The sequence below is a fragment of the Lactuca virosa genome, chromosome 8, assembly GCF_052849685.1.
Source record: "Lactuca virosa cultivar CGN04683 chromosome 8, Lactuca_virosa_CGN04683_v6, whole genome shotgun sequence".
Lineage (NCBI taxonomy): Eukaryota > Viridiplantae > Streptophyta > Magnoliopsida > Asterales > Asteraceae > Lactuca > Lactuca virosa.
Window position 1 is genome coordinate 287,281,096 of NC_136433.1, and position 288,358 is coordinate 287,569,453.

General features: G+C 38.8%; 1 protein-coding gene and 1 long non-coding RNA gene across 2 annotated transcripts; one reads left to right on the top strand and one right to left on the bottom strand.

Annotated features, from left to right (window-relative positions):
* Window positions 1–95,548: 95,548 nt before the first annotated feature.
* Window positions 95,549–96,318, top strand: LOC145129254 (uncharacterized). Its single transcript, XR_013717406.1, has 2 exons — window positions 95,549–96,017; window positions 96,198–96,318. It is a non-coding gene; the product is annotated as an uncharacterized LOC145129254 (long non-coding RNA).
* Window positions 96,319–225,260: 128,942 nt separating this feature from the next.
* Window positions 225,261–226,922, bottom strand: LOC145129556 (rac-like GTP-binding protein RAC2). The gene is made up of 7 exons (XM_079064303.1): window positions 226,715–226,922; window positions 226,540–226,627; window positions 226,261–226,370; window positions 226,008–226,071; window positions 225,772–225,836; window positions 225,590–225,655; window positions 225,261–225,496 (listed from the first exon to the last, which is right to left on the bottom strand). Exons 1-7 carry the CDS (start codon window positions 226,811–226,813, stop codon window positions 225,398–225,400), a joined length of 591 nt encoding a protein of 196 aa, XP_078920429.1. The 5' UTR covers window positions 226,814–226,922; the 3' UTR covers window positions 225,261–225,397.
* Between the last annotated feature and the right edge of the window lie 61,436 nt (window positions 226,923–288,358).

Sequence of the window (288,358 nt, forward strand, 5' to 3'; positions counted from 1 at the left end):
CCTTGGTTCCTTGGCTAAGGCAACAACACTTTCAGTATCACAGAAAATCTCCATAGGCTCCTTTATAGCTGGTACAACCCCAAGGTCTCCAATGAAGTTCTTTAGCCATATAGCCTCCTTTGCTGCCTCGCTTGCTGCTATATACTCTGATTCGCAAGTTGAATCAGCCACTGTCTCCTGCTTGGAACTTTTCCAAGAAATTGCTCCTCCGTTTAAGGTAAAGACCCAGTCTGACTGAGAGCGGAAATTATCCCTCTCAGTCTGAAAGCTAGCATCATTATACCCTACTACTCTCAAGTCATCACTCCCACCAAGGGTAATGACCCAGTCCTTACTCCTCTGCAGGTACTTGAGAATGTTCTTTACCGCAGTCCAGTGATCCTTGCCAGGGTTCCCCTGATATCTGCTGACCATGCTCAATGCAAAGGCCACATAAGGACGAGTACAAGTCATAGCATACATGATCGAACCTACAGCAGAAGCATAAGGTACTCGACTCATTTCAGCTATCTCAAACTCTGTACTCGGGCTCTGAGTCTTACTCAATCTAGCGTTACTCTGGATCGGTAACTCTCCTTTCTTGGGATTCTGCATGCTCAACCTATTTAGCACCATATCCAAGTAGGTACTCTGACTAAGTCCAACTAGTCTTTTACTCCTGTCTCTTAAAATCCTTATCCCTAGGACATAGGCAGCTTCACCAAGGCCCTTCATAGCGAAACACTTCCCAAGCCAGGAATTCACTTCCTGCAGAGTTAGGATGTCATTTCCTATGAGTTGTATGTCATCCACATACAATACCAAAAAGCTGACTATACTCCCACTAGCCTTGACATATATGCATGAATCATCTTCACTCCTCGAAAAGCCAAACTCTTTGACTTTCTCATCGAAACAAAGATTCAATCTGTGAGGGGCTTATTTCAATCCATAGATGGATTTCTCAAGCTTACACACTCTATTAGGGTACTCTGCACTGACAAAACCCTCTGGCTAACTCATGTAAACATCCTCAGCCAACTTGCCATTAAGGAAAGAGGTTTGTACATCCATTTGCCATATTTCATAGTCATGAAATGCAGCAATGGCTAGAATAACCCTAATAGACTTAATCTTTGCTACTGGTGAAAAGGTCTCATCATAATCAACTCCCGGAGTTTGAGAAAAGCCCTTTGCAACCAGTCGCGCCTTATAAGTGTGTACATTACCATCCATGTCGGTCTTCTTCTTGAAGATCCATATGCACCCGACTGTCTTGGGACCTGGTACATTGTCAAGCAAGTTCCAAACTTGATTGTCATACATGGATTGTACCTCGTTGTCCATAGCCTCTTTCCATTTAGTAGCCTCAGGGCCTGCCATGGCTTCCGTGTAGCTATTAGGTTCATCCAGACTTACCAGTGTGCTATCACTGGTAAGTGTATCACCTTCTGTAGTAATATGGAAACCATAGTAATGCTCAGGTGCATTCGTAACTCTCGTGGAAGGCCTCAGTGGTACAGACTCTTCTATCGGATCAACAAGAGTTTCCTCCTCAGGTTGATTGCTAGGGTTTGAGGTTCCTTCACCACTTGAATCTTGAATTTCTTCAAGGTCAATTTGCCTCCCACTATTTCCTGGGCTTATGAATTCTCTCTCTCGAAAGACTCCTATCCTTGCTACAAAGACCACATTATCATTGGGTCTTTAGAAGAGGTAACCAAAGGATCTCTGTGGGTATCCGATGAAAATACACCTCTCACTTAGAGGTTCAAGCTTATCATGAGTCTCACGCCTCACGAAAGCCTCGCAACCGCAAATCTTGATGTGGTCTAGATTGGGAACTTTTCCAGTCCACATCTCATGAGGTGTTTTGGCAACCTTTTTGGTAGGGACTAGATTAAGGATATGGGCGGCAGTCTCTAAGGCATACCCCCAAAATGAATTTGGTAGCGAAGCTCGACTCACCATGGAACGAACCATATCCAACAAGGTTCGATTACGCCTCTCAGCCACACCATTCAACTGTGGTGTCCTGGGAGGTGTCAATTTTGAGACAATCCCACATTCCTTAAGATAGTCAAGGAACTCTGTACTAAGATACTCACCACCTCGATCGGATCGAAGCATCTTAATATTCCTGCCCAACTGATTCTCCACTTCCTGTTTAAACTCTTTGAATCTTTCAAAGGTCTCTGACTTATGCTTGATTAAGTAGACATATCCATATCTACTAAAATCATCAATAAAAGTCACATAGAAGCGGTTAGCATCCCTTGTGGTGGTTTTGAAGGGTCCACACACATCAGTGTGTACAAGATCCAACAAACCTTCACCCCTAGCACAGGTACCAGTGAACAGTTACTTTGTCATTTTCCCAAGCAAACAAGATTCACAACTATCATCTGATTTTAGGTCAAATGACTCCAAGACTCCATCCTTTTGGAGTTGGCCTATGCGTTTCTTGCTTACATGTCCAAGACGACAATGCCATAATGATGCATTATCCAAGCTAGAGGAAGAATCGATACACAACACATTATTTCCTAGGTTGTCTACAACCGACACAGTTTCATACACACCATCACAAGGTAATGCTTTAAAATAAAGAACATTATTAAAGAAAGAATTAATACGACCACATTCATTATCAAACGAAAAGGTAAAACCTTGTTTGTACAAACCATGAAAGGAAATAATATTTCTTTCCATTTCAGGCGAGTAACAACACTTATTCAAATCTAATGTTAACCCACTACTTAGCAACAAAGAATAAACTCCAATCTTGGTGACATGTGTAACTTTCCTATTTCCCATGATCAAGTTTATCTTCCCATGCTCCACATTCTCACTTCTTCTTAGTCCCTACAAATCACAACATATGTGAATACCACAACTTGTATCAAGGACCCAAGAATTAGAATAGGGTGAGTTATTAGACAAAATAGTGTATTTACCTGCATTGTTGGGTTTTACTTTCCCATCCTTAACATGTTGCTGGTACTTCGGGAAGTTTCGCTTCCAGTGCGACTTTTCATGGCAATAGAAGCATTCTGCCTCTTTAGGGTTGGCAGAAGGAGTGACGAAACCTTTCTTTGTTCCACTTGAAGAGGAGCCATCAAGGGACTTTCCCTTGGTACCATTCAAAGGGCTCTTCCTCTTCTTTCCTTTGCCTTGCCCGATTGCCAAGAAAGGGGCCGCGGTAGGAGTAGGAGTAGTAACAACCGACTTACCTTTAAGACCACTTTCTACGGTCTTCAATAGTCCTTGAAGTTTGCTGAGTGTAACTTCCTCCTTGTTCATGTCGTATGTCATGCGGAATTGTTCATAACACGAAGCTAAGGAGTGAAAAATGATATCAATTACCAACTCCTCTGGGAAGTTCACATTTAGTTTCAGCAAACGGTCCACATACCTTTGCATTTCCTGCATGTGGCCCGTGATGGGTTCACCATCCTTCATCCTGGTTGTTATCATGGAGGAGATGATTTCATACCGCTCTTGACAAGCACTCTGATGGTAGCGGTCCATCAAGTCCTGGTGCATCTCAAAATGGTAGAAGTCCTTCTATGACTTTTGGAGCTCAGCTGTCATTGTGGCCAACATGATACATGCCACTTTGGTGGCATCTCTCTCATGTGCCTGGTATTCAACGATCTCCTCAGGAGTAGCAGATGACTCATCGAGTTCCTTAAGCTCCTTGTCGAGGACATGTTCCTTGTCCTCATACCGAGTGACCATCCTGATGTTCCTGATCCAATCTATAAAGTTGGATCCATCGAAGATGACTCTCCCACAAAGGTTCATGAGAGAGAAGGAGCCGGTAGGGTTTGAGGCAAAAGCAACATTGTTGGAAGACATCTAAAAAGAAGAAAGACAAGTTTAGATTAGATATAAAGATAGTCCTTAATAAAACACCCAAATGTAATATTAAGGCTAGGACCCAACACAATATTTTATAACTTAGAAGAGGGATGCCGTAATCCAAGCCATAAAATATTTAAAGGTAGGTGAATGATGATTCACCAATTTCCACTGTGAAAAACGAAATAAATTATTAGGTTTTTAATTGGTTTTGAAAGTCCTAGATTCTTTGAGATTCATTGAACTTTTCAATGGCATGTTTCAATCTCGAGTGTGCCCTTCAAGTTTTGTGATTGGGATGCCGAGGATCACAAAACAAGGTGTGAAGCAACCATGCAAATTACTTGGTACCCTTAATGTTAATCACTCAATCGATGTGCCGGTTAACCACACGCGCTCCACCGACCTATGATAAACCTTAAGTCACCCTTTTCCTACTTTGTTAAGTCCAGGTTAGTGTGTCGGTTAACCACACACGCTCCACTAACGACTTAAACAAAGTGCAAAGTGTAATTTCATGGGTTAGCACCTTATTCACATTTTCCTAAAGTAACTAAGATTAGGAATTTATAAAAATATTTAGTTACTTTACATTCATCATACTTTTAATGAGGATTTAAAGTCCTTGTCCTACCCGTTCGGCAGACGACCCTCCACCAGTCAAGGAAGCGGTGGGTGAGAGTGGACACCCATTAAGCTGCCATTTTATAGGCAACAACCTTTACCCCCCTTATAGACCGGCTTCGTGAATGAGGCCTACTAACGGTAAAACGACTTGTTCTTACACACACACACACACACACACACACACATATATATATATATATATATATATATATATATATATATATATATATTATTTACTTATAATATTATAAAGTATAAGGGTTGAATTTTAACTTTTAAAATTCTAGGGGTTGGAACTAAAGTTTTTTTAAAGTGACTTTACATGCTCCAAAACTTGAGGGGAAGTTTTGTAACTTTCAAAACTTTTCATCTTTCATAACTTATGAGTTAATAGATTAATAAAATGAGAGACTTTTCATTTTATGTAACCTATGTGTTTAATAATAGATTTTAAAAGAGTGACTTTTGGTAATCCATAACTTGAGGACAAATCATGGATTCCATTAAAACACGTCAAGATCAATAATTAAACTAACAAGCAAGTTACAAATAATTCCTATGATCGTCTTAAACTCATAAGTTCATGAATGTTCATATCAACAATTTCAAGAATCATAAATAAACCATATAAAACTTAAAATTTTGTTAATAGCCATTGAAAATGGATTAGCATAACCACTACACCATCTAAAAAAGGTTTTATAACACCAAAACGGTTTAGGGTAATGTTTCTAGTCCATTTCCAGCAGCAAAACTCGAAAATCTACATTCAGGGGCTCCTACTCGTCGAGTGCACGAACCTACTCGACGAGTAGGATGAATTAACTCATGGACTCGTCGAGTCCCTCCATGGACTCGGCGAGTTCATGCTGCAGAATGCAGAAAACTGAGTTTTTTCAACAAGTTTGCATCAAGTATCAAACAAACAAGCCTAGGCTCTGATACCACTAAAGGGTTTTGACCATTCTAACACTCCTATGGTGTACATTCAACCCTAGAAACCTTGGATGTATGTTTTACTATGATACATGAAAATTTGATTTCCAAGGTTCATAACCTATCTAGCATAGCATGGGGAACTTTTAAACATAAATGCTAGTTGTAGAACATACCTTATGTTGTTTGGATTCCTTGAAAACCTTGTAAGCCTAGCACCTCAAGTGTGATGCCTCAAATGTCTCACACAACACCACAATACTTGGAATAACCTTGAGAGAAGTTCACTAACACCTCAAAATCGGCTATCCCTCTTTCTTGCTTGTACAAGTACCGATTTTGCTAGTCTAGGGGTCTTTATATAGTTGTGGCACAAGTAAGGTTACACCATGTAAACCCTAATTGTCATGGCTTTCCATATTCCATGATCCATGGGTTTGTAACCTCCATGGACTGTCCATGGAGCACCTTATGGGTTTTAGCCCAATCCAACAAACCATGGATCATTAGTTCACTATACAAGAATGAATGATTTACACAATCAACCCCATATATTTAATTAGTCTCTTTTTGATCACTTAATTAATTCCAAATTAATTCCTTGATCAATACTAATTAAATAATATTATTAATATATTAGAACTTATAATATATTAATATACCTTAAGTGTCCTTTCTCTCATTTTGGTCTATCCAAGTGTTGCAATGCCATGCAACCCAAATGGACCATGCCATCCGGGTCAAGTACATACTAAATATAGTTATGGACTTAGACACCTTATCCAACACTTCTTTCTAAGAAAAAGGATTGGTGCTTGCCAAGGAGAACTAGGATGCCGAATAAAACCTTTTCCTAACAGATCCTGAAGCTGAGAGGATAACTCATGCATCTCAGGAGGTGCAAGATGGTACGATGTCTTGGCAATCAGTGCCGCACCCGAAATCAGATTGATCCAAAACTCCATTTGCCTCGCTGGAGGTACACCCAGAAACTCCTTGGAAAAAACATCACGAAAGTCGCGTAACACTGGAACATCAGAAATGGAAATCGATCACTTCTCCTCAACCCGAGTATCCACTACGTATGCCAGATAACCCATACACCCATGCTACAAACTCTGTCTTGCCCTCGTAGGAAAATAAAAAGATGATCCCAACCTAGTATCCTCACTGTAGATAGTCAGTACTCCCATCGTAATAGGGATAAGGTCTATTGGATAACCAACAACAAAAATTTCTAACATACAACCCCGGTAGATATCAATAACGGAGGCTGGACGTTCATCAGGTATAGAGACTCTCAAGAGCGTGCTCAAAGTCTCTTGTGCAATATTAAAATTGCGACAAAAAAATGATGACACAAAAGATCGACTCGCACCCGAGTCAAACAACACAAGCGTAGGTACATAATTCTCAATAAAAGTACCTACACAATCAAAATTATAAGCAACATAAATAAATTAGCAGAACAATAAAGAACACATACCAACCACGATGTTTGGAGCTATTCAGGCCTCCTCTGCTATTAACTGAAATGCTCTCCCTCGAGCCCTCGGTGCCTCGGCCTTCCCCTACCGACCATGAGTAATACGTAGGGTCGCAGGGGCAGGAATCTTAACCGCCCTAGATGCAAGCTAAAGCCATTCGTCCTTCAAATGACCCATGTGGTTGCAATTTTAGCAAACCCAAAATCCCTTGGGGAAATACTTTGCCATATACCCCTCCTTGCCACACATGTAGCACATAGCCCCTACCCGATAAGGCCCCTCATGTCCCTTGTCGCACTTGCTGAAAGTGCGGCCCTTTTCGCCTCCATCTCTTGAGTCAACGGGCTTGGGCCGCTTAGTCGTCGACTGCAACTGTACAAGCCTCCTATCTCTCACATGGTTCTTCCTCTCCTCCCTAGCTTGGGTCTCCAACTTAATCTCTCTCCTCCTGGCATAGATTTACAGCTTATCCAATGTCTGATATGTAGCGTTCGCCACAAATTCACAAATATCTATCCTTAGAATACTCAAATAACGACCCATCCATTCCTACTCGGTAGACACGTACTTAGGGAAAAACAATGCCCTGTTATGAAACATCCGGGTGATCTTAGTCACCCTCTCTATCTTCTGCTTAAGAGACAGGAACTCCTGGGCCAACCTCTCTCTCTCTCTCTCTCTCTCTCTCTCTCTCCACCACTGGAACAAACTCATCTCTGAATATCTCAGTAAACCTCTCCCAGGTCACCGTGGAACACTATGTTATAGTATAATCAGTTGTCACAAACTTCCACCAATCATTCGTTCCCAAGAGAAGCAGGTTCAACGCAAAATGAAACCTCAGATTCTCCGGACAGTAGCAAGTTTAAAAACATCCATCGACATAAGAAATCCATCTCATAGCAGCAATTAGATCCTTGGTCCCATCAAACTCGGGTGGATTTCATGTTATTGAACTCCCAGTACCACAATGAATCACCCCATGCAGTCTCACAACAACCACAACTGTAGTGGTAGTGACAGTAGCAGCCTCAGTGGTAGCGACATAGTGCTCGTCAAAAGTCTTGAGAATAGCCCCTCTAATTTTTATGGCCACCTCGGCGGCAACAATCCTACAAATCTCATCATTACTAGCACTCAACCTCTCGGGGTTGCTAGAGCCTGAAACTCGGGTAACCACTATAGTGAAACACATAATAAAACCATCAAAATCAGGCTAAAGCGAATAGACATATACCCACACACTCTTATAAGCTCCTTAGTTCATTAAGATTCCTTCTTGAGCCGTGTACGGATCTGGTGCTTCCAGTAGTACGGGCCCAATACTACCTTCCACACCAACCCGTATTTGTGGCAAGTCGTCCTCTAAAGATGCTAATTCACAGGGACTCCGTTTCTCCAGATCAGATATGCACTCGCCCTGCTGGTTCCTTAGAACCATGACTAAGCCTCTAGACATTGACTCTAGACTATTTCCTACCACTGCTCCGCCTCATAAGATCTCCGATGTCCCCGCCATTTTCTTTGAGCATGCCAATTGTCCACAATGCAAGACTCGATAGACATTCGAATAAATGATTCTTCCTCAAATCCACTACCAAACAAGGAACAGGAAGAAAGGCTAAATCATGCATTCTAAGGCTATAAAATCCTAACTATGTATAATTATATAGCATACACCAAGAAAATTGCAATGACATATTCAATCTTATAAGAATGAACTCCTAGGCTAAGGGTATCACAAATCAAGAAATTCTATCACACCATTCCTGTAGGATCCTTAGCCTACCGCCAAATAGCATGCAATTCTATGAGCTCATAAAATATCAGTTCCACACTAATCATATTATAAACTGAGGTAGTTTGGGAAACTCGCTCGAGCTCTGGTTGATTGTACGCACTGCTTCACTGGGTTTTTCTCCAGTAAAAAGCTTCACTTATTTGAAAATTTTTATGAAAATCTTCAGATCCTTAGTTTGAGTTTGGAATTACCTTAAGGTTCCTCCAAATCCCTCAAACCATGGCTATGATACCACATTGAAACACCTAAATTTTAATACCAAAATTTTCATTTTTAAATCATCAAAATAGTGTTCATAAACCAAATCATCAAAGCATAAGTGTCAAATACAAATCATCATGACACAATATCAGAGTATCAAAGATTATCCCAGTAACAAAATCTCCGAGCAAGTTTGTACAATTACGCCTTCGCCTTCCCACGGTCCTCAGAACTACCTGAAACACATAAATCAACAACTGTTAGCACGAAGCTTAGTACGTTCCCCAGGATACCACACACAACACATCATAAATAAACAGATATGGGTTATCAGCAACCCTAGGGACTATCAGCAGTCCCGATGGGCAAGAACACGTCATGTATGTTATTGGCAACCGTGGACACTATCAACAGTCTCAGTCACACAAAAACAACATAATACAGTAATAAAAACTAGACCCAGCTGGTCATCGCAGCTACAACTATTCTACCACATAGGTAAGAATAAGTGAGGAGACTCACCTGATACTGATGGCATGTAAATCTCACACCCGAACAGCCGGAACTAGACTCCGCCTAATAACATAGTAATTAACCCTAATTAATAATTAAGGCCCACAATGCAACTCACGAGTTTAATCCCATCAATAATCCCCCTTGGGTAAAAAAGACAATTTTTCCCCTCCCATGGTCGAAAACCCTAAACCTTGACCAAAGGTCAAAAGTCAGCAAAAGTTAACTGTCCAGCGTATATGCTGGGTGTACTCTCTTTTAAGATGGGTGTACAAGTCAATCATCGACTAATCGGGGACAAGACTAGCTAAGTGGGGCGTAGCCAGAAGTACGCCCGGTGTACTCCGCCTGATCCAACTTTAACAACTTTTATGTTTTAATCTATTAAAACACCTATCCCAACTACAGATCTGACCATCTTAGGATGTCTTAACCGGTAAACTCATCAACTTTAAGCCTTTGTGTGGCTAGAAGAGACCCAATGCGACAAACTTTAACTTTCATCACACTCTAAGTCACTTTACTCATACATAAGCCATAGGAAGTGATCAAGCAACAATTTTTATAAATCTACATGTCCTAAAATGCATTAATGGATAGTTAATATTCTTTGGAGTGCTCCAAACTCATAAAGGTCCAAACTTCAATACAAAAGCTCATAATACTAATCCATGGAGATCAAAAAGGAAACTCATCAAGGTATAAACTTTATACTTGGAAAAGATGCACAATGAGGAGTAGCTTCTAGATCTACAAGCTTGCAAGTAACACATCCTTTTTCTCTAGCCACCATCTTTAACAAATATGCACTTAAAACACTTAATAGGCTCCTAAACTCTCACAAGAAAGCTTAAACTCGAGATTAGGATTTTAAGGGAATGGTGTCTGATAAGGAATGTCCAAGGGAGGCATAAGATGGTTTAAATAGGGAGCAATCCCTTAAAACTAGGGTTTAAAGCCTGATTTAGTACGCGCGACATACCACAGATACGCCCAACATACTAGCAGGGCTTCTACGATCCTGTATCTCATGAGTACATTGTGCGTACCCTCATGTACGCCCAACGTACGAGCTAAAATGTGGAACTTAAACCACAAGGGACCTAATGTGAACACATTGACCAAGTTAAGGGGTAAAATGATAATTACTGATCATCGGACATTACAAACATAGATCCAGAAGTTTCGTCTTCTTAACCATCTCTAGAAGAAATAAAGTTTCCACCTTGATGTGTTCTTAAGATAGATCTAGTTATGTTTAGGATTTCATGATTTTTGTCCCCATAACCATGGTGTATATGAGTATGAGCTACTCTAGAACATTAAAGTGTCATTCTAAATGTCTTTAGGGTTGTTAAGTCACAAAAATGAGAGCTTGGTCACTCTCATCCATCCATGCATGAGCTTTTGAGTAACTGAAAGCTTCTTGGACCTAGGATTTGGATTAATTATCTTTACATATATGCAAATGGATAAAGTCATAGACTTTATCCATTAAGACATCTACCTAGTTTGGATCTAGATGTTTGGTGGTTTAAATTTTTGTATTAAGCACTTAATAAGAAGCTGAACAATAGCATACTACACATAGCGTAGTTTTGGCTATGCAGCGCGTAGCCTTGTTCTGTATCGTAAAAGCCACTATGTGCTCTACGCAAGGCGAAGAGCATCATGTACGCATGGCTTAATCTGGCTAAAGTTGAACGTTGACTTTTTGACTGTTGACCAAGTTTGACTTTAGGTGAATTGAGGTATTGTGAGCTGTAGTTTGAGACTTGGTCCATGTTTGTTGTATATGTAACCTGTAGAGCCATTATTCTGATCAGTGATCCGTTTAGCTATCTTCTAGACTTCAAGGTGGGTTTTCCTCACTATGCTCATGGGTCGAAGGCACTAATGACGGCCCACTAGATTTTTTATGTATCCTTGTGTATAGGATGATGTTAAGATGTGGTGATTTGTTAGACTGGTAGATCTCTATGACTACATGTGCTTACTGGCTATTGATTATTGTTTATATATGTGGACATGTTGTTTTTGGGTTGAGGCGGTCCTGTTCTATACTGAAGGCCAAGAGACCCTGGGAGGTCTAATTGATACTGTAGGCCTAAGGAGGCGGCCAACTTATGTTGTAGGCTTGAAAGTGGTGCAACTTGTTGCTGAAGGCTCAGGTGGCGATCCAACCTTGTGTTGAAGGCCTTGTGTGCATGAATTGTATATGGGTATTGTTGTGTGGGATATTCTGTGGGAACTCACTAAGTTTTGGCTTACAGTTTGGTTTCATGGTTTCAAGTATAACAGATGATCGGGGAAAGGAAAAGGCGAGATCATACACATCATCCTTTGGATTTATGTTGAGGGATGTTATTGGATACACTAATTTTATGACTATGTTTTGGAAACAATGTTTTGAATGACTTATGGTTTATGAAAATCGTTTCTGAAAAATAAAAAATTTTATCATGATTTTTGGGATGTTACATATACCACCCAGGTAAGGCTAACATAGTAGTTGATGCATCAAGTCGAAAAACGACTAATGCACCAATGAAGGGCATATTCTTAAGGATGACAGTAATCATCCCAGTACTAGAAATGATCAAGCAAGGTCAGAGTGAAGCAGTCAAGGAAGAGATCCGAAAAACGAGAGAATTGTAGGGAAAATCTCAACTTTTGACATAGATTGTCGTGGGTTGTTAACCCTGTTGGATTAGGTGTCTAAGCCCATAACTATAATATGTATGTTCTTAACTTGATAGTAGCATGGTCCTTTTGGGTTGCCTTCACCAGAACAATCTGATAGGATGGATATTTGAGAAAGAGGTTATTTGTGATTTATTAATATATTATAAGTATAATATATTAATGGAGAAATCATATTATTTAATTTGTATTGATCAAGAATTAATTTGGAATTAATTTAGTGATCAAAAGAGACTAATTAAATTAACGGGGACTAATTATGTAAATTAGTGATACATATGGTTTGAGCTATTGATCCATAATGGACTAAGTTTATGTGAGAGTCCATGAAGATTTAGTCCATATGGGTTATTGGATCATAAGCTTAAGTGTAAGAATTAGGGTTACATATGACTCTTGGAATTCTACACTATATATATGTAAGCCCTTGGTCAAAATCGGACACAAAAGTATTCTAGCAAGAGTATAGCCGATTTTAGGTGCCTAGAAGTTCTCTCTCATTGTCCTCCAATTGATGGTGGTGTTTGTGACTTATTAGAGGCATCACACTTGAGGTGCTAAGCTCTTGAAAGGCCAAATTCAACAATCTACAACAAGAGGTAATCTTCTAACTAGTTTTTTATGATTCATATATCAAGTTGTATGCTAGATAGGCTTCATGCTTTGGAAAAATTAAAGTTGCATGTATAACTAGAGAAAACTTAGTTCCAAAGCATTTGGGTTGTATGTGCACCATAAGGATGTTATAGTGCTCAAAACCCATCAGTGGTATCAGAGCCTAGGGTAGTTTTTTGTTATATTGATGCATGGTTGTTTTTCAAAGTTGAAAAAGCCACATTCCTGGCCTCTGACTGATGAACTCGATGAGTCCAATGATCTAACTTGACGAGTTCACTCAAAAATTGGTAACTCGACGAGTCCAGTTCATGCACTCGACGAGTAGAATCTTCTGCTTGCAGATTTTTGAACCTTTTGGTCAGAATTAGATTAGGATCATTACCACAAACTGTTTTGTATCATAAAATGCGTTTTTGTTATATGGTAGTGATTATCCTCATCCAATTAAAGGACAATTATCAAATTTTAAGATAATAAGTTGATTATTTGTATTATTTGATTTGAATTGACTTACTATGTGAGTTAGATTAGATCAACTTGGTAAATAATAAATTATATGATAATTGAATAAGTTATAATTGATCTAAATGGATCTTGAAGCGAGTTTCATAAATTGTCCTCAAGTTATGAAATATGAAAAGTCTCATTCATGACCATTAAACTCATAAGTTATGGAAACCAAAAGTTTTGAAGAGTTACAAAATTTTCCCTCAACTTTTAGAATTTGTAAAGTCTCACTTATGAAACATTTAATTCCAAACCTTAGAATTTAAAATTTTAAAATTCAACCCTTATACTATTATAATATTAAAAGTTAATACCTATATATACGTATAAGACAAGTCAGTCTTACCGTTAGTAGGCCTCATTCACGAAGCCGGTCTATAAGGGGGTATAAGGAAATTGCCTATAAAATGGCGATTGAATGGGTGTCCACTCTCACCCACCGCTTCCTTGACTGGTGGAGGGTCGCTAGTCGAACGGGTAGGATAGGACATTAATTCTCATTAAAGGTATAATGATAATTATAAAGTAACTAAATTTTTTATAAAATTCTCAATCTAAGTTACTTTAGGAAAAATGTGAAAATGATGCTATTCCATGAAATTGCACTTTGCACCTTGCCAAGTCGTTAGTGGAGTGTGTGTGGTTAACCGGCACTCTAACTTGGACTAACAAGGGTGGCAAAGGGTAGCTTGATGTTTGTCATAAATCAATGGAGCGTGTGTGATTAACCGGCACATTGATTAGGTGATAAATGACATCAAGAGTACCAAGCACATTTGCATGGTTATTCACACCTTGTTTATGATCCTCGGTATCCCAGTCACAAACTTGAAGGGCATAATCAAGATTTAAACATGCCATTGAAAAGTTCAATGAATCTCAAAAGAATCTAGGAATTTCAATTCATTTAAAACTTAATAATCAATTTCGTTTTTCATGGTGGAAATTGGTAGATTGTCATTTACCTACATTCAAATATTTTGCAATTGGATTACGGTATCCCTCTTCTGAATTGTAAAATATTGTGTTGGGTCCTAGCCTTAATATTTCATTTGGGTGTTATATTAAGGATTCTTATCTAATCTAAACTTTGTCTTTCTTTTTCAGATGTATTCTGTAAAACTAGTCAAAATAGATCAATAAGACAATCACATGTGATTAGGCCAATCATGTAATGTGATTTTGTTAAACTAGTAATGTGATAAGAGTGTTATGTAGTTCATGATAAATTCTAATACAAATATGAAATTTCTTTATGATACAACTCAAAGTATACGTCCATACGATTCCAAAAATATAGAGAATGTTTGAATCTGACTTCGCATGAAGAAGTTATGATAAACCGAACACTATAAATCTCTATAATAAGAGAAATTTAAAATAGACTTAGAATTAGCTATTGGAGTCTACAAGAGAGTTGTAGTACTTGTAAATACCTACACGTGCATATAAAGAACGTCAAAAACGGAGTTCGTATGTGAAAGTTACGACCTTCCGAAGATTCAGCTGTCAGAAACCCTAATCTGACTGAGCTCACGACGTGAGCACAGAACTCACGACGTGAGGAGTCATTTATCCACATCTCGGAATCTAGAAGGTGTGTGACGAGGCTGCGAGGGGATAAGATCCAAACTTACGACATGAGCAAAGAAATCTCACCACGTGATGAGTCACATGGCCACCTTCCGAAGCTAGGGACACAAATGGAAATTCTACGAGGGTAAGATCCAAACTCACGAAGTGGGCCTTATAAAACTCAAGACGTGGGGATCCAAAATTGTCACACCCCAAAACCGGAACGGCGGAATCGTTCGGGGGTGGAGGACGTCATGTTCAGTATCACAACAATGCAAAGTAGTAAACAAGCAACAACATTATCCATTGCATTAATAATATAATTTAATACAAGTGTGTTCTGTCAAGTTATATAGACACCAAAAATATGAATCAAAATAAAAGATGAGTCTTGAATGAGCTCCATCTTCTCAAAACCTGGCACCGGTACCTGTCTACTGGTGACCTGAGAATACAAGTTATTTTGAAAGAGTTTATCAGCTTTAAAGCTGGTGAGATCATAAGTATATTAGTGTCATTGTTTGTATGAAAGTGTTTGTAAGTCTGAGATGTATAAGTTTGTAAAAGTTTGTAATTGTTTGAACTCCCCTAAAAAACCCTATGTTTCCTACTAAAATTAGCCTTCTACCAAGGCATCTAGTATCTGTGTGTGTCTCTTGTAAGAGTATGTATTTTCCCAAATCTGACTATCATTAACCAAAAATATAGTTGTTACATTACTGTTTATTGTGTGAAGATCACAAATTGAATGCAAATGGGAAAATGAAATAGTACTGTAGTGTTTTATTAAGTAACTACTGCTGTACTAACTACCTTAAACCAATTGTTATTTAAAGTACCATGTGATCGGTCTGTACCCTGCTACCGACTATAGAAAAACGACGATGTAAGACATCGTAAGAAATGACGTTTGGCACCCGTAGACTTACAAGTCCCACTGTAGCGAGCAGCAAGGTGTAGGATAGTCAATCCAGTATAGATCTATACACAAACTCAAACGCTCCCCACTTAAGGAGATTCTGGATACAAAACGGGCCATGTCAGGTGATGCCATGCCCCGTTACGTGGCTCACATAACTGTAGTAATGTTCTTGTATATGTATGTGCTAGCTGTATTGTGTGTTCTCTCCCTGTCTAGCATGTATGTATGTTCTCTCTGTAATGTATTGTATGTTCTCTCTGTAATGTATTGTATGTTCTCTCTGTAATGTATTGTATGTTCTCTCTATAATCTATTGTATGTTCTCTCTGTAATGTATTGACTCATGAATGAATTGACTCTTTGTATGTTTCATTGTTCTAGTAATAGTATTAGTATCTCCCTAAACTATACCTATTATAGTTTACTAGTAATGTTGTTTGAATGTATGAACATGTGTGTATACCTTTGCTACCCAAAGGTATTGAATAGAAAGAAGTAACCTTTTATATCTATATACATATACATAATATATAACTAGGATTCAAACGACCTTCGGACAAATAACCTGAATACCCTAAGTCCACAACCAAACAAGGAACAGGAAGTAAGGTGAGCTATCAGTCCTAAGTCCTTTCAAGCCTACTTATATAACTATATCTATGTAGATATACATTTAACAGAATATAAGTTTAAAAGAGTTTAATAAAAGTATTTGACATGTAAAAGAGTTTAATAAAACAGTTTGAAATAGTTTGTTTGATAACACAGTTTGAAAAGTAAGAAATCCACTAGTTCAACTTGTATTCCCCCCATAAAAGCATTTAAAATCATTTAAAAGGTTAATTAAGGGGTATGAACTCACCTGTAGTGAGTGGTTTGGATGAACGGATTGTACAGGATGCTAAGTGCAAGTGAAGACTTGAACACACACAAGGATCCTAGTTAACATATAATAACACATATATGTATCCAATTAGTCATTAAACAACTAATTAACCAAGTTAAGGCATCCTAAGACATGTAAAACACTTGATTTAAGTGCTATAAGTCCTAAGGATTGCATCTAAGGGTTGTAGGACTTGGCTATTGAGTTTAGGGTCCAAGGGTAAACTCTTTATGAGTTTACGGTTTTGGGACCAACTCCATTTGAGTTTACGGTCGTAAACCCATGAGTTTACGACCGTAAACTCATGGTACTTTTACCATGTTGTGTTTTGAAGCTTATAAGTGCTAAAGAAGCATTCCTACTTCAAGTCTAAGCCTTTGGAAGTGATTAGGGCACCATTTCCCTCCTTTGTGGAGTTTACGGTCCATGGACCACTTCTCCTTGGGTTTACGGCCGTAAACCCTAATGGTTTATGGTCTTTTTGATTTTTAAGGTCCTAAGCACATCAAGGATATGATCTAGACTAGTATCCAAGGCTTGGTAACGGACTAGGGCACACTTTGGCCCCTTCATTTGGGTTTACGGTCCAAGAACATCTTGGACCGTAAACACCTTTGATCTTGTGTTTCCTTGTGTTTTCTAGATGATGAAGAAGTGTAACAAGCCTTATAACAAGCCAAGGTAAGAGTACTTACTATGTAGAATCTTGAAAGGGTGTTAAAAGTCCAAGAACACTAGTGTGTGTTCTTGGTGTTCTTGGTGAAACTTGAAGATCTACACATATGGAATGATTTCACGGATGGAATCATGTAAGATCACTAGATTAAGTAAGATATCAACTTATTAGGGCAAGAAACACTTATAAAGTTGAAGATCAAGAAGGAAAATCGGATGATACTTGAGAGGATTTGGGTTCTAGTTCTTGAAATGGTGAAAAAGTGGTAAATATGACTAAGTGTCATATTTATACCCCCTTAGGGTTTACGGCCGTAAACACCTTGTTTAGGCCGTAAACTCCAAACTCTTGGAGTTTTGGGACTTTGTTGTTGCGCAATAAACCCTAGGGCATCCTCTCTCCTATTATCTCCTGAAGTACTAGGCTTTAGAACACTCAAACTGACTCTACACAGCTCAAAAGTTAGCAGAAACAGTTCTGAACGATCTTCTCTGTCGTTTCCCGAATGATCTCCGGACCCGTGAGAGTGCTGTCAGGAACTCGTCCTTTAGCTAACTGGGTATAACCCACCTCATCCCATCACAGAGGGGATCTGCACTTTCGGCCATAGAGGGCCTCGAATGGAGCAGCCTTTATGCTCGTGTGATAACTGTTGTTGTAGGAAAATTCGACAAGGGGTAAATTAGTATCCCATGCTTTCCCAAAGTCGATCACACAGGCTCGCAACATATCTTCCAAGGTTTGGATAGTCCTCTCACTCTGTCCATCGGTCTGTGGATGGTAGGTTGTACTCATGTCCAACCTAGTTCCTAGGCAATTTTGTAGCGATTGCCAGAACCTTGAAGTGAATCTACTATCTCTGTCAGAGATAATGGATATGGGAACACCGTACAGTCGTACAATCTCCCGTATGTAGGTTCTTGTAAGCTTCTCCATATTGTCTATTTCTTTGATAGGCAGGAAGTGTGCGGACTTGGTCAATCTGTCGACGATGACCCATATGGTATCAAGTCCACCCGTTGTCTTGGGCAACTTGGTTATGAAGTCCATAGTGATCCGCTCCCACTTCCATTCTGGTATCTCTGGTTCTTGTAGAAGACCGGAGGGTTTCTGGTATTCGACCTTGACCTTGGCGCAAGTAAGGCATTTACTCACGAAGGTAGCAATCTCTGCTTTCATGTTAGGCCACCAGTATAACTTTTTAAGATCCAGATACAACTTATATGAACTTGGGTGGACGGAATAACGAGTGTTGTGCGCCTCTGTCATGACCACGTCTCTGAAACCACCGTGTTTCGGTGTCCAGATCCGATCCATAAGATACAAGGCTCCGTCACCCTTGACTTCCAAGTTCTTATCCATCCCTCTCAGGGATTCACCCACCACATTTTCAGGTTTCAAAGCGTCAAGTTGAGCCTACTTAATTTGTGTGGACAAGTGTGAATGGATAGTCATAGTCAATGATTTGACTCTACAACCAGAATATTCTTTCCGACTTAGGGCGTCAGCTACTACATTGGCTTTACCCGGATGATAATGAATTTCGCATTCGTAGTCACTGAGTAGCTCGACCCACCGTCATTGTCTCATGTTGAGCTCCTTCTGGTCCAATATGTGTTGTAGGCTTTTGTGGTCTGTAAAGATAGTGCTTTTTGTACCATTCAGGTAGTGTCTCCAGATCTTCAGAGCAAACACAACTGCTCCTAACTCAAGATCGTGTGTGGTGTAGTTAACCTCGTGTGTCTTTAGCTGTCTCGAGGCATAGGCGATGACCTTACCTCACTGCATCAGAACACATCCGAGCCCTTGATTTGACGCATCGCAATAGACAACGAAGTCTTCTATACCTTCGGGGAGGGATAGTATTGGTGCGGTGCATAAGGCTCGCTTGAGCGTTTGGAACGCTCTCTCCTGCTTCTCTTCCCAGTCAAAGGCCATGCCCTTCTGGGTCAGTTTTGTAAGAGGTTTCGCAATGCGGGAGAAGTTCATAATGAACCTGCGATAGTAGACAGCGAGGCCTAGAAATTGACGAATTTCTGTAGGCGTCTTTGGTGCTGACCAGGTCTCAATGGCTTTGATTTTGGAAGGGTCCACGTGTATTCCCTCTTCGCTAACCACGTGCCCTAAGAATTCGACTCTTCGGATCCAAAATTCGCATTTCGAGAACTTCGCATAGAGCTTCTCCGCACGCAGTGTTTCTAAGACTAGTCGCAGATGTTGACTATGATCCTCCTTACTATGAGAATAGATGAGTATGTCATCGATGAAGACGATGACGAACTGATCCAGGTAAGGACTATTGGGTTTTGAGCATTCTAACACTCCTAAGTGTACATGCAACCCTAAATACCTTGGATCTATGTTTTCTCTATTATACATGCAAATATGAACTTTCCAAGGTATTCATCCTAACTAGCATAATAACACTGATTCAAATGAATATCTCAAGTTAGAATTACATACCTCTTTGATGTAGAATGTCTTCATGAAGCTTGAGTGCCTAGTGCCCCAAGTGTGACACCTCAAATGGTTCACACAACATCAAATGCACATGGAATGACTTGACAGAAATTGGAACACTTCATAAAATCGGCTAGCCCTTTTTCCTCACACATAGTCACCGATTTCTTGAGCCATGGGATTCTTTTATATGGTGGCTATTAGGGTTACACCATGTAACTCATAACTTTACACATTCCTTATGCTCCATGGATTTTAACCTCCATGGAGTATCCATGGGTCACCCCATGGACTTAGTCCAACATAAGGAATCTTGGATCACAAGCCCACATATAAAAGAATGAATGATTTACACAATCAACCCATATATTTAATTAGTCTCCTTTTGATCACTTAATTAATTCCAAATTAATTCTTGATCAATACTAATTAAATAACCTTATTAATATATTCGAACTTATAATATATTAATAAACCTTAAGTGTTATTTCTCTCATTTTAGTCTATCCAAATGCATGATGCCATGCAACCCAAATGGACCATGCCGGGTCGGGTCAAGTCTTACCAATTATAGTTATGGACTTAGACATTAATCCAAAAGTCTCCCACTTGGATAAGTCTAAAACTATTATTGCGTACGACTTCAAGAACCGACTGGCAATCGTAGCTCGCAAAAGCTTCTGTCGAACTCTGACCTTGCCGATGATCTCTGACCTTTGTCAATGACTTGTCCATTAGATAAGGGATCATATATTCCTCCATTCTAGATATCATATGGACTGAGACATGGATTATAATCATTCTCTCTGTCCATTTCTTGTTTCCTGATTTCCGATTTATGACGACTGACTAATTGAACAAATCAAATCAGTCCAGGCCCGGCCGAGCACTTACATTTGTCATCACCAAATCATCGAGGGGCCCACATATATCGCTTGTTCTACTACTTGTTGAATCATACACAAAGGCACGTTTTATAACATCGAGTTACCAATGCGTTTTCGTGCAATCAATGTATAACCAACTCATAGTAACAACTCATATCTCTATGTTTGAAGAATATAACATATTATCGTCTCATGATCACTCGTGATAAAATCCATGAAGTGATTCCAATGAGCGCGGGTTGAATCCAATACTCAGAACTTATGAGCACTCATGAGTGTTGTAGCACCACCTTGTCCCACATCTTAGACCTCTACAAGCCCAACCCATGACAGTCTTGATTCATATCTACTTCCAACATATGACCGACTGTGGATGGTTTGAATAACTTAATCATTCAGGAAGAATGACCTAGTTATTCTGGAAGTCAAAACATGCAAAGTGAAACACAATAATAATCGAATCCAATATGGTCTCATAACTTATGAATATAAATAAAACACCTTTTATTTATCACCATATGATTACACATTATTCATTGTATACTGTTTCAAACTATCAACTTTATACTTGAATTAAAACAATAGTTGTCCCATGCTCCAAGCATGTACACTATGTTTTCTAAACACTAGTCATGCCATACACCAAGTATGCATACTATGTTTGTCTATGATCTTTACTTTGTGAAATAGATCAATTGAACATAACTTCAATGATTCTCTTTTCACAGTCCCAAATCCTTACTGCAAATGCAATAATTCCAAATTCATGCCATTTACTGAAATCTGTTAGATTCTAAACTTATATGCATTGATCCTCTTGTAATGATTATGCACAAAGTCACAAGGACTTGACAACAAATATTACAGAGTATTCCAAGGAGATCAACTCTTTGGAAACATCCTTCTTGCATTAAGTTTCCTAATCTTACACAGATTGAATAATTTCTAACTTTGAAACATTTCCATATTCCATTTTGACTATCACTTCTGAACAAGAGTTGCCTCCTTACAGATTATGTCAATATGGTCCTTCCAGAATTAACACTATACTTCCAACTGTCCTTGAGCAACCAATCTTTGGTAAACCTTAGATTGTCCTCGACAATTGCTTAATCCTTTTAGTCATATCCAGTTCTAGACCTTTTCCCTTCTTAATGCCCCAGACATTTGGAAAATTTTAGAAAGGATGAATATAGCACATGTAATCGATCCTATATCCGAAGCATATGGGACACGATTCATGATGTCTCACATAAAGACTAAACCAGTCTTTTGCTATCATATTTCCATTTCAATTTGCCATGTTCTCATAATTCAGATTATAAAAAGGGATGTCGTAATCATAATCGAATTTTAGAACGCAAATAATGGACCCATATATAGAATTTCCTTATGTTGAGCCATTCCAACATGAAATTCATATATATATATATCCTTGACTAAATACGATTTAAAACCTTAATCTAAACTTTTAGATTTGAGATGAAGTATAATTTCCTCTCCATTAATTATAGCAAAACAACTTTTTCCCAATTGAAACCTTTCGCTTTCTATAATTAACATTGCTAACTTGCAACCTTTATCATAATTATCATGCTCCCACTAACACGATGATTATTAGCATAACACTTATCCTCCCACTAGCTTTGACATTTACTCAGAAATAAAGTTCAGATTTCTGATACTAGATTGCTTTGATAAAACTTTATCAAAATCATACACCTTGCCTTAGATAGCACACTTGTGTGTCTAAACAATTTTAAGAACTATGAAAAGGGATGCCGTAATCATAGTCTTAATTTTTTAGACCTTTGCCACTTCTCACAAGTCCATGTTAGTGTGCCGGTTAACCACACATGCTCCACTAACGACTTTGAGAATGCAAATATCACAATTGCTATCTAGCTAAAATCTACTTAGTGAAAGTGTTTCCTCACCATCATTTGCATGAATCGGAGAGAAAGCTTATGACACTTAGATTTAATGGTGTATGTGTTCTTATCCATGTGAATTGTCAAAACCATAGTCACAAGACAAGGATAATGACAAATTCAAACTCATAGCGACTGAACTCAATCTTAATTTCTTGCCATCTGGCAGCTCAAGGGTCTGCCATTGCTTCCAAGTTGCTGTGCAACCAATTGAGAACTCTAAGAACTCATATGCAAAGCCAACTTTAATTGGAATGGACACAGAAATAGTCAACACGATAGGTTATAAACCTCAAGTCGTGTGCTAGTGAAGAACTTTAGGTTTTACTCTTGATTAGTTCTTGAGACTTTCAAGACCTTTTAAGACTCCTACTGTCCTCTTGACATATAAGACTCGCTTGTCAAATATTCAAGAGATAGTGTGTATTCTAATCAAGACAAACACTTCACACAATTGGCCTTAGTTGGTCTTTGTTTTATCCAAAACATCACAACTTACTAATTTCAAATGTACAAGAGTAGAAACCATTTACTCTTACATTTGACAAGTGTTTTTAAACCTTCTTTAAGACATGTCACTCAAGTTACAATCTTGGAGTATGACTCTAATAATTGTTTTGGAATGAAATATGACTCATCTTCTTGATTTAACCACTTCAACCATTCATAACTCCTCTTCTTAGCTACCAGAATGCACTTAGAGGATGAATTGTGATAAGGTCTCATAACTCCTAAGAAGTAGCTCAAGAATCCGATCTTCAAACTATGTGATAGAAATCCATCTACGCGATCAGATTCAACATATTCTTTCTTTAAGTTTCTTCACTTTTTCTTTGATTCTTAAAACATCACCATGTGACCCAGTCACATCATGTATCAAGAATCTCAGAATAGAAACTTAGCAGAGTTAGATAGTGGACTTTACCTGAAGTAGAGTCAAACTTATTGACTTTAACATCCTTAGGTAAATTTGGCAGCTTCGCAACCAATGCCCCTTTCTTTGGCAATGGACCCTTGATAATGGGACTATCTCAGACTTAGCCTTTCTCTTTACCATTTGGTCAACCGAGTTGACTATGGCCGATCCCTTTCCATTGGGAAGAGAGAGCTTTACTGGATATCCAATGTCATCATTGTCAATGTCCATAAAGTTTTAGGAAGTTGATCTTAGCAAATAGATAAGATCATTAAGGGTCTTGTCATAGTCTGTTTCATAAGAGTCCCAAAGGAACTCACTATGTGACTTAGAAAGTGATTGATCATCAGCTTCCTCTAGACTTTGACACCCAACTCTCCCGGCTTGTCAATATGTGACTACATCTCCAAGATGTGATCACACATAGACCTTTGCTTGCCAATAGGGCTTGAGTGACCTTAAACTTTTCAGGAACTTGTGGGTTAGGGAGAATAATTGGAGGAGGTGAAAGAAGTATGATTTCCATGGGACATCATCTTCATTTTAGGAAAACTTGTTTCAAGAGATTTGGGAAGATCATCTTTTGGGAGATATTCAAGATAGTTGATTTAAAGTCCTTAATATAACACCTAATATGAAATATTAAGGCTAGGAGCCAACACAATACTTTTATAACTTGGAAGAGGGATGCCGTAATCCAAGCTATAAAATATTTGAAGTTAGGTCAATGACGATTCACCAATTTCCACCAAGATAAACGAAATGTATTATTAGGTTTTAATTGGTTTTGAAACTCCTAGATTCTTTTGACATTCATTGAACTGTTCAATGACATGTTTCAATCTCGAGTGTACCCTTCAGGTTTTGTGACTGGGATGCCGAGGATCACAAAACAAGGTGTGAATAACCATGCAAATATACTTGGTACCCTTAAGTGTTTACCCCTCAATCGATGTGTCGGTTAACCACACACGCTCCATCGATACTATGATAAACATTAAGTTACCCTTTGCCTACCTTGTTAAATACGAGTTAGTGTGCCGATTAACCACACACACTTCACTAACCGACTTAAACAAAGTGCAAAGTGTAATTTCATGGGTTAGCACCAAATTCACATTTTCCTAAGTAACTAAGATTGGGAATTTATAAATGTTTAGTTACTTAGTATTTATCATTAATACTTTTAATGAAGGGAGAATTATAGTCCTTGTCCTACCCGTTCGACTAACGACCCTCCACCAGTCAAGGAAGCGGTGGGTGAGGGTGGACACCCATTAAACTGCCATTTTATAGGCAGTAACTTTATACCCCCCTTATAGACCGGCTTCGTGAATGAGGCCTACTAACGGTAAGACTGACTTTCTCTTATACATATATATATTATTAACTTATAATATTATAAAGTATAAGGGTTGAATTTTAACTTTTAAAATTCTAAGGGCTTAACTTGGAATTAAAGTATTCATAAGACAAAACTTTTCAAATTCCAAAACTTGAGGGCAAGTTTTGAAACTATTCAAAACTAATTAACTCCATAACTTATGTGTTTAAAGTAGTTTTAATTAAAAAACTCTTCAAGTTCCATAACTTGAGGACAAGTTATGGAAGACTTTAAACTAATGAAAGAATGTAACTTTTCTTTATTTTTGTAACTTATGGAACTAATTAAGGTTACACATTTTATTACTTAATGAAGTGACTCTTGAACCTCCATAACTTGAGGACAAGTTATGGAGTCATAAAACCATTCAATGAAGACAAGACTCTTCATTTTGTAACCTTTGCCAACTTTTATGAGTTTTAAGAAACTTTAATGTGACTTTTCATGTAACTTGAGGATAAGTTACACAAACACATTTTAGAATCATCTCTTAGATTAAAATGGATTGAAAACAACAATTTCTAATAATTTTTCTATTAATCTAAGCAACTCATAAGAACAAGATAATTTAATCAAACTTTTTCATGTAATTAGACTAACCATTAAACTAATACAAAACATGAATCTATTGACAATTATCTTTGAAATTGGATTAGAATGAACATTACCACATCAAAAACAGGTTTATAGGTTCAAAAACAGCTTATGGTAATGTTCCTAGTCCATTTCTAGTCAAAAAAAACTCAAAGATATGCTGACAGGGGCTCCTACTCGTCGAGTGTATGAACCTACTCGACGAGTAGGATGATTTTCTTCATGGACTCGGCGAGTTCATCAGTGGACTCGGCGAGTCCAGTGCCCAGAATGCCCGAAATTCGACATTTTCAGCATTTTTCAGCAATTTGCATCAAGTATAATTGAAAACAAGCCTAGGCTCTGATACCACTGTTGGGTTTTGAGCATTCTAACACTCCTAAGTATACATGCAACCCTAAATACCTTGGATCTATGTTTTCTCTATTATACATGCAAATATGAACTTTCCAAGGTATTCATCCTAACTAGCATAATAACACTGATTCAAATGAATATCTCAAGTTAGAATTACATACCTCTTTGATGTAGAATGTCTTCATGAAGCTTGAGTGCCTAGTGCCCCAAGTGTGACACCTCAAATGGTTCACACAACATCAAATGCACATGGAATGACTTGAGAGAAATTGGAACACTTCATAAAATCGGCTAGCCCTTTTTCCTCACACATAGTCACCGATTTCTTTAGCCATGGGATTCTTTTATATGGTGGCTATTAGGGTTACACCATGTAACTCATAACTTTACCCATTCCTTATGCTCCATGGATTTTAACCTCCATGGAGTATCCATGGGTCACCCCATGGACTTAGTCCAACATAAGGAATCTTGGATCACAAGCCCACATATAAAAGAATGAATGATTTACACAATCAACCCATATATTTAATTAGTCTCCTTTTGATCACTTAATTAATTCTAAATTAGTTCTTGATCAATACTAATTAAATAACCTTATTAATATATTAGAACTTATAATATATTAATAAACCTTAAGTGTTATTTCTCTCATTTTAGTCTATCCAAATGCATGATGCCATGCAACCCAAATGGACCATGCCGGGTCGGGTCAAGTCTTACCAATTATAGTTATGGACTTAGACATTAATCCAACAAGGACGACACACCCTATTCATTAAATCCATGAATACAGCGGGCGCGTTTGTTAATCCGAACGGCATCACTACGAATTCGTAGTGCCCATAACGAGTTCGAAAGGCTGTCTTTGGAACATCCTCCCTTAGCACTCGTAGTTGGTGATATCCGGATCTTAAGTCGATTTTTTGGAAAGAAGTTCGCCCCTTGAAGTTGGTCAAATAAATCGTCAATACGAGGCAAAGGATAACGATTTTTGACGGTCAGTTTGTTCAGCTCCCTGTAGTCGATGCACATACGAAACGATCCGTCTTTCTTCTTGACGAACAAGACTGGAGCTCCCCAGGGTGAGAAGCTTGGTCTTATAAAACCCTTGCTGAGCAGTTCGTTAAGTTGACAGGACAGTTCTTGCATCTCTGCAGGTGCTAGACGATAGGGCGATTTAGCTACGGGAGTAGCCCCTGGAACTAAGTCGATTTTGAACTCGACTTGACATTGCGGAGGTAATCCTGGGAGTTCTTCTGGAAAGATGTCGGGAAAGTCATGTACTACTGGAATGTTCTGAATGTCTTTCGTTTCTTGGCTCACATCGACCACATGAGCAAGGAATGCGCGACATTCCTTTCGTAAGAATTTCTGAGCTTGAATGCTCGAGATGATACGAAGGTTCGTGCCGGGTTTGTCGCCATAAACTACTAGAGTTTCGCCAGACGGTAGATTAAGGCGAACTGCCTTTTCGTAACACATGATGTCGGCACGACGAAGACTCAACCAATCCATGCCGATAATGACGTCAAAACTTTTAATTGAGACCGGCATGAGGTCGATCGAAAATGAACGGTTCTTTAAGTGCTCGTGATTTTTGCTTAAGTAAATGAGCAAATTTTTGGTTCACGAAACTCCTCTCCGCTCCACTATCAAACAGTATGCATGCATAAGAGTTATCGAGGAGAAACGTACCAGTGACCACTGTGGGGTCGGCAACCGCTTCCTCGTGTCCTATGGCCAAAACTCTTCCTACTCCACCAACATTCCTTGCCTTAGAGCAGTCCCTCTTGTAGTGGCCCACCTCGCCACAACCGTAGCAAGCGTGGCCCACTCCTGCGTCGGGGACTTGGTTGATTGGCCTCGCCGGAGCTTTGCAGAAACGGGTTGTGTGCCCCTTCCTATTGCAGTTCAAACACTGCATTTCCCGGCAGGCTCCAATGTGGTGGAAGTTGCATTTGTTGCACTTCGGCAAACTTCCAGCGTACTGCTTTATCAGAGCAGCAGTGGCAGGTGCTATCGTAGCATGAACTGCCACGACATGCTGCTTTTTGGCAACCTTCTTCTTTTTCTTGTCATCCCAGAACTTCCGCTTGGAATCAACGGTTCTGGCGGGTTCTGAGATGGCCAGGGTTGTTGTTGCGGCCGGGGTACGAACCCCATGGTCTATAAGCCGTTGTGCCAATCGTTTGGCACTATCGAATGTAGTGGGGTTCGAAGCCAAAACATTTCCTTGGAACGGAGGCACCAGCCCCCATATGTATCTTTCAATCTTTTTTCCCTCTGTATGAACCATGTTGGGACAGAGGGCCACCAGCTCGCAGAATTTGGCGGTATAAGAGACTATGTCGGAGCCCTTCATGGTTAGGCTCCACAGTTCCTCCTCCAGTTTTTGGATTTCGCCCCTCGGGCAGTACTCTTCGATCATTAGATCTCTCAGAGTTTCCCAGCCCATAGCATTAGCCACCACTAGAGATAGTGACTTGACATGGCTATTCCACCATGTTAGGGCTTTATCCTCAAAGGTGCAAGCAGCGAACTTGACTTTGCTCCCCTCTGGACAGGAGCAGATTTCGAAAACCGATTCGGTCTTCTCGAACCATTGCGAAAGGGCAATGACTCCGCCAGTCCCTCTAAAGGACTTAGGCTTGCAGTTGGTGAAGTCCTTGTAGGAGCACTCTCTCAAGCGCACAGGTATTTTACCATGAGTAGATTGAACAGGAGTTCCTCCTCCAGTGGAACCAGATGAATGATATTGTGCCAAGGCTGTTGCCACAGCCGCAGCTACTGCAGCATTTAGAGCTGCCGTATCGATTTGAGGAGCAGGAGGTGTCACAGTTATCGGAGTATCGCGTCTTGTTGATCGACGTGGAGGCATCTTTTAACTATAAGTTTAGAAAGATGAAGATATTGATAAGAATTTAATAGGAAATTGTGATGAGAATGACTCATGGACTAACTCTCCATAGCCCAACAGCACAATTAAATAGCACGATTGAATGAAGATCTAGAACTAACAGATCATAGCATTTGGATAATAATTTCCATGAGATTAGATATCTGTCAATAACACTGGGATTACAGATGTAACAAGTTTGGGAAAAATGACCTAGAAGTAGGTCTTACATCAACTAAGATGGGAAAATTTTGACAGAACTACGACCTAATCAAGACCTAACAGGTCTAAGATTTACTAAGATAAGAAATTAGACTAGAGTTTTACACAAACTAGGTTATATCCAAAAGAGAAGTCGATGAGACTCTATCGGCGACGAGAACTACTAGAGTGAGTTCTTGACTCCGACAGAAGACGTTCTATGTCCCTCACGCGCCTATCAGATCTTGCTTGTTGAGCCCGAAGTTCCCTAACTTCAGCTTGGGTTTCAGCAAGTTCCCTCTGCAGAACTGCATTGTGGACCGGAGTCCTTTCCTGAGCAGACTCCAACTGGCGAATGCGGACTGTATTAACGCCAGAGTTGGCGTCAATCTCCACGACTCGGTCGATAGTTGCTAGACCTTGTACGATGTTCCGAGAAATCCTACGAACTATGATGGGTAGGACCCTGTCAGCTGGACCTCCCTCAGTGAGGTTATAGAAGCTTCTGTCACCATTGTAGGGAATGGGTTGACCCTGTTCCTGACTCCATCTATTCAAGTTTGTGGCCCAGAGAGGTGTGGGTCCTTGAAATGCTGGACGAGGGTATGGGTTTGGGTCTTGAGCAGCTGGGGGTTGGTTGTTGACTTATGGCTCTGAGTCAGAACTATCAGAAAAGCCCTCAGCTTCGTGATCATCCAAAGGGATTGGGTGATCATCCTCTGGCTCTTCTCCGAGCCATCCTGCATTGCCGTTGTTGGGGTAGTACGGGTCTCCGGGGATGTGGAATCCAACCATGATATCTATGCGAGAAAAGGGATAAAGAAATAACTAAATAGACGAACTAATTAGATAATTATAAGATGATCTTTATCAGTTACTTCAACATTTGCGTAGTGCATACCAGTCATATGTAACCAAGACAGGATAGACCTTCGAATAAGTGACCCTAACTCTAAGCCCACAACCAAACAAGGAACAGGAAGTAAAGCAAAGATCACAGATTCTAAGTCTATGATATCCTAGATACATATAACCTTAGCGTATCCACTCAGCAACTATTGATATACTAATAAAGATCTTTAGTTCTCAGATAAGTAATTATAGTAACACAAAATACTCCTATAGTATTTTAAGTTTATGTTCTGTTCTAATGTTCTCATTGTAGTAGTGTTGGTAAGTTTTTAGACTTGTTGCAACCTCACAACCACACTTAGGCACATGCTAGTCAATCCTCGTATAATATAGTTGATCAGGCTATATCTTCCCAGCTTTGACTATATGTCTCTAAGTCTAATTGAGCTGTCCAACAATCGTAATACTTTTGTTCTGTCCTAGTGACACTGATTTTAGTATGAATGCAGGCATGTATACTTGGTTAAATATTTTATTATTTAAAAGTATAAACTCTTTATCAGAGTATTTTAATCCCGCTGTGTTTATAGTTCGTATATCTTTTATGGGTTGATACACTCGATTCACTATAAACAATGCTCTGATACCAATCTGTCACACCCCAAAACCGGAACGGCGAAATCGTTCGGGGGTGGAGGACGTCATGTTCAGTATCACAACAATGCAAAGTAGTAAACAAGCAACAACATCATCCATTTCATTAATAATATAATTTAATACAAGTGTGTTCTGTCAAGTTATATAGACACGAAAAATATGAATCAAAATACAAGATGAGTCTTGAATGAGCTCCATCTTCTCAAAACCTGGCACCGGTACCTGTCTACTGGTGACCTGAGAATACAATTTATTTTGAAAGAGTTTATCAGCTTTAAAGCTGGTGAGATCATAAGTATATTAGTGTCATTGTTTGTATGAAAGTGTTTGTAAGTCTGAGATGTATAAGTTTGTAAAAGTTTGTAATTGTTTGAACTCCCCTAAAAAACCCTATGTTTCCTACTAAAATTAGCCTTCTACCAAGGCATCTAGTATCTGTGTGTGTCTCTTGTAAGAGTATGTATTTTCCCAAATCTGACTATCATTAACCAAAAATATAGTTGTTACATTACTGTTTATTGTGTGAAGATCACAAATTGAATGCAAATGGGAAAATGAAATAGTACTGTAGTGTTGTATTAAGTAACAACTGTTGTACTAACTACCTTAAGCCAATTGTTATTTAAAGTACCATGTGATTGGCCTATACCCTGCTACCGACTATAGAAAAACGACGATGTAAGACATCGTAAGAAATGACGTTTGGCACCCGTAGACTTGCAAGTCCCACTGTAGCGAGTAGCAAGGTGTAGGATAGTCAATCCAGTATAGATCTATACACAAACTCAAACGCTCCCCACTTAAGGAGATTCTGGATACAAAACAGGCCATGACAGGTGATGCCATGCCCCGTTACGTGGCTCACATAACTGTAGTAATGTTCTTGTATATGTATGTGCTAGCTGTATTGTGTGTTCTCTCCCTGTCTAGCGTGTATGTATGTTCTCTCTGTAATGTATTGTATGTTCTCTCTGTAATGTATTGACTCATGAATGAACTGACTCTTTGTATGTTTCATTGTTCTAGTAATAGTATTAGTATCTCCCTAAACTATACCAATTACAGTTTACTAGTAATGTTGTTTGAATGTATGAACATGTGTGTATACCTTTGCTACCCAAAGGTATTGAATAGAAAGAAGTAACCTTTTATATCTATATACATATACATAATATATAACTAGGATTGAAACGACCTTCGGACAAATAACCTGAATACCCTAAGTCCACAACCAAACAAGGAACAGGAAGTAAGGTGAGCTATCAGTCCTAAGTCCTTTCAAGCCTACTTATATAACTATATCTATGTAGATATACATTTAACAGAATATAAGTTTAAAAGAGTTTAATAAAAGTATTTGACATGTAAAAGAGTTTAATAAAACAGTTTGAAATAGTTTGTTTGACAACACAGTTTGAAAAGTAAGAAATCCACTAGTTTGGTAGTTATTAATCACATGTGATTGATATAATAACTATAATAGTTCAACTTGTATTCCCCCCCCCCCCATAAAAGCATTTAAAATCATTTAAAAGGTTAATTAAGGGGTATGAACTCACCTGTAGTGAGTGGTTTGGATGAACGGATTGTATAGGATGCTAAGTGTCAAGTGAAGACTTGAACACACACAAGGATCCTAGTTAACATATAATAACACATATATGTATCCAATTAGTCATTAAACAACTAATTAACCAAGTTAAGACATCCTAAGACATGTAAAACACTTGATTTAAGTGCTATAAGTCCTAAGGATTGCATCTAAGGGTTGTAGGACTTGGCTATTCAGTTTAGGGTCCAAGGGTAAACTCTTTATGAGTTTACGGTTTTGGGACCAACTCCATTTGAGTTTATGGTCGTAAACCCATGAGTTTATGGCCGTAAACTCATGGTACTTTTACCATGTTGTGTTTTGAAGCTTATAAGTCCTAAAGAAGCATTCCTACTTCAAGTCTAAGCCTTTGGAAGTGATTAGGGCACCATTTCCCTCCTTTGTGGAGTTTACGGTCCATGGACCACTTCTCCTTGGGTTTACGGCCGTAAACCCTAATGGTTTATGGTCTTTTTGATTTTTAAGGTCCTAAGCACATCAAGGATATGATCTAGACTAGTATCCAAGGCTTGGTAACGGACTAGGGCACACTTTGGCCCCTTCATTTGGGTTTACGGTCCAAGAACATCTTGGACCGTAAACACCTTTGATCTTGTGTTTCCTTGTGTTTTCTAGATGATGAAGAAGTGTAACAAGCCTTATAACAAGCCAAGGTAAGAGTACTTACTATGTAGAATCTTGAAAGGGTGTTAAAAGTCCAAGAACACTAGTGTGTGTTCTTGGTGTTCTTGGTGAAACTTGAAGATCTACACATATGGAATGATTTCACGGATGGAATCATGTAAGATCACTAGATTAAGTAAGATATCAACTTATTAGGGCAAGAAACACTTATAAAGTTGAAGATCAAGAAGGAAAATCGGATGATACTTGAGAGGATTTGGGTTCTAGTTCTTGAAATGGTGAAAAAGTGGTAAATATGACTAAGTGTCATATTTATACCCCCTTAGGGTTTACGGCCGTAAACACCTTGTTTAGGCCGTAAACTCCAAACTCTTGGAGTTTTGGGACTTTGTTGTTGCGCAATAAACCCTAGGGCATCCTCTCTCCTATTATCTCCTGAAGTACTAGGCTTTAGAACACTCAAACTGACTCTACACAGCTCAAAAGTTAGCAGAAACAGTTCTGAACGATCTTCTCTGTCGTTTCCCGAATGATCTCCGGACCCGTGAGAGTGCTGTCAGGAACTCGTCCTTTAGCTAACTGGGTATAACCCACCTCATCCCATCACAGAGGGGATCTGCACTTTCGGCCATAGAGGGCCTCGAATGGAGCAGCCTTTATGCTCGTGTGATAACTGTTGTTGTAGGAAAATTCGACAAGGGGTAAATTAGTATCCCATGCTTTCCCAAAGTCGATCACACAGGCTCGCAACATATCTTCCAAGGTTTGGATAGTCCTCTCACTCTGTCCATCGGTCTGTGGATGGTAGGTTGTACTCATGTCCAACCTAGTTCCTAGGCAATTTTGTAGCGATTGCCAGAACCTTGAAGTGAATCTACTATCTCTGTCAGAGATAATGGATATGGGAACACCGTACAGTCGTACAATCTCCCGTATGTAGGTTCTTGTAAGCTTCTCCATATTGTCTATTTCTTTGATAGGCAGGAAGTGTGCGGACTTGGTCAATCTGTCGACGATGACCCATATGGTATCAAGTCCACCCGTTGTCTTGGGCAACTTGGTTATGAAGTCCATAGTGATCCGCTCCCACTTCCATTCTGGTATCTCTGGTTCTTGTAGAAGACCGGAGGGTTTCTGGTATTCGACCTTGACCTTGGCGCAAGTAAGGCATTTACTCACGAAGGTAGCAATCTCTGCTTTCATGTTAGGCCACCAGTATAACTTTTTAAGATCCAGATACAACTTATATGAACTTGGGTGGACGGAATAACGAGTGTTGTGCGCCTCTGTCATGACCACGTCTCTGAAACCACCGTGTTTCGGTGTCCAGATCCGATCCATAAGATACAAGGCTCCGTCACCCTTGACTTCCAAGTTCTTATCCATCCCTCTCAGGGATTCACCCACCACATTTTCAGGTTTCAAAGCGTCAAGTTGAGCCTACTTAATTTGTGTGGACAAGTGTGAATGGATAGTCATAGTCAATGATTTGACTCTACAACCAGAATATTCTTTCCGACTTAGGGCGTCAGCTACTACATTGGCTTTACCCGGATGATAATGAATTTCGCATTCGTAGTCACTGAGTAGCTCGACCCACCGTCATTGTCTCATGTTGAGCTCCTTCTGGTCCAATATGTGTTGTAGGCTTTTGTGGTCTGTAAAGATAGTGCTTTTTGTACCATTCAGGTAGTGTCTCCAGATCTTCAGAGCAAACACAACTGCTCCTAACTCAAGATCGTGTGTGGTGTAGTTAACCTCGTGTGTCTTTAGCTGTCTCGAGGCATAGGCGATGACCTTACCTCACTGCATCAGAACACATCCGAGCCCTTGATTTGACGCATCGCAATAGACAACGAAGTCTTCTATACCTTCGGGGAGGGATAGTATTGGTGCGGTGCATAAGGCTCGCTTGAGCGTTTGGAACGCTCTCTCCTGCTTCTCTTCCCAGTCAAAGGCCATGCCCTTCTGGGTCAGTTTTGTAAGAGGTTTCGCAATGCGGGAGAAGTTCATAATGAACCTGCGATAGTAGACAGCGAGGCCTAGAAATTGACGAATTTCTGTAGGCGTCTTTGGTGCTGACCAGGTCTCAATGGCTTTGATTTTGGAAGGGTCCACGTGTATTCCCTCTTCGCTAACCACGTGCCCTAAGAATTCGACTCTTCGGATCCAAAATTCGCATTTCGAGAACTTCGCATAGAGCTTCTCCGCACGCAGTGTTTCTAAGACTAGTCGCAGATGTTGACTATGATCCTCCTTACTATGAGAATAGATGAGTATGTCATCGATGAAGACGATGACGAACTGATCCAGGTAAGGACTATTGGGTTTTGAGCATTCTAACACTCCTAAGTGTACATGCAACCCTAAATACCTTGGATCTATGTTTTCTCTATTATACATGCAAATATGAACTTTCCAAGGTATTCATCCTAACTAGCATAATAACACTGATTCAAATGAATATCTCAAGTTAGAATTACATACCTCTTTGATGTAGAATGTCTTCATGAAGCTTGAGTGCCTAGTGCCCCAAGTGTGACACCTCAAATGGTTCACACAACATCAAATGCACATGGAATGACTTGACAGAAATTGGAACACTTCATAAAATCGGCTAGCCCTTTTTCCTCACACATAGTCACCGATTTCTTGAGCCATGGGATTCTTTTATATGGTGGCTATTAGGGTTACACCATGTAACTCATAACTTTACACATTCCTTATGCTCCATGGATTTTAACCTCCATGGAGTATCCATGGGTCACCCCATGGACTTAGTCCAACATAAGGAATCTTGGATCACAAGCCCACATATAAAAGAATGAATGATTTACACAATCAACCCATATATTTAATTAGTCTCCTTTTGATCACTTAATTAATTCCAAATTAATTCTTGATCAATACTAATTAAATAACCTTATTAATATATTCGAACTTATAATATATTAATAAACCTTAAGTGTTATTTCTCTCATTTTAGTCTATCCAAATGCATGATGCCATGCAACCCAAATGGACCATGCCGGGTCGGGTCAAGTCTTACCAATTATAGTTATGGACTTAGACATTAATCCAAAAGTCTCCCACTTGGATAAGTCTAAAACTATTATTGCGTACGACTTCAAGAACCGACTGGCAATCGTAGCTCGCAAAAGCTTCTGTCGAACTCTGACCTTGCCGATGATCTCTGACCTTTGTCAATGACTTGTCCATTAGATAAGGGATCATATATTCCTCCATTCTAGATATCATATGGACTGAGACATGGATTATAATCATTCTCTCTGTCCATTTCTTGTTTCCTGATTTCCGATTTATGACGACTGACTAATTGAACAAATCAAATCAGTCCAGGCCCGGCCGAGCACTTACATTTGTCATCACCAAATCATCGAGGGGCCCACATATATCGCTTGTTCTACTACTTGTTGAATCATACACAAAGGCACGTTTTATAACATCGAGTTACCAATGCGTTTTCGTGCAATCAATGTATAACCAACTCATAGTAACAACTCATATCTCTATGTTTGAAGAATATAACATATTATCGTCTCATGATCACTCGTGATAAAATCCATGAAGTGATTCCAATGAGCGCGGGTTGAATCCAATACTCAGAACTTATGAGCACTCATGAGTGTTGTAGCACCACCTTGTCCCACATCTTAGACCTCTACAAGCCCAACCCATGACAGTCTTGATTCATATCTACTTCCAACATATGACCGACTGTGGATGGTTTGAATAACTTAATCATTCAGGAAGAATGACCTAGTTATTCTGGAAGTCAAAACATGCAAAGTGAAACACAATAATAATCGAATCCAATATGGTCTCATAACTTATGAATATAAATAAAACACCTTTTATTTATCACCATATGATTACACATTATTCATTGTATACTGTTTCAAACTATCAACTTTATACTTGAATTAAAACAATAGTTGTCCCATGCTCCAAGCATGTACACTATGTTTTCTAAACACTAGTCATGCCATACACCAAGTATGCATACTATGTTTGTCTATGATCTTTACTTTGTGAAATAGATCAATTGAACATAACTTCAATGATTCTCTTTTCACAGTCCCAAATCCTTACTGCAAATGCAATAATTCCAAATTCATGCCATTTACTGAAATCTGTTAGATTCTAAACTTATATGCATTGATCCTCTTGTAATGATTATGCACAAAGTCACAAGGACTTGACAACAAATATTACAGAGTATTCCAAGGAGATCAACTCTTTGGAAACATCCTTCTTGCATTAAGTTTCCTAATCTTACACAGATTGAATAATTTCTAACTTTGAAACATTTCCATATTCCATTTTGACTATCACTTCTGAACAAGAGTTGCCTCCTTACAGATTATGTCAATATGGTCCTTCCAGAATTAACACTATACTTCCAACTGTCCTTGAGCAACCAATCTTTGGTAAACCTTAGATTGTCCTCGACAATTGCTTAATCCTTTTAGTCATATCCAGTTCTAGACCTTTTCCCTTCTTAATGCCCCAGACATTTGGAAAATTTTAGAAAGGATGAATATAGCACATGTAATCGATCCTATATCCGAAGCATATGGGACACGATTCATGATGTCTCACATAAAGACTAAACCAGTCTTTTGCTATCATATTTCCATTTCAATTTGCCAAGTTCTCATAATTCAGATTATAAAAAGGGATGTCGTAATCATAATCGAATTTTAGAACGCAAATAATGGACCCATATATAGAATTTCCTTATGTTGAGCCATTCCAACATGAAATTCATATATATATATCCTTGACTAAATACGATTTAAAACCTTAATCTAAACTTTTAGATTTGAGATGAAGTATAATTTCCTCTCCATTAATTATAGCAAAACAACTTTTTCCCAATTGAAACCTTTCGCTTTCTATAATTAACATTGCTAACTTGCAACCTTTATCATAATTATCATGCTCCCACTAACACGATGATTATTAGCATAACACTTATCCTCCCACTAGCTTTGACATTTACTCAGAAATAAAGTTCAGATTTCTGATACTAGATTGCTTTGATAAAACTTTATCAAAATCATACACCTTGCCTTAGATAGCACACTTGTGTGTCTAAACAATTTTAAGAACTATGAAAAGGGATGCCGTAATCATAGTCTTAATTTTTTAGACCTTTGCCACTTCTCACAAGTCCATGTTAGTGTGCCGGTTAACCACACATGCTCCACTAACGACTTTGAGAATGCAAATATCACAATTGCTATCTAGCTAAAATCTACTTAGTGAAAGTGTTTCCTCACCATCATTTGCATGAATCGGAGAGAAAGCTTATGACACTTAGATTTAATGGTGTATGTGTTCTTATCCATGTGAATTGTCAAAACCATAGTCACAAGACAAGGATAATGACAAATTCAAACTCATAGCGACTGAACTCAATCTTAATTTCTTGCCATCTGGCAGCTCAAGGGTCTGCCATTGCTTCCAAGTTGCTGTGCAACCAATTGAGAACTCTAAGAACTCATATGCAAAGCCAACTTTAATTGGAATGGACACAGAAATAGTCAACACGATAGGTTATAAACCTCAAGTCGTGTGCTAGTGAAGAACTTTAGGTTTTACTCTTGATTAGTTCTTGAGACTTTCAAGACCTTTTAAGACTCCTACTGTCCTCTTGACATATAAGACTCGCTTGTCAAATATTCAAGAGATAGTGTGTATTCTAATCAAGACAAACACTTCACACAATTGGCCTTAGTTGGTCTTTGTTTTATCCAAAACATCACAACTTACTAATTTCAAATGTACAAGAGTAGAAACCATTTACTCTTACATTTGACAAGTGTTTTTAAACCTTCTTTAAGACATGTCACTCAAGTTACAATCTTGGAGTATGACTCTAATAATTGTTTTGGAATGAAATATGACTCATCTTCTTGATTTAACCACTTCAACCATTCATAACTCCTCTTCTTAGCTACCAGAATGCACTTAGAGGATGAATTGTGATAAGGTCTCATAACTCCTAAGAAGTAGCTCAAGAATCCGATCTTCAAACTATGTGATAGAAATCCATCTACGCGATCAGATTCAACATATTCTTTCTTTAAGTTTCTTCACTTTTTCTTTGATTCTTAAAACATCACCATGTGACCCAGTCACATCATGTATCAAGAATCTCAGAATAGAAACTTAGCAGAGTTAGATAGTGGACTTTACCTGAAGTAGAGTCAAACTTATTGACTTTAACATCCTTAGGTAAATTTGGCAGCTTCGCAACCAATGCCCCTTTCTTTGGCAATGGACCCTTGATAATGGGACTATCTCAGACTTAGCCTTTCTCTTTACCATTTGGTCAACCGAGTTTGAAATAGTTTGTTTGATAACACAGTTTGAAAAGTAAGAAATCCACTAGTTCAACTTGTATTCCCCCCATAAAAGCATTTAAAATCATTTAAAAGGTTAATTAAGGGGTATGAACTCACCTGTAGTGAGTGGTTTGGATGAACGGATTGTACAGGATGCTAAGTGCAAGTGAAGACTTGAACACACACAAGGATCCTAGTTAACATATAATAACACATATATGTATCCAATTAGTCATTAAACAACTAATTAACCAAGTTAAGGCATCCTAAGACATGTAAAACACTTGATTTAAGTGCTATAAGTCCTAAGGATTGCATCTAAGGGTTGTAGGACTTGGCTATTGAGTTTAGGGTCCAAGGGTAAACTCTTTATGAGTTTACGGTTTTGGGACCAACTCCATTTGAGTTTACGGTCGTAAACCCATGAGTTTACGACCGTAAACTCATGGTACTTTTACCATGTTGTGTTTTGAAGCTTATAAGTGCTAAAGAAGCATTCCTACTTCAAGTCTAAGCCTTTGGAAGTGATTAGGGCACCATTTCCCTCCTTTGTGGAGTTTACGGTCCATGGACCACTTCTCCTTAGGTTTACAGCCGTAAACCCTAATGGTTTATGGTCTTTTTGATGTTTAAGGTCCTAAGCACATCAAGGATATGATCTAGACTAGTATCCAAGGCTTGGTAAGGGACTAGGGCACACTTTGGCCCCTTCATTTGGGTTTACGGTCCAAGAACATCTTGGACCGTAAACACCTTTGATCTTGTGTTTCCTTGTGTTTTCTAGATGATTAAGAAGTGTAACAAGCCTTATAACAAGCCAAGGTAAGAGTACTTACTATGTAGAAGCTTGAAAGGGTGTTAAAAGTCCAAGAACACTAGTGTGTGTTCTTGGTGAAACTTGAGGATCTACACATATGGAATGATTTCACGGATGGAATCATGTAAGATCACTAGATTAAGTAAGATATCAACTTATTAGGGCAAGAAACACTTACAAAGTTGAAGATGAAGAAGGAAAATCGGATGATACTTGAGAGGATTTGGGTTCTAGTTGTTGAAATGGTGAAAAAGTGGTAAATATGACTAAGTGTCATATTTATACCCCCTTAGGGTTTACGGCCGTAAACACCTTGTTTAGGCCGTAAACTCCAAACTCTTGGAGTTTTGGGACTTTATTGTTTCACAATAAACCTTAGGGCATCCTCTCTCCTGTTATCTCCTGAAGTACTAGGCTTTAGAACACTCAAACTGACTCTACACAGCTCAAAAGTTAGCAGAAACAATTTTGACTTCTATTGAAGTGGATTGTTGTACCGAATAGAAATTTCGGGTTGTCACAAAAATCCTTACTATAAATAGCAGGTCCGACCTCAGCCATTCTTACACCTAAACTGCTTTCTCCTCTCTCCTTTACTGAAGCCATCTTGCATCCCGAGCCCCGACGACCTTGTACGCTGACCGTTTCTGCATAGATTACATAAAATCATGCTACTAGGGTGAGTTTCACGGCCCCACTTTCTAATATTTTGGGGGAAAACGCATGCTAAATATTATATATACGTTATTATTATATCTATATGATAGTATATTAGTATCAACGTAGATAGTTATAATAACCGGGATATAGTTATTTCGTATTTGAAAGTATACAACTATCATAAAGTTGTTAGCATGTTATTGTTATAGTAGTATACTAATGTAGATCTTGAGTTATACTTAGGATTCTATATATTTGTTGTGTGCGATATAGTTCCGAAGTTATATTCGGAAGTTCTATATGTTAATTTATAAAGTATGTTGTTATTGTAAGTTTTATGACAAGATAAAACTTGGTATGTTATATGTTGTTGTTGTTATTGGTTTTATGTCAAGATAAAACCTGGTTTTACTTCAAGCTATAGCTGTTATACTGCCTAAATGTTATGAAGTTAGGATTACTGTTTAAAAGCATAGTCTAGTAACTTAGGGTTTTAGACATGAAAATGCTTTTGTTGTTAGAGCTATAGGAAGCCGTCAAAGTCTACATGAGTAATTGTATTCATCAACTAATATTCGGGATCTTAGCGGAAATCCTCTGAACTGTAACCGTTAATCCCGTGTGAGCGAGGAAGTCATGTATAATTAGTATACGGGTTGACCACCCCACTTGTGACTGTTAGCTACAGTCAACCAAAAGCGAGTGATGAACTATCCTTTTACTTGTTATTGTTCCGGCGTCGATGAAGCGTACGGTGTTGTTTCTCATGGTAAATCATGAGTGTGTTGTTTCTCATGGTAAATCATGAGTGTGTTTTATCAGAGGTATTATGTCACAGCAACGGTTATAGGCTCATGGTAGCAAATTGTTAGAAACATTATACTTTGCCGTATACAAGTATTAATGTTAAGTATAAGTTTCCCCCTACTTATACCCTAGGTACTACTTGTATATTAAGTAGATAATTATACCATACACACATACTCGTATAGAATTGAAATAAGATTTATACGTAGCAACTTTCGTTTGTATGGAATTACAAACATTTATATTCATAGTATATGAGACTTATAGGTAAACTACTTATTTGGTAAGTAAACTTTTATACCTAGGATATATATACTAAGCGTTGGAGAGTCAAAATGATACTTTCAAAACTATACTTTTGAACTTGGAAAATGTATTATTTTATGGAGTCAAAACATGTGGACTCACCAACTTTATGTTGATGTATTTTAAATTGCATGTGTTTTCAGGAAGTTGATAACTATGATACAAGAAATGACGTTACACCGCCCGGTGTTTTCGTCGACGGCCGGGGTGTGACAGATTGGTATCAGAGCTATTAACTATAGTGAATTAGTACTTTCTTAGGAAAGCACGACTATAGTTTAGGGCTTACTCTGTTAGGTTTAGGTATATCCCTTAGCCTACAATATAAAGTATTAGTAATTATACTACTGAAGGACTACTTACGGGAGCGGTGACAAGGATAGACATGTCGATTTGGGTTGCTGGATTTCAGAATGGCTATATGCTAAAATGATCCTGCCCACCGACTATCCTGACTGGTCGGTGCCTTATCAGCTAGACCTGAAGTAACAAACAATAATTAATAATACTCGTGAACACAACAAACACAAAGATATAGAGTTATGTATGAACTCAGTCCCGTGATGAGAACACATGTATATAACCCAAAAATAGAAAACCCAAACCCTCGATAAGAATTCAACGCAAGGTTTTAGGTCAAACTCCTTATTCGAGTTTTATTGTACATGGGCCGAACCAAAACTAAACGTAGACTGATCACCTATGTTTAATTTGGTCAGACCGATGCACAACTAAACTTGGATACGGTGTTTGATAGACTAAAACACCTGAAGATTCTAGAAGATTAAAGATACATCTTAGATCAGGATACCATCAACTCGGAGTACAAGAAGACGATGTTCCGAAAACAATATTTAGCATTCGGTATGGTCATTATGAGTTCCTAGTTAAGCCTTTGGATTGACCAACGCTCCAACAATGTTCAAGGACCTCATGAATAGTGTTTGTAAACCGTACTTGGATAAATTTGTGATAGTAGTTATCGATGATATATTGATATATTCACAAACCAAGGAAGAACACGGTCAACACTTGCAAATAATCTTGGAACTACTAAGAAAAGAAAAGTTGTACGCCAAATTCTCTGAATGTGAATTTTGGATTAGAGAATTACAAATTTTTAACATGTAGTTAGTAACAAAGGGATTCATGTCGAACCCTCCAAGGTTGAAGCAATCAGGAATTGGGAAGCACCGAAGATGCCAATAGAAGTGCGTCAATTCTTAGGATTTGATGGCTATTACCGCAGATTCATAGAGAATTTCTCCAAAATAGCCAAGCCACTTACAACACTAACCTAGAAAGATATGAAGTTCAACTGGGAAGACAAACAAGAAGCTGCTTTTCAGAAACTGAAGCAAATGTTGTGTAGTGCACCAATCCTATCCCTTCCAGATGGGATAGAAGATTCCGTCGTATATTGCGACGCATCAAATCAAGGATTGGGATGTCTGTTGATGCAAAGAGGAAAAGTTATTGCCTATGCATCACGACAACTTAAGGTGCATGAGAATAATTACACTACCCATGATCTTGAATTGGGAGCTGTAGTTTTTGCACTAAAAATTTGGAGACATTACTTATATGGTACTAAGTGTACTATTTTTACCGACCACAAGAGTCTCCAGCACATCTTCAACCAAAAAGATCTTAATATGAGACAACGAAGATGGGTCGAATTGTTGAATGATTACGAATGTGAGATTCGTTATCATCCCGGAAAGGCGAACGTGGTAGCATATGCCTTGAGCCGGAAAGAATATATTAAACCTCGTCGGGTACGAGCATTAACTATAACTATCCATTCTAACTTTACCGCACAAATAAGAGAAGCTCAACTTGAGGCTCTAAAAGAAGAAAACATCAAGAACGAAGCTTTGCGAGGAATGGAAAAGCAACTTATACAAACAGATGACAGAACGTGACACTTTATGAACCGAATTTGGACGCCTAAGTTCGGTGGAGTCAGGGACTTGGTCTTAGAAGAAGCCTACAAGTCCAGATATTCCGTACATCCAGGCTCTGATAAAATGTACTTAGATTTAAAATTACATTATTGGTGGCCAAACATGAAGGCAGAAATTGCTACTTATTTGAGCAAATGTTTCACTTGTTCTAGAGTAAAGGCAGAACATCAAAAGCCTTCAGGTTTACTTCAACAACCAGAAATACCTGAATGGAAATGGGAGCAGATATCAATGGACTTCATCACTAAGTTACCTAAACTCCTAGTGGGTTCGACACTATTTGGGTAATAGTCGATAGATTGACTAAGTCCGCCCATTTCTTACCAATTAAGGAGAACGACAAGATGGAGAAGCTAACTAGAATTTATCTTAAGGAAATTGTCAGATTGCATGGAGTTCCAAATTCTATTATTTCTGACCGAGATAGTAGATTCACTTCACGGTTTTGGCAATCTCTACAAAAATCCTTAGGAACACGTCTAGATATGAGTACAGCTTACCACCCACAGACTGATGGTCAGAGTGAGAGGACCATTCAGACTTTAGAAGATATGCTCCGAGCCTGTGTTATTGACTTTGGAAATGCATGGGATACTCATTTACCTTTAATTGAGTTTTCCTACAACAATAGTCATCACACCAGTATCAAGGCTGCACCGTTTGAGGCTCTTTATGGACGAAAATGTCGTTCCCCAGTGTGTTGGGCAGAAGTTGGAGATACATAGATGGCCAGAAAACGTACAGGCAATACCTTACGTACTGGACCAGAAATAATCCACGAGACAACTGAAAAGATCGTGCAAATTAAGGATTGATTAAAGGCTGCACGTGATCGTCAAAAGAGCTATGCTGACGTAAGACGTAAGCCTTTAGAATTGCAAGTTGGAGATAAAGTAATGTTGAAGGTCTCTCCTTGTAAAGGCGTAATTCGATTCGGGAAACCAGGCAAACTAAACCCACGGTATATAGGACCTTTTGAAATTCTAGCAAGAATTGGTTCTGTCGCATACCAACTCAAGTTGCCTCAAGAGCTAAGTAATGTGCACGATGTTTTTCATGTATCAAATCATAAAAGATGTCTTTCCGATGACACTCTTGTTATACCTCTCGAAGAGATACAAGTCAATACGAAACTCAACTTTGTAGAAGAACCTATTGAGATCATGGATCGAGAAGTCAAACGATTAAAGCAAAGTCGTATTCCCATAGTGAAAGTTCGATGGAACTCTTTAAGAGGACTTGAATTTACTTGGGAACGTGAAGATCAGATGAAAGAAAAATACCCCCAACTGTTTGACAAAACCCCATCCATAAGATAAATTTCGGGACGAAATTATTCTAACGGGGGGAGAATGTAACACTAGTCAAAATAGGTCAATAAGACAATCACATGTGATTAGGCCAATCATGTAATGTGATTTTGTTAAACTAGTAATGTGATAAGAGTGTTATGTAGTTCATGATAAATTCTAATACAAATATGAACTTTCTTTATGATACAACTCAAAGAATACATCCATACGATTCCAAAAATATAGAGAACGTCTGAATCTGACTTCGCATGAAGAAGTTATGCTAAACTGAACACTATAAATCTCTATAATAAGAGGAATTTAAAATAGACTAAGAATTATCTATTGAAGTATAAAAGGGAGTTGTAGTACTTGTAAATACCTACGCGTGCATATAAAGAACGTCAAAAACGGAGTTCGTATGTGAAAGTTACGTCCTTCCGAAGATTCAGCTGTCAGAAACCCTAATCTGACTGAGCTCACGACATGAGCACAGAACTCACGATGTGAGGAGTCATTTATCCACATCTCGGAATCTAGAAGGTGTGTGACAAGGCTGCGAGGGGATAAGATCCAAACTCACGACGTGAGCAAAGATATCTCACGACGTGATGAGTCACATGGCAACCTTCCGAAGCTAGGGACGCAAATGGCAAGTCTACGAGGATAAGATCCTAACTCACGACGTGGGCCTTATAAAACTCACGACGTGGGGATCCAAAATCCTTAATATAAATAGCAGCTCCGACCTTAGCCATTCTTACACCTAAACTTCTTTCTCCTCTCTCCTTTGCTGAAGCCATCTTGCATCCCGAGCCCCGACGACCTTGTACGCTGACCGTTTCTGCTTAGATTACATAAAATCACTCTACTAGGGTGAGTTTCACGGCCCCACTTTCTAATATTTCGGGGGAAAACACATGATAAATATTATATATACGTTATTATTATATCTATATGATAGTATATTAGTATCAACGTAGATAGTTATAATAACCGGGATATTGTTATTTTGTATTTGAAAGTATACAACTATCGTAAAGTTCTTAGCATGTTATTGTTATAGTAGTATACTAATGTAGATCTTGAGTTATACTTAGGATTCTATATATATGTTGTGTGCGATATAGTTCCGAAGTTATATTCGGAAGTTCTATATGTTAATTTATAAAGTATGTTGTTATTGTAAGTTTTATGACAAGATAAAACTTGGTATGTTATATGTTGTTGTTATTGGTTTTATGTCAAGATAAAACCTGGTTTTACTTCAAGCTATAGCTGCTATACTGCCTAAATGTTATGAAGTTAGGATTACTGTTTAAAAGCATAGTCTAGTAACTTAGGGTTTTAGACATGAAAATGCTTTTGTTGTTAGAGCTATAGGAAGCCATCAAAGTCTACATGAGTAATTGTATTCATCAACTAATATTCGGGATCTTAGCGGAAATCCTCTGAACTATAACTGTTAATCCCGTGTGAGCGAGGAAGTCATGTATAATTAGTATACGGGTTGACCACCCCACTTGTGACTGTTAGCTACAGTCAACCAAAAGCGAGTGATGAACTATCCTTTTACTTGTTATTGTTCCGGTGTCGATGAAGCGTACGGTGTTGTTTCTCATGGTAAATCATGAGTGTGTTGTTTCTCATGGTAAATCATGAGTGTGTTTTATCAGAGGTATTATGTCATAGCAACGGTTATAGGCTCATGGTAGCAAATTGTTAGAAACATTATACTTTGCCGTATACAAGTATTAATGTTAAGTATAAGTTTCCCCCTACTTATACCCTAGGTACTACTTGTATATTAAGTAGATAATTATACCCAACACACATACTCGTATAGAATTGAAATAAGATTTATACGTAGAAACTTTCGTTTGTATGGAATTACAAACATTTATATTCATAGTATATGAGACTTATAGGTAAACTACTTATTTGGTAAGTAAAATTGTATACCTAGGTCATATATACTAAACGTTGGAGAGTCAAAATGATACTTTCAAAACTATACTTTTGAACTTGGAAAATTTATTATTTTATGGAGTCAAAACATGTGGACTCACCAACTTTATATTGACGTATTTTAAATTGCATGTGTTTTCAGGAAGTTGATAACTATGATACAAGAAATGACGTTACACCGCCCGGTGTTTCCGCCGACGGCCGGGGTGTGACATATTCCAACACTGCTTCTGGCTCAAACCCTTTTGGCTCTTTCTCCCTCATGAACTTGTGTGGGAGGGTCATCTTTGATGGCTCGAATTTCAATGATTGGATTCGGAACATTAGGATGGTCACTCGCTACGAGGACAAGGAATATGTCCTCGATAAAGAGCTTAAGGAGATTGATGAAGCAACTGCTACTCCTGAAGAAGTTGTTGAATATAGGACTCATGAGAAGGACGCCATAAAGGTGTCATGTATCATGTTAGCCACTATGACATCTGAACTTCAAAAGTCCTATGACGACTACTACCCTTTCGAGATGCACCAAGACTTGATGGAAAGATATCATCAAAGTGCTCGACAGGAAAGGTATGAAATCATTGCCTCCTTGATTACAACAACAATGAAGGATGGAGAGTCCATCACGGCCTACTTGCAAAAGATGCAAAGGTTTGTGGACTGCTTGTTGAAATTGAATGTTAACGTCGATGAAGAGTTGGCCATTGATATTATCCTACACTCTTTGCCTCCATGTTATGATCAGTTTCGTATGACTTATCAAATGAATAAGGAGGAGGTCGCTCTAAGCAAGCTTCAATGCCTTTTGAGAACTGCTAAAAGTAGTTTAAAAGGCAAATATGTTGTATCTACTTGTCACACCCCAAACCGGAACGGCGGAAACGTTAGGGGGTGGATGACGTCATATGTAGTATCACAACAATTGCAACATAGTAGTCGAAGTAAACACAACCATTACATTGAATATATATAAAAATGTATTTACATCTGTTTGATTCATGTTTTTATACATCAAAAGCATAACCAAAGTAAAAGACATGACTCTATGCAGTCGAAGTAAACACAACCAGTAATGTATAAGATGTTCTGTTTGAAATCCCTGGTTACCACCAGTATGTATAGTAGTTTCATTACTTAAAATAAAGCTATGAGTTAAAATCTCTGGAATCCTCCAGTTGTATTATGAACTAGTTTTATTAATAAAATAAAACTAAAAAAGAATGAAATCCCGTAAACAATAAGGTTAGTTTATACTATTATGAGTCGTATAACCATGTTTGATATGACCTAGTGACCTTTACGATGTTCTTCAAGTGTCGGATAAATGACATTTGTCACCCCAGGCATGCCTGCCTAACTGTAGCTAGCAGTTCAGGTGTAGGATTGTCAGTCCCGAATAGATCTATTCACAAATCTCACGCTCTCCCTCCAGGAGACTCTGGTTATACTATGATAGGATTTAACCTGTACCCCGAAAGGTACAATTGAAGTGTTGACTCACAATCCTGTATTAACTAGTTTACGTGTAGTTCTGTATTGATCCACTGTATTTAAACCCGTGTGTAAACTTTATAAGTTAATAATTATAATTAAATAATTATTAAATGTTGTACTTTTGTAATAATGTATATCATACACTAAATCTGTCATAGTTTATATATTTTGATGTGTAAAACTCTGAATTCGTAAAACTGTGTATTGTAAACCCAAACTATACCTATTATAGTTTGCATGTATGATGTGTACTAGGTTTATGTATTGATATGAAAACTATGCAATTGTGACTGTAGATTGAAAAGGTCCCTTATGCTCAGCATGTTACAAAAGGGATAAAATATCTAAATATTTTATAAAACATGTGGAAACTGTGAGATTGTATCAATTGCATCAGTTTTAAATGTGTTGAAATCCTTTTGTAAAAATGTACAAAATCAGTTGTGTTTGGCTTGTACTCTCCCCCTAAAAACATTTAAAATCTTAAAAGCATAGGGGTATGAACTCACCGTTAGTCGTATGAATAGTCGGACAGCGAAGACTGGGAGTGAAGACCCTCGAATTGATATACTCGGCACTCAACAGGATCCTAATACAATTAATACATATATGAATTTTATTAGCGAAATCATTATTTATAGTGTTGGGGAAACACTTGCTTTCAGTTTAGGAGTGTTACCGGGACTCGATTGAATCGGAAAAGTGGGTTTGCGGCCAACGTTCACGGTATGAAGGAGTTTACGGCCGTGAAGAGTTTCCGGTTGTGAACTGTTCTCGGCCGTGAACAGCCCCTTGAAGGGTTTACGGCCGTGAACGATGTTCTTGAAGAATCTATGAAGGTTTGAAGGGTATACGGTCGTAAACAGTTTGCGGCCTTTGAAGATTTGAAGATTTGGAGTGTGTACGGCCGTAAACTCAAGAACAATGATGTTGGATTCGATGAAAAACGGATTTTAGCTGCTCCAAAACAACTTCCAAATGTGATTTCTGATGATTTTCGGAAGAAAAGAGGGTATTTTGGTGTTTACGGCTGAGAGGTAGAGAGAGAGAATGAGACAATTTTCGGCTAAGAAAGTTCAAATGAAGGTGGGGGTCCCGTATATATAGGTTGGGGGTATGGCCGGTGGTGGGGGCCCCCTGGCACTGGCCATAAACGGGTTTACGGCCGTAAATGGGTTTACGGCCGTGAACATCTCTCAGACCGAAAACTAATGATTCTTCAAAGGAAACTCATGTTTTTCGCGTGATTTTGGTTCCGACTCATATATAGAATTTAATTATATAACTAAATGATTTTCCAAACCCAAAGGAATTTGACGGAACGCAATAAAATTCAAATTTTATTAACGGAATTTGGTTAACATTAACTGAAAAGATTCGGGTTGTCACATCATCCCCCCGATAGAGGGAATTTCGTCCCGAAATTCAAACATAGAATACAAATCATGGACTCAGAAAGAGATGGGGATACTTCTGTTGCATTGAATCTTCGCATTCCCAAGTGAATTCAGGTCCTCGCTTGGCATTCCAGCGGACCTTCACTATCAGTATGCGACTTGGTTTCGTTCTTTTGATTTCTTGATCCATGATTTAGACTGGTTCCACCACGAAATTAAGGTTCTCATTGATCTCGATCTCATCAAGAGGGATCACAAGGGTTTTGTCAGATAAACACTTTTTAAGATTCAAGACGTAGAAGACGGGATGAATGTTGCTAAGTTCCTGGGGTAGACGAAGTTTGTATGCTACGGGACCGATCCTAGCGAGGATCTCGAATGGTCCTATGTATCTCGGATTCAGCTTTCCACGCTTTCTGAAGCGTATCATGCCTTTCTAGGGTGAGACCTTCAATAGAACACGGTCACCGACCTAGAACTCCAAGGGTTTTCGTCTCTTATCAGCGTAGGTCTTTTGTCTATCTGTTGAAGCTTTTAGTCGTTCCCGGATTTGTATGATCTCTTCAGTAGTTTCTCGGATGATTTATGGGCCAGTGAGAGTGCTATCGGGGACTTGACCCTTAACTAGCTGCTTGTCACTCACCTCAGCCTAGCACAAATGGGATCTGCACTTACGGCCATAGAGAACATCGAACGGCGCAGCCTTGATGCTGGTATGGTAGCTGTTATTGTAGGTAATTTCGACCAAGGGAAAATGTGTGTCCCACGACGTGCCAAAGTCGATCATGCATGCTCTCAACATGTCTTCCAATGTTTGAATAGTTCTATCACTCTGCCCATCGGTCTGTGGATGGTAAGTTGTGCTCATATCCAGCTTAGTTCCAAGAGCCTTCTGCAGTGACTGCCAAAATCTCGAGGTAAACCTGCTATCCCGATCGGAGATAATGGCCACAAGCACACCATGCAGGCGGACTATCTCTCGAATGTAGATTTGTGCCAGTCTCTCCATCTTGAAGTTTTCTTTGATTGGCAGGCAATGGGCGGATTTAGTCAATCGATCGACAACTACCCAAATGGCATCATGCCCACTCGGAGACTTGGGCAAATTAGCGATGAACTCCATCGTAATCCTTTCCCACTTCCACTCAGGTATTTCTAGCTGCTGAAGTAGACCTGAGGGCGTTTGATATTCCACCTTCACCTTGGCGCAAGTCAGGCACTTGCCCATGAAGGTAGCAATCTATGATTTCATGTTCGGCCACCAATAGAGTTGTTTGAGATCTAGATACATGTTATCTGAACCTGGGTGAACGGAGTATCTAGTCTTGTGAGTTTCGTTCATGACAACCTCCATGTAATCGTCGTACTTCGGGGTCCAGATCTGGTTCATGAAATAATAGACTCCGTCTCCCTTGACCTCTAAGTTCTTTTCCATTCCTCTCGAGGCTTCATCCGACATGTTCTCTGGTTTTAAGGCTTCCAGCTGAGCCTCTCTGATTTGAGCGGATAAATGGGAATGGATGGTCATTGTCAGCACCTTCACTCTACGACCTGAATACTCTTTCCGGATGAGGGCATTCACTACTACATTGGCCTTGCCGGGATGATAGCGTATTTCGCACTCATAATCACTGAGTAGATCTACCCATCGCCATTGCCTCATGTTCAACTCTTTCTGATCGAAGATATGTTGTAGGCTCTTATGGTCAGTGAAGACAATACACTCGGTTCCGTAGAGATAATGTCTCCAAATTTTTAACGCAAAGACCACTGCTCCCAACTCTAGATCGTGAGTTGTGTTATTGACTTCGTGTGTTATCAGCTGCCTCGAGGCATAGGCAATAACCTTCCCTCACTGCATGAGCACATAGCCTAAGCCCTAATTGGAAGCATCGCAGTAGACAACGAAGTCCTCTGTCCCTTCAGGCAGAGACAAGATAGGTGTGCTGCATAGGGCCTGCTTCAATGTTTGAAATGCAGTGTCTTGCTTTTCTCCCCAACCAAAGGGTACACCTTTCTGAGTCAGGGTGGTTAAAGGCTTACCAATTCTGGAGAAGTTCTGGACAAACCTGCGATAGTAACCAGTGAGAACCAAGAATTGACGGATTTCTGTGGGCGTCTTCGGTGCTGATCAATTCTCAATCGCTTTGATTTTGGAAGGGTCCACGTGTATGCCTTCCTCGCTAACCACGTGACCAAGGAAAGTTACTTTTCTAATCCAGAATTCGCACTTTGAAAACTTTGCATAAAGTTTCTCTGCCCTTAGTGTTTCTAACACTAGCCTCAAGTGTTGTCTATGATCTTCCTCACTCTGAGAGTAGATAAGTATATCATCAATGAACACTATTACAAACTTGTCTAGGAAAGGGCGGCACCCCCGATTCATCAGGTCCATGAATATTGCGGGTGTGTTGCTTAGACCAAAGGGCATTACTACAAACTCGTAGTGACCATAGCGAGTTCGGAATGCTGTCTTGGGAACATCAGTCTCATGGACTCGCAACTGGTGGTACCCTGATCTCAGGTCTATTTTTGAGAAGTAGATGGCTCCTTGGAGTTGAGCGAAGAGGTCGTCGATTCTGGGTAAAGGATAACGGTTTTTGATGGTTAGCTTGTTCAATTCACGATAATCTATGCACATCCGAAAGGATACATCTTTCTTCTTCACAAACAAGACTGGGGCTCCCCAGGGTGAAGAACTTGGTCTTATGAATCCCTTGCTGAGTAGCTCATTGAGCTGGCTGTATAACTCTTGCATTTTTGTCGGTGCTAGATGGTATGGGGATTTAGCTACGGGAGTAGCTCCGGGAATTAACTCGATACGGAACTCGACTTGGCGCATGGGAGGGATTCCGGGAAGATCTTCGGGGAAGACATCGGGAAAGTTGCAGAGTTCGGGGATGCTCTCGAGGTCTTTAACTTCCTGCTTTTCGTTAACAACATGGGCTAGGAATACATGGCACTCCTTCCGCAGATATTTCTAGGCTTTGATGAATGAAATGATACGAAGGTTTGAGCTGAGTTTATCATCGTAGACTATGAGGGCTTCTACCGAGGGCAGATTGAGACGAACGGATTTTTCATAACAAAGGATATCAGCACGATTGGGGCTCAACCAATCCATGCCGACGATGATATCGAAGCTTTTTATGGAAACTGGCATAAGGTTGATTGAGAAAGAATGGTCGTTTAAGGTAAGGGTACAGCCTATGAATATGTCGTTAGTGCTCTCTTTCTTTCCGTTAGCCATCTCGACGGTAAATGTTTCGGTTAAAGGTTGGGATTTATGTTTGAGAAGATGGTTAAATGCATGACTAACAAAACTTCTCTCCGCACCAGTATCGAAAAGAATACATGCATAAGAATTGTCGAGGAGGAATGTACCCGAAACCACGGTGGGATCAGCAACTGCCTCCTCCTGGCCCATCGCTAGCACTTTCCCCGTGTTGCCAGCTGTTGTTGCCTTGAGGTAATTCCTTCTGTAGTGCCCGATCTCCCCACCGATATAACAAGCTTGACCAATGCCCGCTCCAGGAGCTTGATTGGTTGGTTGGGTTGGTGTCTTGCAATATCGAGATGTGTGCCCCTTCTTGCCACAACTGTTACACAACATCTCACTGCACTGACCATGATGATGGAAGTTGCACTTGTCACACCATGGAAGAGTACCAACATATCTACTGGCAGGTGCTTGAGTTGCGGTAACAGCGGCAGGAGTGGTAGCAGCATGAACTGCCACTACTTGATGTTTCTTGGAGGGCTCCTGCGAAGACTGGCCCTTTTGCTTGTTCCAAAACTTCTTCTTCCCACCACTCGCCTTTGGTGGTTTGGGAGCGGCTGCCACTTCATCAAGATCAACCCCGTGATCTATCAGGCTTTGCGCCAGGCACTTGGCGCTGTCAAAAGTGGAAGGCTTAGCAGCCAAGACATTTCTTTGAGTTGGGGGCGTCAATCCCCAAATGTACCTTTCTATCTTCTTTCTTTCCGGGGTGACCATTCCCGGACATAGAAGAGCCAGATCATAGAATCTAGCTGTGTAAGCGGCAATGTCAGAACCCTTCATCTTCAGGTTCCAAAGCTCGTGCTCTAATTTCTGCATCTCGCCCCTTGGGCAGTACTCGGCAAGCATGAGGTCCTTCAAACTCTCCCAACCCATGGCATTCGCTACCAGCAGATTTAGGGATTTGACCCGGCTATTCCACCGTTAATGCTCTGTCGGTGAAGGTGCAGGCGGCAAACTTCACCTTGTTTGCCTCAGAACATGCGCAAATCTCGAAAACGGATTCGATCTTCTCGAACCATCGGGTTAAGGCAATGACTCCTCAATTACCATCGAAATATTTAGGCTTGGCATTCATGAAGTCTTTATAGGAACACTCCTTCTAGTATCCCTGACCTCCACCAAGGTTTTGAGGATCGGGTCCACCTCCTGATCCGCCAGCGCCACCCGGATTTATCTGCGACATTGCAACAGCCACAACGGCTGTAACTGCTGCCTGGAACAATGCAGGATCGAAATGAGGAGGTGGTGGCGGTGGAGGATTGTTGTTTTGTTTTTTGGGTCTCTTCCTGGGAGGCATCTTTCTCTAAAAAATAAAAAATAATGACGATAAGCCTCCTATAAGAACATGAATCTAGTATTTTTGAGCAAGATATATCTTAATCCTACAACGATAATAAAGACCTATAATGATAGCTACTAACATTAACAAGGAACTGCAGGTCTTTCGTTATAAGGATTTGTACTAATAGTAATGACTCTATGCAGTGATATAGTACCATAAAATACTCCTATAGTATTTTAACTATGTGTTTTCATTAGTATTGGATATGGTGAGTCTTAGACTTGTCGCGACACCACAGTCACTCCCAATCACATGTTGGTCATATCTCAGACAAATATAGTTGCTCAGGTTATATTGGCCCCACATATGACTACATAACTGCCCAGGTTTAACCGTAGTGGTTAACTCGCCCTAAATACTTTTATGTAGTTCTTACAATGTTATGGCTTCTTGTACGTATGTATACTTGTATACTTCTTGTAAAAATACTTGTATTTTTAAAGTATACTTTTAGCTTCAGAGCACTACGTCCCCTTTAGTGTTTATAGTTGTATACCATGTAAGGTTCGGTATACTTAGTTCACTATAAACAATAGCTCTCATACCAATCTGTCACACCCCCAAACCGGAACAGCGGAAACGTTCGGGGGTGGATGACATCATATGTAGTATCACAACAATTGCAACATAGTAATAGAAGTAAACACAACCATTACATTGAATATATATAAAAAGGTATTTACATCTGTTTGATTCATGTTTTTATACATCAAAAGCATAACCAAAGTAAAAGACGTAACTCTATACGCTCCGTCTTCTCAAAAATTTGTGCGAGGTACCTGTCTACTGATTTCCTGAGAATACAAGCAGTTTTGAAAGAGTATCAGCATAAAGCTGGTGAGTTCATAAGCATGTTTTTGTAATGAAAATCCTGTAATTGAATCTGTAAAATGTTTGTATGCTTCCCAAGAAAATCCAATATTTTCTAACATATGTGTTTATTCATATGTTCTGTAGTAGTGTATAATGTATTAGTTTGTACTTCTGGTTACCACCAGCTGTATTGTATAACATTGTTTTGAATGAAAACCTTTGTATGAAAACCCTGACTGTCACCAGTAATGTATAAGATGTTCTGTATCACCAGTAATGTATAAGATGTTCTGTTTGAAATCCCTGGTTACCACCAGTATGTATAGTAGTTTCATTACTTAAAATAAATCTATGAGTTGAAATCTCTGGAATCCTCCAGTTGTATTATGAACTAGTTTTATTAATAAAATAAAACTAAAGAAGAATGAAATCCCGTAAACAATAAGGTTAGTTTATACTATTGTGAGTCGTATAACCATGCTTGATATGACCTAGTGACCTTTACGACGTTCTTCAAGTGTCGGATAAATGACATTTGTCACCCCAGGCATGCCTGCCTAACTGTAGCTAGCAGTTCAGGTGTGGGATTGTCAGTCCCGAATAGATCTATTCACAAATCCCAGGCTCTCCCTCCAGGAGACTCTGGTTATACTAAGATAGGATTTAACCTGTACTCCGAAAGGTACAATTGAAGTGTTGTCTCACAAACCTGTATTAACTAGTTTACGTGTAGTTCTGTATTGATCCACTGTATTTAAACCCGTGTGTAAACTTTATAAGTTAATAATTATACTTAAATAATTATTAAATGTTGTACTTTTGTAGTAATGTATATCATAAACTAAATATGTCATAGTTTATATTTTTTGCTATGTAAAACTCTGAATTCATAAAACTGTGTATTGGAAACCCAAACTATACCTATTATAGTTTGCATGTATGATGTGTACTAGGTTTATGTATTGATCTGAAAACTATGCAATTGTGAATGTAGATTGAAAAGGTCCCTTATGCTCAGCACGTTACAAAATGGATAAAATATCTAAATATTTTATAAAACATGTGGAAACAATGAGATTGTATCAATTGCATCAGTTTTAAATGTGTTGAAATCCTTTTGTATAAATGTACAAAATCAGTTGTGTTTGTCTTGTACTCTCCCCCTGAAAACATTTAAAATCTTAAAAGCATAGGGGTATGAACTCACCGTTAGTCGTATGAATAGTCGGACAGCGAAGACTGGGAGTGAAGACCCTCGAATTGATGTACTCGGCACTCAACGGGATCCTAATACAATTAATACATATATGCATTTTATTAGCGAAACCATTATTTATAGTGTTGGGAAAACACTTGCTTTCAGTTTAGGAGTGTTACCGGGACTCGATTGAATCGGAAAAGTGGGTTTGCGGCCAAGGTTCACGGTGTGAAGGAGTTTGCGGCCGTGAAGAGTTTCCGGCCGTGAACTGTTCTCGGCCGTGAACAACCCCTTGAAGGGTTTATGGCCATGAACGGTGTTCTTGAAGAATCTATGAAGGTTTGAAGGGTTTACGGCCGTAAACAGTTTGCGGCCTTTGAAGATTTGAAGATTTGGAGTGTGTACGGCCGTAAACTCAAGAACAATGATGTTGGATTCAATGAAAACGTGTTTTAGCTACTCCAAAACAACTTCCAAAGGTGATTTCTGATGATTTTCGGAAGAAAATAGGGTGTTTTGGTGTTTACGGTTGAGAGGTAGAGAGAGAGAATGAGAGAGTTTTCGGCTAAGAAAGTTAAAATGAAGGTGGCGGTCCCGTATATATAGGTTGGGGGTATGGTCGGTGGTGGGGGCTACCTGGCACTGGCCGTAAACGGGTTTACGGCCGTAAATGGGTTTACGGCCGTGAACATCTCTCAGGCCGAAAACTAATGATTCTTCAAAGGAAACTCGGGTTTTTCGCGTGATTTTGGTTCCGACTCTTATATAGAATTTAATTATATAACTAAATGATTTTCCAAACCTAAAGGAATTTTACGGAACTCAATAAAATTCAAATTTTATTAACGAAATTGGGTTAACATTAACGGAAAAAATTCGGGTTGTCACACTACTCCTGCTGCTACTGCCCCTGTTCTGGCAATTGGAAATGGGAAAGGGAAGAAGAGGAAGGCTCCTGCTAAGAGCTGCAAGGGAAAGTCCCATGATGGATCCTATTCTAGTAGAACCAAAGGTGGTTCGGCTACTCCCTCTACCAACCAAAAGGAAGAAGAGTGTTTCCACTGTCATGAAAAAGGGCACTGGAAGTGAAGTTGCCCCAAATATTTGCAAGACATCAAGGATGGGAAGATAAAACCCACCTAGGCAGGTATTTACACCATTCTGTCTAATAACTCATCACATGCTAATTCTTGGATCCTTGATACAGGTTGTGGTTTTCACATTTGTTTTGATTTGCAGAGACTAAAAAGAAGTAGGGATGTGGAGCACGGGAAGATAAACTTAATCATGGGGAATAGGAAAGTGTCACATGTCACCTAGATTGGAGTTTATTCTTTATTGCTTAGTAGTGGGTTAGAATTAGATTTGAATAATTATTGCTACTCATCCGATATGGCGAGAAACATTATTTCCTTTCATGGTTTGTATAAACAAGGTTTTAGATTTTCATTTGATAAGGAAATTGGTTCTATTAATGCTTTTTATAATGGTATATTTTATTTTAAAGCATTACCTTGTAATGGTATATATGAAACTTTGATGGTTGTATACAACTTAGGAAATAATGTATTGCACAACTATTCGTCCAAAGGTTTAGACAAGGCATGCTTGTGGCATTGTCGTCTTGGACATGTCAACAAGAAGCGCATAGCCCAACTCCAAAAGGATGGAGTCTTAGATTCATTCGACTTAAAGTCGGATGACACTTGCGAATCTTGTTTGCTTGGAAAGATGACCAAGTCACCCTTCACTGGTACTTGTGAAAGGGGTGAGGGTCAGTTGGATCTCATACACACCGATGTGTGTGGACCCTTCAGATCTGCCACAAGGGATGCTAACCGCTTTTATGTGAATTTTACTGATGATTACAGCAGATATGGCTATATCTACTTAATCAAGCATAAGTCAGAAACCTTTGAAAAGTTCAAAGAGTTTAAACAAGAAGTGGAGAATCAGATGGGCAGGAAGATAAAGATGCTCCGGTCCGATCGAGGTGGTGAGTATCTTAGTATCGAGTTCGACAACTATCTTAAGGAATGTGGAATTGTTTCACAATTGAAGCCACCTTGGACACCACAACTTAATGGTGTGGCTGAGAGGCGCAATCTAACCTTGTTGGACATGGTTCATTCCATGATGAATCGAGCTTCGTTACCTATCTCATTATGGGGGTATGCCTTAGAGACTGCTGCCCATATCCTTAATCTAGTCCCAACTAAGAAGGTTGCCAAAACACCTCAAGAGATGTGGACAGGGAAGGTTCCCTCGTTAGCACATATCAAGGTTTGGGGTTGTGAGGCTTTCGTAAGACGAGAGACTCACGACAAGCTCGAACCTTGTAGTGAGCAATGTATTTTCATCGGCTACCCACAGAAGTCCTTTGGATATCTCTTCTATAGACCGAGTGACAATGTTGTCTTCGTTGCGAGGAGAAGGGTTTTCCGCGAAAGAGAACTCATATGTCAAGAGGACAGTGGGAGGCAAATTGACCTTGAAGAGCTTCAAGAGTTAAGTGATGAAGGAACCTCAACCACTACCGCTCAACCCGAGGAGGAAACTCTTGTTGAACTGATTGACGAGTCCGTACCTCTGAGACGTTCCAGTAGAGTTAGTGTTCCACCTGTGTTATATGGTTTTCATATAACAACTGAAGGTGATACGTTTATCAGTGATAGTACATTGATAAATTTGGATGAACCTAATAACTACAAGGAAGCCATGGCAGGCCCTGAGTCTGCAAAATGGAAAGAGGCTATAGACAACGAGATTCAGTCCATGTATGACAATTAAGTTTGGAACTTGGTTGACAATTACCAGGTTCTAAGACGGTCGGGTGCAAATGGATCTTCAAGAAGAAGACCGACATGGATGGGAAAGTACACACATATAAGGCGCAACTGGTTGCGAAGGGCTTTACTCAAACTCATGGAGTTGACTATGATAAGACCTTCTCACCAGTAGCAAAGATTAAATCTATAAGGGTTAAGCTAGCCATAGTTGCATTTCATGATTATGAAACATGGCAAATAGATGTCAAAACCGCTTTCCTTAATGGAAATTTGGCTAAAGATGTTTATATGAGTTAGCCAGAGGGTTTTGTAAATGCAAAGTACCCTAAAAGAGTGTGTAAGCTTGAGAAATCCATTTATGGATTGAAACAAGCATCTTGCAGATGGAATCTTCGTTTCAATGAGAAAATCAAAGAGTTTGGATTTTCGAGAAGCGATGATGAGTCCTGTGTATATGTCAAATCTAGTGGGAGTATAGTTAGCTTTCTAGTGTTGTATGTGGATGACATACTTCTCATAGGAAATGACATCCCAACCTTGCAGGAGGTTAAGTCCTGGCTTGGGAAGTGTTTTGCTATGAAGGACCTCGGGGAAGCTTCTTATATTCTAGGGATAAGGATATTGAGAAACAGGAGTAAAATACTAATAGGACTTAGTCAAAGTACCTACTTGGACAAGGTGTTGAATCGTTTCAACACGGAGAATTCCAAGAAAGGTGACTTACCTATCCAAAGCAATACCAAACTGAGTAAGACTTAGAGTCCGAGTACAGAGGTCGAGATAGCAGAGATGAGTCGAGTACCATATGCTTTCGCAGTTGGCTCGATCATGTATGCTATGACTTGTACTCGCCCTAATGTGGCCTTTTCTTTGAGCATAGTCAGTAGATATCAAGGGAATCCTGGTAAAGCTCATTGGACTGCGGTAAAGAACATTCTTAAGTACCTGCGGAGGACTAAGGATTGGGTCCTTACCCTCGGCGGGAGTGATGACTTAAGAGTGACAAGGTATAGTGACACCAACTTTCAGACCGACAGAGATAATTTCCGCTCTCAGTCGGGCTGGGTATTTACCCTGAATGGAGGAGCAATAACTTGGAAAAGTTCCAAACAAGAGACTGTAGCTGATTCAACGTGCGAATCAGAGTACATAGCAGCAAGCGAAGCGTCGAAGGAGGCGGTATGGCTGAAGAACTTCATCAGAGACCTTGGAGTTGTACCAGCTGTAAAGGAGCCTATGGAGATTTTCTGAGACAACGAGGGTGCGGTCGCCTTAACCAAGGAACCAAGGGATCATGGCAGATCCAAGCACATCGACAGAAAATATCACTTCATAAGAAATCGGGTAGAAGAAGGGCTCCTCATAGTAAAGATGGTATCGTCAGAGGAGAACCCAGCAGATCCCCTTACGAAGGGACTGAGTAGGGTTAAGCACTTGTAGCATGCGAGGAGCATTGGGCTGCAGGACGATATTAGTTTTAATGATTAGATGGTTGTTTAGAAACATGTAATAGATAAAATGTAATTAACATTTGATGATTAAATAAAAGGAGTTTTATTTATGAGTAAAGTTACTATCTTGTGTAAATTTTTTACTATTGTTTCATTTTTCATGTTTTGACTTCCAGAATAATAAGATTATTCAAACTATCCATAGTCGATCATACTTTGGAAGTAGGTATTGAGGCAAGACTGTCATGAATTTGGCTTGTAGATTGTCTACAGTGTTTAGACATAGCAAAAGTTTGCTACAACATTTATGAGTGCTCCTGAAATTAGATTTGAGTATTGGCTTAAACCCATGCTCACATGAATCACTTCATGGAATTTATCACGAGTGATTGTGAGACGATAATATCGTATAAGTCTTCAAAACAAGATATATGAGTTGTTAACTACAATTTGGTTGTGCATTGATAGTATGAAAACGCATCAGTAACTTGATGTTATAAAACTTGTTGGTGTGTATGATTTAACAAGTAGTTAGTACAAGCATATAAGTCGAAGTTTATATGTTCCTTTTAATCCTTGGAGGATTGAAAGTGATATATTGCGCCCCTCGATGATTTTGTCTTGACTTATGTGTCGGGCCCGGTCAGGACTCAATTGATGTGTTTATTAAGTTCTATGTCAAACAAATCGAAAATCGGGAAACGAACTGCTGGACAATAAGTATAACTATGTTCCATGTATTTGTCCACATGATATCTTAAAGAACAGAGGATTATACGATCCTTAATCGAAAGGACGCGTCAGAGTTCGACAGCAGCTTTTGAGAGCTACGATTGCTAATTGGTTTTACTTACAGTTATAGTTAATAGACTTATCCAAGTGGGAGACTGTTGGATTAGGTGTCGAAGCCCATAACTATAATAGGTATGTACTTAACCTGATAGTAGCATGGTCCTTTTGGGTTGACTTCACAAGAACAATCTGATAGGATAGATATATGAGAAAGAGGTTATTTGTGATTTATTAATATATTATAAGAATAATATATTAATGGAGAAATCATATTATTTAATTAGTATTGATCAAGAATAAATTTGAAATTAATTTAGTGATCAAAAGAGACTAATTAAATTAACGGGGACTAATTATGTAAATTAGTGATACATATGGTTTGGGCTATTGATCCATAATGGACTAAGTTTATGTGAGAGTCCATGAAGATTTAGTCCATATGGGCTATTGGATCATAAGCTTAAGTGTAAGAATTAGGGTTACATATGACTCTTGGAATTCTACACTATATATATATATATATATATATATATATATATATATATATATATATATATATATATATATATGTAACCCCTTGGCCAAAATCGGACACACAAGTATTCTAGCAAGAGTATAGCTGATTTTAGGTGCCTAGAAGCTCTCTCTCATTGTCCTCCAATTGTTGGTGGTGTTTGTGACTTATTAGAGGCATCACACTTGAGGTGCTAAGCTCTTGAAATGCCAAATTCAACAAGCTACAACAAGAGGTAATCTTCTAACTAGTTTTTTATGATTCATATATCAAGTTGTATGCTAGATAGGCTTCATTCGTTGGAAAAATTAAAGTTGCATGTATAACTAGAGAAAACATATTTCCAAAGCATTAGGGTTGTATGTGCACCATAGGGATGTTATAGTGCTCAAAACCCATCATACCCTACACGACAGAGTATGAGTCGCATACGCTGGTGGAATTAGGAAAATGATGGACTTCATCACCTAGTTACCAAGTTCTCGATTCATCTAGAGCTACAAATATGTACAAGGACCTCAGACACAATTACCGGTGGCCCTATATGAAGAGAGATATAGTCTGATACTTCAATAGGTGTTTGACTTGTTGGAAGGTCAAAGCTGAACACCAGATGCCCAATGGAAAGCTACAACCTCTTGATATCCCGGTGTGGAAATGGGAGCAGATAACGATGGACTTCATCATCTAGTTACCAAATAATCTTTGTGGTGTGGATACTATATGGGTCATAATGCATAGGTTGAATAAGAGTGCCCACTTCCTACTTATCTAAGAGAGTTCATCAGTTGAAATGCTCACAAATATATACGTTAAAGTGGAAGTCTCCCGACACGGAGTACTAGTCTCGATTATCTCTTATAGAGATGTTCGTTTGACTTCTTAATTTTGGAGAATGTTCCATTATGAGCTAGGCACACAAAATCACATCAGCATAACTTATCACCCTCGGACTGATGGGTAGAGTGAAAGGACAATACAAACCCTTGAAGACATGCTATTAGCATGTGTGTTAGATTTCGGTGGAAGCTGGGATACTTATCTAGCGTTGGTGTAGTTCTTATACAACAATAACTATCACTCCAATATTGGTAGACCTCTATTCGAGATGCTTTATGGATGAATGTTTCAGACACCAATATGTTGGGGAGAAGTCGGTCAACAATTCATGGGAAGTACGGACTTTGTGAGCAAGACTACAAAACTTACCCAACTAATACAAGAAAGACTACAAACTACTCAGCGTTGGAAAAAGAGTTATTAAGATCAACGAAGGTCAGACCTTGAGTTCCTAGTTGGAGATCTCGTACTACTGAAGATTTTTTCATGAAAATGTGACATTCGGTTTCGGAACAGGGGAAAGTTAGGCCCTAGGTATATCAGACCCTTTCAATTTATTGCTCAAGTAGGCAAGGTTGCCTATCAATTGGACCTACTAGAAAAACTTCGTCAAATCCACAACAGCTTCCAAGCCTCCTAATTAAGGAAGTACATTAAAGATGAGTATGAAATTGTAAATTTTAAGGATATTCACGTAGACGAATGTCTGAACTACATGGAGGAACTAGTGGCAATCCTAGACAAGATGAAAAAAAACTTTATGCAACAAGGTGATTGGTCTACTGAATGTGCAATAGCAATACCAAAAAGGATCAGAATGAACTTTGGAACAAGAAGAAGAGATGAAAAGCTACTACCCATTATTATTTAGCTAGATTTCAGGGATGAAATCCTTGTAAGTAGGGGAGAGTTGTAACACCTAATTTTTACTATTTTCGTAGATTGTAATATTAAATAATTATTATAAAATTCGAAGTAGAGATTTAACAATATGAAGCACAATTAATCATCATAAACATGTAGGAAACGTTGATACAATTTCCATAGATATATAGAACGCGTAAATCCCACTCCGTATGAAGAAGTTATGTTTCTTCGAAGTTTTGTGATTAAACCGACTCATCTCTACGTATCATAAAAAGTGAATTTAGATAGGTTGCTTATTAGCCTAAGAAATTTGAACAAAAGTATTAGTAGTTGTAAAACCGAGAGCGTGCATATAGAGAACGTCCAAATCTGACTTCGTATGAGGAAATTATGATTTTAGAAGTTCCGGTAAAGTAGTGCGCTACACATAAACCGAAATCGCGATCGGTCGATTGTTAGCTGAAACAATCTAAACGAGATTTGAAGATCTCATAGATACAATTCCATCAATTTAAAGACAGTTAAGAAAGGATGCCGTATAAAAGAGATATGAATTTGAAACATAGTTTAGTAGTCTAAGCCTTCTAAAATAATAAATTAAGAATTAGCCGACAAAGTCTAAACAAAAGTTATAGATCTCGTCGGTAGTTACACGTGGATATAAAGAATGTCAAAAAACGGAGCTCATATGAAGAAGTTTTGATTTTTTGAAAGTCTTCTAAATCGCACGCGCATGCATGCCCGCATACAAGGCTCGAAACGCACATCTGACACTCCACCAGAATTTCTCCACGTGGCACCCTCCGACACCACCCAAGTGTGCGGCGTGCCTCCCTAGAAAAACCCCCAAGAAATAGCTCTCATTTTTTCCTTCTTTCTCCACAACAAATCCTTCCAAGTCTCTCTCTCTCTCTCACACACACACACCAAACTTATGAGATATTTTTGGTTCTGAAGAATATAATTAACAAGGTACTGCGAAATAGGAGAGTACAACTAATAAGAGTGCTCGGTATCGAAGCCTAGTAATGTAAATCCCGGTTTTTGATAAAAATTCTCTATATGTTAGGCTACACTTATACACTTTAAGTGTAACTTATATTTATATTCATATTCGTTATTATGGACGTATAAATAAGATTTACTAGTAATTCTAGTTATAACAATAATTGATCTACTTACGGGGGGACCAACGTACACTAAAGGCCAAAGTGCGGACCAGCTTTAAGCTAAAGGAAAAAAGGGACGGAATAACTTTATGCTAAAGGCCATCATGTGTATGCATTATGTGTGTGTATGTATGTATATATATATATATATATATATATATATATATATATATATATATTGTGGTATATGGTATCTTCTGGGAATTCAATAAGCCTTGGGTTACAGTCGTTGATTAACTGCTTTTCAGGTGGTTTTCGGATTGAGGAAACGCTCACGCATGAGTGTACCTACATCGAAGGCTTTAATAAAATATTTTAAGACTTTTACTAAACTCTCTTTTATAATTAATATTTAATATAACATGTGTAAGACTTATGTTTTGAATATATAAAAATGAAAATTTTTTCCTTGAAATTCGGGACGTTACAAGTTAGTATCAGAGCCGTGGTTTAAGAGAATTGGATGAACACCTATGTTGACCCAATAGCTTGCAGATTTTGGTCGTATCAGGAACTCTCCGCTCTCTCATTGCCTCAATGACAACTGAAAAGAAGAGTCAATGACCATCCGTTGATGTCAACAACCTCGCACTCAAATACAAAGGTGAATCTGAACATGAGCCCCAACAATTCAAGCTACACCAACATATACATCCATCCTACTGACAGAAAAGTTCGCAAATTCGATTTGTCTGAGATCTTCCCGGTCTCACACTGTCCTACTAGCAAAATTATTTAAGTAATCCATGATCGACTTCTGAAGCTCACAACCTCACACACAGTCGCACAACAAAGCTCATACTGGAAGCCTGATATTCAAAGGTTGTCGAAGCCTATACATCAACACAGTTTTAATAGCCCTGAAGTCTAAGCAAAGAACAGATAATAAACCCGTAAATGAAGAATGATAGGTCCCATTCAACCCAAGTGAATGCTACAGGCCAAATTGTAGTCTTACATCACGCCCGAACTAAATCGGGCAACGATCTATTTCAACCATATGAATGTTGTTGCCCTCCCACAGTACTAAAAATACCCCTGCAACGACCTATCTCTTCCAAGTGAATGTTATAGGCCAAATCATAGTTTTACCACACTTATATGATTGCCATGGGCCCTCCCCATGGTTTTGCCAACAATTTATAATAATACCCATCCAAAATCAACACGAGTCGAACCCCTAGCCTGCTAGACATTAACCCATGGGCCAAATCACATAACCCTCAACATGAACCAAGAAAATAACCCAAAACATACACCGCCACTGATGCTTCAAACCTTTAGACTACATAACCTTGACTCTTCAATGTCAACTTCGCTTATTACAATAGAATGTTGAACATTATTCCTTGCATAAGCTTCAATTCGAACTACAACCAGAACCAACTATTTTCTATCCTTGAATATAAATCTCCAGGATGACCTGTACTTGGAAATATTTCCATAAGTCCAAGCGATTCTCCCCCACTTGGATTCGGCTATACTCTGACGACTTCATAACCACTCGAATTACTATGCCAACCTAATAACTTCATTATTTGGTTCTTAACATCCACACTTGACATTACCAAACATAAGAGAATCTGAATTTTGCAATCAACACTCAAGAACTCCACATATGACTACAATCCAAAATGACAAGTCCCCAAGAGTTCCAAATTGTGATCACAATCCCACATCAATAAGTAGCCAAACCATAAAAATCTTCCCAACACAAAGCAATAACTAAATCTTTAGTTAAACTGAACAATCCTACCAATTTAGAATTTATCAAATAAAACCTCCCGCTCGAAGAAAAATTCTAAAATCAACCAGAGTGCTATCGAAACCATGGTCGGATCGCCCCCATTACTAACCCTGCTAATGTATCTCGCTCCGAAGATTAACTCTTATAGTAGTGTGGGTATGCTAAGTGTTTAGACTCAGCTGATGAATAACATCTCACTAAAAATCCCTTAAGTAAAAAGTTTGTGAATAGCTCTCATCCCTAATATAATTGTGATTAAGTCACTAGACATAGTGAATTTCATTGTATAAAGTTTATAAAAGTCAGATATGCTTGGTATGTATGTAAAAGCGTAATGTACTTGCTTTTATAAAGATGTATGTTTCAAAGTAATGAACATATGTACATGTATAAACATTATGCATTTAAACATATAAATATACATGAATAGTAATAGTTTGAATCCTTGAAATGCACAAAGTGTTATAATGTTCTTTTCATAATATACAATGTAATATTTATCAAGTGGACTAGTTATTTCACGATAAAAATTCCATAATATGTATACAAAAAGTTTAATAGTGGGGGTAGTTTAGTCATTTCATAAATAAAATGACTTAGGGCTTTTATGTCCCCGACTCTTTGTTTTGATCGGGATAATAGAATATTATCGAATAAGGCCGGATGAAAAACACGAACGAAGTAAAAAAGAACAAAGATTGCGAGAAGGGAAACGAGATGTCTCTCAGGCATGATTTTATCGGTCGATTTTTGAAGGGGGAGAAATCTCGGGGGTGTCAACGAGACCGAAGCAATGAAGGCGTGAAGAAGCAGCTAAGTTTCACTCATTCCCATATGTCTGTGAGGAGTCGCGAGCAGCAGCAGTGGCAAAGACGAGGTCTTCAGTGGGGTTTGCTTGACGGAAGAAGAAGATGAGGGTACGAGGGTGGGGCTGCTGCTTCGATCGGTAGTAGGTAAGTGAATGGGGTCTGCTCCGGCAACCTCCTAGTCGATTTCTTCCCCCTTTTTTGTTTGTTTATTTTGATAGAAATTCAGTGGAGTCTTGGTGGGTTTTGGTTTTGATTTTTGAGAGAAATCGATTGGAAGAAACTGATAGAAGGTAATGGAATTTGGTTGTTGATGTTTGACAGGAAATGGGAGAAGGAAGAACAAAGGAGGTTTGATGCTCCCACCGGGAAGACACAAGAAAACAAATGGAGGTGCTTCAGCTGAAAATCGGGACAGAAGAAGGAATTAAGTAGGAAGAGTTCCTTGATTTTTTTTTTGAATCTGATCAATATTTTTATGTTCAAGAGTTTAATTGTTTTTGATTGTTTGTGAATCAGTTATTTATGATATGTAGTTGATGAGTAGAAGCAATACCACACGGTATTAACTGATACCTGTGTGTGAGCTGTAGTACATGTGAAAAACATGGGAAGGAGAAAAAGTAATGAAGTGCAAAAATCGATTTCATTTAGAGTGTCTTTGTATAAGACGAATCTTGCAAGAAACTTTCACTTAGCTGTCATCGTAACATCCGGATTCCCAGGTATCTTATTTTAAGTATTTATCTTGAGTTTTAGGGAGGGACTCGGCGAGTAGGCGCTCAGGCTCGCCGAGTAGGATCGCGAATTCTTGTCTGGATTAATGATCGGACTCGACGAGTCGATGCGTGGACTCGGCGAGTCCGCGCTGTAAAGTGAAACCCTAAATCTCAGGGCCTGAGCTCTATTTAAAGGCCCTTATGGCCGTCATTTGCGGCCACTACTCCCCTGTGAAAACCATAGAGAGAAAAGAGAGCTTAGAGAGCATTTTGGAGGCTAATTCGTCATCCTTTGGTGTGATCTTGCAAGAAGGAGTGAAAAAATCCAAGCTAGGTCGGTTGTGGAGCTTGGATCTGTGTTGTTCACACTAAGATTCACGTTTTGAGGTACAAGTTCCTTCCCATTTCGTGTATTTGATAGATTCCTTGAATCTAGGGTTTCCTTTGCACAATTTTGAGTTAGATTATGAAGCATATGAGGTCCCTTTGGGTATATATGATAGATCTGGACCTTGAGAGGTCCAAAAGGTCCCAAGCTTCCAGCTTTAAGAGGTTTCATATGAGCCTTGAGAGTAAAACCCCATTTTAAAGGTTATTTCTCCATTTTTGGTCTTATACGCATTGCATGAACGTAAAGTTTGAACCTTTACGTGACTTTCGAGTGTTAGAAGGTTGGATCTACTGGTTGGTGAAGCAGATCTGACCTCAAAAGATCGTTTGAGTGTTTTCATGGGAGGAACTCGCCGAGCCCATAAGGGACTCGACGAGTCGAGTCGGGTTGCCCCGCGATTCGCGGCCTGTGATAACCCGTTGAGTGTAGGGTTGACTCAGCGAGTCGAGTGAGGACCAGGGGCAAAGAGGACATGCATGTACTCGCCGAGTCACACGAGTGCACTCGACGAGTCTGGTCAAAGTTTGACCGTTGACTTTTGTTGACTTTTAGGGTTTGGTCAATGTTAGGGTCTTTGAGCCATGAGAGGGGTAAAATGGTCTTTTACCCTTCTGAGAGTACTAAGAGAGGGATTAGTCTAGCCTTAAGGGTTGTATTGATTAGAGTGCTTATTCCATGTGATTAGGCGGGGGCTAGACCAGATTTTACCGAGCTCGAGATTTACCGAGTTACCCGAGGTGAGTCTTCTCACTATACTTTACCTAGAGTGGTAATTAGAGTTATGTGACAGAGTATCTTGTATGCTATTTATGTGATTGTGATACAATGCATTATTTCTATGTGATTCATGCCGTGTATGTCCCAGAGTTTACAGAGTTAGAACCGGAAGGTTCACAGAGTTAGGACCAGAGGGTCCACAGAGTTAGGACCGGAGGGTCCACAGAGTTACAGCCTCAAGTGGCTAATATGTGTTATATGTGGTATTTTGGGGAACTCGCTAAGCTTCGTGCTTACCGTGTTATGTGTTATGTATTTCAGGTGTTCTCAGTATCTCGGGACGACACCGGCTTGATTATACACACCAGTGAAAGAATTATGTTTCGAAGATCCTGGATTATTAAGTATTTAATAAGGGATTGTGTTTTGTAAACTAAACAAATGATACTTTATGAAAATGTGTATTGAGAATCATATGTTTTTCAAAAGAAAAATTGTGTTGAAAATTTACGGTGTTACAAGTTGGTATCAGAGCCTTGGTTTGAGGGATTCGGATGCACCTTCGGGTATATCTGGACTCAAACTGAGGAATTGAGGAAAATTTTCAAAATAAATGATTTTTCTAAAATGAGCAAGAGTTTATAAGAGAAAACGAGACAGAGTAGTGTGTACAATCAGCCAGAGCCCGAACGGTGATTTCCCAAAATACCCTTACCTTATGTGTTATGAGATATTATGAGATATTATGCATGCTAGAGATAGGCTAGGTATTTCATATTTTAGGACTAGAGTGGCCTGATTTGTGATGCCTTAGCCTAGGAGTTGCTGTTATCTGTGTTGCTCTTTCGAGTATGTGCTGAGTAAGAGTATCCAGCGGGAATCCTTGTAGAGAGGGGAATTTAGTAGAGGAGTAATCTAAGAGAGATACCTAGATAAGCACTTAAGGAGTCTACTGAGGGAGTAGTCAGATGACCGCGTGGGGTATAGTTGCTTGGGTTCGGTGGTATCCTTTGAGTATGAGGAGAGCAAGTGGGTAATGACCTAGAGTGGTTTTGCGTGTTGGTAGAGATTATTCGATGCCCGAATGTTGCTTGCTTCGTGCTTTGTGGAACTCTTGATGATGAGAGTCAGCTACTAAGTGAGTATGACGATATTCAGGAGGTGGATGGCTGGCATCATAAGGAGTTCTTCAGCAGCTGATGGCGGAGAAGTGTGAGAACCTAGGAAGAGCCTAGGAAAGGGTGACCCTAGTCAGATGAGTACGCTGACAGAGTAGGATATTTCGCAGAGGAGCGAACACGGATGACGGGGTTGGTGATTGAGAATGTCGAGCAGCTACTTAGGAACTCGGGGATGGTCCGTGTGGAAAGTATGGGTAGATGTGGTAGGTAGTATGGGCCCGTACTACTGAAAGCAGAGGACCCATACTCGATACAGGGAACATTCCGGAGGTTTTAAGTAGCAGATCGAGAGGTGATTTCATGGTTCGTGTACCATGATTTGTAGCAGATCGAGAGGTAATTTCATGGTTCGGGTACCATGATTCATAGCAGATCGAGAGGTGGCCACATGGTTCGAGTACCATGACCCGTGACAGTTAGTGTTATTGGTTCTACCAGTTATTCCGTGGTGATTGGTTAGATCGAGATCAGAGGTGAAAGAGTATGGGGCTAGAGGGCCATGATGAACGAGTTTTAGTGAAGCATCCCTTAAAAGGGAAATCGAGTTAGCTCTAAGGTATTGTTGGGAGATGCCAATTGGAGTCGCAAGACCCAAGAATGAGTAGAGATGGCGGTTATGGAGGATTACGGCATGAGTTGAGCAATCAGCCGATGGTGGAGATGTCATTTTTATGACCTGAGCGGTGTTATTTATGTTCCTGTGGGGAACAGGAGAGGTGTTGGGATTTTTGGTTTCCAAGATTGGGGGTGAGCCCGGTGGGGTAGCTTTGGTTACCATCTTTCATCAGAGTATTTGGGCAGTATGTCTGCCGAGAGGTAATGTTAGAGCATGAGCAGGTTGTCAGCGGGGACTGAGATGATTAAGGACAAGGATACACCCTATTTGAGCATAGTAGGGCATGTATTAGCTGCAGCGGAAGACGATCAAGAAGAGGATATTGGGGCGGTGGCTCTTATTGTCTATGATGAGTATTGAGTGTGGTAATGAGGACTCCACTCTTATTACAACCCACATGATGAAACGTTGGTTGAAGAGTCGAGGAAGAGGAATATGATAGTTCATTATTTTCAGACTGAGAGTTAGAGCTACGACTGGACAGTTGAGATGTCCGGTAGTGGGATGGTACGAGATTCTGAAGGACTAGAGGTAGTCATGATGAGAAGTTTCTGAGGATTTCATCGGAGATTCGGGGTATTTGGAATTGCTTGACCTCCATCGGGGAGATCATCGAGCATTGCGTATCACCTTCCGAGAGTAGGTGCGATGTTATTGGTAAAAACAGTATGTGGGTTAGATTTTTGGCGAATCAATTGGTGATGGTTCGAACCCTGAGTGGGGGAGAAACGAGTACTTTTGAGGAGATCCGAGATTTGTTCAGAGCGGTTAGAGAACTAGATAGAGAGGTCTGCGGTGCGGATTCCTGAGACCAGGGTTTTTGGTGGTCAAGGAGAGGTGCAGAGTGAAATAGTGCATGTGACATGTGTTTGAGAAAGGATGAGTGTCTCCATGGCAAGTGGCCGTTGGTCGGAGACCTTATGGTGGTTAGGAATCCTTCGAGGTTAAAATGGTGAATTCGAGGTGGTTGGCTTGTGAGGATAGTTCGGCGGTTGAGAATTTCTGGTTCAGAGTATGGGCTATTATATGCAGTATGGGAAGGGAAGAAGTTGATTGGGCAACCAACTTCAGGGTCGTTATGAGTATTCTTGCATGGCTTTTGAGCAATAAAGAAGGAAGTTTCGGATTGTCAACTTCGTGTTCTGAGTCATTGGCAGTTTCTCTGTGTTTTAAATTGGGGGATGTAGTATTCCGGGGTTACAAGTGGCACGAGAGAAAGACCGGTTGCGAGGTTCCGAGGAAGCAATGTGGTATCTGAGTATGATGCCATGAGTATGAGATCAATGGTAGAGTCAAGACACTGCGAGGCGTTGTGATGGTATTCCGGGGTATCCAAGTTTAATGTCCTAAAATCTCATATTATTTTGAGTTTGAGTTTGAGATGTCGAGGGGTGTATCAAGTGTCTGTGTACCTATCACATCTACCCATACTTGAGAATGTGAATTGTAGCGAGAAAAAGAGGTTTTGTCACGACGGTGGTCGTCCGAAGTAGTGATGAATAGCCGGATGGGTGTGTGTGTACCTATCTATGCTGGGCCGCAGAGCATGAGTTAATGATCATAGGGTGGTGTCAACCTGAGGATGAGATTATGAAGTGGTAAGAGTAAGTGTGGTAAGACTGCGGGGAGCTGCAGTTTCAATGAGTCAGTGCAGAGAGGTTGTGGTGATGCTACGGAGAGCCGTAGTACTCATTATTCAGTGAGGGGTGTGGTGATACTACGGGGAGCCGTAGTACTCACTATTCAGTGAGGGGTGTGGTGATGCTACGGGGAGCCGTAGTACTCAATATTCAGTGAGAGGTTGTGGTGATGCTACGGTGAGCCGTAGTACTCACTATTCAGTGAGGGGTGTGGTGATGCTACGGGGAGCCATAGTACTCACTATTCAGTAAGAGATTGTTGTGATACTACAGGGAGCCGTAGTACCCACTAGTCAGCAAGAGAATGTTGTGATGAAGTGCTCTCTGATCAGAGCTTGACGCAGAAGAGTTTAGGCTTGGGTAGCCCTAATATTTGAGTGTGTGGAAGCCTGGGGTCGAACCAGGGGCGAGACTGGGGTCTCCATAATTGTCGGGAGTCGTTATATTCTGAATTGAGTAGTGGTTTTTGCAACCAAAGGGAAGTGGATAAGTGAGGAACGCATGGGTTGTGGGTCATGAGTCATGCGTTGAGTGGTTCGTTGGGACGAGTGGTTCCAACTCTATGCCAGATCAGACTCTCGAGTTGAGTTCGATTCTAGTGGTGTATTGAGTAGGAAGAATGAGATTCCGGATACATAAATGAATTTAGTTTGGAAGGGGGTATTGGTTCCATCTGGTGTCTTAAACCTGAGTGGGTCAATTCGTTGGTATGATAAAACCGCGAAACGCATGGAACTAATGAGCGGTAGACGGCAGAGGTCGAGAGAGAGTCGAATTTCGTATTCGCTTGATGTGAAGCGAACTTCGTGACTTGTGTGTCACACAGGGCAGAGATAGTTGCATTGATAAGGAAGTCAGTGAGACGTTTTGGTACACGCAATGGGTAACCTTTGGAGGTTCAATTGCTGGATCGGGAGATGACCTGGTGCTCAGTCTTGACAAGGATATTGAGAAGGGAACTGAGGTTTATGTTTGTCAGATGTCGGGGGACGCTTCTGAACAAGCATAGTCATTGTTCGTGTCTGAGGACAGGGTGTTGAGGGTTCGTTGTTCAGAAGGGTTGTGATTGCAGTACAGTGGATGAGTCCCTGGTGTGATGTGATCCTTCCACTCCTTGGTATATGATCTGGATTGTTTATCATATCTGGGACGAGTGATCGATAGCCAGTTTTGGGCATGGACTTGTTTTACCAGTTCCCACTAGAGAATCAGAGGGGCAGTGAGCTATCGGGGTTTGTTGTTCGAGGAGCGGATAACGTGGTGACATCTGGAGAGGGCGGTCCGGCTGTGTGTCAGGCTACTAGAGTTCCAGATTCTTGAGAGTCAGAAGGGGTAGCATGGTAGCAGATGGGTCTGTCCTTTTCCAGGGACATGATTGGGTATGTTAATCTTGAGATTTGAGGAGGGACTCGCAGGTCAGGCAGAGGTTGTTGACAGCTCAGAGTCGCCAGAAGAGTTACGCGGATAGGCGACGATCCGAGCTCGAGTGACAGATTGGAGACTTCGTATTCAGTAAAAGGGGCAAGCTGGGGCCCCGGTATATTAAACCGTTCAGGGTGACCGCAAGGCTGGGCAGGGTAGCATATCGGTTGGAGCTACCTGCGGAGTTGAGTCAGATACATGATACCTTCTACGTGTCTCAGCTGAGGAAGTGTATAGCCGATGAGTCGGCGGTGGTACCATTAGAAGATATTCAGGTGGATGCGAGCTTGAATTATGTTGAGAGGCCAGTCGCGGTGGTGGATCGGAAGATCAAGGTTTTGAGAAACAAGGAAGTGTCACTGCTTCTGGTTCAGTGGCGACATCGTAAAAGGTCCGAGCTGACCGGGGAGCCGGAGGCAGAGATGCGGAAGCTTCATTCAGAGCTGTTTGTAGAATGAGACTTCGAGGGCGAAGTCTGATTCTAGTGGGGGAGAATTGTAACATCCGGATTCCCAGGTATCTTATTTGAAGTATTTATCTTGAGTTTTAGGGAGGGACTCGCCGAGTAGGATTGCGAATTCTTGTCTGGATTAATGATCGGACTCGACGAGTCGATGCGTGGACTCGGCGAGTCCGCGCTGTAAAGTGAAACCCTAAATCTCAGGGCCTGAGCCCTATTTAAAGGCCCTTATGGCCGTCATTTGCGGCCAGTACTCCCCTGTGAAAACCCTAGAGAGAAAAGAGAGCTTAGAGAGCATTTTGGAGGCTAATTCGTCATCCTTTGGTGTGATCTTGCAAGAAGGAGTTAGAAAATCCAAGCTAGGTCGGTTGTGGAGCTTGGATCTGTGTTGTTCACACTAAGATTCACGTTTTGAGGTACAAGTTCCTTCCCATTTCGTGTATTTGATAGATTCCTTGAATCTAGGGTTTCCTTTGCACAATTTTGAGTTAGATTATGAAGCATATGAGGTCCCTTTGGGTATATATGATAGATCTGGACCTTGAGAGGTCCAAAAGGTCCCAAGCTTCCAGCTTTAAGAGGTTTCATGTGAGCCTTGAGAGTAAAACCCCAATTTAAAGGTTATTTCTCCATTTTTGGTCTTATAAGCATTGCATGAACGTAAAGTTTGAACCTTTACGTGACTTTCGAGTGTTAGAAGGTTGGATCTACTGGTTGGTGAAGCAGATCTGACCTCAAAAGATCGTTTGAGTGTTTTCATGGGAGGAACTCGCCGAGCCCATAAGGGACTCGACGAGTCGAGTCGGGTTGCCCCGCGATTCGCGACCTGTGATAACCCGTTGAGTGTAGGGTTGACTCAGCGAGTCGAGTGAGGACCAGGGGTGAAGAGGACATGCATGTACTCGCCGAGTCACACGAGTGCACTCGACGAGTCTGGTCAAAGTTTGACCGTTGACTTTTGTTGACTTTTAGGGTTTGGTCAATGTTAGGGTCTTTGAGCCATGAGAGGGGTAAAATGGTCTTTTACCCTTCTGAGAGTACTAAGAGAGGGATTAGTCTAGACTTAAGGGTTGTATTGATTAGAATGCTTATTCCATGTGATTAGGCGGGGACTAGACCAGATTTTACCGAGCTCGAGATTTATCGAGTTACCCGAGGTGAGTCTTCTCACTATACTTTACCTAGAGTGGTAATTAGAGTTATGTGACAGAGTATCTTGTATGTTATTTATGTGATTGTCATACACTGCATTATTTCTATGTGATTCATGCCGTGTATGTCCCAGAGTTTACAGAGTTAGAACCGGAAGGTTCACAGAGTTAGGACCAGAGGGTCCACAGAGTTAGGACCGGAGGGTCCACAGAGTTACAGCCTCGAGTGGCTAATATGTGTTATATGTGGTATTTTGGGGAACTCCCTAAGCTTCGTGCTTACCGTGTTATGTGTTATGTGTTTCAGGTGTTCTCAGTATCTCGGGACGGCACCGGCTTGATTGTACACACCAGTGAAAGAATTATGTTCCGAAGATCCTGGATTATTAAGTATTTAACAAGGGATTGTGTTTTGTAAACTAAACAAATGATGCTTTATGAAAATGTGTATTGAGAATCATATGTTTTTCAAAAGAAAAATTGTCTTGAAAATTTACGGTGTTACAGTCATGTTTATAACTTGTGTATTGATTTGTACAATTGATTGAATGGGTATGTATTCGGTTGAATTTCGGTGTGTGTGTATATATATATATATATATATATATATATATATATATATATATGAAAAAAAAATTGGTAGGAAGGTAAGAAGTTTTTTTTTCTATATGTTTTTTTGACGAACAAAACAAATGAATCACTAGATGAATAAAAAATAACATGATTCACAAAAAAAAATTCTCAAAAAAACATCTCGATGATTCATTTATACAATGATTTTGTTATTATTCACTAAAATTGTCATAAAAGTGAATTTTTTCTTAATTTACTTAAAAATGAATCGAGAAGATGTTTTTTTGAGAATTTTTTATTGTCAATTATCCAATGATTCATTTTGTTTGTTCGCTAAAAAATATATAGAAAAAAAACTTCTTACCTTCCTATCAAAATTTTCCTTCTTATTTGATCTTGACTCTCTCTCTCTCTCTCTCTCTCTATATATATATATATATATATATATATATATATATATATATATATATATATATATATATATATATATATATATATATTATGGAATACATTACCAATAATGGAAATTATGTCGAAATAAATAGTTTAAGGTTTCGCGAATTTTTAAATCTGAAAACATCTGTTTTTTGAACTTTTATCAATATTTTTACTAAAAATATTTCAAACATGAAATTAAATATTAGACTATGACTTGAGTCCAAAACCGTTCTCAAAATTTCCATCTGAGGTGTGCAGTTCCCTCAACGGATATATATGGTTGTGATAGTTTTTAGGAAATCAATATTATACTCGTTTTGGATTCTTAAAATGGTCGTGTCTTTTGCATACGAACTCCGTTTTGGGCGTTCTGTATATTTTCAGAAACCGTGAAGCACATACTACGAGACTAGAGCATTTTTATTGCTCATAACTGCTTAATACGACATTTCAGTTTTTCAGACGTATTCTTAGGGTTGCAGTTTAAGCTATTTGATTTGTTTGACAGATTACATATTTTGAAGTAAGAGACCATCTGGTCTCTAATAATAGTTGAAATGAACTCATTTATTTCACATAAGATGCACTAGAACTAAATGAGTCAAATTACCTATAGATTTACTGAGAACTTGACCGTTCATAGTCTTTGACCTAAATTACGGGATGTCACATTACCTCATTGTTAAGGGAATTTCATCCTGAAATTATTTACTTCCAGATTATTTTGTTCCATTATCATTACATATTAGTATTGTTTCGTTCCAGTATCTTTTCTTTCTACTAATGGAGGGACTACCACTGAAAAATTGCGGATGCTTTTGTTTCATTTGATCCTCACGCTTCCAAGTAAACTACGACCATTTACGAGAGTTTTATCGGACTTTTCATTAGGAATGCGGCTTTGTTTGAGGCTTTTGATTTCTCGATCCATGATCTCCATCGGTTCCTTTACGAAGTGAGGTTTTGTGTTGACCTGGATCTCCTCGAGTGGAAAGACAAGGTTCTCATGAGAGACACACTTTTGAGATTACATACGTGGAAGGTATTAGGCACTTTATTTACTTCTTGAGGTAAATTAAGGTTGTAATGCACTAGACCAACCCTTGCTAGGATTTCAAAAGGTCCGATGTAACGGGGGTTTAGTTTACCTTCATTTCCAAATCGAAGGACACCTTTCCATATTGCGACCGTTAGTAGGACACGGTTTCTTACTTTGAATTCTAAGGGTTTGCGTCTTGTGTCAGCGTAACTTTTTTTGACGACTATGTGCGACATTTAATCTTTCCTTTATCTGAATGATCTTTTGTGTTGTTTCATGAATAACACATGGCTAGTGAGTAGAGCATCCACAACATGCCTTTGAGCTAACTCGGTATCTCCGATTTCTACCCAGCATATTGGAGAACGACATATACGTTTGTACAAGGCCTCAAATGGAGTGGCCTTTGTGCTGTTGTGATAACTATTATAGTATGAAAAACTCAAATGGTGGCAAGTGAGTATCTCATGCATTACTGAAGTCATTCACATGAGTGAGGAGCATGTCTCCCATAGTTTGTATTGCTCTTTTTCTCATTCCATGTATTTGAGGATGTTATGTTGTACTCATATCGTGTTTGGTTCGTAAGAACCCTTGTAAGGATTGCAGAAATATGGAAGTGAATCTGTCATCTTGGTCCGAGATAATAGATATTGGCATACCATGTAGTCTAACTATTTCTTTTATATAGGTCCTGGTGAGTTTCTCCATCTTGTCAGTTTCTTTGGTGGCTAGGTAATGGGCAGACTTGGTCAAACGGTTAACCACTACCTAGATGGTGTCATAACTGCTTGATATTTTTGGCAGTTTAATTATGAAGTCCATAGTTATTTGTTCCCATTTCTATTTCGAGATTTAAGGTTATTGTAGTAGTCATTATGGCATTTAGTATTCTGCTTTTACTTTGGAGCAAGTCAAGCTTTTACTGACATAGATGGCAATCTCTGCCCTCATGTTGGGCCACCAATAAAGCTTATTGAGATCGTGATACATCTTATCTGATCTGATATGTACTGAATATCTCGGTTTATGAGCTTCATTTAAGACTAGAATCATGACTTCACCAAACTTTGGGGTCCAAATTCGGTTCATGAAATATCGCGTTCCGTCTTCCTTGAGGTCGAACTGTTTATCCATTCCTCGCAGTTTTTCACGATATTCTCGGGTTTTACTGCTTCTAGCTTAGCATCATGAATTTGGGTGGTGAGATTCGAGTGGATGGTTTGTTGGGTTTTGAGCATTCTAACACTCCTATGGTGTACATGCAACCCTATAAACCTTGGATCTATGTTTTCTCTATTATACATGCAAATATTAACTATTCCAAGGTTTCATCCTAACTAACATATTATGAAGCACCTATACTACAAAGTTCTAGTTAGATGACATACCTTTTGATGTAGCTTGATGTCTTCAAGCTTTAAGAGCTTAGCCCCAATAGTGTGGAAGCCTCAAATGGAATCACAAATCACCAAAACACCTTGGAAGAACTTGAGAGAATATGTATGCACACTAAAATCGGCCCACTCTTATTTTCACACACTTGTCCAATTTTGTGAGCCAAGGACCCCTTTATATATTATGGAGGATTAGGGTTACATCCATGTAAACCCTAATACCCATGACCTTTCATTTACATAGGATCCATGGGTTAAAAGCTCCATGGACCATCCATGAAAGCTTAGCCCAACCTAAATGAACTTGGCCCATTCCATATATATAAGAGTCCATATTTAATTAGTTCTTTTTGATCACTTTATTAATTCTAAATTAATTCTTGATCAATACTAATTAAATAATATAATTCCATATTAATATATTAGAACTTATAATATATTAATATAAATCATAAATATACTATTCTCAAAAGACTATCCATATAAATTGTGCTGGTGAAGTGCAACCCAAATGGACCATGCCGGGTCGGGTCAAGTACATACCAAATATAGTTATGGACTTAGACATTAATCCAACAGTCTCCCACTTGGATAAGTCTAAAACTATTATTGAGTATGACTTCAAAACCTAACTGGCAACCGTAGCTCTTAAAGCCGCTGTCGAACTCTGACCTTGTCAATGACTTGTCCATTAGATAAGGGATCATATATTCCTCCATTCTAGATATCATATGGACTGAGACATGGATTTTAATCATTCTCTCTGTCCATTTGTTGTTTCCCGATTTTCAATTTATGATGACTGACTGATTGAACAAATCAAATCAGTCCTGGCTTGGCCAAGCACTCACATGTGTCATTGCTAAATCATCGAGGGGCCCACAGATATCGCTTTTATCCCGAAGGTAAAAGGAATGGATAAACGTCGACTCATATGGCTTGTTCTACTACTTGTTGAATCATACACAAAGGCATGTTTTATAACATCGAGTTACCAAATGCGTTTTCGTGCAATCAATGTATAACCAACTCATAGTAACAACTCATATCTCTAGGTTTGAAGAATATAAGATATTATCGTCTCATGATCACTCGTGATAAAATCCATGAAGTGATTCAAATGAGCGCGGGTTGAATACAATACTCAGAACTTATGAGCACTCATGAGTGTTGTAGCACCACTTTGTCCACCAACTTGGACCTCTACAAACCAACCCATGACAGTCTTGATTCATATCTACCTCCAACATATGACCGACTGTGGATGGTTTGAGTAACTTAATCATTCAGGAAGAGCGACTTAGTTATTCTGGAAGTCAAAACATGCAAAGTGAAACACAAGAATAAATGAATCAAATATGGTATCAAACCCTATGAATATAAATAAACACTTTTATTTATCACCATACTGATTACTCATTATTCATTGTTTCGGTTTTATCAACTTTATACTTGAATTAAAACACTAGTTATCCCATGCTCCAAGCATGTACACTATATTTTTCTTAAACAATAGCTTTGCCATACACCAAGTATGCACTCTATGTTTGTCTATGATCCTTACTTTGTGAAATAAACCAATTGAACATAATTTCAATGATTCGAATTTCACACTCCCAAATCCTTATCGAAAAATGTGAGAATTTCAAATTCCTATCATTTATCGAAATCTGTTTATATTTTAAACTTATATGCACTGACCCTCCTGTAATGAATATGTACAAAGTCATAAAGACTTGTCAACAGTCATTATAAGGTATTCCAATGGAGATCAACTCCATGGAAACTAAGTCTCATATTCAAAGTACATTGCTTTGGACATGCTTCTTGCATTAAGTTTTCTAATCTTACACAGATAACTTCCACCTATGGAGACAACTCCATATTCTCATTTTGACTATCACTTCTGAATAAGAGATGCCTCTTTTCAGAATATGTCAATATGGTCCTTCCAAAATTAGCACTATACTTCCAACTGTCCCTGAGCAACCAATCTTTGGTAAACCTCAGATTGTCCTCGACAATTGCTTAATCATTTTAGTCATATCCAATTCTAGACCTTTTCCCTTCTTAATGCCTCTGGGCATTTGGAAAAATTTAGAAATGACAAATATTATAGCACATGCAATCGATCCTGTACCCAAAGCAAATGGTACACGATTCATGATGTCTCACATAAAGACATGATTCTAGACCAGTCTTTTGCTACAATATTTTTATTTGCCATGTTTTCAAAATTTGACTATGAAGAGGGATGCCGTAATCATAATCGAATTTTGAGAGCGCAATATATAGAATTTCCTTAAGTTGAACCAATCCAACATGAAATTCATATATATATTCTTGACTAAAGATGATTAAGGTCTCAATCTAAGCCTTTAGAACTGAAATGAAGTATATCCTCTCCCTTAATTATAGCAAAAAAACTTTTTCAATCCCTGCAGCCTCACGAATTGAAACTTTTGTTTTCTATAATTAACATTGCGAACTTGCAACACTAACAATAATTATCATGCTCCCACTAACATGATGATTATTAGCATAACACTTATGCTCCCACTAGCTTTGACATGTACTCAGAAATCAGCTGGACTTCTAGAAATCAATACTTTATTGACTTTCTTACCAAAGTTCAGATTTCTAATACGAGATGCTTTAATAAAACTTTATCAAAATCATACACCTTTCCTTAGATAGCATGCATGTGTGTCTAAACAATTTCAGAACTATGAAAAGGGATGCCGTAATCATAGTCTCAATTGTTTAGACCTTTTGCCATCTGCTTCAAATCTACTTGGTGGAAGTGTTTCCTCACCATCATTTTCATGAATCGGAGAGAAACCTTATGACCCTTAGATTTTATTGTGTATGTGTTCTTATCCATGTGAATTGTCAAAACCATAGTCACAAGACAAGGATAATGACAAATCCAAACTCATATGGACTGAACTTATGCAATCTTAACTTCTTGCCACCTGGCAGTACAGGGCCTGCCATTGCTTCCAAGTTGTTATGCAACCAATTGAGAACTTTCAGAACTCCTATGCAAAGCCAACTTTAACTGGAATGGGCACAGAATATGTCAACACGATAGGTTATAAACCTCAAGTTGTGTGCTAGTGAAGAACCTCAGGTTTTATTCTTTATTAGTTCTTGAAATTCTTTTTAGGATCTTTAAGACTCCCACTATCCTCTTGACATATAATACTATCTTGCCAAATATTCAAGAGATAGTGCGGATTCTTTATCAAGACAAACACTTCACACAATTGGCCTTAGTTGGTCTTTGTTTTATACAAAACATCACAACTTACCAATTTCAAATGTACAAGAGTAGGACACTTTTACTCTTACATTTGACAAGTGTTTTAAACCTTTCTTTAAGATATGTCACTTAAGTTACAATCTTGGAGTATGACTCTAAGAATTGTTTTGGAACGAAGTATAACTCATCTTCCTGATCTAACCATTTCAACAATTCATGACTCCTCTTCTTAGTCATAAGAATGCACTAAGATGACCTTTAGAGGACTAATTGTGATATGATTTCTAAATCATTAAGATGATCACAAACATGATACTAAAGTACTCTCCCATCTTTTCAGATTTGAGAAACTTTTATCTTTCTGCCTAATTTGATTCTTCCCATTTGTTCTGCCATACATTGAGACTTTTCCAATGTTTCAGAATTATACTTAAACTTGTAAGTATAACCATATTTACTAAACTTTAGTAAATCAAATAGTCTTAACGAGCTTTGTGGTGGACATGACCAGTGCACAAGAATGTGTACTCGATCCCTTTAGTCCTTCACTTGACTCACACATCCATGTGAACAAGTAATTAGTCTTGATTTTCCAATGCTTGAAAGTTCTCATTCATCATACTATTCAACTTGCATGATTCCAAGTTTCGGTCCAATTGAAACTTGGGTGATGAGGAACTTTCCTGATTTGGTAAATTTAGACACTACCACAAATGAAAGAATCAAATCCATTTTCCAATATTGCTGTCAGTGGAATCATATAAGCAACAATTTTCCACAAATGCCATTGTAAGGATACTTCAAATAAATAAAATTAAACAATTTTCTTTTATTTTAAAACTTTGCGGAAAAACTTATCCTTACAATCCACATGGAAAATTGTTGTTATCTCTTCCTTAGCAATATATCATAACTTCTTAAGCAACTGCTCAAAATTCTGATGCGATCGAAATCCACCTTCGCGATCAGAATCAGCATATACTTCCTTTAAGATTTCTCTCTATTCTTTGATTCTTAAAACATCAACATGTGACCCAGTCACATCATGTAATGAGGATCTCAGAATAGAACTTAACAGAGCTAGATAATGGGCTCTACCTGATGTAGAGTCAAACTTATTGACTTTAACATCCTTAGGTAAATTTGGCAGCTTTGCAATCAACGCCCCTTCCTTTGTCAAAATAAACATATGGACCCTTTGGTAATGGGACTATCTCAGACTTAGCCTTTCTCTTTACCATTTGGTCAACCGGGTTGACTATGGCCAATCCCTTTCCATTGGGAAGAGAATGCTTTTTCTGGATTTCCAATGTCACCATTGTCACTGTCCATAAATTTTTTTGGAAGCTGATCTTCTAATCAAATTTGCTTTACTATCGTTCCAAATCATTGCTGATTCAGCAGCACCAAGCAAATAGATATGATCATTAAGGTTCATGTCATAGTCTGTTTCATAGTAGTCCCAAAGGAACTCACTATGTGACTTAGAAAGTGATTGAACATCCAACTTTCTCAAGACTTTGACACCCAACTCTCCCGGCTTGTCAATATGTGACTTCATCTCTAAGATGTGATCACACATAGACCTTGCTTGCCATTAGGGCTTGAGTGACCTTGAACTTGTGGGTTAGGGAGAATAATTGGAGGAGGTGGAGGAAGAGAAGTATGACTTCCATGAGCCAAACTCGGGAAGTCATATTCATTAGGAAAGCTTGGTTTGGGAAGATCATTGTTGTCTAAACCAGACATCAACAATGGGAGAAATTCACGTAAAGTTGATTTAAGTCCTTAATATAACACCCAATATGATATATTAAGGCTAGGACCCAACAAACTATTTTATAACTTGGAAGAGGGATGCCGTAATCCAAGCTATAAAATATTTGAAGGTAGGTGAATGACGATTCACCAATTTCCACCAAGATAAACGAAATGTATTATTAGGTTTTAATTGGTTTTGAAACTCCTAGATTCTTTTGATATTCATTGAACTTTTCAATGGCATGTTTCAATCTCGAGTGTGCCCTTCAGGTTTTGTGACTGGGATGCCGAGGATCACAAAACAAGGTGTGAAGTAACCATGCAAATATACTTGGTACCCTTAATATTTACCCCTCAATCGATGTGCCGGTTAACCACACACGCTCCAACGATACTATGATAAACATTAAATTACCCTTTGCCTACCTTGTTAAGTCCAGGTTAGTGTGCCGGTTAACCACACACGCTCCACTAACAGCTTAAACAAAGTGCAAAGTGTAATTTCATGGATTAGCACCTTATTCACATTTTCCTAAGTAACTAAGATTGGGAATTTATAAGTGTTTAGTTACTTAGTATTTATCATTATACTTATAATGAAGGGAGAATTATAGTCCTTGTCCTACCTGTTCGGCTAACGACCCTCCACCAGTCAAGGAAGCGGTGGGTGAGAGTGGACACCCATTAAACTGCCATTTTATAGGCAGTAACCTTATACCCCCCTTATAGACCGGCTTCGTGAATTAGGCCTACTAATGGTAAGACGACTTGCTCTTATACATATAATATATTAAACTTTTAATCTTATAATAGTATAAGGGTGTATTTTAGACATTTAAAATACTTGGTGGTTTAATCTATTAATTAAACTATACTCTTAATTTAATTAAATTTAAACCATGTCATTATGGAATTATTAATTCACTTTTAATTAAACACTTTAATTATCTATTAATAAAGTACATAAGAGTTAATTGAATTATTCAATAAAAACATCATAATTCCAATTATTAAATTCAAAATTAAAACCATTTAATTAATTGTTTAAGTTATGAACCCAAGAGTTTTAGAATTCAATTCTTTTTTTTTATCATAAAAAACTTTTTCCAAATTCCAAAACTTGAGGGCAAGTTTTGTAACTCTTGAAAACTTTTGGATTCCATAACTTATGGAGTTAAATACTTGTTTTATGATGAAACTTTTCATGTTCCATAACTTAAGAACAAGTTATGGAATTCTTTAAAACATTAAGACCAAGTTTTGTAACTCCATAAAAAACTTTGAATCAATTTTTTTTTAAAAACCTTTTCATATCCATAACTTATGGAGGTTTCAAAAAACTCTTTAGATCAAACTTTTAAAACTAATAAAATAATCATATCATTTTATCTTTTACTAAATTTGACCTAATTCAACTCATATAGCAAATGATTCAAATTTTACAAATAATTAGTTTTTCACAAAAACAAGTAATTATCTTAAATTTGACAAACGTCATGTTTTTTTTTTCCTTTTTTTTCAACTTGAAAATAAAACATTTGCATCAATATAACAGAAAAAAACTCATGGCTCTGATACCACTGTTGGGTTTTGAGCATTCTAACACTCCTATGGTGTACATGCAACCCTATAAACCTTGGATCTATGTTTTCTCTATTATACATGTAAATATTAACTATTCCAAGGTTTCATCCTAACTAGCATATTATGAAGCACCTATACTACAAAGTTCTAGTTAGATGACATACCTTTTGATGTAGCTTGATGTCTTCAAGCTTTAAGAGCTTAGCCCCAATAGTGTGGAAGCCTCAAATGGAATCACAAATCACCAAAACACCTTGGAAGAACTTGAGAGAATATGTATGCACACTAAAATCGGCCCACTCTTATTTTCACATACTTGTCCAATTTTGTGAGCCAAGGACCCCTTATATATTATGGAGGATTAGGGTTACATCCATGTAAACCCTAATACCCATGACCTTTCATTTACATAGGATCCATGGGTTAAAAGCTCCATGGACCATCCATGAAAGCTTAGCCCAACCTAAATGAACTTGGCCCATTCCATATATATAAGAGTCCATATTTAATTAGTTCTTTTTGATCACTTAATTAATTCTAAATTAATTCTTGATCAATACTAATTAAATAATATGATTCCATATTAATATATTAGAACTTATAATATATTAATATAAATCATAAATATACTATTCTCAAAAGACTATCCATATAAATTGTGCCAGTGAAGTGCAACCCAAATGGACCATACCGGGTCGGGTCAAGTACATACCAAATATAGTTATGGACTTAGACATTAATCCAACATGGTTAGGGTTAGATCCTTTACATGAAGAGGCTTTGCTCACTCTTTCATGTTTAAAGCATCTGCCACAACATTTGCTTTACCACGATGATAATGAATTTCATATTCGTAATCGTTTATAAATTCGACACACTTTTGTTGTCTCCTCTTGAGCTTCTTCTAGTTGAAAATGTATTGCAGGCTTTTGTGGTTGCTGAACACAACACACTTCGTCCCATAATGCGTCTAAATCTTTAAGGCGAACACTATTGCTCTCAACTGTAAGTCGTGGCTAACGTAGTTGGTCTTGTTTGGACTAAGTTGTGTGATACGTATGCAATGGATTTATTCTTTTGTATCAGCATGCATCCCAACCCTTGGTGAGAGGCGTCGCAGAATACTACAAAGTTTTCTATTCATTCTGCAAGAGGCAAAATTGGTGCACTGCACAACAATTGTTCAATTTCTGGAAGGTAGACTTTTGTCTGTCTCCCTAATTGAACTTCTTGTCCTTCTGGGTTAGAGTGATGAGAGGCTTGGCTATTTTGGGGGAATTCTCGATGAATCTCTGATAATAGTCTGCACTCCTTAGGAATTAACGTACTTTGGTTGGCATTATTGGTCAGTACGAATGACATAATCAAAAACTATTTGTGACTGTACCGAGTCTTGAATGTCGTCTTCAGGATGCCTGTTTCTTGTTCTATGAGTTGATGATAGTCGGATCTCATATCGATCTTTGAGTAGTAGCAGGATCCTTGTAGCTAATTGAACAGGTCATCGATCCTCGTGAGTAGGTATCATTTTTTATGGCGAGTTTGTTCAACTCTCAATAGTCGATGCATATCCTAAATGGCCCATCCTTTTTTTACTATAATATCGGGGCTCCCCATGGAGAGAAGCTTGATAGGATAAAGCCTTTGTCAAGAAGTTCTTAGATTTGACTGGAGAGTTCTTGCATTTTCGATGGAGCCAGATGATAAGAAGATCTTACAACTGGTGTTGTACCCGGGATTAGGTCGATTCAAAATTCAACCTGCCTGATTAGAGGTACTCCAGGAAATACGTCTGGGTAATCGCACACTTGTAGTATATCTTTGATTTCTTTACCCATGTCTTGCATATCCACCACGTGGGCCAAGAAAGCAAAGCATCTCTTCTGCAAACACCTTCTTGCTTTCATGCAAGATATTATTATTAGATTCTTTCCTGATTTATCTCCGTAAATCATGAGAGCTTCATTATTGGGTAAAGGTAGTTGGATGGCATTTTCGTAACATAAAATGTCTGTTCGATGAAGTGATAACCAGTCCATTCTGATGATCACATCGAAATTTCCAATAGTTATAGGTATTAAGTTGTCGTGAAAGACGTGGTTATTTAGGGTTAGAAGGCAATTAGTGAGTACTTCTAAGGTACTTTCTATTTGACCGTTAGCTACTTCTGCCATGTAAACTTCGTTAAGTTTGCATGATTTTATAGTTAATCATGCTTCTAAACTTATTGGAAAATAAAGCTTCTATCAGCACTAGAATCAAATGGTACTGATGCATAAATATTGTTGAAAAAAATACCAATAATCACGGTTGGTTCCCGGTGAGCATTCCAGCACCTATCATGAATGCTCTTCCTTAGCCACCCTGATTTTTCAGTTTTGGGGAGTCCTTCTTGAAAAGCCCTGGTTGATTGCATTTGAAGTAACTTCGGCTTCTTCCTACAGCAATGGTTGAGGTTGTGTTGTTTGGGGCCTTTCTGCAGTACTTATGGGCGTGACCTCTCAGGTTACAGATGATGTAGACCATGCAATGCCCGACATGGTGGTAGATTCATTTGGTACGGTGGGGGTAAAGTTCTAGTGTAGGGTTTTGATGGAGGGGGAGTGTTTGTGATTGTGGTGTACACAACCACATATTATGGATTGGGTTTGGGGTACTTGAAGTTCCCTTTTGACTTGCCATGTAACTTCCTTTTTGTACTCCTAACCCGGTTCTTTTTAGTTTGCGGGGTTATGGTACCCTGACGGATACACTGCTCAGTCAATTGAAAGGCCAATTGCTTGGCTCTACCAAAGGTAGTGAGTTTGGATACAATAACTAGACCTTTGAAATGGTGAGGCTAATCCCCATATGTACCTTTTGGTCTCTTTGTATTATAGGTTCACCATTCCCAAGCAAAGGTTTGTGAGGTCGTTAAATCGGGACGTGTAAGTAGTCAGTTTCGATCCTTTCATGGTAAAGTTCCAAATTATAGAGAGTGATTGATTCTAGAAATCCTATAGATTTCCTAATCATAAAGAGTGAATTAAAATCCTACCACTTTCAAATGATAGAGGGAGAAGTTTGGATAATACTGAATGATCAATTGGGAACTAAGGCTTTCTCAACTACGATGGTAGCGGAGCTAGTGATTATTTGTTCATCTTCGGGTTTAGGTGAACTAGGAAAATCCAAATGTTATTCTATATTTTTAAATATCTCTAAACTGTATATGTTGTTTTCGGGTTGATAAGAGGTTTCTAAGGTGCTAGGTTTCTACAGTGAATCTTGAGAACATCCTTCAATCTCTAAAACTTTCAACCATTATAGTCGGTCAAACTCCTTGCTTATGGTTGGATGTGCATTGGCCCGACCATAAATAACATAAGTGTACGTTCCAAGTTTATTTATGGTATGTCTTATGTACGGTACTAACCTTAGTTGAGGCGTTTAACCTAAAGGGTTGAGTTGGTAGTTTTAGTTGGAGGCATGTTAGGGTTTTAGTAAGCGTTCTCATCACGTGTCAGAGTATATAGAATTATAATATATTATTTTTAGTGGGGTTTGCAGTATTATTAAAATTTGTTTTGTACTTCAGGACTACCAAGTACAAACGAGGGACATACAAGAAACACCGGAGGGCAGGACCATTTTAGCAATTTAGCCGTTCTGAAATCCAACAACCCTATGCGGCCCTTCAAAACCAGATTCCCTATACCGTAAGTAGCCAAGAGGTAGTGTAATTAATTAATAATACTTTTATTTAAAAGCTAGTTGCTATAGTTGTATTCCCCTTTTAAGGATACGAGTTCTCTATAGCCAATTTAACTCTGAAACCAATCGGTCATAACCCCGACTGAGGCGGCGGAACACTCCGGGCTGTGCGACTAAGTTCATGGATCACAGGTAAACTGAATACATAGCACACGTACAAAAATAAACAAAATAGCATTTACATTCCATCTTGATCTTTGAATACAAGATTTTTACAGATAATAAGAGTACATGAATTGCCTTAATAGAATAGGAACATAATACATAGCAAGTAAACTAGGTCACTTGTAATCCAATCCATCTTGAATATCTATTTAGTGATTTCATGAGAATACATGTAGTCTTGAGGGTTAGCACAATGTTGGTAAGAGTCATAGGTTTTTTGCTAGCAGTATTAATGTTACTTTTAAAAGCGTTTCAAAAAGTATTTTCTTTATAAGTAAACCATATTTAAATAAGCTTTGAAAAATCCAAACAATGTCTTGGTATAAGTAATTTCATGCTTAAAACGGTTTTTAAACGAACCAAGTTAATGAGTTGTAATGATATATATATATATATATATATATATATATATATATATATATATATATATATATATATATATATATATATATATATATATATATCTTTACTATTATATAAAACATATTAGATGTTTCTTGAAAATTAAGAGGTACACCTATTGTAAGAAACATGTACAATCTTATTAAGCTTGCAATGTAAATGTACACGAGCTCTCATTTGTAACTTAAGGTTTCTTTATGTGGAAAACCTAAATCCCTCTACGGATCTTTAGTCGTTGTTTCTCTCATTTTATGTCTCCCTCTTTACTCTCTTCAGTCTCGTAAGTATGTGTAACGATCAGCCTCCTGACATAGTCTCTACCTCCACCGTCCTAATGCCGCCATTACCTCCACCGGCGACACCCTATCCCCCCGCTTCTACCTGAGTTTGAAATGATAAACCCTAAGTCTATGTTGCTGCCACCATCAACGCCACCGTCACACACCGTTTACTGAAACCCTAACCCTAATGTGGCTCAACCATCGCCACCAGACATCACAAAAAACCGATTTCTTACTCCCCCTTTGTTGCAAACGAGAGCTGAATTTTGCGCTTGAATTGTTTTGGGGTGGAAAGACGAAACGAATCTGTCCCTACTAGGGATATAACCAAGTGGTTCGACACAAATTAGTAAGTTGCGTTGTTCAAGTTCTTATTTCTCTTTTATTTCACATAATTCCATTTTGATGCCATGAACTGTTGCTTATACATAACCATTACATTGTTCGTAACTTGGGCCCTGATGTGGCGTTCTCAAATGCTTCTCACAAAGCCGTGACCGAATTCAAGGAAGCTAAAGGTGTATGTGTTCTTCAGCTATTTGATCCTTTGTCACCTGTGTACGTTTTATTTGAAACCGATTCATCTTTTATGCAACTTGGAGTTGATAATGTCCATGTTCTTGAATTTTAGTTCTATTTTAGATGTTTTGCACCCGCCCAGGTAAAACAAATAGCTTAAAGTTCTGAAATATTATTTTATTTTCTCTTTGGTAACTATTTAATGTTTGTGCTTTTCGAGAGTTGTCATCTTTTATTTATCTTCATATGGTTTCAAAATCAGATTGTGGGTTGATAGCTTCTTGAATCATGATTTTGTATTAAGTCTTTAAGTGGGTTTTTGTTTTAAAAGGAAGAAAGCTTATTATTTGAACCATGACCTCTAATCTATGTTATCACAGAAAAGATTGGGGTATATGTTCTTCAAGTTCATTCAATTTTCAAAGTAAGTTTAATAGATGAATCTTGATTAGTTCAGTTGAAAATACATCTTACAACCTTCTGATTAGCAAAAAAAAATTATAGGATTGGTAAATCATATATGATGAATCATGCACTTTGTCGTTTAGTCATATTGAATTGTTAAACTATTTTTTAATGAGTATAATCATATTTATATTTAAATATCTAAAGAAGTGTAAGTTTCAGAAGTATTTTACATTTTCCCAGATTTAATACTTTCTATGTTTTAATCATAAATGGTTGTGTGAAAAAAGGTTAATGTTTCTTTGGGATAAGCAGCTTCTCATCAAAACAAGGCATGTGGATTGTGGAGATGGCAGTCCATACAAGAGTTCTATCAGGTGAGTTGATAGCATCAGAAGAAGTTGATGCTGCATTCAAGAAGGTTTGGTTTACATTAAACAACATAATAGAAAATGCCATTATTTTTTAGCAATATACATTCATATAATTACTTTGGTGCAAGAGGCTGATAGAGTTGTGAAATAGAAGGGATCATACTTCCATGTTTTCAAATGGGGTAAAAATAACAACATGCTTTTTTATTTGAATCGTTTGCTTTTGAAGAAATGAAAGTACGTTGCTATAAATGGGTAGATAATCTAATAGAAGCTAAATTTCTAAAACATGTCAAAAAGATAAAATTCAAATTTATTATTTGTTGAATGCATTTGTTATTAATATATTTTGTCCATATTTATGTGGTCTTTATCTTTTCCTTATTGTTGGGACCTTTTTTAAATAACAAAGTTGTTGTGCACGGGTAGCTAGAGCATGTAGTCTTCTAACTTTGAACACCAAAAAGTTAAAAAAAATTGTACCTAATTTGTATGTATTGAAAAGTTTTTCTGGTGTTTGTATAATTGATTTCCATTGGCACTTTGTACGGATGGCACTTATATATGACAGCCGACTGTGATGAATTGTAGCACCCCAACATTTGATTATTACTTATTTGCAGCAGCTGGACATTTTGAAACATTGAAGCACCTGGTGGTCATATAAGTGGATTGTAAGTATGTTGGTGTTAACACTTGATAGCTCTCTAATTCATTGTAAGTACGTTGTTATTAGAAGCATACAACAAATTGGTTGTCTTTGACTAAAATAGATTCCAACAAGAACTTATCATGAGATGCATAAATCGAATAACGGTTGTTTACTACCCAATTATAACATTTTATGATTTTAACCCACATTTCCATTTTGTAGGTAAATTTTTCATATAATTTTGTTTTTTTAATTAGATAATTCTTGGTTCTTGTGTTGTTTTACAGAGGGTGGTCGTGTACCTTAAAAACGTTTGGTTGCAAACTTGCTAAGTGAAGATCAAATTGTGTATTTATTGGTCAATTTCCCCTTGAAGATGATCTTCATTAGTTACTGTTTTTTATCGTGCTGGACTTTTTGCCCCTGGAGATGATTTTTCATCTAACAAGTGTAGTTTAGTTGATTATTTCAACCTTTTCTGCTAATATGTTACAGCTTTATTTATCCAGTTTCACAATTTTGTCCATGATGATGGTTTTTTTGTAACTGTCAAAGGCAGTTGCTGTTGTAATATTGTTGTTATTGTTTGCTGGAGAATGGGTATTTTTGCACTAAGTTTTACTATATTTATTATCTTCCTAATTTACTAAGAATTTTTTTTTTAATTTGTATTTAAAATGGATACTTAATTGTTTCACCAAATTTTGATATGTATAAAATTAACGATCATGAATCTTTACTTCCGCTAAATTAGTTAATTACATATTCTTTTGATGGTCGTGAATAACTATAAAAATTCAGTCAAATAAATGGTTGTGAACACTATTGTTTCACCAAGTTTTGATATGTATTATATATAAGATAATGAAGTATATTTTCTACTTTTTGAAGTATAATGCCTTAAAATATTTTTAATGAAAGGCATGTTGGTATTTATTCGTTTAGGGGTTTAACCTAAAGTAAAAAAATAAATATTAATATATATCTATTATTATTTATGCTTAACCCCTTTTATTATAATTTCAAAAGATATCCAAATATTTTTATATAATAAATAATAAATGAAAATATATTTTCACTTATTTTAATTATATAAAAACATTTGGATTTCATCTGAAATAATAATAAAAAAGTGTTAAGCATAAATAAATGAACAGAGAAAACAAATATAATTTTATAACAAAAAATCAACGATTAAAACAAATATAAAAAGCAAACTATATAACAAAATAAGAAAACCAAACCGTGAAACTAATAAAAACGCCTATAAAAGAACCGATAAAATCTTAAAATAAATAGCTAAACCGTAAAACTATTAAAAGACACAATGCTATTACATGTTAGTTGGAAAATGACATACTTTTAACTAAAACCAACAACGTATTTTTATTTTTAACCTAAAAACAACAACATACTTTCATTTTTAAACCAAATAATGCAATACCACCAAAAGATAACAAGGAGGAGGTTAATTGTCGATATACTTATTACCATTTCATAGTAAACTCTTTGACGTAAAAGAATACAAATGTGTACGAAACAATACCATTTCATAGTACCTTTTCTTCCTGAAACAACATCGTTTTAAACATTTCGAAAGTCAAATCTACAAAATTTAGGGTTGGGTGTGGTAAAACATTATTATTTGAAAAATGTTCATACTTTTTTTGTTAATTTTGTCATTTTCTTAAACTATAACATTTTTTAATCGAGATCATAAAAAGTAAACAAAGTGTCATTTGTTGCGTTGCTCAAATATATTTATTCGGCCAAAGGAAAGTATTCATTGTTAAGAAACTAATCACTGAGTGAAAACTATTTATGCCGCTGCATAGCGTGGGTATTCAATTAGTATATATATATATATATATATATATATATATATATATATATATATATATATATATATATATATATATATTCAAGTTAATGTTTATGGTGAGTCCTATAACAAAGCTATATGAATTGAGTGTACCTTGCTACAACGCTTCATCGAACAATGCAGTAACGATTGTAAACACTTATCACCCGCTTCGATTTATCAGTTGAGGTTGTACCTAGTAACCGCATGTGGGGATGTCAACACCATATAGATCTATACATATGTATCTCGCTCCGAAGATTAACGATTACAGTAGTGTGTGTATGCTAAGTGGTTAGACTCAACTAATGAATAATGTCTTACTAAAAAGTTTAATAGCTCTCAGCACTAACTTGATTGTGATTAAGTCACTAGGCATAATAAATTTCATTGTATAAAGTTTATAAAAGCCGGGCATGCTTGGTATGTATAATGTATGTAAAAGTGTAATGTACTTGCTTTTATAAAGATGTATGTTTCAAATTAATGAACATATGTACATGTATAAACATTATGCATTTAAACATATTAATATACATGAATAGTAATAGTTTGAATCCTTGAAATACTACAAAGTGTTATAACGTGCTTGTCATAATATACAATGTCACATAAAAATCAAATATTTTTGTATCATGTAACATTTGTCGTGTGGAATAGTTATTTCATGATAAAAATTCCATAATATGTATAAGAAAAGTTTATATTAGTTATTTGTAACAATATGTTAAATTTCTAAATAACATTTTTATAAACTATATTTATTTTATTTTCACATGAAGGATAATATATTTGTATAAACAAAATATATAGGCACATGAATTCCCCCCAAAATAATTAAAAAATTAAAAGGGGTCGTAAGCACTCATCTTTAAAGTATGAGTTCCATTTGTTCGAAGTCGGTTTCTTTTGAGAAACTTGTCGTGAGAAAACGTGAATCCACCATTCTTGAAATTTGAAATACTCTCGGGTCCATTTCGTAATGAAATTAACTATCGGGGGCTGATTTGTAACTTCACTAAAGTATAGGGGCTTTTTGGTAATTTAATCAAATGATTAGGACTATTTTGCTTAAATAAAATACCAAATGAGGGGTTGTTTTAAATAAATGGGTTTAATATTTGGGTTTGGGACTTGTTTTGAATAAAGGTTTAATAGTGGTGGTAGTTTAGTCATTTCATAAATAAAATGACATAGGGCTTTTATGTCCCTGACTCTTTGTTTTGATCGGGCTGTTATGTCTCATATGAAAAATATGAACGAAGTGAGCTTTGGGATAACTTTTTCAGCTCTAAAGTCCTTTTTATAAAAGGACTTTTTCCAAAAAGACTTTTTTCAAAAAAAAATGGTTTAAAAAGTGTTTGGATGGGCACAAAATAAAAATTGCTTTTAAAAGACACAAAAGTCACATATTTGTGACTTTTGTAATCAATTGCTTTAAAAAGAAGTTATTAACTTGCCGAACATCTTTGTAATATTTTTGACTATTTGGAAAGTAAAAAGTTCAAAATTCATTTTTAAAGCAATAACCCTCGAAGTGAAAAGGGGGGAAACGACTCTGTTGAATCGGAGCAGTCAACACGATGGTTCAGAGTCGAGTAATCGATCGGTCAAGGAGAAACGAACGAAGATGGCAAGAGGGGAAACGAGACGTCTCGCAGGCGTGATTTTGTCGGTCGATTTGTGAAGGGGGAGAAATCTTTGGGGTTTCAGCGAGACCGAAGCAACGAAGGCATGAAAAAGTGGCGAAGTTTCGCTCATTCCCATCCGGATGTGAGGTGTCGCGAGCAGCAGCAGTGACGAAGACGAGGTCTTCGGTGGGGTTTGCTCGACGGAAGAAGAAGAGGAGGGTGCGAGGGTGGGGCTGCTGCTTCGATCGGTAGCAGGTAAGTGAATGGGGGGTCTGCTCCGGCAGCCTCCTAGTCGATTTCTTCCCTTTTTTTTTTGTTTGTTTGTTTTGATAGAATTCAGTGGAGTCTTGGTGGGTTTTGGTTTTGATTTTTGACAGCAATCGATTGGCAGAAACTGGTAGAAGGTAATGGTGTTTGGTTTTTGATGTTTGACAGGAAAAGGGAGAAGGAAGAACAAAGGGGGTTTGATGCTCCCTTGCTCACCGAGAACGCACACGAAAACAGATGGAGGTGCTTCAGCTGAAAATCGGGACAGAAGAAGGAATGAAGCAGGAAGTGTTCCTTGATTTTTTTTTTTTGAATCTGATCAATTTTTTATGTTTCAGAGTTTAATTGTTGTTTGATTGTTTGTGAATCGCTTATTTATGATCAGCAGTAGATGAGTAGAAGCAATACCACACAGTATTACCTCATACCTGTATGTGAGCTGTAATACAGGTGAAAAATATGGGAAGGAGAAAAAAATAATGAAGTGCAAGAATCCATTTCATTTTGAGTGTGTCTTTATATAAGATGAAACTTGGAAGAAACTTTCACTTAGCTGTCATTTTTTATATGATTGGTTTGATTTTTGATTGTTTTTATGTATTTTGTGTTTTCTTTGGGTGAAAATTGAAGCAAAAGCTTTTTCCTGTGTATTATATTTATAACTTGTGTATTGATTTGTACAATTCATCCAATAGGTATGTATTTGGTTGAATTTGGGTATATATATATATATATATATATATATATATATATATATATATATATATATATATATATATATATATATGTTATGAGTTTCTCGTATAAATATATATACAAAACATATCTATATTAATGTTGTCGAAGCGCCATAGTTTTCCTACGTATGTACAATATGATTAAAAATTTGTTGCTAAATTAGACATATATAGTATATTTTATGAATATTATAGTAAAATTCTAATAATCATTCATAAGTTATGTTCAATGCATAAATGTATATTGTTGAACATGCATTTAGAAATAAACGCTATTTTCATCGTTAAAATCCACATCAACCGTATTTGGATATATATATATATATATATATATATATATATATATATATATATATATATATATATATATATATATATATATATTGCCAATAATGGAAATTATGTCCAAATAAATAGTTTAAGGTTTCGCGATTTTATAAATCTGAAAAGGTCTGATTTTTCAACTTTTATCAATATTTTACTAAAAATATTTCAAACATGAAATTAAATATTAGACTTTGACCCGAGTTCAAAAATGTTCTCGAAATTTCCATCTGAAGTGTGTAATTCCCTCAACAGATGGAAACGGTTTTTACAGTTTTTAAGAAATCACTATTATACTGGTTTTGGATTTTTGAAACGGTCGCATCTTTAGCATACGAACACTTTTTTGGGCGTTCTTATATTTTCGGAAACATGGAAACACGTACTACGAGACTAGAGTGTTTGTATTGTTCATAACTGCTTAATACAAAATTTCATTTTTTTCAGACGCATTCTCAGGGTTGCAGTTTGATATGTTTGATTTGTTTCCCAGATTACATATTAGGAAGTAAGATATCATCTGGTATCTTATAATTGTGGAAATGAACTCATTTATATCACATAATATGCACTAAAAGTCAACGAGTCAAATTAACTAAATATTTACTATGAACTTGACCGTTCACAGTCTTTGACCTAAATTCCAGGTTGTCACACTGCCAAAATCGAGTCTGCAATTACCAATTATTCCACAACCCAAAATTGAGGGTACCCATACCCAGGAGACAAGATATACATTACACCACACTTTACGATAGATTGATGCACCCATAACTCCTTCAACTGATACAACTCAAGACCTTCGCATAATTTCAGTTGATGACGATGACTGAAATGACCAGCTATAGAAAATAGATAGATAATAAATTTGATGGTTCAACTTGCTACTGAATAAAGACCATGAGAAGAATACATACCAAAATCTGCAGATGGTTGATTGATCAAAAACCTCTCTTCCCATACTACAAAGAGCGGTATATACAACGAGCTAACCAATCCTTTAATAATTGATGTCTAACCTGATCGGCTCAAGCGCCTACTTACCTAATCTTCGACGCTCCTGAAAAAGGACCACGGGCCACAACGAGATCTTCGTTTAAAAACTTATGATGTAGGGATAACACGCACGTTCCTGAAGGCATGAATATGACGACAACTAACTCTGCACTCACAATCTAACCAAGCCTTATTTATTTTGTAACTTGAAGGATTCCATAGAATCCTTGAGAACGTGACGATATACTTCCCAAATCTGTCACAACTAGCAATTTAGGGTTTAAGATGTGAAGCTTGTATGCAACAAATTCCTATATGTAACCCTATTACATCAAAATAGTGAAATTCAAACTACAATGTGATATGAAATCATATGTGCATACATTTAGAAATCAAGTTATCATAGCCCCTTATAAGCCCAAATTTGATTCCATAGTTACAAAAAATCTATTTTTGGGCTTTGCTTAGAGTTCACGACCCATAAACCCTTACTGGGCCAAGTAAGCCCAGAAGCCCATTGTCACACCCCCAGCCATCGGCGGAAACACCAGGTAGTGTAACGTTATTCTTCGTATCACAGTTATATAACATACATTGAACAGTACTAAAGAAAATACATACCTTTATTGATAACTGAAAGTTACATAACTGTTTTTCTAGGACCTGTTACATAATATCCGACTATGGCATACTTCTTAATGAGCAGAAATGTAGTAGTAAAACTTCTTCTGTTCGAATACATACCAGCTTTTCAAGTTCCTGAAAACACATGCATTTTAAAATACGTCAACATAAAGTTGGTGAGTCCACAGGTTTTGACTCCATAAAATAATACATTTTCCACGTTCAAAAGTATAGTTTTGAAAGTATCATTTTAACTCTCCAACATTTAGTATGTATATTAGGTATAATAGTTTACTTATCAATTAAGTGCTATACCTAAACATTCCTTAATCCTAAGGTATAAGTAGGGGGAAACTTATACTTAACATTAATACTTGTATACGACAAAGTATAATGTTTCTAACAATTTGCTACCATGAGCCTGTAACCGCTGCTATGACATAATACCTCTGGTAAAATACACTCATGATTTACCATGAGAAACAAACACACTCATGATTTACCATGAGAACAACACCGTACGCTTCATCGACGCCGGAACAATAACAAATAAAAGGATAATTCATCACTTGCTTTTAGTTGACTGTAGCTAACAGTCACAAGTGGGGTGGTCAACCCGTATACTAATTATACACGACTTCCTCGCTCACACGGGATTAACGGTTACAGTTCAGAGGATTTCCGCTAAGATCCCCAATCTTAGTTGATGAATACAATTACTCATGTAGACTTCGACGACTTCCTATAGCTCTAACAACAAAAGCATTTTCATGTCTAAAACCCTAAGTCACTAGACTATGCTTTTAAACATTACTCCTAACTTCATAACATTTAGGCAGTATAACAGCTATATCTTGAAGTAAAACCAGGTTTTATCTTGACCTAAAACCAATAATAACAACATATAATGTTCCTAGTTTTATCTTGATATAAAACTATCAATAACAATACTAAGTTTTATCTTAACATAAAACTAACAATAACAACATATAACATATCCAGTTTTATCTTGACATAAAACCAATAATAGCAACATACTTTATAACTTAACATATAGAACTTCCGAATATAACTTCGGAACTAAATCGCACACAACATATATATAGAATCCTAAGCATAACTCAAGAATAACATGCCGACATGTTGATAATAGTTGTATATATTCAAAATATTATATTTAGAACAACTATACCTGGCTAATATAACTATATATTATCATATAGACATAATAATAATGTATATATAATATTTAGCATGCGTTTTCCCTCGAAATATTAGAAAGTGGGGCCGTGAAACTCACCCTAGTAGCGTGATTTTATGTTATCTAAGCAAAAACGGTCAGCGTACGAGGTCGTCGGGGCTCGGGATGTAAGATAGCCTCAGCAAAGGAGAGAGGAGAAAGAAGTTTAGGTGTAAGAATGGCTGAGGTCGGACCTGCTATTTATAGTAGGGATTTTGGACCCCCATGTCGTGGGTTTTGGACCCCCACGTCGTGGCTTAAGATCTTATCCCCGTAGACTTGCCATTTGCGTCCCTAGCTTCGGAAGGTGTCATGTGACTCATCACGTCGTGGGATATCTTTGCTCACGTCGTGAACTTGGATCTTATCCCCTCACAGCCTCGTCACACACCTTCTAGATTCCGAGATGTGGATAACTGACTCCCCACGTAGTGGGCTCTGTGCCCACGTCGTGAGCTGAGTCAGATTAGGGTTTCTGACAACTTAATCTTCGGAAGGTCGTAACTTTCACATACGAACTCCGTTTTTGACGTTCTTTATATGCACGCGTAGGTATTTACAAGTACTACAACTCTTTTTTAGACTCCAATAGCTAATTCTAAGTCTATTTTAAATTCCTCTTATTATAGAGATTTATAGTATTCGGTTTATCATAACTTCTTCATGCGAAGTTAGATTCAAACATTCTCTATATTTTTGGAATCGTATGGGCATATACTTTGAGTTGTATCATAAAGAAAGTTCATATTTGTATTATAATTTATCATGAACTACATAGCACTCTTATCACATTACTAGGTTAACATAATCACATTACATGATTGGCATAATCACAAGTGATTGTCTATTGACCTATTTTGACTAGTGTTACACCCATAATCACACTCTAAGAACTGAAAGCCTTTCTTTCGGGCCTCTCGTTGACCGAAATCCTTTGAATTGGCCCAACAAGGATCCAAAAAACACATTGGGCCATATTAAAACCCGAAAGCCCACACCTCAAGGACCGAAAACCTCTTGGAGAGGTGTTTTCGGCCACATTAAAACTGAGAACCTCTCCTTTTAATTTAATGAAATCGGTTGAGGATGAGAAAAAAGAAATAAAAAGATAAGGAATTAGCCTTGACACCTCAATGCTTTACCTCCAAATATCCAACAAGTATTAACTCCATGCATGCTATTGTACATCATGCATCCATGCTAGATACTTGTTTGACCACCATGCACCCAAGCCACTACTTTCCCCCTCCTCTCTTATATGTTCGGCCGAACATCACAACTCACACACACAAAACACTTCCATTCTTCTCACTTGCTTTCAATAAACTTCCCTTCTTGTTCTCTCAAAAAAATTTCGAGCATCATCATCAATAAGAATCGGTCCTAGGCATTTTGGTAAGTTCTTTGTGAAGCTCAAAGTGTTATTATACATGTTAGAGTTGAAATCATTCCATTTACACACCTATTTTCGTGTGTAGCTTCTTAGAGCATCATCCATTTTCGAGAATGTCCACAACTTCTTTCTTCTTCTTCCTAACACACGAAACCAAGGTGAGCTTCATTCGTGTTTTTCATACTTTTTTGGGGGGAATACAAGTCCATTTCCGGTTAACCATTGGATATTTGCATGCACCTATGTGTTTATGTAACGATCCGTGCTTGAAATGTTGATTATCTCATGCTAAAACATCATAAACTCGTGATTTACAAGCTTCATGTTTGCTAGATTATGTTTAACCATTCGATAAATGCATGCTTCTTAGTTGTGTGTTGAATATGGAACAAATACTTGTTTAAAAAGGTTATTATCTCATACAAAACGTGATGAACATGCTTACTAACACATGTGTCATATAAAACTTGGTGAACATGAGTTGTTCTCTTAAAATTTTCAAAGTCATAGTAGGTATGAATATTCATGCATGTTTACTTTTGGATACATACATACTCTCCTTGTATGAAACTACACTAATATTTGGGTAAAATATCGAGTTTATTATTTTTGGTGTTTTAAAAATCGTGACATACTTGAGCTAAACTCAAACAACATATTTTGTGTTTTAAACTCACAAAATTTGGTAAAAAGTATAAACTTTGATATTTTACTAAAAATAATAATCTTAGTAAAATAGTTGTAAACTTGTTGTCATTATTTTTGGATGTTTTATAACCCAAGATAATATACTATTTTTGCAAAATACCTTACAACTAGACCTATTTATTAAAGGTTATTTATATAAAAATATGGAAAATAGCTTAACCAAAATCATATACAAAACGGTTTCGTGACAGAAAATCTTGCGTGTCATAAACTGTTTGTCATAAAACTCTTAATTCATAAGTATTGTACTGCATGTCATGAAATCTGGAAAGTGCGTGTCATAAAACATCAGTCATTGATTTTCACTAGTACAGTTATTTCATTATACAATAAAGAGATTCAAAATCGGCGTAAATCCGTTAATGCTCTAGTGAGACACTATCTTCACCGTACCTCCCTAGTGTACACTCTAAGTTCTGTAGTTATAACCAGAGTCTCCTAGAGGGAGAGCGAGATAACTGTGTATAGATTTATACGGGGATTGACACCTCCACACCTGAGTTGTTCGCTACAGCTAGACAAGGCCAGTCCAGGGTGACAAATATCTTACCGCAACCGACGCCTGAAGAACGTCATGACAGGCATAACAGTCACATCAAGCATGGTTGTAACGACTCACATAGGGATTAACAATACTATATTGATTTACGAAAAACTTACACTTCTCTGGTTTCATAAATTATTAAACTACCCACCATTTCAGTACTCTATTGGCACTAGTCCAGTCTTGGGGTTTAAGACTACAGTTTCATAAAATCAGGAAATACGGGATTTTCTGGGAACTTACAGTCACATGATTTAAAGGAACGTGCATACAAATATTCATGGTTTTTGGGAAACAAACAAACATTACATTTCTATGGAAAATATTGAATTTCCGGAAGTATTCAACATTTTTGCCAAACAAAACAAATACAAACTATTTTCATACAAAATGTTTATGAACTCACCAACATTCTATGTTGACGCTTTTCAAAATAGCTTGTATTCTCAGGGAGTCATTGAACAAGTACTTGAGCAATGGATGTTGGATATTTTGCTGCATTATGGAATTTAAAATTATTGAGTCTTTGGTGTAACACTTGAACAATTACAAATGTAAAGTTATGAAGTTCATTATCTCAATGTGTGTTGTTTGGTTACTATGTTTCATTTATATTCAATTGTTATGATACTATACAATGACGTCATCCGCCCCCGGACGTTTCCACCGTCCTGGTTCGGGGGTGTGACAAACTCTAGGCACTTTTTTGGTATCCCATATTCCTTCTCTCATGTCGTACCATACTTGAACCAAGAATTCTTGCATTCTTGTACAACAAATTCATCTATTTCAATGTTCTGAAACCACAAATCAAACCGTCTGTTGATCCTCCAATCAATGCACTCAGTCCTTCCCTACTTAGGGTTCAAACTATTATTGACTGACATATGTGATCCTAAGGCCTTGGACCAACTAATCCAGGAACACACTAATCATAACTTTCTATATGTAATATGACATATAATGATCCTTTGGATAATGACCAAACAATCATAAAGGAACCCATAACCTTAGATGGAGACATCGAAAACTTTCCCAACAATTACCGATTTGAACCCATCAAGAGCGATCTGTACACCATTTTATTTACGAGGCACCTCGAGGATTGAATCCCAGATCCATTAAAATCTACAAATTCTCCAATAATAGTTCTAACATACGAATCATACAAAAATGACTATTCATCCGCCGAAACAACACTAACCATGAACCTACCCATTATGTATAGAAATGAAGATCAAAATACATACTAGTGATTTCTGACGGCTCGACCTTGACCTCTTGTTGGACGATAGGTGTTGAGGCCTGCATTCCTTCTGCGGCCCGCACAAGACAGTCGGGTTTGAGATGACCCGGCTTGAGTCAATAAAAACACATCCGATACTTTTTTGCAATCATGTAGTACATGCCCTTTCTCCATATTTGTAGCATTTGAACTTGTGAAAAGCAAACCCGTATGTCCCCCACACTTTTCGCAAATGTCGAAGTCACCTTGACTTCCAGTACCCAGGTTAGCAACATTGAACTCTTCGTCTATCACTGGAAATGCAGAATCATATGTCTGATTTCTCTTCCCTTGTCGCGTTTCCACATCAAGATCTCATCCCCATGTCGCCTCCGCAATTTATTCCATGGTCTGAATGATTATAGTCTGCTCTTCAAACTTGACAATCAATCTGTCAGTGATTCAACCAATGATACCAGAAAACTCCTCCAATAAAGTTGGTGAAACCTCAATGGCAATCCAATCACATAGTCCTACATTGTCTACATTGTCATCTCATAACCTAAGCGTTATCAGTATGCAATAACCTTTTAACCGCTACATAGAAATCTACATATTAACATTCTACCAATCCTTCTAGAATCCTCATGATTTTTCCATGATTCGAGTATGGATACTATGCTTTCAATAGTACGGGATCAATACTACCTTCCACGTCTATCTGTATTTTCCTTAAGAATCATCCCGGATCCTCTAAATCACCTCTCTATAACGATATTCAAAAAAATCGCTAACCAGCACACTCATCGCACCGACATACTTCTTAGGCTTTCTTGAGGTTTCCACCTCACATGCCACAAAACTTAAATAATTTCTCGACTGAAAATATCATGCACTACAATAGTTGGACGCAAACAAGAGATGCACAATAGATCCAAATCAATAAATTTGAAACTATTTAACCCTTGGTGCTTGTAACTTAATGTATTGATTTATTAGCTAATTAACATCAATATAAGCCCCACAAAGCATAAAGCAAGCAACATTCGAGCAACAAAACTAATAGGCAACAAAACATCATAAAGATTAGGCAATCCTCACATGCAATTCCTAAAGATCCTTAGCCAACTCACTCTTAGCCATATCTACCAGCTCACTAATCAAGCATTAAAAGGCATCTCTCCAAATAGGCATTCTAGACTACATATCATACTATAACAGATGTAACATATCAACATGTACGAGTATTTTGGGAATCACTTACTTGAGCTCAGCTAACTGTACACATCACACTTTTTTTCTAAAATCTTTTTGGAAAACTCTTGTTTTTTTTGAAAAAAAAGATTTTAATAACTCCCCAGTTTGACTTCAGACACACTCGAGAGTGTGCCTAAATCCCTCAAACAAAGGGTTTGATACCAACATGAAACGTCCCAAATATTAAGTAAAAGTTTTTCATTTCAACCACCAAAACCATACAACCGTTTGTTCAAAAAAGAATCATAGTAAAAGGTATCTCTGAACATCAGAGTAAATTAGTAATAATCAGTGCGGAAAAACTCTTTTGGGGATGCAATGTGATCAAGCCAGTCCTTTCCCTTTGGAAATGGAAGTACCTGAAAACATGTAAAACATAATCGTAAGCACAAAGCTTAGTGAGTTCCTCAAAATAGAATATACCGTATATATATATATATATATATATATATATATATATATATATATATATATATATATATATATATATATATATATATATATATATATATATATATATATATTCCTATGGTCTACCCCCATGGTCTTTTGTCACACCCCCAAATTAGGATGGCGGAACGTCCGGGGGCGGATGACTTTCATGTATTGTATCATAACATAGAGAATAATAGTGACCAAAGCAAAAAGAACCATCATAAATATAATTGAAAAGGTTACACTGTTGCATGAGTTACATGTTTGAAAATCAATTACATTATGATGATAAAAATAATTTGTCTGACGCCTTAACGTCCCATCCTCAAAAGCTGATAGTTACCTATTTTAGTGATTACCTGAGAATACAAGTAGTTTTGAAAGAGTGTCAACAATTAATTTGGTGAGTTTATAAGAATTTGTATGAGTGAAATGTAAGTCTTTCCTTGTAAAATGATAGTATTTGTTTCCAGAAAATCCGATATTTTCTTAATGAATGAGTTGTAGTCTTAGAAGAACCTTAAGACCGTAATGTACAAGTATTTCCATACTTAAAGTAGTAATATGTAGTTTTAATTTATAGAAAACCATTTGAATATATGTTTTCACGTAAACTAAAAGTATCGTTGTTTCCCCATGTGAGTTATTATAACCGTGCTAACGACATAGATGGCCTGTTACAGCGTTCTTCAGGCGTCGAAATGTTATGACATTTGTCACCCCAGACCTGCCCGTCTAGCTGTTGCAAGCAGCTTAGGTGCGGGATTGTCAGTACCGTATAGATCTATACATAACTATCACAATCTCTTACTGGAGACTCCAATTATAATATAGGACTTTTGTAGGTACACTGAATTGTACGTGAAGATTTTGGCTCACAAAATTTGATTCAACGGGTTTACGTATAGTGGAATGAAAACCCTTTTGTAAGTGGAATAATAACCTTCCATAGAAATCTCATAGTGTCAAATAATTATATCTTTAAATAATTATTTGTTCGCCCCAAAATGGAAAAATAGTGTAAATGACTCATAAACTATAACGATTATAGTTTATCATAGATGTTTTGTAGTAATGTAATTCTTTATATGTATGATTATCACTTTTCCATGATAACAAAATAGCATGACGAGTTATATATAAATTTAATTGTGTTCATACACTTTGCTCAACATGTTACAATAGTGTTAATTAACCCCTAAAGTATACTTGTTAGAGTTTATTGTGATTTTGATTTTTGTACCTATATATATATATATATATATATATATATATATATATATATATATATATATATATATATATATATATATATATATATATATATATATATATATATGTCACACCCCTAAACCAGAACGGCGGAAACGTCCGGGGGCGGATGACTTCATGTACAGTATCATAACAATTGAATAATAGAGATCAAAGCATTACAACCATTACATTGAAAAATAATATGTTTACATTGTACTCAAAATACTATTTACATAATATCAAGTGCATATGACAAAATGAATAACGAGATGCGACAACGTCCCATCTACCAAAAATCCTTGTGATTACCTGTTTACTGGTTTCCTGAGAATACAAGTGATTTTGAAAAGTGTCAGCAATTAAGTTGGTGAGTTCATAAGCGTTTTTGTATGCGAAGGAGTTTGTAACTGTTCCGTGTAAAAAGATAGTGTATAATTCCAGAAAATCCAATATTTTCTTATAATTGAACTGTAAGTCTTTGTCCAAAGACTAAAAATGTAAGTAATGCTATACTGAAAATAATGTTATCTAATTTTATCATTTCATATAAAACTACTTGAATGTATGTTATCCCGTAAATCAAATGTGTTGTTGATACTCTATGTGAGTTATTATATCCATACTAATGCGACTAGTGGCCTGAACGAAGTTCTTCGGGCATCGGAACTGTTACGACATTTGTCACCCCAGACCTGCCGGTCTAACTACAACTAACAGTTTAAGTGTGGGGTTGTCAATCCCATATAGATCTATACACAAGTGTCACGCTCTCCCTACAAGAGACTCTGGTTATAATTCAGGACTTTGGTGGGTACTCTGGTGGGTACAATGAAGTAGCGTCTCACAATTATGTATCAACTGGTTTATGTCTACAGTACTGAAAATTCGTTATCTTGTAGGTAAAATAATTATATCTTTAATACTTATTTATTTCTTCTGAAATGATAGTGTAGTGTTTGTAACTCCCAAACTATACCAATTATAGTTTATCATGTCTGTTTGTCAAGAACATTTATATAATATTTATATAAACATATAGTAAATATTTAGTCTAGTTTCAAAGTGTAAGTTCAACATCATATTTTTGGGTTGTAACCCACAAAATAGTGAAATAAGTAGAATGTAGCCCTTTTTGTTAGAAAGACTATATTTTGGTAATAAGTTTCCAAAAACCTTATAGTTTTGCAAATCATAAATTTTTCTCATGATTTTTATAACATAGACCATATTTTGTTCTTGTTAGTTTTGCACATGAAAACTAACACATCACAAATATTTGTACAAAAGATAGTGATAACCACATCTTATGCAAATAATGACTTATACTTTAACATAAAGATGAAACTTGCAAATACTTGTATGATAAACAAATTTTGACTTGTATTCCCCCCTAAAACATGGAAAAACTTGAAAATATGGGGGTATGAACTCACATTGAGTGGTTTTGTGGTTTGTTTGAGGAGATGGTGTGAAGATTCCAAGCCTAAATAATTGAATGGGGTTAATGAACTTCCTTGAGAGTAATGTTATACTAAGGGTTTTAACACATTTTAATGTGTGTAAATAGGATGAAACTAACATAAAAATGTATAGAATGCTAGGAATTCTCGAAAATGCTTACCAAAAATATAAGGATAATGCTTGGAGAATGTTGAACTTGGAAGCTTGGACTTGGTTATTTGGGAGGAAATGGAATTAACAGCAAGTGAGAATGGAAATGGTGGAGTTTGTGGAAGGTGAATTCGACCCTAATAAAGAGGGAACAAATGATGGGATTTACTTTGCTAACTGTTGGTTAATTACTTGGATATTTGCCGGATATAAATTGCATAGGAAAAGATGAAAGCATCTAAATCATAAAGGCAACACTCTTATCCACTTCTCCCCCCCCCCCGGAAATCATCTCCCATGACCACAATCACATGTGATTTCGGTCTAGGAGCTTTTGATTGTAGGGTGGTTTTCGGCCTTACAAGATTTCAGTCCTAGGCCTTTCTCAAATAGTGCTTTCGGTTGGATTTTACCCACTAAACGGGTGATTTCGGTCCTAGTGGACCCTTAGCATGTGTTTTAGGCCTTGATGCTTCTCATGGGAGGGTGATTTCGGTCTAGGAGAACCGAAGTCCATAACTTTGTGGGGTACTAGGCCGAATTCTCTAAAGAAAAGTGTAGTTTATGATTGGTTTTATCTTGTTGATTTGTCAAATGTTAATTACGACATGGTTTCTCAATATATATATATATATATATATATATATATATATATATATATATATATATATATATATATATATAAATATATATGTTAACTTTTAAAAACAATGCCCTTTTTGGCTTTCAAAATTTTATTGTAACAAATCACGTTATGAAGTCACTAATACAAGGTTACAATTTAGACCCTGCTTGTTCCAAAAATTTTCGGTTGTCACAATATATATATATATATATATATATATATATATATATATATATATATATATATATATATATATATATATATGAAGAGAGAGAGAGAGAGAGAGAGAGAGAGAGAGTGGAGAGAGGCTAGTATACTTAAATAATCATAAATAACAAGTATGTTATATTTAGTACAAGTAAGTGAGCATGTCCAGTTTCACAGACGGGTCCAGAAATGTTCTGAAATGATAGGCAGTTTTGTAAAAATCACCATAAATTGGAGAAAAATCGTATGAACGTGTGCGAGCAGTCCTTAAAAAGGTATAGACCTGATATATTCGCATATTTTACCGTTTTGAAAAATATTATGTTTAAGATGGGTAAAACAGTCCGTGAGTAGACCACAACTTTTCTGTGAAAGGCTGATTTTTAAGCTTAGAATTGCTTTAGTGACATAATTTGTATTTTTAATTTGCATAGTCTTTGAATCATCCAAATAGGATTTTTTTACTTGTATTCCCCCCCCCCCCCTAAAACTTTAAAAAACTTGAAAATGTAGGGGTATGAACTCACCTTATGTGTTTCTTGATGAGTGGAAGGTTGAGGATGAGAAGTTTCCAGTCAAGAACACTTGAAAAATACTTGGAGATTTGATGATCCTATGGATGTTAATATGTGAATATGTGTGTAAATGATTTAAGATTAGTATAGAAGTATGTAGAAATTTTAGAAGTTGGAGGAAATACTTACCAAAAAGGACCCAAGAATACTCTTGGAAAAATCGTGACTTAGAGAGAGAGAGAGAGAGAGAGAGAGAGTTCCTTTTGGAGAAAAAGTGAATATTTGGAGGAAGTGTTGAAGTGAGGAAATAAACTTCCTGATCATGGGTTTTAAGAGGGAATAATAAGGAAAGTGGATGGGGTTGTTGGGATGTGTAATGAGGGGACAAGGAATTGAAGAATGGAGACTAACTAGAGTTTAGAGAAGTGACATAAAGGTGACATGGGTCTTGATGGGGAGACCCACTTGTGCTGTTACTTTATGTATAAAATAATATCTTTCTACTTTTATATATTGTTTAAAGAAATGGTGTTTATATTTAATAAAGCTTCAAGATGTGCATAAAATATGAGTTTTGGAGGTCTAAGATGCGAAAAATATGAGTTTGATGGAAATCCGACGTCAAAAACTCTTAAAAATGACGAAAAGTCTGAAACTACCAAAACTTCGAAGTCAGCAGGCGTTCCAGAGTGGTTGGGTGCGAAGGCTTCGGATGCGAGAGTATAAGATGCAAAAGTCCAAGATGCGAGAGTTCAGGATGCGAAAGTCCAAGATGCGAGAGTTCGTATGCGAAGGTTAGGTGTGAAAGTTTTCGGCTGTGAAAGTTCCGAAGGCTGCCAAAAGCTTCTGACTGCGAAACTTTGTGGGCTGCGAGGCTTCGTGGGTTGCGTGACTTCGTGGCTGAAAAGTGTAAATCCGAGATTCGCTTGATCTTTTTGGTTTTCTGCTTCGGTTTTGAGCCGTTTTCAACAAAGGAAGGGATGGGATGATGTCGGTGTTTATGGGAAAGGTTAGAAGTGTGATTTTTGTTACTACGAAAGATTTAGGAGAGACTCGAGAGAGATTTAGGAGAGAGAGAGAGAGAGAGATTGTGTTTGTAGCCTTTGTTACGGTTTTGCTCCGTAGTGTTAGGATTATGAACTCCACAACGCCGTGTTATGAGGTTTATTTATCCCCAAAGGATACATAGTTGAAATTTACGAGTGATACTTTTTATTATAATAGTAAGTTGTACATTAGGAAATATAGCGTAAACCCTAACGTACTAGTACTAGTTGAGTTGACCGAGTTGACTTGTTGACTTTGTTTGACTTTACTTGACCAAAATTGACGGTTGTCACATCATTCCCCGTTAGAAAGAATTTTGTCGTGAAATTAGCATTTTGAGTGGGACTTCAAGGGTTGGGGAAAAGATGTGGGTATTTCTGTTTCATCTGGTCCTCGCGTTCCCAAGTAAATTCATGTCCTTGCTTAGCGTTCCACCAGACCTTCACTATGGGTATGCGACTTTGTTTTGTTCTCTTGATTTCCCTGTCCATGATTTCCACCGGTTCTTCGATGAAGTGGAGACTCTCGTTAATTTTAATTTCGTCAAGTGGGATGACGAGAGTCTTATCGGACAAGCACTTCTTTAAATTGGACACATGAAAGGTGGGATTTACGTTACTGAGTTCCTGGGGTAGTTGAAGTTCATAAGCTACCGGACCAATCCTGGCAAGAATCTCAAATGGCCCGATATACCTTGGATTCAGTTTCTCACATTTTCCAAAACGTATCATTCCCTTCCAGGGTGAGACCTTCAATAGTACACGGTCACCAACCTGAAATTCCAAGGGTTTTCGTCGCTTATCCGCATAACTCTTTTTTCGATCCCGGGAAGCCTTAAGTCGTTCCCGAATCTGAACGATCTTCTCCGTAGTTTTTCGTATGATCTCAGGGCCGGTGAGTGTGCTATCAGGTATTTGTTCTCTTGCTAGCTGCGTGTCACCCACTTCAGCCCAACATAGAGGTGATCTACACTTGCAAGCATAGAGGGCTTCGAACAGAGCAACTTTAATGCTAGGATAACTATTGTTGTATGAGAACTCGATGAGTGGTAAGTGGGTATCCCAAGCTTTACCAAAGTCTATCACGCAAGCTATCAACTATAACATTCTCTTTTAGGATTTAACTAAATAAGGTAAAATAGAATAAATAAATGAACCCTAGGATGAGAAGTATATTTCATATTATTTTATTGAAGCCCTAAATCCATAATAGCTTATTAGTGTCAGCCTTGGAAGTAAAATGTTATAAATTCGGGAATTTATGGTTTAAATGGTATCATATGGACGTGTGTTAAATAGATTTGGGCTAAATGGTAAATTCCGGATTCAATTTGTAAAGATTTATGAGGGCAGGGGCTGTTAGGTAAGTTTTGGACTTAAGTTGAAAAAGGTTTGTGGAGGAGGGGCCGAACTTGGAAAATGGAACACAAGTTTGGATGAAGGCACATGATTGAACCCAACGTTTCTTCCATCTCTTTGCTGGGACAACCCTAAACCTCATCTTCATCAGCCGCCACCATGGGAGCTCTCTCAGTCGCCGCCACGTTGCTATGCCTTCCGCCGCTCGCTACCGTGCTGTTGAAGCGCCACCACCACCACCCAGTGCCAGCAATGCCGGGAACAACCGGGAGATGCATCGAAGACTGAAGGAGGTGCTATGTTCGTCGTGTGAAGGTTAGGAGCCACCTGAAATGCATGGTAAGTCCACCCGCAACCCATCTTTTTTTTTTTCTCTCTCTCTCTCTCTCTCTCTCTCTCTCTCTTTCTCTCTCTCTCGTTCTTTTCAGTGGGTGTGACGTTGGAATCGTCACTGCCGTCGTCGGTGGCTATGGGGCCGTTGTTGCGTTTTTCCGGCGCCGCCTGCCGCCTAGGGGGTGGCTATATGTTTGTATTTTCGAGTGTTCATGTTGACTGCTGCATTTATGAGGCTTGTACGTGTGTTATTTGGCCAAAAACCCCCCGCCACAACGATGAGGTGGTGGCTGCCACTGCCTGCTGCCGCCTGCACCGCCTGGGTGGCTATATGCGTGTTGTTTGGAGTGTGGGAGTATGTTTCCTTTATGTTGGGTTGTTGATTGGGTGATTTGGCCGGAGAAAAGTTAAGGAAACCACCACCATCACCGTGAGGTGGTGGCTGCCGCCGTGAGCCGCCGTCGACCACCACCACCCGAGGTGGCAGTGGTTGGTGCTCGACATTGTAAAACCCTAATCGGCCCAATAGCTTAATCTGGAATTAGTTGGATTGTGATTGAGTTGGAAACCCTAATTAGGGTTTAGAAAACCCTAATTTTGGGAACGTTAGTTTGGGATTTACCGGGACCCGCGGTTGGACTGTTAGATTGAAATTGTGAATTATGTCCGACTTCATTATATGAAAGGCCTAGTGGAGTAATGGACTTAATGGATTAAGTCCTTAATGGGTTAAGTCCTTAGTGGTTTAAGTAAGAACACTTAACCCTAATCGTCATTTTATGTGAAAACCCTAATTATAATTGGGCTTCAAGTTGGGCCTTTCTTTTGGGCTTTGGTGTTTTGATCCTAGTTGTGCCATCTGAGAACAAGAGTATGGACTAGATTATCTAGATGGGCTTTAGGGTAAGGCCCATGTAAGGGTTTGGGCCCAAATTGGAAAATTGGGACATAATTGGGCCTTGGTTGATTATTTGACTTTTGGGCCTTCAGAGTATGAGTTGGGCCTTGGTCTTGGACCAAACTAGGATAGGGGTAAAATGGTCCCTTGTACCCCAAGTGTGGATTTATGGTTATGCATTGAAACCCAAATGGTTAATTGGGTTTTTGTTATGATGATTGACAGTTCGGGGATCTGTCAGCCAGCAGCCAGGGATTTATTCGCGGGACTTCAGCAGTGCGAGCTGAGTTTCCTCCTGGTTTGAATAGGTTGAAGGCACCAATACTGGCCCATGCAGTCTGTATGTTCTTGATAGGAACACAGAGTGTGGGCGGGGCCGATATCTCATTATTACCTGAGTATAGATATTAGTCAGATTGTTAGATTGCTATACTTGTTGTCTGTGTGATACCTGTATGTGTTGTTAGGGATGTGAGTGTGGGCGAGGCCTGTATATCCTCATTAGCTGGGTGTGGGCAGGGCCCGTATCTCATAGAGTGCGGGCGAAGCCCTGTATATGTGCTGATTAGTAGCTGATTGTGGGTAGGGACCATATCTTAGCCTTGTTTATGTTTAGTAGCTAAGTGTGGGCAGGGCCCGTATCTTAGTATTATCTGAGTATGAATATGAATTGGTAGATTATGGTTATACTTATTATCTGCGTGATACTTGCATGTATGTTTAGTTAGCGGAGTGTGGGCGGGGACCCGTATCTCCCGGATAGTGGAGCGTGGGCGAGGCTCATACCTCCTAGCTAGCTGAGTGTGGGCGATGCCCGTATCTCCTAGTTAGCAGAGTGTGGGCGAGGCCCATATCTTTGAGATAGGTGAGTGTGGGGGAGGCCTGTATCTCATAGTTAGCCGAGTGTGGGTGGGGGCCCGTATCTCCTTGAGTGTGGGCGAGGCCTGTATCTCCTAGCTGCATGTTATATGATATGTGTATGGTATGTGGTAGTTTGGGGAGACTCACTAAGCTTCGTGCTTACATTTTTCAGTTTTGGTTTTAGGTACTTCCGGTAGCAAAGAGAAGAGCTCGGGATGACTTCAGTGCACACACCATTTGTTTAGCCTGGGACGTTTATACTCTGATATGTTTGACAGATATTTATGATTTTTTTAGATACACGACTTATGATTTTTATATGATGTTTGATAACTATGGTTTTCATAATGATTTAAAATGAAAATTTTGGACTGTATTTTTGGGACGTTTCAAGTTGGTATCAAAGCCGTGGTTTGAGGGATTTGGGCACACTCTCGGGTGTGTCTGAACTCAAACTGAGGAATTGGTATAAATTTTTTAAAAGAAAACCATTTTTTTACAAAAAGGATTTTGAAAAGAGAAAAAGGGTGTGGTGCATGCAATCAGCCGAGCTCAAGTAAGTACTCCCAAATTACCCATACAAGTTTATGTTATGACATGATTATGAGAACTGCATGCTAGATTAGGGCTAAGGATCTAGGAATGATGCCTTGTATGCCTGTTATATGTGTATGAGAATTGCATGCTAGTTTAGGGCTAAGGATCTAGGAAGGATGCCTTATATGCATGTTGTATGAGCTTATTGAACTGTATACTAGTACTGATTAGTCAGTAATACGATGGCTTGAGTAGGATATGCTTGATTATGGTTACTCAATGCTCGAATGCTGCTTGCTTTGTGCTTTTAGGAGTTCTAGTTATCTTTAACTAACTAACGAATATGTGAAGTTACATATTACGAGGACTAAATAATTTCAGAAGGTTAGGTTTATCTCTATTTCGCAGCTCTCGTTTGAGTCTAACCGTTGTAGGGTAGGACCTGTCATTCGAAGAATTATCTAGTCTTAGTGATATGTAATGGTATTCACGAGCTAGTTAGGGGGAGATAACAGGGACTTCTTATGCAACTGATGGCCGAGAGATGGTTGGTGATTACCCTAGGGTAGGCCTAGGATGAGATTAGCAGAGAACAGTAGTAGTGAATGGGACTTGGTGGAGTCAAGGCAGTTCTTGAGGAAAGTACGGATAGATGTAGAAGGTAGTATGGGCCCGTACTACTGAAAGCAGAGGATCCGTACTCGAATCAAGGAAGGATGAGATGAAACTAGGGAACTTGTAGTGTGTGAGATCCCTCGAGTTATGATGAGTATTCTGATGTTTGTTATGGTATATTTCCGAGGATGGTGATGCTACGTGGTAGACCAGATGGTAGTTTTGGTGCCGGCGAGGGACCAGACTCGAAATTTAGAGCCGGGCAGCTTGATGGTCAGATGAGGGAGTTCACCTCATCTGAGATTACGTGCAGTATCATTGACCAGACTCCTGTGATCTTCGGTAAGGTGAAGGAGGGCAGTTTAGAGATTTGTGATGAGAGGCTGGGTACATTCCGCACCGAAATGGCGGCCATGATAGTGACGTGGACGTCAACGTTTCGGGAGTTCAGAAGTCGTGGAGCTACAGATTATCATGGGGCTAAGGACCCCATTGCTAGCAGCAGATGGTTGGCAGTTGTCACCAACATTTTTCGTACCAGCCGTCGTCCTAAGAGGGACAAGGTCCGACTTGCTTCCTGCCTCCTGAAGGACAGGGCACGTGATTGGTGGGCAGAGGTTGGGATTCCTTCCGATACTTTTGCAGATATGATATCTTCTATTTTCTTCTGGGCGGTAATCAGGAATTTGTTCTGTGTTGGAGTTTTGGGCTTTGGATTTGGATAAGCAAAATCTTACATGGAATTTCTGTTATTGTCGGGATTATATTATCAAGAAGTGTGATATGCCATTCTGCATGCCGTAAGTCTTTAATGAATCATTAGAGGGTCGTATTTTGTCAAGTTGGGTTCTAGTGTGTTCCGTTGTCTATTCTGGTCCTTGGCATGATCAATTCAGGGGTTTTTCTTGGAGGGTATTGTAACAAACCGTTATTTCAAACCTATGTAATAACGTAGGTCAATTTGTAGTTCTTTTTAAAATAATAAAGAGAAATTTTAGCATACTGTGTATATTTACATAATTGACCCTCAAAAATAAAGTATTAAACAATCTCGATTGGGATGAACAAAGTGGTAGAGATTGTAACAAGGTTTCCAAAAACATAAAGAACACTAAAATCCGAGTTATAACGAAGAAGTTATGACCAATCGAAGATCCGCGACAAAACCGGCAAAATACTGTTCAGTGTAAAAACTGAATTTTCAATAAAAGGCTTTTCAGCCATAACAATCTAATTGAGAGTTGTAGATTACGTTAAACCGAGAACTTTCATAAAAAGAACATCAAAATCTGACTTCGTAAGAGGAAGTTATGATTTTTCTAAGTTTCAGTATAGCAGTGTACAGCTAAAAAATCGAAATAAAGATCGAGTGATTGAAGGTCTCGTCAACCAAAACGAGAATTGAAGGTCTCGTCAATAGTAGTACAACGGTAAAAAGACAGACAAAAACGGACGTCGGATGAAGAAGTTATGAATTTTTAACGGATTTCCTGTCCCAGTCTGTTAAAAATAATAATATAAAAAATAAATTTAAAGTTAAACGACGAAGTCTAAACAAAAGTCGTAGAGTATAATTTTACCTACGCGTGCATATAAAGAACGTCGAAAACGGAGCTTGTATGCGAAAGTTACGATTTTCACAAGTTTTTGGCACAAAAATCGAGAAATATTGAAAACAGGGCAATTTCGCATGGTGTACCTTCGGCCACGTCACCTCGCATGCGAGGCTTCCCCGTGTCACCTTCTGATTGGACCGAAGTTGTGTGTGTCGCCTTCTGATTGGACCAAAGCTGTCACACCCCGAAACCGTGATGGCGGAATCGTTCCGGGGTGGAGGACGTCATGTGTAGTACCACAACATTTGTATAGCAAGCATAGTAAACACAACCAAACATTGAATACAATCATGAAAAGTGTTTACATTGGTTTGAAACTTGTTTTAAATACATCTAAAGTATGTAAAATATAGAAAAAACATGACTCTTATTGCTCCGGCTCCTCTAATCCAAGAAGTACCTGTCTACTGATTCCCTGAGAATACAAGCAGTTTTGAAAGTATATTAGCATAAAGCTGGTGAGTTCATAAGCATTTAGTTTTGGTGGAAAAATGTTCCTTGAATCCTTTTGAAAAGTGTTCCTCAAGAAAATCCTATATTTTCTTATGAAAAGCGTGTTTGAAAACCCATTCATTCCATGACTTCCAGGTTCGTACAAAACATGTACAATCCAATGAGTCCTGGAATGAATATGAATATCCGCTGGTTGTAAAACAATCCGTTTGAATAGCCGGTTTATCCCGGGAAAATCCTATATTTTCTCTGAAGGTTGAAGGTTGATTATCAGTTTTAAACTGAGGTTTGCAAGTATCTACCATACTCGTGTATATAAAAGCAGTTTTCTTTTAAAAACCCTGGTTACACCCAGAGAAGTATATTAGTCTTAAAAACTAAATAAAAGAAAACTGTGATTAACTAAGTCCTGAAGATATTATTATTAATACCGTCCAGTAATTAAATCGGTTATTACTTTGAGGTTAGTTCACTTGATTCATTATTACAAAAGTAAATATCTGCTACCTAGGTTGTGAGTTTCATGACCATAACTGACTAGATATGGCCCGCAACGGCCTGTATCCTTAATGACTTTGTCACTCGCAGACCTGCCGGTCCGACTGTAGCTAGCAGTGAGGTGCGGGATTATTAGTCCCGTATAGATCTATACACAACAGTCACGCTCTCCCTACAAGAGACTCTGGTCACAAGTGCTAGTCCTACACTCTGATTCTGTGGGAGTGTTACCAAGGACGTGTCTCAAACTTAGCCTAACAAATTTACCAGTAATAATACTGAAAATCATGTTTATGATTTGCATGAATCCTTTATAAAATAATACATTTTACTAAATGATTCACAAGTTCATTGTTCTAGTTTTGAAAACTGTTTCTACGAGTTGATTTCTTAATCGTTTGGTAAAACTGTTTTCCCTTGTTAAAAGCATACTGAAAATAGAATTATCTTAAGAAAAATAACATATTTTGAGCACAAGTTTCCTTATGCTTTTGCTTGTATTCCCCCCTGAAAACGTTAAAAACACGGAAAATGTAGGGGTATGAACTCACTGTTTGACGGATGATTCGAGCGGATGATCAGTTATGAGTGTTGAGTGTCAATGGAGGTTTCGCACTCAAGTGGATCCTAGTAACATATAATTGCACATATATGTATTAGATTTTGGTATTCCATGACAAAACATGACGGGAAACCACCCTAAAGACTTGGAAATGCTTGGCGGGACCTTATGTGATCAAACAAAGGAGGTGTATGGTCATTAGGGTGTGTGTGCGGCCAGGGTGTGCGGCCAGGCTGTGTGTGCGGTTGCACACAGGAGTGTGCGGCCGTACAGAGGGTGTGTGCGGCCGTACAGAGGGTGTGTGCGTCCGTACACTCCTCATTTGTGCCAGAAATGTCGATTTTTAGATGTTCTAGTGCTAATACCAAGTCCTACTGGTGAATGAAGGCCAAACTCTTCACTTTGGAGAGCTTTAAGGTGTGTACGACCACCTTATGAAGGTGTGCGGCCGTACACCTTCATGTGATGAAGAACATGATGAACTTTGATGGTTAAGGGCTTAGATCAATGGGTCCTTCATGTATGATAAGCTAGATGATGGAAAACTCACGTTTTTGAGGCCTTGAGAGCGTTCTTGGATGAAGTTTTTAGAGAGAGAAAGTAGATAGAGAAAGTAGAGCGCAGCCAAATGAAAAGGAATGAGTGAAGGGGTCACCCTATATAAATATGGATTAGTGTGCGGCTGGAGGATGGGTGTGCAGCCACACACTCGTGTGTGCGGCCATACACTCGTGTGTGCGGCCACACACTCATGTGTGCGGCCATACACTCGGGTGTGCGGCCACATCCTCATGTGTGCGGCCATACACTTGGGTGTGCTGCCACACACTCATGTGTGTGGCCACATACTCCTTTTGATGGAGTGTTTGGCCTTTTTGCAACCCTAAATCTTAAGCCAACCCATCCCTAATTCAAACTTTGGTTGTATAAGGCTTTAGATCATCCAAACAGGCTCAAAACAATGCTAAAAGATAGCTGAAACGAGTTTAACATTGATAGAATTTGACTAAGGTACAAGGTAGAAGTTTCGGGTTGTCACATCATCCCCCCGTTAGAGGGAATTTCGTCCCGAAATTCAAGAATAGAGTACAATCATAAACTTGGAAAGAGATGAGGATACTTCTGCTTCATTGAATCCTCGCGCTCCCAAGTGAATTCAGGACCCCGCTTGGCATTCCAACGGACCTTCACTATCGGGATGCGACTTTGCTTGGTACGTTTGACTTCACGGTCCATGATTTCAACAAGTTCTTCCACGAAGTGTAGACCATCGTCTAATTCGATCTCGTCAAGAGGAATCACAAGTGTCTCATCGGACATACACTTCTTTAGGTTCGATACGTGGAAGACAGGATGGCCCAATGTACCTTGGGTTTAGCTTTCCACGTTTTCCAAAACGTATCATGCCTTTCCATGGTGAGACCTTCAAAAGGACGCGGTCACCGACCTGGGATTCAAAGGGTTTTCGTCGTTTATCGGCGTAGCTCTTTTGTCTATCTCGTGAGGCTTTCAGTCGTTCTCGGATTTGCACGATCTTTTCAGTCGTCTCTCGGATAATCTCAGGACCAGTGAGAGTGCTATCGGGGACTTGACCCTTGACTAGCTGCGTGTCACCCACTTCAGCCCAGCACAGAGGGGATCTGCACTTGCGGCCATAGAGGGCTTCAAACGGCACAACCTTGATGCTGGTATGGTAGCTGTTGTTGTAGGAAAATTCGACCAAAGGAAGATGAGTGTCCCATGACGCGCCGAAGTCGATGACACAGGCTCTCAACATATCTTCCAAGGTTTGAATTGTTCTCTCACTCTGTCCATCAGTCTGTGGATGATAAGCCGTGCTCATATCCAATTTAGTTCCAAGAGCCTTCTGTAGTGATTGCCAGAATCTCGAGGTAAACCTGCTATCTCGGTCGGAGATAATGGATACAGGTACCCCATGAAGGCGAACTATCTCCTGAATGTAGATCCGTGTGAGTCTCTCCATCTTGAAGTTTTCTTTGATTGGCAGGAAGTGGGCGGACTTCGTCAACCGATCGACAATTACCCAGATGGCATCGTGCCCACTCGGAGATCTGGGTAACTTGGTGATAAAATCCATCGTTATCCCTTCCCACTTCCAATCAGGTATCTCTGGCTGATGGAGTAGACCTGAGGGCTTTTGATATTCGACCTTCACCTTGGCACAAGTCAGGCATTTGTCCACGAAGGTAGCGATCTCTGCTTTCATGTTCGGCCACCAATACAGTTTCTTGAGATCGAGGTACATCTTGTCCGAACCTGGGTGAACGGAGTATCTAGTCTTGTGAGCTTCGTTCATTATAACCTCTCTATAACCACCGAACTTTGGGGTCCAGATCCGGTCCATGAAATAATAGACTCCGTCTCCCTTGATCTCTAGGTTCTTTTCCATTCCTCTCAAGGCTTCACCCGACATGTTCTCTGGTTTTAAGGCTTCCAGCTGAGCCTCCTTGATTTGCGCAGATAAATGGGAATGGATAGTCATGGTCAGTGCCTTCACTCTACGACCTGAGTAATCTTTTCGGCTGAGGGTATCTGACACCACATTGGACTTGCCGGGATGGTAGCTGATTTCGCACTCGTAATCACTGAGTAGCTCAACCCATCACCGTTGCCTCATGTTTAGCGCCTTCTGGTCGAAGATATGCTGCAAAATTTCATGGTCAGTAAAGATAGTGCACTTGGTTCCATAGAGATAATGTCTCCAGATCTTTAACGCAAAGACCACTGCTCCCAACTCTAAATCGTGAGTTATGTAATTGACCTCGTGTGTTTTCAACTGTCACGAGGCGTAGGTGATGAGCTTTCCTCGCTGCATGAGCACACAACCTAGGCCCTGATTAGATGCATCACAGTAGACAACGAAGTCCTCCGTCCCTTCAGGCAGGGACAAGATAGGTGCGCTGCATAGGGCCCGCTTCAACGTTTGGAACGCAGTGTCTTGCTTCTCACTCCAACAAAAGGGTACGCCTTTCTGAGTCAGAGTGGTTAAGGGTTTGGCAATTCTGGAGAAATTCTGGATAAATCTGCGATAATAGCCAGCGAGACCCAAGAATTGTCGGATTTCTGTGGGCGTCTTCGGTGCAGACCAATTCTCTATCGCTTTGATCTTGGAAGGGTCCACGTGTATGCCTTCTTTGCTAACCACGTGACCAAGGAAATTCACCTTCCTGATCCAGAACTCACATTTTGAAAATTTTGCATATAGCTTCTTTGCCCTTAAGGTTTCCAGCACCTGCCTCAAATGCTGTTTATGATCGTTCTCACTCTGCGAATAGACAAGTATATCGTCGATGAACACAATCACGAATTTGTCTAAGAAAGGGCGGCACACCCGATTCATCAGGTCCATGAATACTACCGGTGCGTTGGTCAGACCAAAGGGCATTACCATAAACTCGTAGTGTCCAGAGCGAGTTCAGAATGCTGTCTTGGGCACATCATTCTCGTGAACTCGCAACTGATGGTACCCTGAGCTTAGATTGATCTTTGAGAAATAACTGGCTCCCTGAAGTTGGTCGAAGAGATCGTCGATTCTGGGTAAGGGATATCGGTTCTTGATGGTCAGCTTATTCAGCTCTCGGTAGTCAATGCACATCCGAAAGGATCCATCCTTCTTTTTCACAAATAAGATCGGAGCTCCCCAGGGTGAGGAACTCGGCCTTATGAATCCTTTGCTGATCAGCTCATTGAGCTGGCTGGATAATTCCTGCATTTCCGCTGGCGCTAAACAGTAAGGAGACTTAGCTACAGGAGTAGCTCCGGGGATCAAGTCGATGCGAAACTCGACTTGACGCTCGGGAGAAATTTCTGGGAGATCTTCAGGGAAGACATCAGGAAAATTGCAGACTTCGGGGATGCTCCCAAGGTCTTTACCCTTTTGTGTCTCATCAACAACATGAGCTAGAAACGCATGGCATTCCTTCCGCAGGTACTTTTGAGCTTTGATGCACGAGATGATACGAAGGTTCGAATTGAGTTTATCACCGTAAATCATGAGGGTTTCGCCAGAGGGAAGGTTGAGGCGAATGGCTTTTTCGAAGCAAAGGATATCAGCACGATTGGGGCTCAACCAATCCATACCGATAATGACATCGAAACTCTTAATAGATACAGGCATAAGATCGATAGGAAAGGAATGATTGCCTAAGGTAAGGGTACATCCTATGAATATGTCGTTCGCGCTCTCTTTCTCTCCGTTAGCCATCTCGACAGTGAACGTTTCGGTTAAAGGTTGGGATTTACGTTTGATTAGATGTTTGAATGCATGACTAACAAAACTCCTCTCTGCACCAGAATCGAAAAGAATGCATGCATGAGAGTTGTCAAGGAGGAACGTACCCGTAACAACGGTAGGATCATTGACCGCTTCCTCCTGGCCCATTCCCAGCACCCTTCCTGCATTGCCACCCGTTGTTTCCTTGGGACAATCTCTCTTGAAGTGCCTAACCTCTCCACAACCATAACAGGCTTGGCCAACACCCGCCCCAGGAGCCTGATTGGTTGGTTGGACTGGTCCTTTGCAAAATCGAGCTGTGTGTCCCTTCTTGCCATAGCTGGTGCACGACATCTCCCGGCACTATCCCTGATGATGGTAGTTGCACTTGTTGCACAGAGGTAGTTTTCCAGCGTAGCGACTGGGGTTTGTTGGAGTAACGGGGACTGCAGCAGGAGTAGTAGCAGGAGTAGTAGCAGCGTGGACTGCCACTATTTGTTGTTTCTTGGAGGGCTCCTGAGAGGACTGGCCCTTGCGCTTGTTTCGAAATTTCTTCTTCCCACTACTCTCCTTCTGTGGTGCAGGAGCAGCCGTCACCTCGTCAAGATCGACTCCATGATCGATCAGAGTCTGAGCCAAATCCTTGGCGCTCTCAAATGTAGTCGGCCTCGCAGCCAAGACATTTCCTTTGGTTGGTTGCGTCAGCCCCCAGATGTACCTCTCGATTTTCTTGCTTTCCGGGGTGACCATTCCCGGACAGAGGAGTGCCAAGTCACAGAACCTAGCAGTGTAGGCGGCGATGTCAGAACTCTTCATCTTCAAGTTCCAAAGTTCGTGCTTCAACTTTTGCACTTCGCCCCTCGGGCAGTATTCTGCAAGCATGAGATCCTTCAGTCTTTCCCAACCCATGTCATTAGCCACCGGTAGGGTTAGGGTTTTGACTCTACCATTCCACCAGGTCAAGGCTCTGTCAGTGAAGGTGCAGACGACGAACTTCACCTTGTTTGCTTCGGAACAGGCACAAATTTCGAAGATGGATTCGATCTTCTCGAACCATCGAGTCAGAGCGATGACTCCTCCGTTTCCATCGAAGGACTTGGGTTTTGCAGTCATGAAGTCCTTGTAGGAACACTCCTTTTGATGTCCCTGACTTCCGTCTTGTCTTTGCGGATCGGTTCCACCTCCAGCCCCACCAGAGTTTACTTGTGCCATTGCCGCAGTTACAGTGGCGGTAACTGCTGCCTGGAACATGACGGGGTCGAACTGGGGAGGTGGTGGTGGTGGCGGAGTGTTGTCCCTTCTGTTGGGTCTTGGTCGAGGAGGCATCTTTTTCTAGAAACAATCAGGAAGAAGAGGATGGTAAGTCCTCAAGATATATGAAACGAGATATATTTCATCATGATGATAAAAGTGTTCTACCAAGCGATAAGCATAAGAAGGTTACTAATGCAAGTAAGTTATCGCTTAAGAAAGAAGAGGTAGCAACACTTGGAGTGATTCTATATACTGAGTTTGGCTCTAGCTAAAATACTCCTATAGTATTTTATGTGAGATGTTTTTGGTAAGTTTTTAGGCTTGCTGCAACACCATAGTCACTCCCAAGCACATGTTGGTCATGTCTCGAATGAATATAGTTAATCAAGCTATATTGACCCTAGAGATGATTACATAACTGCCCAGGTTTAACCACAGTGTCCAACATCCAAATACTTTTGTTTTGTTCTATTTACGACACGGATTCTGATACTCGGGTATACTTATATACTTTTATAAAAATACTTGTATTTCTGAAAGTATACTTTTAGTTTAGAGCGCTTAGGCCCCTTAATATTTATAGTTGTATACCATGTAAGGTTCGGTATACTTAGTTCGCTATAAACAAGGGCTCTGATACCAATCTGTCACACCCCGAAACTGTGATGGCGGAATCGTTCCGGGGTGGAGGACGTCATGTGTAGTACCACAACATTTGTATAGCAAGCATAGTAAACACAACTAAACATTGAATACAATCATGAAAAGTGTTTACATCGGTTTGAAACTTGTTTTAAATACATCTAAATTATGTAAAATATAGAAAAAACATGACTCTTATTGCTCCGGCTCCTCTAATCCAAGAAGTACCTGTCTACTGATTCCCTGAGAATACAAGCAGTTTTGAAAGTATATCAGCATAAAGCTGGTGAGTTCATAAGCATTTAGTATTGGTGGAAAAATGTTCCTTGAATCCTTTTGAAAAGTGTTCCTCAAGAAAATCCTATATTTTCTTATGAAAAGCGTGTTTGAAAACCCATTCATTCCATGACTTCCAGATTCGTACAGAACATGTACAATCCAATCAGTCGTGGAATGAATATGAATATCCGTTGGTTGTAAAACAATCCGTTTGAATAACCGGTTTATCCCGGGAAAATCCTATATTTTCCCTGAAGGTTGAAAGTTGATTATCCGTTTTAAACTGAGGTTTGCAAGTATCTACCATACTCGTGTATATAAAAGCAGTTTTCTTTTAAAAACCCTGGTTACACCCAGAGAAGTATATTAGTCTTAAAAACTAAATAAAAGAAAATCGTGATGAACTAAGTCCTGAAGATATTATTATTAATACCCTCCAGTAATTAAATCGGTTATTACTTTGAGGTTAGTTCACTTGATTCATTATTACAAAAGTAAATATCTGCAACCGAGGTTGTGAGTTTCATGACCATAACTGACTGGATATGGCCCGCAACGGCCTGTATCCTTAATGACTTTGTCACCCGCAGACCTGCCGGTCCGACTGTAGCTAGCAGTGAGGTGCGGGATTATCAGTCCCATATAGATCTATACACAACAGTCACGCTCTCCCTAGAAGAGACTCTGGTCACAAGTGCTAGTCCTACACTCTGATTCTGTGGGAGTGTTACCAAGGACGTGTCTCAAACTTAGCCTAACAAATTTACCAGTAATAATACTGAAAATCATGTTTATGATTTGCATGAATCCTTTATAAAATAATACATTTTACTAAATGATTCACAAGTTCATTGTTCTAGTTTTGAAAACTGTTTCTACGAGTTGATTTCTTAATCGTTTGGTAAAACTGTTTTCCCTTGTTAAAAGCATACTAAAAATATAATTATCTTAAGCAAAATAACATATTTTGAGCACAAGTTTCCTTATGCTTTTGCTTGTATCCCCCCTGAAAAAGTTAAAAACACGGAAAATGTAGGGGTATGAACTCACTGTTTGACGGATGATTCGAGCAGATGATCGGTTACGAGTGTTGAGTGTCAATGGAGGTTTCGCACTCAAGTGGATCCTAGTAACATATAATAGCACATATATGAATTAGATTTAGGTATTCCATGACAAAACATGACGGGAAACCACCCTAAAGACTTGGAAATGCTTGTCGGGACCTTATGTGATCAAACAAAGGAGGTGTATGGTCATTAGGGTGTGTGTGCGGCTAGGGTGTGCGGCCAGGATGTGTGTGCGGTTGCACACAGGAGTGTGCGGCCATACAGAGGGTGTGTGCGGCCGTACACTCCTCATTTGTGCCCGAAATGTCGATTTTTAGATGTTCTAGTGCTAATACCAAGTCCTACTAGTGAATGAAGGCCAAACTCTTCACTTTGGAGAGCTTTAAGGAGTGTACGGCCACCTTATGAAGGTGTGCGGCCTCACACCTTCATGTGATGAAGAACATGATGAACTTTGATGGTTAAGGGCTTAGATCAATGGGACCTTCATGTATGATAAGCTCGGTGATGGAAAACTCACGTTTTTGAGGCCTTGAGAGCGTTCTTGGATGAAGTTTTTAGAGAGAGAAAGTAGATAGAGAAAGTAGAGTGCATCCAAATGAAAAGGAACGATTGAAGGGGTCACCCTATATAAATAGGGATGTGTGTGCGGCTGGAGGATGGGTGTGCGGCCACACACTCGTGTGTGCGGCCATACACTCGGGTGTGCGGCCAGACACTCATGTGTGCGACCATACACTCGGGTGTGCGGCCACACACTCATGTGTGCGGCCATACACTCGGGTGTGCGGCCACACACTCATGTGTGTGGCCATACACTCGGGTGTGCGGCCACACACTCATGTGTGCGGCCATACACTCGGGTGTGCAGCCACACACTCATGTGTGTGGCCACACACTCCTTTTGATGGAGTGTTTGGCCTTTTTGCAACCCTAAATCTTAAGCCAACCCCCCCTAATTCAAACTTTGGTTGTACAAGGCTTTAGATCATCCAAACAGGCTCAAAACAATGCTAAAAGATAGCTGAAACGAGTTTAACATTGATAGAATTTGACTAAGGTACAAGGTAGAAGTTTTGGGTTGTCACAAAAGCCGAGGTCCAGTAGCCAGCCGACACCCTCGTAGGACCACACCCCTCGGACACGCGCCTTCTTCCGATTCGATCGAAGTTCGGTCCAATGGCCATACGACACACCGAGCCAGCTGTCCAAAGCGAGCCTTCTCCCTCGCCACCTGTCCGAACACGCGGCAGCCTCCCTTTGTTTCGGATCCGAGGCTTCGGCCTATATAAGGCATGCGATACCTTCCAGATTTTTTACACTTTTCACCCCATTTTCCATATCTTTTCACTCCTTTCACTTCCACAAACTTACATACAACCCCTAAAGCCCCGATATCAAGTCTAAAACCCTAAGCAAGCCTCGAAGCCCCGAGATTCCCGAGAAAAACAACTTTCTCCAGTCGAAACTCTGCTCGATTTAAGCTGGTTTTTCGTCAAATAAACTCCTTTCCGGGAAACGAAACGCTGTCCAAATCACCACCTATCAAGTGACTTCATACCCCTGTATTTTCATCATTTCTACTATTTTAAGGGGGGGAATACAAGTATAACACAAGAACTTTGTGTTATAAAATCATGATTTCAAATCATGATAAAATGACATTAAATCATCAAAAATACTCAAAACATTAAACTCTTTTATAAACTTATATTTTTCCCCAAAATTCATATTTGTATATATATATATATATATATATATATATATATATATATATATATATATATATATATATATATATATATATATATATATATAAGATTTAAAAGACTTAGGACTGATAACTCAATCTGGGTCCTTTTCCTTGTTTGGATGTGGGCTTATAGTACCGGTTATTTGTCCGAGTGTCGTTTAAATTTTACTTATATATACAATTGTGTATGTATATAAATTTAAAAGTTATTTCATCAGTTCAAATACCTTTGTAACATGTTGAGCAAGGGGTTACATGCAAAAATAGTTAAATACCGATTCAGAAAGTACATATAAATTATAATAGGTATAATTTATGATACATAGAACAATAATTAATGATTCAAGTATACTAGAATACACAGTTTTACAAGAAACAAGGGTTTTGATTCAAAACAAATCAAGGGTTTACAATTGTTACATACATGTTTGAAATACTAATTCAAGAACATACTGTCAATCATTTATTTCAAAATGATTGGGTTTTCATGACTAATATACATGTAGCGTTTATATGCTTTTTATGAGTCATTCAATTCAGGTTGTTTAATTCATTTAGAAAACCAAGGTAAAGTCCTGATATTATAACCAGAGTCTACAGTCAGGGGATCGAAACAAGTTGTGTGTAGATCTATATTGGGATTGACAACCCCACACTCAGGCTGCTAGCTACAGTGAGGCATACACGCCAATGTGTGGCAATTGTTATCAACAGTTTAAACGCCCACAAAGCGTTTGTTTCAAGCCATCATGTCTTAGTATGGTTATAATAACTCATTAAAAAAGATATTAACAATACGTTAGTGTATAATCAACTAAATGTAAGTACACCTTCAAAGTACCAGTTTACAGAATACAAACTACAATGGTTGAATACAGTTTTCAATAACAGTTGGTGAAACCAGGCACACTCTCAGTTACAAGTTTTACAAATACAGAACATTGGTTTACATATGCAAGATACAGAGACACCCTTTTAAACATAGACACTTATGCATTCACTCAACTTTATGTTGATACTCCCTTTTTAAATTACTTGTATTCTCAGGGAAACAATAAACAGGTACTCCCCGAGCTTTTTGAGAAGATGGAGCTATTTTTAGTCATATCTTCTTCTTTTGTATAACTATTTTGTTTTCAATATACAATGATTGAACACATGTAAATACTTATACTTTTTAAATACAATGGTTGTTTGTATATTGATTACTATGACGCATGTGTTGTGATACTACAAATGAAGTCCTCCACCCCCGGACGTTTCCGCCGTCTGGTTTGGGGGTGTGACAGATATTTGGTCAGGGTTAGCATGATAGTTCTCCAGTGGAGTCAGGGTTCAACGATTCTATCAACTGTCGGGTATGACCGACAGTTTCCTATAGAGAAACTTTAGAGTTCAAGGCGCTACTGTTGCTGGGGAGGGAACAATAACAGGAAGATGATGGTGTCAGTTGCGTGAGTTGTTTGATCACTGGATGTGTCAAGAGGATTGTATTTTCGCATAGACTGAACTCGGTTAGAGTTCAATGATTCCTTGAGGATAAAAATTAGAGTAGAGGTTCGTCAGTGCATGGCAAGGGTAATGTTTATTAGTCCCAGGCATAAGAACTCAAGGAAATGGCATGGTGCCATGAGAGGTGATTTGGAACATCAGATTGGTTAAGGTGTCAAGAGCATTCTCCCGGATTCTAGAACTTGGGCAATCGTTGAGATTTAGCTAGTAATGGAATGCTATTTTTGGTAATCACAGGTTATAGATAGCTCTTATTATATGAGGTTCGATGGGCTGGGAATCCATCAGACTTATGGAATGAAAGAGATTCGTCGAATCCAAGTGGGGGAGAATCGATCAGAACTTCTGGGAATTGGATCGGGTGTGAAACTGGGGTAAGTTTCGCATCCTGGTCAAGAATAGAGACGACTCGAGTGACCGTTTAGTTCGAGGTTTCGTAAGTGGGAGTTCAGAGAAACTCCTGGCAGCTGGTAGAAATTTTCTTGTTATGCATAGCATGTTGTGGATGGAGCCAGACCGAGAGTCATGTAGAGCCTCATTGCCTGTTCTTGATTGATGTGGGTTCGATTCAGGATATTTGGAATTGAGGTGGTTGGGTTGTGATGAAACCCGAGATAGTAATCATGGTTGGTTAGAAGTGTTGTGAGACTGTGATGAATCGTAGCATTCACCTGTTCGAGGTAGACTACCATTGGTAGTGGATATGAGCGTAAAGGGGGTAATGAGTTTGTGCCTTGGGCACGCCAGTCAGGATTGCATAGAGTATTTCTCCATTATGGGTTGAGGACCATTGGGGTCCGAGGTGGAGCTGGGCATGTGTAACCCTAAATGGGTGGGACTCGTAGGCAAGGGTGTCACACCCCAAAACCGAGAACGGCGGAATACGTTCTGGGGTGGAGGACGTCATGTACAATATCATAATAATGCATAATAGTAAAGACAAGCAACAACATCCATTGCATTAATATAATAATTGTAATACAAGCGTGTTCTGTACAGTTTGTAAGACACCAAAAGTATAATTAAAATAAAAGAGGAGTCTTGTATGTGCTCCATCTTCTCAAAAGCTTCATCTGTACCTGTCTACTAATGACCTGAGAATACAAGTTATTTTGAAAGCGAGTATCAGCATAAAGCTGGTGAGTTCATAAGTATTTAGTGTCATAGCTTGTATAAAAATGATTACAACCATGTAGTATAATATTTGATATCAATGTTTGAAAATAGTATGCTCCGTAGAAAATCCTATATTTTCCAATAAAAGTAGTCTTTTACCAAGACCCGGTTGGTTGCATGTTTGATTCTTTGAAAATGTAAAAGTTTTCCCAGTGAAACTATCAGTATGAAAATATAGTTTTAGACTTCATTCATATAAAGTAATTGGGAAAATAATGCTTTACCCTAGCAGTGTCACTGTCAGCTTAATGTAATGAAAATGCAGACTCTAGGTAGTATTAAATGTACAATACACCTCGGGGAATCCGTTTTGCCTTTAATTCTTAAAGTGTTAATTAAAGGTCTGAATGTGAACTCGTATGTAACCATGCTGATTGACGATCAAATAACTGATGACCCTCCGAGTCATATGTAGTGATGTGACATTTTGTCACCCCTTGGCCTTTCGGCTGGGACTGTAGCTAGCAGTCGGGATATGGGAGTGTCTGTCCCGTATAGATCTATACACACAATGCCCGCTCTCCCTCCAGGAGACTCTGGTTACACGGTGATACCACTGAGAAGTGTCCTATCAAGAAGTAGTATGTCACATTCTAATTATAGTATATTCTTTTGTATGTTGTATAATGTATTTTCTTGTATATTATATAGAGTGTTCCTCTTGTATAGTACATAGTATTCTCTTTGTATAGTATTTAGCATGTATTGACTCATAACTGTACTGACTCTGGTAGGTGTCATGGTAATAGTAGTAATGAGTAGTAATCCTTAACTATACCTATTATAGTTAAATAGTAATCTTGGTTGCATGCCTTTGTTACACAAAGGTACTGAACTGAAGTGAAGAATTTTATATCCAACACAAATATATATGATATATAACTAAGAATTAAATGACAGTCGGACAAATAACAGAATACCCTAAGTCCACAACCAAACAAGGAACAAGAAATAACGTGAGCTATCAGTCCTAAGTCCTTCAAGTCTTACTTATATAAATATATTAGTATAGATATGGTTTTGAAGATAAAACAAGTTTAAAAGAGTTTGAAAACAGTTTTAGCATTTAAAGAATTTGATAAAAGGTTTGAAACACTTGAAAACCCAAAGTTTGGTGGAAATCTGAAAGTAGTAACAAATCATGTAGTCTGTTCTAGTTATTAATCACATGTGATTGATATCATAACTATAACAGTTCAACTTGTATTCCCCCCCCCCCATAAAAGTATTCAAAATCGTTTAAAAGGTTGATTTAGGGGTATGAACTCACCTGTAGTGAGTGGAGTGGATGGAAGTGCCGGGTAGGATGCTAGGTGTCAAGTGAGGACTTGAACACACACGCGGATCCTATGTAACATGGAGTGATACATAAATGTATCTAATTAGTTATTTAATCACTAAATAAGCAAGTAAAGACACTCTAATGTATGAAAACACTTTGTTTCAAGTGCTAGGAGTGCTAAGGGTTGCATCTAAGGAGAGTATGGCCTCACATTGGAGTTTACCCCTCATTTGGTAGTCTTTATGTGTGTTTACGGTTTCTGGACCATTTCCCCCATGAATTTACGGCCGTAAACTCATGAAAATGGTGCATTTGTGTGTTTCAAGGTCCTATATCTCACAAGGAAAGGTTCCAAGTTCGAATCAAAGGCTTAGGAAGTGGTTAGGGCACAAAAGGACCCCTCATTGGAGTTTACGGTCCTTGGACCATCCTTGAGAGTTTACGGTCGTAAACACTTGGGTTTACAGTCGTAAACCCATGAGTTCACGGCCATAAACTCATGTATGCCTCAACCTTTTCGTGTTTTTGGTGTTTCTAGCTCATGCATGCAAGTTTCTAGCCCTTTATCCAAGCATTTGAAGGTGTTAGGGGCATCAAAACACCATTTGGGGGTGTTTACAGTTTTGGGAGATACCCAAACCGTAAACACATATGTTCTTGGGGATTTTGATGATTTTCCAAGGGATTAACAAGTATACTAAGTAAGTAACTATATAGGAAGGGTACACTTACTTATATGAAGCTTGTAAGAGTGATAAGAGCCCAAAAACACTAGTGTGTGTTCTTGGTGTTTTGAAGAACACTTGAAGATCTAAGTAAAAACCAAGAATCCATGGATGAAATGATGTATAAACACTAGATTAAGTGTTGTATGAACGAATCTAGGAAGGAAACACTTACATTTTGGCGGATTTGAAGAGATGAATTTATGATACTTGAGAGAAAAAGCTTGGTGTTCTTGAGATGGGAAGTGGAAAATGAGGAAAAGGTGTGTAAACTCATGCTATATGCATGAGTTCTTGGGAAAATGGTGTTTACGGCCCAAACACCCCTTGTTTGGCCGTAAACACCTAACTAAGGTGTTTATTATTTTGTTTGCTACACATCACTAATAACGACACTTCCTTTTATTTAATCGTTTGACGAAAAATAAAATAAAACACCCAAACAGACTTAAATCCGGCCAAAAATGTACTGAAATGTTTTTGAATATTATGTGAAGTTCTTACCTGTAGAGATTATACAAATGAAAATTTCGGGTTGTCACATTATTCCCCTGTTAGAGGGAATTTCGTCCCGAAATTAGAGTTCAGGCAATTAAGTTATTACGAAATAACTAAGTAAAAAGATGAGGATATTTAAGTCTCATTTGATCCTCGCGCTCCCATGTGAATTCCGGTCCTCGCTTGGCGTTCCAACGAACCTTCACGATTGGGATGCGACTTTGTTTCGTTCGTTTGACCTCGCGGTCCATGATCTCTACAGGTTCTTCCACGAAGTTGAGGCTCTCGTTGATCTCGATCTTGTCGAGTGGGATTACAAGAGTCTCGTCGGATAGGCACTTTTTCAAGTTTGAGACGTGGAAGGTAGGATGTACGTTACTGAGTTCGCGGGGTAGGTTGAGCTTGTAAGCTACGGGGCCGATTCTAGCGAGAATCTCGAAAGGCCCAATGTACCTTGAATTTAGCTTTCCACGCTTTCCGAAGCGTATCAAGCCCTTCCAGGGTGAGACTTTCAAAAGGACTCGGTCTCCCACATGGAACTCCAAAGGTTTCCTTCGTTTGTCTGCGTAGCTTTTCTGTCGGTCTCTAGAGGCCTTCAATCGCTCACGAATCTGAACGATCTTCTCTGTCGTTTCCCGAATGATCTCCGGACCCGTGAGAGTGCTGTCAGAAACTCGTCCTTTAGCTAACTGAGTGTCACCCACCTCAGCCCAGCACAGAGGGGATCTGCACTTCCGGCCGTAGAGGGCTTCAAATGGAGCAGCCTTGATGCTCGTGTGATAACTGTTGTTGTAGGAAAACTCGATAAGGGGTAAGTGAGTATCCCATGCCTTCCCAAAGTCGATCACACAGGCTCGCAACATATCTTCCAAGGTTTGGATAGTTCTCTCACTTTGTCCGTCGGTTTGTGGATGGTAGGCTGTACTCATGTCCAGCCTCGTTCCTAAGGAGCTTTGTAGTGACTGCCAGAACCTCGAAGTGAATCTACTATCTTTATCAGAGATAATATATACGGGAACACCATGCAGTCGTACGATCTCTCTAATGTAGGTTCTAGTAAGCTTCTCCATCTTGTCTGTTTCCTTGATCGGCAAGAGGTGTGCGGACTTGGTCAATCTGTCGACGATGACCCATATGGTATCAAGTCCACCCGTTGTCTTGGGTAACTTGGTTATGAAATCCATAAAGATCCAATCCCACTTCCATTCAGGTATCTCCGGTTGCTGGAGTAGACCTGACGGTTTCCGGTATTCGACCTTGACCTTGGCGCAAGTAAGGCATTTACTCACGAAGGTAGCAATCTCTGCTTTCATGTTGGGCCACCAGTATGACTTCTTGAGATCCAGATACATCTTATCTGAACCTGGGTGGACGAAGTATCGAGTATTGTGCGCTTCCTTCATGACCAAGTCTCTGAAGCCACCGTGCTTCGGTGTCCAGATCCGGTCCATGAGATATAAGGCTCCGTCACCTTTGGCTTCCAGGTTCTTATCCATTACTCACAGGGATTCTCCCGCTACATTTTCAAGTTTCAAAGCTTCGAGCTGAGCTTCCTTAATTTGTGCGGATAGATGCGAATGGATAGTCATTGTTAGTGACTTGACTCTTCGGCCAGAGTATTCTTTCCGACTTAGGACGTCTGCTACCACGTTGGCTTTACCCGGATGATAATGAATTTCGCATTCGTAGTCATTGAGTAGCTCGACCCACCGTCGTTGTCTCATGTTGAGCTCTTTCTTGTTGAAGATGTGTTGGAGGCTTTTGTGGTCGGTATAGATGGTGCTCTTCGTACCATACAGGTAGTGTCTCTAGATCTTTAGGGCAAACACCACTGCTCCTAATTCAAGATCGTGGGTGGTGTAGTTGACCTCATGTGTCTTCAGCTGTCTTGAGGCGTAGGCGATGACCTTACCTCGTTGCATCAGAACACAGCCGAGCCCTTGATTTGACCCATCGCAATACACCACGAAGTCTTCTGTTCCTTCGGGGAGGGACAATATCGGTGCGGTGCATAAGGCTCGCTTCAGCGTTTGGAATGCTTTCTCTTGCTTCTCTTCCCAGTCAAAGGCCACGCCTTTTTGGGTCAATGTCGTAAGAGGTTTCGCGATTCGAGATAAGTTTTGAATGAACCTGCGGTAGTAGCTAGCAAGGCCTAAAAATTGACGAATTTCCGTAGGCGTCTTTGGTGCTGACCAGTTCTCAATGGCTTTAATTTTGGAAGGGTCCACGTGGATTCCTTCTTCGCTCACCACATGCCCTAAGAATTCGACTCTTCGGATCCAAAATTCGCACTTAGAGAACTTCGCGTATAGCTTCTCCGATCGTAAGGTTTCCAGGACTTGTCGTAAATGATTGCTATGCTCTTCCTTACTTCGAGAGTAGATAAGTATGTCATCAATGAAGACGATGACGAACTGATCCAAGTAAGGACGACATACCCTATTCATTAAGTCCATGAATACTGCGGGCGCATTGGTCAGTCCGAACGGCATTACTACGAACTCGTAGTGTCCGTAACGAGTTCAGAAGGCTGTCTTCGGAACATCCTCCTCAAGCACTCGCAACTGGTAATACCCGGACCTCAGGTCAATCTTGGAAAAGTAACTCGCCCCTTGCAGTTGGTCAAATAAATCGTCTATGCGAGGAAGAGGATAACGATTTTTGACCGTCAGTTTGTTGAGTTCTCTATAATCGATGCACATACGGAACGATCCGTCCTTCTTCTTGACGAACAAGACCGGCGCTCCCCAGGGTGAGAAGCTTGGTCTTATAAAGCCCTTGCTGAGCAACTCGTTAAGTTGACCGGACAGTTCTTGCATCTCAGCAGGCGCTAGACGATAGGGCGATTTGGCTACGGGGGTAGCTCCTGGGGTTAAGTCTATTCGGAACTCAACTTTTCGTTGCGGAGGTAAACCTGGTAGCTCTTCTGGAAAGACGTCGGGGAAATCGCGTACTACGGGGAAGTCTTTTAGGTCTTTCGTTTTCTGGTTCGTGTCGACGACGTGTGCAAGGAACGCGCGATATTCCTTACGTAAGTACTTTTGGGCTTGAATACTTGAGATGATACGGAGACTCATACTGGGTTTGTCTCCGTAGATCAACAAGGTTTCGTTATTTGGTAGGTTCAGACGGATTGCTTTGTCGAAACACAGAATATCGGTACGCTGGAGACTCAACCAGTCCATGCCCACAATGACATCGAAGCTCTTGATTGCTACGGGTACGAGGTCGATTGGAAACAAATGGTTACCTAGCGTGAGGGTGCAACCTATGTAGATCTCGTTATAACTCTCTGTCTTTCCGTTAGCCATTTCTACGACGAAGGTTTCTTTTAGTGGTTTCGGTGATTGTTTAAGTAAGTGTTTAAAGTTTTGGTTTACGAAACTCCTCTCTGCCCCACTATCGAATAGGATACACGCATAAAAGTTATCAAGAAGGAACGTACCCATGACTACTGTGGGTTCTGCTACTGCTTCATTGTGGCCAATAGCGAGTAGTCTGCCTGTTCCTCCCGCATTCCCAACCTTTGGACAGTTTCTTTTGAAATGTCCTACCTCGCCACAGCCGTAGCAGGCCTGACTTACTCCCGAACTGGGGACCTAGGAAATGGGTTTGGGTGGTGTTCGGCAAAACCGGGTGGTATGGCCCTTCCGGTCACAGTTAATGCAGTGCATTTCCCGGCAGGGGCCGTTGTGATGGAAAGAGCACTTGGTGCACTTGGGTAGACTCCCTGCATATGTTTTGGCTGGTATAGGGGCAGCAGGAGTAGTGGCAGCATGGACAACCACCGTTTGTTGGTTCTTTGAAGAGAAGTGGGCTGATTTACCCTTCTTTTGGTCCCACCGCTTCCTTTTGTTGTCGGATGTCTTGGTCGGTGCAGTGGCGACCGTTGTGGTTGCTGACGGAGTGTAAGGAACTTCATGATCAATCAACCTTTGGGCCAATTCCTTGGCACTGTCAAAGGTCGTAGGGTGTGATGCTAGAACGTTCCCTCGATACGGGGGCACTAATCCCCAGATGTATCTTTTAATTTTCTTGCCTTCACTGGGGACCATGTTAGGACACAGAGTCACCAGGTCGCAGAATCTGGCTGTATAAGCCACTATTCGGTCCCCTTCATCTTGAGGCCCCACAGTTCCTCCTCCAGCTTCTGAATTTCGCCCCTCGGGCAGTACTCCCTCGTCAACAGGTCCTTTAGTGTATCCCATCCCATGGCGTTGGCTGTTACCAAAGAGAGTGATTTGACATGGTCATTCCACCACGTCAAGGCCCTCTCGGTGAAAGTGCAAGCTGCGAACTTTATCTTGCTCTCTTCGGGGCACGAGCACATCTCGAAGATGGCTTCAGTTCTTTCGATCCATTGGGACAGTACAATGATCCCTCCGATCCCATTGAAGAATGTTGGTTTGCAGTTCATGAAATCCTTATAGGTAAACCCCTGTGTACGTGGGTGGATTTCACCATGTCTAGAGTTGGTGCCCATTCCGGCTCCACTTGCATCGCCAAAATTTATTTGGGCCATTGCTGCGGTCACAGCTGCGGTTACAGCTGCCTGAAACATCACCGCATCAAACTGTTGCGGAGGAGGTGGAGTTTGACTTGCAGGCGTGTTTCTGGTCGGACGCTTGCGAGGCGGCATCTTTTACTGCAAGTTTATAGAAACGATGATAACCGTAAGAATCAACTGTAAGTACAATGAGAGTGTTTCATGGACTAAATCGCCATAGTCCACTGTTAGGTAGAAATATACTTATAGATTCGAGAAACACAAGAGTACAAACTTTCCCATAGATTAGATAACTGCCAATATTACTGGTATTACTGATGTAAAATGAGTTCAGAAAAGTTAACCTAACAGTAGGTCTTACATCACACCCTAAGGAAAATGTTGCCAGCTTAGAAGTCTAGTTAGAGTGCTTTCAAGTTTAGGAATGTTTACAGACAAGTGCTCTACCGAGCATAGAAAAGAAAAGGCTATTCCTGAATTAAAAGAGAAGGATGAGTTGACATCTTCTACTGGCGACGGGTATCCCTTGGGCGAACCCTAAGGTCAGCCAGTTGGCGTACAACTTCCTGAAGATGTCGCTCATGCGCCCTCTGACGCACTCGGAGTTCCATGACTTCAGCTCGGGATGCAGGTAGCTGTTGCTGCAGAGTCTCATTGGTCCTCCTAGTCCTATCCATAGCTTCTTCGAGTTGGCGGATACGGACAGTGTTAAGGTTAGAGTTGGCGTCAATTTCCACAACTCTGCCGATGGCTGCATGACTTTGTTCGATGTTCCTAGCAATCCTATGGACCATGATGGGCAAGACTCGGTCAGCTGAACCTCCCTCGCTTATGTTGTAAAAGCTTCGATCTCCGTTGAAAGGTAAAGGTTGACCTTGTTCATCACTCCATCGATTTAAGGTTGTTGCCCACATGGCGGTGGGACCTTGAAATGCCGGACGGGGGTTGGGGTTTGGAGCTACTGGGGGTAGGTTGTTGACTTCTGGTTCGGAGTCGGAGCCATCTGAAAAGCCTTCTGCGAGGTGATCATCCAAAGGGATTGGGTGATCATCTTCCGGCTCATCATCAAGCCATCCTCCAATGCCTTGGTTTGGATAGTACGGATCGCCAGGGGGATGAAAGCCAGCCGTGCTATCTACGCGAGAATGGGGAAAGAGTAGTTAATAGACGTACTAATCTAAGATACTTATAAGATGATCGTTATTAGTTGATTCAATACTTGCATAGTGCATACCAATTACATGCAACTGAAACAGGATAGACCTTCGAATAAGTGACCCTAACTCTAAATCCACAACCAAACAAGGAACAGGAAGTAAAGCAAAGATCGCAGATTCTAAGTCTATAGCGCCTTAGTCACATGTAACCGCAGAGTATCCACTTATCAACTATTGTCCTACTAGTAACGAACTTTTTAGTTCTCACATATGTAATTCATAGTAATGCAGAATACTCCTATAATATTCTTGTTATAATGTTCTTGTAGTAGTGTGGGTAAGTTTTTAGACTTGTTGCAACACCACCACCATTCTTAGGCACATGCTAGTCACTCCTCGGCAAATGTAGTTGATCAGGCTACATCCCCCCAAATTTGACTATATGTCTCTAAGCCTAATCATGCTGTCCAACAATCTTAATACTTTTGTTCTGTTCTAGTATGATACTGACACTGGTATGAATAAATGTATATATATACTTAGTTAAATATTTTATTATTTAAAAGTATATATTCTTGGTCAGAGTGTTTTAATCCCGTTGTGTTTATAGTTCGTATATCTTTTATGGGTTGATATACTTGATTCACTATAAACAATGCTCTGATACCAATCTGTCACACCCCAAAACCGAGAAAGGCGGAATACGTTCTGTGGTGGAGGACGTCATGTACAGTATCATAATAATGCATAATAGTAAAGACAAGCAACAACATCCATTGCATTAATATAATAATTGTAATACAAGCGTGTTCTGTACAGTTTGTAAGACACCAAAAGTATAATCAAAATAAAAGATGAGTCTTGTATGTGCTCCATCTTCTGAAAAGCTTCATCTGTACTTGTCTACTGATGACCTGAAAATACAAGTTATTTTGAAAGCGAGTATCAGCATAAAGCTGGTGAGTTCATAAGTATCTAGTGTCATTGCTTGTATAAAAATGATTACAACGATCTAGTATAATAGTTGATATCAATGTTTGAAAATAGTATGCTCCCTAGAAAATCCTATATTTTCCAATAAAAGTAGTCTTCTACCAAGACCCGGTTGGTTGCATGTTTGATTCTTTGAAAATGTAAAAGTTTTCCCTGTGAAACTATCAGTATGAAAATATAGTTTTAGACTTCATTCATATAAAGTAATTGGGAAAATAATGCTTTACCCCAGCAGTGTCACTGCCGGCTTAATGTAATGAAAATGCAGACTCTAGGTAGTATTAAATGTACAATACACCTCGGGGAATCCGGTTTGTCTTTAATTCTTAAAGTGTTAATTAAAGGTCTGAATGTGAACTCGTATGTAACCATGCTGATTGACGATCGAATAAATGATGACCCTCCGAGTCATATGTAGTGATGTGACATTTTGTCACCTCTTGGCCATTCGGCTGGGACTTTAGCTAGCAGTCGTGATGTGGGAGTGTCTGTCCCGTATAGATCTATACACACAATGCCCGCTCTCCCTCCAGGAGACTCTGGTTACACGGTGATACCACTGTGAAGTGTCGTATCAAGAAGTAGTATGTCACATTCTAATTATAGTATATTCTTTTGTATGTTGTATAATGTATTTTCTTGTATATTGTATAGAGTGTTCCTCTTGTATAGTACATAGTATTCTCTTTGTATAGTATTTAGCATGTATTGACTCATAACTGTACTGACTCTGGTAGGTGTCATGGTAATAGTAGTAATGAGTAGTAATCCTTAACTATACCTATTATAGTTAAATAGTAATCTTGGTTGCATGCCTTTGTTACACAAAGGTACTGAACTGAAGTGAAGAATTTTATATCCAACACAAATATATATGATATATAACTAAGAATTAAATGACAGTCGGACAAATAACAGAATACCCTAAGTCCACAACCAAACAAGGAACAGGAAATAACGTGAGCTATCAGTCCTAAGTCCTTCAAGTCTTACTTATATAAATATATTAGTATAGATATGGTTTTGAAGATAAAACAAGTTTAAAAGAGTTTGAAAACAGTTTTAGCATTTAAAGAATTTGATAAAAGGTTTGAAACACTTGAAAACCCAAAGTTTGGTGGAAATCTGAAAGTAGTAACAAATCATGTAGTCTGTTCTAGTTATTAATCACATGTGATTGATATCATAACTATAACAGTTCAACTTGTATTCCCCCCCCCCATAAAAGTATTCAAAATCGTTTAAAAGGTTGATTTAGGGGTATGAACTCACCTGTAGTGAGTGGAGTGGATGGAAGTGCCGGGTAGGATGCTAGGTGTCAAGTGAGGACTTGAACACACACGCGGATCCTATGTAACATGGAGTGATACATAAATGTATCTAATTAGTTATTTAATCACTAAATAAGCAAGTAAAGACACTCTAATGTATGAAAACACTTTGTTTCAAGTGCTAGGAGTGCTAAGGGTTGCATCTAAGGAGAGTATGGCCTCACATTGGAGTTTACCCCTCATTTGGTAGTCTTTATGTGTGTTTACGGTTTCTGGACCATTTCCCCCATGAATTTACGGCCGTAAACTCATGAAAATGGTGCATTTGTGTGTTTCAAGGTCCTATATCTCACAAGGAAAGGTTCCAAGTTCGAATCAAAGGCTTAGGAAGTGGTTAGGGCACAAAAGGACCCCTCATTGGAGTTTACGGTCCTTGGACCATCCTTGAGAGTTTACGGTCGTAAACACTTGGGTTTACGGTCGTAAACCCATGAGTTCACGGCCATAAACTCATGTATGCCTCAACCTTTTCGTGTTTTGGTGTTTCTAGCTCATGCATGCAAGTTTCTAGCCCTTTATCCAAGCATTTGAAGGTGTTAGGGGCATCAAAACACCATTTGGGGGTGTTTACAGTTTTGGGAGATACCCAAACCGTAAACACATATGTTCTTGGGGATTTTGATGATTTTCCAAGGGATTAACAAGTATACTAAGTAAGTAACTATATAGGAAGGGTACACTTACTTATATGAAGCTTGTAAGAGTGATTAGAGCCCAAAAACACTAGTGTGTGTTCTTGGTGTTCTTGGTGTTTTGAAGAACACTTGAAGATCTAAGTAAAAACCAAGAATCCATGGATGAAATGATGTATAAACACTAGATTAAGTGTTGTATGAACGAATCTAGGAAGGAAACACTTACATTTTGGCGGATTTGAAGAGATGAATTTATGATACTTGAGAGAAAAAGCTTGGTGTTCTTGAGATGGGAAGTGGAAAATGAGGAAAAGGTGTGTAAACTCATGCTATATGCATGAGTTCTTGGGAAAATGGTGTTTACGGCCCAAACACCCCTTGTTTGGCCGTAAACACCTAACTAAGGTGTTTATTGTTTTGTTTGCTTCACATCACTAATAACGACACTTCCTTTTATTTAATCGTTTGACGAAAAATAAAATAAAACACCCAAACGGACTTAAATCCGGCCAAAAATGTACTGAAATGTTTTTGAATATTATGTGAAGTTTTTAACTGTAGAGATTATACAAATGAAAATTTCAGGTTGTCACAAAGGGCACTCCGTGGTATAGTTTTGGTGGGACCCGTGGGCAAGGCCTATTTGTTTATAGTAACGCAGGTGGGATCTGGTAGAGACCGTGGGTCAAGGTATTGGATTCAGGATTTCAGGATTCAGTGAGTGGTCAGTGTGTGTGACGCAGAAGGGTGTATCGGCTAGACAGCTTTGTTATTTGGACTCTTGGGAACCTGGTGGTTGGACCAGGTGCGAGACTGGTAGTCTCAGCGTTGGTTTGGGAACCTTTGTACCTCGATCTAGCAAGGGTTGTTGTTACTAGAAGGTCTTGGGTAAAATGCAAGTGCAGATCTATGGATCTTGGTTTACGAGTTGAGTATTGGGTTAGATTCTTGGGTAAGATCACAAGTCGGGAACGAGAGTGTTTTGTGCAGGATTTTCTTTTCCGTGGGTTGAGGATAGGGATATCTATGTGCCGAGAGCATCGATAGAAGAGTTCCAGGGTGATGAATGGATTCAGTTCTGATGACTAAGCAAGCTCTTGTGTTGTGATTTGGAACGGTTCCATTTGTAAAGGACATCAAGATAAGCCAAGAAAATATTAGTGATTTGGAACTTATGTGTAGGGTAGCTCGTATTCATAGGATATGTTAGGTCACTTGTAGTTGGGTTTGGATAATCCCAGAGTAGATGACTTGATTAGGTTGCGCAACTCTCGTTTGAGTCTAACCGTTGCAGGGACGAGTTTCCTATTCGAAGGATTATCTGAGCCTTCTGCCAAGAATAAGTGTACTGCAGGGAAATTTGGTCTGTGATTCTGCTTTCTAGTAAGAACCTCAAGTTATCAGAAGTTGAGTAACCTGTTAGGAGACAAGTGGGTTGGATTCAACAATGGTTCAGTATGGGCTGGCTGTCAGGGAGTCAGAAAATCTCGAGGCTTCAGATTCTAGGTTGAGTAATGCGATCATGTTTCAAGAATTCGTTCACTTTCGGGTTTTTAAACCCTGTGAGGGTTGGTTTTTGGTTGCTTTGGGAAGGTTGTAATATGCTTAAGGTTGTAGCCTTGCTGCTCAGGTTGTTGACTTGCTGGGATTTGTAAGGAATGATTTTGAGGGCGAAATCTAATTTAAGTGGGGGAGAACTGTAACATTCTATTTTGGGATTTAAATAAATAAGATTAAATAAAATAAATAAATAAATGAACCCTGGGATGAGAAGTATATTTCATATTATTTTATTGAAGCCCTAAATCCATAATAGCTTATTAGTGTCAGCCTTGGGAGTAAAATGTTATAAATTCGGGAATTTATGGTTTAAATGGTATCATATGGACATGTGTTGAATATATTTTGGGAAGCAAGGGATAAATGGTAAATTCAAGATTCAATTTGTAAAGATTTCTGAGGGCAGGGGTTGTTAGGTAAGTTTTGGACTTAAGTTGAAAAAGGTTTGTGAAGGAGGGGCCGAACATGGAAAATGGAACACAAGTTTGGATGAAGGGATGGGATTAAACCCGACGTTTCTTCCATCTCTTTGCTGGGACAACCCTAAAACTCATCTTAATCATCCACCACTATGGGAGTTATCTCAGTCGCTTCCATGTTGCTGTGCTGTCCGCCGCTCGCTACCGTGCTGTTGAAGCACCGCCACCACCACCCGCTGCCAGCAACGCCGCGAAGAACTGGGAGATGCGTCGAAGACCGAAGGAGGCGTTGTGTTCTTCGTGTGAAGGTCAGGAGCCACCGGAAACACACGGCAAGTCCACCCACAACCCATCTTTTCTCTCTCTCTCTCTCTCTCTCTCCCTCTCTCGTTATTTTCAATGGCTGTGACGTCGGAATTGTCACTGCTGTCGTCGGTGGCCGTGGGGCCGTTGTTGCGTTTTTCCAGCGACGCCTGCCACCTAGGCGGTGGCTGTATGTTTGTATTTTCGAGTGTTCATGTCGACTGCTGCATTTATGAGGCTTGTACATGTGTTATTTGGCCGGAAACCCACCGTCACCACCATGAGGTGGTGGCTGCCACCGCTTGCTGCATTTATGAGGCTTGTCATTTGGAGTGTGGTAGTACGTTTCCTTTATGTTGGGTTGTTGATTGGGTGATTTGGCCGGAGAAAAGTTAAGGAAAACCATCACCACCGTGAGGTGGTGGCGCCCGAGGTGGCAGTGGTTGGTGCTCGACATAGTAAAACCGTAATCGGCCCAATAGCTTAATCTGGACTTAGTTGGAATGTGATTGGGTTGGAAACCCTAATTTTGGTAACGTTAGTTTGGGATTTACCTGGACCCGCGGTTGGACTGTTAGATTGAAATTGTGAATTATGTCCGACTTCATTGTATGAATGGCCTAGTGGAGTGATGGACTTAATGGGTTAAGTCCTTAATGGGTTAAGTAAGTGTTAGGTCTAAATTTATGGTTTATACTTTGCTTTTCTAGGCTTTTATAGTTTTCGGTCTAGGGCCGAAAACAATCTTGGGTTTAGTTGTAGTTTGGACCGAAATCACGTGTGATTTCGGTCTAGCTATTGGGTTTTGGGATTGGGTTTTGTCCATATGTATAAATAGTGTGTTATTAGGTGTGTTTAGGGGTTAGACAGTAGTGACAAAAGGGGGAGAAAAAGTTCAAGGGGCTGCCATTGTCATATCAACAAGTTCTAGAGAGAGAAACGAGGAGAGAACGTGTGTATGTGTGTGTGTGAATCTTATGTACCGGATCTGTTGGATAATGTGTCTAAGTCCATAACTATTTCTGGTATGTACTTGACCCGATTGGCATGGTCCATTTGGGTTGCATGGCATCATGATAATTGGATAGACAAAATGAGAAGAAGGACACTTATGATTTGTTAATATATTATAAGTTATAATATATTATTATGAACTCGTATTATTTAATTAGTATTGATCAAGAATTAATTTGGAATTAATTTTGTGATCAAAAAGAGACTAATTAAATATATGGGGTTGATTGTGTAAATCATCCATTCATATATAGTACGCTAATGATCCATGGTTTATTGGATTGGGCTAAAACCCATAGGGCGCTCCATGGGTGGTCCATGGAGGTTAAAACCCATGGATCATGTAGGAAATGAAAAGCCATGTCAATTAGGTTTACATGGTGTAACCCTACTTGTGACACACTATATAAAGACCCTATAGGCTAGCAAAATCGGCACTTAAAAAAGAACAAGGAGGGCTAGCCGATTTCGAGTGATAGTGTACTTCGCTCAAAGTTATTCAAAAGTTGTGGTGTTGTGTGAAACATTTGAGGCATCACATTTGGGGTGCTAGGCTCACAAAGTTCTTAGGTAATCCAAGCAACAAGAAAGGTATGTTCTTCTACTAGCTTTTATGTTTTAAGTTCCCCATGCCATGCTAGTTAGGTTAAGAACCTTGGAAAAATAAAATTTGCATGTATCTTAGTAAAACATAGATCCAAGGTTTCTAGGGTTGCATGTACACCTTAGGAGTGTTAGAATGCTGAAAACCCCTTAGAGGTATCACAGCCTAGGCTTGTTTACTTGATACTTGATGCAAATTGTTGAAGAAAATCGAAAAATCTACATTCTGTTGAGTGAACTCGCCGAGTCCATGGGGGGACTCGACGAGTCCAAGTGTAAAAGCATCCTACTCGTCGAGTAGGTTCTTGCACTCGACGAGTAGAAGGCCCTGTGTGCAGTTTTTCGAGTTTTGCTGCTGGAAATGGATTAGAATCATTACCCTAAACTGTTTTGGACTTGTAAAACCTGTTTTTGGTGTGGTAATGATTATTTTAATCCATTTTTAATGGTTATTATCAAAATTTCAAGTTTTATATGTGTTTATATGATTCTTGAAATTGTTGATATGAATGTTCATACATTTATGAGTTTAGTAGATCATAGGAATTATTTGCGAATTGTTTCTTACTTTAATTCTTGATCTAAATGTTTTTAATGGAGTCCATAATTTGTCCTCAAGTTATGGATTACCAAAAGTTTTTTCTTTTAAAGTCCATTAAAGAACACATAGGTTACAAAAAATGAAGAGTCTTCATTTTAATAAAAAATTAACTCATAAGTTATGAAGTTGAAAAGTTTTGAATAGTTACAAAACTTGCCCTCAAGTTTTGGAACATGTAAAGTCACTTTAGAAAACTTTAGTTCCAACCCCTAGAATTTTAAAAGTTAAAATTCAACCCTTATACTTTATAGTATTATAAGTTAATAATATATATATATATATATATATATATATATATATATATATATATATATATATATATATATAAGATCAAGTCGTTTTACAGTTAGTAGGCCTCATTCACGAAGCCGATCTATAAGGGGGGTATAAGGTTGTTGCCTATAAAATGGCAGCTTAATGGGTGTGCACTCTCACCCACCGCTTCCTTGACTAGTGGAGGGTTGTTAGCCGAACGGGTAAGACAATGACTTTAAATTATCATTAAAAGTATAATGATTATTATAAAGTAACTAAATTTTTTTTAAATTCCCAATCTTAGTTACTTTAGGAAAATGTGAGTTTGGTGCTAACCCATGAAATTACACTTTGCACCTTGCTTAAGTCGTTAGTGGAGCGTGTGTGGTTAACCGACACACTAACTTGGATTTAACAAGGTTGGAAAAGGGTGGCTTAAGGTTTATTATAGATCGGTGGAGCACGTGTGGTTAACGGGCACATTGATTAGGTGATAAACATTAAGAGTACCAAGTAAATTTGCATGGTTATTCACACCTTGTTTTGTGATCCTCGGCATCCCAGTCACAAAACTTGAAGGGCACAATCGAGATTGAAACATGCCATTGAAAAGTTCAAATGAATCTCACAAGAATCTAGGAGTTTCAAAAACCAATTAAAACCTAATAATTCATTTCGTTTTCATGGTGGAAATTGGTGAATCGTCATTCACCTACCTTCAAATATTTTATAGCTTGGATTACGGCATCCCTCTTCTAAGTTATAAAATATTGTGTTGGGTCCTAGCCTTAATATTACATTCGGGTGTCTTATTAAGGACTATCCTTATATCTAATCTAAACTTGTCTTTCTTCCTTTTCAGATGTCTTCCAACAATGCTGCTTCTGGCTCAAACCTTACCGACTCCTTCTCTCTCATGAACCCTTGTGGGAGGGTCATCTTTGATGGGACTAATTTCAATGATTGGATTAGGAACATAAGGATGGTCACTCGCTATGAGGACAAGGAATATGTCCTCGAAAAGGAGCTGAAGGAACTTGATGAGTCTTCTGCTACTCCCGAGGAGATCGCTGACTTCAGGACTCATGAGAGAGATGCCACTAAAGTGGCATGTATCATGCTGGCCACGATGACAACCAATCTCCAAAAGTCCTATGAGGACTTTTATCCTTTTGAGATGCACCAGGATCTGATGGAAAGATACCATCAGAGTGCTCGTCAAAAGCGATATGAAATAATCTCCTCCATGATAACAACCTGAATGAAAGATGGTGAACCCATCACAGGCCACATGCAGAAAATGCAAAGGTTTGTGGACCGTCTGATGAAGTTGAATGTGAACTTCCCCGAGGAGTTGGCAATTGACATCATATTGCACTCTTTTCCTTCTTGTTATGATCAATTCCGAATGACCTATCATATGAACAAGGAGGAGGTCACACTTAGCAAACTTCAAGGACTTCTGAAGACCGCCGAAAGTGGTCTTAAAGGTAAATCGGTTGTTACTACTTCTACTCCTACCACCGCCCCTGTTCTGGCTATCGGGCAAGGTAAAGGGAAGAAGAGGAAGAGCCCTTCGAAGGGTACCAAGGGAAAGTCTCTTGATGGATCCTCTTCAAGTAGAACCAAAAGTGGTTCTGTCACTCCTTCTGCCAACCCTAAAGAGGCTGAATGCTTCTATTGCCATGAAAAGGCGCACTGGAAGCGAAACTGCCCAAAGTACTTGCAAGATGTTCAGGATGGGAAAGTGAAACCCAACCATGCAGGTATTTACATTATATTGTCTAATAACTCACCATATTTTAATTCTTGGGTCCTTGATATAGGTTGTGGTATTCACATATGTTTTGATTTGCAGGGACTAAGAAGAAGTGAGAATGTGGAGCATGGGAAGATAAACTTGATCATGGGGAATAGGAAAGTTACACCTGTCACCAAGATTAGAGTTTATTCTTTGTTGCTAAGTAGTGGGTTAGTGTTAGATTTGAATAAATGTTGTTACTCGTCTGAAATGGCGAGAAATATTATTTCCTTTCACGGTTTGTATAAACAAGGATTTACTTTTTCATTTGATAATGAATGTTGTGGTATTAATGCTTTTTATAATAATGTTCTTTATTTTAAAGCATTACCTTGTGATAGTGTATATGAAACTGTGTCGGTTGTAGATAACCTAGGAAATAATGTGTTGTGTATTGATTCTTCCACTAGCTTAGATAAAGCATCATTATGGAATTGTCGTCTTGGACATGTTAGCAAGAAACGCGTAGGCCAACTCCAAAAGGATGGAGTCTTGGAGTCATTTGACCTAAAGTCAGATGATAGTTGTGAATCTTGTTTACTTGGAAAAATGACAAAGTCACCCTTCACTGGTACTTGTGCTAGGGGTGAAGGTTTGTTGGATCTTGTACACACAGATGTGTGTGGAACCTTCAAAACTGCCACAAGGGATGCTAACCGCTTCTACGTGACTTTTACTGATGATTACAGTAGATATGGTTATGTCTACTTAATCAAGCATAAGTCAGAAACCTTTGAAAAGTTCAAAGAGTTTAAACAGGAAGTAGAGAATCAGCTGGGCAGGAACATTAAGATGCTTCGATCCGATCGAGGTGGTGAGTATCTTAGTACATAGTTCCTTGACTATCTTAAGGAATGTGGGATTGTCTCACAACTAACACCTCCCAGAACACCACAGCTTAATGCTGTGGCTGAGAGGCATAATCGAATCTTGTTGGACATGGTTCGTTCCATGATGAGTCGAGCTTCGCTACCAATCTCATTCTGGGGGTATGCCTTAGAGACTGCCGCCCATATCCTTAATCTAGTCCCTACCAAAAAGGTTGCCAAAACACCTCACGAGATGTGGACTGGGAAAGTTCCCAATTTGGACCACATCAAGATTTGGGGTTGCGAGGCTTTCGTGAGGCACGAGACTCACGATAAGCTCGAACCTCGGAGTGAGCGGTGTATTTTCATCCGCTACCCACAAAAATCTTTTGGTTACCTCTTCTATAGACCCAATGATAATGTGGTCTTTGTGGCAAGGAGTGGAGTCTTTCGCGAGAGAGAGTTCATAAGCCGAGGAGACAGTGGGAGGCAAATTGACCTTGAAGAAATTCAAGAGTTAAGTGGTGAAGGAACCTCAAACCCTAGCGATCAACCAGAGGAGGAAACTCCTGTTGATCCAACTGGCGAGTCTGTACCTCTGAGGCGTTCCACGAGAGTTAGGAATGCACCTGAGCATTACTATGGTTTCCATATTACTGCAGACGGTGATACACTTATCATTGATAGTACATTGGTAAGTTTGGATGAACCTAACAGCTACACGGAAGCCGTGGCAGGCCCTGAGTCTGCTAAATGGAAAGAGGCTATGGACAGCGAGATACAGTCCATGTATGACAATCAAGTTTGGAACTTGGTTGACAATATACCAGGTCGTAAGACAGTCGGGTGCAAATGGATCTTCAAGAAGGAGACCGACATGGATGGGAATGTACACACTTATAAGGCGCGACTAGTTGTAAAGGGCTTTTCTCAAACTCCCGGAGTTGACTATGATGAGACCTTTTCACCAGTAGCAAAGATTAAGTCTATTAGGGTTATGCTAGCCATTGCTGCATTTCATGACTCTGAAATATGGCAAATGGATGTCAAAACTGCTTTCCTTAATGGAAAGTTGGCTGACGATGTTTACATGAGTCAGCCAGAGGGTTTTGTCAGTACAAAGTATCCTAATAGAATGTGTAACCTTGAGAAATCCATCTATGGATTGAAGCAAGCACCTCACAGATGGAATCTTTGTTTCGATGAGAAAGTCAAAGAGTTTGGCTTTTCGAAGAGCGAAGATAAGTCCTGTGTATATGTCAAGGCTAGTGGGAGTATAGTTAGTTTTTTGGTACTGTATGTGGATGACATACTACTCATAGCAAATGACGTCCCAACCCTGCAGGAAGTTAAGTCCTGGATTGGGAAGTGTTTCGCTATGAAGGACCTTGGAGAAGCTGCCTATATCCTAGGGATAAGGATTTTGAGAGACAGGAGTAAGAGACTAATTGGACTTTGTCAAACTACCTACTTGGATAAGGTGCTGAATAGATTCAGCATGCAGGATTCCAAGAAAGGAGAGTGACCGATCCAGAGTAACGCCAGACTGAGTAAGACTCAGAGCCTGAGTATAGAGGCTAAGATGAGTCGAGTACCGTATGATTCCACTGTAGGCTCGATCGAGTATGCTATGACTTGTACTTGTCCTGATGTGGCCTTTGCTTTGAGAATGGTCAACAGATATCAGGGGAACCCTGGCAAGGCTCACTGGACTGCGGTAAAGAACATTCTCAAGTACCTGCGGAGGACTAAGGGCTGGGTCCTTACCCTCGGTGGGTGTGATGACTTGAGAGTAGTATGGTATAGTGATGCTAGCTTCCAGACTGATAGGGATAATTTCCGCTCTCAGCCAGGCTGGGTCTTTTTCTTAGACGGAGGAGCAATTACTTTGAAAAGTTCCAAGCAGGAGATAGTGGTTGATTCAACTTGCGAATCAGAGTACATAGTAGCATGCGAGGCAGCGAAGGAGGCGATATGGCTGAAGAACTTCATTGGAGACCTTGGAGTAGTACCAGCTATAAAGGAGCCTATGGAGATTTTCCTGTGATAGTGAAAGTGCAGTTGCCTTAGCTAAGGAACCAAGGGATCACGGGATATCCAGACACATCGATATAAAATGCCATTTCTTTAGACATCGAATAGAAGAAGGACTACTCGTGGCAAAGAGGGTATCATCGGATGAGAACCCAGCAGATCCCCTCACGCAGGGACCACGTAGGGTTAAGCATGGCGCATTGGGCTAAAGGATGATATTAGTTTTAGAAATTAGATATCTTTTGAAATTTGTAAAGTGTAATTGACATTTGATGATAAATAAAAGTTGTTGTTTATTTATATGTAAAGTGTTACTATCTTCTGTCAATCGTTTACTATCATTTCAACTTTTGCATGTTTTGACTTCCAGAATAATTATGTTATGATATATCGTATTATTCAAACCATCCACAGTCAATCATACTTTGGAAGTAGGTAATGAGGCAAGACTGTCATGAAGGGTCTGTAGTTTGTCTGGGAAAAAGGGATTGCAGTGTTCATGAGTACTCCTGGAATGGGGATTCGAGTATTGGATTCAACCCACGCTCACTTGTATCACTTCATAGAATTTATCTCGAGTGATCGTGAGATGGTAATATCATATAAGTCTTCAAACCTAGAGATATGAGTTGTTGACTATGAGTTGGTTATACATTGATTGTACGAAACCGCATTGGTAACTCGATGTCATAAAAATTGCCTTTGTGTATAATTCAACAAGTAGTAGAACAAGCATATGAGTCGAAGTTTATCTGTTCATTTTAGTCCTTGGAGGATTAAAAGCGATATATGGGCCCCTCGATGATTTTGTTTTGACCTATGTACCGGGCCCGGTCAGAATTAAATTGATGTGTTCGATTAAGTTCTATGTCAAACAAATCGGAAATCAGGAAACAAACCGCTGGACAATAAGTACGACATTATTCCATGTATTTGTTCGGCTGATATCTTGAGAGCAGAGGATTATATGATCACTTATCTTAAATGGCAGGTCATCTTAGTTCCGCGAGACTTTGAAAGAGCTACGATTGCTGATCGGTTCCTGAAGACATACTTGCAGTTATAGTTATTAGACTTATCCAAGTGGGAGACTGTTGGATAAGGTGTCTAAATCCATAGCTATTTATAGTATGTACTTGACCCGATTGGCATGGTCCATTTGGGTTGCATGGCATCATGATAACTGGATAGACAAAATGAGAAGAAGGACACTTATGATTTGTTAATATATTATAAGTTATAATATATTAATATGAAATCATATTATTTAATTAGTATTGATCAAGAATTAATTTGGAATTAATTTTGTGATCAAAAAGAGACTAATTAAATATATAGGGTTGATTGTGTAAATCATCCATTGTTATATAGTGGACTAATGATCCATGGTTTATTGGATTGGGCTAAAACCCATAGGGCGTTCCATGGATGGTCCAAGATTTCTAGGGTTGCATGTACACCTTAGGAGTGTTAGAATGCTCAAAACCCATCAGGATCATCATTGAATATTATTGTGTGCATTGAAGATTCATCTTGTTCTTTCTGTTCTTCTTCTCTATTACATCTTGCATCATCCACTTGATTGGGATTCCGCACCATCAAGTGGATCGGATTGATACATCAAAGCGATTTAGGGACTTACAGTAAGAACACTTAACCCTAATCGTCATTTTATGCGAAAACCCTAATTATAATTGGGGTTCAATTTGGGCCTTTCTTTTGGGCTTCGATGTTTGGATCCTAGGTGGACCATCTAAGAACAATATTATGGACTAGATTATCTGGATGGGCTTTAGGGTAAGGCCCATGTAAGGGGTTTAAGCCCAATTTCGAAAATTGGGCCATAATTGGCCATTGGTTGATTATTTGACTTTTCGGCCTTCAGAGTATGAGTTGGGCCTGGGTCTTGGACCAAACTAGGATAGGGGTAAAATGGTCCCTTTTACCCCAAGTGTGGATTTATGGTTATGCATTGAAACGCAAATGGTTAATTGGGTTTTATTCTGATGATTGACAGTCCGGGGATCTGTTACCCAACAGCCAGGGATTTATTCGTGGGACTTCAGCAGTGCGAGGTGAGTTTCCTTCTGGTTTGAACGGGTCGAAGGCACCAATGTCGGCCCGTATAGTTTGTATGTTCTTTATAGGAACACAGAGTGTGGGCGGGTCCCACATCTGATTATTACCTGAGTATAGATATCAGTCAGATTGTTGGATTGCTATACTTGTTGTCTGTGTGATACCTGTATGTGTTGTTAGGGATGTGAGTGTGGGTGAGGCTCGTACCTCCTCATTAGCTGGGTGTGGGCGGGGCCCGTATCTCATAAAGTGTGGGCGAGGCCCGGTATGTGTTCTGATTAGTAGCTGAGTGTGGGCAGGGCCCGTATCTTAGCCTTGTTTATGATTAGTAGCTAAGTGTGGGCAGGGCCCGTATCTTTGTATTATCTAAGTATGAATATGATTTGGTAGATTATGGTTATACTTATTGTCTCTGTGATACTTCTATGTATGTTTAGTTAGCGGACTGTGGGCAAGGACCCATATCTCCCGAATAGAGGAGCGTGGGCGAGGCCCATACCTCCATGCCAGCTGAGTGTGGGCGAGGCTCATATCTCCTAGTTAGCAGAGTGTGCGCGGGGCCTGTATCTCTAAGATTGCTGAGTGTGGGCGAGGCCCGTATCTCATAGTTATTCGAGTGTGGGCGGGGGCCCGTATCTCCTTGAGTGTGGGCAAGGTCCGTATCTCCTAGCTGCATGTTATATGATATGTGTATAGTATGTGGTAGTTTGGGGAGACTCACCAAGCTTCGTGCTTATAATTTTCAGTTTTGGTTTCAGGTACTTCCGGTAGCAAAGGGAAGAGCTCGGGATGACTGTAGTACACACACCATTTGTTTAGTCTGGGATGTTTATACTCTGATATGTTTGATAGATATTTTTGATTTTTTTAGATACACGACTTATGATTTTTATATGATGTTTGACAACTATGAATTTCATAATGATTTAAACATGAAATTTTTGGACTATATTTTTGGGACGTTTCATCAACATATCTTCCAATGTTTGAATAGTTCTTTCACTCAGCCCGTTGTTTGTGAGTGGTAGGCTATACTCATGTCAAGCCTAGTCCCCAAGGATTTTTGTAGCGTTTTCCAAAACGGTGAGGTAAACCTACTATCTCTGTTGGAGATAATGGATATCGTCACACCATGCAGTCGTATAATTTCTATGATATACGTCCTTGTTAGTTTTTCCATCTTGTCTCTCTCTCTTTTATTGGTAGGAAGTGTGACGATTTTGTTAACCTATCGACAATCATCCATATGGTGTCGAGTCCACCAGTTGTTTTGAGCAATTTAGTTATGAAGTCCATGGTTATCCGCTCCCAATTCCATTCGGGTATCTCCAGTTGCTGTAGCAAACCCAAGGGATTTTGGTATTCTACCTTAACCCTGGCGCAAGTTAAGCACTTGCCCACATATGTAGCAATTTCTGCCTTCATGTTTGGCCACCAGTATAGTTTCTTGAGGTCCACATACATCTTTTCTGAATCGGGATGAACAGAGTATTTGGTCTTGTGAGCTTCGTCCATGATGACGTCTCTGTACCCACCAAACTTCGGTGTCCAGATCCGATTCATGAGATAACGAGCTCCGTCACTCTTGACCTCCAGGTTTTTATCCATTCCTCGCAAGGCTTCCCCTGTGACATTCTCGGGTTTCAAATCCACGAGTTGTGCTTCCTTAATTTGCGTGGACAAGTGTGAATGGATTGTTACGGTTAATGATTTTACTCGGCGGCCAAAGTATTCTTTTCGACTTAAGGCATCTGCTACTACGTTGGCTTTGCCTTGATGGTAACAAATTTCACATTCGTAGTCATTTAGTAGTTCTACCCATCGTCGCTGTCTCATGTTGAGTTCTTTTTTATTGAGAATGTGCTGGAGACTCTTATGGTCAGTGAAGATTGTGCACTTCCTACCATAGAGATAGTGTCTCCAGATCAAAGCAAACACCAGCGCTCCTAATTGGAGGTCATGCGTGGTGTAATTGAGTTCTTGAGTCTTAAGTTGTCTCGAGGCATAGGCAATGACCTTTCCTCACTGCATGAGCACACACCCAAGACCCTCATTTGATGCATCGCAGTAGACCACAGAGTCTTTCGTCCCTTCGGGAAGAAACATGAATAGGGGAACTGCATAAGGCTTGTTTTAGTGTTTGTAAGGCATTCTCTTGTTTATCCTCCCAATTGAAAGTCACTCCTTTTTGAGTCAAGGTAGTGAGTGGCTTTGCAATCTTGGAAAAATTTTGTATGAATCTCCTGTAGTAACCAACAAGGCCTAAGAACTGGTGGATCTCTGTTGGTGTCTTTGGTGCTCTCCAGTTCTCAATTGCTATGATTTTGAGGGATCCACATGTATCCCTTCCTTGTTGACCACGTGTCCCAAGAAGTCCACCTTCCAAATCCAAAATTCGCATTTCTAGAACTTTACATACAGCTTCTCCGTCCTTAACGTTTCCCAAACTTGTATTAGATGCTGACTATGCTCTTCCTTACATTGTAAATAGATCAGTATGTCGTCGATGAATACTATCACGAATTTATCTAAGTAAGGTCGGCACACACGGTTCATTAAGTCCATGAACACCGTAGGTGTATTAGTCAATCAGAAAGGCATCACTACAAACTCGTAGTGACCGTAGCGAGTTCTAAATGCCATTTTAGAGACATCTTCCTCCCGAACTCGCAACTGATTGTACCCTGATCTCAGGTCGATTTTTAAGAAGTAGTTTGCCCCCTGGAGTTGGCCGAACACATCGTCGATTAGGGGTAGGGGATATCGGTTCTTGATGGTGAGTTTGTTCAACTCCCGATAGTCAATGCACATACGAAAATATTCGTCTTTCTTCTTTACGAACAGGACTGGTGCTCCCCAAGGTGAGAAGGTCGGTCTGATGAATCCCTTGCTCAGAAGTTCGTTCAGTTGACCGGATAATTCCTGCATTTCAGCCGGGGCCATTTAGTATGGTGACTTGGCTATGGGGGTGGCTCTAGGAATCAAGTCGATTTTGAATTCGACTTGTCGCGCGGGTGGTACGCCTGAAAGGTCTTCTTGGAATACGTCGGGAAAGTTACAGACCTCTGAAATATTCATGATGTCTTTTACCTCCCTCTTCTCATCGATGACGTGAACTAGAAATGCTTGGTACTTCTTGCGTAGATAGTTCCGAGCCTTGATGCAAGAGACAATTCGGAGGTTGGTGCCAGGTTTGTCGCCGTAGATAACAAGGGTTTCGTTACTTGGTAGGTTAAGGCAAACAACCTTTTCGTAGCACATGATATCGGCATGGTGAGGACTTAACCAATCCATGACAATGATGATGCCAAAACTTCTTATTGTGACTCGCATTAGGTTGATTCGGAAGGAGTGTTTGTTTAGGGTTAGAGTGCATCCTATGTATATATCTTTAGTGCTTTCAGTTTTACCGTTTGCCATTTCTACTATGAATATTTCGTTGAGTGATTGTTGTTTTTGTTTGAGCATATGCTTAAAATTTTTGCTCACGAAACTCCTCTATGCACCACTATCGAAAAGTATCCATGCATATGAGTTATTGGGGAGAAATGTACCAGTAACCACGGTGGGGTCCTTCATTTCTTCTTCGTACTCTATGGCCAAAACTCTTCCCACACCGCCACCATTGGTGTTCCTCGCCTTTGGGCACTCTCTTTTGAAATTTCCTTTCTCCCCACAACCGTAGCAGGCTCGGCTTCCCCTGACATTGGTGGCCTGGGTGATTTGTTGAGCTGGCGCCCTACAAAAATGGGATGTATGCCCCTTTTTGTTGCAGTTGTTGCAATGCATTTCCCGACAAGCGCCAGAGTGATGAAAGTTGCACTTGCCACATTTGGGTAGGTTCCCAGCATATTGTCTTGCTGGTGTTGGAGCGGCAGGGGTAGTGGCAGCGTGGACGACAACGATTTGTTGTTTCTTGGCGGGGTCTTGTGCCGACTGGCTATTCCTCTTGTTCCAGAACTTTATTTTGTTGTCTCCCCTTTTTTCTTGTTCAGGGGTGGCCGTCATAAAGCCTTGGTGGACTCCATGATCCACAAGCGTTTGTGCCAGGCGTTCGGCATTGTCAAAAGTGGATGGGTTTCCTGATACCACATTTCCTTGAATCTGGGAGGATAGTCCCCAGATGTAACGTTCCACCTTTTTGCTTTCCGGGGTGACCATCCCAGGACATAACACCGCCAAGTCACTGAACCGGGTTGTGTAGGCTGCTATATCGGAGCCCTTCATTGTGAGGCTCCATAGTTCTTGTTCCAATTTCTGAACCTCGCTTCTCAGGCAGTATTCTGCTAGCATCCTGACTTTTAGTTCCTCCCAGCTCATAGTGTTTGCCACTGGGAGAGTTAGTGACTTGACATGGCCGTTCCACCATGAGAGGGCCCCGTCGGAAAATATACAGGCCGCAAATTTGATCTTACTCTCCTCCGGACATGAACATATCTCGAACACTGATTATGTCTTCTCAAACCATCTTGTCAGGGAAATGACGCCTCCATTACCATAAAAGGTTTTTGGGTTTACAGTTTGAGAAGTCCTTGTAGGAACATCCTCTTAGTCGTCCATGGCTTTCGCCCTGGTTAGAACTATTTGTACCATTTCCAGCCCCATTGGTACCATTAGCACTAATCTGTGATATGGCGGCGGTCACAGCGGCTGTTACGATAGCTTGAAAAATGGCAGAATCCATCGATGGAGGTGGTGGTGATGGTGATGATGCTGCTGATGTGTTGTTGCCATGCCTGTTTGATTTTCGTGGTAGCATACTTCTGCCATAAAGTTCAAAGATGAAATGATGATGAGTCTTCAATAGTGGTTACAAGTCGGGTGTCATCGAACTAGATTATTTTAGTTCTATATGTTTTATGTTCCGACTTTAGTGTATTTTGTAAGCAATTCATGATGGAAATCTACCATAATAAGTAAACAATTGAAAAATCAATCTATGTATTTAATAGTTACACCCCAATGAAATAAAATGCATGCCAATTTTATTGATATATATTTTAGTACATGGTTTTGGAAAATTGACCCAGATGAGGGTCTCCAATACATCAATGTAAGGAACAATTTTTACAGCATAACGACCCCTTGAATAGTGTAATCACTTATTCGTAGGTTCGAACCTACATACAAGAAAGAGTAGCACCGATGCTTACTCGTAAAACATAATTTATAACAAAAAGTGAGTAGTGTAAGCACTACTCGCGGCGTGTGGTGTCCTCGACTCCTCGTAGAGCAGCCACGTGTTCATGCATCACACTAGTCTCTGCTCTGGCTTCTGCCATTTGGCGTTCTGACTTGATCACACGTCCCTCCATTGCGGCCTGATGTTCCCAAAATTCCCGGATCTTGGCTCGGGTCGTGGTAACTTCCTCCTGAAGGGCCTCAATATGATCCCGGGTCCGATCATGATCTTCGTCTAGACGAAGAAGAAGGACTGCGGTGACTTCTGTCGCAGCTCCTACGTCCATGATCCGACTTGCCGATGCCCTGGTCTGATCCCCGAGGTGCGTGACCCACTGAACCATGAAAGGGAGAGCCCTGTCTGTCGGACCTCTATGACTGTGGTTATAGAAACCTCGCTCCATGCCGTAGGGGTAACGCTGATATTACTATCTGCTCCACCTCTCCAGGTCATCTGGACAACGGGGCATGGGTCCCTGGTAGCCCTGACGGTGGCGGGAACCCGGGCGACATAAAGGGGGATTAATGACCTCAGATTCTGCTTCTGAGTCCTCCTCTATCTCTTCCTCGTCTTCTTCCTCCTCTGGATCCTCTTCGGGATCCTCCTTGATCCATCCGCCACTTCCCTGGTTAGGGAAATAGGCATCTCTAGGTTGGTTCCGACAGCTCTATAGGGAATTTCTAAAGGTTTTTGACAAAGAACGAAGAACCAAAGAACACGATTTAGTCTGTTAGTCCTGTTTAGTAAGTTTAATCATTTAGTTCTTATTTTTATGATTTGTAATCAGTTTTTAGCCTTGTCAGGTTAAAAAACCTAGATTTCAGTTGCGCATCGACTCAGCTTTTTGTGCAAGTAAACTGATCGAACAAGTTTTTACACTACCGAGCCTATGAGAAGTATTGGACTTTATTGAGAATTTTACACTATGATTAATGTTACTTTTCTAAATCAATTAAGAGCTTGTTTAGTTAACTTACTAAAAAGTAAGGTTGAGCATGTTTTGATTAAACAATTTGGTAAAAGGAGATTGTTAGAGCTTATTAATGATTTTCAGTACCAGTTAGATAGTTCACAATCTAAATAATCAAGTTGAAGGTTATTTGCATCACTAGGTGAGTCACTGCGGAGCTGAAATTGTTTTAATCATTTGAATTTTCATAAGTTATTAGTTGCATTTTCATAATTTTTCGCTTAATTTTAATGTTAATCATCAACCCCCCCTTTTTTTTAGTGTCAGACTAGTGCGTGCCTTATGCAAGAGGGCATAGACTTTAGGACATGTCCTTGTGGATTTGACCCTGCTTTCCTGTACTACCCCTTAGTGCAATTGAGCAATATTTTATGTGTATTTATTATTTGTTAGGCGCTCATGATAACATCTTAACACTTAGAAGTATGGTGTGATTCCCCCTTCCATGAGGATGAGCGTTCAAGGCCTATTGCATAAATAAGTGTTATTTAGTATTAATTTAGGAGTAGGTTAGTGTTTTTGTTTCAAAAAGTGCTACCGAAAGGTAATTGGTTGAAAGGCATTTTTTTGGGAGAGACGTTCTGTGCTACATCATATCGGCTTGGTTTGAGACAGATCAATTTTGTTTCATTAGGTATGTCATTTGTTTGGTTTCTGTTATTTTGGAACATGGTGCAAGTGTATTTCGGGTAATGGCCAAGCTGAAAGACTAGGGTAACATTTATGGTGTTTGAGTTTCAGACATACACTTATTCAACTTTCGGAAGTTAATGTGAGGTCAAGTTGGATTTCCAGATTCCTTTGGGTTATGGTAACGTTGGTGTCTTTGGTAGTTTTGTGACACTCTTCGTTATCTATACACAACCATGTAAAAGTCATAAAAATTTTAGCTTATTTTTTCGAGGTTGTAGGTGAACTAGTATCAAGGTGGAGTGTTTTTTTTTGTGATACACAATTCTTCGTATACACAACCATTCAAGAATTTTAGAAATCATTGGAAGAATTTTGGACAGCTTGAATTTGCCACTTGTCAACCACTTGAAATGGTTTGGTTTGGTTTGGTTTTTTATAATCAACTAAAATTTGCCACCTGCTATCCACTAGTTGGCTACTTCAAGTAGCCATTTTTTGAGCTTTATGGATTGAAACAAATTTGCCACCTAATCCTAAGTGGCGCTTTTTAACTAAAAATGGCCACCTGAAGTAGCGACCATGTGGCCATTTTCTACTGCTACCTTTTCTTTAAATATGATATTTTAGATCCTTTTCAGGCTACCTTTTCCTTATTTATCTATAGCAATTTCTTTGAAAAGAAACACTTTTGTGTTCTTCATTGCAATCACTTATAAGTGATTTGTAACACCTGTTTGATTTTTGATTAATAATACAATCCATCTGTTTCTCCTTATGGATGTACACAATCACCCCAATTGTGGAACCTCGTGTCTCTTAGGTTTATTTGTTTTCCATTTACATTTTAAATATCTTGGTGTGTGTTGCTCTCATTATTAGACATTGTAATTGTATGTTTACATCCTATTTTGGTATCCATATCATTGTTGGGTTTTACACTTCTGTATGGGACCAAGTGTTTAATATATCTTCAGGGTATATTTGGACTGCTAAGGTAATCATTTGGATCCGCCACCACTAAGGTAATCATTTGGATCTGCCATAGGATCCCCAACACTTCCTGATATTTTTCTTCTTTTCCGTTTTTCTTATTTGGTCTAATCATGAACATGTGAGATTTCTCCCTTGTGAATGATTCCAAAAAAATCTATTTGCTCATCACTATATGGAATGTGTTCCTTGGTATTCAATGTAGCCATACTATTAGACTAGCCAATTATATTGTGATAATTTGTATTATTTGTATTTTAGACGTTCTCAAGTGTAAATATTGTAACCTATTTATATTCACGTGACTAAGAGGGAAATGTGATTTTGGTTTGATTCTATTATGTTATCAGAGTGTGACCTTCTCTCTGAACCCTAGTAGCCGAAATTCTTCAACCCTAGTTCCAGATCATCGTCCATCTCATCTCTTCTTCCTGTTCTACTCATTTCATGTCATCTACTACAATATCAACTCCTGTTCATCATGTTGTTACTGTATCAAACATCCGAAATTATATTCCTATTACCCTCGAATTTGAAAACGGCCAATATACATCTTGGGTTGAGGTATTTAGAATCCATTGTCATGCTTTCCAAGTAATCGATCACATCCTACCTCCTGCTAAATTCATTCCCTTTTCTACCTGTGAAAAAGATGTTGTTGTCAAGACCAATGAACAATGGTCCCACCTAGATGCGATTGTTCTGCAATGGATATATATATATATATATATATATATATATATATATATATATATATATATATATATATATATATAGAATAATATCTAGGGATCCACCATCATCACTCCAGGAACCACTGCAGCTGATGTATGGAAAGCAATAAAGCATATCATTATCGATAGTAATCCTGCCAAAGCTGTATATCTTTAACAAAAAATTTCCAACACAAAACTTGAAATCTTTTCCATATGGTTGCCTACTATCAAGAATTCAAGAGCCTTTAAGGCCAACTCACCGATGTGGATGCTCCTGTTGATAATCAACATTTGGTGATGCAACCTATCGAAGGCCTTACGGATCAATACGATAGCATTGCTACTCTTCTCGAACAATTTACACTGCTTCCCTACTTCTACACTACCCGATCAAAATTATGTCTTGAAGAAACCAAGAAATCTCTACAAACACCCACCGGCAACGCCCTTACTACTTCATCTGTCACCACTGTCACACTGCCATCAACCAATGTCGTGACGTTTGGAACTCATGATCAATGTGATCCTCAGATACACTCGAATCTCATCAGCCTTGGTGTTTGGTTAGAGGCACCTCTGAAGATTTCTATCGTGGTAGAGGCAGGGCAAGCATGGAAGGAGTCGGGGATGCGGTCATGGGTGTGGATCATACACTCTACAGCAGCAGCCGCCATGGATGAACTAGAATTGCCTTACTTGGAACTCTCCACCAGTTCCATACCCTACAGCTCCTCGTTATCAGTTTTGCCCACCAGCAGCTGATATTCTAGGTCCATCTCTTGCACATGCTTATGCTACCTCTGAAGTGTCATACAGTCCAACCAATATCGAACAAGCCATGCACACAATGAAACTAAATCCGGACCCCAATTGGTATATTTGTTGGATTAGGTGTCTAAGCTCATAACTATAATTAGTATGTACTTGACCCGAGAGTAGCATGGTCCATTTGGGTTGCATATCACCAGGACAATTTGATAGGATGGACTTTTGAGAAGAGGTTATTTATGATTTATTAATATATTATAAGTTCTAATATATTAATATGAAATCATATGATTTAATTAGTATTGATCAAGAATTAATTTGGAATTAATTTAGTGATCAAAAGAGACTAATTAAATGTAAGGGGATTGACTTGGTAAATCAATGATTCTTATAGTGTGGGCCAATTGTTATATAGGATGGGCTAAACCAATATTTTAGTCCATGGATAGTCCATAGAGGTTTAACCCATGGATCCTAGGTAATATGAAGTGTCATGGGCATTAGGGTTTACATGGTGCTAACCCTAATCTTGCCACACTATAAGAAGCCCCTTAGCATCCAAAATGGCACACTAGTGATCCTTAGAGTTCTATGAGCCGATTTTGGTTGCAAGAATATTCTCTCAAAAGTCATCCTTTGTCCAAAGGTGTGTTGTGATTCCATTTGAGGCACAACACTTGGGGCACTAAGTTCTTAAAGGCCAAACTCAAGAAGTTCTACAACATACAACAAAGAGGTAGTTATGTAACTCTCTTTTATGTTGATTATGTCATTTTCATGCTGGTTGTAGGCTTAATGCTTTGGAAACAATATTTCATGTATAATTAGAGAAAACATAGATCCAAAGCATTTAGGGTTGTATGTGCACCATAGGATGTTGTAGTATACTAAAACCCTTCAGTGGTATCTAAGCCTAGGATTGTTTTCCATTATACTTGATGTTTTATTGATTTTCAAAGTGAAAAATCAAATTTTCTGCCTTCTGCCCAGTGAACTCGCCGAGTCCACTGGATGACTCGCCGAGTCCCCTCATAAAATGGCCAACTCGACGAGTCCAGTTCATGTACTCACCGAGTTGGTGCTCTAGTGGGCAGATTTTCGTCTTTTGATCAGAAATTGGATTAGGATCATTACCCCAAACAGTTTTTTGAACAATGCAATGTGTTTTTTCATAAGGTAATGATCATGCTTGTCCAATTAAAAGATAATTGTCATAGTTTCAAGATTTGTATTAGTTTATATGATAGATTAATTTCTTGTAAATAGTTGATGTGAATTATCTTAACTTATGAGTTTAATCTAGATCATAGAAAAAAATTATTTGATTATTGCGTTAATTGAAATATTTGATCTAAATGCCTTTTATGAATTCCATAACTTGTGCTCAAGTTATGGAAAATGAAAAGTTTTTCATAAATGTTTTTTTATGAACTCCATAACTTGTCCTCAAGTTATGGAATTTCAAGAGTCTCATTTTAAAAGTCATCTTAAATGGTTTTAAGGTCTTCCATAAATTGTCCTCAAGTTATGGAACTTCAAATGTTTTTCATAAAAACCTCATTAAACTCATAAGTTAGAGAAATGAAAAGTTTTGACAAGTTTCAAAACTTTCCCTCAAGTTTTGGAATTTGTAAAGTCTCACTTTTGATTACTTTAGTTCCAAACCCTAGAGTTTTAAAAGTTCAAATTCTACCCTTATACTTTATATTATTATAAGTTTAGTAATTATATATATGTATAAGACAAGTCAGTCTTACCGTTAGTAGGCCTCATTCACGAAGCCGGTCTATAAGGGGGTATAAGGTTACTGCCTATAAAATGACAGTTTAATGGGTGTCCACTCTCTCCCACCGCTTCATTGACTGGTTGAGGGTCGTTAGCCGAACGGGTAGGATAGGGCATTAATTTTCATTAAAAGTATAATGATAATTATAAAGTAACTAAACTTTTATTAAATTCCCAATCTTAGTTACTTTAGGAAAAATGTGAAAATGGTGCTATTCCATGAAATTGCACTTTGCACCTTGTTAAGTCGTTAGTGGACCATGTGTGGTTAACCGGCACACTGATCTGGGACTGACAGTGCGTGGCAAAGGGTAGCTTGATGTTAATCATAGATCAATGGAGCGTGTGTGGTTAACCGGCACGTTGATTAGGTGGTTGTAACATTGGGTGTACCAAGATAAATTGCATGGTTATTCACACCTTGTTTGTGATCCTCGGCATCCCAGTCAGAAACTTGAAGGGCACAATCGAGATTTAAACATGCCATTGAAAAAATTCAATGAATCTCAAAGGATCTAGGAATTTCAATCCATTTAAAACTTAATAATCAATTTCGTTTGTCATGGTGGTAATTGGTAAATCGTCATTTACCTACCTTCAAATATTTTGCAATTGGATTACGGCATCCCTCTTCCGAATTGTAAAGTATTGTGTTGGGTCCTAGCCTTAATATTTAATTTGGCTGTTATATTAAGGACTTAAATCAACTAACTTGAATTTCTCCCATTGTAGGTGTCTAGTTCAGACAATTATGGTCTTCCCAAATCATTTGGAATAAGCTTTCCTCTTGAAGATGATGTTCCACGATTGGATCGTGGAAGTAGAAATCATACTTCACTTCCTCCACCTCCTCCAATTATTCTCCATAACCCACAAGTTCAAAGACTTGAAAAATTCAAGGTCACTCAAGCCCTATTGGCTAGCAAACACCAAGATGGAAGGTCTGTGTGTACTCATGTCTTGGAAATGAAGTCACATATTGAGAGGCTGAGAGTATTGGATGTTGTTGTCTCAAGGAAGTTGACTGTTGATTGGGTTCTTCAATCACTTCCCGAGTCATATAGTGAGTTTATTAAGGACTACTATGTGACAGACCACAACATACCCCTTATTGATCTTACCTATTTGCTTGTTGCTGCTGAATCAGCAATGATTTGGCGCACTGGAAAAGCAAATTTCATTGGAAGATCTACTTCTCAAACTTCCATGGACATTAACAATGGTAACATTGGAAGTCCAGAAAAGATTTATCTTCCTAATGGAAAGGGATCGGCCATAGTCAACCCGGTTGACCAAATGGTAAAGAGAAAGGCTAAGTCTGAGATTGTCTCATGTGCCAATGCAAAAGAAGCCATTTGTTTCTACTGCCATTTGAAGGGACATTGGAAGTGAAGCTTCCATGACTACCTGAAAGATCTGAAAGAAGGTAGAATCAAAAAGTTTGACTCTATTTCAGGTAAATCTACTATCTAACTCTATTATGTTCCTAATTGTTGATTCTTAATACATGATGTGACAAGGTTGAAATTTTGATGTTTTGTAGGATCATGCAAAAGGAAGGAAGCTTAAAGGAAGAGTATGTTGAATCTGGTCGCGAAGATGGATTTCTATCGCATGGTTCGACGATCATATTTTTGAGCTGCTGCTTAAGAGTTATGATAAATTGCTTAGAAATATGTAGTAACATAGTTTTCATTTGTAATTGCATTGTAAGGAAAAGTTTTTCCGTATTTTATAAATAAATAAAATTTTGTTTTATTTTATTATATCTCCTTGAAATGGCATTTGTGAAAATTGATGTTTGTATGTTTCTATTTTAGCAATATGAATTTGCCAAATAAGGAAAGATTCTCATCACCCAAGTTTTAGTTGGATAGAAACTTGGAATCATGCAAATTGTATTGTGTGATGAATGAGAACCTTCATCTTTGGGAAATTAAGACTAATTCCTTGTTCACATAAATATGTGAGTGAAGTGAAGGACTAGGGGATCAGGTATACTGGGTGTGCGCCGGTCAGGTCCACCACAAAGAACGATAAGACTATTCGTCATGATTTACTAAAGTTTAGTAAATATGGTTATGCTTACAAGTTTAAGTATAATTCTGAACATTGGAAAATTTTCAGTGTATGGCAGAACGAATGAGAAGAATCAAATTAGGCAGAAAGATAGAAGTTTCTCCAATCTGAAAAGATGGGAGAGTAGTTGAGTATCGTGTTTCATGATCATCTTAATGACTATGAAAACCATATCATAATTGATCCTCTAAGGACATCTTAGTACATTTGTATGGCTAAGAAGAAGAATCATAAATTGTTGAAATGGTTAAATCAAGAAGATGAGTCATACTTCGTTCCAAAAACAAGTCTTAGAGTCATACTGCAAGATTGTAACTTGAGTGACATAATCTTAAGAAAGGTTTATAACACTTATCAAATGTAGAGTAAAATGTTTTCTACTCTTCTACATTTGAAATTGGTAAGTTGTGATGTTTTGGATAAAACAAAGACCAACCAAGGCAAATTGTCTGAAGTGTTTGTCTTGATAAGAAACCGCACTAACTCTTGAATATTTGTTTGTCAAGTAATGTTCCTTGGCAAAGTGAATCTTATATGTCAAGAGGTCAGTGGGAGTCTTAAAGATCTTTACAAGTTTCAAGAACTAATCAAGAATAAACCTATTGTTAATCACTTGCACACGACTTGAGGTTTGTAACCTATCGTGTTGACATATTCTTGTTTCTGTTCCCATCCAGATAAAGTTGGCTATGTATGTGAGTTCTATGAGTTCTCAATTGTTTGCATAACAACTTGGAAGCAATGGTAGGCCCTTGTGCTACCAGGTGGCAAGAAATTAAGATTGAACAAGTTCAGTCCATATGAGTTTGGATTTGTCACTAACCATGTCTTGTGATTATGGTTATGACAAATTCACATGGATAGGAACACATACACCATAAAATCTAAGTGTCATAAGGTTTCTCTCTAATTCATGAAAATGATTGTGAGGAGACGCTTTCACTAAGTAGATTTTAAGGAGATAGCAGTTGTGATATTTTCATTCTCAAATTCGATTATGATTACGACATCCCTCTTCATAGTTCAAATTGTGAGAAATGGAAAAAGGGTCTAAACATTTGAGACTTATTGCTGTAAGTTCTAAAATTGTTTAGACACACATGTGAGCTATCTAAGGAAATGTGTATGAGTTTGAGAAGCCTAGATAAAGTCTTATCGAAGCATCTCGTATTAGAAATCTGAACTTTGGTAATGAAAGTCAATAAGTATTGATTTCTAGAAGTCCAGCTGACTTCTGGGTACATGTCAAAGCTAGTGGGAGCATAAGTGTTATGCTAGTAAGATAATAATTATTATGCTAGTGGGAGCATAATTATTATGGAAAGTATTGCAAGTTAGCAATGTTAATTATAGGAAAACAAAGTTTGAATTTGCAAAGATGCAGGGTTTGAAAAGTTGGTTTGCTATAATTAAGGGAGAGGAATTCATACTTCTTCATACTTCATTTCAAATCTAAAAGCCTAGATTGAGTTTTTAATCAAATTTAGTCAAATATATATGAATTTTATGTTGGAATGGTTCACAATAAGGAAATTCTATATGTAGGAATGTTAACTGCGTTCTCAAAATTTGATTATGATTACGGCATCCCTCTTCATAATCAAAATTATGAGAACATGGAAAATAGAAATATTGTAACAAAAGACTGGTCAAGTATCATGTCTTTATGAATCGTGTCCAATATGCTTCGGGTATAGAATTGATTACATGTGCTATAATATTCATCCATTCTAAATTTTCCAAATGCCTAGGGCATTAAGAGGGAAAAAGGACTAGAACCGGATATGACTAAAATGGTTAACAATTGTTAAGGACAATCTAAGGTTCGCTAAGGATTGCTCGCTTGTAGTTGGAAGTATAAAAATGGATGGACCATATTGACATACTCTGAGAAGAGGTAACTCTTGTTCAGAAGTGATAGTCAAAATGGGAATATGGGAATGTTTCCATAAGAGGAAGTTATTCTTCAAATTTGTGTAAGATTAGGAAACTTAATGCAAGAAGGATGTTCAAAGGAATGTACTTTGAATTTGAGACTTCGTTTCCATGGAATTGATCTCCATTGGAATACTTTGTAATGTCTGTTGCCAAGTCTCTGTGACTTTTGTGCATAGTCATTACAAGAGGATCATTGCATATAAGTTTAGAATCTAGTAGATTACAGTAAATGGCAAGAATTTGATATTCTTACATTTAAGGTAAGGATTTGGAATTGTGAAATGAGCATCATTGAAATGTTGTCTGTTGATCTATTTCACAAAGTAAGGATCATAGATATACATAGTGTGCATGCTTGGAGCATGGGACAACTATTGTTTTAGTTCAAGTATTAAGTTGATTATACGAAACATTATACAATGAATAATGAGTAATCAATATGGCACTCAAAAGTTTTGGGGCCATATAAGATTAGTATTATTCTTGTGTTTCACTTTGCATGTTTTGACTTCCCGAATAACTAGGTTATTCAAACCATCCACAGTCGATCATACTTCGGAAGTAGGTATTGAGGCAAGACTATCATGAATGGGTCTGTAGTTTGTCTAGGTGTTTTAGACATAGTTGCAATGTTCATGAGTACTCCTGGAATAAGATTCGAGTATTGGATTCAACCCACGCTCATCTGAATCACTTCATGGATTTTATCACGAATGATTGTGAGACGATAATATCTTATACTCTTGAAACAGAGACATGTGAGTTGTAGTTGCAAGTTCGTTTCACATTGACATATGTAAACGCACCAGTAACTTGGTGTTTAAAACATATTGTTGTGTGTAATTTGATGAGTAAGTACAAGAAAGCATTTGGGTTGAAGTTTATCCATTCCTTTTACCCCATGTGGATAAAAGCAATATATGTGGGCCCCTCGATGATTTAGTGATGACAACCTTAAGTGCTTGGCCAAGCCTGAACTGATTTGATTTGTTCAATTAGTCAGTCGCCATAAATCTGAAATCGGGAAACAATAGATGGACAGAGAGAATGATTATAATCCATGTCTCGGTCCATATGATATCTAGAATGGAGGAAATATGATCCCTTATCTAATGGACGCGTCATTGACTAGGTCAGAGTTCGACAGCGGCTTTTAAGAGCTACGATTGCTAGTCGGGATTTTGGAGTCGCACTTGCAATAATAGTAATTAGACTTATCCAAGTGGGAGACTGTTGGATTAGGTGTCTAAGCCCATAACTATAATTGGTATGTACTTTACCTGAGACTAGCATGGTCCATTTGGGTTGCATATCACCAGAACAATTTGATAGGATGGACTTTTGAGAAGAGGTTATTTATGATTTATTAATATATTACAAGTTCTAATATATTAATATGAAATCATATGATTTAATTAGTATTCATCAAGAATTAATTTGGAAATAATTTAGTGATCAAAAGAGACTAATTAAATGTAAGGGGATTGATTTGGTAAATTAATGATTCTTATAGTGTGGGCTAATTCTTCTTTAGGATGGGCTAAACCAATATGGTAGTCGATGGATAGTCCATGGAGGTTTAACCCATGGATCCTAGGTAATACGAAGAGTCATAGGCATTAGGGTTTACATGGTGCTAACCCTAATCTTTCCACACTATATAATAAGCCCTTAGCATCCAAAATGGCACACTAGTGGTCCTTGGAATTCCATGAGCCGATTTTGGTTGCAAGAATATTCTCTCAAAGTCATCCTTTGTCCAAAGGTGTGTTGTGATTCCATTTGAGGTGCAACACTTGGGGAACTAAGTTCTTAAAGGCCAAACTCAAGAAGTTCTACAAGCTACAACAAATAGGTAATTCTATAACTCTCTTTTATGTTGATTATGTCATTTTCATGCTAGTTGTAGGCTTAATGCTTTGGAAACAATATTGCATGTATAATTAGAGAAAACATAAATCCAAAGCATTTAGGGTTGTATGTGCACCATAGGATGTTGTAGTATACTAAAACCCTTCAATATTGGCATAGGCGCCACCAATCACATGACAAATACCACAGGTAAAATATCAACTTATGTCAATAATAGCAGATCGAACAGTATTATCGTTGGTAATAGTTCACACATACTGATCCATGGTTCTGGACACACCACACTTCATCCTCCCTTACCACCTCTCAAACTCTTAAATGTTTTGCATGCACCTAACCTCATTAAAAACATTTTCTCTGTTCGTCGCCTTACCACTGATAATTTTGTTACTATTGAATTTGACCCTTTAAGTTGTCTTGTGAAGGATTACCAGACACATATTCTTATCATCCGATGTGATAGCAGCGGAGATCTCTACCCTCTTTCACTTCCAAATGCACAAGTCAGCAATCCTTCCATATTTCCTGCTTTGTCACAAGATCTTTGGCATCATCGCTTGGGACATCCTAGATCTTTTTCTTTACGTATTTTAAATAAAAAGAATCTTATTTTCGTTCGTTCCTTTTCCAATAAAAATATTTGCCAGTCGTGTATTTGGAAAACATATCAAGTTACCATTTTATGCTTCTACATCTTTTACATCTTTACCTTTTGATATTGTTCATAGTGATCTATGGACCTCACCCGTTCTTAGCTCGGGTAGTCACCATTATTATGTGTTGTTTATTGATGATTACACTGATTATTTATGGACTTACCACCTATCCAACAAATCACAAGTCTTCTCTTTTTTTCTCAACTTCTATAAACACATAACCACTCAATTTGAACATTCCATCAAATGTTTTCCATTGTGACAATGGCATCGAATATACAACTGATCCTTTCATAACTTCTGCACTACTAATTGTATGTAGTTTCATTTTTCTTGTCCTCACACGTCACCTCATAATGGAAATCGGAACTAACCATCCGCAACATCAATAACATGGTTTGCACCCTCCTTGCTAACGTTTCTCTCCCTACCACCTTTTGGAACCATGCCCTTCGAACGGTAACTTACATTCTCAATATTCTTCCCCAGAAAACAAAATACTATTCTACTCCTACTTTCATTCTTTTTCAAAAACACCCCACCTATGATCACCTTAAAGTTCTCGTTTGCCTATGCTATCCTCTCAAACCTTCCATCTGCATTCATAAAATTGCAAACCGACCCTCTCCTTATGACTTCCTTGGATACCCCTCTAATCACAGGGGGTATAAATTCTACGATCTTTCCTCTCGCAAGATCATAATATCCCGACATGTTGTATTCGATGAACATGTTTTCCCCTTTGCTAAACTTCACTCATCCCTTCCGTCTATGACTTCCTTCAACACTCTATCACTTCCTTCAACACTCACTCATAGCCCAACCACATCCAACTGTCTAGGATTCTATTAACTATCCCACTGACCAAACATCTCATGTCTCCACCCCAACCTCTCTTACTTCTTCTCATAATACCGAGTCAAGTAGACCCACACCGACCTCCTCAAAGACTCCGCCACCTACAAATTCCACTACTATCGTCGACGCACCACCTCTCGTCCATACTTACTCTCGTTGCCGGTAAGCCAACACTCAATACAATATCCCATCACCTCTTACTACCAACACCCAACCACCCACTCATATTCCAAATCCACCACCTTCACCTCCACCACCTCGCACCATTACCACCCAGAGTATATCCGACATCACTAAACCAAAACATACTTTATCCTTACATAATTTTTACCGTCACCATTATTTCTCCACTCCCACATGCCCCATTGATGCACTATCCATACTTGAGTGGAACCATGCCATGACTGACGAGTTTAATGCTCTTATTGATAATAATACTTAGGATTTAGTAACTTGTCACTCCGAAATTAACATTATTCGTTGTATGTGGATTTTTAAACATAAACAAAGGTTGATGGTTCCCTAGAGCACTATAAAGCATGTCTGGCAGGTCTCAACAGGTGGGTGTCGATTGTGAGGAAGCTTTCAGCCCGGTCATTAAACTGGCTACCATCCAGACGGTTCTCAGCATTGCTCTATGCAAAAAGTGGGCAATCAACCAACTCAATGTCAAAAATTCCTTCCTTCACGTGCACCTCTCTGAGAAGGTTTTTATGCATCATCCCCTTGGCTTTCGAGATTCTAGATTTCCTAATCATGTTTGTAGGTTAAAGTGGTCCTTAAACAGCTTGAAACAAGCACCTCGCGCATGGTACCAATGCTTTACAGACTACGTTACCACTCTTAGTTTTCGACATACCACATGTGATCACTCTCTCTTTGTCTATAGCCGCGGCACCGACACTACTTATCTTATCTTTTATGTAGATGATATCATCTTCACCGCCTTCTCTTCAGTTCTTCACCAACAACTTCTATCAAGCCTTTCTTCCGAGTTTTCCATGAAGGACTTAGGTCCCTTACATTACTTCCTTGTCATATCGGTCAAACATGACGCTACCGGCATGTTCCTGTCTCAAGCAAAATACACTTCAAAAACAATAGCACAGGAAAAAATGGGAGATTGAAACCCGGGACACACACCGGTAGGCATAGTCGGAAAACTAAATAGTGAAGTGGGTGACTTAATTGAAGATCTAACTAACTACTGAATCCTTTTTAGGGCTATTCAGTACATGACATTCACCAGGACCGATATATCTTATATTTTTCTGCAAGTTTTCATGCACATGAATGCACCTCAATTTGCCTACTAGAACGCTCTAAAACACATCATTCAATACGTTAAAGGCATAATGCATATAGGGTTATACATGAGTCCCAGTTCACCAACCAACCTTGTGGCCGGATGCAAACCGAGCGGGTTGACCATGTAACATCCAAATTTCCAAACCAAAATTTTCATTTTTAAATTCATATAAAAACATTGTTCATAAAAACCATCTTAATAAAATCACAATGTCAAATACAGATCATCATGAAAATATCAAAGTGCCCCAAAATGTCCGGAATCATAAACTGTAGGAGAATGTGTACAATCATGCCTTCACCTTCCCATGATCCTCAGAAGTACCTAGAAACACATTTAAGCAACAACTGTAAGTAAGAAGCTTAGTGAGTTCCCCAAAATACCATATACAACACAACACAAAATAAACATATATGGGTTATCAGCAACCCTGGAGACTACCCGAAGTCTCAGTCGGCAAACAGCATGCTCGGTAGGTTATCAGCAACCCTGGAGGCTACCCGAAGTCTCGACACACACAGTAACACATATCACAATAATAGCACATAGACCCAGCTTGTCCTAAAAAATCTAAATACATTCTACCACACAGGTAAGAATAGTGAGGAGACTCACCTTGCCTAGATGACTGATAGAACTCACACCTGAACTGTCGGAAATAGACCTCGCCTTCAAAAGATGGACAAAGAGATGTAGATTCTGGATCCAAAGGCTTGAATGCACCACTATTTCTTGAATGATATTCCTTCATTGCCAATAACACTCAAGGATCACTCTCAAGCTCCAAATATCACTTACAAGGGTTAGCGTTTCGATTTTAGCATTTAGAGGAATGCAGGTTGATCATAAGGAGGTCCAAGGTGGGTTAAGATGTTTAAATATGGGCCAGAACCCTAAAAATTTAGGGTTAAAGAGATGCACGAGTACGTATGACGTGCTCACATGTACGCCCAGCATACTCTAATTTTTTGACGTGTCACAAGTCGATGACTTACACCCAGTGTACAGCCTTGTACGCCGAGCGTAAGGTCCTTAATTGCAAATAAATTAAAATCCCAAGGGTTGAAATGGGAATACCCTGAAATGCACGTTACAATTCTCCCTCAGTAGAATCAGACTTTGTCCTTGAAGTCCGTCTCTACAAACACATCAAGGTAACGCTCATGTATGTCAACCTCGGGATCTCAAGTCCACTCAGAGCCTTAACGATGTTGCCATTGAACCTTGACCATGTTAACTACCTTGTTCCTCAAGGTCTTCACCTTCCTAGCCAGAGTTGCCACCAGCCTCTCGTTGTAGTTCATATGACCATCAACCTAAATGTCCTCCAAAGTAACTAGCTTCCTCATTGGCTATAAACTTCCTCAACTAAGAAACATGGAAGGTTTCGTGAATCTGGCTCAACTCCTCATGCACCTCTAACCAGTGTGCCACCTTTCCAACTCGGGCTATTACTCTAAAAGGGCCAATAAACATAGGGCCCAGCTTGCCCCGCTGCCTGAATCGGATAACACCTTTCCAAGGTAATACCTTCAGAAGCACCAAATCTCCAACCCGAAACTCCAACTCGTAGCGTCGTGAATCCACGTAACTCTTCTGATGGCTCTGGGTAGTTAGCAATCTCTATCTGACTTGCTGGATGAGCTCTATTGTCTTGAGCACTATCTCAGTGCTCCCCATGACCCTTTGTCTGACCTCTCCCTAAAATATATAAGTCTGATACTTCCTCCTATACATAAGCTCAAGAAGAGGCATGCCAATGCCGTCATGATGGCTGTTGGTGTAAGAAAACTCAGCCAAAGGAAGGTAGGAGTCCCAACTCTCACAAAAATCAATGATTCATGCACACAATATATCCTCAAGCGTCTGAATAGTCCGCTTAATCTGCATGTCTATCTGCAGATGATAGGCGGTACTGAAATGTAATCAGGTGCCCAAACATCCTAGTCTGACACAATAGAATTCGGCAGCCCATGACCTGCCACAACCTCTTGGAAATAGATCTCGACCAATTTCTCGGCAGGAGAGCTCTCACTTATGGATAAGAAGTGAGAACTCTTCGTCAAACGATCAACTATCACCCAGATCACGTCAAGACCCTTTGCAGTCTTCAACAATTTCGTAATGAAATCCATCGTGATCTGCTCCCACTTCCATAGTCAAGGGTTTCAATTCTCCGTGAGGGCGTTGATGTTCAGCCTTGACCTTCCAGCAGGTCAAACACCACTCCACGAACCACGCCACATACCTCTTCATACACGGCCACTAATAGCTATGTTACAGGTCAAGATACATCTTTATAGCCCTAGGATGAATGGAGAATCTCGACTTGTGGACCTCATCCATCAACAGCCGTCGAGCCCTACTAGTATAAGGTACCCAAACCCATCCATGAAGAGTCAACAACCCCCTGCTATCGATATCAAAGGTTGAAACCTAGCCAACCACTCGCTCACTCTTCTGATTCTCATCCATGATGTCCTCCGACTGCACCTCTTTGATCTTCTCCAAGACTGGAGTCATCATGGTCATCCTCAAACACACATACCTAATCAGGGTGTTGACTGCCCTGCGAATCAAGGTTTCAGCCACCACATTGGCTTTGACCGGGTGGTATAGAATCTCGTAATCATAATCCTTTACTACATCGAGCCACCTCTTATGTATCATGTTCAGATTAGACTGATCCATAAGATAGCACAGACTCTTATGGTCCGTGTAGATAGTACACCAAATCCAATAAAGATAATAGCGCCAAATCTTGAGGGAAACAACGACGGCCCCCAACTCCAAATCATGGGTGGGATACTTCGATGCATGAGGCTTCAGCTGCCTCGAAGCGTATGTAATCACATGCCCTCTCTACATCAACACAACACCCAATCCTGAAATGGATGAATCACAATAGACCATAAAATCCTCAACTCCCTCAGGGAGGGCAAGTACAGATGCCTCACAACGTCTTTGTCGAAGAGTCTCAAATGATGTCTGCTGCTCAGGCCCCCATCTAAACACAACATCCTTGCTCGTCAACTTAGTGAGAGGAACTGCAATTTTAGAAAAGTCTCGAATGAATATCTGATAGTATCCCGCCAAACTGAGGAAACTCTGAATCTCAGATGGAGACTTCGGAACTCCCACCGCATAATTTCACACCCCAAAACCGGAACGGCGGAAACGTTCTGGGGCGGAGGACGTCATGTACAGTATCATAACAATGCATAATAGTAAACAAGCAACAACATCCATTGCATTAATAGAATAATTTTAATACAAGCGTGTTCTGTATAGTTTATAAGACACCAAAAATATGAATCAAAATAAGAGATGAGTCTTCAATGTGCTCCATCTTCTCAAAAGCTTCATCGGTACCTGTCTACTGATGACCTGAGAATACAAGTTATTTTGAAAGAGTTTATCAGCATTAAAGCTGGTGAGTTCATAAGTATTTAGTGTCATTGTTTGTTTGAGAACACTTGTAAGTTCGAAGAAAATGTTTGAAAGTTCTCAATGTAAATGTTTGTAGTGAGTAATAGTATCTCCTAGAAAATCCTATATTTTCTACTAAAAGTGGCCTTCTACCAAGGCACCAATGTTCTGTATGTTTGTTCCGCGTAAAAGTGTGTATTTTCCCAAGTATGTCTATCATTAACGAAATATATTTTAAACATTTATGAATATGTGAGAAGATCACAAAGTAAATGTAATAGGGAAAATAATGTTTTACCTCCGCAGTAACACTGCTGGCTATAAAGTAATAAAATACAGACTCCAGGTAGTATTAAATTTACAATACACCTCGGGGAGTCTTTTTGCCTTTAATCCGTAGTCGGTTAATTAAAGGTTTGAATATGAACTCGTATGTAACCAAGCTGATCGAGGACTGAATAAATGATGACCCTCCGGTGTCATATGTAGTGAGGTGACATTTTTTCACCCCTTGGCCTTATCGGTTGGGACTGTAGCTAGCAGTCGGGGTGTGGGAGTGTCTGTCCCGTATAGATCTATACACACAATGCCCGCTCTCCCTCCAGGAGACTCTGGTTACAAAAATGATACAACACGGTCTTGTTGTATCCGAAAATAGTATGTCACATTCTAGTTATCGTATTCGTATGTTTGTATAGTATATCATAGTGTAGTAATGTTCTCTCTGTACTAGTGTATAGTATGCTCTCTTATATAGTGTATAGTATGTTTGTGATGACTTGTAAACGTACTGACTCTTGTATGCTTCGTTGTACTAGTAATAGTGAGTAGTAATCTCTTAAACTATACCTATTATAGTTTACTAGTAATGTTGTTTGTATGCCTTTGCTACCCAAAGGTACTGAACTGAAATAAAAGCCTTTATATCTAAACACATAGACATGATATATAACTAAGGTTTCAATGACATTCGGACAAATAACAGGATACTCTAAGTCCACAACCAAACAAGGAACAGGAAATAAAGTGAGCTAATCAGTCCTAAGCCCTTCAAATCTTACTTATATAAATATATGTGTATAGACATGAGTTTGGCAATAATATAAGTTAAAAAGAGTTTTATAAAGGATTTAGCATATGAAAGAGTTTAAAATGTTTTGAAGTGTTTGAAATCCATAAGTTTGATAACAATTTGAAAGTAATAGACAATCTTTTTGTTTGTTCTAGTTATTAATCACATGTGATTAATATAATAACTAGAATGTTTCAACTTGTATTCCCCCCCCCCCCCCCATAAAAGCATTTAAAATCATTTCAAAGGTTGATTAAGGGGTATGAACTCACCTGTAGTGAGTGGTTTGGATGGAAGTGCTAGGTAGGATGCTAAGTGTCAAGTGAGGACTTGAGCACACACGGATCCTATTTAACATATAATGACACATATATTGTCACACACCCGAACCAGACGGCGGAAATGTCCGAGGGCTCGCATGACTTAAATTGAATATCATCACAATGAATATACATGAAACATAACATAAACATCACCATGCATTAATACATTACAACTGACCTTGTTCACATCATGTACATTGTCTAAAAATTACATATCCATAGCATAAATTGTTTGAGAGTTTTCAAAACATAACATCCTAACACACTTGGTATTGTTCTTCAGCCTATCTGTTACCTGAAAATACAAGTTATTTTGAAAACGTCAACATATGGAATGTTGGTGAGTTCATAAGCAGGGTTGATATGAAAATGTTTTGTGCAGTTTATAAAACCCAGAAAATCCGATATTTTCTGAAAAGACAATTGTTTATACTAAAGTGTGAAGATCCATAGGTTTATGCATGAATGATTTCAAAGCGTGTATAAACGAGAAGTTTTGCATTATAGTTATTGAAAATACAAGTGAATGGTGTTGATTTCCTCGAAAAACCCGATGTTTTTCGATAATATAATATGATTGCTTCGAATTATTATACCGTCACAACGAATGATTATGAATTCCCTTGATTACCTAGATAGTATTGGATTTATTATGTGACTCGTTATAACCATGCAAGATAATGACTAGTTCATCTGTCTTGGCATTCTAGTGAACGCCAGAATTGATCTTAAGATTTTGTCACCCTAGACTGGCCGAGTGTAACTGTAGCGAACAGCTGAGGTGTGGGGGAGTCACCCCCGTATAGATCTATACACAAACTCTCGCCCTCCCTCCAGGAGACTTTGATTATAACTACAGACTACGACCGACACTTAGAGGTGTCGCCTGTTATTACTCACTTAATTCAAACGAATTTGATTTCCCTTGATTAACGACCTGATTTTGTTTACTTGAATTGACGGCAAGCCTAACAGACGAGGAGAAGAGGATTACGAGGTCCTACTAATTACGTATGTTATTTAAGGCTGTTGAGTATACGAAGGACGCGTTGGCCCATTTCGCATATGATTTATTTGGACCTTACTAGCAATGCTAATGGGCCACTGAGGCCCAATAGCACGTAAAAGCCATTGAGGGTCCCTTAAGCATGTAATTGGGTCGCAGGAGGCCCAATAGACATGTATTATTATTGTTAGGCCCAAAAGTCATGTTAATGGGTCACGAAGGCCTAATAAACATGATTAGAATCTTTCAAGCCCAACAATTTAAATATTTACTTGTTTTAGGTATGGTATAATTATCGGAAGGTCTGATTGTTGAATTGTTAAATCGCAAAGGCACGAAGTTTGTCGATTGTTTATAACGATACTTAAATTTATGAAAAAAGATATATTATTCATTCAAAATTCATAAGTTATAATTTGGTATTTTTGACCCAAATATCTTAATAATAAAATAATGGACTCAAAAATATTGGTTTGACCTATTCAGCCCTTCTTTAATAAAAATGACAATTTTAGTCCCTTTTTATAAAAAAAATGACATTTTTGGTCCTTAAACTATTTTTCTTGACATTTTGGCCCATAGACTTATTTAAATAATGTTTTCAGCCCAAATTTTACTTTTTGGCAGTTTCAGCCGCTTTAGTAAAAAGATTTTCATTTATAGTCCAACTTTTCGCAACTTTTACAAATTTGACCCAAAATCCAAAAACTTTGCATTTTTGATCCTTTTTGGCAAAAACGGTCATTTTAACCCATGAAATAGATTTATTTACCTTTTTACCCACTGTTTTGAGAAATTTACCATTTCAGTCCCTTAAAAACCCATTTTTTCGCAAATTTGGGCCTATGGGCCGAAAAGCCCAAAATTTGGCCCAATAGACTATATTTTACACTTCTAGTCCTTTGAAGAGCATAATATTCATAAAAACTTATATTTTAACAGTTTTGACCCTTTGGGTCCTTATAAAACCGTGAATGAGAACTTTTACCCCAACTTTTGTTTATTTGACAAAAATAGCCCAAAAATGAGTTTTATGTTGTAACATGTTTATTTTAACCTTAGATGATAATTTTTCTTGACTTGTTTAATGTAATACATCTTAGATCACGTATATTTTCCTCCTTGAGCTATAGATCTTGAGATTTCTTTCCTTTTTGGCACATATTGACCACATAAACACATGAAATCACACATAACATACACATACACATAGATCTACACATTTTACTTGTATTCTCCCCCATAAAACTTGTGAAAACCGAAAATAGAGGGGTATGAACTCACCTTTGCTTTTTGTTTTCGGTTTTGAAGAAATAATGGAAGAGTTTGGTGTTGTTTTCGGCCCTAGAAAGCTTCTTGAGAAGACTTTGGCCTAGATAGGTTCTAAGAAGCATGATCATGAACTTTCATGAGTTAGAAGGAGATTTATAAAAGATTCAAGAAGCTAAACCATGGATCTAAGTACAACTTACCAAGGATAATGATTTCTTATGGAAGAACCTCCTTGAAATGTCCTAGATCTCGAAATTTTGATGGAGGAATGAAAGTGTTCTTGAGAGAATTTGGAAAGATTTGGAATGAAGTATGTGTGTGTGTCTCCTCTCGGCCGAAGATAAGAAGAGAGGGGAGAGAGCGAAGTGAAATGATGGTGCATGGTTGTATGTTGGTCCATGCATGGGAATATGAAAGGTAATATGGAGGTGGCACTTCCTAATTAATTCCCCCATAATACTTCTTTTCTCTTTTTTTTATATATTATTTGGGCCGAGAGGGAGAGAGAAAAGAAAGAATTTGGGTCTTTAATGCTTGAGTCCATAATATGGGTCCAATTTGATGGTTTTCGGCCCATTGGGCCTTTTAGAGCAATTCACGGCCCGATATACATCAAGGAATACGTTTTATGGCCTACTAGGGCTAATTAGATTTGTTATGGCCCTATAAGGCCCATTTAGATAAACTAGCCCATTTTAGGCTTATAAGGCCCAAAAAGGTTAAGTTTTATGAAAGTGGGTCCAATTAGGTCCCATTTAAGAGTTCTTAGCCCAAAATAGTGAAATTGGAAGTTTATTGGTCCATTAGGCCCAATAAGGAAATCCTAGTCCAAAATGGACTTGAACCGGGATTTTTAGGGTTTCCAACCTTTTGTTGACTATTTGAATGTTTGTATAGAGTATTGGATGGTATTTTGTGGTCATTGAATAAGCACCATGCATGTTTTCAAGTTTTAGTTACAATGTCATCCTTTTTAAGTGTTTACAAAGCATCAAAATTCCTAGTTGTGACATCATTCCCCCGTTAGAGGGAATTTCGTCCCGAAATTCTTTTTGAAGCTAGACTTGAAAATGCGAGAATAGGTGAGGGTACTTCTGCTTCATGTGGTCTTCGCGTTCCCATGTGAATTCTGGTCCATGTTTCGCGTTCCATCGGACTTTCACAATCAGAATGCGACTTTGCTTAGTACGCTTCACTTCCTTGTCCATGATTTCAACTGGTTCCTCGATGAACAGGAGATTCTCGTTAATTTCGATTTCTTCTAATGGAATGACGAGGGTTTCATCGGATAAGCACTTCTTCAAATTGGAAACATGGAACACGGGGTGTACACTGTTGAGCTCAGCGAGTAGCTACAGTCTATAAGCCACTGGACCGATTTGGGCAAGAATCTCGAAGGGTCCAATGTATCATGGGTTTAGTTTTCCCCGCTTCCCAAAACGAATCACCCCTTTCCAGGGGGAGACTTTTAACAACACACGATCCCCGACTTGAAATTCCAAGGGCTTTCACCGTTTATCAGCGTAGCTCTTCTGTCTGTCTCGTAATGCTTGCAGTCGAGCTCTGATCTGAATTATCTTCTCGGTCGTTTTGTGTATGATTTCTGGTCCCGTTAATGCATTGTTTGGTGTCTGTCCTCTTGCTATCTGAGTGTCACCTACCTCAGCCCATCACAACCGTGATCTACATTTACGCCCATACAATGCCTCGAATGGAGCAACTTTGATGCTTGAGTGATAACTGTTGTTGTACGAGAACTCGATTAAAGGTAAGTGGGTATCCCACGACCTTCCAAAGTCTATCACACATGCGCGAAGCATATCTTCAAGCGTTTGAATGGTTCGCTCGCTTTGACCATCCGTTTGTGGGTGGTAGGCAGTGCTCATGTCAAGTTGTGTTCCCATAGCTTTCTGAAGCGATTGCCAAAAGCGTGAAGTAAACCTACTATCTCTATCTGAGATGATAGATATTGGTACTCCATGGAGTCTCACAATTTCCTTGATATAGGTTCTTGTCAATCGTTCCATCTTGTATGACTCTTTTATTGGCAGGAAATGAGCGGATTTTGTCAACCTGTCGACTATTACCCATATGGTATCCAAACCATCTGTTGTCTTGGGTAGTTTGATCACAAAGTCCATAGTAATCCTTTCCCATTTCCACTCGGGTATTACCAGTTGTTGTAATAATCCTGAGGGCTTCTGATATTTTATCTTTACTTTAGCGCAAGTGAGGCACTTGCTAACGTAAGTGGCAATTTCTGCCTTCATGTTAGGCCACCAATAATGTTGCTTGATATCCAAGTACATTTTATCTGAACCAGGATGGATGGGGTATCGTGTCTTGTGGGCCTCATTCATGACTACCTCTCTGAATCCCCCAAGTTTAGGGATCCAAGTTCGGTTCATGAAATAATATGCTCCGTCCTTCTTAACTTCGAAATTCTTTTCCATTCCACGTAACGCTTCGCTTGTTCTTTTTTCTATCTTCATAGCATCGAACTGGGCTGCTTTGATTTGCGTAGACAGATGGGATTGAATGGTTATTGAAAGAGTTTTTACACGACGATTTGAGTATTCTTTCCGACTCAAGGCATCAGCTACCACGTTAGCCTTGCCTGGGTGGTACTTGATTTCGCACTCATAATCGTTTAGCAGCTCAACCCATCTTCGCTTCCGCATGTTTAACTCCTTTTGATTTAAAATGTGTTGGAGACTCTTGCGGTCCGTGAAAATGGTGCACTTTGTACCATAAAGGTAGTGCCTCCAAATCTTCAAGGCGAAGACCATAGCTCCCAATTCGAGATCATGGGTGGTATAATTCACCTCATATGTCTTTAGTTGTCGGGACGCATAAGCTATCACCTTCCCACACTGCATGAGTACACAGCCTAAACCCTGATTCGATGCATCGCAGTAAACTACGAAGTCCTCTGTTCCCACTAGTAGTGATAGTACCGGTGCACTGCAGAGTGCTCGCTTCAGAGTTCGGAATGCAGCTTCTTGCTAATCTGTCCATTCTAAGGGTACACCTTTTTGTGTAAGCATGGTAAGTGGCTTGGCTGTTTTTGAGAAGTTCTGAATGAATCTCCTGTAGTAGCCTGCGAGACCTAAATATTGGCGAATTTTTGTGGGTGTCGTTGGGATCGCCCATCCTTCAATGGCTTTGACCTTAGAAGGATCCACATGTATCCCTTCTTGACTAACAACTGATGGGTTTTGAGCATTCTAACACTTCCTAAGTGTACATGCAACCCTAATAACCTTGAATCTATGTTTTCTCTATATACATGCAAATTTCTTTTTCAAGGTTATTTCCTAACTAGCATGGCATGGGGATTTCATAAAACATAAAACTAGTAGAAATACATACCTTGTTGTTGCTTGGATTCCTTCAAGACTTTGTGAGCCTAGCACCCCAAATGTTGTGCCTCAAATGCTTCACACAACACCACAAAACTTGGAATAACTTGAGAGAATGCTTCTTACACTTGAAAATCGGTTATGCCCTCTCTAGAAACACTAGGTGCCAATTTTACTAGCCAAAGGGTTCCTTTTATAGTGTAGTCACAATTAGGGTTTTCACATGAATACTCTTAATTGTCATGACTCTTGATTTCTCATGACCCATGGGTTTGTAACTCCCATGGACTATCCATGGAGCTCCATATGGTTACAACCAAACCCATAAACCATGGATCATTAATCCACCATAAAAGAATTGATGATTGTCATAATCAACCCTTTGTATTTAATTAGTATCACTTTGATCACCAAATTAATACTAGATTAATATTTGATCAACACTAATTAAATAATACTATTATTAATATATTAGAACTTATAATATATTAATAACCACAAGTGTCCTTTCTCTCATTTAGTCTATCCAAGTATTGCAATGTCATGCAACCCAAATGGACCATGTCGGGTCGGGTCAAGTACATACCAAATAAAGTTATGGACTTAGACACTATATCCAACAGTCTCCCACTTGGATAAGTCTAATAACTATATTTGCAAATATGACTTCAAAATCCGACTAGCAATCGTAGCTCTTTCAAAGTCTCTCGGAACTGAGATGATGATGATACGCCATTTAAGATAAGTGATCATATAATCCTCTGTTCTCATGATATCAGCCGGACAAACACATGGAACATGGTCTTACTTATTGTCCAACATTTGTTTCTCGATCTCTGATTTGTTTCGACATAGAACTAAATTGAACACATCAATTAGGTTCTGACCGGGCCCGGTACATAAGTCAAAACCAAATCATCGAGGGGCCCAGATATCGCTTCTATTTCTAGAAGGAACAGATAAACTTCGACTGATATGCTTGTACTAACTACTTATTGAATTATTCACAAAGGCACGTTTTATAACATCGAGTTACCAATGTGTTTTCGTACAAGCAATGAATAACCAACTCATAGTCAACAACTCATATCTCTAGGTTTGAAGATTTATATGATATTACCGTCTCACGATCACTCGAGATAAATTCCATGAAGTGATGCAAGTGAGCGTGGGTTGAATCCAATACTCAGCCCTTATGAGTACTCATGAATGTTGTAGCAACCATTGCATTGTCTAAAGCACTTTAGACAAATCATACAAGCCAAATTCATGACAGTCTTGATTCATATATACTTCCAACATATGACTGACTGTGGATGGTTTGAATAATATAATATATACCATAACATAATTATTCTGGAAGTCAAAACATGCAAAGTGAAACACAAGAATAATACTAATCTTATATGGCCCCAACACTTTGAGTGTAAATAAAAACACCTTTTATTTAAGCACCATATTGATTACTCATTATTTATGTTTCGATTAATCAACTTTATGCTTGAATTAAAACATTAGTTGTCCCATGCTCCAAGCATGTACACTATGTTTTTCCAAACAACAATTATGCCATACTCCAAGTATGCATACTATGTTTACATATGGTCCTCTCTTTGTGAAATAGATCAATTGGCAATATTCCAATGATGCTTATTTCACAATTCCAATCCTCGTTGTAAATGGAAGAATACCAAACTCTTGCCATTTACTGTAATCTGTTAGATTCTAAACTTATATACAATGATCCCCTTGTAATGACTATGCACAGAAGTCACAAAGACTTGGCAATAGATATTACAAAGTATTACAATGGAAAACAATTCCACGGAAATGAAGTCTCAAATTCAAAGTACATTCCTTTGAACATCCTTCTTAGCATTAAGTTCTTTAATCTTACACAGATTCAAAGAATAACTTCCACCTATGGAGACAATTCCATATTACCATTTTGACCATCACTTCTGAACAAGAGTTGCCTCTTTTCAAAATATGTCAATATGGTCCTTACTCTATACTTCTAATTGTCCATGAGCAACCAATCTTTGGTAAACTTCAGATTGTCCTCGACAATTTTGCTTAATCATTTTAGTCATTTCCAGTTCTATTGCTTTTTCCATCTTAATGCCCTAGGCATTTGGAAAATTTAGAATGGATGAATATTATAGCACATGTAATCAAACCTATACCCAAAGCATATGGGACATGATTTATGCTATAATTTTTTTTTCCATGTTTTCATAATTCGAACTATGAAGAGGGATGCCGTAATCATAATCGAATTTTGAGAACGCAACATATAGAATTTCCTTATGTTGAACCATTCCAGCATAACATTCATATATATTCTTGACTAAAGTAGATTAAATTCTCAATCTAAGCTTGTAGAATTGGGGTGAACTATAAAATCTTCTCCCTTAATTATAGCAAAACAACTTTTTCAAGGCGAATTGAAACTTTTGTTTTCTATAATTAATATTGCTGACTTGCAACACTTAACATAATAATCATGCTCCCACTAGCATAATGATTATTATCTTACTAGCATAACACTTATGCTCCCACTAGCTTTGACATGTATCCAGAGATCAGCTGGACTTTTAGAAACCAACACTTTATTGACTTTTCTACCAAAGTTCAGATTTTTGATACGCAATTTCTTTGATAAGACTTTATCAAAACCATACACCTTTCCTTAGATAGCTCACTTGTGTGTCTAAACAATTATGAAGAGGGATGCCGTAATCATAATGTTTAGACCTTTTGTCATTCTCACAATTGCTATCTACTCAAATATACTTAGTGAAAGAGTTTCCTTACCATCATTTTCATGAATCGAAGAGAAACCTTATGACACTTAGATTTTTATGGTGTATGTGTTCCTATCCATGTGAATTTGTCATAACCATAATCACAAGACAAAGTTAGTGGCAAATCCAAACTCATATAGACTGAACTTGTTCAATCTTAATTTCTTGCCACCTGGTAGCACAATGCCCACCATTGCTTCCTGGTTGTTATGCAAACAATTGAGAACTCATAGAACTCACAAGCATAATCAACTTTTAACTGGAATAGACACAGAAATAAGAATATGTCAACACGATAGGTTACAAACCTCAAGTCGTGGGCTAATGATTAACAAAACTCTTGATTAGTTCTTAAAACTATTTCAGAATCTTTTAGACTCCCACTGTCCTCTTGACATATAAGACTTCTCTTTATTAAGAACCATTTCCTGACAATACAAATATTCAAGAGCTAGTGCGGATTCTTATCAAGTTCAACACTTCTCACTATTGGTCTTAGCTGGTCTTTGTTTTATCCAAAACATCACAACTTACCAATCTCAAATGTACAAGAATAGGAAACATCTTACTCTACATTTGACAAGTGTTATGAACCTTCTAAAGACTATGTCACTCAAGTTACAATCTTGGAGTATTACTCCAGGATTTGTTTTTGGAACGAAGTATGAATTATCTTTTGATTTAACCATTTCAACAATTCACGATTCCTCTCCTCAGGCAACAAACACACTAAGGTGTCCTTAGAGGATCAATTGTGATATGGTTCCATAATCACTAAGATAATCATAAAACAAAATACACAAGTACTCTCCCATCTCTTCAGATTGGAGAAACTTTTATCTTTCTGCCTTATTTGATTCTTCTTATTCATTCTGCCATACATTGAAACTTTTCCAATGTTTCAGAATTACACTTAAACTCGTAAGCATAACCATATTTACTAAACTTTAGTAAATCATAACGAATAATCTTATCTACCTTTGTGGTGGACCTGACTAGTGCACAACTTAATGTACCCGATCCTTTAGTCCTTCGCTTGACTCACATGCGAATGTGAACAAGGAATTAGTCTTAATTTACCAAAGATGAAAATTCTCATTCATCACAAAATACAACTTGCATGATTCCAAGTTTCTATCCAATTGAAACTTGGGTGATGAGAATCTTTCCTTATTTGGTAAATTATGACACTACCACTAATGAAAGAATCAAATCCATTTACCCATATTGCTTATCAATGGAAACATATAAGCAACAACCTTTTTCACAAATGCCATTGTAAGGATACTTAAAATAAAATCAAAACCATTTTCTTTTATTTTTAAAACTTTGCGGAAAACTTATCCTTACAATCCATATGGAAAACTTGTTGTTATCTATTCCTAAGCAATATATCATAACTCTTAAGTAACAACTCAAAATTCTGATCACCGAACCGTGCGATCGAAATCCATCTTCACGATCAGAATCAGCATATACTTCCTTTAAGTTTCTTCACTCTTCTTTGATTCTTAAAACATCAATATGTGACCCAGTCACATCATGCAATAAGAATCTCAGAATAGAAACTTAATAAAGTTAGATAATGGACTTTACCTAAAGCAGAGTCAAACATTTGACTTTACTATCCTTATGGACTTTTAGGTAAATTTGGCAGCTTCGCAACCAATGCCCTTCCTTTGGCAACAAAAACATATGGACTCTTTGGAAACGGTACACAGACTTAGCCTTTCTCTTTACCATTTGGTCAACCGAGTTGACTATGGCCAATCCCTTTCAATTGGGAAGAAAAAGTTTTTCTGGACCTCCAATGTTACCATTGTCAATGTCCATGGAAGTTTAGGAAGTTGATCTTCCAATTAAATTTTGCTTTACCAATGCTCCAAATCATTGCTGATTCAGCATCATCAAGCAAATAGGTAAGATCATTAAGGTTCATGTCGTGATCTGTCATCAGGGAGTGACTGAAGAACCAAGTCAACACCCAGCTACCTCGAGACTTCGACACCCGGCTCTCCCGGCTTGTCAATATGGGACTTAATCTCCAAGACCTAAGCACATATAGACTTTGTTTGCCAATAGGGATTGAGTGACTTAGAACTTATCAGGTCTTGAAACTTGTGGGATAAGGAGATTTATTGGAGGAGGTGGAGGAAGTGAAGTATGATTTCCAGTCCCACTAATGCACAACAAAGGGATTGATCTTTCACCTTGGCTGCCATTTGGGATATCATCTTCATTAGGAAGCTTGTTCCTAAAGATTTGGGAAGACCATAGCTGTCTAAACTAGACATCTATAATGGGAGAAATTCAAGTTAGTTGATTTAAAGTCCTTAATATAACACCCAATATGAAATATTAAGGCTAGGACCCAACAACCTATTTATAACTGGAAGAGGGATGCCGTAATCCAAATTATAAAATAGTTGAAGGTAGGTAAATGACGATTTACCAATTTCCACCATAAAAATGAAATATAATTAAGTTTTTAATTGGATTTGAAACTCCTAGATCTTTTGAGATATATTGAACTTTCAATGGCATGTTTGAATCTCGATTGTGCCCTCTCAAGTTTGTGACTGGGATGCCGAGGATCACAAACAAGGTGTGAATAACCATACAAATTGACTTGGTACCCTCAACAATATTACCTAATCAATGTGCCGGTTAACCACACACGCTCCACCGATCTATAATAAAGTCAAGTTACCCTTTGCCACACTTACTAGTCCATGTTAGTGTGCCGGTTAACCACACACGCTCCACTAACGACTTGGTAAGGTACAAAGTGTAATTTTATGGGCTAGCACCAATTTCACATTTTCCTAAAGTAACTAAGATTGGGAATTTATAATGTATAGTTACTTTATAATTCATTATACTTTTAATGAGAATTTAAAGTCGTATCCTACCCGTTCGGCTAACGACCCTCCACCAGTCAAGGAAGCGGTGGGTGAGAGTTGACACCCATTAAGTCGCCATTTTATAGGCAACAACCTTATACCCCCCCTTATAGACCGGCTTCGTGAATGAGGCCTACTTGCGGTAAGTGTGACATATTCTTATACATATCTATATAATAAAATTATAATAATAGTATAAGTGTTGATTTTTAAACCTTTTAAAAAATCTAAGGTTTAATTTGGAAAACAGATTTTACAAGTCCAAAACAGATTGGGGTAATGATTTTAATCCATTTCCAGCAACAAAACTCGGAAAACTGCCCAGCACGCTCCTACTCGCCGAGTGCATTATTCTACTCGACGAGTAGGATGAATTTTGCCTTGGACTCGTCGAGTTCTCCCCTTGCACTCGGCGAGTCCAGTCGAACAGTGAACAGTTTTTCGTTTTTTTTTTAACAGTGTTGCATCAAGTATACAGAAAACAATCCTAGGCTCTGATACCACTGATGGGTTTTGAGCATTCTAACACTTCCTAAGTGTACATGCAACCCTAATAACCTTGAATCTATGTTTTCTCTATATACATGCAAATTTCTTTTTCAAGGTTATTTCCTAACTAGCATGGCATGGGGATTTCATAAAATATAAAACTAGTAGAAATACATACCTTGTTGTTGCTTGGATTCCTTCAAGACTTTGTGAGCCTAGCACCCCAAATGTTGTGCCTCAAATGCTTCACACAACACCATAAAACTTGGAATAACTTGAGAGAATGCTTCTTACACTTGAAAATCGGTTATGCCCTCTCTAGAAACACTAGGTGCCAATTTTACTAGCCAAAGGGTTCCTTTTATAGTGTAGTCACAATTAGGGTTTTCACATGAATACTCTTAATTGTCATGACTCTTGATTTCTCATGACCCATGGGTTTGTAACTCCCATGGACTATCCATGGAGCTCCATATGGTTACAACCAAACCCATAAACCATGGATCATTAATCCACCATAAAAGAATTGATGATTGTCATAATCAACCCTTTGTATTTAATTAGTATCACTTTGATCACCAAATTAATACTAGATTAATATTTGATCAACACTAATTAAATAATACTATTATTAATATATTAGAACTTATAATATATTAATAACCACAAGTGTCCTTTCTCTCATTTACTCTATCCAAGTATTGCAATGTCATGCAACCCAAATGGACCATGCTGGGTCGGGTCAAGTACATACCAAATAAATTTATGGACTTAGACACTATATCCAACAACAACATGTCCCAAAAAGTTTACACTACGGAGCCAGAACTCACACTTAGAGAGTTTTGCGTATAACTTTTCGATTCGTTGGATTTCCAAGATTTGCCGGAGATGTCGGCCATGCTCCTCTTCGCTTTGAGAATAGACTAGGATATCGTCGATGAAAACAATGACAAAATTGTCGAGGAATGGTCGGCAGATTCGATTCATCAGGTCCATGAATGCGGCAGGGGCATTCGTTAGACCGAAGGGAATTACAACAAATTTGTAATGTCTGTAACGAGTTCGGAAAGCGGTTTTGGGGATATCCTCTTCCCGGACCTTGAGTTGGTGGTATCCGGACCGTAGATCTATCTTAGAGAAGTAACTTGCTCCTTGGAGCTGGTCAAATAGATCATGGATTTGCGGAAGTGGATAGCGATTTTTGATAGTGAGCTTATTTAGTTCCATGTAGTCAATACACATCATAAAGGAACCGTCCTTTTTCTTAACGAAGAGAACCGGAGCTCCCCAAGGTGAGAAACTAGGTCGGATGAATTCTTTGTCCAAAAGTTCGCTGAGTTGGCTGGACAGTTCTTGCATCTCCACAGGAGCCAACCTATAGGGCGATTTGGCGATGGGTGTAGCTCCTGGCACAAGGTCGATTCGGAACTCGACTTGTCTTTCTGGGGGTATCCCCGGAAGATCTTCAGGAAAGACATCCGGGAAATCGCAAGTCACTGGGATGTCTCGAATATTGACCTCTTCCTTGGACTTATCCACTATATGAGTCAGAAACTTCAAGTCTTTCTTTCGTAGATATTTATGTGCCTTAATGCACGAGATAAGATGAAGGTTCGTGCTGGGTTTGTCTCCGTATATAATTAGGGTTTCGCAATTTGGGAGGTGAAGGCGAACGGCCTTCTCGTGATACATAATTTCAGCATGGTGGGGGCTTAACCAGTCCATGCCGATAATCACATCAAAACTCCTAATAGTTACAGGCATCAAGCTTATTTGAAAGACGTGATGATTTAAGGTCAGGGTAAATCCTATGTAGATTTCCCCAGTGGATTCTGTTTTCCCATTAGCCATTTCCACCGTAAAGGTTTCATTAAGCTTCTGGGGTTGTTGTTTTAACAAGTGTTTGAATTTATTACTCACAAAGCTTCGTTCTACCCCGGTATCAAATAGGATGCATGCATATGTGTGGTTTAGGAGAAACGTACCAGTGACGACAGCAGGATCCTGAACCGCTTCTCCTTGACCCATGGTCAGCACTCTCCCTGCTCCTCCATTCCCAAGGTTGTTGACGTTGGGTCAGTTTCGACGGAAATGCCCAGTCTTCCCACATCCATAGCAGGTGTGGCTTGGCCCCGCGTTGTTGCCACTGTTGTTGTTGGTGTTGTTGTTGTTGTAGTTGCGGTTGTTGTTGTTGTTGTTGTTGTTGTTGTTGTTGTTTCCCTGCTGCTGGTTCTGGGGAGGATAGGTCCTGCAGTATTTTGCCGTGTGACCCTTTCGATTGCAACTGGTACAATGCATCTCCCTGCGTTCGCCATTGTGATGGAGATTGCACTTGTCGCACTTTGGGAGATTCCCGGAGTACTGCCTAGGGGCACTTGGAGTAGATGAGACTGGAGCATGTGGTGTGGAGGGAACTTGGGTGGTTGCAGCATTGACTGTCACTGTTTGTTGTTTCTTCGACGACTCTGAGCCTTATCGCCCTTTTCTCTTGTTATTCTTTCCTTTCTTGTTGTCACTCTCCTTTTTGCCTTCAGTTTCCCCTGACTTCTCGCCCTTCTTGTTGTTGTGGTCGTACAGTTTCTTGGCCAACCTCTTGGCACTGTCGAAGGTTTCAGGATTTGCAGCTATCACATTTCCTTGAATTGGGGAGGTAAATCCCCAGGTGAATCGTTCGATTTTCTTTCCCTCTGAAGTAATCATGCCAGGGCACAACAGTGACAGTTCGCTAAACCTTGATATGTATGCATCAATGTCGGAGTTTCGGACGGTGAGATTCCATAACTCTTGCTCCATTTTCTAAATTTCGCCACGCGGGCAGTATTCGGTCATCAGCATTTCCTTCAACTTCGCCCACGGCATGGCGTTGGCTACGGGGAGAGTCATGGCCTCTACATGTCCATTCCACCAGGTGAGAGCTTGGTCAACGAATGTGCATGCGGCAAACTTCACTTTCATCTCCTCGGGGCATTCACATATCTCGAATACCGATTCCACCTTTTCAATCCATCTCTTTAGGGTTATCATTCCCCTGTGCCATTAAAGGTTCGTGGCTTGGCATTGGTGAAATCTTTGTAAGAGCATGTCTTGGTAAGCCCTTGATTTATTCTGTTGTTTGAGCTTCCAGCCCCTTGTCTATTGCCTCCACCATTGTTCCCTTGGTGGATTTGCGCCATGGTTGTTGTGACTGCAGCAGATACAGCTGCTTGAAATGCAGCTGAGTTGATTTCTGGTGGGGTTGGCTCAGGGTTTCCACGGGTGGGTCGCTGAGGCATCTTTCTGTCATGGAACGGAAAGATGTTGAGTGCCTAAAATTTTTGTGAGTTCGTGGTCCTATAAACTAGGTGTATTGCATGTACTTAAGTAGTTTCACATATTAACATACAATCATGAAAACATAACACATAACAGATAACAACATCATAATAGAACACATATATTTTCCACTAATAATATCCGTACTTTGATACATGAAAATTTGCTCGAAAGAGCATACATAAAGGGTACAGTTCGGCAGCGTAAAGACTCTATGTGTAGTGTAATCACTTAAACATAGAGTCGATGGTACATAGCATAGATCATAAAAGCATAATACTAAAGACGGATACGACTAGTCCTCGTCATGGTGGGATGTGTCAGGGGGTGGTGCTAAGGAAGTGGACGCTCCCTGAAGGCGAGCCACCTGTCGTTCCACGTCTCGGAGTCGAGCCTCCCACCTCACCTGCCTCATGTGGAACTCTTGGATAACCTCTTGCGTCTCCTGTTCTGCACGCTCAACTCTAGTCCGCATCTGGTGCATCTGATCGGCGGTACTCTGAGCTAGATCGCCAGTGTTCCGCAATCGTCTCACCATGACTGGAAGCGCGCGATCAGCCGGTCCTCCCTCCCTCAAGTCGTAGAACTCGCATGCCATGCCAAACGGGGGTCGCTGTCCCTGTTGCCTGCTCCACCTACAAATGTCGATCCCCCAGGGGGTGTAGGGCCAGTTGGGCCCATCCGATGAGCGGGCACCCTAATCGGATAAGGGGGGTTGATGACTTCGGACTCCGCGTCCGAATCACCGTCATCGTCATCGCCGGGTTCCTCCTCGAGGTCTCCTTCGACTTCTTCTACTTCCAGGTCTACCACTGGGTCAGCAGGTCCGCCCTCGACTTCCGCCTCAGGTTCCTCTTCAGACTCCTCTTCGGGGTCTTCTTCAGGTTCCTCTTCCAACCATTTGTTATTCCCTTGTTTAGGGAAATACGGATCTCCAGGGTGATGGAAGTCGGCCATACTGTCTGCAAGAGTGTATATGAATATGCTACTATTATGCCTAAGGTTTATTATTCAGATATTTTAAAAGGTTAAGTTGATGCGTTCTTCTGGGTAACAAAGGGGTATGTTTTTAAGTTTACCGACCATCGCGATTTCCCCAGGGCATGTGATAGTTGTACTCCGAAGGAAATGTAGTTGATCATGCTACATTCACCCCCTTAATACAACTATGAACAGTCCCGGCTTAACCGAGATGCCAGTATCATCTTATTTGATTTGGTATTATGTTCTTTTTCCTATATCGCACAAGTAAAGGTGTTTTATCGTTATATTTTATTTGTTTTGTTCAGAGTTGTTTAGTCCCTCTTTGGTTTATAGTTGCATGTCAATGTGCGGTTAGATATGCCAGTTCACTATAAACAGAGCTCTGATACCAACCTGCCACACCCCCGAACCAGATGGCGGAAACGTCCGAGGGCTCGCGTGACTTAAATTGAATATCATCACAATGAATATACATGAAACATAACATAAACATCACCATGCATTAATACATTACAATTGACCTTCTTCACATCAAGTACATTGTCTAAATATTACATATCCATAGCATAAATTGTTTGAGAGTTTTCAAAACATAATATCCTAACACACTTGGTATTGTTCTTCAGCCTATCTATTACCTGAGAATACAAGTTATTTTGAATACGTCAACATATGGAATGTTGGTGAGTTCATAAGCAGGGTTGATATGAAAATGTTTTGTGCAGTTTATAAAACCCAGAAAATCCGATATTTTCTGAAAAGACAATTGTTTATACTAAAGTGTGAAGATCCATAGGTTTATGCATGAATGATTTCAAAGCGTGTATAAACGAGAAGTTTTGCATTATAGTTATTGAAAATACAAGTGAATGGTGTTGATTTCCTCGAAAAACCCGATGTTTTCCGATAATATAATATGATTGTTTCGAATTATTATACCGTCACAACAAATGATTATGAATTCCCTTGATTACTTAGATAGTATTGGATTTATTATGTGACTCGTTATAACCATGCATGATAATGACTAGTTCGTCTGTCTTGGCATTCTAGTGAACGCTGGAATTGATCTTAAGATTTTGTCACCCTAGATTGGCCGAGTCTAACTGTAGCGAACAGTTGAGGTGTGGGGGAGTCACCCCCGTATAGATCTATACACAAACTCTCGCTCTCCCTCCAGGAGACTTTTATTATAACTACAGACTACGACCGACACTTAGAGGTGTCGCCCGTTATTACTCACTTAATCCAAACGAATTTGATTTCCCTTGATTAACGACCTGATTTTGTTTACTTGAATTGAAGGCAAGCCTAACAGGCGAGGAGAAGAGGATTACGAGGTCCTACTAATTACGCATGTTATTTAAGGCTGTTGAGTATACGAAGGACGCGTTGGCGCATTTCACATATGATTTATTTGGACCTTACTAGCAATGCTAATGGGCCACTGAGGCCCAATAACACGTAAAAGTCATTGAGGATCGCTTAAGCATGTAATTGGGTCGCAGGAGGCCCAATAGACATGTATTATTATTGTTAGGCCCAAAAGTCATGTTAATGGGTCACAAAGGCCCAATAAACATGATTAGAATCTTTCAAGCCCAACAATTTAAATATTTACTTGTTTTAGGTATGGTATAATTGTCGGAAGGTCTAATTGTTCAATTGTTAAATCGCAAAGGCACGAAGTTTGTCGATTGTTCATAACGATACTTAAATTTATGAAAAAATATATATTTTTCATTCTAAATTCATAAGTTATAATTTGGTATTTTTGACCAAAATATCTTAATAATAAAATAATGGACTCAAAAATATTGGTTTGACCTATTCAGCCCTTCTTTAATAAAAATGACAATTTTAGTCCCTTTTTATAAAAAAATGACATTTTAGGTCCTTCAACTATTTTTCTTGACATTTTGGCCCATAGACTTCTTTAAATAATGTTTTCAGCCCAAATTTTACTTTTTGGCAGTTTCAGCCCCTTTAGTAAAAAGATTTTCATTTATAGTCCAACTTTTCGCAACTTTTACAAATTTGACCCAAAATCCAAAAACTTTGCATTTTTTATCCTTTTTGGCATAAATGGTCATTTTAACCCCTGAAATAGATTTATTTGCCTTTTTACCCACTGTTTTGAGAAATTTACCATTTCAGTCCCTTAAAAACCCATTTTTTTCGTAAATTTGGGCCTATGGGCCGAAAAGCCCAAAATTTGGCCCAATAGACTACATTTTACATTTCTAGTCCTTTGAAGAGCATAATATTCATAAAAACTTCTATTTTAACTGTTTTGACCCTTTGGGTCCTTATAAAATCGTGAATGAGAACTTTTACCCCAACTTTTGTTTATTTGACAAAAATAGCCCAAAAATGAGTTTTATGTTGTAACATGTTTATTTTAACCTTAGATGATAATTTTTCTTGACTTGTTTAATGTAATACATCTTATATCACGTATATTTCCTCCTTGAGCTATAGATCTCGAGATTTCTTTCCTTTTTGGCACATATTGACCACATAAACACATGAAATCACACATAACATACACATACACATAGATCTACACATTTTACTTGTATTCTCCCCCATTAAACTTGTGAAAGCCGAAAATAGAGGGGTATGAACTCACTTTTGCTTTTTGTTTTCGGTTTTGAAAAAAGAATGGAAGAGTTTGGTGTTGTTTTCGGCCATAGAAAGCTTCTCGAGAAGACTTTGGCTTAGATAGGTTCTAAGAAGCATGATCATGAACTTTGATGAGTTAGAAGGAGATTTATAAAAGATTCAAGAAGCTAAACCATGGATCTAAGTACAACTTACCAAGGATAATGATTTCTTATGGAAGAACCTCCTTGAAATGTCCTAGATCTCGAAATTTTGATGGAGGAATGAAAGTGTTCTTGAGAGAATTTGAAAAGAGTTGGAATGAATTATGTGTGTGTGTCTCCTCTCGGCCGAAGATAAAAAGAGAGGGGAGAGAGAGAAGTGAAATGATGGTGCATGGTTGTATGTTGGTCCATGCATGGGAATATGAAAGGTAATATGGAGGTGGCACTTCCTAATTAATTCCCCCATAATACTTTTTTTCTCTTTTCTTTTTCTTTTTTTTTATATATTATTTGGGCCGAGAGGGAGAGAGAAGAGAAAGAATTTGGGTCTTTAATGCTTGAGTCCATAATATGGGTCCAATTTGATGTTTTTCGGCCCATTGGGCCTTTTAGAGTAATTCACGGCCCGATATACATCAAGGAATGAGTTTTATGGCCTACTAGGGCTAATTAGATTTGTTAAGGCCCAATAAGGCCCATTTAGATAAACTAGTCCATTTTAGGCTTATAAGGCCCAAAAAGGTTAAGTTTTATGAAAGTGGGTCCAATTAGGGCCCATTTAAGAGTTCTTAGCCCAAAATAGTCAAATTGGAAGTTTATTGGTCCATTAGGCCCAATAAGGAAATCCTAGTCCAAAATGGACTTGAACCGGGATTTTTAGGGTTTCCAACCTTTTATTGACTATTTGAATGTTTGTATAGAGTATTTGATGGTATTTTGTGGTCACTGAATAAGCACCATAGATGTTTTCAAGTTTTAGTTACAATGTCATCCTTGTTAACTGTTTACAAAGCATCAGAATTCCTAGTTGTGACATATATGTATCTAATTAGTGATTAACAACTAATTAAACAAGTAAAGACACCTTAGGACAAGGAAAACACTTTGATTCAAGTGCTAGAAGTACTAATGGGTTGCATCTAAGGGTTGTAGGGCCTCACATTGGAGTTTACGGCCCAAGTGTAAACCCCCATGAGTTTACGGCCCATGGGTTTACGGCCCATGGTGTTTACTGCCCATGGTTTACGGCCCATGGTGTTTACATCCGTAAAATCATGGTGTCTTGTACCATTTTGTGTGTTTAAGGTCCTATAATCATCTTAGAAGTGTTCTTGGCTTTGTTTCTAGGCTTAGGAGGGTGTCGTGGCAACTTTGCACCACTTAAATAGAGTTTATGGCCAAGGGAGATTGCCTTGGCAGTAAACACCCTTCTGGTCACGATTTCTAGATGTTTAACAAGTGATTCTAGTATCCAACAAGCTAAGGATAGTGTACTTACGTAGTGGAAGCTTGAAAGGGTGGTTAGAGTCCAAAAACACTAGTGTGTGTTCTTGGTGTTCTTGGTGAAATGAAGAACACTTGAAGATCTACCTAAAAGAAGAGATTTCATGGATGAAATCAAGAGTGAATCAAGGAGAAGAGATGTATTAACTCATATATGAAAGGATTTACTTGCATTTTTGAAGATTGAGAGCAAAAATCTCAAGATCCTTGGGAGAGAATTCGAGTTCTAGGCTTGGAAAAGTGAAAAGTGGCTGAAAAATGACTAAGGGCCATATATATCATGGAGTTTACGGCCACCATGTGTTTAAGGCCGTAAACCCATGACCCTTGGCCGTAAACTCCTCTTTTTAGGGTTTATGGCATGTTCGATGGGTTACAACTTCAATTGGCACTTCCATTCACTTATTCCTTGGATATACTAGGCTCGGAATGCTCAAATAGACTCAAAATAGTGCTAGAAGTTAGCAGGAACAAGTCTAACTTTGATTGGATTGAATGGTTTGTACAAGATTGAAATTTCAGGTTGTCACATCATCCCCCCGTTAGAGGGAATTTCGTCCCGAAATTAGAGTTTAAGCAACTAAGTTATTACAAATAACTAAGCGAAAAGATGAGGGTATTTCAATCTCATTTGATCCTCGCGCTCCCAAGTGAATTCCAGTCCTCGCTTGGCGTTCCAGCGAACCTTCACTATTGGGATACGGCTTTGCTTCGTTTGCTTGACCTCTCGGTCCATGATCTCTACAGGTTCTTCCATGAAATTGAGGCTCCCGTTGATCTCGATCTCGTCGAGTGGGATTACAAGAGTCTCGTCTGATAGGCACTTTTTCAAGTTCAAGACGTGGAAAATAGGATGTACGTTATTAAGTTCGTGGGGTAGGTTGAGTTTGTAAGCTACATGGCCGATTCTAGCGAGAATCTCGAAAGGCCCTATGTATCTTGTATTTAGCTTTCCACGCTTTCCGAAGCGTATCAAGCCCTTCCAGGGTGAGACTTTCAAAAGGACTCGGTCTCCCACATGGAATTCCAAAGGTTTCCTTCGTTTGTCTGCGTAGCTTTTCTGTCGGTCTCTAGAGGCTTTCAGTCGTTCACGAATCTGAACGATCTTCTCTGTCGTTTCCCGAATGATCTCCGGACCCGTGAGAGTGCTGTCAGGAACTCGTCCTTTAGCTAACTGAGTGTCACCCACCTCAGCCAGCACAGAGGGGATCTGCACTTCCGGCCATAAAGGGCTTCAAATGGAGCAGCCTTTATGCTCGTGTGATAACTATTGTTGTAGGAAAACTCGACAAGGGGTAAATGAGTATCCCATGCCTTCCCAAAGTCGATCACACAGGCTCGCAACATGTCCTCCAAGGTTTGGATAGTTCTCTCACTTTGTCTGTCGGTCTGTGGATGGTAGGTTGTACTCATGTACAGCCTCGTTCCTAAGGAGCTTTGTAGCGATTGCCAGAACCTCGAAGTGAATCTACTATCTCTTTCGGAGATAATGGATATAGGGACACCATGCAATCGTACTATCTCCCGAATGTATGTTCTTGTGAGCTTCTCCATCTTGTCGGTCTCTTTGATGGGTAGGAAGTGCGCGAACTTGGTCAATCTGTCGACGATGAGCCAAATGGTATCAAGTCCACCCGTTGTCTTGGGTAGCTTGGTTATGAAGTCCATTGTGATCCGCTCCCACTTCCACTCTGGTATCTCTGGTTGCTGTAGTAGACCTGAGGGTTTCTGGTATTCGACCTTGACCTTGGCGCAAGTAAGGCATTTACTCATGAAGGTAACAATCTCTGCTTTCATGTTAGGCCACCAGTATAACTTTTTAAGATCCAGATACATCTTATCTGAACCCGGGTGGATGGAATATCGAGTGTTGTGTGCTTCCTTCATGACCAAGTCTCTAAAGCCACCGTGTTTCGGTGTCCAAATCCGGTCCATGAGATATAAAGCTCCGCCACCCTTGACTTCCAAGTTCTTATCCATTCCTCGCAGAGATTCACCCGCCACATTTTCAGGTTTTAAGGCTTCGAGCTGAGCCTCCTTAATTTGTGTGGACAGATGCGAATGGATAGTCATAGTTAATGACTTGGCTCTTCGACTAGAATATTCTTTCCGACTTAGGGCGTCTGCTACTATGTTGGCTTTACCCGGATGATAACGAATTTCACATTCGTAGTCATTGAGTAGTTCGACCCACCGTCGTTGTCTCATATTGAGCTCCTTCTGGTTGAATATGTGTTGTAGGCTTTTGTGGTCTGTAAGATAGTGCTTTTCGTACCATACAGGTAGTGTCTCCAGATCTTCAGAGCAAACACAACTGCTCCTAATTCGAGATCGTACGTGGTGTAGTTGACCTCGTGTGTCTTCAGCTGCCTTGAGGCATAGGCGATGACCTTACCTCGTTGCATCATAACACAGCCGAGCCCCTGGTTGGAGGCATCACAATATCCTTAGCTTGTTGGATAGTATCGGTGCGGTGCATAAGGCTTGCTTCAGCATTTGAAATGCCTTCTCTTGTTTCTCTTTCCAGTCAAAGGCCACACCTTTCTGGGTCAGTGTCATAAGAGGTTTTGCAATTCACGAGAAGTTCTGTATGAATCTGCGATAGTAGCCAGCGAGGCCTAGAAATTGACGAATTTATGTAGGCGTCTTCGGTGCTGACCAGTTCTCGATGGCTTTAATTTTGGAGGGGTCCACGTGGATTCCTTCTTCGCTAACCACGTGACCTAAGAATTCGACTCTGCGGATCCAAAATTCGCATTTAGAGAACTTCGCATAGAGCTTCTCCGATGATAAGGTTCCTAGGACTTGTCGTAGATGATCGCTATGTTCCTCATTACTTCGAGAGTAGATAAGTATGTCATCGATGAAAACAATGAAAAACTGATCCAAGTAAGGACGGCATACCCTATTCATTAAGTCCATGAATACTGTGGGCGCATTAGTTAATCCGAATGGCATCACCACGAACTCGTAGTGTCCGTAACGAGTTCGGAAGGCTGTCTTCGGAACATCCTCCTGAAGCACTCGTAACTGGTGATACCCGGATCTCAGATCAATCTTGGAAAAGTAGCTCGCCCCTTGTAGCTGGTCGAATAAATCGTCTATGCAAGGAAGAGGGTAACGATTTTTGACCGTAAGCTTGTTGAGTTCCCTGTAATCAATGCACATACGAAACGATCCGTCTTTCTTCTTCACGAATAAGACCGGTGCACCCCAGGGTGAGAAGCTTGGTCTTATAAAGCCCGTGCTGAGCAGTTCGTTAAGTTGACCGGACAGTTCTTGCATTTCTGCAGGTGCTAGACGATAGGGCGATTTGGCTACGGGGGTAGCCCATGGAACTAAGTTGATCCTGAATTCGACTTGACGTTGGGGAGGTAAACCCGGTAGTTCTTCTGGAAAAACCTTCGGGGAAGTCGCGTACTACGGGGAGGTCTTTTAGGTCTTTTGTTTTCTGGCTCGTATCGACAACGTGCGCCAGGAATGCACGATATTCCTTACGCAAGTACTTCTGGGCTTGATTACTGAGATGATACGAAGGCTCATACTGGGTTTGTCTCCGTAGATCAACAAGCTTTCGTTATTCGGTAGTTTTAGGCGGACTACTTTGTCGAAACACAGAATATCGGTATGATGAAGACTCAACCAGTCCATGCCCACAATGATGTCGAAACTCTTGATTGCCACGGGTATGAGGTCGATTGAGAATGAATGATTGTCTAGCGTGAGGGTACAACCTATGTAAATATCGTTAGAACTCTCTGTCTTGCCGTTAGCTATTTCTACGACGAAGGTTTCTTTTAGTGCTTGCGGTGCTTGATTAAGTAAGTGTTTAAATTTTTGGTTCACGAAGCTCCTCACTGCCCCACTATCAAATAAGACGGATGTATATGAGTTATTGAGGAGGAACGTACCCGTGACTAATGTGGGGTCTGCCACTGCTTCATTGTGGCCGATAGCAAGTAGTCTCCCCGCTCCTCCCGCATTCCCAGCTTTAGGGCAGTTTCTTTTGAAGTGCCCTGTCTCGCCACAACCGTAGCAGGCCTGGCTCACTCCTGTACCAGGGACTTGGGTGATGGGTTTTGGTGGCGCCATGCAAAACCGGATAGTATGGCCCTTCCGGTTGCAGTTGGTGCAGTGCAATTCCCGATAGGGGCCGTTGTGATGGAAATTGCACTTAGTGCACTTGGGTAGGTTCCCTGCATATGGCTTTGCTGGTATAGGGGCAACAGGAGTTGTGGCAGCATGGACAGCCACAACCTGTTGGTTCTTGTAAGAGGGTTAAGTTGATTTGCCCTTCTTTCGGTCCCAACGCTTTCTCTTGTTGTCGGCCGCTTTGGTGGGTGCTGAAGCAGTAGTTGTAGTTGTTGTTGGAGAAGAAGGGAACTCGTGATCGATAAGCCTTTTGGCCAATTGCTTGGCACTATCGAAGGTTGTAGGGTTCGATGCTAGAACGTTCCCCTGATACGGGGGCACCAAACCCCAGATGTATCTCTCGATTTTCTTGCTTTCGGTGGGGACCATGTTGGGACAAAGAGTCACCAGGTCGTTGAATCTGGCCGTATATGCCACTATGTCGGAACCCTTCATCTTAAGGTTCCACAGTTCCTTTTCGAGTTTCTGAACTTCGCCCCTTGGGCAGTACTCTTTTGCCATAAGATCCTTCAGTGTCTCCCAGCCCATAACGTTAGCTGCTACCAGTGAGAGTGATTTGACATGGCCATTCCACCATGTCAAGGCCCTTTAGGTGAAGGTGCAGGCAACAAATTTTATCTTGCTTCCTTCAGGACAAGAGCACATCTCAAAGATTGCTTCCGTTCTATCGATCCATTGGGACAGCGCGATGATCCCACCGGTTCCGTTGAAGTACGCTGGTTTGCAGCTGATGAAGCCTTTATAGGTACACTCCCGTGTACGTGGTTGGATTTCACCATGGCTAGAGTTGGTGCCCATTCCAGCTCCACTAGCACCACCAGAATTTACTTGAGCCATGGTTGCGGTCACAGCTGCGGTCACAGCAGCCTGAAACATCACTGCATCGAACTACGGAGGGGGTGGTGGTGGTGGAGTTTGATTTACAGGCGTGCCTCTGGTCGGACGCTTGCGGGGCGGTATCTCTTACTGAAAGTTTATAGAGATGATGATAATAGTAAGAATCACTTGTAAGTATGCTGAGAGTGATCCATGGACTAAATCGCCATAGCCCAACCACTAGAATGAGTGTATGATTGAAATAGAGACACCACAATAGAGTAGGGAAACACAAGAGTAAAGACTTTTCAATAGATTAGCTAACTGTCAATATTACTGGTATTAGTGATGTAAATGAGTTCGGGAAAAATGACCTAATAGTAGGTCTTACATCAAACCATATAGGGAAAATGTTGACAGCTTAGGAGTCTAGTTAGAGTACTTGAAAGATAGGAATATTTTACTGACAAGTGCTACATAGGCACAGAAAAGAAAGGCTATTCCTTAACCCAAAAGAAAAGACGAGTCGACATCTTCTACCGGCGACGGGTATCCCTCGAGCGAACCCTCAGATCTGCCAGCTAACGTACAACTTCTTGAAGATGTCGCTCATGCGCCCTCTGACGCACTCGGAGTTCTATGACTTCAGCTCGAGATGCAGTTAGTTGTTGCTGCAGAGCCTCATTGGTTGTCCTAGTCCTTTCCAAAGCCTCTTCAAGTTGGCGAATACCGTGTTAATGCTAGAGTTGGCATCAACTTCCATCACTCGGTCGATGGCTGCACGACCTTGCTCGACATTCCGAGCAATCCTACAGACCATAATGGGTAGGACTCGGTCAGCTGAGCCTCCATCGCTTATATTGTAAAAGCTTCGATCTCCATTGAAGGGTAATGGTTGACCCTGTTCATCGCTCCAATGGTTCAATTTTGTCGCCCACAAGGGTGTGGGGCCTTGAAATGCCGGTCGGGGGTTGAGGTTTAGGACTGGAACCTCTTGGGGCAGGTTGTTGACTTCTGGTTCGGAGTCAGAACCATCCGAAAAACCTTCTGCGAGGTGATCATCCAAAGGAATTGGATGATCCTCTTCTGGCTCATCATCGAGCCACCCACCATTGCCTTGGTTGGGAAAATACAGATTGTCGGGGAGATGGAAGCCAACCATGCTATCTACGCGAGAAAAGGGGGTATAAGAATCTTATAATAAGAGACGTACTAATCTAAGATAATTATAAGATGGCCCTTACTAGTTACTTCAACATTTGCGTAGTGCATACCAGTTATATGTAACCAAGGCAGGATATACCTTCGAATAAGTGACCCTAACTCTAAGTCTACAGCCAAACAAGGAACAGGAAGTAAAGCAAAAGTCACAGATTCTAAGTCTATAACATCTTAGTCACATATAACTTTAGCGTATCCACTTAGCAACTATTGACCTACTAGTAAAGACCTTTTTAGTTCTCAAATAAGTAATTATAGTAACACAAAATACTCCTATAGTATTTTAGGTTTATGTTCTGTTCTAATGTTCTTGTTGTAGTAGTGTTGGTAAGTTTTTAGACTTGTTGCAACACCACAACCATTCTTAGGCACATGCTAGTCACTCCTCGGAAAATATAGTTGATCAGGCTATATCCTCCCAGGTTTGACTATATGTCTCTAAGCCTAATCGTGTTGTTCAACAATCGTAATACTTTTGTTCTGTACTAATGACACTGATTTTAGTATGAATGCAGTTATGTATACTTAGTTAAATATTTTATTATTTAAAAGTATAAACTCTTGGTCAGAGTATATTAATCCCGTTGCGTTTATAGTTTGTATATCTTTTATGGGCTGATATACTCGATTCACTATAAACAATGCTCTGATACCAATCTGTCACACCCCAAAACCGGAACGGCGGAAACGTTCTGGGGCGGAGGACGTCATGTACAGTATCATAACAATGCATAATAGTAAACAAGCAACAACATCCATTGCATTAAAAGAATAATTTTAATACAATCGTGTTCTGTATAGTTTATAAGACACCAAAAATATGAATCAAAATAAGAGATGAGTCTTGAATGTGCTCCATCTTCTCAAAACCTTCATCGGTACCTGTCTACTGATGACCTGAGAATACAAGTTATTTTGAAAGTGTTTATCAGCATTAAAGCTGGTGAGTTCATAAGTATTTAGTATCATTGTTTATATGAAAACGCTTGTAAGTTCGAAGAAAATGTTTGTAAGTTCTCAATGTAAATGTTTGTAGTGAGTAATAGTATCTCCTAGAAAATCCTATATTTTCTACTAAAAGTGGCCTTCTACCAAGGCACCAATGTTCTGTATATTTGTTCCGCGTAAAAGTGTGTATTTTCCCAAGTATGTCTATCATTAACGAAATATAGTTTAAACATTTATGAATATGTGAGAAGATCACAAAGTAAATGTAATAGGGAAAATAATGTTTTACCTCCGCAGTAACACTGCTGGCTATAAAGTAATAAAATACAGACTTCAGGTAGTATTAAATGTACAATACACCTCCGGGACTCTTTTTGCTTTTAATCCCTAGTCGGTTAATTAAAGGTTTGAATGTGAACTCCTATGTAACCATGATGATCGACGATTGAATAAATGATGACCCTCCGGTGTCATATGTAGTGAGGTGACATTTTGTCACCCCTTGGCCTTATCGGCTGGAACTGTAGCTAGCAGTCGGGGTGTGGGAGTGTCTGTCCCGTATAGATCTATACACACAATGCCCGCTCTCCCTCCAGGAGACTCTGGTTACAAAAATGATACAACACGGTCTTGTTGTATCCGAAAATAGTATGTCACATTCTAGTTATCATCTTCGTATGTTTGTATAGTATATCATAGTGTAGTAATGTTCTCTCTGTACTAGTGTATAGTATCCTCTCTTATATAGTGATAGTATGTTTGTGATGACTTGTAAACGTACTGACTCTTGTATGCTTCGTTGTACTAGTAATAGTGAGTAGTAATCTCTTAAACTATACCTATTATAGTTTACTAGTAATGTTGTTTGTATGCCTTTGCTACCCAAAGGTACTGAACTGAAATAAAAGCCTTTATATCTAAACACATATACATGATATATAACTAAGGTTTCAACGACATTCGGACAAATAACAGGATACTCTAAGTCCACAACCAAACAAGGAACAGGAAATAAAGTGAGCTATCAGTCCTAAGCCCTTCAAATATTAATTATATAAATTTATATGTATAGACATGAGTTTGACAATAATATAAGTTAAAAAGAGTTTTATAAAGGATTTAGCATATGAAAGAGTTTAAAATGTTTTGAAGTGTTTGAAATCCATAAGTTTGATAACAATTTGAAAGTAATAGAAAGTCTTTCTGTTTGTTCTAGTTATTAATCACATGTGATTAATATAATAACTAGAATGTTTCAACTTGTATTTCCCCCCCCCCCCATAAAAGCATTTAAAATCATTTCAAAGGTTGATTAAGGGGTATGAACTCACCTGTAGTGAGTGGTTTGGATGGAAGTGCTGGGTAGGATGCTAAGTGTCAAGTGAGGACTTGAGCACACACGGATCCTATGTAACATATAATGACACATATATGTATCTAATTAGTGATTAACAACTAATTAAATAAGTAAAGACACCTCAGGACAAGGAAAACACTTTGATTCAAGTGCTAGAAGTACTAAGGGGTTGCATCTAAGGGTTGTAGGTCCTCACATTGGAGTTTACGGCCCAAGTGTAAACCCCCATGAGTTTACGGCCCATGGGTTTACGGCCCATGGTGTTTACTGCCCATGGGTTTACGGCCCATGGTGTTTACGGCCGTAAACTCATGGTGTCTTGTACCATTTCGTGTGTTTAAGGTCCTATAATCATCTTAGAAGTGTTCTAGGCTTTGTTTCTAGGCTTAGGAGGGTGTTGTGGCAACCTTGCACCACTTAAATAGAGTTTACGGCCAAGGGAGATTGCCTTGGCCGTAAACACCCTTCTGGTTACGATTTCTAGATGTTTAACAAGTGATTCTAGTATCCAACAAGCTAAGGATAGTGTACTTACATAGTGGAAGCTTGAAAGGGTGGTTAGAGTTCAAAAACACTAGTATGTGTTCTTGGTGAAATGAAGAACACTTGAAGATCTACCCAAAAGAAGAGATTTCATGGATGAAATCAAGAGTGAATCAAGGAGAAGAGATGTATTAACTCATATATGGAAGGATTTACTTACATTTTTGAAGATTGGGAGCAAACGTCTCAAGGTCCTTGGGTGAGAATTCGAGTTCTAGGCTTGGAAAAGTGAAAAGTGGCTGAAAAATGACTAAGGGTCATATATATATATATATATATATATATATATATATATATATATATATCATGGAGTTTACGGCCACCATGTGTTTACGGCCGTAAACCCATGACCCTTGGCCGTAAACTCCTCTTTTGAATGTTTATGGCATGTTTGATGGGTTACAACTTCAATTGGCACTTCCATTCACTTATTCCTTGGATATACTAGGCTCGGAATGCTCAAATAGACTCAAAATAGTGCTAGAAGTTAGCAGGAACAAGTTTAACTTTGATTGGATTGAATGGTTTGTACAATATTGAAATTTCGGGTTATCACACATAACCGCCTCTATCTTGGTTGGGTTAACCAAGATACCATTCCGATTGACGAGGTGTCCCATAAAATGAATCTCACGCAACTAGAACTCACACTTGGAGAACTTGGCGTATAACCTGTCGATCCTCCAAACGCCAAGAATCTCGCACAAGTGTTCCTCATGCTGCTCTCTAGTCTTCGAATAGACCAAGATGTCATCGATGAAGATAATCACTGACCGATCCAACATGGGCCTACACACCCGGTTCAAGAGATCCATGAATGTTGCGAGTGCATTGGTAAGCCCAAAAGGCGTCACCATGAACTCGTAATGCCCATAACGAGTTTGGAAGGCCATCTTCTGAATACCCTCCTCTCGCACTCACATCTGATGGCAACAAGACCCCGGGTCGATCTTGGAAAACCAAAACGCCCCCTGCAACAGCTCCTGAATCAGAGATAATAACTCATGCATCTCAGGTGGCGCAAGGCGATACGGTTCCCTGAAAATCAGCGCCAAACCAGGGATCAGATTAATCTGAAAACTCCACCTGCCTCTTGGGAGGCACATCTAGTAACACCTCCGGAAAAACATTAGGGAAATCACGCACAATAGGAACATCAGAAATGGAAAGCGATCTCTGTTCGTCATCTCGAGTATCCACCACATATGCTAGATAACCCATGCACCCATGTTGTAACCACTGCCTTGCCCTGGCGGCAGAACATAAATTTGATCCTGACCTAGTACCCTCGCCGTAAATGGTAAGCACTCTCCCACTAGGATCTCGAACCGTCACTAATTTACGCTCCCCTTCAATTAGAGCTCCAAAACGGCACAACCAATCCATACCCACGATAACAAATACATCTCCCATCGCAATAGGGATAAGGTCTATCGAATACCCAACACCAAAAATATTCAATACACAGCCCCGATAGATGTCAGTAGTGGAGACCTCATGCTCATCAGATATAGAAATCCTCAAAGGCCTACTCAGGGCCTCACGTTTAATGTTAAAACCACGAAAAAAGGATGATGACACAAAATATCGACTCGCACACGAGTCAAACAACACTGGAGCAGGTACATAATTCACAAGGAAAGAACCTAAAAGGAGCAATATCATAAGAAAAAATAAAACAAATCAAAAGAAATAATAAAGAAACACATACCAGCCATGACGTATGGTGCTGATCGGGCCTCCTCTATTGTTAGCTGGAATGCACTCCCTTGAGCCCTTGGAGCCTCGACCTTCCCCAACCGACCATCAGTAATACGCAAAGTAGTAGGAGCAGGAACCTGAACTGTCCTCGATGCAAGATGAGGACACTCGGACCTAATACGACCCATCTGGTTTCAACTGAAGCAAAACCGAAATCCATTGGGTCAATCCTTCTCCATATGCCCTTCCGACCGACAGGGTCCCTCATGACCCTTGTCGCACTTGCTACAAGTGCGGCCCTTCTGGCCTCCAGCTCTTGAGTCAACGGGTTTGAACCGCTTAGTCGCCGACTGTGACTACACTGGCCTCCTATCTCTCCCCTAAGTCTCCCTCTCCTATCTTGCCTGGGTCTCCAGCTCAATCTCCCTCCTCCTGGAATTGGTCTGCAGCTCTGCCAATGTCTGATGTGAAGTGTTCACCACAAAATCACGAATATCCTTCCTTAGGATACTCAGGAACCGACTCATACAAGCCTGCTCTGAAGACATGTGCTCAGGGAAAAACATGGCCCTCTCATGGAACGTCTTGGTGATCTCAGTCACCATCTTTATCTTCTGCTTAAGACAGGAACTCCTAGGTCAACCGTTATCTCTCAACCACTAGAACAATATCATCTATGATCAGTAAATCTCTCCGAAGTCACTGCAGAGTGCTCCATATGAGAATAGTCAGCCGTCACAAACTTCCACCAATCCTTCGCTCCCAAGAGAAGCAGGTTCAGCGCAAAGCGAATCGTCAAATTCCCCAGACAAAAGCAAGTGTAAAAACAACCCTCAACATCGGAAATTCATACATCTCGGCAATTAGGTCCTGGGTCCTGTCAAACTTTGGTGTCTTCTTGTTGTTGAATTCCCGGTACCACAACGAATCACCCCTCTGCGGTCTTGCAGCAGCAACGGCTGCGGTGGTTGCAGCAGTAGCAACCTCAGTGATGGCGGCATAGCGCTCGTCGAAAGTGTTGATCAACGTGGTCTTAATAGACCTCGACATCTCTGGTATGGCCTCATTGATCGTTGCGACCACCTTGGCGGCGATGATCCTACAGTCTCATCATGATTGGCACTCGGCCTCTCGGGGTCGCTGAGCCTGAACCTCGGGTAACCACCATACTAAAACACACAAGAAAACTACCAGAAACAAGCGAAAGTGCATGCACAAACATTTATACACTCCTGTAAGTTCCTTAGTACCTTAAGATTCCTTCTTCAGTCACATACGGATCCGATGCTTTTAGTAGTACGGGCCCACTATTACCTTCCACATGAATCCGTATTTTCCTCAAGTCGTCCTCTCAAGACCCTAGGTCACAAGAACTATATTCCTCAAGGGTATCTCTACATTGACCCTGCAAGTTCCTCAGAACCACTACTAAGCATCTAGGAACTCATCCTAGACTACTCCCCAATACCACTCCGCCTCATAAAGATCTCCGTTATCCTCTCCATTTGCTTCGTGCATGCCAATCATACACCATATAGGACTCGATAGACAGTCGATTAAATTATTCTACCATAACTCCACAACCAAACAATGAATAGGAAGAAAGGCTAAATCAGGAATTTTAAGTGTACAAAATCCTAACTATGTACAATTATGCAGCATACACTAAGCAAATAGAATTGATAAGTTCAATCTCATAGAAGCAACCCTCTAGGCTAAAGGCATCACAAATCAGGGAACCCTAACATATTTTTCCCGAAGGATCCTTAGCCTATCACCTAACATACAGTTCTGTCATTTCATACGATATTAGCTCAACACTACACGCAAAATAAATAAAGAAATTTTAGGAAACAACTGCTCGAGCTCTGGCTGATTGTACACACTGCTTCATTCGGTTTTCTCCTTTGAAATTCTTTTTTTATTTTTGAAAAGTTTTTATGAAAATCCTCAGATCCTTAGTTTGAGTTTGGAATCCCATGAGTGTTTATCCAAATCCCTCAAACCAGGGCTGTGATACCAATTTATAACATCCACATTTCCAAATTAAACTTTTCATTTTTAAATTCATATAAAAACATTAGTCATAAAAACCATCTCATTAAAATTGCAATGTCAAATATAGATCATCATCAAAATATCAGAGTGTCCCAAAAATTATGGAATCATAAACTGCAGGCGAATGTGTACGATCAAGCCATCGCCTTCCCGCGATCCTCAGAAGTACCTGGAAACACATTTAATCAAAAACTGTAAGCACGAAGCTTATTGACTTCCCCAAAATACCACATATAACACCACACAAAATAAACAGCTATCGGTCATCAGCAACCTTGTACAGTTCCCGAAGTCTTGGTGGGCAAACAACACGCCCGGTAGGTTATCAGCAACCCTGGAGACTATCCGAAGCCTCAACACACATAATATCGCATATCACAGTAAGAGCACATAGACCCAACTGGTCATCACAAATATAAATATATTCTACCACACAGGTAAGAATAGTGAGGAGGCTCACTTTGTACAGATGACTGATAGAACTCACACCCGAACTGCCGGAAGTAGACTCCACCTTTAAAATACGGACAAAGTGATGTAGATTCTAGATCCAAAGGCTTGAATGCACCATCACTTCTTGAATAATATTCCTTCACTACCAAGAACACTCAAGGACCACTCTCAAGCTCCAAATCTCACTCACAAGGGTTAGGGATTCGATTTTAGGGTTTAGAGGAATGGAGGCTAATCATAAGGAGGTTCAAGGGGGATTAAGATGTTTAAATAGGGGACACAACCCTAAAAATTTAGGGTTAAAGAGTTGCACGAGTATGCCCGACGTACTCACATGTACGCCCGACATACTCCAATTTTTGACATGTTACAAGTCGATGACTTACGCCCGACGTACAGCCTTGTACGCCCAATGTAAGGGCCTTAATTACATATAATCTAAAATGCCAAGGTTTGAAATGGAAATGTCTGGAAACGGGTGTTACAGCCTGGAAACCCGTCGTTCTACCTTAGGAAACTGTGTTTACTTGGTGGACAACTTGATTTCCTGGTCGTCCAAAGGTCAAACAACTATTTCCCGATCTAACGCTGAAGCGGAATACAGAGGGGTTGGTAATGTAGTCGCCGAAATTTTTTGGATACGTAATCTACTTTTAGAGCTTGGTCTACCACCTTGACATACGTCGTTGGTCTATTGTGATAATTTAAGCGCCATTTATTTATCTAAAAATCCGATTCAGCATCAACGTGCCTAGCACATTGAGATCGGTATTCATTTCGTCCGGGATAAAGTTCAAAGAGGGCAGATTCTAGTGTTACATATACCCACAAGATATCAGTTCGCCGACATTTTTACAAAAGGCCTAACTCGTGTCCTCTTCAATGGTTTTTGTTCTGGTCTATGCATTCGTCAACCTCCTCGTTACTAGGGGGTATATTAAACTAGCCGATTATATTGTGATCATTTGTATTATTTGTATTTTAGAGGTTCTCAAGTGTAAATATTTTAACCTATTTATATTCACGTGAATAAGAGGGAAAGTTGATTTTGGCCTGATTCTATTACATACATTACATACGAACATTCAAAACGTCATCTATTTCATCTTACATATCCTCAACACTTTTCCAGCATTTTTTGGCCAACATATCCGAGTAATCTCTTCGAGATTAGGCTTCTAAATCCTCCTAGGGTTGAGCTTCTATATTCCAGGTGAAGCACCAGCTATGAGCGATGATTCAGGCATAAAAGACCCCAAAATCACTAAGAAAAAATAAACAACCTCAAGAAAACACAACAATTGCGAAAAAATTCTAGAAAGAGAAATTAGAAAGCGTATGTTTTATTTAGGACCAATCACAATCGTACGTGACTTTGGTCGAGGACCGGGACTAGTTGAGGATTTGACTTGAAGCTCCCGGTCTAGAGATTGGTTATGTAAACCTCTAATATGAGACTAGGAGTCTAAAGGACCGCACACGACCCGATTGAGGACCGTGTCTTAAACAAGCTTATTTATTTTGTTAAGGAGCATGTTGTGACAACCCGAAAAATTTTGCTTTGAAAGCTCAGTCAGTCAACTCAACTGAGTGTCGGACTAATTGGTAATGAGTTCTAGCCTGGTTAAAGGTCATTCTAAGGAGTTTTAAGCCTAGTACACTTAAAGAAATAAGTGTTAGAATGTACCTGCTAGAGACACTATGCAACATTCGGGCCTTAATCCTCATCAAAAGGAGTTCACAGCCACAACACTTGAGTTTACGGCCGTAAACTCAAGGTGGGCCGTAAACCCCCTCCTTATAGGCTCATATCCTTCAACTTTCTTCATTCTTTCATTTCCAACTCAAGAACACTCCATTTCTCTCTCAACTATCATCCCGATTTTCATCCTAGATCTTCAAAAGTTGTAAGTGTTCTTCCTTAGTTTGATGTTAATCCTTCTTAGCTAGCTTCATTTAATGATTTCATCCATGGAAATCATCTTTTCTTAGATCTTCAAGAAACACCAAGAACACCAAGAACACACACTAGTGTTCTTGGCCAAAATCGACCATTTCAAGCCTCTATATCATAAGTACTCTTCCCTATACTTGATATCTAGTTAAGACTCATGCTTAGAACCTTGAAAACATCAAGAATGCAAGACCAAAAGGAGTTTACGGCCAAGCCATCTCCCATGGCCGTAAACCCCTATAAGTAGGCCATTTTGGCCATAAACTCTTCCTAAGGCTTGGATTTGAGGCTAGAACACTCCCTTGTGCTTTGTAAGACCTTGAATCATCACCAAACTCATCATTTAGAGAGTTTACGGCCCAAGAGTAAACACCCTTCGCCGTAAACTCCAATTATGGTCAAGTCTTGGACCTTAAACACATCTAGGCCTTTGCTAACCTTTGGGACATTTAAGCCTTTGAAAATCCTTACCTTTAAGACCCTAAATGTGACCATTTAGAGAGTTTACGGCCAGGAGTAAACTCCCTTGGCCGTAAACACCTCAACACTCTCCATTGTGTTGGTCCTTCTCATCCTTGTGTAGAGCAAAAGTCCCTCAAGCTTCCCTAGCCTTCAAACACCCTCTTATGCATGTTTGACCATGAGTTTACGGCCGTAAACTCCCTTGGCTGTAAACCCATGGCAGTAAACTCATGGTGGTGCCATTCCACTTTCCTTTGATGAATCACATGTGATTCCAACACTTGGTCAAAGTGTTTCCTAGTCCCGGAAGGTGTTTCCTTTCATATAGTTGCTTATAAACACTATATTCATGCCAATATATGTCATTTAGGACTTGTTGTGTCTCGGGACTTCATTCATGGAACTTCTCATCCTTACGCGCGTATTCATTTGAATCACCCACATCAGGTGAGTTCATACCCCGTAATGAATCTTTTAGCTGTTTTAAATGCTTTTAGGGGGGGGGGGGGAATACAAGTTGAACACAATGATAATGGTGTAAATGTTTGCTATAAACATCTTTCAAAAGATTACTTATGTCTTTTATAAGTGATCAAAACATTTCAAAAACTCTTTTAAAGTTATGTTACTTTATAGTTTTACAAAACTCCATTTTTAAACTACAAGCATAACTTAGTAGATAAATGAGTCTTTTCAAGAACAGTTCAAGTAAAACGTAAGTAAACTATAATAGGTATAGTTTAGGAAGAAACTACTCATTACTTCTAGTACAATGAAGCATTCAAAGAGTCAGTTCATACGTGAGTCAGAACACACTATTATGAGAAACATTACTACACTATGACTTACTATACAAACACTGATATACGATAAATTAATGTGACATACTATTTAAGGATACAACAATACAGTGTTGTATCATATTGTAACTAGAGTCTCCTGGACGGAGAGCGGGCATCTTGTGTATAGATCTATACGGGACAGACACTCCCACACCCCGACTGCTAGCTACAGTCCCAGCCGATAAGGCCAAGGGGTGACAAATGTCACCTCACTACATATGACACCGGAGGGTCTATCATTTATTTAGCCGTCGATCAGCATGGTTACATTCGAGTTCACATTTAAACCTTTAATTAACCGACTAAGGATTAAAGGCAAAAAGACTCCCTGAGGTGTATTGTACATTTAATACTACCTGGAGTCTGTATTTTATCAATTTTTAGCCAGCAGTGTCACTGCTGAGGAAAAACATTATTTTCCCTATTACATTTACTTTGTGATCTTCTCACATATTCATTAATGTATAAACTATATTTAGTTAAAGATAGTCTTACTTGGGAAAATACACACTCATACAAGAAACAATCACACATAACATTAGATGCCTTGGTAGAAGGCTACGTTTAGTAGAAAGGACCATAATGCTAACCTTATGATTCCTTAATGTATACATCAAAGGATACATATATATCAATAGGATCCGACAGGTAATAGGATGTGTGCTCTCCGCTTCACTTCATGTTCCTTGTTTGGTTGTGGGCTTGGAACGAATTCACCCAGTCTATTTTCTATTCGATTCTAGATATATATATGTTCAGTACACATTAAGTCATCATAAGGGTACCAGGTATGGGTCAAGTCATAGGACACAGAGTCAACGAACAGTTTTCTAGTACAAAACATATTTTCCAAATCAGAACTTTTGGTATACAAAACAAGAAACTTACTAGTTAAGGGTTTAATCCATTTTATTAAACCAGTATAAACTTAAAGGACATTTGGTGATTAACCCTATAATACTATAGTTTATACATCATGGTTATATATCATTAAGACCCAATAGGTAGTTGGATGTGTGCTTTCCGCCTTACTTCCTGTTCCTTGTTTGGTTGTGGGCTTAGGGCAGATTCACCCAATTAACCATCTATTCGATATTAGATCATATATAGTCAGTATAAACTAAGTGATTATAGAAGTAATCACTGTGGTCACCATTTTATTATAAGGAATAAGGGTTTTCTTAAAGAATCTTTTCATTAAATATAAAGGAACCATTACAATTAACTCCATGAGTAACAAGTGAATACGCCAGAGTTATATACAACAATGATCTAACAAACAATGGGATGCGTGTTATCCGCCTTACTTCCTATTCCTTGTTTGGTTGTGAGCTTAGGGCAGATGCGTACAGTCGGTTGTTTGTTTACTCTGAGTTTTATATCACTTGTATCCATTTAGTAATCATAGAAAGGATTGTAGAATCATTTTTACGTATCTTTCATCAAAGTAGGAAATATAGGATTTTCTAAGAGGAACAGGCGAACTTTTCTAAACAGAACTTACAACTTACTACATTTTTCAACTACATTTTCAAAAACATTTTACAACAACTTTCTACAACTTACTACATCACTAAAATCTTATGAACTCACCAGCTTAATTGCTGATCAACTCTTTCAAATAACTTGTATTCTCAGGAGCCTAGTAGACAGGTACTCGTGCTGGGATTCAGAAGATGGAGCAGTATAGCTTCAAGTCTTGTTTATTATTTGCTTATGTATTCTATGTTTTGTGAACACACACTTTGTAAACACTTTCTTTCTAATGAAATGGTTGTTCATTACTTTGATTACTATGATGCATGTCTTGTGATACTAAACATGACGTCCTCCACCCCAGAACGTTTCCGCCGTTCCGGTTTTGGGGTGTGACAGATTGGTATCAGAGCATTGTTTATAGTGAACTAAGTATATCAACCGATAAAAGATATACAACTATAAATACAATGGGGCTTAAGTGCTCTGGATAAGGATATATTTTAAGAGTATAACGATAAGTTATAAAAATATACCTACTTGCTTATACATGTACATACTAGACCAAGTATCAGAAGAAGAACAGAACTAAAGTATTTAAAGGTTGTACACTATCGTCAAACCTGAACAGTTATGTAATCATAGCTAGGATCAATATAGCCCGATCAACTATATTCATTCGAGATGTGACCGACATGTGTTTGGGAGTGATATGTTGTTGCAACAGTCTTAAAACTTAACTAAACACCAGTCAAGAGAATACTAGATCAAGTACATTAGAGTTAGAATACTATAGGAGTATTCTATGATACTATAACGCGATAACAAGTTTAAAACATACCAAGTAGATTACATTAAAATACTATAGGAGTATTTTAGGCACTATACAAATAACTTATGTGATAACTTAAAAGACCCTTACGGATAGGTCTATAATCTTACAATGTATACTCCCAAGGTTTTATATAATTGAGATCTTATAGACTTAGAATTTGTGATCTACGCTTCACTACCCATTCCTTATTTGGTTGTGGTTTTGGAGTAGGATCACTTATTCGAAGGTCTATTTAATCTTGAATTATATACAACTTGTATACATTGTACAATTATAGCAGGACTCTGTAAGGATCACCCCATAAAGTTACCATTAATCTCATAGATTCTTTAGTCACATCCATTCTCGCACGACAAACCCAGATAGATGTAACCACTTCCTCATAGGAGTCAACAGAAGAGTCAAGGAGGAACAAGAGCAAGTTCATGAGGAGTTTTCAAAGAAGGATCAACCGAAGTAACCAAAACGTCTTATACGTCACACTAATAAATAATAATCTTGGTTAACTTAATGAGTTAGTGGAAACACTGCTCACATTATGTGTTAGGATTATTTTCTTACATGCAGCTGGTAACAGTTATTCAGACAAACATATATTCATTCGAGAATAGCCATTTCAAATTCATAGAGTTTATTAGGTGTAGACTCTTTTATGAATTGTTTCTAGAACCCTGTGGAAGTCAGGACCCGATGCACTCAGAACTAGGATAACCTTGTCTTTTCAGCTTTCGGCTTGTGTCCACTGCTATAGACTTATTCCGTCTCATCTTTGAATTCTTTCAGAAAAGATGCCTCCTCGCAGATCGAACAGACGCACTACTCTGATAACTCCAACTCAACCGCCACTACCCCCGCCACAGTTCGACCTAGCTGCTTTTCAGGCAGCGGTAACAGCAGCAACGACAGTCGCCCTAACCCAAATTCGCGCAAGTGCTATCAGTGGATCCGGTAGCGGTGCCTACCTAAACAACCACGGAGATACCCACGAATACCCGCAGGAATTTACGTATAAGGACTTCATGAGCTGCAAACCCAAATCCTTCAATGGAGATGGAGGAGTCATCGATCTGATGCAATGGTTCGAGAAAACAGATTCGTTCTTCGAAATCTGTTCATGCCCAGAAGGGAGCAAAGTCAAGTTTGCTGCCTGCACCTTCTCCGGAAGAGCCCTAACATGGTGGAATGGCCATGTTAAGTCACTGACTCTAACAGTGGCTAACTCTATGGGCTGGAAAAACTTGAAGGAAATGATGATGGGAGAGTACTGCCCAAGGGGCAAAGTACAAAAGCTAGAACAAGAACTAAGGGAGCTCAAGATGGTTAGCTCAGACATAGTGACCTACACTGACAGGTTTAGCGACTTGGCAGCACTATGCCCCGGGATGGTTACCCCGGAGAGCAAGAAGATAGAAAGGTACATCTGGGGTCTGACTGCCCCGACCCAAGGAGATGTGTTGTCTTCTAACCCAGCCACATTCGATAGTGCCAAACGCCTGGCCCAGCGACTCATTGACCATGAAGTCCACCATGGAGTAGAAGTCCCGGTTCCTGAGCCATGGAGTGAAGAGGACTATGGACAGAAGTCGGAGAACAAGAGGAGGAAGAAGCAAACAACACAGGACACCCTGCAGGAGGAACGGACTATGTACACCGCCACAACACCTGCTACTCCAACACCTGCCAGTCGATATGCTGGAACCCTTCCGAAGTGTGGGAAGTGCAACTATCACCACACCGGAGTACGCCGGAAAATGCAGTGTCTGAACTGCCACAGAAAAGGACACACAGTCCATTTCTGCAGGGCACCGGCTCAACTGATCTCCCAAGTCCCCGGAGTTGAAGAAAACCAAGCCTGCTATGGCTGTGGTGAGACTGGACACTACCAGAGGGACTGGCCGATAACAAAGAACTCAGGCGCGGATGGAAGAATTCTAATGATCACCGCAGGAGAATCGACCTCGGAGTCGCCATCGAGCAGCGGTACGTTTCGATTTAGTGATTTCTTTGAAAATTAATTTATATTTATATAAGATTAGAACTTGGGGATAACACTTAAAAGTAATTATAATAACTCACTCATAGGAACAAGTCACAGTATTCAAGAGAACTAAAGGATCCGCTTAGAGAAGCTATGATGGCTGGACATATACATCAGGGTTGTGCATAACTAAGATGTTGCAGGCTTAGAGTGAATAATTCCGCCTTAATTCCTGTTCCTTATTTGGTTATGGATTTGAGACAGAGTTACTCAGTCGACAGTCTTATTCATCTTAAATATTCATAACTTGTATATGACAGGCGATCGTAGTGGTACCGAGGAGGATCATGATATAAAGTATCATCACCAGTTATCAAAACACTTTCATTAGTATGTATGCGCACATAGCGGTACGATACGTAGGAGTGTTAACATCAAAGGGAAAACAGAAAGCACTGGATTATTTACAAAGAGTACATTGTCGAGCACAGTAGAAGTACAATTTCGAACACACTAGAAGTACATTGTCGAGCACACTATAAGTACATTGTCGAACACACTAGAAGTACTTTTTCTGAACACACTAGAAGTACATTGTCGAACACGCTAGAAGTACATTGTCGAACACGCTAGAAGTACATTGTCGAACACACTAGAAGTACATTGTCGAACACACTAGAAGTACATTGTCGAGCACACTAGAAGTACATTGTCAAACACACTAGGAGTACATTTTCGAGCACACTAGGGATACATCATCGTATAACAGACGTTTCTTTCAAATTGGCCAAAACATTGTTTAGTAAAGAGTCTGTTACTATCATTCGTCATGAATTGGCGTGGTCCTCACCATACTAAGTTCATATGTTTCTATCGCCTCGATCGTCAAGTTCTCGAAACCTTCGTCATTCGTATCGACTGTCCGACCCAAACCTCAGTTTTATCTTTCGTATTCTAAAACTCTGAAGTACTCGTGCGAAGAGTACTTTGTCCTCCGAAGCCTTATCGTCGAATGTCCGCAGACCGTCACGAAATACCACTCGTCCACCAGACCAAGTTCGAGCACAGAGGCTATGGACGAATACAGCCCACCTATCACTATTCAGTGTATACGCGAGGGTGGTATATGATTATGATTACGCAGATTTAGTATGTGTGTTTCCGCCCTATCTACTGTCCCTTGTTTGGTTGTGGACCTGAGGCAGAGTCGCACATCCGACCGTCTTACTAATCCTAATTATATACGACTTGTATGCACGAGGTAATGATAGATGGACCAAGTACGAATCATATCATGAACGTCAGGGCAAAGATGCCAGGTCTACGAGTAGGTATTCTGCAAATCAGAGGAGCGCAACCCCAGTAGTACTGTAAGAAAGTTAATTTCGGGACGAAATTCCATCTAACGGGGGGATGATGTGACAACCCAAAAAATTTTGCTTTGAAAGCTCAGTCAGTCAACTCAACTGAGTGTCAGACTCATTGGTAATGAGTTCTAGCCTGGTTAAAGGTCATTGTAGGGAGTTTTAAGCCTAGTACACTTAAGGAATAAGTGTTAGAATGTACCTGCTAGAGACACTGTGCAACATTCGGGCCTTAATCCTCATCAAAAGGAGTTCACGACCACAACACTTGAGTTTACGGCCGTAAACTCAAGGTGGGCTGTAAACTCCCTCCTTATAGGCTCGTATCCTTCAACTTTCTTCATTCTTTCATTTCCAACTCAAGAACACTCCATTTCTCTCTCAACTATCATCCCGATTTTCATCCTAGATCTTCAAAAGTTATAAGTGTTCTTCCTTAGTTTGATGTTAATCCTTCTTAGCTAGCTTCATCTAATGATTTCATCCATGGAAATCATCTTTTCTTAGATCTTCAAGAAACACCAAGAACACTAAGAACACATACTAGTGTTCTTGGCCAAAATCGACCATTTCAAGCCTCTATATCGTAAGTACTCTTCCCTATACTTGATATCTAGTTAAGACTCATGCTTAGAACCTTGAAAACATCAAGAATGCAAGACCAAAAGGAGTTTACGGCCAAGCCATCTCCCATGGCCGTAAACCCCTATAAGTAGGCCATTTTGGCCATAAACTCTTCCTAAGGCTTGGATTTGAGGCTAGAACACTCCCTTGTGCTTTGTAAGACCTTGAATCATCACCAAACTCATCATTTAGAGAGTTTACGGCCCAAGAGTAAACACCCTTGGCCGTAAACTCCAATTATGGTCAAGTCTTGGACCATAAACACATCTAGGCCTTTGCTAACCTTTGGGACATTTAAGACTTTGAAACTCCTTACCTTTAAGACCCTAAATGTGACCATTTAGAGAGTTTACGGCCAGGAGTAAACTCCCTTGGCCGTAAACACCTTAACACTCTCCATTGAGTTGGTCCTTCTCATCCTTGTGTAGAGCAAAAGTCCCTCAAGCTTCCCTAGCCTTCAAACACCCTCTTATGCATGTTTGACCATAAGTTTACGGCCGTAAACTCCCTTGGCCATAAACCTATGGCAGTAAACTCATGATAGTGCCATTCCACTTTCCTTTGATGAATCACATATGATTCCAACGCTTGGTCAAAGTGTTTCCTAGTCCCGGAAGGTGTTTCCTTTCATATAGTTGCTTATAAACACTATATTCATGCCAATATATGTCATTTAGGACTTGTTGTGTCTCGGGACTTCATTCATGGAACTTCTCATCCTTACGCGCGTATTCATTTGAATCACCCACATCAGGTGAGTTCATACCCCGTAATGAATCTTTTAACTGTTTTAAATGCTTTTAGGGGGGGGAATACAAGTTGAACACAATGATAATGGTGTAAATGTTTGCTATAAACATCTTTCAAAAGATTACTTATGTCTTTTATAAGTGATCAAAACATTTCAAAAACTCTTTTAAAGTTATGTTACTTTATAGTTTTACAAAACTCCATTTTTAAACTACAAGCATAACTTAGTAGATAAATGAGTCTTTTCAAGAACAGTTCAAGTAAAACGTTAGTAAACTATAATAGGTATAGTTTAGGAAGACACTACTCATTACTTCTAGTACAATGAAGCATTCAAAGAGTCAGTTCATACGTGAGTCAGAACACACTATTATGAGAAACATTACTACACTATGACTTACTATACAAACACTGATATACGATAAATTAAGGTGACATACTATTTAAGGATACAACAATACAGTGTTGTATCATATTGTAACCAGAGTCTCCTGGACGGAGATCGGGCATCTTGTGTATAGATCTATACGGGACAGACACTCCCACACCCCGACTGCTAGCTACAGTCCCAGCCGATAAGGCCAAGGGGTGACAAATGTCACCTCACTACATATGACACCGGAGGGTCATCATTTATTCAGCCGTCGATCAGCATGATTACATACGAGTTCACATTTAAACCTTTAATTAACCGACTAAGGATTAAAGGCAAAAAGACTCCCCAAGGTGTATTGTACATTTAATACTACCTGGAGTCTGTATTTTATCACTTTATAGCCAGCAGTGTCACTGCTGAGGAAAAACATTATTTTCCCTATTACATTTACTTTGTGATCTTCTCACATATTCATTAATGTATAAACTATATTTAGTTAAAGATAGTCTCACTTGGGAAAATACACACTCATACAAGAAACAATCACACATAACATTAGATGCCTTGGTAGAAGGCTACGTTTAGTAGAAAGGACCATAATGCTAACCTTATGATTCCTTAATGTATACATCAAAGGATACATATATATCATTAGGATCCGACAGGTAATAGGATGTGTGCTCTCCGCTTCACATCCTGTTCCTTGTTTGGTTGTGGGCTTGGAACGAATTCACCCAGTCTATTTTCTATTCGATTCTAGATATATATATATATATATATATATATATATATATATATATATATATATAATATATATATATATATATATATATATATATATATATATATATATATATATATATATGTATGCTCAGTACACATTTAGTCATCATAAGGGTACCAGGTATGGGTCAAGTCATAGGACACAGAGTCAACGCACAGTTTTCAAGTACAAAACATACTTTCCAAATCAGAACTTTTGGTATACAAAACAAGAAACTTACCAGTTAAGGGTTTAATCCATTTTATTAAACCAGTATAAACTTAAAGGACGTTAGGTGATTAACCCTATAATACTTTAGTTTATACATCATGGTTATATATCATTAAGACCCAATAGGTAGTTGGATGTGTGCTTTCCGCCTTACTTCCTGTTCCTTGTTTGGTTGTGGGCTTAGGGCAGATTCACCCAATTAACCATCTATTCGATATTAGATCATATATAGTCAGTATAAACTAAGTGATTATAGAAGTAATCACTGTGGTCACCATTTTATTATAAGGAATAAGGGTTTTCTTAAAGAATCTTTTCATTAAATATAAAGGAACCATTACAATTAACTCCATGAGTAACAAGTGAATACGCCAGAGTTATATACAACAATGATCTAACAAACAATGGGATGCGTGCTATCCGCCTTACTTCTTGTTCCTTGTTTGGTTGTGAGCTTAGGGCAGATGCGCACAGTCGATTGTTTGTTTACTCTGAGTTTTATATCACTTGTATCCATTTAGTACTCATAGAAAGGATTGTAGAATCATTTTTACGTATCTTTCATCAAAGTAGGAAATATAGGATTTTCCTAGAGGAACAGGCGAACTTTTCTAAACAGAACTTACAACTTACTTCATTTTTCAACAACATTTTACAACAACTTTCTACAACTTACTACATCACTAAAATCTTATGAACTCACCAGCTTAATTGCTGATCAACTCTTTTAAATAACTTGTATTCTCAGGAGCCTAGTAGACAGGTACTCGTGCTGGGATTCAGAAGATGGAGCAGTATAGCTTCAAGTCTTGTTTGTTATTTGCTTATTTATTCTATGTTTTGTGAACACACACTTTGTAAACACTTTCTTTCTAATAAAATGGTTATTCATTACTTTGATTACTATGATGCATGTCTTGTGATACTAAACATGACGTCCTCCACCCCAGAACGTTTCTGCCGTTCCGGTTTTTGGGTGTGACACATGCTTAGATTCTGCGCAAGGAAGACGGAGACTAAAAGGCCAAGGCTAACACTCTTACACATCTCTAATATTGGGCAATATACATACATGTTAAATAGTTAACAAAGTTTTTAAAAATTGAGATATTATTAAGGATACACTTGTTACACAAGATAAGATAAAACATGACAAAACAAGTTGTAATGCATTTAATGGGGAAAATGACTCTTGAGGGTAATTAACTTTTGCGTTTGTACTCATTTGGTCCTTTTCCTTTTTTTGTATTCAATATACCATCGAACTTGTTGTTTGTGTTCACCATAACTCTTTTGACATGTGATAGCCGGTCAAAGGGTTATGGTGAACACAAACAACAAGTTCGATGGTATATTGAGTACAAAAAAAAGGAAAGGGACCAAATGAGAACAAATGCAACAGTTGGTTACCCTCCTGATTCATTTCCCTTTACTCATTTACAGCAAATCTCACGTCATCTCCTACTGATATTAATGACTTTATGAGATTCATTATTGCTTCTCTTCAAAACATAACCCACGAAAGAACATTATTCATACATGTACAACTTTGTAATGCACTTGAACATTTATTAGGGGAATCTTGACTAAGCAGGCGCATTTCATGACTACATTTACATTTCCAATCAAATGATTTATCGTATCATGGATTGTAGACAAGTCTACAAACGAGTGGAATCACAAGTGCTGTGATTTTTGAGTTTACTTAGCTTTAAGATCGAATTCATGGGATAAGATACAACATCAATATGTACAATATCATGCTGCTTTTGTAGACACATCACCATAGTATACATTGAGGTAAACGTTTATGCTGATAAATATACCTCTCATACACAGTCATATCCTTTTGCAAAGAGGTGTTGACAACTAACCACGGTAAGCATAGCTTAGACCATGTTTTAACAAAGTTACCCCTCTGAAACGCTCTTCACATATGTTATAGCCAAAGAATGTTACAGTCTTTGATAATTTTGCAACTTTAATTTCATTTAACTTTTCGGGAAAAATGACTCAGGAGGGTAACAAACTGTTGAGTTTGTTCTCATTTGGTCCCTTTCCTTTTTTTGTATTCAATATACCATCAAACTTGTTGTTTGTGTTCACCATAACCCTTTGACCGGCCATCACAGGTCAAAAGCCGGTCAAAAGGGTTATGATGAACACAAACAACAAGTTTGATGGTATATTGAATACAAAAAAAAAGGGACGAAATGAATACAAACGCAAAAGTTAATTACCCTCAAGAGTCATTTTCCCCATTTAATGTGCACATGACTCAAACATGTGTGCATGAAAACGAGAACAGTTTAAAAAAAAGTCTCGTCCAAAAATGTGGAACAAGATGACATACTCATTATGAATGTTGTTTTGTCCGTGCAAAAGGTGTGAATACAACTCTTATCATCATCATCATCAAACACAGTCATACAATGATCATCCAGTCTCTAAAGCCATGATTTGATCGAACAAACATTTATATACACAAGAATCGTATCTCATCATGTAACCCAATTTCATATCTTTGGATTTCATTAAACCATTAAAGTGCTAAACAAAAGAACAAAATACAAAACAAAAACAAATGGACGTTATACAGAAAACATTATACACGTAAAATTGACATGAATCATATCTAAAGAAAGACACACAGTCTTTGCTTGCTACGCCTTTTCTTCAGTTTTGGTGGTTGTAACACAACTCTAATTGCAGCATCAAACACAGCTTTGACATTCTGATAATAAACAAATGAATCAATAAAACCAAAAATCAAAAATGATTAAAATAACTTTCACCTTACAATTTTTATAAAATAATGATTTCAAACCTGTTGAGTCTTGGAGCTACACTCGATGTATACAGCTGCACCAATAGTTTTCTTGAGTTCTTCCCCCTATCCAAATTAGTTTTACTTCACATCCTTAATATTTGAACTTTTCTAGATTTTATAATGGATCATGAAAACCATAGGGGTGTAAAGTGTAATTCTTGAAAAGGTGAAGGACTTACCTGGGAAGTTGTAATGGGAGTGGCATTTGGATGATCACTCAAGTATTGTTTGTCTTCGCGTAGATCTAAAGAATTCCAAAAGCATAAAAAAAATGATGATGAGTAAATTGCTCGCAACCAAATCACATGATGCCATATTGTAAATAAAAAATAATTAATAAATACATATATTGAAACTTGTTATAAATTAAAAATGTTTTATGACAAAAAAACAAATTGGAATAATAGAATGTTACCTAGTTTAGTCCCCACTAGCACAATGGGCACAGTTGGAGCATAGTGTCTCAACTCTGAGATCCACTGCAAATAACAAATATGTAACATTTATTTAGGAAAAATGTGGAATTCTAATTTCTAATTCTAAGTCAGTGTCACAATTCTATTACCAAAGAAAATTTATGTGGGTGTTTTATATAAATACCATAAATTAGGGACACAATGACTGAAGTGAAAAAGAAATTGAACAAATTGAACAGAATGAAGAGCAACCTTCTTGGAGATGTTTTCATAGCTGGGTCTGCTGATAAGAGAGAAAGCCAATAGAAAGACATCTGCTCCTCTGTAACTCAGTGGTCTGAGTCTATTATAATCCTCCTGGCCTGATTTATCATCAATTTACACCTTTCGTGATGTTAATTTATCACAAATTTCTGATTAATCCATCAATTATGACTATCAGCAACTCAAAATGCATCAATTTCGTTCAAGCGTTTTGCAGTAATCACGTAACCTAATTGGATCGGAAAAGAGGTAATAGACAGTAATTACCTGCAGTATCCCAAAGGCCGAGATTAACAGTGCTTTCACCAACGACCACATTAGCGCTGAAGTTATCAAACACAGTAGGAACATAATCCTACAGAGAAAACAGAAATCGAACTCAGATAATTAAAAGCTTGTAGGGATTCTTCGATTATAAGAGATGATGAAATGAAATGCGTACGGTGGGGAAGGTATTGCTGGTGTAGGAGATGAGCATGCACGTCTTTCCGACGGCGCCGTCGCCGACGGTGACGCACTTGATGAATCTCGCGGCGGCCATGGATTTGTGATTGAGATCGGTGGTGTGTTTGTAAGGGGGAAGATTGAAGAAGATGAAAAGGAAATGGCGAGTGGGAGAAGGGTTTAAATTTTGAATAAAAATGGAGGGGTCGTTGTAGTTAAATGCACCATTTCTTCGCTCAACTTTTCCTTATAAATTAATTGTTAATCATATAAAAATATTTCTAATTTAAATATTTAATTATGGAAGTTTGAAAATTACTCAAAAACAGACATGATTATTTATTTAAGATAATATAACCAAAGGTGATGGTTATGATTTTAATTAAATATAAAAAATTCACAACCGACTTGAATACTTGTTATTATCATTTTTATGAAAAATTATGCCTTTTTGTTGCTGAATTGGTATATTTTATATTTTAAATTGTGTGTAAAATTAAAGGTATAAATTTATAAAAAAGAGAACGGTGTTATTTTCTTTTTGAATTCATGCACTTCTTTTTTACTACTTTAGTGCTTTGTTTGTTAGACTTTATAATGATTGAAATTGGGTATAATGTTGCTTTAAGTGGAAGGACAGATTTTAAAGAGTAAAGAAGATTGTGGTGTTTGGTTTATATGGAGTTTGGTGTTGGTGTTGGTTGGACAGATGTTTTTAGTCTTGTTGATATTATCATTTTAAGGAAACAAAAGAACCAAATTTTCTCTCACGAGAACTTAAGTTTGATCAAGTCATATTTGGGACGAAAAACACCGAAAAGGTTATAATTTTTTATTTCATTATTTCACACTCGTTTTTTTGGTCGTCCAATAAAACTACAAACTTAATGTCAACGAAGTTAGATGGTTCAAAAACAAATATCGGTTAATTTTGTGGGCAATTATTTTTTCCCGCTGATCATGGACCCTCCTACTATGTTCAAATACGGGTTGATGCTGGTAGATCAACAATCATAAACAACCAAAACTATCATATGCTTAACAACAATGTTAAAACTAGAATATTATCATGGATATGTGATCGGAACAGGTCCTATATGGTACTAATATTTGTTAGAAAAACTAGGGTTTGTGGTGGAGATCTCGATACCAACTTGGATCGTGAGAACACTTTCCGAAATTCAGCCTAGGATAATCCAAGCGGACACTTACGATATTAGGCAAAGAAATCGTAAGCCAAATTGCTAGAAAGATTTTGTGAAAGTTTGAAGAAATCCGAGAGCTAAATTTCGTGTATTTCTTCTGAGAAGGAAGAACCGTTTATATAATAAACGAGATTAGGGTTTCATTAGGGTTGGGCCGTTCATGAGTTGCTTTGGAAGCAAGTCAGGGTAATCCGGATTTTAATGAGGATTTAGGGTTACCAAAAGTAACGAGTTTCGTTAGTTTTACTATAATCACCCTCAAGAATCCGGATTTTGGTGGTTGTAAGACAACTCTGGTTGCAGGACCCCAGCCTGGGGCTCTGCCCCTTGGACCCCGCTAGGGGCGCTGCCCCCGGACCCCCGACTTGTCGTCGAACCGGCTTCTAATTTGATCTTATACATGCGTGCACTCCGCACAAACTCGTACATATATTAGAATACAAATTATGAAGCCCCTTAGCTCACATGTTAATTCCAGTTACATAAAATGACATTGTGACACTAAAATCACCAACAATATTGATTTCCACACCACCTTTTACTTTGAGAAGTTCATTTTTACCATAGGTATCATAGACATGTTCCATCATGGATTCCCCATCGTAGTTATAAGGTTTTATTCAATTCACCTTAATCCACAAGATGTATTTACAATTATATACAATACAAGATAACAACAACAACTGATTTATGGGAATACATACACATAATTTATTTATCAAGGCTTATCGCTAATACTCCCCCTGAAGCGTGTGGCAAACAAACACGCAGCTTGGCAAGGAACTGCTCGAATAGTGGGCGTTGAAGACCTTGGTAAATATGTCAGTCAACTGTTACGAAGTTGGAACAAATTAGGTGTGTAATTGGCTAGAACAAAATGATAGTCGATGTAAATAAAATGAAGACCATAGGAAAAATTAAATGAAGACCATAGGATAAAGTTTCGTTGACATATCGTAAAATTCTTTTAACCGCTTGAAAGTGATCAGTAGCATGTAAAAATTGGCTGACTTGTCAAGGCGAGTGATGGTAGGATCTAAACAACTATAGCCCTCGTAATGAGGACTATATACGATAAAAATACATGAGGTGTTGTGATGGGCTAATTTGTTAGCTAAACAATTTCGTAAGTATGGAAAAACCCGATATTCAAACGCCCCAAAAAATATCATAGTTTAGTGGTGAATGAAACAACATTTCGAATAGGGTCGTTTGAGCAAGAATCTTTAATGGAGGACTGTTCATAATATAAGTAGCAGAGCTCAAAGCATAAACCCAAAAGGAAGTAAGGACAGTAGCATTAAAGAGCATTGCTAGGCTGGTTTAGGTAATATGACAATGTGCCCGTTCGGTTCGACCGTTTTGTTATGAAGTATGAGAGCATGATAAACAATGGTGTGTGCCATTTATCATAAGAAAGGCACAAACATGGATGTTTGTGAACTCGGTTCCACCATCACTCTTAAAAGCTTTTATTTTATAAGAAAATTTAGTTTGAACAAATGCTATAAAAGATTTTAATAAATTTAAGAACTCAAAATTCATCCGCAAGGATAAAACCACGTGAAGTGTGAAAAATCATCAACGAAGATACAGCAATATAAATATCCTTGTTTGGAAGGAACAACTTTGACCCCATAAGTCACAATAAACTAAATCAAAACACATCAAAGAACGTTTTTCATTAATTGAAAATGTATCACACCCCAAAACCGGAACGGCGGAAATGTTCTGGGGTGGAGGACGTCATGTCAAGTATCACAACATATGCAGTATAGTAATCAAAGTACAACAACCATTGCATTAATAGTAATAATTTTACATAGGTTACATTTAACAACAACATCAAAGTAGATATAAGAAATAACATAAGCTGCAACTTGGTACTAGGCTGACTTCGCAAAAGCTCCCGGCGTGTACCTGTCTATTGATGACCTGAGAATACAAGTTATTTTGAAAGCGAGTATCAGCATTTTAATGCTGGTGAGTTCATAAGTATTTAATGGCATTGATATAAATACATGTTTTTCTTCAAAATAATCTCATAAAAGATGGTGGTTTAGAATTTACAGAGTATTAGAATTCCTTCCAGAAAATCCTATATTTTCTAATAAAAGTAGTCTTCTACCAAGACCCTATTGTTTTATGTTTAAGGAGTAATTTCCCCCAAAGGTAACTATCTTTATCAAAATATAGTTTTTACTTTAAAGAATATGTGAGGAAATCATAAGCAAAAGTAATAGGGAAAATAATATTTTTCCTCAGCAGTAACACTACTGGTTAAAAGTAAATAAAACATAGACTCTAGGCGGGACGCCTCGAAAAGTCTAAAAGAATGAAGTACGGACTCCAGACGGTATCGAATGAACAATACGTCTCGCAAAGTCTAAAAGAATGAAGTACAGACTCCAGACGGTATCGAATGAGCAATACGTCTCGCAAAGTCTAAAAGAATGAAATATAGACTCCAGACGGTATCGAATGAGCAATACGTCTCGCAAAGTCTAAAAGAATGAAGTACAGACTCCATACGGTATCGAATGAGCAATACGTCTCGCAAAGTCTAAAATAATGGAGTACAGACTCCAGACGGTATCGAATGAGCAATACGTCTCGCAAAGTCTAAAAGAACCTTTAATCCTAAGTAAGTCTGTTTAAAGATTTTAAAATGTGGCCTAGTGTATAGCTAGGAAGATCTATATAATGATAATTTTATATATAGAAAATACCATGATGACACTTATTACCTTAAAGCCATGAATTATAAGGTAACTCTAAAGATACTCGTAACCATACTGATTGACAATCGAATACTTGACGACCTGCTGGCGTCGGAATGAATGTGACATTTGTCACCCCTTGGCTTGGTCGGCCGGGACTGTAGCTAGCAGTCAGGATGTGGGAGTGTCTGTCCCGTATAGATCTATACACACAATCCCCGCTCTCCCTCCAGGAGACTCTGGTTACCACTCGATAACGGTGAAATCCGCGTGTGAGGATGTATCTCGTGTTTTGAAATCTATATACCTTTCTTTTTACTAAAAGTACAAGTGTTTATAATATAGATATAACTAAGTTATCCTTTATGAAAGTTATGGTTGGTTTCTAAACTATACCTATTATAGTTTACTTGGAAGGTTATCTGGATGCCTTTGCTACCCCAAAGGTGATGAATTGGCTGATGGAACTTTTATGACCATATATGTACACATGATATATAACTAATATTTAAATGACCTTCGGACGGATAACCGATACCCTAAAGCCACATCCAAACAAGGAAAAGGAATTAAAGCGAGTTAGCCTTCCTAAGTCCTTTAAACATTTCTTATATAACTATACATATATAGGCATGCATTTGACAATATAAAAGTATAAAAAGAAGTTTTGGTAAAACCTTTGGAAATTAATAAATAAGAATTTATGACTTGATGTCAGTTTATAAAACAGGATTTGAAAACCTTTAGCTGGATAAAACAGTTTAACATGCAGAAATCTATTTGCTAGACAGTTATTAATCACATGTGATTGATCTAATAACCTTCTAGTTCAACTTGTATTCCCCCCCATAAAAGCATTTAAAATCATTTAAAAGGTTGATTAAGGGGTATGAACTCACCTGACGTGGGTGATTCGAATGAACGGATGGTATAGGATGCTAAGTGTCAAGTGAGGACTTGAACACCCACGCAGATCCTATTTTAACATGTAATGATACATTTAAGTATCTAATTAGTCTTTTAATAACTAATTATGCAAGTAAAGACATCCTAATACATGAAAACACTTTGCTACAAGTGCTAGGAGTACTAAGGGTTGCATATAAAGAGAGCATGGCCTCACATTGGAGTTTACTCCTCAAATGGTGGCGCTTATGAGTGTTTACGGTTTCTGGACCACTTCCCCCATGAGTTTACGGCCGTAAACTCATGGGAATGGTGCCATTGGGTGTTCAAAAGTCTTATACCACTCAAGGAAGTAAGCTAGACTCGAATCAAGGGCTTAGGAAGTGACTAGGGCTCGAAATGACCCTTTGTTGGAGTTTACGGTCCTTGGGCCACTCCTTGGGAGTTTACGGTCGTAAACACATGGGTTTACGGCCGTAAACTCATGTTTGTCCATTTCTTTCGTGTTTTGGTGTTTCTAGGTTAAGCATGCAAGGTTCTAGTCACTTATACAAGCCATAGGGGGTGTTAGGGGCACAATATCAACCCTTTATAGAGTTTACGGCCAAAGGACCATTTCCTTATGATTTTACGGCCGTAAACTCTATGTGGACATGGTTTCTTTGATGTTTAAGGTCCCTAGTTCAATGGTGGTTGGTTCTAGGCTAAGTTCTGGGCATAAGGAAGGAAGAAAGGACATCATTGCACCCTTAAAGGGAGTTTACGGCGCAAGAACATGTCTTGGCCGTAAACTCTCTTCCAACCCTTGTTTCTTGATGTTTGTAAGGCCTAAACATGTTAAACCTTGTGTACAACGAGTTATAACGAGAGTACTTACGATCTAGGAGCTTGAATGGTCGGTTTTGGCCAAGAACACTAGTATGTGTTCTTGGTGTTTCTTGAGGATCTAAGCAAACATGATTTCCATGGATGAAATCAGTGGATGAAGCTAGATTTATGGATGTAACAACAAAACAACGGAATAAACACTTACATTTTGGAAGATAGGGACGAAAATCGGGATGATACTTGAGAGAAAACTCAAGTGTTCTTGTGGTGGGAATGAAATAATGAAAGAAAGTTGAAGAGATTGGGTCTTATAGGGGAGTTTACGGCCCACATTCAGTTTACGGCCGTAAACTCAAGTGTTGCGGCCTTGAACTCCTTTTTGATGGTGTTTAACCCGATTTGATGTTCCGTGGTTCTAGCAGGTACTTCCTAATACTCATACCTCAAGTGCACTAGGCTCCGAACACTCAAACAGACTCTAAATTGTGCTAACCGATAGCAGGAGTGAGTCTGACGCTGAGTTGAGTTGGCTGACTGGGCTTTTCCAAGGCAAAGATTTTAGGGTTGTCACATCATCCCCCCGTTAGAGGGAATTTCGTCCCGAAATTAGAGTTTAGGCAAGGAAGTAGGTATGAACAATCGAGTAAAGAGATGAGAATACTTCCTATTTGATTGGTCCTCGCGCTCCCAAGTGAACTCCGGTACTCGCTTGGCGTTCCAGCGCACCTCCACGATTGGGATGTGGATTCGTTTCGTTTGCTTGAACTCTCGGTCCATGATTTCTACAGGTTCTTCCACGAAGTTGGGGTTCTCAATGGTTTCAATCTCGACGAGTGGGGTTTCGAGGGTCACGTCGGACAAGTACTTTTCCAAATCTAAAATGTGGATAGATTTAGGTGGAATTTATGGAATTCCAAAAGTAGTTGAGGTCTAGCGGATGCTGGACCAATTCTTATCAAGAATCTCTGATGGTCCTAAGCTCTTGGAAAGATAGGATGTTTCAGTACTTAGAACATAATGTACTTCCATGGTTAGATCATCACTTGGCGTGATCGCCATTTTGAAGTTCCAAAAGTTCTTTCGCACTGGGGGTGTATTCTCCGGTTTGGTTCGTAGAAGGCTCAGATCGTCTTCGGATTCGTATCTCCTACTGATTAGCTTTCGAAGGTTTTCTGAATCATTGGGGTTATTGGTTATATGTTGGCATCTATTGGCTACGTGGCATCTATCTCGACCTAGTGCAAAATGGACATGCACTTCTACTCTTGAGGTGTTTCTAACGGAAACTCTCAAAGTCGGTGAGATAGGGGGGTTTTACCAGACGATGCTTAGAAAATTTAAATTTTCATCATTGTCTAATAGATGCTTTCACAGCATGATCCCTAATCGGAAAGAATCATGCTCTCACTCGCTTTGCTGTTTCATGGATAGCAGTCTCTGATCAGAGCTAACTTAGCCCTTAGAGATTTTCTGAAGCGTTTGACTAATTCAGGAGGTGATTCTACTATCTTGTTAGAGATAGTATTCTTTGGAACACCTAGTAGTTTAACAAATCTCTAAGACATGCTCCCTTTTCTAATGTGTCGGCTTCCTCCGGTTTGTAGGAAACGCGTATTCTTGTATAACCCATCGACTAACACCTAGACTGGTGTCGCGTCTACAATCTCTTTATGACCTGGGTTATAAAGCTTAACACAACGTGCTGCCTACTTTACTCGAGTATTCCTAGTATTAACTTTGGAGAATTGCAGTCTATTGTCTATAGAACGACGGTGACTTTTTCTCGTGTGAAGAGGCGGTGTGTCCTAGGCACTATTCGTCTGTAACTGGATGGACGAAGTGCCTGAGTAGTGCGAGTTTCCCTTGCAACTACTCTTCCGGTGTTAACGGGATTCTCCATTTGGATCTAATCTAGATAGAAATGGATTCTGCTACACAGAACCTCTAATTTCTTCATCCATTCTCCCCAGAGTTTAACCTGTCGAATCTTTCTGGTTTCTGGGCTCACTACTGAGATGCTTAATTTGTGGGATTAAGCGTGAATGGATGGTCGTAGTCAATGTTTTGACTCTTATGACTTGAGTTACCTTTCCTAACCAAGGGTGTTAGCTACTATGTTGGCTTAACCGGGATGACTACAAATTTCGAATTTGTGGTCATTTTAGTAGCTCAACCCGCAGTGGTTCTCTTGACTCCAGTTCCTTTTCTATGGGATAGGATGAAGGGTCTTATTATAAGGTTCGTGGTCGACCTCATACTCGGCTTAATCACTAATACTCGGTGTATGCAAGTCGTATATAATTGAGATTTGACAGGATGTTCAGATGTGTGGCCCCACCCCAGACCCACAACCCAACGAGGAACAGGGAGTAGGGAGGAAGCACACATCTTAAATCTTATTGATCTAAATTATATACCACTCTTATGCATATACTCAGTAGTAGTAAGTTAATCCCATGAGTTCTTTCTCTTGATTCACGAACCTGATTGTGCGGTGCGGACGACCTTTTTGGAGGATCTATCGAGTAGGTTTCGGGCGGTTATTGTCTTCCGTGAAATATGCGGTGTCTTCCGCCTCTGGTTCTAACGGTCTAAGGAGGGGTTGGTTAACAGCGCGTGTGGTACCCTTTTCCTGGGTACTTTGGAAGGTTTGGGTAAGAGAGACGACGGAAGGTTCGCATTAGGTTTTCTTATTAGGTTCGGAAGAACTTTTATTTGACGCATAGGCTATGGTGAAAGTTCTCTTTACACAGCACTAGGAATTTTCACATGGTCGCACCAAGTCGAACCATGATTGACTGCAGTGTCGAATTTTACAAGCATCGACATGATATGGAATGAAGATCGATTGGACCATGTGCTGAACAGGGCACACAAGTTCTTAGCGTCTCGGGTTTCGTCCATGGTATCACTATCGCGGATACTTAGACCGATAGAATTGACGCGGAACTCTAGGGGGTCCTGATGTTTTGGAGTATTGTACTTCTCATGAATGGATTTCTCATGAGGCCTCTCTGTAATCGCCTAGTATACACCAGTCATGTATAATTAAGATTAAAAGGACTGTTGACTGAGCGACTCCGCCCTAAATCCACAACCAAACGAGGAACAGGAGATAAGGCAGCATCACTCACTCGAGGTCTATCAATCTTAATTATAAATGGCCTTAACGTATATATCAAGCCATCATAGCTTTACCTAATGGGTTTTTGAATTCTTACAACAGTGCTGCAACTTTCGCCTTAACAAGGGAGTAATTACGATTAGAATTTATTTATTAAAGTTCTCGGTTAGCTACTTAGGATTGAGAGACGTACCAAAATTCTACCGGGTTTCTTGATGTTTCCCCTAGGCATTAGGGTTAGACTCCTCCTGCGCCCTTGTCATTTCCTTCAGCTGGGTAGTCCCTCTTGAAGTGCCCAATTTCACCATGAAGATGGTATATTGGACTGGTCCCAACATTGGTGGTTGATGTAATGAACTCAATCGGGGTTCTACAGATACGAGAGGTATGCCCCTTCCTGTTGCATCTGACACAAATAAATTCTCGATAGATACAATGATGATGGTAGCTACACTTGCTGCAACGGGGGAGGTTTCCTAGGTATGGTCTTCTTGTAGTCGAGACGGAAGGGTTGACAGGGGTATTGACTACCTCAGTTCGTTGCCCTTTGGGAGGTCCTTGAGTCGAGGTACTTCCCTCATCATTCTTAAACTTTCTCTTCGGTGGATTTGGTTGGGGTTCTTGGGTGGCTGGGTATACAGGTGTTGGTTGCTGCTGTCCATTGCTAAGATCGGGATTCCCGATAGGGCTCTTGCTAACATCGGTGTTGTTAGCATTCAGGTGAGCCATGACAGCTGCTACGGCTGCTGAGACCCGCAGCTCGGAACGTAGCTTCATCGAATTGAAGGACCGGTGGCTTACTAACGGGTTGGTTACATTTCTTCGGAGGCATGGTTTTTCCTACCCGAAAAGGAACACAAGCTGATGAGAGACGATGGTTAACCCTAGACGTATCTTCTTTACTATGATAGGCACAAATTTTCCCGCGCCTTGATGTATGGTTATCTGAGTGCCGACCTACATCCCTATGATGCAGTCTGGGTAACAGGGTGGGAGTAAGTGTATCGGAAGGCCATAAAATGGGAGTCGTTCCTACTAAGTTATCTTCATACTGGAGAGGTTCACTCTCCGGTTTTGAAAAGATTTGAGAGAAATTCGGAACGAGGATCACAGAAGAAAAGGCTCATGAAAAACTTATGGCTAAACACTCTCAATCGAGGTTTTTAGATCCGATCTATTCGTATTACTTGCGACGGGAAAGACGATTTGCCTAGCACATAGTGTGAGCAGTGTAATCACTAACTCACTAAATTGTATTATTTTATGGATTCATTAGCGTGACGATAACGAGGAAAAGACACTTCTCGGGTTCCATGTATTGGCTCCCTGTGTCTACTTCTTATCCTTGACTAGAACGGGCGTTGGTTTCCTTCGGATACTTACCTAGGGTTCTCTTCTCTTGTAGAACTATTGAATTTCTGCTCCGCCTTACTTCTGATTCTGACTCTGAGTGTCATCCCTTCACAATGGAGGACTGGAATCTCGGAAGTTTAGGCGAATTTCCCACTGATGTCCCTAAAAGGCATAGGCACATGGTGATTTCAATAGTCTCGTCCCTGTTCATTTATTTCCTAATTGGAAATCTTCTCAATGAACCTCTTCTGGGTCTGTATCGACTCTTCTGCCGATTACTGAAGAGGATAGGGTTTTCTAAAGGGGTTCGTGCGAGAATGGAAATGTCTAAAGAATCCTAAGAGATTATTAAAACATTTCACTGGGTGATCCACATCGAGTCCTGCTACAATCACATAGTCTACACAAATCATATATAACTTAGATCTGATAGGCCTTCGAATACGTGATACTACTCTACACCCACATCCAAACAAGGAAAAGGAAGTAGAGCGAAACCATGCATTCTTAGCCTATGAGATCCTTACTATATATATAATCTTGGAAGTATACACTCTGTAATCATAGGTCTATCAATAAGGACCTTTTTAGCTTACACGCAAGGTTATTTATGGTTCCTAAAATACCCCTATAGTATTTTAATTACATGCTTGATTCTTATCTTCTGAACATGCTTTTGGGTTTATTGTGAGTCTTTTAGTATCCTAAAATACTCCCATAGTATTTTAAACTTTATGTTTGGCTCTAGCATTCCTATTTGGTAAGTTTCAGATTTGTTGCAACACCACTATCACTCCCAAGCACACGTTAATCGCATCTCGAATAAATATAGTTGATCAGGTTATATTTATTCCAGCTTACGATTACATAACTGCCCAGGTTTGACGGTAATGGTCAACATCCAAAGACTTTTATTCTTATTTTCTTGTGATACTTTGTTCAGGTGTTTAGATTCTGGATGTTCTTATACTTTTGTAAAATATGATTATATTTTAAAGTATAATTCTTGGTCAGAGTGTTTTATCCTAATGTATTTATAGGTTGTATATCTTTTATGATTTGATATACTGAGCTCACTATAAACAATGCTCTGATACCAATCTGTCACACCCCAAAACCGGAACGGCAGAAATGTTCTGGGGTGGAGGACGTCATGTCAAGTATCACAACATATGCAGTATAGTAATCAAAGTACAACAACCATTGCATTAATAGTAATAACTTTACATAGGTTACATTTAACAACAAAATCAAAGTAGATATAAGAAATAACATAAGCTGCAGCTTGGTACTAGGCTGACTTCGCAAAAACTCCCGGAGTGTACCTGTCTATTGATGACCTGAGAATACAAATTATTTTGAAAGCGAGTATCAGCATTTTAATGCTGGTGAGTTCATAAGTATTTAATGGCATTGATATAAATACATGTTTTTCTTCAAAATAATCTCATAAAAGATGGTGGTTTAGAATTTACAGAGTATTAGAATTCCTTCCAGAAAATCCTATATTTTCTAATAAAAGTAGTCATCTACCAAGACCCTATTGTTTTATGTTTAAGGAGTAATTTCCCCCAAAGGTAACTATCTTTATCAAAATATAGTTTTTACTTTAAAGAATATGTGAGGAAATCATAAGCAAAAGTAATAGGGAAAATAATATTTTTCCTCAGCAGTAACACTACTGGTTAAAAGTAAATAAAACATAGACTCTAGGCGGGACGCCTCGAAAAGTCTAAAAGAATGAAGTACGGACTCCAGACGGTATCGAATGAACAATACGTCTCGCAAAGTCTAAAAGAATGAAGTACAGACTCCAGACGGTATCGAATGAGCAATACGTCTCGGAAAGTCTAAAAGAATGAAATATAGACTCCAGACGGTATCGAATGAGCAATACGTCTCGCAAAGTCTAAAAGAATGAAGTACAGACTCCAGACGGTATCGAATGAGCAATACGTCTCGCAAAGTCTAAAATAATGGAGTACAGACTCCAGACGGTATCGAATGAGCAATACGCCTCGCAAAGTCTAAAAGAACCTTTAATCCTAAGTAGGTCTGTTTAAAGATTTTAAAATGTGGCCTAGTGTATAGCTAGGAAGATCTATATAATGATATTTTTATATATAGAAAATACCATGATGACACTTATTACCTTAAAGCCATGAATTATAAGGTAACTCTAAAGATACTCGTAACCATACTGATTGACAATCGAATACTTGACGACCTGCTGGCGTCGGAATGAATGTGACATTTGTCACCCCTTGGCTTGGTCGGCCGGGACTGTAGCTAGCAGTCAGGATGTGGGAGTGTCTGTCCCATATAGATCTATACACACAATCCCCGCTCTCCCTCCAGGAGACTCTGGTTACCACTCGATAACGGTGAAATCCGCGTTTGAGGATGTATCTCGTGTTTTGAAATCTACATACCTTTCTTTTTACTAAAAGTACAAGTGTTTATAATATAGATATAACTAAGTTATCCTTTATGAAAGTTATGGTTGGTTTCTAAACTATACCTATTATAGTTTACTTGGAAGGTTATCTGGATGCCTTTGCTACCCCAAAGGTGATGAATTGGCTGATGGAACTTTTATGACCATATATGTACACATGATATATAACTAATATTTAAATGACCTTCGGACAGATAACCGATACCCTAAAGCCACATCCAAACAAGGAAAAGGAATTAAAGCGAGTTAGCCTTCCTAAGTCCTTTAAACATTTCTTATATAACTATACATATATAGGCATGCATTTGACAATATAAAAGTATAAAAAGAAGTTTTGGTAAAACCTTTGGAAATGAATAAATAAGAATTTATGACTTGATGTCAGTTTATAAAACAGGATTTGAAAACCTTTAGCTGGATAAAACAGTTTAACATGCAGAAATCTATTTGCTAGACAGTTATTAATCACATGTGATTGATCTAATAACCTTCTATTTCAACTTGTATTCCCCCCCCCCATAAAAGCATTTAAAATCATTTAAAAGGTTGATTAAGGGGTATGAACTCACCTGACGTGGGTGATTCGAATGAACGGATGGTATAGGATGCTAAGTGTCAAGTGAGGACTTGAACACCCACGCAGATCCTATTTTAACATGTAATGATACATTTAAGTATCTAATTAGTCTTTTAATAACTAATTATGCAAGTAAATACATCCTAATACATGAAAACACTTTGCTACAAGTGCTAGGAGTACTAAGGGTTGCATATAAAAAGAGCATGGCCTCACATTGGAGTTTACTCCTCAAATGTTGGCCCTTATGAGTGTTTACGGTTTCTGGACCACTTCCCCAATGAGTTTACGGCCGTAAACTCATGGGAATGGTGCCATTGGGTGCTCAAAAGTCTTATACCACTCAAGGAAGTAAGCTAGACTCGAATCAAGGGCTTAGGAAGTGACTAGGGCTCGAAATGACCCTTTGTTGGAGTTTACGGTCCTTGGACCACTCCTTGGGAGTTTACGGTCGTAAACACATGGGTTTACGGCTATAAACTCATGTTTGCCCATTTCTTTCGTGTTTTGGTGTTTCTAGGTTAAGCATGCAAGGTTCTAGTCACTTATACAAGCCATAGGGGGTGTTAGGGGCACAATATCACCCCTTTATAGAGTTTACGGCCAAAGGACCATTTCCTTATGATTTTACGGCCGTAAAATCTATGTGGACATGGTTTCTTTGATGTTTAAGGTCCCTAGTTCAATGGTGGTTGGTTCTAGGCTAAGTTCTGGGCATAAGGAAGGAAGAAAGGGCATCATTGCACCCTTAAAGGGAGTTTACGGCCCAAGAACATGTCTTGGCCGTAAACTCTCTTCCAACCCTTGTTTCTTGATGTTTCTAAGGCCTAAACATGTTAAACCTAGTGTACAACGAGTTAGAACGAGAGTACTTACGATCTAGGAGCTTGAATGGTCGGTTTTGTCCAAGAACACTAGTGTGTGTTCTTGGTGTTCTTGGTGTTTCTTGAGGATCTAAGCAAACATGATTTCCATGGATGAAATCAGTGGGTGAAGCTAGATTTATAGATGTAACAACAAAACAACGGAAGAAACACTTACATTTTGGAAGATCGGGACGAAAATCGGGATGATACTTGAGAGAAAACTCAAGTGTTCTTGAGGTGGGAATGAAATAATGAAAGAAAGTTGAAGAGATTGGGTCTTATAGGGGAGTTTACGGCCCACCTTGAGTTTTCGGCCGTAAACTCAAGTGTTGCGGCCGTGAATTCCTTTTTGATGGTGTTTAACCCGATTTGATGTTCCGTGGTTCTAGCAGGTACTTCCTAATACTCATACCTCAAGTGCACTAGGCTCCGAACACTCAAACAGACTCTAAATTGTGCTAACCGATAGCAGGAGTGAGTCTGACACTGAGTTGAGTTGGCTGACTGGGTTTTTCCAAGGCAAAGATTTTAGGGTTGTCACAAAATGGTAATTATTTTCTTTTAGAAAGCTGATAAGAGAACATACACGAAGTTTGGGTAAAAATGAAGTAAACGACAAACAACCCAATTTATTTAATAAGGAAATTGTGTCAAAATGAGCATGACCTAATCTAGTGTGCCATAAATCATAAGAGGAACATAATTTGGAAGTTTTTAAAGTCGTAAGAAAAACTCGAATATCATGCTTGAGAACAAGATACCATTCTCTCATATGCCCCTTGCTAAGATTTCCTTTTTTTCGCGATTCTGAATGGTATAAAACAGATTAGAAAATAAAATATCCACTAGAGAATCCTTTTTTAATTTGCTGATTGAAAGAAGATTCTTGGTGAGATTAGGAACCAAAAAACCACATGCTCATTGCCTGCATAAGTGGAAGCCGAATCAAGATTAGTAGTGGATGATTCCATATGAGTGGAGGCACTAGAGTCAATGTACCAATCCAGAGAATCATTGGTAACATGTCATTGAGCATGGGATGCTACTAATAGCTAATTTCTAGATATACATATAGATAAATTATTTATCAAGGCTTATCACTAATAGTAGTTATACATAGGCGGTGCATCATCTTAAACAAGATCTAACTCATAAGGAGGACAAGTTTTACATGATGAATATGAATCGTAGATCAGTTTGGTATATATATGTTTTATCTTTTCTTTTACTTATGTTTTATCTAATTCAATGTTTTAACCACTAAAAAGTTTATTACACTGCTTAACTAAATGATATTTGGAACTCAGAAGGTGAAGTAAGATATTAAATTGTTGAGCTGTCAAATGAAATGTAATGATAGGTGATGTAGGATTGGCAGTCTATTAAAATAAATCTAATAAAAATCTAGTTTTAAATTTATAAAACCTAACTAATCCAAACTAAGACTTACCAATCACCAGGCAGTTTACCTAATCATGAATAGTATAGTTTGGGTAAACAAGGATGTCGTACTCAAGGGGAACAGTAGTGTACCACTAAATAATATCAAAACTAAATAAATTAAAGAGGGAATTTGTAATAATTAATCTCAATAAAGAATTAATCGAAGCAGATATATATATATATATATATATATATATATATATATATATATATATATATATAATTAAAACAATAATAATTGAAAGTACGTTTGCTTAGATTTTGATTCACCTAATGATTATCATTGATTCACATAAAGTAAAATGGAAATTAGTGGATATCCAACGATTCCTAAATTAATTAATTCAAACTCAATATCATTTATCATATGTTTCTAAGTTATCTACCAGCATGGATAGCTTTCCTAGATCCATTTTATTAATTCATATCATAAAAAACTTAATAGGTATGATCGGTCCCATTGGTTGTGGTATCCTTTTAAATTGTCTAAATCAATATCATAATCATGAACATTAAATCAGTAACTCTATGCTTAACATAGGGTTGACTCTTCAGTCAGAACTACTTACGCCTTAATTAGTAATGTTATGATCTCCTAATTGTTAATTAAGCAATTGATTCAAGTAATATAATACGAACTTAATCATAAGATCATGAACTCAGTGTTGGTGATTTATATTACCGATGTTATTTAAGTGTAATGGATTAATTTGTTGACCAAATACAATCTTGATAAACATTGAACAAGTAAGGGTGGTGCGGAGTGCACACTTGTTTGAGTTTGTTCAAGATTCAAAGTATATTGTCATTTAGGGGCGAAGACCTTGAACCAACACGGGTTTGGGGGTAGCGCCCCTGGTAGCAGGGTCTAAGGGGTGGCAACCCCTGCCTGGGGTCAAGCTGACCCTTATCTTGAAACCCATTTTTGTGATAGTTTAGTGTTGGTTAATTGATGCTTGTAAAGCTATTTTAGGACAGTTTTGTGTTGGGTTTTGTGTACTATAACACTCCTATGGTGCACATACAACCCTAATAGCTTTGGATCTAAGTTTTCTCTAGTTATACATGCAATAAAATTTCCAAATCATGAAGCCTACAACTAGCATACAATTTAGGTACATGAATCATAAAACTAGTTAGAATAATACCTCTTATTGTAGCTTGTAGTTTTGGCCTTTCAAGAGCTTAGCACCTCAAGTGTGATGCCTCAAATGGTTCACAAACACCATGAACAAAGGAAGACTTTGAGAGAGAGGCTAGACAGACTTAAATCAGTTATGACTCTTTTAAAATGCATATGGGTCGATTTTGGCTAAGGGATAACACATATATATTGTAGGATTCGAAGAGTCATGGGTAAACCCTAATCCATACACTTAGGTTATGATCCATATCTCATGTGGGCTAACTCTTCATGGATACTTACATAAACTTAGCCCATCATGGATCAATAGCCCAAACAATATATATCACTGATTTACATAATCAGTCCCCGCTAATTTAATTAGTCTATTTTGATCACTAAATTAATTCCAAATTAATTCTTGATCAATACTAATTAAATATTATGATTTCTCAATTAATATATTATACTTATAATATATTAGTAAATCATAAATAGCCTCTTTCTCAAATATTTATACTGTTAGATTGTTCTGGTGAAGGCAACCCAAATGGACCATGCTACTCTCGGGTCAAGTACATACCAATTATAGTTATGGGCTTAGACACCTAATCCAACAGTCTCCCACTTGGATAAGTCTAATAACTATTATTACAAGTACGACTCCGAAATCCCAGCTAGCAATCGTAGCTCTCAAAAGCCACTGTCGAACTCTGACCTAGTCAATGATGCGTCCATTAGATAAGGGATCATATATTCCTCCATTAGATATCATATGAACTGAGACATGGGTTATAATCATTCTCTGTGTTCATGTGTTGTTTCCCGATTTTCGATTTATGACGACCGACTAATTGAACAAATCAAATCAGTCCAGGCTTGGCCAAGCGCTTAAGGTTGTCATCACTAAATCCTCGAGGGGCCCACATATATCGCTTTTATCTCACATTGGGTAAAAGGAATGGATAAAATTCGACTGAAATGCTTGCTTGTACTTACTCATCAAATCACACACAAAAATATGTTTTATAACACCAAGTTATTGGTACGTTTACATATATCAATGTGCAACCGACTTGTAAACTACAACTCACATGTCTTGGTTTCAAGAATATAAGATACTATCGTATCACAATCACTCGTGATAAAATCCATGAAGTGATTCAGATGAGCGTGGGTTTAATCCAATACTCGAATCTTATTCCAGAAATACTCATGAACACTGCAGCAAAATTGTGCTATGTCTAAAACAGTTTAGACAATCTACAAACGAATTCATGACAGTCTTTCCTCAATACTTACTTCCAAAGTATGATCGAATGTGGATAGTTTGACTAACCTAGTTACTCGAGAAGTCAAAACATGTAAAGTGAAACACAAGAATAATAGAATCCAATATGGTCTCAAAACTTTTGAATATAAATAAAACACCTTTTATTTAATCACCATATTGATTACACATTATTCATTGTATAATGTTTCGATTAATCAACTTAATACTTGAATTAAAACAATAGTCATCCCATGCTCCAAGCAATCACACTATGTTTACCTATGGTCCTTACTTTGTGAAATAGATAAATTGTAAACATTTCCAATGACACCCATTTCGCAATTCCAAATCCTTATCGTAAGTGTAAGAATACCAAGTCCTTGCCACTTACTGTAATCTGTTAGTATCTAAGCTTATATGCAGTGATCCTTTTGTAATGACTATGTACAAAAGTCATAGAGACTTGGCAACAAACATTACAAAGTATTCCCTTTGGACATTGGTTACTGGACCAATTCCATGGAAACGAAGCCTCATATTCAAGGTGCGTTCCTTTGAACATCCTTATTGCATAAAAGTTTCTAACTTACTCATAGATTCTTGATATCCAACTCCCATTAGGGAAACTTTTCCATAATTGCCATATGATTCTCCATTTTTAATAGAATCCTATCTCTTCAGAATTATATCAATATGGTCCATTCATCATTATACTTCTAATTACCCACAAGTGATCAATCCTTAGTGAACCTTGGGTTGCCCTTAGCAATTGTTTAACAAGTTTAGTCATATACAGTTCTGGTCCATTTTCCCTCTTAATGCCCTAGGCATTTGGAAAATTTAGAACACATAAAATATTATAGCATATACAATCGATCCTATATCCGAAGAATATGGGATAGGATTCATAATGTCTTATATAAAGACCTGATACTTTACCAGTCTCTTGCTATAACATTTCCATGTATAGAACTTCCTTATGTCGAATCTTTTCAAAATAACACTCATATATGTCCTTGACTAAATTTGATTAAAATCTCATTCTAAACTTTTAGAATTGAAATAAAGTATAAGTTCCACTCCCTTAATTACAGCAAACCAACTTTTTAAACTCCGCAACTTTGTGAATTGAAAATTTAATTTTCTATAAACAGTATTGCTAACTCGCAACACTTATCATAATAATTATGCTCCCACTAGCATAATAATTATTATCTTACTAGCATAACACTTATGCTCCCACTAGCTTTGACATGTACTCAGAAATAAACTGGACTTCTTGAAATCAATACTTGTTGACTTTCTTACCAAAGTTCAGATTTCTGATACGAGATGCTTCGATAAGCCTTTATCTAAGCTCAGACACCTTTTATTAGAAAGCTCATATGTGTGTCTAAACTATTCAGAACTTACAACAATAAGTTTCGAATGTTCAAACTATTTGTCATTTCTCACAATTCGAACTATGAAGAGGGATGTCGTAATCATACTCGAATTTGAGAATGTAAATATCACAATTGCTATTTCCTTAAAATCTACTTAGTGAAAGCGTTTCCTCACAATCATTTTCATGAATCAGAGAGAAACCTTATAACACTTAGATATTATGGTGTATGTGTTCCTATCCATGTGACTTTGTCATAACCATAATCACACGACAAGGTTAATGACAAATCCCAAAATCATATGGACTGATCTTGTTCAATCTTAATTTCTTGCCACCTGGAAGCATAAGAGCCTACCATTTCTTCCAAGTTGTTATGCAAACAATTGACCACTCATAGAACTCACATGCATTGTCAACTGCAACTGGAATGGGCCCGGAAACAAGAACAAGTCAACACGATAGGTTGCAAACCTCAAGTCGTGCGCTAGTGATTAACAATAGGTTTATTCTTGATTAGTTCTTAAAGCTTTTCAAGATCTTTAAGACCCCACTGACCTCTTGACATATAAGACTCTCTTTGTCAAGAAACATTACTTAACAAACAAGTATTCAAGAGTTAGTGCGGTTTCTTATCAAGACAAAACACTTCACACAATTGGTCTTAGTTGGTCTCTGTCTTGACCAAGACATCACAACTTACCAATTTTAAATGTGCAGGAGTAAGAAAAAACATCTTTTCTATTCCACATTTGATGAGTGTGTTATAAACTTTCTTAAGATTATGTCACTCAAGGTACAATCTTGGAGTATGACTCTAAGACTTGATTTTGGAACGAAGTATGATTCACCTTAATTGATTTAACTATTTCAACAATTCCTGATTCCTATTTTTAGCCATACAAGTGCACTAAGGTGTCCTTAGAGGATCAATTGTGATATGGTTTTCATAATCATTATGATTATCATAAAACACGATACTAAAGTACTCTCCTTTCCTTTCAAATTGGAGAAACTTTTATCTTTCTGCCTAATTTGATTCCTTTTATTCGTTCTGCTATACATTGAAACTTTTCCAATGGTTCAGAATTACACTTAATCTTGTAAGTATAACCATATTTACTAAACTTTAGTAAATCATGATGAATAGTTTTATTGTTCTTTGTGGTGGACCTGACCAGTGCACAACCAAGTGTACCCGATCCCCTAGTCCTTCACTTGACTCACGTATACATATGAACAAGGAATCAGTCTTAATTTCCCAAAGACGAAGGTTCTCATCCATGACACAATACAAGTTGCACGATTCCAAGTTTTTGGACAGTTGAAACTTGGGTGATGAGAATCTTTCCTTATTTGGTAAATTATGACACTACCACAAACGAAAGAATCAAATCCATATTGCTAAAAATAGAAACATACAAACATCAATTTTCACAAATGCCATTCCAAGGAAATATAAATAAGATAAAATCAAAATTTCTCTTTATTTATAAAATGCGGAAAACCTTTCCTTACAACGCAAGTATATATGAAAACTATGTTTCTAAATATTCCTAAGCAATCTATCACAACTCCTAGCATCAGCTCAAAAATCCAATCATCGAACCATTCGATCGAAATCCATCTCTTCGCGATCAGACTCAACATGCTTTTCCTTTAAGCTTCCTTTGATCCTAAAAAACCTCAAAATGTAATCTTATCACATCATGTATTAAGAATCTACAAATAGGAACTTAATAGAGTTAGATAGTGGACTTACTTGAAGTAGAGTCAAACTTTTTGACTTTACCATCCTTATGATCCTTTAGGTAGATATGGCAGCTTCGCAACCAATGCCCCTTCTCTTGGCAATAGAAACATATGTAATCTTTGGGAATGGTACATGGGACAATCTTAGACTTAGCCTTTCCCTTTCCCTTGGAAAGAGAAATATTTTCTGGACTTCCAATGTTTCCATTGTCAATGTCCATGGAAGTTTGGGAAGTAGATCTTCCAATCAAATTTGCATTACCAGTGCACCAAATCATTGCTGATTCAGCAGCAATTAGCAAATAGGTAAGATCAGTAAGGGCCACGTCGCGGTCTGTCATATAGTAGTCTTTAACAAACTGACTATACGACTTAGGAAGTGACTGAAGAACCAAGTCAACAGCTAAGTTCCTTAACACAACGACTCCTAACATTCCCAGCCTGACAATGTGTGACTTCATCTCCAAGACATATGCACACATAAACCTTCCATCTTGGTGGTTGCTTGCCAATAGGGCTTAAGTGACCTTGAACTTTTCAATTCTTTGAACTTGTGGGTTAGGGGGAACTATTGAAGGAGGTGGAGGAAGTGAAGTTCCACTACAGCACGAAGAAGGGATTAATCTTTCACCTTGATTGTCTTGTGGAATATCATCTTCATGAGGAAAGCTTTTTCCATAAGATTCGGGAAGACCATAGTTGTCTGACCTAGACATCTATAATGGGAGAAATTTAAGTTAGTTGATTTAAGTCCTTAATATAACACCCAACATGAAATATTAAGGCTAGGACCCAACACAATATTCTACAATTCGGAAGAGGGATGTCGTAATCCAATTGTAAAATATTTGAAGGTAGGTAAATGACGATTTACCAATTTCCACCATGAAAAACGAAATTGTTATTAAGTTTGAAATGAATTGAAATTCCAAGATTCTTTTGAGATTCATTGAACTTTTCAATGGCATGCTTAATCTCAATTATGCCCTTCAAGTTTGTGACTGGGATGCCGAGGATCACAAACAAGGTGTGAATAACCATGCAAATTAGCTTGGTACACTTAATGTTACAAATCATCCAATCAATGTGTTGGTTAAGCACACACGCTCCATTGATCCATAATTAACATCAAGCTACCCTTTGCCACACATTGTCAGTCCCAGATAGTGTCGGTTAACCACACACGCTCCACTAACGATTTAACAAGGTGCAAAGTGCAATTTCATGGGTTAGCACCACATTCACATTTTTCCTAAGTAACTAAGATTGGGAATTTATAAGTGTTTAGTTACTTGGTATTTTCATTATACTTTTAATGAGAATTAATGTCCTATCCTACCCGTTCGGCTAACGACCCTCCACCAGTCAAGGAAGCGGTGGGTGAGAGTGGACACCCATTAAACCAACATTTTATACGCAGTAACCTTATACCCCCTTATAGATCGGCTTCGTGAATGAGGCCTACTAACGGTAAGACTGACCTTTTACTTATACATGTAATATATAAAACCTTTTAATTTTATATAGTATAAGGGTGTATTTTACACATTTAAAATACTTGGTGGTTTAATCTATTAATAAATTATACTCTTAATTTAATTAATCTTAAACCATGTAATTATGGATTTATTAAACTTCTCTTTTAATTAAACACTTTAATTAATTTAATAAAGTCCATAAGGTGTAATTGAACTATTCAAGGCATCGAGGTTATTAAAAATTCAAAATTAAAACTATTTAATTAATTTTTAAGTTATGAACCCAAGAGATGCATCTTTTGAAACCTTTAAATTACTAGATGTTTTAGAATTCAATATTACAAATTAAAATCTTTTAACTAAACTTTTCAAATTCCAAAACTTGAGGGCAAGTTTTGAAACTCTTCAAAACCTTTTGGATTCCAACTTGATGACAAGTTTTGTAACCATCCAAGACTCTTGAATTTCATAACTTATGAGTTTAATGTTATTTTAATGGATGAGACCTTTCATGTTCCATAACTTGAGGATAAGTGATGGAAGTCATTAAAAAACATTTAGATCAATTTTAACAAATAGAATTATCATATAATCTAGGATTGATGTAATTTCACTCATAAGGCAAGATAATTCATATCAACAATTTACAAGTAACTTTGTTTATCATATAACCAACAATTATTTTAAAACTTTGACAATTATTTTTTCATTGGATGAGTATAATCACTACCATATCTGAAAAAACAGATTTTATGATACAAAACAGTTTGTGGTAGTGATCCCAATCCAATATAGGCCAAAAAACCCGAAAATTAGCCATCTGCCAGTGCAACTCGTCGAGCCAGGCTTTGGACTCGTCGAGTTCATCAATGGACTCGGCGAGTTCAATCTAGCGGAAGGCCATTTTCAGCTTTTTTCAACTTTAAGCAATTTCTAAATGCAACTATATAACATAAAACTACCCATGGATCTGATACCACTGTTGGGTTTTGTGTACTATAACACTCCTATGGTGCACATACAACCCTAATAGCTTTGGATCTAAGTTTTCTCCAGTTATACATGCAATAAAATTTCCAAAGCATGAAGCCTACAACTAGCATACAATTTAGGTACATGAATCATAAAACTAGTTAGAATAATACCTCTTATTGTAGCTTGTAGTTTTGGCCTTTCAAGAGCTTAGCATCTCAAGTGTGATGCCTCAAATGGTTCACAAACACCATGAACAAAGGAAGACTTTGAGAGAGAGGCTAGATACACTCAAATCGGTTATGATTCTCTTAGAATGCATAGGGGTCAATTTTGGCTAAGGGATAACACATATATATTGTAGGATTCCAAGAGTCATGGGTAAACCCTAATCCATACACTTGGGTTATGATCCATATCTCATGTGGGCTAACTCTTCATGGATACTTACATAAATTTATCCCATCATGGATCAATAGCCCACACAATATATATCACTGATTTACATAATCAGTCGCCGCTAATTTAATTAGTGTCTTTTGATTACTAAATTAATTCCAAATTAATTCTTGATCAATACTAATTAAATATTATTATTTCTCAATTAATATATTATACTTATAATATATTAGTAAATCATAAATAGCCTCTTTCTCAAATATCCATCCTATCAGATTGTTCTGGTGAAGGCAACCCAAATTGACCATGCTACTCTCGGGTCGAGTACATACCAATTATAGTTATCGACTTAGACACCAAATCCAACAGTGTCCCACTTGGATAAGTCTAATAACTATTATTGCAAGTACGACTCCAAAATCCCGACTAGCAATCGTAGCTCTCAAAAGTCGTTGTCGAACTCTGACCTAGTCAATGACGCGTCCATTAGATAAGGGATCATATATTCCTCCATTAGATATCATATGAACTGAGACATAGGTTATAATCATTCTCTCTGTTCATGTGTTGTTTCCTGATTTCCGATTTATGACGACCGACTAATTGAACAAATCAAATCAGTCCAGGCTTGGCCAAGCGCTTAAGGTTGTCATCACTAAATACTCGAGAGGCCCACATATATCGCTTTTATCTCACATTGGGTAAAAGGAATGGATAAAATTCGACTGAAATGCTTGCTTGTACTTACTCATCAAATCACACACAAAAATATGTTTTATAACACCAAGTTACTGGTGCGTTTACATGTGTCAATGTGCAACCGACTTGTAAACTACAACTCAAATGTCTTGGCTTTAAGAATATAAGATATTATCGTCTCACAATCACTCGTGATAAAATCCATGAAGTGATTCAGATGAGTGTGGGTTTAATCCAATTCACGAATCTTATTCCAGAAATACTCATGAACACTGCAGCAAACTTGTGCTATGTCTAAAAAACTTTAGACAATCTACAAACGGATTCATGACAATCTTTCCTCAATACCTACTTCTAAAGTATGATCGGCTGTGGATAGTTTGAATAACCTAGTTACTCGAGAAGTCAAAACAAGTAAAGTGAAACACAAGAATAATAGAATCCAATGTGGTCTCAAAACTTTTAAATATAAATAAAACACATTTTATTTAATCACCATATTGATTACACATTATTCATTGTATAATGTTTCGATTAATCAACTTAATACTTGAACTAAAACAATAGTCATCCCATGCTCCAAGCAATCACACTATGTTTACCTATGGTTCTTACTTTGTGAAATAGATAAATTGTAAACATTTCCAATGACACCCATTTCGCAATTCCAAATCCTTATCGTAAGTGTAAGAATACCAAGTCCTTGCCACTTACTGTAATATGTTAGTATCTAAGCTTCTTGTAGTGATCCTTTTGTAATGACTATGCACAAAAGTCATAGAGACTTGGCAACAGAAATTACAATGTATTCCCTTTTGACATTGGTTACTGTACCAATTCCATGGAAGCGGAGTCTCATATTCAAGGTGCATTCCTTTGAACATCCTTATTGCATAAAAGTTTCTAACTTACTCATAGATTCTTGATATCCAACTCCCATTATGGAAACTTTTCCATAATTTCCATATGAATATCCATTCTTATTAGAATCCTATCTATTCATAATAATATCAATATGGTTCATTCATCATTATACTTCTAATTACCCACAAGTGATCAATCCTTAGTGAACCTTGGGTTGTCCTTAGCAATTGTTTAATAAGTTTAGTTATATACAGTTCTGGTCTATTTTCTCTCTTAATGCCCTAGGCATTTGGAAAATTTAGAACACATAAATATTATATCATATGCAATCGATCCTATATCTGAAGCATATGGGACACGATTCATAATGTCTTATATAAAGACCTGATACTTTACCAGTCTCTTGCTATAACATTTCCATGCATAGAACTTCCTTATGTCGAATCTTTTCAACATAACATTCGTATATGTCCTTGACTAAATTTGATTGGAATATCAATCTAAACTTTTAGAATTGAAATGAAGTATAAGTTCCTGTAACGCCCGTAGATTCGGGCTAGTCAATTTAGAGACGATAAGCGTCAAAAATGACTTTTTAATAGAAGATTATTTAGAATGAATAATCTTAACCAAGTCATAGTATATGTTACAAGGGTTTCGTATAAATAAAGAACGCCGAAATCCGAGTTATAACGAAGAAGTTATGGCCCGTCGAAGTTTTACGGCAAAACCGGCACGGCACCGGGAGACATAAATAGTGAATTTACGATAGAAGACTTTTAGCCTTAGTGATCTAAACAAAAGTTGTAGTATACGTTAAACCGAGAACATACAAAAAAAGAACGTCAAAACCTGACTTCGTATGACGAAGTTATGATTTTTCTAAGATTTGGCATAACAGTTCACAACCCGAAATTCGAATTTTAGATCGATCGATTTTTGGCCAACACAACCTAAATGAGAATTGAATATCTCATTAATAGTAGCGCAACGGTAAAAATACATACGAAAACGGACGTCGGATGAAGAAGTTATGAATTTTTAACGGACTTTTCCTGTCCCGGCCTGTTAAAAATATAACTTTAAAAATAAAGTCAAAATTAGCCGACGGAGTCTAAATGAAAGTTGTAGAGTACGTCTCCACCTACGCATGGATATAAAAAGCATCAAAAACGGAGTTCGTATGAACAAATTACAAATTATAATAGCATATTTACGTATTAAAATAAAGTATAAATCATATATACGTACACATATATATAGATATGTATATATCATTAGAAAGGTATCGACGATGCGGTAATTATAAGACTAGTGTTGAATACTTTTGACATTAGTTTAGTACAAATATCGTTAAATCTATTTAAAATAATATTATAAAGGGGTGTTTAGTTGTTTATATAACTATAAGGTCCTTAAGTAAATATAGAGGGTAGTTTTTGGAAATTCAATTATTATAAATAAGAGCCTTGGGCTATCATATTTCTTGCACCATTCTATTGATTCAAGAGTCTTTCTCTTCTTATCCCCCGAGCATTTCGGTCTCTCGTGATTCGACTTCTCTTTCTGTAGTTTTAGTATAGTAAAGTGAGCGCTGAAGCGCTGCACGAATCTTTCCTAGAAAGATTCAGCGACGAAGTTCTGACCCTGCAGAGCCCGACTCCTAGCTAAAACCCCCTTGTAAGTAAGTTATGCTTACCCTATTTTAATATATCTTTTATTTAAAATTAGTTTTGTTATTATGAACTTATAATAAATATTTGGGCTATTATTATGACTTATATAAGTGTCGTTATAATATCTTTTTAACTACTCGCGGTACGGGGAATCTGGTTTAAAGGGTCGCATAGGGTTGTTGGATTTCAGAAGTGCTATATGCCAAAATGGTCCTACCCTCCGGTGTTTTATGTCTGGCCCCTGTCTGTACATAGTGGTTAGAAAATATTGTTCAAACGCTTATATAATAATAATAATAATAATAATAATAATAATAATAATAATAATAATAATAATAATAATTAGTCACGGTAAATATTAGACTAAAATCTTGTGGTAATAATGCTAGGTTTCGTCGAAGGAAAATAGAATCGTTAAAAGTGAAGCGCTGCCCGAATTTGGAATCATCACTTTAACAAGTGAGTGCATAGTTACTTTCATCTTACACATAGATATGAAGTATTTAATATAAATTACATGCTATGTGTGCATATTGTCTGTATACTTGCCGTCTATGCTGGGTGAAAGATTTTTATACATGTTTTAAATGATTTAAACTGTATATGTATTTTATATCTACAAAATGTGTTGGCTAAAACATTGGTAGATGAAATAGTTGCTGTGTGACAAAAACAAAATGATGAGAGGTGATATAGACCATGAGATAAGGGTGAGAGGTGAACCATGAGAGAAGCCTTTTACCCAAGTGTTGGCCCCGTCATCTAGCAGAGTATGGATGACAACCACAGACTATTCTAGACAGTCCAGTGGAACACTAGCAGGCTCACAACCTGTAGGTGTATTTGAACTGTGTATTCACCAGCTGTACTCTAAAAACCCATTGACAAGTATTGCGAGTTGATTCTCGGAAACGATACTGTCAATAAACGAGATTACCCTGGCGACTATGAGACTTAGTGCCTAAACCCTGGCGACTATGCGACTTAGTGTCTGTTGTATAAACTCTGGCGACTATGAGACTTAGTGCCTAAACCCTGGCGAGTATGCGAATTAGTGTCTGTTGAGTAAACCCTGGCAACGATAGATTTCATGCCGTTTCCTTAGGATGATCCTTAGGAATGAATTAACGAGGAATAGTCGATTGTTAGGGTAGATCCTTGAGAGTAAAGAAGATAATGGGGATGGGTAATTGGGTTGATTGTTTGATGTTTAAACATAATAATTATATTATTGTGGGTTGAAAACCCTATGTACTCACCAGATTTCCCAACCTGACCCACTCAGCTTGTTTGTATCACAGGTGTCGATATGAAGTTACATTACACTGAGAGATTAAGGAGATATAAATCACTAGTGATAATGAATGTAAGTTTTGTTTATGCTTATGTTTCTGTATTGCCGATGACATCCCAATATTTTTAAATGAATAAAATACATTTCTTCGGAAATGCTTTGATAACACATTTATCATTTTTTTCTGGGAACAAATTCCGCAACATTTTTATTAAAAGAAGTACTCTGATTTTTTTATAAAGCATAAACAAAATCGGTCTTTTCTGGCCGTAAAAATGGGGATGTCACAGTTCCTCTCCCTTAATTATAGCAAAACAACTTTTCAAACTCCGCACTTTGCGAATTGAAAATTTTGTTTTCTATAAACAGTATTGCTAACTCGCAACACTTATCATAATAATTATGCTCCCGCTAGCATAATAATTATTATCTTACTAGCATAACGCTTATGCTCCTACTAGCTTTGACATGTACTCAGAAATAAACTGGACTTCTAGAAATCAATACTTATTGACTTTCTTACCAAATTTCAGATTTCTGATACGAGATGATTCGATAAGCCTTTATCTAAGCTCATACACATTTTATTAGAAAGCTCATATGTGTGTCTAAACTATTCATAACTTACAATAATAAGTTCCGAATGTTCAAACTATTTGCCATTTCTCACAATTCGAACTATGAAGAGGGATGCCGTAATCATACTCGAATTTGAGAATGCAAATATCACAATTTCTATTTCCTTAAAATCTACTTAGTGAAAGCGTTTCCTCACAATCGTTTTCATGAATCGGAGAGAAACCTTATGACACTTAGATATTATGGTGTATGTGTTCCTATCCATGTGACTTTGTCATAACCATAATCACACGACAAGGTTAATGACAAATCCCAAAATCATATGGACTGATCTTGTTCAATCTTAATTTCTTGCCACCTGGAAGCATAAGAGCCTACCATTTCTTCCAAGTTGTTATGCAAACAATTGACCACTCATAGAACTCACATGCATTGTCAACTGCAACTGGAATGGGCCCGGAAACAAGAACAAGTCAACACGATAGGTTGCAAACCTCAAGTCGTGCGCTAGTGATTAACAATAGGTTTATTCTTGATTAGTTCTTAAAGCTTTTCAAGATCTTTAAGACCCCACTGACCTCTTGACATATAAGACTCTCTTTGTCAAGAAACATTACTTAACAAACAAGTATTCAAGAGTTAGTGCGGTTTCTTATCAAGACAAAACACTTCACACAATTGGTCTTAGTTGGTCTCTGTCTTGACCAAGACATCACAACTTACCAATTTTAAATGTGCAGGAGTAAGAAAAAACATCTTTTCTATTCCACATTTGATGAGTGTGTTATAAACTTTCTTAAGATTATGTCACTCAAGGTACAATCTTGGAGTATGACTCTAAGACTTGATTTTGGAACGAAGTATGATTCACCTTAATTGATTTAACTATTTCAACAATTCCTGATTCCTATTTTTAGCCATACAAGTGCACTAAGGTGTCCTTAGAGGATCAATTGTGATATGGTTTTCATAATCATTATGATTATCATAAAACACGATACTAAAGTACTCTCCTTTCCTTTCAAATTGGAGAAACTTTTATCTTTCTGCCTAATTTGATTCCTTTTATTCGTTCTGCTATAAATTGAAACTTTTCCAATGGTTCAGAATTACACTTAATCTTGTAAGTATAACCATATTTACTAAACCTTAGTAAATCATGATGAATAGTCTTATCGTTCTTTGTGGTGGACCTGAACAGTGCACAACCAAGTGTACCTGATCCCCTAGTTCTTCACTTGACTCACATATAAATATGAACAAGGAATCAGTCTTAATTTCCAAAAGACGAAGGTTCTCATCCATCACACAATACAAGTTGCACGATTCCAAGTTTCTGGACAATTGAAACTTGGGTGTAGAGAATCTTTCCTTATTTGGTAAATTATGACACTACCACAAAAGAGAGAATCAAATCCATATTGCTAAAAATAGAAACATACGAACATCAATTTTCACAAATGCCATTGCAAGGAAATATAAATAAGATAAAATCAAAATTTCTATTTATTTATAAAATGCGGAAAACCTTTCCTTTTAACGCAAGTACATATGAAAACTATGTTTCTAAATATTCCTAAGCAATCTATCACAACTCCTAGCATTAGCTCAAAAATCCAATTATCGAACCATGCGATCGAAATCCATTTCGTCATGATCAGACTCAGCGTGCTTTTCCTTTAAGCTTCCTTTGATCCCACAAAACATCAAAATGTAATCTTATCACATCATGTATTAAGAATCTACAAATAGGAACATAATAGAGTTAGATAGTGGACTTACCTGAAGCAGAGTAAAACTTTTTGACTTTACCATCTTTATGGTCCTTTAGGTAGATGTGGCAGCTTCGCAACCAATGCCCCTTCTCTTTACAATAGAAACATATGGAATCTTTGGGAAGGTACATAGGACAATCTTAGACTTAGCCTTTCCCTTTCCCTTGGAAAGAGAAATCTTTTCTGGACTTCTAATGTTTCCATTGTCAATGTCCATGGAAGTTTGCGAAGTAGATCTTCCAATCAAATTTGCATTACCAGTGCGCCAAATCATTGCTGATTCAGCAACAATTAGCAAATAGGTAAGATCAATAAGGGTTACATCGCGGTCTGTCATATAGTTGTCTTTAACAAACCGATTATACGACTCGGGAAGTGACTGAAGAACCAAGTCAACAGCTAACTTCCTTAACAAAACGAATCCAAACATTCCCAGCCTGACAATGTGTGACTTCATCTCCAAGACATGTGCACACACAGACCTTCCATCTTGGTGTTTGCTTGCCAATAGGGCTTTAGTGACCTTGAAATTTTCAAGTATTTGAACTTGTGGGTAAGGGAGAAATATTGGAGGAGGTGGAGGAAATGAAGTTCCACTACAGCACGAAGAAGGGATTAATCTTTCACCTTGATTGTCTTGTGGAATATCATCTTCATGAGAAAAGCTTTTTCCATAAGATTCGGGAAGACCATATTTGTCTGACCTAGACATCTATAATGGGAGAAATTCAAGTTAGTTGATTTAGGTCCTTAATATAACACCCAACATGAAATATTAAGGCTAGGACCCAACACAATATTCTACAATTCGGAAGAAGGTTGCCGTAATCTGATTGTAAAATATTTGAAGGTAGGTAAATGACGATGTACCAACTTCCACCATGAAAAACGAAAGTGATTATTAAGTTTTAAATGAATTGAAATTCCAAGATTCTTTTGAGATTCATTGAACTTTTCAATGTCATGTTTAATCTCGATTAGGCCCTTCAAGTTTGTGACTGGGATGCCAAGGATCACAAACAAGGTGTGAATAACCATTCAAATTAGCTTGGTATACTTAATTTTACACATCATCCAATCAATGTGTCGGTTAACCACACACGCTCCATTGATCCATGATTAACATCAAGCTACCCTTTGCCACACATTGTCAGTCCCATATTAGTGTGTCGGTTAACCACACACGCTCTACTAACGACTTAACAAGGTGTAAAGTGCAATTTCATGGGTTAGCACGAAATTCACATTTTTCTTAAGTAACTAAGATTAGGAATTTATAAGTGTTTATTTACCTAGAATTTAAATTATACTTTTCATGATAATTAATGTCCTATCCTACCCGTTCGGCTAACGACCCCCCACCTGTCAAGGAAGCGGTGGGTGAGAGTGGACACCCATTAAACCACCATTTTATAGGCAGTAACCTTATACCTCCTTATAGACCGGCTTCGTGAATGAGGCCTACTAACGGTAAGACTGAACTTTTACTTATACATATAATATATTAAACCTTTTAATTTTATATAGTATAAGGGTGTATTTTACACATTTAAAATACTTGGTGGTTTAATCTATTAATAAATTATACTCTTAATTGAATTAATCTTAAACAATGTTATTATGGATTTATTAAGCTTCTCTTTTAATTAAACACTTTAATTAATTTAGTAAAGTCCATAAGGTGTAATTGAACTATTCAAGGCATCTAGGTTATTAAAAATTCAAAATTAAAACTACTTAATTAATTTTTAAGTTATGAACCCAAGAGATGCATCTTTTGAAATCTTTAAATTACTAGATGTTTTAGAATTCAATAATACAGATTAAAACCTTTTAACTAAACTTTTCAAATTCCAAAACTTGAGGGCAAGTTTTGAAACTCTTCAAAACCTTTTGGATTCCAACTTGATGAAAAGTCTTGTAACCATCCAAGACTATTGAATTCCATAACTTATGAGTTTAATGTTATTTTAATGGATGAGACCTTTCATGTTCCATAACTTGAGGACAAGTTATGGAAGTCATTAAAAACATTTAGATCAATTTTAACAAATATAATTATCATATAATCTAGGATTGATCTAATTTAACTCATAAGGCAAGATAATTCATATCAACAATTTACAAGTAACTTTGTTTATCATATAACCAACAATTATCTTAAAACTTTGACAATTATATTTTCATTGGATGAGTATAATCACTACCATATCAGAAAAAATAGATTTTATGATACAAAACAGTTTGTGGTAGTGATCTCAATCCAATATAGGCCAAAAAACCCGAAAATCTGCCATCTGCCAGTGCATCTCGTCGAGCCACGCTTTGGACTCGTCGAGTTCATCATGAACTCGTCGAGTTCAGCCTGGCAGAAGGCCATTTTCAACTTTTTTCAACTTTGAGCAATTTCCAAATGCAACTATATAACATAAAACTAGCCATGGCTCTGATACCACTGTTGGATTTTGTATACTATAACACTCCTATGGTGCACATACAACCCTAATAGCTTTGGATCTAAGTTTTCTCTAGTTATACATGCAATAAAATTTCCAAAGCATGAAGCCTACAAGTAGCATACAATTTAGGTACATGAATCATAAAACTAGTTAGAATAATACCTCTTATTGTAGCTTATAGTTTTACCCTTTCAAGAGCTTAGCACCTCAAGTGTGATGCCTCAAATGGCTCACAAACACCATGAACAAAGGAAGACTTTGAGAGAGAGGCTAGACACACTCAAATCGGTTATGATTCTTTTAGAATGCATATGGGTCGATTTTGGCTAAGGGATAACACATATATATTGTAGGATTCCAAGAGTCATGGGTAAACCCTAATCCATATACTTAGGTTATGATCCATATCTCATGTCGGCTAACTCTTCATGGATACTTACATAAACTTAGCCCATCATGGATCAATAGCCCAAACAATATATATCACTGATTTACATAATCAGTCCCCGCTAATTAAATTAGTCTCTTTAGATCACTAAATTAATTCCAAATTAATTCTTGATCAATACTAATTAAATATTATGATTTCTCAATTAATATATTATACTTATAATATATTAGTAAATTATAAATACCCTCTTTCTCAAATAGCTATCCTGTCAGATTGTTCTAGTGAAGGAAACCCAAATGGACCATGCTACTCTCGGGTTAAGTACATACCAATTATAGTTATGGGCTTTGACACATAATCCAACATTTTGAATTCATTTTTCAGACAAGGAGTTAATACTCATTTTTGGTCCTAATCCTGGTACATTCACAAGAACAGAACTTCACCATTCTCTTTGTTCAAAACCACTAATTTTATCCAATTGAACTTTTGAGTTATACTATCGAAATACTTCAGTTTGAAAGTGTTTCATGACTTTCAGTGGATTCTAAATAATCGATTTATCCTGAATTTCTAACACTTAGCTACATAGACATAAAACTACCAATATTAATACGTATGGATCTTTAATCAAGTGTTCATAATAAATTGAATAACTACTAATATTCCTTTTGAAACATATCAAATCATAATCAAGTCGGATCATCTATATCTAAACAAAAGTAATGAGACTTAACCCATAATCAATACTAACAAAACAAGAAAAAATAAAATAATGCTAAACATAATGCAAGCAAATCGAAATTAATCTTCTTGAAGTCATTACTGTGACGTCCCCATTTTCACTGTCTGAAAAAGACCTTTTCATTTGTGTTTATTTAAAATAGAGTTTATTTATAAATGTGGAATTTAGTCCTGTAAAAGTATTTTCGAAGAAATGTTTTTCATTGATTTATTAAAGCTTGGGATGTCATAACTGATACAAGAAACATAAGCATGAACGTAATCATTACCGGCCTTACATCATCTAATGGCCTACATTTCCTTTAATCCCTCATCAAGTCCGAACATCATTATCTTTTTACTGCTTCTTGTGATACAAATAAACTGAGTGGGTCAGGTTGGGAAACCTGGTGAGTACATAGGTTTATCAACCTACAATAATATAGCTAATTTGTTTAATTATTTACTTTATATCAATCAATTAACCCGATTACCACTTCCCACTTTCTTCTTATTTTATCCGTAAGGATCTATCCTAAGGGTCATCATAGTTATCGTTGCTGACAATATTGTTTCAGGGATTTCTCCGCAATACATGTCAGTAGGTTTCTTTCTATTTTCATTCCTAAGGATCTGTCCTAAGGATCATCATCATTACTAACAGTACTATTTCAGGGATTTCTTCGTAATACGTGTTAGTAGGACCTATCTTATGGCTCATCATATTAATCATTGCTGACAACATTGTTTCAGGGATTTATCCGTAATACATGTCAGTAGGTTTATTTCAATTTCCATTCCTAAGGATCTGTCCTAAGGATCATCTTAATCATCAATGCTGACAGTACTGTTTCAGGGATTTCTATGCAATACGTGTTAGTAGGAAGTGGAGTACATTACATGGGTACAAATTCCATCACCTATAAGTTATAAACATGTCTGTGTTCCACGGGACTGTCTTAAATAGTCCCGTGGTCATCACCTATACTCTGTTAGATGACTACATCGTTAGTACACTAGTACCATTCCTACATCGTCAATATGCTAGTACCATTTTTGCATCGTCAGTACATTAGTACCATTTCTATATCATTACTAAGCTAGTACTTTTAAAGTCATGACATCCTATTGTCATTTTCATCACTCATCATACGATGACATATTATCATTCTAATCTCTCATTATCCTTCATTACCCGATGTATTATATTCTTGAAAATACATATATGGCTTAAATCATATAAAATTTATCTTTATAATATTTCATCAAATACAGAACATCTTGGTGCATAAGCGCATATAGCATTCAGTTATCTAAATACTTCATATCTATGTGTCAGATAAAAGTAACTATGTAGTCACTTGATAAAAGTGGATGTCTCCGAGTTTGGGAAGAACTTCGCCTTGGTACTTTAGCTTTTCCTCTGACATGATAGAGATTTTCCCGATAAAAGTTCAAAAATTGCACTTGCAGAATCCAGACTCGAGAGCTTCCACTTTCCAGGCTCTCAAGAATTCCAGAGCTTCACTAAAATATCCTCAACACTAAGAAATTTCAGACCTATAATTCAGAGAATCATAAGGGAGGTTTGGAAAGTTGTGAGGAACAAATGAGCCATTGCATCCTATTTATAGTAGGGGTGCATGTCACGCTCCATAGATGTATGTCACACATGTTGTTGGGGCTGGTGACATGGCTTTATTTCTTGCTTAACTCATGGTGACTAATGGGTGGGGCTACGTCGACTTGTCAGTGTGTGTCGTGCTCCTTGTCGGTCCGCACATGCACGTGTGGATTTTTTGATTCTTAAAAAATCATATCTTCTTCATATGAGCTCCATTTTTGACATTCTTTATATCTAAGCATAGCCACCGGCGAGGTCTACAACTTTCATTTAGACTCTGTCACCTAGGGGGTGTTTGGCTTATCTTTTGAGAGCCCAAAAGTTCTTTTTAGAAAAGATAAAATGCAAAAGATGTTTGGTAAAAGCATTTTAAAAGCAACTTTTGGATTTTTGATATAAGGAAAACTGAATTTTTGGAAAAGTCAGGAAATCCTAACATTTTGTAACTTTTGCCAAAAGGACTTTTGCCTCCCCAAAAGATAAGCCAAACACCCCCCTAACTTTGACTTTTTTTAAGCTATATTTTTATTAGACCTAGACTGTTTAAGTCTATATAAAAATCATAACTTTCGCATGCGATATCAGTTCTCGAATGTCCTTATATAGACAGGTAAGTAATGACAAGATCTTCAACTCTCGTTTAGATTGTTTCTCCTAACAATCGACTGATTTCTATTCCGGATATGTGTCGCGCACTGCTGCGCCAAGACTTCAAAAAATCATAACTTCCTCGTATGAAGTCAGATTTGGACGTTCTTTATATGTACGCTCTTGCTTTTATGATTACTAGGACTTTCGTTTAGATTATTTTCCCTGAATATCCTCCACCAATTATATCTATTTATGGCTTTGACAATCAATTATCATATTCTTCTTTAGTCATCTAGCCCTATCTTGTGGGCATTACGATTATATCCCCCTTAGGATGATTATGTCCCCAAATCATTATCAAAACATGGTTTGTATAATGACTCTACACATTACCTTTCCATCCTAGGTAATAACCGTAACACTTATTTCGTTAAAAACGAGTTTATAACTTTTAGACTTCTTGACTACTGGCGATGCTCAATTTTACACCTACTCTAAACTTGATCTTTATTAGGGACTCTTGCTACTTATAGAATGGATTTAGCCTGAGACATGGTCTTTACTTTGACTACCATAACAGACTGAATAGTCATGCTCTAATGACCTTACATTGCATGATGCAATGGCTAGACACAAGCCTCTTTGAGTCATACTCCAACATGGACGATACTCTTCTTCATGTTCTAATGTGATTTAATCATAACATGTAGAATTTATAGCTACAAGTTGCTTAGTCTTATCAACGACCATGATACTTCTATTGATCGCTTTGATTATATTTTCCTTCGATCTTTTAACTAAAGTTGGACACGATCCGTAATGACCACTCGGGTCGAAATAATATTTATCTTCGTAGTCATTACCGAGACAAAGGTAATGATAGAAATGAACAAAATTGCTCAACTACTAGTGTCTTAGCAACCTTGTGACTTTTCCTGATTCAAGTGTGAGTCATGTGCTTCCGGTAGTATAGGCCTCTACTACTTTTCATACCTACTCATACTCGTCCCAAAAATCATCTCGTGGTTTTCCAAGTTCTTATTCCTAAAATCACAAAATGATTTAATACATACAAATGTGTCCAAAAAGCACATGTCCTAATAAACTCTGCTAGGCACTCTAATAATGATTATGCGTTTTACCACGTACATATGAATTTTCCTTGTCTCCTCTTTGGTGTTGTTCCTTTTCACTCTTTGCGATTCGACTGCTAATTTCTGTTACCGTTCTTAATCCACTATGTGCTCTCACCATTACAATTCGTACACCAACACATGCGTTCAATGTACCGAGGCGTGAGTTTATTATGGTAGAGAAGATTTTAGTTATGTTTAGACGCATAATCTTCCTTATTACTTCGAAAATTTATATGCTAGTTCTAATACCTTAAATAAACATTTAGAAGCCTGAACACATATAATTTCTTTATCCAAGTTATGGTCGACAATAGACCTTTCATCTAGTTAAGTAATAGTAGTTTGGGAACCTAAGGCATGCTACAATGTAATTTACTTAGCACATAACAACAAATTAGGCATCTTATCCTAAATCATTCTATCACACATTTCTCCATCGTCACTTAGGATTCTAAGTTTAAGTCTAGAAATCCTCAAATATTTCTAGTTCGCTTAAACTAATGCTCTGATACCAACTATGACATCCCCATTTTATGGTCCAAAAAATCACTTTATTTATGTTTATTTTAAAATAGAGTTTATTTATAAATGCATAATTTGGTCACGTAAAAGTATTTCCGAAGATATGTTTTTCATTGACTTATAAAAGCTTGGAATTTCATAACTGATACAAGAAACATAACCATAAACATAATCATTATTGTCCTTACATCATCTAATGTCCTACATTTCCTTTAATCTCTCATCAAGTCCGGACATCATTATCTTTGTATTGCTTCCTGTGAGGCTGTGATACAAACAAACTGAGTGGGTGAGGTTGGAAAACCTGGTGAGTACATAGGGTTTAAAACCCACAATAAGATAGTTAATTTGTTTAATTATTTATTTCGTATCAAACAATTAACCCGATTTCCCATCTCCGTTTTCTTCTTATTTTTTCCCTAAGGATCTATCCTAAAGGTCATCATAGTCATCGTTGCCGACAATATTGTTTAATAGATTTCTCTTCAGTACATGTCAGTAGGTTTCTTTCTATTTTCATTCGTAAGGATCATCATCATTACTGACAATATTGTTTCAGGGATTTCTCCGTAATAAAAGTCAGTAGGCTTCTTTCAAATTTCATTCCTAAGGATTTGTCCTAAGAATCATCTTAATCATCATTGTCGACAGTACTGTTTCAGGGATTTCTCCGCAATACGTGTCAGTAGGAAGTAGAGTACATCCAATGGGCACAAAGTCCATCACTTACAGGTTATAAACCTACCTGTGTTCCACGGGACTTTCTTGAATAGTCCAATGGTGTAACACTCCAAAAATCACAACCAACCACTAATCAACATTGTTTACAAAAAGAGTCATTGTTTCAAAACCGTTATTTCAAATTAGAATTTTCCCAAGACCCAGTGACATAAAACAGGAACCTGTGTGCGATCACGCCTTTGCCATCCCATGATCCTCAGAAGTACCTGAAATGATAAACTAAAAACTATAAGCCAAAGATTAGTGAGTTCCCCTAAATTACTAGCAAACCATATAGCAAGCAAGCATACAAATATGAGCATCCAACCTGACTGGACCGCCTCATAGGGCCTACAACCTATCTATACCGCTCTATGAGCCTTCGACATGACTGGACTGCCTCATAGAGCTTACATCCTATCCGGACCTCTCTACGGGCCACCGGCCTGACTGGGCCGCCTCGTAGGGCCTACAGCCTCTCCGGTTGTCTCCAGGTGTCTTGGCCTACAACACAAAGTAGGACCGCCTCAACTCAACACACCATGTCGACATATGCAATAGATAAACATAAACACATAACCAACAAATACAGCTAATCATACGGATCTACCAAACAGTCATATCCTAGTATATCACTATCCTAACTAGGATAAATAATCTAGTTGCTCGGCCTTGGTGCCTTCGACTCACGGGTACAGTTAGGAAAACCCACCTCTCAGTATGAATGCAGTCTGAATAAATCCTTGCTCCAACAACCGGCTCTACCTGACTCCTAAATATCAAACATTTCCCAATTCTAAATTAATAACAATTTTACCAAAATACCCTGGGTCAAAACTGGTCAATATCAACAAAATCCACTAAGTCAACCCAGCCTAGTCAACTCAGGCCTCATATGCGAGGCATAATTTGGGTGTACGCAAGGCGTACTCGTGTTCGAGGCATCGAGGCTTAACCTACGTACGCACATCGTACCATTTGGTACACCCAATGTACAAACAAGTTTCTTCTTCACCCCTTAAGAGCTTAATACTTCGACTTTTTATGTCCAAATGCAGATCCAAGGTTAAAATACTACTAAAAGTCATAAAGTTTCCAACTTTGTGACTTTGCATGCCCATTAAGTGCTTAATACACAAAATCTTAACTTATTAACACCTTAAGACCTTCTAGAGCATGCATGGGGAAGAACTAAGCATCAAGATCACATTTTTATAACTCAAGACCCTCACTGGGTCTGAAAGGACAACTTATTTGATCAAGAGCATGCCATGCTCAAGATTCACAAAGGTTGTGACCAAAAATGCCCTAAATGGAGGAATATATAGATATACATGAAAGGATGATCAAGCTAGGAGCTTTTTACCTCCTAAAGGTTGTTAGCAAGTAGGGAATACCAGATCCAAGCTTCTACCAAGCTCGAAAGTCCTTCTACCTTCTTCTTCTTCTTCTTCAAGAACACCACCAAAACAGACAAACGAGCTCAAAATGCACTCTTCTCACTTAGGGTTTGCTAGAGGGATGATCTTTGGATGGAGGCTGATTAGGGTGAAGGTCTTGGGGCCATAAAGATGTTTAAATAGGGTCCAAAACCTAAATTTTAGGGTTTGAAACCTTCACACGTACGCCCTACGTACGCAATGTATGGCCAGCGTACAAGGTCCCGTGCATGTACGCCTTGCGTAAGAAGAGCACGCCCATCGTACTAAGTCTTCAACCAAAATTACCAAAATACCACTATGGGCCAAAAATGCAATATTCTTCACATGTAGGGTTAAAATCGAAGCTACCTCATCATTGTGATGTTAAAATTCTCCCCCGCTTGGACTAGACTTCGTCCTCGAAGCCCACTGCTGTGAACAACTCCGGGTAACGCTCCTGCATCTCAGACTCGAGCTCCCAGGTCCACTCGGAGCCTTTCCGATGTTGCCACTAAACTTTTACTAACAGTATCTCCTTGTTGAGTAGGACCTTAATCTTTCTCTCCACCACTGCTACCAGCCTCTCAATATAATTCAGGCGCTCCTCGACCTTAATATCATCTAAAGGGACCACTTCCTCTTCGTGAAACACGCACTTTTGCAACTACGAAACATGGAAAGTGTTGTGGATCTGACTGAGCTCACTTGGTAAATCCAACCGATAGGCTACCCTTCCAGCCCTGACAATCACACGGAACAGTCCAATATATCAGGGACCTAATTTTCCCCTCTTCCAGAATCGTATCACACCCTTCCATGGTGAGACCTTCAGCAGCACCATATCTTTGACCTGGAACTCCAAATCTGATCGACGCCGATCGAGATAGCTCTTCTGCTGACTCTTAGTTGTCTGCAATCTCTTCCAGATCTGCTAGATTAGCTCCGTATTCTGGAGGACTACCTTAGTCCTCCCAATGACTCTATGACCAACCTCCCCACTAACAAACTGGGGTACGATATCTCCGACCATAAAAAACCTCGAAGGGCAGTACACTAATGTTGGAGTGATAATTGTTGTTATAGGAGAACTCCGCAAGAGGTAGGTAGGAATCCCGACTCCTACCAAAATCTCTGACACAGGCCTATAACATATCCTCAAGTGTCTCAATGGTCCGCTCACTTAGACTGTCAGTCTATGGATTATAAGCAGTGCTGAAATGTAACCTCATACCTAGTTCCTCGTGGAACTTCTGCCAAAATCGAGAAGTAAACCGAACATCTCGATATGATATATAGGAAACCAGAACCCCGTGATGAGCAACAATCTCACAGACATACACATCGGCCAATTTCTCAGTCGAGGAGCTCTCCCAGATGGCCAAAAAGTGGGAACTCTTGGTCAATCGACCCATGATGACCCAGATAGCATCAAAACCCTTGGCAGTCTTTGGTAGCTTGGTGATAAAATCCATGGTGATCTGTTCCCACTTCCACATGGGAACCTCCAAAGGCGGTAGCTTGCCATACGGCCTCTGATGCTCGGCCTTGACCATCCTACAGGTCAAGTACCTCTCAACATAGCAAGCTATCTCCCTCTTCATACACGGCCACCAGTAACTTCGTCTCAAATCCCGATACATCTTGGTGGCTCCCGGGTGAATCGAAAAAAGAGACTTATGTGCCTCCTCCAAAACTATCTGTCTGAACCCGCCGAAAACTGGAATCCAGACCCGACCACACCGGGTCAACAATCCCTGACTATCGGTGACAAATATATCGATCTCGCCCCTGATCCTCATCTGTTTCCAGTTCTCCTTCTTGATTCCTTCTGCCTATGCCTATCTGATCAAAACCAAAAGTGAAGAATCAATGGATATCCTCATACACATATCCCCAGATGAAGATCCAGTCGAATTGCAGCTCAAAGCATCCACAACCACATTCGCTTTACCTAGATGGTAAAGGATCTCACAATCAGAATCCTTGACTACGTCAAGCCACCTGCACTGCCTCATGTTCAGGTTCGGCTGGTCCATAAGATATCGCAAACTCTTGTGATCCATGTAAACGGTACATCGGGCTCCATACAGATAATGTCTCTAAATCTTGAGGGCAAACACTACTACCCCCAACTCTAGATCATGAGTAGGGTATCGTGCCTCATGCGACTTCAACTACCGAGAAGCATACACAATCACTCGCCCCTATGCATAAGAACCGCCCGCAAACCTGTGATGGATGCATCACAAAATACCATGAAATCCTCGACACCCTTCAGAAGGGTCAACATTGGGGCCTCATATAATCTCTGTCACAGTGTCTCAAACGCCGTCTGCTGCTCAGTGCCCCATCAGAAATCCATGCCCTTTCTTTTCAGACGAGTGCGGGGTACAACAATCTTGGAGAAGTCCCAGATAAATCTCTGTTAACATCCTGCTAAACCGAAGAAACTCCTTATCTCTGAGGGAGACTTCGGAACCTCCCACTGCATCAAAGCCTTAATCTTGGCCGAATATACCAAAATTATGTTATGGTTAACGAGATGCCCCAAGAACTGGACCTCTCATAACCAAAACTCACATTTCGAGAACTTGGCATACAACTATTCTCGCCTCAACACCCACAAAATTTCTCGAAGGTGTTCCTAATGCTGCTATCTGGTAGTGGAATACACCAAGATATCATCAATAAAAACAATAATTGATCAATCATACATCGGCCTGAATACCATATTCATCAAGTCCATAAACACCGCAGGCGCATTGGTTAGCCCAAATGGCATCACCAGAACTCGTAATGCCCATAACGAGTCTGAAATGTTGTCTTCTCCACGTCCTCCTCTCTAACCCTCACCTGAGGATACCCCGACCGTAGATCAATCTTGGAGAACTAAGATGCACCCTGCAACTGATCAAAGAGGTCATCAGTCTGTGAAAGGGGATAACGGTTATTCACCGTCAACTTGTTCAACTCCTTGTAATCAATGCACATCCGGTGTGAACCATCCTTCTTCTTGACGAGCAATATTGGTGCTCCCCATTACAAACTGCTTGGTCTGATGAACTGCATGCCTAACAACACTTGAATTTGAGACGATAACTCTTGTATCTTAGGTAGTACCAAACAGTACAACGCCTTGGGAATCGGAGCCGCACCTGAACTTAACCAGCCTCTCGGGAGGCACACCGGGTAACTGCTCTGGAAACACATCAACAAACTCCCTAACGATTGGCACATCTAAAACCGATGTCTGCTCCCCCACCCGAGTATCAACTACATAGGCAAGATAACCCATACAACCATGCCGAATATTCTACGGAGCCCTGGCTGCCATACAAAACCCTGACCCAATCCTGGTACCCCTCTCTATAGATGACCAATTCTCCGCCACTTGGGGTTCATACTACTACTCGCTGACACTCACAGTCAATCATAACACCAAACATGCTTAGCCTATCCATCCCTACAATCACGCATACATCCCCCATAGGGATATGGATCAAATCAATCAGATAAGGCACCTGAAGATCTCCAGTATACAACCCTAATAATGTCTGGATGCAGAAATCCCATGTTCGTTGGCGATAGAAACCCGCAACGGACACTCCAACTCGCCAAGGGTCATATCGAAATTCCTACTAAAAGACTAAGATACAAAGGACCGACTCACGCCCAAGTCGAATAACACAAGATCAAGGAAAGAATTCACTAAGAATACCTATCAGAAACATAACATAATCATACCATAAAATAACCGATAAAATGATTAATAGAATCATACCAGTAATGACGTCTAGAGTTGCTCTGTCCTCCTCTACCGTTTGCTGAAAAGCGCGACCTCGAGCCCTCGGGGGCTCTGCCCTACCCTGGCATCCATCGATGATCCTCAAAGTAGTTGGCGCTGGAGCCTACGCCGGTCCCACAGTGAGCAAAGGATAGTTGGCCTTAATATGGCCAACCTGATCACAGTGATAACAGATCCTGGTGGCCGGTACGGGAACCTGCTGGTGAAAATCCTTGGCATAATACCCATCCTTGCCACATTTGTGGCACCCAAACAAAGATCACAATGAACCCTCATGAACCTTTCCGTACTTGCCACAAGTGTGGCCCCTCTGACTCCCCGATCTCACATCAGCGGCCTTCAACTGCTTCGCTGCAGGATGCGACTGCACTGGAGCCCGCCTCCGCTCCCTCGTCTAGAGCTCCAACTTAATTTCCCACCTCCTAGCGGCCTCCTGTAACCCCACAAGTGAACCATAGTGCTGACTAGACACAAATTGGTAGATGCCAGTCTAGAGCATGCTTAAGTACCGGGCATCTGATCTGGCTCAGAAGCAGCAAAATCAGGGCAAAACAGTGCTCGCTCAGAAAACATCTTGGTGATCTCCGTCACCTACTCGGTCCCCTGCCTCAAGTCAAAATACTCTTGGGTCAATCTCTCCCTCTCAACCAAGGGAACATATCTCGTGCGAAACATCACAGAGAACTGCCCCCATGAAGCAACAGCCCTCTGCTCCGTATTATAAGGGCTAGTAACTAACCTCCACCAATCCTTGACCCCCAACCTGAGAAGGTTCAGGGCGCACTTGACATTTTGGTCAGCTAGACAGGAGCAAGTAAAGAAACATCCTTCAACATCAGACAACCACCTCATAGAAATGATCGGATCCTAAACCCCGTTAAACACCAAGGGGGCTTCATATTATTGAAGTGTCGGTACTGGAACGCTCGCTCTCCAAGAAATCCAATGGCGCAACTTCCATGGTAGCTGCAGCAACAACAGTCTCAGTAAGTTCAGCGTATCGGTCATCAAATTACTCAATCATCGCGGTCATGATTGACGCGAACAGCTCCGATATCTGCCCCCAGATAATAGTCACAACCTTAGAAGAAATCTATGCCCTAATCTCATCCTCAGTCAACCTCGGCCTATCCTGGCCACTCGACCCAACTCGTATCTCGAATCTCCTCGTGACCACCATACTGAAAATAAACAAGAAAATAGCAGATGAGGCGTATTTAATACCATATGAGCAATTCTAAACAACAAAAGTCTAGGGTTGTGACTTCCTTGCTACGCGTACGGGTCATGTGCTTCTGGTAGTACGGGCACATACTACCTTCCACACCTACCCATATTTCTCTCAGAATACCATCACAACGACCCTAACAACACCAAATAGGATACACATACATCCTATTCTCACTCCCTAGAGAAAGCATAAACATCACTCAACTGGTCGGCTGCTCACACATAACCCATCCATGAAACTTCCACCAACCCATGCAGCACTCGCGTGTGCTAATCATATATAACACTGAATCATATAGACAGTCGAATACTTGATTCTACCCTAATCCCTTCATTAAACTAGAATAGGAAATAAGGCTAAACCAAACACTCTCAGGCTATGGAATTTTAGTTAGGTACAACAATGATGCATACACTAAGCAACTACAGTAATGATGTCAATTCCATTCAAAAAAGAATCCTAGTCTATCTAGCATCAATTATCAGGCAATTCTATCATGATATTCTTGAAGATCCCTAGCGTACCAGTAGTATGTTTTTCTAACATAAACATAATATCAGTAATACTGTGGGTAACTTGGGGTATACTTTCTTGCTCCGGCTGGTCGTACACACATCCTTCTTTGTTTAATTTTGAAAACAATTTTGAAAATCAGTTTAAAAACTTTTGCAGTTAGCTAGTTTGAGTCTGGATTCACATAAATGTTCATCAATTTCTCTCAAACCAAGGCTTTGATACCAACTTGTAACACTCCAAAAATCACAATAAATTTAAAATGCTCAAAACCAATCATTAATCAACATTGTTTATAAAAACAATCATTGTTTAAAAAGCATTACTTCAAATCAGAGTCTTTCCAAGATCCAGTGACATAAAACAGGAAGCTGTATACGATCACGCATTTTCCTTTCCACGATCCTCAGAAGTACCTAAAACGATAAACTAAAAACTGTAAGCTAAAGCTTAGTGAGCTCCCCCAAAGTACGAGCACACCATATAGCAAGAAATCATACAAATATGAGCTGTCAACCTGACTGGACCGCCTCGCAGAGCCTACATCCTATCTGGACCACTTTACGAGCCTTTGGCATGACTGGACCGCCTCATAGGGTCTACAACCTATCCAGCCCACTCTATGGGCCACCGGCCTAACTGAACCGCCTCGTAGGGCCTAACTGAACCGCCTCGAGTGTCCTGGCCTACAGCACAAACCAGGACCGCCTCAAGCCAACACAACATGTCGACATATGCAACATACAAACATAAACACATAACCAGCAAATACAGATAATCATATAGATCCACCAAACAGTCATATACTAGCATATCAGTATCCTAACCAGGATAAATATTCTAGTGGGCCGACCTTGGTGCCTTCGACCCACGGGTACAGTAAGGAAAACTCACCTCTCAACCTGAATGAAATCTGAATAAATCCTTGCTCTGACAACCGGCTCTACCCGACTCCTACATATCAAAACATTTCCCAATTCTAAGTTAATAACAATTTTCCCAAAATACCCTTGGTCAAAACTGGTCAAAATCAACAAAATCCACTGAGTCAACCCAACGAAGTCCACTCAGGCCTCATATACGGGGCTTACTTCGGGTGTACGCGGGGCGTACTCGTGTTCGTGGCATCGGGGCTTAACCTCCATACGCATAATGCACCATTTGGTACACCCAACGTAGGCACAAGTTTTCTTCTTAACCCCTTAAGAGCTTAATACTCTGACTTTTTAAATCCAAATGCAAATCCAAGGCCAAAATACTACGGAGTGTCATAAAGTTTCCAACTTTATGACTTTGCATGCCCATTAAGTGCTTAATACACAAAATCCCAACTTCTTAACACCTTAAGACCTTCTAGAGCATGCATGGGGAAGAACTAAGCATCAAGATCACATTTTTATGACTCAAGACCCTTCATTGGGTCTGAGCGGAGAACTTATTTGATCAAGAGCATGCCATGCTTAAGAATCAAAAAGGTTGGGACCAAAAATTCTCTAAATGGAGGAATATATATTTCTACATGAAAGGATGATCAAGCTAGGACACAAATGAGCTCAAGAACACCACAAAACACATAAATAAGCTTAAAATGCACTCTTCTCACTTAGGGTTAGCTATAGGGACGATCTTTAGATGGAGATTGAATAAGGTGAAGGTCTTGTGGCCATTAAGATGTTTCAGTAGGATCCAAACCCTAAATTTTAGGGTTTGAAACCTTCGCACATACGCCCTGCGTACGCAATGTACACCCAGTATATAAGGTCCCCACGCATGTACGCCTTGTGTACGAAGCGTACGCCCAACATACTAAGTCTTCGACCAAACTTACCAAAATGCCACTATGGGCCAAAAATGCAATATTCTTCACATGTAGGGTTAAAATCGAAGTTACCTCATCATCGGGATGTTACAAATGGTCGTCACATATATTTTGTTAGATGACTACATTGTTAGTACACTAGTATCATTCCTACATCGTTAGTATGTTAGTGTCATTCCTACATCGTTAATATGCTAGTACCATTTCTACATCGTTAGTATGCTAGTTCCATTTCTACATCGTTAGTACGCTAGTACCATTTCTACATCGTTAATACGCCAGTACAATTAAAGTCGTGATATCTTATTGTTATTTTCATCATTAATCGTACTATGGCGTCTTATCATTCTAATCTCCCATTACCCTTCAATACCCAATGTATTGTATTCATGAAAATACATATACGACATAAATCATATAAAATTTATCTTTATAATATTTCATCTAACACATAACGTCTTTGTACATAAACACATATAGCATTCAATTATTTAAATACTTCATATCTATGTATAAGATGAAAGTATCTATGCACTCATTAATAAAAGTGGATGCCTCGGAGTTTGTGCAGAACTTCGTCTTGGTACTTTAGCTTTTCCTCTGACGTGACAATGATTTTCCTAACAAAGGTCAGGAAATTGCTTGGGTAGAATCCCGAATCGAGAGCTTCCACTTGCTGGGCTCTCATGGACTCCAGAGCTTCGCTAAAATACCCTCACACTAAGAAATTTTGGAACTATAACTTAGAGAATCATAGGGGAGGTTTGGAGAGGTATGAGGAACAAATGAGGCATTGCAACCTATTTATAGTAGGGGTGCATATCTCGCACCATAGATGTGCGCCATGCATCTTGCCGCAGTTGGTCGTGGTGGCTAATGCGTGGGGCTGCATCAGCTTGCCGGTGCACGCCGTGCTCCTTGTCGGTGTGCGCGCCTATGCGTATAGATTTTCTGATTCTTAAAAAAATCATATCTTCTTCATACAAGTTCCGTTTTTTATGTTCTTTATATCCAGACATAGCTATCAATGATATCTACAACTTTCATTTAAAATTCGTTGGCTAATTATCATTTTATTTTGAAAACTATATTTTTAATATGCTTAGACTGTTAGAGTCTGTATAAAAATCATATCTTTCACATGTGATATCCATTCTTGACTGTCCCTATATTGATGGATAGGTAATGATGAGATATTCAACTCTCGTTTAGATTGTTTTTCCTAACAACTGACCGATTTCTATTTCAGTTTTGTGCCGCGCACTGCTGTGTTGAGACTTCGAAAAATCGTAACTTCCTCATATGAAGTCAGATTTGGACGTTCTCTATATGTACACCCTCGGTTTTATGATTACTACAACTTTTGTTTAGATTATTTTCCCTAAATAATCCTCCATTGATAGTATCTATTTATCGCTTTGACAATCAATTATCCTATTCTTCTTTAATCATTTAGCCTTATCTTGCAAGCGTTACAATTACTTCACTTCTATTTTTCGGCTTCGATTTCTGGACTATATTCTTCTTGTTTTCCTCTATATTCTTCAGCATTTTTTTGTTTTGGATGTTCAAGAGCTCTATTTATAACATTTTAAGACCGACATAAATCACGACACGATTTCATAAAGTTGGTATTTATCTTCAAAATTTTCTTCATACTAATATCTAACTATCTTCTTTGGTCATTAAGTCACAGAATTATGCTCCATGATTTCTCTTTTTAATCATATGGTCATTTTTAGCTACAAAACATAAACGTATAACAATTAAGCATCTTTTGTCCTATTTTACTAACAAAAATACCCAAAAAGTACATGAAATGTATCTTAAAATATGTATAATTTAGGACACATCAAAATACCCAAAACATGGTCTTTACTTGTCCTCAAGCAAACATAAAGTTATTCAAGTCAGATTCTATGTTTTACTTCAATATTATATATTAAGATTGCATAAGATAACCCTATTCCGAATCCACCAATTATATCCAACTTCAATGCATATATTTTTGTCTAAATCCTAATAACTTTTCCAATTTTAAATACCCACAATCTTCATAAATTCTTCATAATTAATATGAGCAATACACACTTTTGCATCACTTCAGATATACCTATTAAAAACTCCCTAACCTCAAGGTTTTTTTTGTTCCAATTTTCAAGATTTTGATACTATCCCATAATGATGTTTCTATATGAGATACCACTGTACTTTCCACTTTCCTTGGTACATAAAATTTTATGATGTGTCTTGATTGCACATAGTACCAAATTGACTAGATTTAGCTCGTGACTTTCTACGGAATAATTTTGGCTACTTGATAATTTTCCTTCCAAAGGCCATTAAAAAAACCACGACTTTCGATGGGAGATATAAGATATAATTTATTTTCTCATCCCAAAGGTCATATATTGACTCTCTTCTTAAGCTCAATTAAAAATTTTGTATTTTTCTGTATTTCACTTTTTATAGTTGGAACTATTTTTTCCTTTCTTTTTAGTAATGTAGAAACTTAACCTCAACCCTTATTAACTTAAATTAATTTAAGGGATAAATTTCAACAAATAATACAAAAAATATATAGTATCCCCATACCACACAAGTTCACATTTTTTCCACTAAATAAAATCTTAGGATTCTTTTCACATTATCCTATTTAACATTAATAAACTTAATCTTAATGTAGTTTAATCTAGATTAATATTTCATATTATAGGTGTATTTTTTATTCTAGAATTATCAATTTAGCATTTTATAAATATTACAATCGATCCCTTACCACACACTTAAATGATACAACGTCCCCGTTCTATAAAAATAAAGTAAAAAAATAGTAATCGGAAAGAACTCCCCAAGTGGCGAGATCGATTGCTCAACATTTACACCATATGATGATGAAAACTCTTGATCTTCAACTAGAGTATTTAAGCAGTAGTAATACACAAAAACAAATTTGTCCATCTTCACAGCTGAATCGCGGCGAGATATGTTCATTCCGTCGAGATTTTCTCTCGAAATGTCTTTGCTATCGATTTGGCAGATTCTCACGGCGAGATTTTAATGATCTTGGCGTGATATGGAAACAGAGGCAACATTATTTGCAACTTAGTGTGAGTTTGTACTTGAAAGTTGTTTAATACCTTAGCTATTATCCTTTGTAAGCTATTCGGCTGGCAATTCCACACTTATTTTGCTGCTAAAGGTTGTTCAAATAATTTTCTAAAGTTTTGCCAAAAGAATCCAAACAATGTTAACGTTAGTGTATCAAGATATGATATTAATGCATATGAGAATATAAATCATTCAAAAATCCAAGTTGTTGTTAATCCTAAAGTGATCGAAAAAAAAATCATCCATACCAAACGAAAATTAAAATTACAATTGTCTTAACAAGCATCACATAAAATAGGGAAACTATGATAAACAAATCAATTTCCTCCTTGAGGGACATCTGGATCCTGATTAGAGAAATCTTAATAATATAGATAAGGCCCATAATGATCCGGAAAGGGGCCCAACTGGTCTGAACTAGCACCAATGTGATATCCGTACAACCATTGGATTCCATCGTCGCTCCTTTGCATGTCGTCTTGCTGATTTTCCAACATACCTCCCATGTATCCTAATTGTGAGGATACCATGTGAAGTTGGCGACTTAGTGATGACAAAGAAATCTCACCATCGGTGTACTCAGGACCTCTTGTAGCCATGCGACACACTCTGAATTTCTCTGCTTGCGTTGGCTCCAACCCATCTTCCTCCTCATCAGCATTCTCGGCCATCTCTCCCTCATCATCCTATATACATCATCCTAGCTTATAAGGGCCACACTTCAATACCTCTCTGTCCCTCGGGTAACGATCAGTGATATGTGTATTGGCCAACTTGGTGACAATATGCCCTTCTAGGAAATATTTTATAGTAACTCCCTTTTTACTTAGGTAGGAGGTAAGAAAGTAAGGGATGTTGACAATTTTTTTCTCAATCAAGCACCAAATATGGAAGATTTTTATTTCATTTACTTTGTCAACCTCCGGCCTCTGCCGGAGAAAAGAGAAAATAAAACGATGTAGAAGATAGTGAATTGGATTATTGAGTTAGGTTGCCTTGTTGATTTTTGGATTGTAACTACCATTGGAAATGGAATTTCATTACGTAATGTGATCATACTTAGGATGGACGAATTTAAGACAGTTCTTGAAAAGGGGCAGAAAATTGCTTTTTTGAGTGTCTGCATCGGTGTAAATACCACAACTACTGCAAACTGTATAAGGATGTACGTGCGTTGAATTCCACTGAGCTGAAAAGTTATACAAGGAAGTTTCGGGTCGAAAACCCCTTGTTGGAAATTATAGGCAGTGAAGAATTCGATGCAAGCTTCTTTGTAAGTAGGTTTGGTAAACCTGTCAGATCTTCCTACAACTTCTCATATATTTCCACTTGATCGGCTGTTCCCCTAGGGCATAGTGAGAGAGAACACGTTTCTTCCGCAAAGATTCACAGTACTTCTACTCGGAACGATCTCTAAATGTTGTCCATATAGCTACTGAGATCTCGTGTTGTTGTTTTGTTGTTATCTTCCTCTGAGTATTGATATCATTCTAGAAAATAGATTAATTTAGTCAAAGTACTAAAATATGAAACAGTGAAGGCTAGCACAAAAACTCGGCGCGATATAATCCAAATTTCGACGAGTCTTAGGGAGACTTAGAGATCGCGCTACAATTTCTTGCATCTCGGCGTGATAGGCAGCTATCCAATTTTGGATATTGCAGTTTCTCCTACAAAAAGCCTAATCTAGCCAATTTTCGACTAAAGGGTTTCAATATAATAGAAAATGAGTTCAAAGTAACAAATCGATCATGATTTCAAGCACTATTTATAGAAAAATTTGAACCCTATATATTTCTTAACAAAACTCACAATGCCCAACTTATTATCAAGGGATTGGTGTATCTATTACCATAGAAGTGTTAGATCATTACCTTGGAGTTGAAGGTGCAAGAAAATCACAAGAATCGGGTGAAATTGTCGAAAATTGCCTGTAATGGTGAGCTAGAGTTGTGAAAAGCAAAAAATGGAAGAGTTTAGGGGTTAAGATGATCCAGACATACGAGATTCATGACAAAATTTTCTGGATCATGGTGCAATTTTTATTTGGGTCAAAAATTTATTTACCAAAGTTGCAAGTAATTGCAATGCTATTTTCCGATTCGGGTGAGATGATGTGTACAGTCACGCATTCGTCTTGCCCCGATCCTCAAAAGTACTTACTTGAAGCATTTAAATCAACAACTATAACTCAAAGCTTATTGAGTTCCCCAAAATACCCCACACAACATGTTGGGTCAAAAATATGATTTATACTTTACTTTTCTAGGAAATTGTAGTTTTTGGTCTAGAACCGAAAATAGCCTTGGGTTTACGGTTGTGAACGTGTTTACGGTTGTAAACGCGTTTACGGTTGTAAACATGTTTACGTGTTTGCAGCCTCTGTTCCCTATATATAGTTTTAGTAGGTGTCAGAGTATAAGAGAGACTATACGGCTAAGAGAGAGAAGAGAGAGGACGTGAGGAGCTTAAGTGTGTGAAACTCAAGGTGTTTTAGAGAGAGAAGAACTAGTGTGTGTGTGTACTTTGTGTATGGAGCATCATTCTATTCATTGAATACATCATAGATTCACTTATTCTTCTTCTTCTTCTTCTCTATTTTGATCTACCGTCATCCAATTGATCGGGATTCCGCACCATCAATTGGATCTGATTGATACACAAGCATATTTGGGACTTAACACAACAATACACATACAATGCATACACATGACGCCTACAACATGAGGCTGGACATCAATCCAGAGCCTACAACATCTAAGCCGAACCACTCACCTTAGGTCTGCACTATGAACTAGACCACCCGGTTCTATTGGCCTACAACACATAACTGTACCACCTAAACCCAACCACAATATGTCAATATATGCAAATAACAATAACAAAGCAAACACATGTAATCATAATAGATCTACTAGTCTAACTGATCACTACATCATATCAAAATCCTAACATACAAAGAATATATAGTATAGTACAAAGTATAGAGAGAAAAATTACCTCACAAATGAAAGCATAAATCCCTACAACCCATCACATGCAATAAACCGGTACCACACTCACCTAGCCAAATAAGGATAAATCCTGAATCTAAGGCATGTACACTAAAGTTTGACCTCAAGTCAAAAGTGGTCAAAAAGTCAACGGTCAAAAGTCAACAGTCGAGTCACCATACCATAGCCACGTCATGGTGGCTAAACGCCAAAATAGTCTTGAATTCCCTCGCCGCCATGTCGTGGCAGCAACATTGCCACGTCGTGAACGTCCTGACCAACTTAATTAATTAAGCTCTTAATCCTTATTTCAAAGCTCCAAAGCTGTTTATCCCTTCTTTAACCTCTAGAAGCCTAGATCTAAAACCCTAACTTAACAGGGACGAAGTGACCTATAAAACTCATGCATGGTTGATTAATGATCAATATACAAACTTTATGGGACCATAAGGTCCAAGAACTAACATAAACCTTATCCAAGGTCCTGGAGTTGCTTCGAACCTCAAGGATTCATTTCCAAAAGCCGAAAGGGACTTAATAACATCATAAACAACCCATATAATGGAAAGGTATGAACTTTATACCGTATAGAGCCTAAGGATTGATGTAGAATCATCCCTCAACAGCAACAAGTCACACCACAAGCTTGAAATACCCTTTCCTTCTGCAAGGAACCTTGAAAGGCCAAGAACACACACTTTTTCACCAAGAACAAACACACATACATACACACCCTCTAGGGTTTCTCTCAAAGGGATTGAGGCTGGAGTTGAGAGCAAACCCTAGCCATAAAAATGTTTAAATAGGGCTCAAGACCCAAAATTAGGGATTCTCATTCTGACACCGCCACATTATGGTCATTGCATGACCATGTCGTGGTGATTATAAACACGCTTTCCTTTGTAGAGCTCAAGTACAACATGGTGAGCCTTATCACCACATCGTGGCACCTCAAGGAAAATACCTGGAAATAGATGTCACATTAGCATTGTGACATTTCTTGGTTTTATCCTTATAAATCGTTAAGTTGGAGTATTTGTTGTTTCTTAATTCTTCCAACTAGTTCATTTTCATAAATCTATGAGTTCCAACTTAAGATATGTCTAAGTTGCAATTTTTTAGTGCACAATAAGCCTTATGCTATATTTCTATTAGGAGATAGCATGTGTAACGCCCGGTTCGCAGGTAATTCCTTAAAATTCTAAGTGTTTTATTTATTTTGCATATATGCCTATTATACTGGGTGTAATTAAGGTACGCGGGGTGTACCTTGTCAAACTTGGACACATGGTTTTCCTCCTAGAATTTGGGCGTACCTATGGTATGCAGGGTGTACTCGAGTCAGGGGCAAACCCTAAAATTTAGGGTTTGGACCCTATTTAAGCACCTTATGACCTCAAGACCTCTTCTATCAACAACCTCCTTCATCCCAAAGCAGTTCCCATGAAACCCTAGGCCCTTTTTAGAGAGTATTGAGCCTTTTGTGTGTTTTGGTGTGTTTTTGGTACATCTTGAAGAAAAGAACAACCCTTTGGAGAAACACTTGTTGATTTGAAGCTTGTGGATCTAGAATCTATTCACCTTGATCATCCTCTTGAAGGTATAAAGTCTCAACCTTGTTGAATCATCTCTTAGATCTGGTTAGTTTAAGGTTTTTGACATATTTTGGTCCTTTGAGTAGATTCATGTGAGTATAAGCTACTCTAGAAGCTTAGGATAGTAGATCTTGATGTTTTTGAGTTCCCTAATGCATAAAAATAACATCTTGATGGATTTAGCTCAACCATGCAAGAGTTGATGTTCATATCATGGAGTTAGAATGTTAAAAATGGGTGATACGATTCTTTGAGCCATGCAAAGGCATCAAGTTGATGACTTTATCATTTAAGACGTTTCCCAAGAGCAAGATCTGTCATTTGGACGTTTGGACTTAAGGCATTAAGTGGTTAAAATGAATCTTGGCAATCAGGGGAGTACACAGGGTGTACATATGCGTACGCTCAGCATAACACATTCAACACCCAAGCTTTCCCCTTGTTGTGAAGGTCAGTATGTGGGTCATAATGGTGGTACACAGGACATAATGGTGGTACACATGGCGTACTCACCAGAAGGCCTTTTGGGCCATTTGTGGGCCTTGGGTTTTTAGGCCATTCTTGGGCTTTGTATCTTTAGAGGCTTTACCCTGATTATATATTAGGGATAGTTTGAATGTGTTCAGTTGAGGAGCTATCATAGCAGCAGCCTGTGTGTGATTTTACATCATTTGATTGAGGTGAGTCTTCTCATAATGTTTTGGCGGGTCGAAGGTACCAATATCAGCCTATTGGTTATTGTTATTAGAATGCTAGATGTTTGTGTGATTCTTGTATGTATTGTATATGTTTGTATGTATACTGGGCGGGGCCCGATACCAGGAGACGCTTAATGAGTATGTTGGGTGGGGTCCATCACAAGCTACAGACAGATTTGTATCGTGCGAGGCCTGATGGATTTCTGGAAAGTCCCATTGTATGTATGGTATGTGGTATTTTGGGGAAACTCACTAAGATTTGTGCTTATGGTTTAAGTTTATGTTTCAGGTACTTCCAACTCGAAGCGGAAGGGCACGGCCTGATCGCAGCACATCCACCGATGTTTTGCATATTTATGATTTTGGGATGATACTCTGATAACTATTTTCTCCTTTTCCTACCTTTTTATGGTTGATATAAATATTTATTGATTTTGGTTGACTTAAAAATGAAAAATTTTATTCATGATTTTTGGGATGTTACAAGTTAGTATCAGAGCCTTGATTTGAGGGATTCGAACACACTTTTAGGTTTGTCTGAACTCAAACTGAGGATTTGTCAAGTTTTTTTATAAAGAAAAGATTTTCTAAAAGGATTAATTCTAAAAAGAAGGGGTGTGATGCATGCAATCCGCCGAGCTCAAGTAAGTGTTCCCAAAATACTCATACATGTATGTTTGATTCAGTGTCTGAATATTTGAATAGCATGCCAGACTAGGGTTAAGGATCTGCACAGGATTTGTATGATAGGAGAGATGCCTTGTATGCTTACTGTATGAGCCCCTATAACTGAATGCTATTTTGGATTAAAAATGATATATAGTATGGCATGTTAGGAGGTGTTCTGGTTAGAACTCGATGCTCTAATGTTGCTTGCTTTATGCTTTTACGAACCACTTCTAGTTCTAGCTAACTATCAAGAGAATATGCTAGGCTACATGTTGCAGAATTTCGATAATTTTAGAAGGTTAGGTTTAACTATATTGAATTGCTCTTGTTTGAGTCCAACCGTTGTAGTGTGAGACCTTGCAGTCGAACAATTATCTAATTTTTATGACATGTAATTATATTTGTAAGGTAGTTAGCAGGTATTAGTGGGGGTTTCTTCTGCAGCTGATGGTGGAGAGTGGTGGGAAGGGAATCCTAGGAAAACCTAGGAAGCATGTTAGCATTAGCAGATTCGTTGTTTAGGGAGTCACTTAAGGGAATCGGGACAACTCTTGAGGAAAGTACGGATATGTGTGGAAGTTAGTATTGGGCCCGTACTACTAGAAGCACGAGATTCATATTAGAGTCAAGGGAGTCATGAGGATACAAAAGATCTCGCTTGGTGTGAGATTATTCAAGTGTTTTCTAATGGTTTGTATGGTTTTTTTTTGTATGGTGGTCACTCGAGGTGGTTTAGGTCCTGGTGAGGGATTGGGTTCGGGCTCTAGAGCCATACCTTGGGATGATCAGATGCTGGAGTTCATTTCATCTAAGATTACCCACAACATTCTAGAGCAGACTCCTGTGATCTTTGGTTCGATCAAGGAGAGCATTATGGAGTTGATGAATGAGCGTATGGGCACATTCCATACCGAGATGGTGGCTATGATGGGTGCACACCCCTTGACCTTCCGAGAGTTTCGTGCCCGTGGAGCTCCTAAATTCTTCGTGAAAACGGACCCCATTGCTAGCAGATGGTGGTCGGCACACATTAGGAACGCTTTCTGGTCTAGCCTCTGTCCCAAGGAGGCGAAGGTCAGAATTGCATCATGTCTTCTGGAAGACAAAGCTCTTGACTTGTTGGAGGAGGTATCCCATGCTTTAGGAGGCGAGGATGTCTCAGCAATGACTTTGGATGATTTTGTTTCAATGTTCAGGGCGGAGTTTGCACTAGTGATCGAGGTCCAGTAGCTGGCGAGGAGTTTTAGGACCTTTGCCAGACTACTGAGTCAGTAGCAGAGATTAGCACGATGTTCATGGAGAAGGCCTTGGTAGTTCCGTCGTATGTGGTGGACGAAGAGATGAAGAAGGGCCGGTACCATTATATATTGAAGGATGAGATACGGGTGTGTGTGGGCATGTCTAGCTACAAGACATTCGAGGACATGATAGCTTGGGCTCGCGAGCGGGATATTGATCTATAGACTGTGAGGAAGAGGTAGCTAGTTCAGGTGAAAGTGTCGGAGGGCTCGAGGAAGAAGCCCAAGGTTGTAGATTCAGGATTGAGGGGCCATCAGGGCCAGGATCGATGCAGCTAGTGTGCCCGGACGCACCAGGGAGCTTGTAGGGCGGGTGCTCTGGTTGCTTTAAGTGCGACAAGACTGGTCACTTCAACAAGGATTATACTTCCACCACAACCACCCAGGGATCAAGTCTGATTTGCTTTCATTGCAATCAGGGGGCGACAAGAAGGCCGGTTGTCCGAGTTTGGGAGTAGGGGGAGTGGTGGTACCAAACGCTCTGGCGACATTGAGGATTACCGACAACCTATAGGGCAAGGTGAAGGCGTCATTTGTGAGGAGACGATCTTTCCAACTGTCAGCCAAGGAGGCTCGTGCAGTTCCAGATGTGGTTATAGGTATGTATTTCCTCCCTATTTCATTATTTGCTTTGATGTTTATGCTTATTATATATTATTGTTGTTATATAGGTACGTTCCTAGTGAACGGTGTTCCAACTTTAGTTCTGCTTGATTCGGGTGCCACCTCATCGTTTGTGTCTCATACGCTTAGCAATAGGTTCGGTGACACTCCAGGGGTGCTTGATTATCCATTAGATATAGAGATTGCCGATGATTTTCTAGTGCGGGTATGGAGGGTACATCGAGGTTATGTTCTGGAGATATTCAGTGAGCGGTATCCAAGTGTTTTGGTTCTTATTCCTTTTTGCGAGAGCAAGGTGATCGTGGGAATGGATTGGTTGAGCCCTAATAGGGGTAATGATTGACTTTGGGCACCCGTTATTTTGGGTTTGAACCCCAAGTGGAGGAGAACTAGTTATTCATGGCGAGGGTGCTCAGCATGGACTGTCTCTCTCTTTAGTTAGGAGAGCTAGGAGATATCTGCAACAGGGTTGTTCTGGTTTTGTGGCTTATGTATTGGATAACAAAGAAGGGAAGAAGAGGACGATTGATGATGTGCCGATTGTTCGGGAGTATGCAGATGTGCTCCCGGAGTACTTGCACGGAGTGCCTCCGGAGAGGAAGGTGGAGTTACGTATAGATTTGGTTCCAGGTGCGGCTCTGATAGCCAAAGTACCCTATCGATTAGCACCTCCAGAGATGCAACAGTTGTCTACGTAGCTACTGGAGCTATTAGACAATGGGTTTATTGGACCGATTTGTTCATCCTAGGGAGCATCAATCCTGTTTGTAAAGAAGAAATATGGCTCCCACATGATGTGCATTGATTATGGGGATTTGAAAAAGTTCACGGTGCGTCTTGGCTCTCCAAGATTGATTTGTGTTTAGGTTATCATCAGATGAAGGTTCTATATGAGGATGTTTAGAAGACGACCTTCAGGACTCGTTATGGTCATTATGAGTTCATGGTGATGCCTTTTGGGCTCACCAATGCACCAGCAGCGTTCATGGATGTCATGAACCGGGTTTGCAGACTGATGTCAGATCGGTCATTCATCGTGTTTATTGATGATATCTTGGTCTATTCTAAGACCAATAAGCAGCCTGAGGATCATCTGCGAGAGGTTCTTGAGACTCAAGGCGGGAGATGTTGTATGTGAAATTCTCTAAGTGTGAGTTCTGGTTGCGCGAGGTGCAGTTTCTGGGGCACCTTGTCAACCAGAAGGGTATATTGGTCGATTCGGCCAAGATCAAGGTCGTGATGCAGTGGGAGGTTTCGAGGTCTCCATCCAAGATTCGAAGTTTCCTTGGTGTAGCTGAGTATTTGTAACACCTACAAAATCAGGCTAAGCATTTAAGATATAATATAAGTATCGTAATAACAAAAATAGGAAAAAAAATCAATTGAATCGTCCATAAATCGTAAAAATAAGTGCGCCGAAACATATATATATATATATATATATATATATATATATATATATATATATATATATATATATATATATATATAGAAAGTACACGTCGTCCCGATCCCTAAAATATAATTTTCGTATAAATCTCACTCCATATGAATTAGATATGATTTTTATAAAGATATAAAAGTCAGCCGCGCACAAGGAATGTGTGACGTCAAAAGGTACGAAAAGAATGATTGACTTTTGGATAAAGTCACCAAAATGAAAGTCGTAGTACTCTTTAAGATATAAATTTGGTAAAAGGAACACCAAAATCGGAGTCTGTACGAGAGAGTTATGATTTTTTTTAAAAATCATTAAATCTTATATAAATAGGTACGAAAAATAACTTCATAATTAGCTGATGGACTCTAAAGGAAAGTTGTAGATCTCGTCGAGAGCTTTCTGGGGATATAAAGAACATAGAAAACGGAGTCCGTGTGAAGTAGTTATAGAATTTACAAAATCTATGTTTTGCGTCCCGCGTAGTGCGTGACGTGCGCTTCTTGAAGGTGAAAACCTGGACTACGGAGAGCCTGACACATGGCACAAAGTGGCTGGGGAGACGTTGCCTTACAATGCATGATGTGCACCCCTTTTGCATGCCACGCACCCCAAAAACGGCTATAAATAGGAGGCGAAGCCTCATTCCCTTCCCACGCCTCCCAAGATCTTCTCTCTCGAGTTGCTTTCGATTTAAGCATGTTTTCCCTTAGTTTCAGTCTTCGGTGAAGCCTGGGACTCCTGAAGTAGTAGTAGCTAGTGAGTAGAAGCTCTGCTAGTGCAATTTAGGGACTTTTGTCCAAGAAATGTCTGTAATTTAAGCTACACTCTCATTCTTTTAGTCTAACTTATATTTATAGTCATATTCGTTATTATGAACCTATAAATAAGATTTATCAGTGATTCCAAGTCATTATATTGATTGATCTACTGACGGGGATGATGTCAAGGCTGGATTTAGTGAGGTGTTTAAAGTGGGATTTCCAAACAGTATACTCTATATACCAAACAGACCCTACCTCCGATATGATCCTACATGGTTATCCTTCATCAACTATAGATCAATAGACATTGGGATTATTGCAAAAATCTAGACTATAGTTATTAGAGTCGCTAGGATCATGAAACTAGACTAAGACTTAACATTATATGTATCTAGGTCTTTTGGAAAAGTGTTAAGGCGAAGTGCTGCCCTAACCTCGAGTCATCTACGGTTATCAAGTGAGTACATAGTTACTTTCTTCTTAAACATAGATATGAATTATCCAGATAATTACATGCTTATGTGCTTATTGTCTGTGCTGAGAATATTATGTGTTAAATATGATATTATGAGATGATATTTAACTGATTTAATCATATAAGTATTATACACTTATAAATATGTATTGGGTAGTAATAGGTGATGGTATATAGGAAATGATAGATAGGCGACGGTAGTTAGGTGATGATAAATAGGAGATGACTAGGAGATGCCCTGACCTTGACTTGCGATGTGGCGATGTAGTCATCT

Excerpts from the sequence above, each read along its gene's own strand:
- LOC145129556 (XM_079064303.1), bottom strand. The coding sequence starts at position 226,813 with ATGGCCGCCGCGAGATTCATCAAGTGCGTCACCGTCGGCGACGGCGCC. Across the intron at positions 226,628-226,714 it reads CCAGCAATACCTTCCCCACC|GATTATGTTCCTACTGTGTT; the intron begins GTACGCATTTCA and ends TTTTCTCTGTAG. Across the intron at positions 226,371-226,539 it reads CGGCCTTTGGGATACTGCAG|GCCAGGAGGATTATAATAGA; the intron begins GTAATTACTGTC and ends ATGATAAATCAG.